Raw genomic sequence first — 226,469 nt, forward strand, 5'->3', positions numbered from 1 at the left:
GGTTACATGCACCAGCGTGGGGCGTGCAGGAGGCAGCCGATCAGTGATTCTCTCTCATCACTGATGTTCCTCTCTCTCTGTCCCTCTCCCTTCCTCTCTGAAATCAATCAAAATATCTTTTTAAAAAAAACGTTCTTTCGGATTGCCCTACTAATGTGATTAAAGTCCACATTCAACTAGATTGTTTGGAAGGGAGTGGTCAAGAGTGCCCTATTGAGGTAAGAGATCCATAGCTTAATTCCTCCCAAACTCACACTTCCACCTATATAGCTCCTTCCTCCTGCTTCTCTCTCTGCTCCCCACCCCCACCCCATTCACCAATTTTACTTCTATGGGAACACGAGCATTGGCAGCCTTTAACACTAAGTTAAATTTGACTCAAATTTTTATTACTGATAGTGAAAGAAACCTGCATAATTAATCTCCTAGGTAACCTGGAACGGATATAACAGTGTCTCAAGAAATGTGCCCTTGCCCTGGCAAGTGTTGCTCAGTGGTTAGGGTGTTGGCCTGCACACTGAAGGGTCTCCCATTTGATGTCAGGGCGTGTGTGGGAGGCAACCAATGGATGTGTCTCTCTCACATCCATGTCTCTCTCCCTTCCACTCTCTAAAAAAAAAAAAAAAAAAATCAATGGAAAAAATATTGTCATTAACAACAAATATTCCCTTGTCTTCAATCAAATCAATCTAGAATATGATGAGGCAAAATCTTGAGCTTATAATCATGCAGTATAAGAAGACACTGCTGGTCTCCATACCTAGAAGGTTGCACCCATCCCTCTTGTCCACACTCCACCAATCCCCCCACCCCCTCTTCCCTGGTGTGACAGCCTTACACAGCATTGGTCAATGACCTGGTCATGTCCAGGTTGGAATGCTGTAAGGGAGTTTTGTATAGAATTTACCTAAAAAATAACTATGCCAGCTCCAAACAAGTGAGCACATGTAAGCAGGAAGGACTCTGATACAGAGGCCACTTCAGTCTTCACCAGGTTCAGCGGTTCAGTTCTTGCTTTCATTTAAGATTCTCCTCACACAGGCATGGACCCCCAACTCACCCATAAGAACAGCCTCCACTTGTCCAGTACATTCTAGCATATCTCTAATCCTCACAGCAGCATTATATCCCCATGATACACACGAGAAAACAAGTCCTGAGTAAGTAAACTTTCCCTAGATCACACCACCAGTAAGTGGTAAAGCTGAGATTCAAACACAGGCATAATTGCAAAGCCTAATTCCACCCCCCCAAAACGACTCAAGATTAGGAGATCAGGTCATGACAGAGGTCATTAAGATGTCCTTAGAGTGAGCCCTAATCTAATATGACTGGTGTCCTTATAACAAGGGGAAATTTAGACCGAGACAGACACACACACAGGGAAGACGAAGTGAAGACAGGGAGAATGCCACCTATACGCCGAGGAACGCCTGAGGCTGGCAGAAGCTGAGAGAGAAGATGGAACACATTCACCCTCACAGTCATCAGAGGGAGCCAACATCCCCGACCCCCGGATCTTTGACCGCTAGACTCCAGAGCCAGGAGACAATACATTTCTGTGGTTGAAGCCACCTGCTGTGTGGTACTTGGTTATGGCAGCCCTGGCAAAGTGACACCCAGATCTAAGCCAAGATGGTGGGGGTCTTGCTTGGCTCCACATGTTGAAGACACTCTTGGTGGGGTACTGTACTACCCGACAGCTCAGGAGTTGAACCCCCCTGGGAGGTATAACCCAAACATTCCAAGGACAGACTAACCAGTATTCCGATGACTGCCCCTCACACCAGGTGACAAGGTGGACAATTTACAAGTCACCCCTGGACAGAGGCGTGGCCAGGACACCCCTGCTCTCCTTGCAGACTCTGAGTGAAGATCTTTATTGCCCCCCCTGTACAAGCTTTATTTTTGGTTCTGATTTTAAAAGGAATTAGTGTATATCAAGCAGATTAACAGAAATAAAATAAATTAAAATGAGAGAGGGGCCTTATTTACACCGACAGTGATAGCATGCTATGAATCAAGAAGTTAATACTCAGTTCTCTACATCTGAGGTCCAAAAACAACCACAAAAAAGAAAGTAATTTATGGTCATTAGAAACAGGTTTATAATGTGGAAAAACGAAGAGGTGAAGGTTATTCAGAGATACCCCCCAGAGATAAACCTTAATAATATCTTTAAATTGGCATATATCTTCCCAGACTTTCTTAGGGAGACGTAAACCCACACAGACACATCAGCACATGTTTTATGCCTTCTTTTTTTTTTTTTTTTTTACTTACAATTATGTTATGAACATGGTTTTGTGTTAATCAACTGAAATTTAGATAATTATTTTAACAGCCATCAGTGGAATGGGCCACAATTCATTTAACTGCTCCTCTATTTTTAAAGGAAGTTTTCCTCTTTTGTTACTATAAATAAAGCTGCATAAACACTGCATATGTACTTTTACACACCTGTCCAGTTATTTCCTTAGGATAAGAGCATAAATCCCTACAGAGCTTTGATTCACATTGCCAAAATATCCCTCAGAGATGATTTCACCAATTTGCACTCCTAAAAGTAGTATGTGAGAATGACTTTTTTCCACTCTTGTTTTAGTTTGCATTTCTTCGCCCACTTAATGTCTTCTTTATATATATATATTTATTTATTTATTTATTTATTTATTTATTGGCTATTTGTACCCTACCTGCATGCTCCTTTGGGGCAGAGAGGAAGAACTGTCATCTCTTTATTGATTTCTTTTTTTAATTTAACTGTAAAAAAATAAAAGAAGAAGAAGGAGATAAAAAGAAAAAAGAAGAAAGAAAGAGAGAAAGAAAGAAAGGAAGGAAGGAAGGAAGGAAGGAAGGAAGGAAGGAAGAAAGAAAGAAAGAAAGAAAGAAAGAAAGAAAGAAAGAAAGAAAGAAAGAAAGGGAGAAAGAAAGAAAGAAAGAAAAACTGGAAAGCCATTGTTGTTAGGCTAGTGTATGATCTCAACACCAGACATCCATCACTTCAGTTTATCTGTGACCATCTCCATCCCTGGCCATCTCCCAAGTGGGCCCAGCCCAGACTTCTTCCCTGCTCAGCCTCACTGCCTCCCGTCCCCAACCCCTCTTACCTAGACCAGGTGCTCTGCTGCCATGTGTGAATGTGTCACATTTTGTTTATTCGTTAACCTGTTGTTCTGTTCTGTGCAGCCTGCTCCTGCAATAGTCCGCTCTTCTTTGCTCAGGTGGTACATCTTCAGCGCTCAGCTCAGCCAGGAAGCACAGCCTTCAGTCTTCAGTGCAGAGGGAAAGTGCATTCCCGGAGCCAGAGGGGAGCTGGCTTATATCAACAGAAGTGTCTGCTTCTGGCCCATGACTATTCTGTCCTCACGCAAATGAGGACTTCAAATCCTCACAGTTTGATTGGTCCAAAAAGCACTGTCCTGATTGGTCAGAAATGAGCTGCTCTGATTGGTCTGTTGATGGCGATCTAGCTGCACAGTTGGGATGGTTGGGGAAAACCTTACTCCTATTGGTTGAAACAGAATTCCAGGAACTCATCAGTAAGGACTGGCTGGGATGGCAGGAGCACAGGGCAGGCAGGCAGTTCAGTGCAGGCTTCTCCTGCAAGTGCAGTTTGCATGAGAGGCCCCTGAGCAGAATTGGCTGCTAGGTTCAGTGTTTGTTTGTTTGTTTGTTTTATTTTGTTTTCAGGTTGAACTCAATTAGCCACAGCTCTTCTTAGTCGGTATCTTCTTTCTAAGGGTTCACAAGCCCAAATGCAAAAACCATAGCTGTCTACCTGGATGTGCTGTTAAATCCAGGGCCAGGTCAAAGAGCCAAAGTATATTGTGAAGGACAGCAAGCATGTCTGTTCATTCCCGTGTCTACATTTACCTGCAGACTTTTAAAAGCAAAAATTGGCTGGGGCAGGAGGAATTGAATGAAGGTGGTCAAAAGGTACAGACTTCCAGTTATCAAATAAAGACATATTAGGGATGTACCGTACAACATGATGACTATAGTAGACACTGCTGTATGGTGTATACCTGGTGGGGCAAGCGTAGGTTTACAGTTGTGAGTATGGAAAATAATGTAATTAATAAATAATAATACAAGAATAAACTCTTTCACATACTCACAACTGTAAAGCTATGTTTGCCCCACCCTGTCTGAAAGCTGTTAAGAAAATAAATCCTAAGGGTTCTCATCACAAGAAAAAAAACCAACTTTTTTTGTATCTTTATGAGGTAATGGATATTGACTAAACTTATTGTGGTAATCATTTCACAATATATATAAATCAAATCATTATGCTGTGCACTTTAAAGTTATACAGTGCTGTATGTCAACTATATCTCAATAGAACTGGAAAAATATACATAAAAGCAAAAATTATTTATTATGTTGCCTTTTGAGATCTGTAACACCAAGAGTATAAAGAATAAGACAAAAGGAGCCACTACTCTCATTGCCCAGATAACCATTGTTTATTTTTCAAATAAGAACCATTCAAGTCCATGGCTTGAAAAATCCAAACAGAACAGAAAGGAGTAATAGACTGAAAGCCACTCCCATCCTCCCTGTCTCCTTTCCCCTTCACCCTCCTCAAGTGCAGGATCCCAGCATTGCCCGCTGACAACCGAGAGGACTCCTCATGGTTTGGGGATAACATTCCTACTTGGTAGTGTGTCCGCAGACCCTGTGACTGGACCCTCCCTCTAGCCTCTGCGCTGGGGCTTCCCAAGTGAGGTCCCCAGAACACAGGACTGGTTCCCTGCAGGCTGCTGTTCTCTCTGGCGCCAGTGAGGCCTCATTCCCTCCTCAGAGCATCCCCTGGCTGCACGTCCATTGCAGGTTCCCTCCTCCATCTGCCAGGAAGAGAGGAAGCTCTTCAAGGGCAGAGACTTCGCTCACTTGGCTTTTTTTTTTTTTTAACTCCTAGTGCTTGGCATATACTGGGTACCCAATAAATGTTTTTGTAAGAAAGGAACCACCAGTAGGCAAGTAACTAAAACCAGGAAATGGCTGAAAGCCAGAGGGCTGATGGGGATGGCCATCTGCTTCCGGCCTTCCTCTCCTCCCGCAGAGGATGCAGGCTTCCTGAGGATTGGGAGGGGCCTGGTGGGCTGGTTGCAAACCCTGAGGAAGGGTCCCAGTGGCCTCAGTGGAGCATTGAATGTGGATGCCTTTCAGCGGGGACATCATCTCAGGACCCTCGGACTTGCTCTGGCCAGAACCGCCTGGTAGAAAGGGTCCCCAGGCAGCTGGTCACCTGAAGATGGTGCTAGGCCCCTCCTGTCGCCAAAAAGAGACCTTGACATTTCCTTCTAGACGGGATGCTGGTAACAGGGATAAATTCCTAAGCGATGTGCTTTGCAGCTGGACAGCTAGAGTGGAGGGTCAAAGTTCCGCGTTGACAGAGTACATAGGAGACAGTGAGCCAGAGTTTGAAGTGTATTATTTAACCATAAAGCAGGGGGCCTGTCCTGAGCAGAAGGCCCCTGAGACATCAGAGACTCATAGGATGTCAGCGTGGAGCCCCACCCTTCCCTGTCAAAATCATGCAGTCGCTGCTGTGGGGGAGGTGACACTCAGGAGACCTCACCTGTTAGCTGTACAGTGACGTGTGTTCCTATTCGTCATCGGGACATTTTCATTTCCCTGCAGTGAAGGAGGGCATAGGCGACGTCCTGTGAGTCTGGACCTAATAGAAGGGGCTGGTGACCTGAAGAGTCATAATAGCAACTGGAACAAAGCAGTTGTGAGGACCAAGAGCATGGACATCTAGTCTAGTCTCAACTACCTCCTAGTGTAGGAAACCGGTTTCCTTAACCTCTCTGAATGTTTCCTCATTTTAAAAGGGGATTCACTATGATCTTTATGAACTGTAGATCACTGTATAAATATCAGACCCTGAGAGAAATAACAAGAGGACTGAATGCAAATGTTCACTTTTGGAGCCTTTGCCAAGAACCCCCTTCCCCTTCCAAGAAAACAAATAAATTAGTGACTTCTTCCGCGTTCTCAAACGCATCTGAGCTGCTAAGCCTGTGTGTAAGCATTTCACCCGCTGGACACTCACTGCCTCCTGAAACTGCCCGGACCTACTTTGGCTGCCCCTTAACTGGAGGAAATCGTCTCTACTCACCACCTATTGGCCTCCCCAGAGTTTCCATCCACTCTTTTAAGTCTTCCCTTTTGGGACCACACAGACCAAGTCTTACTCCTCTTCCAAATGCTCACCTTTAAATATTGGAAGGAAGCTGGGATTTTCCCACCTGAGACCAGACTTTCACAGGCTAAAGCCTTGGGTGCACCCGATGTTTCCCCCAGGGCAAGCCCCATGTATATATTTCACAGCATGAGAAAAACGATCACAGCCTGTTTGATGATAAAGGAAGTTTTAAAGTAGTAGATTTTGTATAACTTCAATTTTGTAAATAAGCAGTATAGGTATTAATTTAGTCTTGGGAGGTAATAGAGGTGATATTTACCTTCTTTGTACCTTCGCTCAAATTTTCTACAATCAAGCCCTGAAGGGTAGTCCAGTTGGTTAGAGTATTAAGTAGGTCTCCAGCCAGACAGTCAATATGACCACAGTACAAACACAAGTTGAGACTTCCAATCTTTTTGTTCCATTTACTTATGTTTGGCAACTCACTGTCCAGATTTTTTTCTTGAAAAAAAGCTTTTTTAAAAAAATATATATTTTATTGATTTTTTTACAGAGAGGACGGGTGAGAGATAGAGAGTTAGAAACATCGATGAGAGAGAAATATCGATCAGCGGCCTCCTGCACACTCCCTACTGGGAATGTGCCTGCAACCAAGGTACACGCCCTTGTCAGGAATCGAACCTGGGACCCTTCAGTCCCCAGATCTGACACTCTATCCACCAAGCCAAACCAACTAGGTCAACTTTTTTTTTTTTCTAATCCTCACCCGAGGATATTTTCCCATTGATTTTTAGAGAGAAGGAAAGACAGAAATATCAATGTGAAAGAAACACATCAATTGGTTGCCTCCAGCACATGCCCTGACCAAGGCCCAGGCCAGGGAGGACCCTGCAACTGAGGTACGTGCCCTGGACTGGAATCGAGCCCAGAACCTTCAGTCTACAGGACAATGCTCTAGACACTGAGCCGAACCGACTAGGGCAGATAAAAACCTTTTTCATATACAAAATTGAGCCCAGCTGTTGTGGCTCAGTGGTTGAGCGTAGACCTATGAACCAGGAGGTCGCAGGCTCGATTCCCAGTCAGGGCACATGCCCGGGTTGCAGGCTCAATGGTGTGTGATTCTCTCTCATCAATATTTCTCTCTCTCTCTCTCTCCCTCTCCTTTCCTCTCTGAAATATATATATACTAGAGGCCTGGTGCACGAAATTCGTGCACGAGTAGGGTCCCTAGGTGTGGCCGGCGATCAGGGCCGATCTGTGGGGTAACCAGTAAGGCGATCGGGGGGCCCCCACTGGCACCCACCTTGACGGGCCTGGGGCCTGTGGGCTGGGGGCAGCTCCTGCATTGAGTGTCTGCCCCCTGGTGGTCAGTGCGTGTCATAGTGACTGGTCGTTCTGCTGGTTGTACTGCAGTGGGTCAATTTGCATATTAGGCTTTTATTATATAGGAGATATATATATATATATATATAATATATATATATATATATATATATATATATATATATATATAATACACAAAATCATGAATGGTATGTCATACTTGCCTTTTTCTCTCTAGAGCAAATGATTCCAGTCCTGTTGGAGAACCAGTGATCAGAAACCCTGCTGCACTTGACACGGTGCACGGGTATGATGAAAAGATGAACTCCTGGCTCTTCTGCTTCAAAAGATCCTGGGATTTTCCTGGTTTAGGAATGCTGCGGAATGGGGGAAACATCCTGGGATTTTCCTGGTTTAGGAGTGCTGCAGAATGGGGGAGCTGGCGTGCCCTTTTCACTTCTTTTCCTTTCTCAGAGAGGCGCCTGCTTCCTCTTGTTGGTGGCTACCAGGCACTTCTCAGAAGCCCGGACGGAGCTGGAGGTACTCAAAGTCCTTTGAACTACGGGATGGAGATCAAGTCGTAGGAATCAGACGGGAGAAAGGTGAGTGAGAAGGGATGCTACCAGAGTGGTTCTCAGTGTCAGGGAAGTAGAGAAGGAAACAAATTCTCGTTGGGTGCCCGCCAAGACCCCGGTCCTCTAGGTTCACCTCTGCACGTGTATTTGTGAGCTGAGAAGGGGGAGGAAGCTAGTTTTGTTATATTTCAAAGATTTAGGACCTGGGCCATTAGGAAAAAACTATCGGGACTTTCGGCCAATTAGCAGCCCTCGTTACCCATAAGTGGTTGTCAGGACATCAGATAGAAGAAAATATCCCAAGAATTTTTAGAGAGGAAAAGGTCTCAGATGAAGAGTCAGGAATTTGAATGGAATTCAACTTCTCAACAAAACACAGCCAGCTAGCTATGAGGATAAGGAAGCAAAGGAAAAACTGGGATCCAGGAATCCGGGGCCCACACAGGAGAGACGCAATGGGCATCCAGGGCAGCGGTAGAGGAAGCCCCAGGTAACGTGGTTCCTGCGCAGAAACCTGGGGAGCACGCAGTCAGACCCAAAGCTTCACGCCAGGCGTCCTGGGAGTGAACTGGGACTGCTGGAAATGACTTACCGGGACATGACATTGGGTGGGGTTTTATAGAGCTGGTATTTATATTTTTTGTTAATCCTCACTGGAGGATATTTTTTCCATTAATTTTTTTTGGGGGGGGAGGGGAGCAGGGAGAGACAGAGAGAGAGAAACATCAATGTGAGAGAAACAATCCAATTGGTTGCCTCCCACACACACCCCGACCGGCCGGGGACTGAGCCTGCAACCGAGATATGTGCCCTTGACTGGAATTGAACCCAACAACCTTCAGTCCATGCGCCGACTCTCTAACCACTAAGCAAACCGGCTAGGGCTAGAGCCGTTATTTTTAGGTGAGAAAACATTTAACAGTAGCTCATAAAAACCAAAACAACTGAAGAAGTAAAGCAATTAAATCCAATAAAAAAGGTAGTTTTACAATTCAGGAATTGTAATCACTGTATACTCTTGTTATCATTACATAGTCCTATGTTTCGTCATAACTGTGAAAAGGCTGAATATGGATTTCCATACAAAAGAGCTAAAACTGTCACCCACTCTACTAGAAAGTTATGAGTTAGATCTCAAACTGTAGAGTCAACAAATAGCAGTATCTGCCTTTACTTTACACTTGGAGGTAAATACCAGAACAAGGGGCTCAGTGCACTGAAAGCAGATACCCTGGGAAACAGGAAGTGGGGGAACAGGAGACCACATGTTTTGGTAATGAGATGAGATTTTTCCCACCAGACCTTTCCCCTGGCTTTTATTTTGAAAAAATTTAAATCTATATAAAAGTTAAAGAACAGTACAATGACTATCTATATACTGGGTATTAACCTGGATTGCACATTACCATTATTTCTCCCTCATTTTTTTTGTGAACCGCTTAAAGTGAGTTCAAAACATCACAAGGCTTCGTTCATAAATACTCCCGCTGGTGGCTCTTGAGAGCAAGAGCATTCTCCTTCATGCTCTGAGTGTCAACATCACATCGAGGAAATTAACAATAATCCCCATGACCCCCTATGTGGGCTGATATACAAGCCACAGTCAGATTTTCTCATCATTCCCCCAAACATTGTATGTGTGTGTATATATATATATCTCATCCAGGACTTAATCATATTTCAGTTTGAACTTTTATTTATTTTTTACTTTTTCTTTTTTGTTAATCCTCACCCAAGGATATTTTTCCATTGATTTTTTTTTTATTGACTTCAGAGAAGAAGGGAGAGGGAGAGAGAGATAGAAACATCAATGATGAGAGAGAATCATTGATCAGCTGCCTCCTGCACATCCCCTACTGGGGATTGAGCCTACAACCCAGGCATGTGCCCTTGACCAGAATCAAACCTGGGATCCTTCAGTCCGCAGGCCGACACTCTATCCACTGAGCCAAACCAACTAGGACTCCATTGATCTTTTAGAGAGAGTGGAAGTGAGAGGGAAAGACAGAAAGAAACATCGATGTGAGAGAAACACATCATTTGGTTGCCTCCTGCACACCAAGGTACGTGCCCTTGGCAGGAATCGAACCCGGGACCGTTTGTTCCGAAGGCCAACACTCTGTCCACTGAGCCAAACCGGCTAGGGCTCAGTTTGAACTTGTAAATTACAGAGGAGTTCCTGTCCCACCAGGCCTTTTGGCTTTTCACAGAGTCTTTTGAAGATGGGACTCTAGTTGGCTTTGAGAATGGCTCCTGTGCTAGATGTTACATTGAGGGTCCCATCGAAACGGTTCCTATGCTTGTGATTACTTTATAAACAAACAAACAAACAAACGGAGCTGGCACTTGTTTACGTTTTTTAAAAAGAGGCCACTTTCTCTCTCAGGCGGCCTCAGGTGGAGTTGATGCCTTCCCCACTAATGGTCAGCCACATGCTTACTAAGTGTCCCTGACACACGCCACTCCAGGAAGCGGGTTTGACACCTTTCCGGGGGAGGCAGACATCTTCACAGCTTTTCACTGCAATTCGCTCCCCGTGGGAACTGGTTCCTCATCTGCCCGAGAAGTTCTGTTAGTGAACATTCTGTGTCGGCGTCTGACCATAAGCAAGAGTGGCTCCCGGCAGACCCTGGGAAGCTGCCCAGAACTGATGCTCCTGCACGATGACAAGGAGACAGAGCGCTGGGGATCGGGGTGCTGGCCCATCTGCCACGACCCCATGACCCTGAGCAAGCCCTCGGCCCCTCGGCCTCTTGGGCTCCAGGGTTCTTATCTGTTAGAAGAGGGGGTAGAACAAGTTGACGATGAAAACCCTCTGAGACGCCAGTCTAACTGAAACCTGGAAGCATTCTCACAACATGGAGGCCTCCACAAATGTTTAACGAGAGAGTCCTGGCGAAGGGCTGGGACATGCAGCCCTGGGGCAGTGAGTATTCTGAGCCAAAGGCACTAGAAAAACAGCAAATGCAGGGGGAGGCTTACCCCACTCCCATCTGCCTGAGGCCTGACCCTCCTAGAGGGACTTGTTATCACAACCCCACCCCCACCCCAGGAATGCCATCCCCCCCCCCCCCCCCCAAGACTCTTATCACGGATACTAGGAGTCAGCACCACCCCAGACAAACTGTCACAAACTGGGATCTCTCCCAGCTCCTCTCCTCAAGTCCCCTCTGTCTCCCCTACAATGTACCTCCCTCCCCTTCCTGTTAGGGGGGTATAGGAGCTCTTGAATCTCACCAATTTATGATTCACTGTTTTCTTGTGATGCTCCTCCGTACAAGTATTAGACATGAATACATTTGTCTACCATCTCTGTTCCTCTGCCTGTTGTCAGTTTCTCCCACAGGCCCAGCTGCGAACCTACAGGGCACTCTCCAGCTTCCACCTGTGGGTGGTACCGTTACCTTTATCGCTACTGTGATTTCCTTCCAATGGCCCAGAATGCTTTGCAAATTCTCCCTCACACCTGCTAGAAGGAGGGCAGGAGGTGGCGAGCCAGGTGAGATGGCGCTCCGCAGGTGAGTGATTCTTCAGCTCTGGGCCCAGCTCCAAGCAGCGAGGCTGCCGTTTTCTCTTCTATGACACGAATGGGGGGGAAGGTGGTAGATGCAGTCATCTCTCAAAAACCTCATTGAACCAATTCCTGAAACTGAGGAACAAGAGACATTTTTGTGTCTTTGGTACTGTTGTCATATTGAATAGCTGGCTGGATATCTACTTAATGGTGTTTCCCATCTTCCTGTACTTAAATGACCTATTCTCTTTTAAACAGGTAGTAAGGACACATCCGACTTTTTCTTTCTTTGCTCTGCAGCCATGGCTTCTGGTGCCAGAGCGTTCTGAGTCTGCGAATAATTATCTGGTTTAACTGATGGATACCCTGAAGGTAATCACATCAATTGCTCATGATTCGGTTTTGCTTGTACTTCCTGTATCAAAGTCTCCCCCTCCCCAAATCCTGGGATGATGACGTTACCAACAGCGCTCCTTTCAGATTACACGGAATTTTCCACCAGACTCTCTCACATTGTTCACACCCGTGACCAGTGCAGGCTTCAGTGGGGAGCCAGGAAAGGTAACCGTCCTCAGCCGTGTTGGAGGGATCCTCAAAACAGTCTTCTCATTCACTCCTAGGCCCTGAAATCTCTAGATCCTCAGAGCCACGGGAGCCTGGAGAGAAGAGAAGAGGGTGAAATGAGGAGTCAACCAGTTCCTGGGTGAGACCTTGGGGTTGGGAGGGGGGGGGGGGGCGCGGAGAGAGGGAGGGGGAGAGAGCCAGAGAGTGGCCCTCATGGCAGTGCCCATGGATTTTGGGAGTCTTCGGAGACACATCAATCAATCACAATGAATGGGGCCTTTTGGATCCTGTTTCTAACCTGTTTTAAAAAATTATAGAACAATCGAGGAAATGGAACATTGACTGGATTCTGGTGAAATTAAAGAATTATTCTCATGCTGTTAAGGTTCATGTTCTTTGTGAAAAGTTTTTATCTTTTAGGAATTCTAACTGAAATGGTAATGATGCCTGGCATTTGCTTCAAAATAATATGAGTTGCCGGAGTGGGTGGGAGTATAGATGGCATAAGGCTGGCCTAAAGCTAGTCAGCGGTGAAGCAGCCAGAGGAGTAAGCACATGGGGTCTGTAATATGTTTCTTTCTTTTTATTTTATATTAATTGATTTTATTATTTTTTATATTTTTATTGATTTCAGAGAAGAAGGGAGAAGGAGAAAGAGATAGAAACATCAATGATGAGAGAATCATTGATTGGCTGCTTCCTGCACACCCCCTACTAGGGATGGAGCCCACAACCCAGGCATGTGCCCTTGACCAGAATCAAACCCGAGACCCTCTAGTCCACAGGCCAATGCTCTATCCACTGAGCTACACCAGTTTTGGGCTATGTATTTTTTTAAAAAAATATTTTTATTGATTTCAGAGTGGAAGGGAGAAAGAGAGAGAGAGATAGAAACATCAATGATGAGAGAGAATCATTGATCGAACCCGGGCATGTGCCCTGACTGGGAATTGATCGTGACCTCCTGGTTCATAGGTTGATGCCCAACCACTGAGCCACGCCAGCTGGGCCGTAATATGTTTCTTTCTAACCTTCTATCCATTTGAAATTTTTCAAAAACAATTTAAAAATGATAACCAAGAAAACAAATCTTTTCACAACTGACAGTAAGAGACGGAGAAGTCTAATTTTGTGTGTTCCATTTTATATTAGGCAGCCCTCAGGTTTATCGGATAGAAATAAAGTCTTGCATTTGAAGGTAAATATAAAAATGGGAAAAGGGAGAAGAGTCCTGATATTTTATTTTCCCAAGGAAGGCAATATCGCCATGCATTTGACTCATGTTTACAGTTCCAAAGTACTTTATATCTTGTTTGCTCTTGGGAAAGCCTGGTATGTATACTTGTCATATATGCCATCTGACAAAATGTGTTCATTACGTTGTTTTTGCTTTTTTTTTTTTTTTAACACTTTACTTTAAACCTCTGGAAATATTCTTATTGCTTTATTAGTCTCTTAGTTGTTTCTTATAGATTTATTTCCTGTTCTCACTTTGCAAGGAAAACTCAGCCTGAATGTCTATTCACAATATTAGAATTCTTAAATGTTCCCCTATCCTGATTTGAGCAGCTTTATTTTCCCTCTTAGCTTCTATTTGGGGGACTGCGCGGGAGAAAAAAAAGCCCTCTCTGATTTCCTCTGAGCCCACCCAGCTGTTTTATTTCGTGCTCGCTTATTTCCCAGGCTCCCGGTTGGAGTGAGGAGCCGTCAGAAGTGTTCTGTTCTCTTTAATACTTTATCAGCATTTCCTTTATTAGCCACATTATCCTTTATCTCTTTCCTGCGAAAGCTTTTAAAGGCAAAATTGATGAAGTCAACGTCATTTGTTATTTAAATATGATGCCATCAACGTTTACAAGTACATTATAAGAAGATTTAAAGGCCATATCCCACCCTAATGATCACCAACCCACACACGTTTGGTAATCTGACTCCCCCTCCCCCTTCTGTCAGGTTCCAGGATTCCAGCCTCTGAGCACAGAAAATGATCAGGGGCCCTGGTATGACCAACTCCGAACTGGTCACAGACCTTTCACAAGGTCAAGAGCAGTAAACGCCTGTCTTTATAGCGGCAACACATTCTTAAGTTAACCCCAAAGACCTTGGAAGTGTCCTGCCAGCATTGGTCTTTGTGGAATCACTGGGCCGCCATTCCACGACCATCCTCTAAGAAAGGGTCTGTAAGCAGATATCCGGGAAAGAAGGGATCGCCCCCCGAGTGAAGGCTTCCCTGGACTCAACAGGACTCACTCTGTGACGCTGCAAATATTAAATATAGCTGCATGAATCACACCGCAAAAGTCCAGTCCTGAAACCGGGTGTCCACCACGCTTCGTCCTCTCTCCTTGCTCACGAATAACAGAGAACCAATCCAGGGAATGTTGGTCTGTACAAAGAATAGTCTCCCACTTTATTCCTGGCTCTGGAAGATCCATTCTGCCTTTGACATGACATATGTTTCTCAACTGTTATTTTGTGTTTATTAATCTTTGAACTAAATTGTCAGTCCTTGTCAGCGGGGAAGACATTTCCCCAGAACCCTCCTGACTCATGCTAAGGGTGCAGAACAGCTGACAAACTCCAGTGACCTCTGAGGAGACAGATGGGCTTTGTGGCTTTGAACAGCCACGTGGCTCTCTGGATTGTGGATGACAACATAACCCAGGTTAAAAAGGTTCGCAAACATGCTCGGGCCTTTTCCATATTTATCAAGTTGATCATAGGGTTATGTCACCTGTTCTGTGGTTGTGTAAAACCTCTTTATTATGACCATCCTTGCCACTATTCTTCTTCATTGCATATGTCTTTGTGTATATTTCTTTATACATGCAAAATAATCCTTGTTATTACAACAGAAGCAAGAGCTAACATTTATTAATTGCTTATAAGGTGTCAGGCACTCTGCTTAAAACTCTTGCCTCATTTAATGTAAACAACTCTATGAGATGACTATCATCTCCATTTTGTAGATTAAAAAAAGGCATGGGAATAAAGGAATCAAATTTTTTAAAAAAATATATTTTATTGATTTTAGAGAGGAAGGGAGAGGGAGAGAGAGAAACATCAATGATGAGAGAGAATCATTGATTGGCTGCCTCCTGCACGCCCTCTACTGGGGATCGAGCCTGCAACCAAGGCATGTGCCCTTGGCCAGAATGGAACCTGGGACCCTTCAGTCCGCAGGCTGAGGCTCTATCCATTGAGCCAAATAAGCTAGGGCAAAGAATCAAATTTATTGCCTATTCATTCTTCCTGAAAAAATTTCAAATTATTTTCTGCAAAAGTGGCAGAAAAAAATTAACTAGTCAAATTTATATGTAAATGTCAAGGATAAAACATTTAAGAACAGGTTTTGAAAAAATTAAAACAGAAAATTGTAAAAATGAGGCAGGACAGTAAGAAACTGGGAATATTCCTTGACAAATGGAATGGGAAAACTGAGATAACTGAACAAACTGGCCGAGCAATTTACAGCCAGAAAATAAATCCCAGGATCTTATCCTACGCATTCCAGACCACGCTAGGGCAGATCCGCCTTGGTCCAGGTCCCTCTTAGGTGACATTCTTTGGAGGTGAAACTGACCAGGGAATGACCTATATGCTCACTTTGATTCAGCAGCATCCTAAAGGACACACATGGAAAGCTGATGAATATTCTATTGAGATCCTCCAGAGACCTCCCCTAAAACCTCAGCCTTTAAGAAACAGACAAAAACCCTTAAGACAAAGGACCCAGTTCGAGTGCTCTCTCTCTAGGTCACACCCATGCCTACTTTGCTTTCCTTCTCTTAGGGTCCCATGAGACTTGCAACCAGGGGAGCAGCAGGCAGTGGCAGCTCATCCCGGGCTAACCCCCTGAGCCTGTTTCCAATAGCCCTTCTTCTGTCTCTGTAACTTGTTTCCCGGGTCCGTGCAGGCCAGCTGGCTCACTTCTCCTGCCTCTGACTTTCTTTCCTAAAGAGCAGGCCATTCAAATCTTCTCAAGTGTACGGTCACGTTGCATGCTAAATAAACTTCCTCCTGTGCTAGAGTTCTTGGCTCTGAATTCTTTCTTCATTAAACTCAAGAACTGAGAGTCAACAAAAAGAATTTTAATGATAAACTGGAACAAAATTTCAGATTATTGCTACAAAACTTGAGATGCTTAAGCCTGTATCTTCTTCCAGAGGAAAAAGGTATACTGATTTATTCTAAATGCTTGTAGAAAAAGCAAGTTTAAAAGATTTAATTAAAATTAACAGCCATCTTTTCAAAAATGTCAAAGTTATCAAAGATAAGGAAAGACTAAGAAACTGTCACAGCCAAGAGAAGCCTAAGTGTAAGGTGGTATCCTGGAACAGGTAAAGGACATTTGACAAACTCTAAATATGAATAAAGTATGAACTTCAGTTTTAAAAAGGTATCAGTATTGGATCATTAATTTGGACAGATTACCATATTAATGGAAGATGTTAATAATAAGGGAAACTGGGTATGGAGTATACAGAAACTCTCGATGCTATGTTGCCATTTTTCTATACATCCGAAATTACTCTGAAATAAAATCTTATTTTTTTAAATAAATAAAACCAAAGTCATAGAGTTTTGGAGGTTGGTTGTACCACAATGTGAATGCATTCAACACAACTAAACTGTACACTTAAAAATGGTTGCACTGACCGGTTTGGCTCAGTGGATAGAGCGTCGGCCTGCGGACTGAAGGGTCCCAGGTTCGATTCCGGTCAAGGGCATGTACCTTGGTTGCGGGCACATCCCCAGTCAGGGGTGTGCAGGAGGCAGCTGATCGATGTTTCTCTCTCATCGGTGTTTCTGACTCTCTATCCCTCTCTCTTCCTCTCTGTAGAAAATCAATGGAATATATTTTTTTAAAAAAATGGTAAAGTCTATGTTATATAAATTTTACCACAATTAAATATTTTTTTAAAGAGAGAATTTTCAGTCTGCACAGCGGAGGGTTGTGGGTTCAATTCCCAGTCAAGGACACATACCTGGGTTGCAGTTTCGATCCCCGGGCCTGGTTGGGTGCATGCAGGGGCAATCAATGTGTCTCTGTCACATCACGTTTCTCTCTCTCTCACCCACCTACTCTCTCCCTCCCTTCCACTCTCTCTAACAAAAAAATAAACCAACAACAATAACAACAACAAAAATCTTCGGGTAAGGATTAACTAAAAATTAAAAATTAAAATTAAAAATAGAAGTAATAATAATAATTGCAGTATTTCTTGAAAACAATCCACATCAGTGGACCTGCACTGTTCAAACTCACGTTGTTCAAGAGTCAACTGTACATAGGTATGTGACTGGACTGAATCTATTCTGATGTGCAATATAACTTCAGAGAAATTTTTGCAAACAAACCCTTTACAATGTTTATTGATTTCCTATTTGTTTCCCTTCTAACTGTAAAGTTTGTTGTTTTTAAAAGTTAATGATGCCCTGACCGGTTTGGCTCAGTGGATAGAGCGTTGGCCTGTGGACTGAAGGGTCCCAGGTTCGGTTCCGGTCAAGGGCATGTACCTTGGTTGTGGGCACATCCCCAGTAGGGGGTGTTCGGGAGGCAGCTGGTCGATGTTTCTCTCTCATCGATGTTTCTAACTCTCTATCCCTCTCCCTTCCTCTGTAAAATATCAATAAAATATATTTTTTTAAAAAGTTAATGAAAACATTTCCCAGTAAAATCATGTATGATGTTTGCCACTACTAGCATTAGTTGAAATTCCTTTGAAAGTTCCAATCAAAGCAACAAGAAAAGCATATGAGGAGAAAAGAAATGTTTACTTGTGCGTGATAGTGTTGTCTATCCAGAAAATCAGAAAGAATAAATTAAAAATAAATTAAAATAAAATAGAATTTAGGTTGGATTGGGGATATAGTAATGAGAGGTCTGAGCTAGGGTTTACTTATTAATTTCACTTCTTTTGTAAAAGAATATGGCGCCATGGAAAAAGTATATCAACTATTAATTGGTCCAATGACTCAACTCTATTATTTGCTTTATTGTCTTTGTGGTGTCAATATTTCATATCAAATTTTTCATACAAGAATTTTTAAATGCTGTCCTTATAGTTCTAAACCTTTAATCTTACTCAACTCATGAACTCCTAGAGATGCAATGAAGGGGGTCATTGGGCCCTTGAGTGGAGAATGGGCTTTGTTGGGGTTTTTTTTTGTTCTCAATGTGTTTTGATGACAAATATTCTTGTAAAGAATTCCAGTTTCCATCGGTAGAGAGTGGGTCTTTAGTCCTTGGAAACAAAGGAGCCACCACTTGGACAGTAGGATGCACTGCTTTGAGTAGACATGTGTCCTAAGAGCAAAACACTACAGCAGAGGGACCAGTCGGGAGCGGAGTGTTGCAAAGTCCAAGCAAAGTAGATAATACCCTCAATCTGGGAGGTTGTGTGAATGGAAGGAAGGGGCCAGTGGGCCAATGGAGCAAAGGCACCAATGAATATAAATGGACATTCGCCCTAGTTGGTTTGGCTCAGTGGATAGAGCATTGGCTGCGGACTGAAGGGTTCCGGGTTTGATTCCAGTCAAGGGCACATGCCCAGGTTGCAGGCTCGGTCCCGTGTATGGCATGAAGGAGGCAGCCAATCAATGATTTTCTCTTATCATTGATGTTTCTCTCCCTCTCCCTTCCTCTCTGAAATCAATTATATATATACATATAAGAAATGGACATTCAGACACTGAGAGGGCAGTCAGAGACTCCTGGTCTCAGAGGTAAGCCCCCAGATGTGTCCACAGTGTGAGAGTAACCATCAAATCAGGAGAGTGATGGTCACACCAGCAGCACATGGTCCCCTTGGGTCCTGCAGAGAACAGACTTCAGCCACCTGGAAATGGGTAGGTCCAGTGGTGAAACGGACAATTACAACTTAAAATGAAAACTTTTTTTAAAATATATTTTATTGATTTTTTACAGAGAGGAAGGGAGAGAGATAGAGAGTTAGAAACATCGATCAGCCGCCTCCGGCACATCTCCCACTGGGTGCATACAGGGGCAATCAATGTGTCTCTGTCACATCACGTTTCTCTCTCTCTCACCCACCTACTCTCTCCCTCCCTTCCACTCTCTCTAACAAAAAAATAAACCAACAACAATAACAACAACAAAAATCTTCGGGTAAGGATTAACTAAAAATTAAAAATTAAAATTAAAAATAGAAGTAATAATAATAATTGCAGTATTTCTTGAAAACATGCGCATTGGTTGCCACTGGAGATGTGCCCACAACCCAGGTACATGCCCTTGACCGGAATCAAGCCCGGGACCTTTCAGTCCGCAGGCTGACGCTCTATCCACTGAGCCAAACCGGTTTCGGCCTAAAATGAAAACTTTTAATACTTCTCCCCGAATCGACACTTCCAGAGGAGACCACCCTTACCCACAATGAATATGTAAAGAGTGAAATCAGATGCTCCTGAATCCTCCACACGCATCCACCTCCTACTCACTCCTCTAAATAAGACGGTCTGCACAGAGACACGGAGCTTTTTAGAGCTGCTGGAGGGCTCCCAAGATGCTTCCTTTTCTGACACACACGCTTTCAACCTATTAGGAAACTGTTCTACTTTGAGGCAATGTTTCTCTCTCTCTTTTTTTAATCCTCAAATGGGGATACACTTTTATTGATGAGAGAGAGAGAGGAAGGGAGGGAGGTAGCGAGGGAGAGACAGACAGACAGACATCAATGTGAAAGAGAAACATGGATTGGTTGCCTCCCTGGATCAAACCCACAACCTAGATATGTGCCCTGACTTGGTGTACAGGATGACACTCCAATCAACTGAGCCATCTGGCCAGGACAAATGTTTCTTAGTCTTAACTCTACCAATTAATCTATATATAGAAAAGCCTAAGCGACCGAACAACCGATCAACCGGTCACTATGACACACACTGATCACCAGGGGCAGATGCTCAACACAAGAGCTGCCCTCTGGTGGTCAGTGTGCTCCCACAGTGGGAGCGCCACTCAGCTGACCAACAGGTGTCAGACACAAGGCTCATGGCTGGCCACTGCAGCCAGAGACCACAGTGGAGTGGCAGTGAGCCAACCAAGCAGCAGTGGTGGCAGGTGCTGCGGGGCGGGGAAGAGCAGGAGAGGCAGGCAGGAGTGGCAGGTGGCGTTGGACTGCCAGTTTCCGGCCCGATCCCCGCAGGCTATGCCAAGGGACCCCACCAGTGCACAAATCCATGCACCAGGCCTCTAGCCTACACTAATAAAAGAGAGACATGCAAATTAGTGTCACTCCGCTACACCCACTAGCCAATCAGATGAGTATTCAAATTAACCCAACAAAGATGGCGGTTAATTGCATACACAGGTGCAGAGCAAAGACTGAAGACAACATAGAAGGAAGCCAAGCGCTGCAGAAAGAAGCAAAGCTGTGGAGAAGCAAGCGGGGTGGCGGAGGAGGGAGGGAAGCCCACTTCGGCGGGTTTCACTCCCTTCTCTGCTTCACTCTGGCTGCAGGAAGCTCTATTCTTGCAGGAATCTTCCGGCACCGGGCCTCTAGTATGTAATAAAATAAAAACTACTAAGGACCTAGTTAAATGTTTTTGTGAGTTTTATAGATAGATAGATAGATTGATTGATTGATTTTAGAGAGGAAGGAAGAGGGAGAGAGAGATGGACTATCAATGATGAGAGAGAATCATTGATTGGCTGCCTCCTGCACACCCTCCACTGGTGATGGAACCCACAACCAAGCATGTGCCCTTGGCTGGAATAGAGAGCCTTTAGTCTGATGTTCTATCCACTGAGCCAAACCAGCTAGGGCGTGAGTTTTTTTTTATTATTATTTATAAAAAGCTATAGATCTTAGAATATTTTACCTGGGATTGTGTCATCAGAGGTGAATTGAACAACCCCAAGCTGCTATTTTCATTCAGGGGAAGGGAACACATACACCTGGCATGTTCTTGTCCACACACTAGCCGCGGGCTGCATGAGCCCCACTCCCATTAGGGGCAGCTGCCTTTACAATCTCTCCTAAAAGCCTTTTGCATTTTGGTAGTTTCATGTTATTTCAGAGGGTTTCCCCTGCAAAAATTCCCACCGGTATTTTTACAATTTCTTGTGATGGAAAATTTTATACAAATACCAAGTAGATAGTCTAGTACAATGAAACCCAATCATCCAGACTCACACTTATCAACTCAAGGTCAACCTTGCTTCACCCCTGCCCTCACCCACTTCCTGCCCTCCAGTATTATTATTTTTTTTAATTTTTAAAATTTTTGTATTGATTTCAGAGAGTAAGGGAGAGGGAGAGAGGGAAACATTAATAATGACTAAGAATTGTTGATTGGCTGCCTCCTGCACACCCTGTATTGGGGATTGAGCTCACAATCTGGGCATGTGCCCTAACCGCGAATTGAACCGTGACCTCCTGGTTCATAGGTCGATGCTCAATCACTGAGCCACCCGGCCAGGCAACCTCCAGTATTGTTTAGAAGCAAATCCTGACATCATATCATTTCACATGTAAATATTTCAATATATAATTCTAAAACACAGGGCTCTTTAAAATATAACACATCCACAGTTCCACTTTTGCACCTAAAAATGAGTATTAATTTCATAATTTCTGATATAGTCACGTATTATTTTATAGTAATTCAAACCAGATCAGGTTTTGAGGAAAGCTCATTTTGCACCATAAGGAGGCAATGGGGCCACTTCCTGTCCGCAGAAGGAAGGGATGGGATTAAAACAAGGACAGAGATGGGCAAAGGCACTGACTGTGGGTCAGAGATGGGCTAACCAGCCATCCAGGATCCTTTCCCGCCAGCGCTGGAGTGTCCCATGGGACTGTCGCCCAGGAAGGCAGGGCCCCAGAGGGGACTGACCTGGGGAGGGAGCGCAGTCACCCCAGGGGCACCCTGCCCGCCCCCTCCCGCCATCCCCCAACTCTCCTCTCTCACCCAGGTTTCCAGGGTGCCCGGTCCTCATGAGTAGAGAAAAGCAATGCATGTTCTCTACTTCTCCATATGAGAAACTAGCACCAGATGGGGCATCTTAGTTGTAATTGCCCGTTTGTAGACTGGGTAAAGCGTCCACTCTCGGGGCAATCAGTGACTGGGGGGCTGGAGGTGGGTACCACGTTACAGACGCGGCTGCCAGTGGCTTGCCCATGGGGTGTGGTGAGTGGGCAGAACCTCCCGGACAAAGCCAAGGGCACTGCTCATGGGTGGGTTGCCGCCAAGGAGGATGGGAAGGAGAGCGTGTCTAAGGCAGGAGGATGGCTGAATTCCCACGCAGTGGAGCTGGGCTGTCAACTCCACCAGCTCTGCCTCCCGCCCCCACCCCCTTCCCCACGCAGGGCTTAGAACTAAGACTCCCCTACAGGTTCCCAACCTGAGAAGCCACCTGTGTCCAGTCCCGTGAGCAAAGGCCTCCTCTTCCTGCGGTTCAGTCCGGTCCCTCCCCTGTCCCCTGGTGGGCGGGGTGTGGGCGAGAGAGGACCCTTGGAGAAACGATCTGGGTCCCTCTACCACAGGCGGCCTCCTCTACATGAAAGCCAGGCCAAGAGGCAGGTCAGGACAAAGGCCGAGTGTGAGATGTGGGTGAGACCAAGTTCAGAAGGAACCTAAACTGAATTCAGCTGAGATGCCTCAACAAGGCCTGCTGACTAGGTATCTTCTCGGGCGCTCCTTTTCCTTTCTCTCTCCCCCTCCCTCCCTCTCTTCCCTCCTTTATTTCTCTCTCTTTTTCTCAACAATTCCCCCCCCCCCCCCCCCGCCCTGTTTCTTCTTTCCTCTTTATCCAGAGTTCCCTAAACCGAGTTTTGAGGACCGTTAGTGTAACAGTCACCTCGGTGGCTCCTTAAAGATCCAGGCTCTGGCCCTTGCAGCCAGGCATTCGATTCTGTAGCCTTGAGACCTGGCCTGGGAATCTGCGTCTTTAACAAACCAGGAGATTTCTATGGCACCCAAGTTCGAGAACCACTTGCTGACCTGAGTGTTCTGGTCACTCCTTCGCCTTTGAACCAGATGCATTTTTCTAATGCAATGTGCCCACACCGCTGTGGTGGCGGCGGTGTGTGAGCCAGCATGCCACAGTTGTTAGTGAAGGCATTTCAGTCCACACCCTAAATACCCCTCCTCCTGCCCCGGGAGCTGCCCCAGACAGCTGCCTGGTGCAAGAAAAGCTCACGACGCTCTCCTGGGCTCCAGGCACTCCTCCGTCTCTCTTTCCAAATTAGGGAAGCGGCCTGTTTCCCTCAATCTAATGGGCTAATATTCTTTAACACGCATTGGTACCGTGAGTTGACTAATATAAGTTATGTCTACAAATGGTAAATCCTAATTTTTGAAACCTCACAAGCTGCTTTGCTCTAACAGTGTTTAGATTTGTATATCACAGCTCCGAGCTGGGGAGAGGCTGCGCACCAGGAAGGTGTCATGGCTGCCCTGAATCAGACAGGTGAGGCGCCTGCTGAGCAAGGCGACCGTGGGCTGGTCCTGGAAGAACTGCTTCTTTTAATCCAATGGTTCTCAACCGTGGCTGCACATTAGAATCACCTGGGAATCTTTTTAAAATCCTGATTTCTGGGCCTCATCCTCCGGAAATTGTTTCTTTGTTATGGGGTGGGGCCACAACACTAGTAACAAAGAAACAGAATTTCCAGAGGATGGGGCCCAGAAATCAGGATTTTAAAAAGATTCCCAGGTGATTCTAATGTGCAGCCAAGGTTGAGAACCACTGTTTTAATCTCCTTAAACAAAAAAGCTTTATTCTATCCAAAGAAACCCAAAACACCCATTTGAAAGGATATATGCACCCTCATGTGCACTGCAGCAGTACTCACAATAGCCAAGACATGGAAGCAGCCAAGTGCCCGTCCATGGATGAGTGGGTAAAACAGCTGTGGGGCATAAACATAGTGGAATATTACTCAGCTGTGAAAAGAACAAAATCTAGGCATTTGTGACAGCATGGATGGACCTACAGAGAATTATGCTAAGTGAAATAGTCAGTCAGAGAAAGACAAATACCATGTGATTTTACTTATATGTGGAATCTAAAGAAAAAAAGAAACAAAAAAGAAACAGACTCATAGATACAGAGAACAGACTGATTGTTGCCAGAGGGGAGGAGGGTTGGGGTCTGGGTGAAAAGGATTAGGAAATACAAATTGGCAGTTACAGAATAGTCACACGAATGTAAAATACAGCTTAGGAATATAGTCAGTAACGCTGTAATAACCATGTGTGGTGCCAGGTGAGGACTGAAATATCGGGGGGGGGGGAGCGGTGGGGACACTTTGTAAAGCATATGATTATCTAACCACTATGTTGTGCACCTGAAACTAATGCAAAATAATATTGAAAATAAAATTTTAAATATTTTAAAAGATAAGGATACTTGAGCCTAAAAAAAAATAAAGCAGCTTTATTGAGGAATAGCTTACATACTATAAACTCACCCACAGCAATGGGGCAATGAGTTTTAGTGAACTTATATATTTACGTAAACATTATGAATGAATTCCGTTACCAGCACTTCCATCCACCCCAAAAGCTCCCTTTGTCCACGTGCAGTCACTCCCTGCTCCCACCTGCAGCCCCAGGCAGTTTTGCCTTTTCTAGAAGCTTCCTATAAATGGAATCATTCCCTATGCAGTCTCTGTCTGGCTACTTTCACTTAGTGAAATGTTCCTGAGGTCCATCCAGGCTGCGGTGTAATCAGCAGTTCGTTCCTTTTTCTTGCTGAGTAGTAGTCCACTGGGCGGATCCTTTCACTGTCTTGCTTTGCTCTCTCTCTTTTTTTAAATCCTCACCCAAGGATATGTTTTGGTTTTTTAAAAAGTTGATTTTAGAGAGAGAGAAACATCAATATGAGAGAGAAACATCGATCACTTGCCTCCCACTCTGACCAGAGATCAAACCTGCAACCTAGGTATGTGCCTTGACTGAGAATCGAACCCACAACCTTTTGGTGCCTGGGACGATGTTCCAAACAATGGAGCCACCCAGCCAGGGCTTGGTTTGCTCTCTTAACTCTCTGAAACAACATGTTTTCCCACTGGATGTTTGGAAATTTCCTCCAACTAGAAACTCCAACGCTAGACCATTTCTCGCCGTCTCTGCTGGCAGTTGAGAAGAAACCATTGTGTAGGCTGGGGGCGAGATGAGAGGGTAACTTTCCCAGTGCTGGTTCAACACTCAGCTCGCGTCCTTCGATTTCAACTAACGGCACCTATTTTTCAGTGAAAAAAAACAACATTGCATTTCTTTTAAAAAAGATATAATTATTCATGCAAGGTTTTTTCCTGAAAGATGCTAGTGCCATTTATTAGGTAATCACAATTTTATATGTATTTTACCATAAGAAGATCAATGTAAAAATATGTGACCTATCGTCTTACAAGCTAGCCTATCGTCTGTGGCACACACGTGTTGCTCAGGTGCACGGTAGGCTGTAGCACATAAACGTGGTGAAGATGTGACATTCTGTGAATGTGCCCCACGCATCTATTTTGAGTGCATTTTCTCTGGTTCGAGTATCTTTGTGCGTGGATTGCTCTACAAATACTCCCTCTGCTTCCGAGGCATTCTCCAAACACTTTCCGACATAGCCAGCATTCCCGGGTCTTCGCAGATGCCCCAGCTCCTCTCCCACCACCCATTTCCGGCTGCACAGCTGAGCGGCCCAAAGAGGAAAGAGCATCTAGTGGCTGGAGAATTCGCTCAGCCAGCCTTGGAGTCCTTTATTTTTAACAGGATGATTACACAATGTTTCTGACAGCACAGGAAATTCGACACGTTTATTGCTTCTTTGAAAAGGGCCCAATGCCAGGGTATAAAGCGATGATTTATACGCCTCATTCATTCAGAAGCAATGTCTGCACCAACTGTGTGCTACGAGCGAGGTACGAAGTCGAGTAACCGTCATCCTCAAGGAATGTATGACCTAAAAGGGAGACAGGAACTCGGTGTTGTTCTTTAGGTGGCTTGTGTCTGCTGATGAACTCTGGAGACCTCCATGTTCTTTCTTTGGTTTGGTTTGGCAGAAGAAATCGTGTTGGCATCCTCTCGGAGATAGAAATCCCCTGCCTCGCCAGAACGCAAGTTTCTTTCCAACCAGAAGAGCACGAGTTAGCTGGACCCAACTGCTTTCTGCGCAATCGAAACCCGTCTGCAGCTTCAGGGGCCTCGCATTCTAACCTTGGGCCTGTCTGAGAGGGGACACAGGATGTTCCAAAAGAGCCTGCCCCAGGAGCCAGAGCCACCTGGGTGCTGATTCTGGCTTTGCTGCTAAGTAGCAGGGTGACCTTTAGCATGACTTTGACTCCCCAGGACTCAGTTATTCCATTTGGGAAAGGAAGACCCTTGTGTCAATAAGTTCTTACGGTCCGTTCGGCAAGAAAACTCCATGAGGCCTTTTTCACTGAGGACACAAATCCCCGGCCGACCCTTGTCTCATGGTCATTATTAGGTTACCCGCCTAAGACTTCATGACTTCCATTTTTTAGGTGTTGCACCACTTTTCTTTCCATGGCTTTGTAATAAAACAAAGTAAGACACACGTCACTGATACAGGTTGACGTTTTAAACATTGATTTTGACTGTGTAGTAATGAGAAGATTAACTTTCATATTTCAAACACATATACATCTATTTAATACATATATTCTGCCATGAAAAGGAGAACGCAAGTCATTAAGGCAGGCAAATGGGAAATGAGACTTTTGGGTTTTAGGGTCATTTCTTTCATACTCTTCCAACCTCCAATTCCAACTCTGACAAGCCAGGAGGTTGGTGACAGAGGTCGCACTACGCCTGCTGCTGCGAAGTGAAGGAAGGATAAATCCCCATCTTCATAATGTACAAAGTAGCATCTGCTCATCCTTTGTGTTTTAATGATTAATTTCTTAGATATTTACAAAAGCTGTAGTAAAGTTTTTATAAAAAACAAAAGATGACAAAACGTCAAAAAACATAAAAATAAAAGATTTAGTGTTTATCCTGCTTTCTGTTGATCTGTTGTGAAGCAAGGAGGTAGGCATAAAGATCCTGGGTACATTTTGATAAAATGTGGATAAAATTCAAATATCAGGTCTTAGAAAGATCTATAAATCTTTATTTTGATTAAACAAATATCTGTTTGTCAATTTTAAAAAGGGGAATCAAGAAAATTGACCTGAAGGTATAGATATAAAACTTAGGTATAAAGTTCAGTCAAATCTCCAATCAATTAGCCATGGAAAGATAATTACATAATCAGAAAACAGCCCTTCCTGCCCGTCATGCCTCAGCCCCAAATGGAAAATAAAAAGCCCAGATGTGATAAAGGCTTGGGACAAAGGCCAGTGTCCCAGTGAAGCTAGAGTTCCCACAGAGAGGCCATGACCAGGAAAGGTCTGATAATGTGAAGGTGAGTTCGATTAATGATGGAGTCTTGTCATCAGTGAGCAAAGCGTTTTGCAAATCTGGATGTAAGCTATAGAAAAGTAAGTTTGAAGCAAATGTTGAAATTAGATCCTGTTGCAAAGGACAGAAAATCCAAAGGAATAGAGGCTTAAACATGATTTAAACGTTTTCTCCAAACATCCGTATGATAGGAGCCTCAATCAAGAGAAAGCCAGGCTCCTGCTACCTTGTTGCTCACCATCCTGAAGATGCAACTTCACTGCAGGGGCCAAGACAGCTCCTCAAGCCCCATTTAGGCAGCAAGAAAAAAGAAGGGGGAACAAGCCCCTCCACTTAAGGACACTCTGAGAAGTGGCAAACACCACCTCCACTACATCTCATGGCCTAGAATCTAGTCACATCGTCACAACCACACGCATGGGAGGCTGGGGTTCTGAATTCTGAGTGCTCTGTGCTCAGTTAAAAACTGGGATTCTATTATTGTGGATGCATGCATGTGTGGAGTAAGGAATTTAACCTTGCCCAAGGAGAAGCCTGGACTTTGCCTTCAGCTTCAGATAGGTTGCCATGCTCGATAGGCGTCTTTGTTTAGATTGGAGGCTGGCCATGGCAGGAAGCCTATGTGGCTTAGGGTGACCTATGTGGGGGCTTTGGGTCATGTGGGATTAGTCCAGCTTCAAGAGGGCTCTAGACTGAGGTCAGCCATGTGGGAAGTGAACATTACGACATGATGGGGCCCTAGTAAAACTCTGGACTCCAAGCTGGGGTGAGCTTCCCTGGTTGGCAGGAGAGCAACGCTGTCCGACTCCACAGGAGGACAATGGAAGCTCCGCGTCGGGGGTTTTCCTGGACTCTGCCCTCTGTGCGTCTTCCCTGGGCTGATTATAAGCTGTATTCTTTTGCTGATAAATGATAATCCCGGGTACAATAGTCTTCAGTGATTTCTGTGAGCCTTTCCAGCAAATGATTGAAACTAGAGTGGTTTGGGGATTCCCCTGAACCTGTAATTGGTCTCAGAAGTGAGAGTGGTTTTATGTAGACGGTGCTCACTAATGCATCACATCCCAACCATTTCCTCACAATGACACAGAGGAGCAAGAGGACAAGGCTGCATGTGGCCTGAGGCTCTACGTGCTCCAGGACTCCCCTGCCTGCCCCGAAAGCAAAGATACCGATATCTGAACAAACATGACTCATGCAACATCCCAGCATGCTGCAATCAAAGATATTCTGCTGTAGAAGGGGGAGCTGGTAGAGAACAGCAAACTAGCCCAGCACAACCTGCCCTTCAGCCGCCCAGATATCCCCATGCCTTTCTTCCCACCTCTCCCAGGAGCAGTCATACCTCTCCTAGGAGCAACACCCTCAAGGCCCCATGTAACCACAGCCTGCAGCACAAACACCGGCATCTGGGTTGTACAGAGCACTTCGTTGGTTCAGAGAGGCTCCTCACGGTCTGGAAACCCATCAACTAAAAGAAAAGGTATCTACCTCAAAATGAGCAGCACACCGTGGTGCAGCAGGAAAAGAGCAGTGAAAACAAAAACTCCCATTTGAAAAGAAGGTTCATGGCAGAGACCCCGCAGATCTTGGCCTGTAGCACTGAGCAAACCCTATGGAACGGTGAGGGTCCCCTTCTCTGGCAACAGCGCATTTCGTGGTCAGCCCATCTGAGTACCTGCGGCTCTGCGACAGTCTCTTGCTCATTACCCGCCCAGATGCCCTGAGGGAGGACGGCCTTTTCCCCCATCTTTAAAAGCCACATCAGAAGCGAGCACTGGCCCGGCCAGTGTGGCTCAGTGGTTGAGTGTCAACCTGTGAACCAGGAGGTCACGGTTCGATTCCTGGTCAGGACACATGCCTGGGTTGCTGGCTTGATCCTCAGTGTGGGGTGCACAGGAGGCAGCTGATCAATGATTCTCTCTCATCATTGATGTTCTATCTCTCTCTCCCTCTCCCTTCCTCTTTGAAATCAATAAAAAAAAAAGATAAAAATAAAAAGAAGTGAGTACTGGAGGGTTTACCCATCTTGGGAACTGAACAGCATGGGGGCCGAGGAGGTGCTGGCTGTGTTGTTCGGTCGCCTGGTTAGCAGGCCAGTTCATGGTCTCTAACAACATGATGACCGCCCTCGCCAGATTTAGCAAACTGAAAAACAGGAAACACCGAATTCCCAGTCAAACCTGAATTTCAGATAAACGATGAATAACACTTGAGAATTAAAATATTTGAGACATACTTATCCTAAAAAACGATTTGTTGTTTTGCTGAAACCCAAATTTAACCGGGCAGCCCGTGTTGTATTTGGCAGCCCTACTCCATTTTCAAGCACCAGAGCCCAGATCCCCGCCTAGACTTTTTTTTTTTTTTTTTTTTGCCTGAAGTGGTCTGTCTTTCAGCTGCCGGTGGCTGTGCTCCCTCAGCCCCTTCTCTTCAAGTTACTGGTCGCTACCTTCCGGTCTTAGGACATGAAGGGCTCTATAGGAAGGTAACACCCTGACACGGGCGTTTGCCTCCAGACTGTCTGGCAGAGAAATTGAGATATAAAGCCCTTCGTAAAACTTTGAGAGTCAGTGACGCCGGCCGCCCAGGCTGCCTTTGCGCGGGGCAGGAACGCAGTGGGTCGTTTAATCCAGCAAGACCACTCGCCGCCAGCTTGTCCGTCACATCCCACGGCGGGCGCCGGCACAGAGCTTCCCTGGCCGAGCCATGTTGCCCGCTCTGTTACAGACTGGCTGGCTGCCCCCAAACTCCACGTCTGTCCCCGGCTCTGTAGGAAATGGCAGGAAACAGCTGAACGTGCCCCAAATTCTGAAGTTTTCCAACAATTTTTCCTAACGCTCAGCCTTGGTCAACAGGGAGTGTGCCTTCCTTCTAAAGTCACACGGGGAACCTGCCACCAAACGCCTCCGGCCCGGCCGGCTGGCCGCACTCTTCCTGCCGCGGTCCGAGTCCTGGCCGTCCAACTGCTAGCAGGTCGGGCTGAGGGTCAGACGTTTCCTCACTTCTGGATGCCGAATCCTGTGCAGTTCGGACTGGAGTCCGCTGCAAGAGTCAGGAACGAGAGGAACAGTCACTTCAGCAGGTATGTTCGTGTCCTATTGCTACTGTCACAAACCACCACACATTCAGCGGCTTAAAACAACACGGATTTATCTTTAACGTTGTAGAGGTCAGAAATCCGAAAGGAGACTTCTGGAACTAAACATCAAGGCTGGGCCACGCTGAGCCCCTCCGGAGGCTCCAGGGAGCAGCGGATTCGCGGCCCGGTCCAGGTGGCTCCTTTCCGTTGCAAGGCGCATCCCTCCAACCTCTGCTGCCCCATCCTCACATCCCCCTTTTCTGTCTTGGACGTTCCCCCCTCCCTCTTATCACCCCTTCATTACACTTTCCCACCAGGGAAATCGGGGACCATCTTCCCATCTCAAAGTCTCGAAATTAATCACACCTGCAAAGTCCCTGTGTCCGGTGATGTGGTCACAGTTCCCAGGAGTTGGATGTGGACATCTTCCTAGGGGGTGGGGTCTTACTCTGTCTACCACAGCAAGAAGGAAACGTATTTCTCTCTCAAATCAATGTCGACGGTCAGGGCCAGAACGGAGGGTCCGTGGTCAGAAAGGGCTCAGGTTCCCTCCCCCTTGTCTCTCTTCCATCCTTAGCAAGGAGTTTCCACCTCAGGGTGCAGGAGGACTCCTCAAACTGCAGCCAACACACGCACACTCTAACCAGCAGGCGGGGAAGGGGAGAGGAAGGACTTGCCCCCTCTTTAAAGATACGTCCCAGAAGCTGCACCCTCCGCGTCCATGAACACCCCATGGGCCAGAAGTTAGTCACATGGCCGCACTGGCTGCAAGGGTGACGGGGAAACGTGGGAGTTGTTCTGGGCACATCGGGGCTTCTACGACCGCAGAGGAAGGGGAGGGGAGGGTATGCATTGGGGGACGTCCAGCATTCCCTCCAGAGTGTCTGACTAAATCCCTAAGATTATGTGCACATTTTCAGAGAATGACTTTAATTCACAAGCCAGTGTGCTTAATTCCAGAAGGCAGACAGTTTTCACCTAACTGCTACTAGGTTCATGCAGATCTGCGGAGAAAGGCAGCAAGCATTCTCCATGGAGCACCTCAACCAACATTTCCTTAAACAAAAATCAGAGGCATTTATATAAACAACTTCCAGGGAAGAAGAGATGAAATGGAAGTCTGATGGTTCCAGAAGTAAGTGCAGGAGTGTCTTCTCCAGACAGGGTGTACGCAGTGCTCAGGTTATCAGTGAATGGGTGCTTTGAGCTCTTACAGAATGGGTGTGGCAGCTGGAGGAGATGCAGCTCACAGAGGAGGTGAGGTCCCAGGGCACAGAGCCAGGAAATGGTCCCTCTTCCTGTGCTGACCATGAGTTTCATGAAGGCCGCATGGGCACACCTCATGGGAATGGGGTTTGGATGGACAAGGGACCCCCTCCCCCTCCACAGGTTGAACCGAGCTCAATAACCAGGTCAACGCCGGGACATGCTCCTACAATGTCCTCTCAATGCCCACTTCTTTCCATCCCGTATTATTACCGCGATCACTGTCCAGTTCCTCTTGTCTCTTGCTACCAGGACTGCCAATGTTTCCTAACGAAGATGTCTAGTGAGAGGTTACTCTGCACACGGCAGCCAGAGGATCTCTCTAAAGCACAAAGCTGATCACCTCATGTCAGGGTGAATGTGTCCCTCCATAAAGGAAGGCAGAGTCCTCACCCCCAGCACTTCGACATGTGACCTTACTTGGAGGTTGGATCTTGACAGAGGCCATCCAGGTAAAATGAGGTCACACTACTGGAAATACTTGTTCCACTCTCTCTTCCTGTCTAGGCTGTAGGCTACATACAGCGAAGATGATGCCTACTTGGTTCCCAGTGAGTCCTCAGGATTTAGCATAATATATATTTGGCACCCAGTAAATAGATGTGAAAAAACAGATCCAATGAATAATATATTGTCTTTAAATTTTTTTTCAATTACAGTTGACATTCAATAGTATATTAATTTCATGAGTAACATATTTTTCTTGTAAATTGTGTACATATCTCTATTTCCACTTTGATCCCCAACTTTTAGCATTTTAAAACTTTCCAACATACTTTCCAACATAGTGAGGAGTTGAGAAGTGGTACAGCGAACAGATACGTCCACTACATAGATTTCCTATGTTTGCTTCCTCACATATCTATCCACCGATTCCTCTTACTTGACTGAGTTTTGAATATTAGATGCCCTTGTGGTACCTGGCCACGTGCCCGTTCAGTTTAGCAGATATTCCTAGGACACCTCGACCATGTGGTGACTATGCCTAAAAGTCAGATCCCAGGCCTTCATTCCCTTTATTTCCAACCCTTACCTATTTTCGGTGTAGGTATCTAGGAGAGATTATCTAATACAGTGGTTTTCAACCTTTTTCATCTCATGGCACACATAAACTAATTGCTCAAATTCTGTGATACGCCAAAAAAAGTATGATATTTTTTGCCGATCTGACAAAAAAATAGGTATAATTTTGATTCATTCACACTGGACGGCTATTATCTTGGCCGTTGTCATTTCTTTTATTTGTCAATCTCTCAGGGAAAAGAAGCCAGTGCCCCTGCCTAAACAGTTGGGTATGGTATGTTTGAAAAATTCTTGGGGCACACGGGTTGAAAATCACTGGTCTGATACAGCATTTTGCCCTCAGTTTAGGATTAATAAGGAAACTGTCCAGATAAACCAAGGGTATCTCCATGATGATGGAGAAAAGAAACCCGTGGGGCCAAAACTCAGATGGAACAAAGGACACCTCATCTGGAGGAGCCCGGGGCTGGCAGCCGCTGTCCTGCTCAGCCAGGGTCCGAGAGGGTGAACCAAGACGTGGAACTTCCCTATGGAACTGTGGTAGCACCCGACCTCTCCTTGCCACCACACCCGGCCCTCCTGGAGTATCAGGAAAACCCAGTAGTCCCTGAAGGAAACAGAAGCCCAGGCTAATGAGATTGGATGCGGTCAAAGCGGATACAGCCCAGGCAGCCGGCCAGGAGCTGGCGGGTCAGGAGACTGGGCTGCTCTCGGCCCTGTGTCCTCTGCAGCCCTCCTGGCTGCGGGACCAGCGGGCACCCTGGCAGCTGCCCGGGGGCTGGAGGGAACCTGGCCTCCATCAACTTCGCCAGCCCTGACATGTTCTTAGGCATTCATGAGCAAAGGCAGGAAATCAAGGTCATTTTGGTGATTTCTGCCAAGATAACGTCTTTCACAAAGGCCTCGCCTGTTCTTTAAAGAATTATTAACTCTACCCCGTGGCACACATTTTGGGGGCTTGTTTTGCATGAGTTCTGGCTACACTTATAAGAATTTTCTCTTAGTGGATTTACACGTTGGAATCTTGAGTAACTCTGGTACACACAGTCAGGGCACCATGGCCCGCAGTGGATACGCTGTAGTAACTGTGACTTGGCCCATCAGCAGCCTCTCCATGGTAAACACACTCTACATCGCGGCGGGTCGACCAGGGAAAGGGGCGCACATGGCACCGTGTTAGCTTTACACAGGCCGAGTTCTCAGAAGGCTCGGAGAATGACATTAATGTAAGAGAGGGAACATATGGTTTTAACAAGTTTTCCTTTCTTTATTGCCTTTTTAATGCCGAGTTCATGATGCAGTATAAATGTATCTCCGATGAAGGGTAAGGATCTTCTGTGAGGAAGAAGGTCCAAAAACGAATAAATTAATTTTGTATGTAACTCAAAGCAACTCCATCTTGGACTGGACAAAAGCCACTATATCTGTTTGCTTAAGATCCGTTAAAGTGGTTTCTGGTTCTTGCGGTTGAAAGAATCCCAACTCTGCCCTCATGGATTCCTTTTTGCTCTTTAAAATAAAAACTAATGGTAAATATATTTTTAAACTTTAATAGTAAATACCTTAAATTTTACCGTGTTTTTGAAATAATACATATTTGTGAGAAGAGCAAAAAAGAACCAGAAAATAAAAGGCACCTGTGGTTCTAATCATCCCAGAACAGACACTGTTAATACTTGGGGGCAGTTCTTTTCCTGCTAGGCCGTGTGCGTGTGTGTGTGTGTGTGTGTGTGTGTGTGTGTGTTTTGCATGTTTTGTTTGTTTGCCTGTTTTTCATAGCTATGATCATATTATAAAATTCTCTTCTTCAATAGCCATTTATCATTTCTCAGTTCTAAGGGGTTCACCCGCTGGTCTCACCTGGCGCCACTCATGTGGCTGCAGTCACATGGCAGTGGGAGGAACCTCCCAGATGGCTGCATTCATGTGTCAGGTCCTGGGAGAGAGCCTGGGGGCTCCTTGTGCAAAAGCAGATGTGCCCAGGCCTTTCTGAAGCTCAGGACCAGAATCCCCACCTCTTGCTGTTGGTCACATGTGCTGGGATGTGCATGACATGGCCTAGGCCCCTTCCTCCCCACTTGTTCATTTCTTGTTGGGACTTTTTCTGGCTCGTCTTGCTGATTTACCATCCAAATAAACTTTATAATCAATCTGCCTGGCTCCAGGAAGAAAGAGAAGATGGTTATTTTTATTGGTGTTGCTTTAAATGTACAAATAATGGGGGAGAGAATATTTTGATGATGTTGAACCTTCTTATCTAGGCATAGGGTATGCTTTTCTCTCTGTTCAAATCTGCCGATATGTTTTTAAATAATTTTTCTCACACAGGGTTTTCCCATTTCCCATTAAGTCTATGCCTAACATGTTTTATTATTTTCGAACTCTTTAATCCAACTAAGGTGTTTTGGGGGAAGGAAGTGGGTGACTCATGGTATGATAGCAAAACCTAGAATTTTTCTTCTAAATATAAAGCCATTTAATCTATTATTTACTGAATAATCCTCTATTCTCTATAGATTTATATCTCTTTTATCATATATTAAAATATATTGGCATCTCTTCTATCTTGTCAAATTGATCTTATGCCAGAATGATGCTTTATTTACTCTTACAGCTTTACTGTTTTATGCTTAGTAGGGCTCTTTTCCCTTCAATTAACATTTTAAAAAATCTTTTTAACATTGTATAATTTTTTTCAGAAGAATTTTAACGTAATTTCTTTAAATTTCCTCATTAAATATTATATTGAGAGAAATTAATTAAGCCTAAAAATTAATTTGATAAGACTGGGCATTTAAAAGTGTGTAGATTGCCATTTTAAAAAATATGGTACATATCTCAATTTTCATATTTCTTAATTTAGCCTTATAGCTATATTCATGTAACTCAAACATATATTAAATTCAAATTACTCCACGTATTTTATATTTTTATTGCTATTGAGAATACAATCCCTATTTTCACTTTACTTTCTAACTGGTTATTGCTGTTAAATAAAAATGCCTATTGATTTTTGTATGTGTTGCTGGTTTAAAATTTACAGGCGCAACACATAAATGGCCAAAGAAGTAACAGTCTTCGTCTGTCTATAAATTAACCCAGGTTAGCTCTCCAGCAACCATTTCTGCTGGGAGGTGGGGGTGGGAATGAATCTTCCCATTCAGTGGAAACTCCATTGACATTGTTTTACTTTCCCTGTTCACCTCCCCATTCTCCTTCTCCCTGAAGTATTCTGATATTCTTCCTGGGACAGGAGAGGCATATGGTTCCAAAGTGCCATGCACCCTGGCCAGTGTCCCAGCTGGAGCCCGGTGCAGTCCGTTCCTGCAGTCCCAGGCAGCACCACGCGAGATCCAGCTCACTTCCTGACTCAGCCAGCAACTCATGCTGGACCTTCTAACCCTCTGCCCTTGGGTCTCACCCAGTCTCTGAGTTTCCTATCATTTTCTCCAGCCCTGTCCATCCCCTCCCCAGGTGGGTGTGGAATCCAGAGGCCAGGCGGTGGGACCCTACGCCAGGCTCTATGCCGCTCTGCTCCTGGGTCACATCCTCTAGACCAGACACGGTCAGATCCTGGGGAAAGTGCTATCACACATTTTGTGATTCAGGATATAAATTTGACGAAGAGGGAGTTGGGGGCACCTACTGGGAATTACAAGCCATAAAAAATACTTCAGCTGATTTCTAAAAAATATGATCCTACTGCAAACATTTATCTTGTCTCCATCTATTATGGGATGCAAACATTCACCACACAAAGCAGAGACCTGAGAAAGCTCACCCAGCTTCCAAAGTTAACATCTGCTTTGCCTATCGCCTTGCTGCCCTGCCTGACCACTCCTTCTCCCTTCCTCCTCCTCCTCCTCCTCCTCCTCCTCCTCCTCCTCCCCCTCCTCCTCCTCCTCCTTCTCCTCCCGCTGGAGGTATTTACAAGGAAATCCCAGATATCATATCATTTCACTCTGGCCAAATTTTCAAACTCTTTGTCTAATAACTTTTCTGAGGATTTTTCCTTTGCTTGTATCCCATGTGTTTTCCCATGAAGCATTCACACTTGGTTGAGTCGGTTATTGTATTTTTATTTGGTCCTGGAGTTAATGTATGTGGAAAAGTAGGTCTTAGCTTCCAAGCACTGAAAATGTCTGGTTACAGTGTCTGTACTTAGTTAATTTCACAAACTCAAAAGGTGAATTTCCTGTGATTCTATCTTATTTGTTAACTGTGCCTCAATTATTTTGTTAAAATCTTGTATGTCTTTATTATTTTACCCACCCAGTGTCTGACAGACTGTTATAATTTTCTACTAACTGTATCTGTCCATCACTTTTATAAGTCTAAATATGTTTGTTGTACATATTTTGTTGCTATATGTTACAGGTTTAATTTACTGTCACTGCCAAATTCATATGTTGAAGTCCTAATCCCAATACCTCAGAATGTGACAGTATTTGGAAAAAGGGGCTTCATAGAGATAATCAATTTGAAATGAGGCCATTAGTGTGGCCCTAGTAAATATGATTGTTACAAAAAAGGGAAAAATTGGAGGCAGGCACACATAGGGGAGAAGGCCATGTCAAGATGAAGACACTAAGAAGAAGACGATGTAGCCCTAGCCAGTTTGGCTCAGTGGATAGTGTCGATCTGCAGACCAAAGGGTCTGGTTCAGGGTTGGATTCCAGTAGAGGCCCATGACTGTGCGGGAGGCAACCAATCAATGTCTCTCTCTCCCCCCTCCCTTCCACTCTTTCTAAAAAATCAACAACAAAAAGAAGACATTGTAAAGAGTCAGGGGAGAAGATGGCCATCAGCAGGTCAAGGAGAGAGGTTGGAGCAGAACCTGCCCTGGCAGCCTTCAGAGAAAACCAACCCTGAGACACCTTCAGACTTCATTCCCCAGAACAGTGAGAGAATACTTTGTTGTTTTACACTGTCGTTTCTGGAACCTTGTTACGCAGCCCTACGACACTAATACACTGTACTATTCTACCATGGTTTATGTAATGTGTCTTCACTATCCTATATAATAAAAGCCTAATATGCAAATCGACCAAACAGTGGAATGACCAGTCGGCCAGGGGCAGGGCCAGCAATCGGGAGGTGCCAGGCCAGCCAAGGTGGGTGCCAGTGGGCAGAGGGAGGGGACGGCGATGGTGGGGGGGGGGGCAGGGAGGGGGCCAGCAGCAACTGGTGGTGGCAGAGGGGCAATTGGGGGGCGGGGGCGGCTGCTCACCAGCCTGCGCCTCCCACAGGTCACCTCCACAGAGGGAGGCCAGACTGTGGCTTAGGCTCACTCCCCCCAGGGAGCAGGCCTACGCTGTCAGTTAGACATCCCCCGAGGGCTCCTGGTCTGCAAGAGGGCGCAGGCCAGGCTGAGGGACCCCCCAGAATGCACGAATTTTTGTGCACCGGCCTCTAGTCAGTTGATAAAATAACCCTGGTTCCTTTTTTAAGTCACCTTTGACTGTAACATTGTATCCCTGCTTGATTTTTACATTTGATTGGCAGTCCTTTGCCCAGTCTTTTATTTTTTAAAAAATATTTTTATTGATTTGAGAGAGGAAGGGAGAGGGAGAAAGAGAAATAACATCAATGATTAGAGAAAATCATTGATCGGCTGCCTCCTGCACACCCCATACTAGGAATCCAGCCCACAACCTGGGCATGTGCCCTTGACTGGAATCGAACCTGGGACCCTTCAATCCACAGGTCAATGCTCTACCCACTGAGTCAAACTGGCTAAGGCGACTCAGTCTTTTAATGAAGACCCTGTGGCCCTTGCTGTAAGTTCAGGTGTTTGTTGTGCACACACATGTATCATGGTGATTGCTGATTGCACACGTGAGCTCTGGAATCAACGTGGGTGGCTGCCACTTAGTTGTGGCATGGCCTTGGGTGAGGATGGCACTCTTTTTGTGTCTCAGTGTTTTCCTTTTGTAAGGAAGGGGAATAGTAATGATAAGATTGTTGTGAGGATGGAATAAATTAAAACATTCAAAATGCTTAGAGCAGTGCCTGGCCCACAGGTAGTTGATAAACACATGAGCTGCTATGAATCCTGTCAACTTCCCTGAGATGGAGGTGTTATAAGGTCACTTTACAGATGAGGGTAACTGAGGCTCAGAGAAGTCAGTCAGGAAGCTAGTGTTGCAGGCTGGGTTGCCAGGAGGCAGGCCTGAGGTAGAGGTCCAAGTGGAGGAAGTATATTAGGGGTGTGGAGATCAACAGGTGTGGAGGGTGGGGGTGAAGGAAGCTGGGTTAGGTTGGGCAGAAGGAAAGGTTGAATGGTGATGTGATCGTATCGAAGTTCTCCAATGGGAGTGGAGTGGTTCAGTTTTGATGCTCCTTTCCAGAGGCGGAGCCAAATTCCCCTTCCCTTGGGTGTGGGCTGGATTTAGTGACTCCCTTCTAATGATCAGAAGAAAAGTGAAGAAGTCAGAGCCTTGGCCATACAAGGCCCTGCTGACTCTCGCCCTGGGATCGCCTGGTCTGGAGAAGTTAGCTGCCACACTGAGAGGGCTCTGCAGCGGCCAGTGGAGAGTCCCGCATGGTGAGGAACCAAGGCCTGCAGCCAACAGCCATCTTGGAAGTGGACCGCTCCAGCCAAGCCTTCACATGCCTGTGGCCCTAATGTACTGACGGTAACCAACTGAGACCAAGAGCAAGAACCCCGGTTGAAGCCGCAACTACTTTCCTGACCCACAGACACCAGGAGATAGTAAATGTTTCCTGTTTTCAACTACTAATCGTGAGGGTAATCTGTTATGCACAACAGATACTAATATAGGGACCTTTGGAGCTGGAACTGTCCCTCAGAGTTGTCCCAAACTTGGGTGAGGAGGAGAAGTCTTCATGTTGACATTCATGAGATGTGGCTTGACCCTCTAGAAGGGACCATGACCTTGAGCAAAGCAGTTTTCCTCAGCTGAGGGTAAGTTTCTGGAGAATGACTGAGCTGAAAGCTGTTGAGACCAACCTCTGAGCAGCTCAGGAGCATGGCCTTCAGTCCTGAATAAAGGTCTTGGGGGAGTATCACAGCATCCACCAAAAGACCTTCAATGAGACCTACTGTCCAGGAGCACTAGCTTACAGCTGAAAGCAACAGGTGCAGCACCCTGTTTTCTAACGGAAGGTGTCTTACAATCAACTTGCCGCAGGCTTAGTGAGAAGATGCAGCTGTAGCCCTGTTTCCACCAAACATTCTCCCCTCCTCTCCTTTTCAGTCTCTACAAGGATGCAGGGGGAGGGATGAAAGGAGGCAGTTGGCCTTGGGGAGAGCACAGTGTTTCTGGTGGGAAGTGATGGAGAAGAGGCTGCAAAATAACCTCTCCTCCTATCAGTGAGACCTGCTGGAAGGAGCGGCTGGTGCTCCATCCCCTGCTTGCCTATGTGTCTAGTCAGCATGCTTGTTATTTATTCCTATCTGTATTCCATGAGGGAGCAAGAAGATTCAAGACAGAGCCCGGCTGGTGTGGCTCAGTGGTTGAGCCATCGACCCATGAACCAGGAGGTCACGGTACAATTCCTGGTCAGGGCACATGCCTGGGTTGTGGGCTCAATCCCCAGTGTGAGGTGTGCAGGAGGCAGCTGAGCAATGATTCTCTTTCATCACTGATGTTTCTACCTCTCTCTCTCTCTGAAATCAATAAAAATATCTAAAAAAAAAAAAAAGACAAGATGACAGAATGGAGAGGAGAGGCCATGGGGCACGCTCCAGTCCAGCTTTTTGTGCGGCAAGAATGTGTATTTCTCATGAGTCACATGGACTCTGGAGAAGATAAATGGTCTTGCTGGACCCTCACCCAGGAGACGGGGGATAGTACTGCTGTGTGCTGGCAATGATGATGGGGGAAAAAAATCAAGCTGGGGCTGAATCTCCCACTAAAACTATGGAGAGAAGGACCACCAGGCCTTCTTATATGTGCCCCATGAAAGCAGTTTCAAACAAGGGCCAGTTATTTGGAGAAGCAGGTATCCGCTGAGAACTGCAGCACTGGTCAGGTAAGGGATACTCGCTTCAATACAGCACCCAGGCCTTGAAGAAAACATGGAGGAAGCGTCTGAGAGCCAGAGCCATGCCTGGCCCCTTCTCACCCTAAGGATCTCAGGTCCCACTCTGACACATTCTGATTTTCAGTAACTGACATTGACCGGAAAGTTCCAGTATCACCAAGGTGTAGTTAAGGGATGGAAAACAGCAGTGATTGGAGAAAAGTTGTTTTATGTTTGGAAGCCATCACACACCAGGATTGCAAAACTGATCACACTGATAATAACGGCTCGAACGAAAGCTCTTTGCACGGCAACCTACAGAGGTGAGTGAAACGAGGCACACCTGCCGTCGAGGAACAGGAAACGTGCTACGGTAAAGCAAGCATAAAGCAGGTCTGCTGAAGCAAAAGGCTAGCCACTGTGGATCCCAGTTCCATTTCCTGTTTCCTTGTATTGTCTACTGAGGTTGATATTTTACGGGTTGGAAGGGATGGGTGAGACTGGTGGAGAGGGATCCATTTCTTGAATTGCAAATAGACAGACTGAGATGACTAAGTCCCTAATGAATTGTTTCAGATTTGCTGAGTTGGAGTTGCCAGGAAGATCGCCAAGGCAGAGACGGAAGCCCTAAGGGCAGAGAGGCGCTGAAAACTGAGAACTGGAAATCGGGAAATGCCACTTGTAACCACCTTCAAAAGCAACTGCTCCGTCACTGCGGTCTTAGAAAATACCTTACATTCTCGAGAGGGAGGCCCTCGTGACACTAATGCATTAAGTCGTTTTGCAGAACATTTCTGTTGTAATCCTAGAAGTAATGCAGTTTAAAGCACATATCGGCACCCGGGCGTTTCAAGAAATCAGAAGCACTCCTTCAATTTACCTCTCTGCTTACTGGAGATGTCCTTGTTTAAAACATGTACAAGGGATTTTCTTTCCATAAACGTAGCATGTCGCCTAACACGGCACTGCTGCCCTGCCTGGAAGCAATGCTGCCCCCAGACCATGTGTGACTTGCGTCTGGGTCCGCCAGCTCCGGCCGGGAATGAAGAGGAGACACGCAGGTCCGCCCGGCTTTGGTTCCCGTCGCCGAGCACGGCCGGGACCTCGGCCTGCGAGCCGCGCCTCCCCGCATTCTGCCCACGAAGATGAGTATTCAACACCCCGCTCCGGGCGCGCGCAGGGGGAGTACCCACAAGTCCCCGGGCCCAGCGACCCCGCGCCGCGGCTCGGAGGGAGGCGAGGTCACCGCGCTCCCCGAGACCTTGGCCCCGGGCCCGGCGGCGGGTCTGGGGCCGCCGAGACACCCGTCAAGCGGCGCTTTGCAGGCCTCGAGTGCGGGGCCGCGGGCCGGACACGGGGGCGCCGGCCCTCAGAAGCCCTGGGAGACAGTGGGGGAGGACTGGAGAGGACGAGAGGAAGGAGACGAGGAGGGAACGCAACCCCCAGCGAACACGCCTTAAAGCCAACTCACTAGTGCGGCGGCTCTGCGCGCACAGCATGACGGGAGCCTCGGCTCCCAGGCGCGGGCTGTTCCCGCGACGCGTCTCCGGCCCCGCCCCCGCCGCAGCGCACGCCGGGAGAGCCCTCCATCATCCTTGTAGTAAAGGGGCGAGAAGGAGGGCAGTTCCGGGCGTTATGACTGTTTTCAAGGAAGGGGCGGGGCTAGTCTGGTCCCGCCCCTCACGCCCGGCGGGGGCGTGACGAAGAGTGATCGTCCCCTCAGCCCGCCCCTGCGCCGGAAGGAGGAAGGCGGACAATCGAGCCGGCGTCCGGCGCGAGATCACGTGACGCAACTGCCGGCGGAGGAAAGAGAGGGGTGGGGCCCTTGCGGGAGGGGCGGGTCATCCCTGCTTCTCCTCGGGTCACGTGTGGCAGGAAGTAGCGCCTGCTGCGGAGTTTTCGGGATGGGGACCTCCCTGGACATTAAGATTAAAAGAGCGAACAAGGTTTATCACGCCGGGGTAAGTGGGGTGGGCGGGCCTGCGGATTGTGTCGTTTCCAGGATTCCTCGCACATCTGGGTGTCCCTGGGCGGGACGGGGGCGCGCCGCCAGCTGCCCCGCCGGGAGCCCCCACCCCCGGAAGAGTGGCGGACGGGGGGCGTGCGTGCCCGAGGGGCCGGCGCCGGGGCTGCGGTGCTGATTGCTGGGCTCCCTGAACATCCGGCTCGGCCTCGGCCCGGGCCGGAGCTGTCGCAGGGAGCAGTGAGACCTCCCTCCTCTGCAGAGGTCTGGTGAAGAAAGGCAGAATTCACCTTCGAAACAGAAATAGGCACTTCAGCCTGTGGTCAGCTCTAACACTGTACAAAGTTATTCGTATCTCTGGTTTTATTCTTCGAATAGCATACAGAAAGAATGGCCTATTACAATGAAGTAAAAAAAAATCTTAACTATGCCATTAAGTTCTGTGCCACTGGCCGCTCGCTTAACCTCCTCGGGCCTCAGTTTCCTATTTGCAAAATGAAACTGTTGCAAGGTTCCTCTGCCCCGGGGATTACCAACCCTTACTTTTCATCAGGATCCGTCACCGGGGGATTTTAAAGTGGGATTGTCCAGGCCCCACCCCAGCCATACCAACGATTCCATTGTGCAGCCAGGGTTGAAACCCCAGTTGCTCTCACTCTGTGGAATAAAATTGAGAGTAGTGGTTAGTCACATGAATGCAGCTAACTCTCAAAAGGGATAGAATACAATACCACGCAAAAGATCATGAATGGATGCTAAAAGCTTTAGGTGCAAGGGTATTGGGGAAACCTGGTATTTACACGACTCAGATAGTCACCTTAATTGCAAAGGGAAGACATGTTTATAATGAAAGGGTCTGGTAGTCATCACCCAAGTCAAGCCCCACAGTGAACACCTCACCTTACCATCACCACTGATGAGACTGACAGACGTTCTGGTGTAATAACAGGGTTCTGGCATGACGCACTGAGGAGGGCACAACTCCCCTATGCAGTATTCCTGCCAAAAATGTCTAACCTAAATCATGTTCATAAGGAAACAATCGGGCATATCCAAAATTAGGAATATTCTATGAAGTAATTGGTCTGGATTCTTCAAAAATGTCATCTTGCCTGGCCGTGGTGGCTCAGTGGTTGAGTGTCAACCTATGAACCAGGAGGTCACCGTTCCATCCCTGGTCAGGGCACATGCCTGGGTTGCCAGCTCGATCCCCAGTGCGGGGCGTGCAGGAGGCAGCCCATCCATGATTGTCTCTCATCATGGATGTTTCTATCTCTCCCTCTCCCGTCCTCTCTGAAATCAATACAAATATATATTTTTCAAAATGTCAGTGTCATTGTTTTATAATAACGTAAACTAGCATAGCCCTTTCCAACTCCCGGTGCTTTCATCCTCACAGATCCTGAAGGGGCGGCATTTCCCCCACGTTATTATTGAAAAGACTGAGGCTCAGAATTCAGTGACGTGCAAGAGCACCGATGGGAACAAATATTTGAAATCGTGTCCTTTTATTCTGAAGTGGGTCCTAGTTCTCATCTGTGGGATGGAGGTGATGCCCACTCAGAGGGTTTGTTGTGAGGATTAAATGAGATCGTGTTTTAAAACATTTATTATAGAGCACAGATTGCCAGTTATAAAATAGTCACAGGGATGCAAGTACAGCATAGGGACTATACAGTCAGTAACACTGTAATACCTACGTATGGTGCCAGGCGGGCACTAGACTTACTGGGGTGATCACTTTGTAAGGTATGTAAATGTCTAGTCACAATGTTGTACACTCAAAACTAATACAACATTGTATGTCAACTGTTATTGAAAAATAAGTTTTTTTAAGAGACATTAATTATAGGTTCTGACTCCAATGGTAGGGGGTAGAGGTACCATTAAGCTTTTCCACGATGTCTTTTCACACCCAGTGTTAATTAAGTTGTTATGTACCCCGCACATGGCACAGTTAGAGCTTCTCAGATGCTGTCCAGGTGTTTGGATGTCCCTTCATGGTGGACTTGGAGGAAGGAGGGCCAGTGACCGAGGCGATCAGATGGATGACCGCATTGTTGGCACTGAAGCTGAGTGTGGTTTGGGGTTGCTGTGTGCTTCTTTGCTTGGCGCAGTAGATGTGTTCTTGACCAAAGAGTTTGACTCGGATGCGTTGCAGATTATGTTATTTCAGTGCGCCTGCCAGAGGAGCTTATCAGTTAAAAGAACCCTGCAGTAAATCTTTTTGTAATGTAAATACACTTCATTTGTTTTTATAAATTCAGAATGTTTAACGTTCTTTAATCCTGGCACACGTACTCATGAAAACAGCACTGTTAAATATTATGGTTGTGAAAAACATAAATAAGAGATTTACTGCCCAGCAGAGCCAGGTTACAGTGATGAGGGATTTATGTACTGAGGGCTCAATGCTGTTGCCACAAAGAAAATTCCTACACACATCAGTTCATTATTATGAAGAAAAATTGCAAAGCTAGAATGGTATGAAAAATATAAAAGCCTGTTTTACTTTATCCTGAAAAGGCTTGTCTCCTAAATCACACCCGAACCCATTTTCAGAATTAGCCAAGGCCCGTTGGAAAACTGGGATGTAATGAAATCATTCATGTAGTTCTCCGTTTGGTGTTTGGTGCTGCAGACCTTGTGCTGGCCTGGCATGGGCAAGCCTCCTGGCCACGGTGGGCGTGTCAGTTTCCAGACTCTGCAGCCTCGTAAGTCTCAGCAAGTCTCAGCACGTCATGGGCACTGGACCCTGGCAGGCTCTGGACTTCGGCAGGATGGATGGATTTTTCTCTGCCTTCCTCTCGATGCTAAGTCCCAGGCCAGTCCTCCTGACCTCACATCATCCTGGGTTCAGCCTGTGTGGCAGCCTCTGCCTTCCGCCAGTTCCTGGGTGATTGTCCCCAGCACCGAACTCCTAGCGGTGCTGCTCCAGGATCTTTTTGTGGGAGAGATGGCCCCTCTCTTCCTCCTGTGATTCCCCCTCACCGACCCCTTTCCCACTGCTCCCCGGCCTGAGTCAGCAGAGTCCAGCTGGCCTATTCTGTAGCTGGTCGCTGCTGTCACCATCTTGCCTGACCCTGGTCCTCCTGTTCCTCTGAACCATGTGCCTCCCACTCCACACTGTCCTTTGGGCCGAGCTCACCCCTCCGGTCCCTTCTCACTCCCATCACTCTAACTGCACCCTTCCTCCCTCGGCTCTGCAGCCCCCTCTCCTCCTGGGCCTGTCCTCTGCATCCCTCTCCCCCTGGCCTGTCCCTCTGTATCCCTCTCCTCCTGGCCTGTCCCTCTGCATCCCCCTCCCCCTGGCCTGTCCTCTGCATCCCTCTCCCCCTGGCCTGTCCTCTGCATCCCTCTCCCCCTGGCCTGCCGTCTGCATCCCTCTCCCCCTGGCCTGTCCCTCTGCATCCCTCTCCCCCTGGCCTGTCCCTCTGCATCCCTCTCCCCCTGGCCTGTCCCTCTGCATCCCTCTCCCCCTGGCCTGCCCTCTGCATCCCCCTCCCCCCTGGCCTGTCCCTCTGCATCCCCCTCCCCCTGGCCTGTCCCTCTGCATCCCCCTCCCCCTGGCCTGTCCCTCTGCATCCCCCTCCCCCTGGCCTGCCCTCTGCATCCCTCTCCCCCTGGCCTGTCCCTCTGCATCCCTCTCCCCCTAGCCTGCCCTCTGCAGCTTCTGTCACCCGGCCTGTCCTCTCACAGTGGCTCGTCTGCCATCTGCCCTTTAGCACAGGCGTGTTCCAGGAAAGTGTCACTTGAAGCTGGTTTTCCACCCACTTTCCATTTGACTTCAGCTACATTCTGGGAGTTTTTATTTTGTTTTTTTGAATTATATTTTTACTGATTTCAGAGAGGGAGAGAGAGCTAAACATCAATGATGAGAGAGAATCATTGATGGGTTGCCTCCTGCATGCCCCACACTGGGGATCGAGCCCACAACCCAGGCATGAGCCCTGACCAGGAATTGAACCATGATCTCCTGGTTCATAGGTCAACACTCCATCACTGAGCCACACCGGGGCTAAATATTAATCACTTTTAGAATATGACCCTGTTGTCAAGAAAGTGGTATAAGTTTATATCCTTTTAACTTGATTATCTCTGTGGGCTTTTTTAGTTGAGGTACATCACATACAATAGATCACTCTCTTCAGTGCACAGTTCTTTGACACTGTAACCACCATCACAGTCACGATGTGGAACAGTTTTGCCACCCCCCAAAGTTCCCTGTGCCCTCCACTAGCCCTGGAAAGCACTGATCTCTTTTTGATCTCTGTAGTTTTTCAGAATGGCATATAAATGGCATAAATATGACTATATGATATGTAAGCTTTTGAATCTGGCTTTGTCAATTAGCATATTCAAATTGCTGTGTGTATTAGTAGTGTGTTCCCTTTTAATTAAGCAAGTCAAACTCAAAGGCTAACACGGGCCAAATAAACAAGGTTTAAGTTTATGTGGGCCACAAAAAAACAAAAGCTTCAGTTTTCATAGAAACGTAGCTTTATTTCGATAGAGACATGCTGATTACAAAGGACTGAAATAAACGAATCATTGTAACATAAAATAATAGAACATTTTAATAAAAAAATTAATTTTTGAACATTAACTTACCAGACACTGAATAACTGCACAAATTAAAAGTGTAACACAAATAAACCTATTTTTCTTGTTCTCCGAAAGCGGAATGTTTCCTGTTGCACACACCAAACAAGTCAGTCCAAGACTAATGACATGGCCATCGGCTGCTAAAATATTTGCTGCTAGTATTAGTGGAGAGAAATGGTGCGCCTGTGCGTAAGGCACATAAGGGAAATGAATGCAACACAATTATAGTAATCAGTCGTTAGCGAACGTTGTAGTTCGTTATTAATAATCTATATCTACATATATAAAAGCCAACTGGCCGACCAGCCAGTAGCTATGACACGCAACGACCACCAGGAGGCAGGTGCTCAACGTAGGAGCTGCTGAGCTGCAGTGACTTGGCAGCTGTGGTTTTTGGGTACGTACCTGGAACCAGAGAGGAGGGAGCCTGATTCCGGGGTGCATCACCCGAGAACCACCCTCTCACAATCTGGAACCCCTCAGGGGATGTTGGAGGGCTGGTTTTGGCCTGATCCCTGCAGGCCAGGCCGAGGGATCCCACTGGTGCACGAATCCCTGCACGAGGCCTCTAGTTATGTATAAGAGGATATTGTAAAAATTAAGTTACGAAATTTTTATTAAAACATTGCTTACATACTGTTATATTTGGCTGGGCCACAAATATTCGTTGTGGGCCGCATGTTTGACATGCTTGTTTTTAGTGCTGAGTCATCTTCCCTTGTATGGATGTACCACTTTTCATCCATTTACACATTGAGGGGCATTTGGGTGATTTTGAATAAAGCTACTAGAAACATTTGTGAACAGGTTTTTGTGTGAATGTAATCTTTCACTTGAGTACAATCTAGAAATGGGATTGCTAGGTAGCATTAGCTCCATTTTAGTGGTAGATTGGAGACAATGCATTCTCTTCAAAATTCTCTTTTCTAGTCAACATCACATAATATTGGCCATTATTTACTACCTGGAGAAATCTCTGTGATCGTGTATTTTTCACACAAGATGGAAAACAGTTGTTACATAGAATAGTGGAGATAGGGATACCTAACAAGCTAAAATCTCTAATGTTTCTGATTTTCATTTCCAACCAAAATGGGTCTCTGAGTGCCACTAGAAAGACTAGAGCGTTTCAACAAGCAATTTGTCTAACTTGTGTTTTCCCACCTTGACTTATGATTTTTAAAAAATTTTGGTTAATTAATGCATTTGATTCTGTCGGTAAATGAAAGGGCAGCTCCTGTTGATGTATGTGATCTCTAGACCAAATGTGGAGTAAGAGTCCCAGGTGATCCTAAGTGTTTCTGAAATGTTAGGAAGGAAGGATTTGCTCAGGTGCGCAGAGGACTCCTGGGAACAGCGGTGGCTGTCGTGGCACATCATGCTGCTGGGACGGACCATCAGAAAGGGAAGACATTGGAGAGAGAATGGCTGGGACACTCACTGAGAGGCTTTCACTTCTCTGGCTGTTGTGTTCAAGTCCAAAGAGATAATCCAGAGAAATGTGACTTTGTAGCATGCAATCTTGACATCTCTTCCGAGGAAGACCACTGTGCCCATAAGTTACCAAATTTATATAATATATATAAATATATAAAATATATAAATTATTGATTTCAGAGAGGAAGGGAGACGGAGAGAGAGATAGGAACATCAATGATGAGAGAATCATTGATCGGCTGCCTCCTGCTTCCGGCACGTCCCACAGTGGGGGTTTAGCCCACAACCGCCCACAACCAGGGCGTGTGCTCTGATTGGGGATCGAACTGTGACCTCCTAGTTCATCGGTTGACACTCAACCACTGAGCCACGCCAGCCTGGCAAGTTACCAAATTTTAAGGGGCTTATAATTTTGTACATTTAAGGCCAGAGGGTACTCATTCTGTAAAGATTAATTTATTGTGTTAATAGTTAACCAGCTCACTAGGTTCAAAATTCATGAATTTCAATTTTTAAAAAATATGTTTTTAATTGATTTTAGAGAAAGAGAGAGACAGACAGACAGACAGACAGACACATTGATTTGTTGTTCCACTTTTGCATTCATTGGTTGATTCTTGTATGTGCCCTAACTGGGGATCCAACCCGGAACCTTGGCATCTCCAGACGACACTCTAACCAGATGAGCTACCCGTCCAGGGCTCTGCTGGTTCTTTTAATGTCACCTTCTCGTAGGAGATGAATGTATTCCTAGACCAAGCCAACTGAGGTTTTCTATGTGACTTTGTTTAATCTACCTCTACTTTTCTCCTGCCTGTGAGACAAGCAGCTGGGGAGGTTCTCACAGTGCAGAGGCCTCGGTGCCTCCCACTGCTGCAGACAGGGCTTCCTCCTTCCTGCTCGGGGCACAGTTGTAGGATTCTCCATTGGGCTCTGCCTCCTCTGCTCCTTAAAACCTGACTAGTTTCCCCAGCGAGCCCTCACCTTCCAGAAGCTACTTCTACAGCATGGGCCTTGTTTCGGCTTCTTATTGCAGGTGTACCGCCCCGTCGTCACTCTTTTTGTAGCTCTTCCACCTATTTCATGGCATTTAACTGGTTTTTTGCTTGGCTAAAAATGGAGTTTGTGGTTTTGTTACTTATTCTGTTGGATGATTTCCAGGAAGCCAGGGGGGATGCTGAGTTGATGTCAACATCTTCAAACCCAGAGTCTAATTATGGGTTTGGTATTTAATTCCCAAGAACAAGAAAGAAAAAAGTTGTGTAGTTGGTAGTGGCCTTTTACATTTAGAGAAGGCACAGTTAGAAAAGGTCTCCCTTTACCACCCTCAGGGTCGTGGTTTCTGCTGAGGAAGCCAGCATGGCTGACGGCGGGGTGACGGTCGCCTCTGAACGCCCTGTTCCAGCCTCATCTTTTGGTCTGTGGTTGAAGAAGGCCATTGGGACTTTTCTCTAGACATGGCTCCCCCAGGACAAAGACTTACATTGATTTGCAGAAGCTCCGTATGGTGTGGTTGCCTCGAAGGCCTCACCTCGCAGAGGGGTAAGGTTTCACAGGCCAGTGGGAGCCCAGGCTGTGTGCTGGCCCACTCTGACGGTAGCACAGGCCAAGGCCCTCTTCAGGGCCAAGATGTGTAGTCAAGAGCACCGGGATCTGTTACTTTGTCTTGTGTGTGCACATGTGTGGGGCTGCATCTCTCTTATCCGTGTTTCTTAATCTTTCTCATGTCAAGGGCCTCCTTGATTGAGAGGCCAAACGCTATGGCTCTTCTTCCTAAAACATCGCACGCATGCCTGTGGCTTTGTACATCGTTTCTGGGGTTCATTGCCATCCTTAAGTCTGAGTGGCCTCTCTATGAAATCATGGCCCTCCGGTGAAGAACCTCCACTTACTATGTTGGGGGAGGAATGGCACTGTGTCCTCCTTGTCAAGAGTCTAGACACAAGTCTGTGGGGAGGTTCTCCGTGATGTTCCGGTTTCCCCTAATTTATATTCAATTTCATTTAATATTCAAGTTCATTCTGTCCTCCTTTGCCAAGACTAATCAAGAATTGTGTGGTATACCTAAGACTAACACATCGTCATATATCAATTATAGCTCAATTAAAAAGAAAGGAAAAGGTCGTTTTCTCATTACTGTGAGTCTTAACTTGTTGAAATATCTTCTGTTTCTAAAATTCTTGGCTCCTTGGGCTATTCTTGGACAAATTCTGTATCTTCCTTTTGTTGGTAGGAGTTGAATAGACCTGTATATTATTAGAATGTCTAATTTATCTACAAATACTTTATTAATTTTGTATTCTCTCCACTATATTCTTTTTTTTTTGTTTGTTTCTTTTTTTTTTTTATTAAATTTTTATTGTTCAGATTACATTTGTTCCTCTTCCCCCCCCATAACTCCCCTCCTTCCAGTTCCCGCCCCACCCTCCGCCCTCACTCCCCACCCACTGTCCTCATCCATAGGTGTACGATTTTTGTCCAGTCTCTTCCCGAATCTCCCATTCCCCTTACCCCCCCAAGAATAGTCAGTCCATTCCCTTTCTATGTCCCTGATTCATTATAATCACCAGTTCATTCTGTACATCAGATTATTTATTCACTTGATTCTTAGATTCACTTGTTGATAGATGCATGTTTGTTGTTCACAATTTGTATCTTTACCTTTTTCTTCTTCCTCTTCTTAAAGGATACCTTTCAGTATTTCGTATAATACTGGTTTAGTGGTGATGAACTCCTTTAGCTTTTCCTTGTCTGTGAAGCTCTTTATCTGACCTTCAGTTCTGAATGATAACTTTGCTGGATAAAGTAATCTTGGTTGTAGGTTCTTGGTATTCAGCACTTTGAATATTTCTTGCCATTCCCTTCTGGCCTGCAAAGTTTCTGTTGAGAAATCAGCTGACAGTCGTATGGGTATTCCCTTGTAGGTAATTGAGTGTCTTTCTCTTGCTGCTTTTAAGATTCTCTCTTTGTCTTTTGCTCTTGGCATTTTAATTATGATGTGTCTTGGTGTGGTCCTCTTTGGATTCCTTTTGTTTGGGGTTCTCTGCGCTTCTTGGACCTGTAAGTCCATTTCTTTCACCAGGTGGGGGAAGTTTTCTGCCATTATTTCTTGAAATAGGTTTTCAATATCTTGCTGTCTTTCATCTTCTGGCACCCCTATTATTCTGATGTTGGTACGCTTGAAACTGTCCCAGAGGCTCCTTACACTATCTTCACACTTTCGGATTCTTTTTTCATTTTGCTTTTCCAGTTGGGTGTTTTTTGTCAAATCTTTGGTTTGATTCTTGTGCTCCTCTGGTCTGCTATTGGGTATAATATTCTTTATTTCAGTCCGTGTATGCTTACTTTCTAATTTCTTTATCGTAGCATCGAGGGTCTCATTAGTTTTCGTGAGGCTCTGCACAAATTTATGGCAAGCCCTCAAAATTGCGATTCTTAGCTCCATATCCTCCATTTCTGTCATGTTTTTTTGTCTCCGCATCTTTTATGCTTTCTTGGTGCACCCCCTTGTGGTCTCTGTGCGCAGTCTTGTTCTAGCCAAGCCTTAATTGTTGTAGTTAACACTAGAGGGATTTGACCACCAGGCCGACTGGCTGTAGGAATCAGCTGAGCGGAAAACGTCTGTCTTCTGGGGAGGCGCTAATCCAGCCTTTGCCTGAGGCAATTGGCAAATGGCTGTGCGCAGGGCCTGGGCGGGGCGGGCTCAACAGGGCAGGGGGAGGGAGCCGCTATGGCCGCTCTCAGTCCGTCCCCAGGGGCTCTGCCTCTCTGTCCCCACAACCGCTGCAAACCTCGGAGGGGCCGTAGCCAGACAGCCCCGCTTCTCTCGTTTGAGTCTGGGTCCCTAGAGACTCGCCCGGATCTGTAGCCCAGAGTCTGAGACTCACTCCTGATTGAAAACGACAACCGCGCCCTCAGCCGCCAGCCCGCTTTGCGCGCGCACCACCTCACCACCGCACCACCGTACCTTTAAATTTTCCACACTGCGCCTCCTCTGGGCCTCGTAATGCTGTTGTTTTTCCTTCTAGTTGAAGAGTCTCTCCTCAGCCAGCCTTCCTGTGGTTCTGGGTGATGTCCGTTCCGTCTTTTAGTTGTATTTTTAAAGTGGTTGTTCGAGGCAGCAAACTCTGGTGTTTACCTATGCCGCCATCTTGGTTTCTCCCTCCACTATATTCTTAATTAAAATCAAAGAATGACAAGAGAGTCCCTTGGGTCATGAAGTACTTATTCTGCTTGCTCCCAAGGTACTTCACTGCCTTGTCCTTGGTGAGCAGTAGGTTGGGGAGGTTCTCCTGGCGTCCTGGTTATCAAGTGCCAGCCAGTGGCCAACCCAGTCCCCATCCCAGGAGGCTCCCTGAGAATGTCCTGACTGAGTAGAAGCAGAACTTCCCTCAAGTGCCATTGTGTTGTTTACTTAATAACGTTTATGAAATTATTGTGTCTCATTTTATTTCTGGGACATATCAGTGAAGTGTATGTGTTGTTTTTTTTAAATATATTTTTATTGATTTCAGAGAGGAAGGGAGAGGGTTAGAGAGATAGAAACATCAATGATGAGAGAGAATCATCGATTGGCTGCCTCCTGCACACCTCCCACCCGGGGTCGAGCCTGCAACCCGGGCATGTGCCCTCAGCCGGAAGCGAACCTGGGACCCTTCAGTCTTCAGGCCTATGCTCTATCTACTGAGCCAAACCGGCGAGGGCTGAAGTGTGTTTTTAAAAATATACTGGTGGATTTAAATTTTTGAAAGTTAGATTTGTTTGATTTGGGTTATACAAAACTTAATAGAATTAATTTTAATTAAATGTAAAAGTTATTTCAGAGGAATTTTCATTTACATTTGCTCATGAGCTTTTAACATTAAGAGCTGTACTCCTTGGATTCTTCTTAAAATGGAGATGCTAGTGTTTGTTTTCGCTCGGACTTCAGGGCTGCGGGGTGGGGAGTGGGAAAGACACATACCCAGCACGTTTAGTACTGAGGCCTGCCTCCAGCGTTCTGCCCAAGGAGCGGGCTTGGTGAAAGCTGTTTCTCTAGTGACGTAAACAGATGTAAACACCAGTAGAACAGGTTGGTTTTGAATGCTTTGATCTGCAGGTCATTTTTTCATTTTTGCTGCTTTTCTTTTCTTTTTTTCTAGTTTTGTTGTCAACTTTCTGTCATGTTACTGTTTGGCGTCAGTCGTGCTACATTTCTGAAGGTCATTTAAGAAACGCATTGTTTTGTATTTATTGTAGAATCTCTGTTCTGGGTGATGCTGTTTAATCTCCTCAACTTCCTTTTCCTCTTCATACCCCAACCTCACCCGGAGCAAATTGAAACTGCGAAGTTCTATGGACAGAAAGAAACTGCCATGCATGGAAGAATGCAGGGAATGTCCATATTATCTTACTTGGTAGTTATCTTCAGATAAAGGAGATGATGCGAAATGGTTGTGAACCAGGGGCCTTGGCCTTGAACGTTTGCCAGATGACCGGATGTGGAGGGACAGGAAGCTCTCCGGTGAAGATGCCGGCTGCCTTCTGGGATGTATAGATAACCTCTAGGTCTCTCCAGGGAGGCCCGCTGGGCTGACGCTGTGTTAAATTACTCTCGCACGTGGAAGTGTGCAGTCACTTTCGTCAGCATCCTTGCGGGAGAACCTCGAGACAAGGGTTTTATTTTATTACATTCCTTCTGAAGAGAGCGCTGCCATTCGCCCCAGGCCCTTCTCTGCCCTTTTGAATTCAGACCTTTGTTGGGATTCTCCCAGCCGGAAATGAAGATGTTTCTGGAAGGCTGAGGTGGGATGAGATTGGGTGCCCAGCCTACCCTGTAGTTATCAGTACCCACCCCCACCTCACCCGTACCCGTACCCGGGGCCCTTCCTTCTCTCCTGGCCTCCTGGTGTCTGATCTGTAGTAAGTGCTTGGTCAGTGTCTGCATCTTTGAACAAATTGCTAGTGAAAGAGGCTTGCTTTTGCTGATGAACAGGGTGGCTGAAGGGACCTCCTCGTTTGACTGGGGCTGCCTCCTCTCCTAGGAGATGCTCTCGGGCGTGGTGGTCATCAGTGGGAAGGACCCCGTGCAGCACCAGGGCCTCTCCCTGACCGTGGAAGGCACCGTGAACCTCCAGCTCAGTGCCAAGAGCGTGGGCGTGTTCGAAGCTTTCTACAACTCCGTGAAGGTAGGAACGCCTGGTGCACGCCATCGGTTCAGTACTCATGTTTGTGGTGGTTTTTACTTGTTGTCTGTCGGTATTTTGCAAATGGTGCCGTGATAGTCACACTTTTAATATTTACTAACCAAGCTGGAAAATAGGTCCGCTGATTCTGAATAGGTCCTTGATTGGAAGCGGCTTGCTTTATTCCTGTCAGAGAGGAGCAGGGGAGCGGTCAGGGCTGAGCCGGCCATGACCAAGGCCAGCGCTCCTCGGAGGTATGCGGTGGTCCTGCCCTCACCCTCCTCCAGCGGGGCTGTCACTGTCCCTGTGCGCACGGCTGCTGCTGGATATGACGTGCTGGAAGAGCAGTGGCCATTCTTTTTGTCATTTAGGGTGGATTCCGGATTCCAGAATGTGAACTCTTTTTCTGTATTTATAGTTTCCTTTTCCTGAAGGACATATTAACTTTCAAATTTGAGGGGGTAAGAGGAAAGAGGGGCTCGTTAACCGCATTCCCATTCAGGGCCATCCCGTGTTTTCTACATTAGCTCTTAGAGTTTCACGTCTCGGGCCGGGCCCTGTCCCTCAGGGGATGAGACACAGAGACTCTGGACTGAGTGGCTTCTCTTTGCAGCCGATCCAGATTATCAACAGCACCATCGAGATGGTGAAGCCGGGGAAGTTCCCCAGCGGCAAAACCGAAATTCCTTTTGAATTTCCTCTGCACGTGAAGGGGAACAAAGTTCTGTACGAGACCTACCATGGCGTGTTTGTCAACATTCAGGTGAGTTTCCCAGCATGCAGTGGTCTTCACAACTTCTTCCTGGTGGTCCTTCCACTGGAAATGTGTGGGTGCACCTAGAATGTAACCTGCGCTTCCTGCCGTGACCGCCGTGTGCTCCATGTCCGCGTCTCGCTTCCCCGAGGCACACGTTTCCTGTGTGACCATTGTTTTCAACAGGAGCCCGGGGGACCCACGCTGCAGCTTCTTCTTAAAACCCCTTGTGTCCTGCGCTCTGTGCAGCCACATGGGCTGTGAAGGGCGCTTTCATTGCTGGGTAACAGATAGGCCGCCTCCTCTCGGGCACTGACCAGCTTGTCTGTTTTTATTCGCATAAACATCTCTTTGTTTAACACCCAAAGGCTACTGCTGCAGCATAGGCTGTATCCTCTATTGAACAAACCTTGTAAACGAGGGGAAGTGAATTTATGACTTCCTGTCCACCGCTGTGGTTCCGGATGTCTTTCACAGTTGCTGTTGTCTCTGCGTTTGGAGGCATGACTGAGAGAGAGAGAGAGGGCCTTCCCTTCAGTCAGTGGCGAGAAGGGTACTTTTTGTGATGTCAGTTCTGCTGCGGCCCCCTTGCTTAATGAGACAAGACACGTGTTGTCTTATGTGCAGAAGGGCTGAAGTTAGGAATTTTTTGATTTAATAATAAAGTTTTAGCTGATAATTTGGCCTTGGTAGAGACCATTCCCCTGCTAGTCACCCTTTTTACAGTGAAAAGTGCCCTTCCTAGGAGTCTGCTCTCAGTCTATGGGCGAGCATCTTCTTGCTTCATGCCTGTTGATGGTGTTTACTGATGGTCAAAAAAGATGGAACCTGCACCTTCTTTTGTGCCCTGTTCAAGTCTGCCCACTCTGACTCCTGCCGCTCCTACCCCCGGATCACGCTGTAGTGACGGGGAAAGATCACGATGAGGTGGAAAGAGGCAGGGCTTTGCGGACAAATCTGAGCTCGAATTACAGAACTGTGTAGAGACTCGGAGTGTGGGCTCCTGCCCCGGCAGGTGTGACTCCAGAGCCCACCTCTGTGACCCCTGCAGCCTTCGCGGCCTCTCCTAGGGGTGAATGAGGTCTTGGCGTGAAGTGCTCAGTTACAGTTACGGCCTGGCATGAGGGTGTGCCACTGTATGGTCACTGAATGACTAAGTGAGTTAGTGTGACTGCCCTTGCCCTGAGAATTCTTACATTTCTATTGTTAGAACTGAGATAGTACATCTGAGCGAAACACAGTTCCTGGAACATAGCATCAGCATTTTCCTCCGCCTCCCCCTTTGTCCAGCCCTCCCTGGCTTACCACCAGCTGCCTTGTATATTAATTATGCTTTCACACTTAAGAAACATTGTGACCAAAAGTTAGTGCCTGTTATTCACACCCTTTTATTTGCAAGTTACAGAAATCCAACCCAAGCTGACTTAGCCAAAACAGGGATATGGATCAAAGAACTAGCGACTCCCAGGAGAGTCGAGGCCAGGTCTCCCCTGTGTGGCACAGCTGGCCACCAGCAGGCGGCTGCGGCCCACCGTCTGCCCTTGCAGATGTCACTGGCTTCTGCTCTCATGCCTGCTCCTCCTCACCCTCCACTCGGCCTTGCTCTGTGCTGTGGGCGGGACCCTGCACCCCTGTCCGTGGGTCCGACCACAGGATGGCTGTGGGAGTCGGCTGAGGAGTAACCTTCACGTGTGTTTTTAAATAGAGAAATGCCTTCATTTTGAGCATTAACTCACCCTTCTGTGTATATTGATTTCAGATACACATTTATTAGACTACGTTTCCCTGAAACACTGACTTGTCTCCTTGAACATTCTAAGATGGAAACAAATGACGCTGAATGCCGTTTTCTTCCCCGTTTCCATCCAGTACACCCTGCGCTGTGACATGAAGCGGTCGCTGCTGGCCAAAGACCTGACCAAGACCTGCGAGTTCATCGTACACTCGGCGGTGAGCGGCTGCGGGCCCTGCCGGGCTTACTGATCCCAGTGAGGAGTCAGCCTGTCACTGACGAGCACCCGCGTGGTGTCGCTCCCTGCGCCCAGCACGAGCACCCACGTGGTGTCATCCCCTGCGCCCAGCACGAGCACCCGCGTGGTGTCGCCCCCTGCGCCCGGCGTCCCCTGGGTGGTGCATGGCCTCGCATGGCGCTGCACCTGGGGGGTTTGTGCCCCGTTGAGGAGTCCCAGCAGGGGACCCACCTCTGTTAGCAGCAGTGACCACGCTGGGGGGGGGGTCTCTCACCTTTGTCCTGGGGGCACTCACCTCAGCCCTCAGGCTGCACGGCAGGCAGCTCAGATGGCCCAGCCTGGTGGAGCGTCAGGGCCTTAACGTTCGTGGCAGACCCAGCAAGAACACACGGGCACGCGGGGCGGGGTGGGTCGCCCCTCCTACCACCTCCTGATCCTCAGCAGTGACATAAGGTTCTTAACAAATGCCTTTCATGTGTCACCTTCGGGAACTGGAGCCTCCGTCCCACCAGGAGATGCCGGGGAAATTCCCGGGAGCCCTCTGCAGCGCAGCTGGGGCTGTGCCTCGGGCATGCACACCTCGCAGTGGCGGGCAGCGCTGGCCTCCGTGTGACACCTGGTGATACAGTCATGCTCACAGCCCTGGGTCCCTGGGTCCCTGTGTCTCACGCGGCGGCTGCCCCCTCTGTCCACATCCACGGTAGCCTCGTTCCCTCGTGCGGTCAGCGCCCACGTACCCTGCCTCTTGGTGCCGAGCTCTTCCTGGTTCACCGTGTCACCCTTCCTGTCTCTAAAGAGGGAAGAAGTCTGGCCCACAGAACTCTTGGCCCTCAAGCCCTGACTGTGGTTTCCCTCCCGTTGCAGCCTCAGAAGGGGAAACTGACTCCGAGTCCCGTGGACTTCGCCATCACGCCCGAAACCTTGCAGAATGTCAAAGAGGTACGTGTTCCTCACCCCGGGCCAGCGGTGTTTTCTCAGCCCCTGGTCCCACTGGCAGGCTGTTGCTGATGGTTCTTCATTTGGCTGCCGAGAGGAGATTCCTGATTATCGTCTGTACCCCATTCAGTCTGGAGTTCTACTCTGATTTCTTTTTAAACTCAGAAACTCCTTAGGAGACTCATACTTGTGGGAAGTTTCCTAGGATATATGTTTATCATTTCTTACATCTTCTCCTAGTTTTGCACTGTGGTTAGACTCTTCCCTGAGCCCAGTCCCCACCACCTGCGTGTGGCCACCTGTCTCTCCGCCTCCACGGACACAGCTGTTCTTCCTGCTCCCACCCTGCAGCCTGCTCTCTGGGCCCTGTTGATCAGTTGGGTTGAAGGCAAGCCCGGGACGGGCTCCTGAGTGAGGCTGGCCTCCTCCCTCAGAGCCACAGCGGAGCAGGGCGTGTGGTAGGCGGCACATCCACTGACCACCCTGCTTTGGAGCACACGACTCCAGGGGGCCCGTCAGACTGATCTTCTGCAGGAAGCAACCTTGTGAGGAGACTCACGGGGACAGTGTGGGTAGGGGTGGGCCCCGGCTCCACCTCTACCACCTCACCTGCCCTGAGAGCTCCCGAGGGCTGTCCCAGTCAGCCCCACTTTTTCTGAAGTTGGTTAGAATAAGTCTATATTTCTTGTAAAGAATCTAAATCAGTGGTTCTCAACCTTCCTAATGCCGTGACCCTTTAATACAGTTCCTCATGCTGTGGTGACCCCCAATTTCATTGTGACAAATTGAACATAATTAAAGCATAGTGATTAATCACAAAAACAACATGTAATTATATATGTGTTTTCCAGTGGTTTTAGGCGACCCCTGTGAAAGGGTCGTTTGACCCTCAAAGGGGTCGCGACCCACAGGTTGAGAACTGCTGGTCTAAATGCCAGAAAACGTGGTAACAGCTGGAGTGAGGAACTGGTGGTGAGCGGAGAGATAAAAGCAGCCCAGTGCGGTCCCTCGTCAGCACACCGAGCCCGACTGACAGGGTGGAACCATTCTTCCTGATTTGAAGACCGTCCCATTGTGTTCCTTCCACCTCGCCCTGTGCTCTGGTAGATCGTATTGTTCCTTTTCTGATTTATTAAGGTTGTGTTTGTTTTTTTCTGTTCTTAGTGTTGTTTGTTCCTTTTTTCTCTAACATCCTGTTTCTCCTCTCCTAGTCGTTACCCTTAACTGCTCAGATACACATGGACGTTACAAGTTTAAATAACACTGAGAATCAGCTCCCTCTGACAGAAGGCTTGGAACGTTTTTGCATTTTCTCTCCTCACTCCGCCTTGTTTGTTGTGTTTGAAGTCGACGTTCCGGTTGTCATCAGTTTCATTTTTCCCAGAGTTAGTCTTTATTGGCTTACAGACTGGTTCTTCGTCGTCGCCTGAAGTTTCACAGTCACATTCCGTGGCCTTAACTGAGTTTTACCATGGTCATCGCTCGCCATTGATGCTACTCCCTTATGTTTTCTTCTTTTCTCAACTTTGTTCTCGTTTAGCTGGAATACATCCTGGAGTCCTTCTTTCAGAAAGGGTGGGGAGTGAGCTCGAACCCTCGAGTGGCCGGAAAACCCCTTACTTGCTCCCACACTTGAACCCTAGTCTAGGTAGAAAAGTCCAGCTCTAATGTCATCTGCCCTTAAACAGTTCGTTCCCTGGGTTTCTAGTGCCCAGTGATACTGATGACAATCTGGTCCTCGCATTGTGTGAGCTGCTGTTCCCTCTCCCTCTCCCTCATCCCTCCTCCCTACAAACTCCCAGCCTCTCCCCTCCCTGTGCTGGATCTGGCTTTAGTCGGTGTGTCTGGCATTCAGTGGCCTCCTGCACTGGGAGGCCGAGCCTGCCTTCAGTCCTGGGAATGTCTCGGGTATCATTTCCTGGACGCATCCCAGAGAAGCCCTGGGCTCAGGCCCCGCATTTAGCGCTCCGGGCGGGATGCTTCCTCACCACCATATTCCTTCCTGTGCAGGGCTCCTCCTCCACGCTGCCCTTTCTTCCTGGCGGATGCAGCGCCGTCATCCCCGCCTCCTGTGGGTGCTGTTTCCCGGGGGTAGTTCTCTCTGTAGAGTGCGTACCTCCTTTGCTTGCTCTTATTTTCCTCAAGTGTGTAGTGACTCTTGGTTACTAGTTTATATTTGCAGGTGAGGATCTGAGACGTATGGTCTTGTTAGGCCCTGTCCTTGGCCCAGACAATCTGTTCTGGTTATAAACGCACTCTGGCCGAGGAGCCGAGCTTGGAGTTATAGGGGGTGGAGGCCTGGCCCTGTAGCTTCTCTCAGGGTAGGGTGTGCGGGCAGCTTGTCTTTGGGTCACAGGGCTCCTGCTCTGTGGCCAAAGTGCCTTGGGACATTTCTCTCCTTGCCCAGCCTGCTCTGGGGTCTCCTGGGTGGAAAGTCCCCCGTTAGGGAAGCTGCAGGCCACCTGGGCAAGTGCTAGCGTCAGAGGCTCATGAGGCCAGTTGCCCAGCCTCTGGTGCGTTACCTGGGAGCCTCCCCTGGCTGCCCTGCCCCCGGGTGCCCCCCCCCGCCTCCCGGTCTGACTGACGCCCATGTCTCCTGGGCACGCTCGCTCTCAGCGCTCTGCCAGCTGTAGGCCGCAGTCCCTGAACTCTGGTGAGCGTCATCGTCAACCACAGTCTCAGAAATGCCCCCTGGGGTGGCCTTGGTGGTGGCCTCGGTGGCGCCGTGGCTCTGCTGGGGGTGGGGGGCGGGGGGGGGGCTGGTTGGACTTGTGTGTTCATCATGCTAGGCCAGGAGAGGGCCGCTGGTGAGGCTCCTCAGCTGGATCTTGAGAGCTTTCATTGCTCATTTGCTTAAAAGAGTTTTAATGTGGTGCTACTGGTGCTTACTTTTCTAAACAAGTAGCTGCTTTTACTTTAGTTATTTTTAGAACTTGGCCTTGAATGAAGACTTTTTTCCAGCTCCCTGCCCTTCAGTCCCAGGCCTGTGCTGTCCAGTAGGACGGCCCCGGCCACAGGTGACCACTGGTCTGAGCTGAGGCGCTTCGGGCGGAAGATTTGGGTGCCCGAGACTCAGCCTGAGAAAGAGAACATAACGTCGTACTTTTCAAATATTGATTGTATGTGGACGTGATAGTGTTTTGGATGTATTGGCTGATTTTACCTGTTTCCTTTACTTTTTAAAATGTGGCTACTGGAAACATTTAAGTTACGTATGTGGTCACTCTCCTCTGCCCCCAGAGACAAGAGACAGGCCCACAGGCTCCCAGTCCAGCACGGAGAAGCACTGTTCTCTCTGCATTTCTTAAAATAAAATAATTGTGTCAACTTTTCAAAATTGTATTACACAGAACATTTTTTTTTTTATTTTTTTTTATTTTTCGCTTAAAGTATTACAAAGGGTATTACATAAGTAGCCTTTTCCCCCCCCCCCGCCCTTGACAAACTCCTACCCTCCCTTACCCCCCAGTGTCTTTACACAGAACATTTTAAGTTCTTTTTAAAAAATATATTTTTATTGTTTTTTTAGAGAAAGAAACATTGATGAGAGAGAAACATGAATCAGGTGCACGCCCCCTACTGGGGAGCAAGCCCAAAACCTAGGCATGTGCCTTGACCAGGAATCGAACCTGTGACCTCCTGGGTTGACACTAGACCAGCTGGGCTTAAATTGTTTTTTTAAACTTTTTGGCGTGTGGGTGTGACTAGTTGAGTTAAATACTTCTCAGATGCTTTTGTATGTCATTTCCTCCGCGAGGAGCTTTCCCGTCTGACCTCGCCATCAGGGTGGCGGAGGGCCTGTGCAGGGCTGTGCGGGGCCGCATCTGCAGGAACTCAGGCAGTCAGTTGACAGAAGATGCAAGTACTCGTCTACCTTGTCCCCATTTTGTAAAACAGGGTCCCGTGGGTTTTAACAATATTATCCATCTTTGTTTCCCGTTGTTTATCCTAAATGACTGGAGTCATTTCCAGTCCTGACGCCCTTGTCTTCGTCCTGTGTTAGAGAGCCTTGCTCCCCAAGTTCCTGGTCCGAGGACATCTGAACTCGACCAACTGCGTCATCACGCAGCCGCTCACGGGCGAGCTGGTGGTGGAGAGCTCGGAGGCCGCCGTCCGGAGCATCGAGCTGCAGCTGGTCCGCGTGGAGACCTGTGGTGAGGGCCCTGCGCTGCCTCCTGCCGGGAGCCTCGGCCCCAGTGAGGGATGGAGGACGGGCTGTGAGGGAGGGGACTCTCGGGAACCCTGGCGAGTGGGGAGTGGGGAGTGCGTCCACGCAAGTTCTCATGGTCACAGGGCGTCCTGATCGCTGTGGGAGGCTCGTTGGACGGCCCTGCTTTCTGACCACATGGTGCTCGCCCTTCCCCCAGGGTGTGCAGAAGGCTATGCCCGGGACGCCACAGAGATTCAGAACATTCAGATCGCCGACGGGGATGTTTGCCGGGGCCTCTCGGTGCCCATATACATGGTCTTCCCCCGGCTGTTCACCTGCCCCACGCTGGAGACCACCAACTTCAAAGTGGGTGAGTGCCAGCTCCCAGCCCTCAGTCCTGAGACGGGCGTGGCCCACAGGAAGGGCTGTCCGTGCCCGGGACAGACACGCGGTCTGCTCGGGTCAGGCACAGCTCAGAGCGCTAGTCCTTCCGTCACTCCACGGAGCTCAGAGAGCTGCCATGCTGGGGCGGGGGTCCACCGCCAGCAGTCCCAGCTCTTGAGGGCACTGCCTTGTCACCCAGGGAAACGCCAGCAGCCATGTTGGTATGGGCCAGACCAGGGGACAGTGTGGCCGGGGCAGGGGACAGTGTGGGCCAGGCCAGGGGACAGTGTGGCTGGGGCAGGGGACAGTGTGGGCCAGGCCAGGGGACAGTGTGGCCGGGGCAGGGGACAGTGTGGGCCAGGCCAGGGAATGGTGGGGCCAGGGCAGGGGACGGTGTGGGCAGGGGCAGGGGACGGTGTGGGCCGAGGCAGGGGTCGGTGTGGGCAGGGGCAGGGGTCGGTGTGGGCAGGGGCAGGGGTCGGTGTGGGCAGGGGCAGGGGACGGTGTGGGCCGGGGCAGGGGACGGTGTGGGCAGGGGCAGGGGACGGTGTGGGCAGGAGCAGGGGACGGTGTGGGCCGAGGCAGGGGACGGTGTGGGCAGGGGCAGGGGACGGTGTGGGCCGGGGCAGGGGACGGTGTGGGCCGGGGCAGGGGACGGTGTGGGCCGGGGCAGGGGACGGTGTGGGCCGGGGCAGGGGACGGTGTGGGCAGGGGCAGGGGACGGTGTGGGCCGGGGCAGGGGACGGTGTGGGCCGGGGCAGGGGACGGTGTGGGCAGGGGCAGGGGACGGTGTGGGCAGGGGCAGGGGACGGTGTGGGCAGGGGCAGGGGACGGTGTGGGCAGGGGCAGGGGACGGTGTGGGCCGGGGCAGGGGACGGTGTGGGCCGGGGCAGGGGACGGTGTGGGCCGGGGCAGGGGACGGTGTGGGCAGGGGCAGGGGACGGTGTGGGCAGGGGCAGGGGACGGTGTGGGCAGGAGCAGGGGACGGTGTGGGCAGGGGCAGGGGACGGTGTGGGCCGGGGCAGGGGACGGTGTGGGCCGGGGCAGGGGACGGTGTGGGCCGGGGCAGGGGACGGTGTGGGCCGGGGCAGGGGACGGTGTGGGCAGGGGCAGGGGACGGTGTGGGCAGGAGCAGGGGACGGTGTGGGCAGGGGCAGGGGACGGTGTGGGCCGGGGCAGGGGACGGTGTGGGCCGAGGCAGGGGACGGTGTGGGCAGGGGCAGGGGACGGTGTGGGCAGGGGCAGGGGACGGTGTGGGCCGGGGCAGGGGACGGTGTGGGCAGGGGCAGGGGTCGGTGTGGGCAGGGGCAGGGGACGGTGTGGGCCGGGGCAGGGGACGGTGTGGGCCGGGGCAGGGGACGGTGTGGGCCGGGGCAGGGGACGGTGTGGGCAGGGGCAGGGGACGGTGTGGGCAGGGGCAGGGGACGGTGTGGGCCGAGGCAGGGGACGGTGTGGGCAGGGGCAGGGGTCGGTGTGGGCAGGGGCAGGGGACGGTGTGGGCAGGGGCAGGGGACGGTGTGGGCAGGGGCAGGGGACGGTGTGGGCCGGGGCAGGGGACGGTGTGGGCCGGGGCAGGGGTCGGTGTGGGCAGGGGCAGGGGACGGTGTGGGCCGAGGCAGGGGACGGTGTGGGCAGGGGCAGGGGACGGTGTGGGCCGAGGCAGGGGACGGTGTGGGCAGGAGCAGGGGACGGTGTGGGCAGGGGCAGGGGTCGGTGTGGGCCGGGGCAGGGGATGGTGTGGGCAGGGGCAGGGGACGGTGTGGGCAGGGGCAGGGGATGGTGTGGGCAGGGGCAGGGGTCAGCGAGGCTAGGGCATGGGAGGATAAACTGACGGGAACTAGCACAGCAGTGGACAAGCCGGCGCTGTGCATGAGGTCAGGGCGGGGACCAATCTGTGACAGTTCTGTGGCCATTAGTCACTTGAAACCTGTGTTTGTGGACAAGCTTCTGCCCATGGCCAAGGCCCCCAGTGAGGAGGTGTGAGGCCCGGGAGCTTCTGCTGCTGTGCCGATTCTCTGAGCAAAGGGGACCCAGTCCCGAAGGCCGTTGCGTCCTATTAACGTCACATCCCCCCTAAATCTTGTAAGGTGCGTTATGTTTAGTCCAGAGAGGATCTTTGTTTTAAACTAGACCATGATTTTACTTAAACCAATTCCAAATAACGTAACTTAAGGGCGTTTTTATCACCAGAGTGAGTGAGTGCTATTGGTTGAAGGAGAGAGGCTGTCGGCCGCACTGAATCCCGGGCCTCTCGGGCCTGTCCTTTGTCTTCTCAGAATTTGAGGTTAACGTCGTGGTGCTGCTTCAGGGCGACCACCTCATCACCGAGAACTTCCCGCTGAAGCTCTGCCGGATGTAGCCGGAGGGAGCACGGAGGTGCAGGGCGGGGCCCCTCCTGGAGCTGGAGCCGGAGCCACCGCAGGCCCATCCTCAGGGATTCTGGGCAGATGTGGACCTGACCCCTCGGATCCGGTCACCTCCTTCCTCGTGTCCTCCACGCTCCTGCTCCCAGCGGCGCCTGGTCAGTCCTTTCCTTTGAAAGTCCTCGGGACTTCCCAGTGTTCTTGGCAATCATTTCCTGTGACTCCCGCCTTCCGGCTGCTCCTTAGGGACTGAGGACATGTCTGACCACGGTGTGAGCTTCGCTGGAGTCAGGTCCTGGGGGCCTCAGGGGCCAGGCCTATCTGACCGGGTTGCGACGTGGCCGGGACTGCGAGCCCAGAGCCACTGCCGACGGACAGGGACGGGGAGCTCCTGGCTGGTGGCGCCCGCAGATGCGCTCCGGGAAGGGTGCCGGGTGGCCTCCACTGCAGGTGTGGGCATGTATTCCGCGCTGCCCTGTGGTTCTCCCACATTTTTCATGAGAACTTTAAAGTGTTCTTGCTGTCATGGGGGTGAGGGAGTTGGGTGACAAAGGCTGAAGTAGTAAGTCTCAGGACCTGGTATGAAACCTGGTGCCACCATATTCCCAGAATGCACTTCCATGCCAGCCTATGTGAGGGGCACATATGTCCATGCCTGGTGTCGGGTGCACTGGCTGGTGCCAGGATGGTCCCCTGGACCAAGGAACCCGGCCTCTGCGACCTCCAGAGACCTGTGTCAGCCAGACCCCCTCTGGTTCAGGGTGTGGTGAGCCTGTTACACCCACTGCTTCCCGCCCCCGCCCCCCCCCCCCCGCCCCCCCCCCCCCGCCCCCCCGTCCTGCATTCTTCCCACCAGCACAGTGAACAGTCCTCAGAAGTAAGCCCTGTGCTCTGCAGGTCGCCTGGCCTTCCCTTCCAGTCCTCCCTCCTGGACAGGCTCGGGCCGGGCGGCTCAGGCTGGCGGCCATGGTCCCCGCAGCCTCTGGTGATGAGAGAGGCTGAGGGCCAACAGCCGACTCAGGCTCGGCTTCTTCGGGGCCATCGGTATTCTCAGAGGACACTTCTGCTCAGCCTCCTTTGATGCTCACATGACACTAACAATGACCTGTCTTCGATGATGTGTTCACAGTGGCAGAAAACAGAGGCTATACTTTTTGGTAAATTTCAAAGGTAGAAATCATGTTTAATGAAGAAAAAAAAGCTAAATGAGAATTTTGAAAAATGGTTTGGGATGTGTATTGCTATATAATTTCTTTACTAAACCAGTTTATGGATACAAACATAACAAGTGCTGTCCTTAGGGAGTAATTCTTACCTGAAGAGGATCCACAGCCCATTTCCTTCTGCCCAGGCGTCCCAGGCAAGGGCCTCCGGCTAGACATTCCCTTCTTGGCCAGACACCTGCACTGTGGTTGCCAGGGAAACGCGGATGTTTGGGTTTCCCGGACAGCAACCACCTGCTGCTGCCCAGGCTGGCGCTGGGCATCCACTCTCAGGCTCAGGGTTGTCAGGTTCTCCCGTTCGGGCCGAGGAGAGGAGGAGGAAGGGAGTCGGAGCCATGACTGCACTGTTCTGGAAAGGTCCGCGTGGGCGGAGCACGTTCTGGCCGTCAGAGCTCCAGCAGGATTGGGCTCAGTTCCCAGCCACGCTGAGCTCCAGAGCAGGCGGAGAGGAAAGCAGAATAAAATGTCAAAGCCGAAGCATCGTGCCTGGGTTTGTCGAGTCCCTGTCCGAGGCCCGCTGTCCGAACGCGGGGGGACGGAACCTGACTGGCTCCCCAGGGGAGTCCACGTCCTGAACCTGAGAGTCACTGGCCCTGTGAAAATTTCGGGCTGAGTTGTTGGGCTGTAGCAGGTCACAGGCCCTCCCGCATCCCTCCTGCTCCCCCTTCTGGTTCAGAAACGGTTGTATTGCCAAGGACCCCTGCCTGCCTGGTGAGGGACTTAACTAACTGTTCCTTTGCCTCTAGGTGTGGTCATGTGACAGGTGAGGGACTGGCAGTTGATGACAGGAAGGCCATGTCCCCACCTTCCTGCCCGTCCCGGGGAGGGGCACCTAACGCGGCCCAGTTCCACCTGCGCCAAAGCCGTCCCATCACCGGCCTCCTCCGGGCCTCACCCTGACCTGTCACTGTGTCCTGTTTCGCCCCCACGGCATCTGTCACCTCACTTGTTGAGAGGCACCAGGGCTGCTCCCTCTGTGCACAGTCCGGTCCCCTCAGTGTGGATCCACTGGATCAAATAGGTGAAGTCCAGACATGGAGGGAATGTTTGCAGCTGGATCCAGTTTAGGATGACGTGGTGATGGAAGACTCAGGCGTCCCAGGCAAACCATGTTCTGGTCCCAAATTCCTTGCTCTGAGTATAAGTGTCGGGGAACGATCTGAATCCACTCAGAGCACAAGAATACTGGATAGTGAGTGACCCCCCAGCAACTCCTGAGGGTTTATTCCTGCTTCACAGCCGAGCGCAGGAAAGCCGAGGCCTGCCCCGTCCACGTCTGCTGACCTGTGGCCATCCTGCCGCCCCTCCAGGGAGAACTGGAGCTGATGGCCACAGCCACCATGAACCACGGCCCTTCAGATCCCAGCTGGCATTCAAAAAGGGGGAAGAAGTTCGTGAAGGACCCTGGGAAGGACTGTCTACGCTCACTTATGCTGGGACTCCAGATGGAAGATGAAACATTGCAAAGCGAACCACTGCCTGGGAAAATGCTCTCTTTACAATATAAATAATTCCGTAACCACGAGACTCAAAACAAGCCACCTGAGTAGGAAAAAACCACACGGGGGTCTGAGGTGGAGGTGAGAGTAGGTTTCCCAGGCCTGTGCTCTGCACTCCGACCACTGGGAGCTGTTTATGTCTGAGACTGAGCAGTGAGTGTTCAGAGAATGCAACTTTACTCAGAAACTCAAGGCACCGAATTTTTAGAAGCAAAGCTGATCCGACTGCACTTACACAAAATGTAGTCAAATTCCTAGAGCAGGTCATTCATAAGAAAGGGAAAAGGCAGACCACACGTTGACAACTCAGTGAGGAGCCTGGATACCTGAATGCCCTCCTGTGAATGTCCTGGTGAAACGGGAGTGCCTTGGCCCTGCCCAGTTGGCAGGATTCTAACTTGGTCGGGTGTTTCATCCCCAAACCCAGCCAGTCCCCCTAAAGCTTTCCATGTAATATACAGCAAACACACTGCATATTTTAAGTCACTTGGGAGACTACAAAGACATAATTTGCTCCTGCTTCTTTAAGACACTATATTTGGGGGAGCACCTGCTCAACCAAGACCAAGGATACAGAGGTTTGCCTGTGTGGTCCCCTCGACAAGGCCCCGAGGTGGGAACCTGGGGGACAGCCCGGCCGCCCAGACAGGTTGCTGTGCTTGTGGACACACCTCGAAAAGGGTGAGCTCAGGATTCCCAGTAGAAAGGAGCAGAAAAATAAGTTCTTAAATAAATTATTCTTTAAAAGTTTCAACATCCATATGCATTAAGAAAACCCAAATTCAGCCCTAACCAGTTTGGCTCAGCGGATAGAGCGTCTGCCTGCAGACTCAAGGGTCCCAGGTTCGGTTCAGGTCAAAGGCATGTACCTTGGTTGCAGGCACATCCCCAGTGGGGAGTGTGCAGGAGGCAGCTGGTCGATGTTTCTCTCTCATCGATGTTTCTAACTCTTTATCCCTCTCCCTTCCTCTCTGTAAAAAATCAATAAAAAGATATTTTTTAAAAAAGAAAACCCAAATTCAAAGCCCAATACATAAAAAAACATCACATTTAAGAAATGGGCTTTTCCTAAGTTTTTTACTACTATGCTCCTTTATATCTTACTGAAAATACGTATTTTTTAATTCATAGGAAATTTGCAACAATCAATTATATATTTTTGCCGCAAAGAAAGAGAAAATCTCAACCAAATTTTAACAAGTAGAAATTGCCCCAAACCCTATATACTCTCCTGTAGTGGAATAAAATTAAAAATTAATAAAAGGAAAATCAAATACAATATAAGCATTTGTAAATTATACAACATTCTTCAAAGCGGAAACTAAAACTTCCTTCATGGGCCCTTTTAAACTTAGTGAAAACGAGCACACTGTACAGTGATAGCTTTGCACTATGGCCAGTGCTGCAGCCAGAGCCAAATTCATAGCCTTAAAGGTTTTTACACCAGAGAGAATGAGAACTAATAAGTTTACATTCAAATTAAATATTTTATAAAACAAGAAAAAAAGAGGAAAGAATTAATGATAAAAGCAGGAATTCATTTGAAAGCAAAAACATCATAGGAAAATGTAAAAATAAGAACATCAGTTGGTACTTTGAAAAGACTAATTCAATGGAAAGATCTTTAATAGAACAAAACAAAACACAGGAAGATGGCGGCATATAGATAAACACCTATACTCACCGCCTCCCACAACCACATCAAAATTACAACTAAAATACAGAACAACCATCATCCAGAACCACTGGAAAGCTGGCTGAGTGGAAGTCCTACAACTAGAGAAGGGAAGAAAACAGCACACTGAGATTGGTAGGAGGCACAGAACTGGCTGGTCCGGCACCCACATGTGCCACTTTTTTAATTGGGCGGGAGATTGTCTCTGCAGAGGCCAGCCCAGAGGAGCAAAGGGTCCCAGCCCCACACCAGACCTCCAGCCCAGGGTCCCAGAGCTGGGAAGAGAAATCCCTACAGGCAGTAAGAACCATGGGCTAGAGAAACCAGTGCGGATTGGGGCTCAGTGACACAGAGGCTGCTGGAGACCCAGCTGTTCCTCTTAAAAGACCAGCACCACGAACTGAACTTATAAGGTCCTGCTTCCTCTGAGCTCCAGCACTAGCGCGAGTCTCTGGGGAACACAGACACGAGGAGGAACTGGATTGCCTGGCAGCAGGGCAGGAACTCGGGGGCGGCTTTCTCCCAGACAGAGGTTCTCTCAGGGATAATTTTTCTTATGCTGGGACCTCCCCAGTGTCAGTGTCAGACCATCCAGATTATAACTCTACACATCCATAAATGACACACTTAAGGGGCAGACTCAGTGAGTACCAAAGCCCCACTGAAGCAAGTCCTGCTCCATAAGGGTGTCTCCTTCGCAGCAGCTCTCCCACTGTACTGGCAGCTGGTCCTCACAGCCAATTGGCCTGGAGGTCAATTCCTCCCAGGGATACCAACAGCAATCAAGTCTCAACTACAAGATTGTGCTCACAGCCCACAAAGGAGTGCACCTAGAGCTCCCAGCTCACGTGAGTGGGGAAGCTGAGCCACTGGGCCCTATAGGACACCTACTACACAAGGCCACTCTACCAACTCAAGGAGACACAAAAGCTCTACCCAATACATAGAAACAAACACAGGAAGCAGCCAAAATGTGGAGACAGACATGTCACAAATGGAAGAAATGGAAGAAAGCCAACTACTGGATATAGAGCTCAAAACCACAGTTATAAGGTAGAATTCTACAGTTATTTCTGTAGAATCTTACAGAAACCTCCAAAAAAATGGAAAAGGACCAGTTAGAAATGAAGCAAACACTGACTGAAATAAAGAATAATATACAGGGATTCAACAGTAGAGGATTCTGAGAATCAAATCAATGATTTAAAATATGAAGAAGTGAAAAACACCCAACCAGAAGAACAAAAAGACAAAAGAATCCAAAAATATGAAGGTAATGTAAGGAGCCTCTGGGACAACTTCTTGCATTATGGGGGTGCCAGAAGGAGAAGAGAGAGCAAGATATTGAAAACCTATTTGAAGAAATAATGACAGAAACTTCCCCTACCTGGTGAAAGAAATAGACTTACAAGTCCAGGAACCGCAGGAAGTCCTAAATAAGAGGAACCCAAAGAGGACCACACCAAGACACATCATAATCAAAATGCCAAGGGCTAAAGACAAAGAGAGAATCTTAAAAGCAGCAAGAGAAAAGCAGTTAGTTACCTACAAGGGAATGCCCATAAGACTAGGTCCATAGCAAGGACCTACAACCAGGATTACTCTATCTAGCAAAGCTATCATTTAGAATTAAAGGTCAGATAAAGAGCTTCACAGACAAGCTAAAGAAGTTCATCACCACCAAACCAGTATTACATGAAATGTTGAAGGGTATTCTTTAAGAAGAGAAAGAAGAGCCTTAGCCAGTTTGGCTCAGTGAATAGAGCGTCAGCCTATGAACTGAAGGGTCCTAGGTTCGATTCCAGTCAAGGGCACATGCCCGAGTTGTGGGCTCATTCCCCAGTGGGTGCATGCAGGAGGCAGCCAATCAATGATTCTCTCTTATCATTGATGTTTCTATCTCTCCCTCTCCCTTCCTCTCTGAAATCAATTTAAAAAAACAAAGAAGAGGAAGAAGAAAAGGATAAATATGAACAACCAAATTGCAACAAATACATACCTATCAACAATTGAATCTAAAAATCAAAATAAACGAATAAGAAATCTAATGAACAGAATAAACTGATGAATAAAATAGAATCAGAGGCATGGAAATGGAACAGACGATTCTCAGAGGGAAGGGTGGTGGGGGGATGGGAAAAGATTAAACATCTTCTTTGCATATATGCATTACCTATGGACATAGACAATAGGGTGGTGAAGGCCTGAGGCTGGGTGGGAATCGGGTGAAGGGGGGTTATGGGGGGAGAAAAGAGGGACATCTGCAATAATTTCAACAATAAAGATTAAAAACAAACAACAACAACAAACAAAAAGAGAAACATGTAACACTAGGGACAATTTCAGAGGAGAAGGGGCCAGATGAGAATTATGATAGGAGTGGCCTCAGTGTCCCCCAATCTGTCTCCTGTTACAACAGTGTTTGGACAGAACAGACTCAGGACGCCCCTTCTTCCAGCCTCCAATCTCTTCTAGTCACCACTTTCGGAACCATCTTGAATATTCTCAGCCTGAGACCAGCCAACACCGTTTTTACCTGATTGCAGACCAACCATGAGCTCCCAGACTCGTCAGAATGATCCCACTGAGGTGGAGGCCCACCGCCTGGTCTGCGGGCACCTGCAGCCTCTGCACCTACCTGGCTCTGGGCTTGTTTCCACCTGGAGCCGCGGCTCTGGAGGGCGTGGCCACTTCCTCCGAGAGTTGGCCGAGGAGAGGCCAGGGCACTCAGCGTCTCTTGAAGATGCGAGCCCAGCGGGGCCGCTGCGCCCTCTTCCAGGACATGCAGAGGCCACCCCAGGTGAGGGGGTGACGCTCAGGGAAGCCGCGTGGCCCTGGAGAACCTGACCCGGCCCTGGTGGACCTGCAGCCCTGGGTTCTGCCCGCACAGACCCTCAGCTCCGTGACTCCCCAGAGAGCCCTCCCCGTGAGCAGGTGAAACTCATGGGGCAGATGGGCGGCACCGGGTCACCTCCTCGGGCTGCGGGCTCCGGGCTGGGCCTCTCCCTCCAACCACGAGGCAGCCTGTTAACCCCCCTGGGGCCCTCTCCCAAGCCTTGGCCCAAAGGGAAACAATAAAGCTATTTACAGCAAACAAACAAAAAAACAAAACAAAAAGAGAATTACAAATTAGGTATATTTCCTGCCAAAAGCTTTGCAAGCTTTAATAAAATGCAGAGTAACTCCAATAAAGGTCGGTTTCCTGATTAAAGACATACCTAGGGAAGAAACTGGGGGAGAAAATGCCAAAGAAATAGCACTAAAAAGGTGCCAGGCCCGCGTGGCTTTACAGCAGGTCTCTACCAGCCTCAGGGTCAGAGAGTTGCACTGCTGTTTAAACGGGGCAGGCTGTGGAGGATGGGAAGCCGCCCAATCGATGTGCTGAAGCCACTTTAGCCCTGATCTCGGCATCTGACATTCCAGCTGGACTCGGGTTACTGTGAGGAAGGGAGAGCCACCGTTAGACACACAGCAGCGTCCACAGGGAAGCCCCTCCAGCCTGATCTGCATGTGGTTCACTGCAGACCTTACCCCAGGGCCCCTGCTCCCCAGCCTTGGGGTTTAAACGCCCAGGCCACAGTCTGACCCATTGCTCCAGTCACTGAGGAGAGAGCTGGCAGCTGGGCCGGTGGGAGGACCTCGCCTGCACTGAGCTTGAAGCCACTCACGGAGGATGCTGCCTCTGACAGCTCCCCAACTCCCCCCTCAGACATGGAGCAGTCATCTGGGGGGCACGAGTTAGCCCTGCCCTATGCCTGGGCCCAGGCGCACCAAGAATGTGACTGACTGTATGTGTCCTGGCTGGCACAGAGCAGGTGCTTACCCAAGCTTGTTGAACAAGGATGAGCAGCAGCCTGGGAAGAACCAATGAGCTCACTGACCTGCGGTGATAGCTGTGCTGGCCGCTGTTTAGAAAAAGAGAGGTTCAGCCTGGCCACTGAGGCTCAGTGGTTGAGTGTCAACCTATGAACTAGAGGTCACGGTTCAATTCCCAGATAGGGCACATGCCTGGGTGCAGGCTCAATCCCCAGTAGGGGATGTGCAGGAGGCAGTGGATCAATGATTCTCTCTCATCATTGATGTTTCTCTCTCTGAGCCAAACCAGCTAGGGCTGTCCATGTTTTACAGGTGACAAAAGATTTTTGATGTTTCTATCTCTCTCTCCCTCTCCCTTCCTCTCTGAAATCAATCAAAATATATTAATAAAAAATCTCTCTATATAAAAGGCTAATATGCTAAGTGTCCGTCCAACCAGTCGCTATGATACATACTGATCACCAGGGGACAGACGCTCAATGCAGGAACCGCCATGACGCACACTGGCCATTTACAAAGAAACAGCACTGTGGACCTGGCACCGACAAAGCAACACTCAGCTTCCCCCAAGTGGACACAGGTCCCGCCACTATTCCAGAGCGACACCCCACCATATTGCAGCTGACACTGCCGAGACCCCATGGCACAAAATGTGGCCCACAGCCCAGCCCGGAAACGGTAGCTGTGGGTGCCAGGTAATGATGTCATGTAGCAACGCCGGCTTCCTCTCCCTAGTGACTAGCCTCCTTGGAGTTTCTTCAGCCCAGGAACACGACTTACTTTATAGCCAGGTGGAAACATTTTACACTTTAACCAAATGTCTGTGAAGCATTTTCTTGTGCCTCACCTCATTTGATCCTCACAGAAGGTAGATAGGAGACTCGGTAGAATCCTATTTTCTTTTCATTAGCCGGAAAATGGAGATTTAGAAAATTTAGAAACTTGACCCAACTGAAAAGAAGTAAGAAATGGTGGACTTTGAAAATGACTTCAGGTTTTCTCACTGTGCAAAATATAGTCAAACACTGCTGCAGTTAAATATTTTACCCTTTGTTCTCCCGGCATGATCTACAATTATAATCTGCTTCATGTTGATATTTACTGCTGTGTTGCTGACAATTAACTGAAAGAGAAGTTGGGGCACTTCACCGGGCTGGAAAAAGTTTAGCTAAATCAGAACGCAGGTCTAATTAATATATAAAAAGCTAGGTTGACTCATGCATGCGAGATACATATAGAGTTCTCACTGGCGCTAATCACACGTGTGTGTTTTGATCTGCCATTGTCAATCATGAATTTGGTTGACATTTCTATTATAGAGAAGGAGCAAACAGTGATATTAAAATATTTCTTCTAGTTAATTTCCTTTCGATGTGCACGAATCTGTGCACTGGGCCACTAGTAAATAAATAAAACATGGACAGTAATTCCCACCTAAAAGGATCCAAACACCAAGCACTGGGCTTGGCCCATAAAAGATGCTCGGTAAGTGGTGACCAATGTTATTCTCTTGAAATGTGAAACAAAGAGGCAAGTACGAAGAAAGCCACTTGGTCAACAGGTATTGCTCACTCACCACCATGCCGGTGACAAGGTGCCTGCTCCATGGCCCGTGAAATCACTTTAGGGAAAAAGACGACTAAAAACCAGAGTGAAAGGGCCTGAGAATGTCTGAACTGTGTTTGGAACACCCTAAAAACAAAGTTTCGCTTGATCTGACTCATTACTGCATCTGTGCTAGCGAGGGTGGTCTCTCTGCTGCCATTGAGAAAAAGGTAAAAGCATGAAACATATTTTCCTACAGAGCACATTCCTGCCAAAGTAAGTGATTTCATTGTCTAATGCTCTGGTCTTCCGGTGACCCACCAAGCCTGCCCCACCCAGAGGGCGGGTCGCAACAGGGAAACTCAGGATCCCAGATGGATCGATAGATTAAGATCAGGAAAAGGATCCAACGTGAGCGGACGAAAGGAGGTCTGATACTTCATGGTAAATACTTGGCCTGGGAAGAGACCGTGGCATGAACAAAGCCATCCTACATCACAGGCCTGTTCTGAGAAGAGCGCTTTAGCTTCTAAAATAATCTGATGGCATCATTGAGTTTCCTCCAATCAGAGAACGTTTGGTGTGACTTTCATATAAAAAAGCCAATTGTGCCCTATGATGGGATGAGCTCTGGCTTCATTCAGCTTCTAGCCCAGAGGGGTGAAACCGCATGGTGGCCCTTCTCTGCTGTGAACCCAACATTCCTTCTTATAACTCACATTTTTTATATTTTTACTTATAGCTTGTATTTTCATAATTAGCAATAGTTTAGTACTAGTTGGATCTGTTCAATATCTCCCATAGTAACCTGGTAAGGAATATATACAGACCCTAGCTGGTTTGGCTCAGTGGATAGAGCACTGGCCTGTGAATTGAGGGGTCCCAGGTTTGATTCTGGTCAAAGGCATGAACACCCAGTAGGGAGTGTTCAGGAGGCAGCTGATTGATGTTTCTCTCTCATTGATGTTTCTAACTCTATCCCTCTCCCTTCCTCTCTGTAAAAAAATTAATAAAATATATTTTTAAAAAGAAATGTATACATATACAACCTACCTACACTCATAATTTTTAATATATATATATTTTATTGATTTTTTACAGAGAGGACGGGAGAGGATAGAGTTAGAAACATTGATGAGAAAGAAACATCAATCAGCTGCTACTGGGGATGTGCCCACAACCAAGGTCCATGCCCTTGACCGGAATCAAACCTGGGACCCTTCAGTCCACAGGCTGACGCTCTATCCACTGAGCCAAACTGGTTAGGGCTACACTCATAATTTTTAAAAAATCAATATAATGCTTAGCTATAATCCATAGAGAAAATAAAGGTAATGTATTATAAGGTCATACGTTTGAAGGCGGGTAAACCAGTGGCATCAGGAGGGAATAACGCATTGCCTATCCCCACAGGTAGAATCACCATGACCATGAAGCCGCAAATGGCGCTGACTGGGGCGTGGGCTGAGTTGGGGACTCAGACAGCGGAAACGGGGGTGCTGTGGGATGATCTCACTTCCCCAAATGGTGCGTAACTCTTGGTAACGCTCCAGAAAAAAACAAAATACAGTCAAACCTCAATCCCCTGTTTGCACAGTCGCAGCGTTCCTGGAAAACCCACGTACATACAATTCCCAAGCGGCTTGGTGTTCACACAAAAGTGAACTGAGGCCTCGACCTGCACTGCTCAGTTCAGTGGCCACAAGCCGCTGGCCATTTGCAATGTGGCTGCTCTGGATGTTGTCAACTGGACTATTATTATTTTTAAAATTTATGTTAGGAAGTTATATAGTAGCCAGTAGTATGCATTTAAGGAGAGACTTTTTCCTTAATAACATTTGTTTTAAATATATATTTTTATTGATTTCAGAGAGGAAGCTAGAGGGAGAGAGAGAAAAACATCAATGATGAGAAAGAATCATTGATTGGCTGCCTCCTGCATGCCCCCTCCCAGGGATCGAGCCCACAACGCGGGCATGTGCCCTTGACCGGAATCAAACCTGGGACCCTTCAGTCCACAGGCCGACGCTCTATCCACTGAGCCAAACTGGCTAGGGCTGGACTGACAATTATTAAAAAAATAAGTAATAAATCTCATTAATAATGTTTATATTGATTATATGTTGAAATAATATTAGTATTTTGGATATACCAGATTAAATAAAATACATCACCTAAAGAATTTTACTTGTCTCTTTTTTACCTTCTCACTGTAGCTGCTAGAACATTTTAAATGTGATACGTGACTTGCACCCTTGGACCCAGCACGGACACGCAGGCTGAGTTTGGTGGGACTTTGGAAAGTCTCCTTGGGTGCGGGACCAGCCCTCACTCTGGAATTATCTGGCTCACAGCACAGTCTCTCAGACCCCTGGCCGTCACCACTGACTCCAGTCGTGGCGACAACCAAAACCACCTTCATCTCTCACCAAAACACCCTCCCGGGAGGGGCATGGCACCACCCTTCGGCCTGGTTGGCGCTCTCGCCTCCTTGCCCACCTCCCAGTCTTCGTGCCCGGCTCTGGGCCTCACACTCCGTGCTGCAGCAGCCTGAGCCCCGTGGGCACACCCTCACCTCCGAGTGCCCCATTCCCCTGTGACGACTGTTTACCAAGCTAATTCATCAGCTGCCCCATCAATCTCAATACATTTAAAAGGGTTCAGATCATACCAAGTACGTTCTCAGATCACAATGGAATTAAATTAGATCCAATAATTCAATGTAATTGAGCAATAGATCACTTTAGAGGGAAATGTATAATTTAAATGCAAACAATAGAAAAGCCAGTAAGTTCAAAACCAGTGATCTAACTAAGAAGCTAGGAAAAGAACAGCAATAAACAACAGAAAAAATAACAAAGCCCACAGTTGGTTCTTTGAAAAGACTAGAAAAATTGTTAAACTGGCAATACTAATGAAGAAGAAAATACAAATAACCAATATTAGACATGCATAAACTATCCACAGGTTCTTTAGATATTAAAAGGACAATAAGAAAATACTGAAATAATTTTGTACCAATAAATTCAACAACTTAGATGAACTGGAAAAATTCCTTGAAAGACACAAATTCTCCTAACTGACTCAAAAAGAAATGGAAAATTGGAATGGTCCTATATATATTAAATATAGGGTATCCCCCAAAATGTATATACACACTAAAAGGAAAAAAATCAAATGATCACTAAAAAAAAAAAAATGAAATTCAACATGTATTAATAATTTTTAAAAACTCTCACCAAACTAGGAAACTTCCTTAACTGGATAAAGGGCAACTATGGAAAACCTGTAGCTAATAACATGTTGACTGGTGAAAAACTCAATTCTTTCACCCTAAAACCAGGAACAAGGTCAGACTGTCTTGTACTGGAGGTCCTAGCCAATATATCCTATATAATAAAAGGGTAATATGCAAATTGACCCTAACAGCAGAGCGACTGGGAATCACTGGTCACTATGACACACACTGACCACCAGGGGGAAGACGCTCAATGCAGGAGCTGCCCCCTGGTGGTCAGTGCGCTTCCACAGGGGGAGCTCTGCTCAGCCACAAGCCAGGCTGACGGCTGCCAGCACAGCGGTGGTGGCGGGAGCCTCTCCTGCCTCCTCAGCAGTGCTAAGCATGTCCGATTGCAGCTTAGGCCTGCTCCCCACTGGCAAGTGGACATCCCCCAAGGGCTCCCGGGCTGCCTGAGGTATGTCTGACTGCCAGCTTAGGCCTAAGCCAGCAGGTGGACATCCCCTGAGGGGTCCAGACTGTGAGAGGGCACAGGCTGGGCTGACGGACCCTCTCCCCCGAGTGCACAAATTTTTCTGCACCGGGCCTCTAGTTAAATAATTATAAAGGCATCAGATTGGAGGGAAGAAGTACAATTGTCTCTATTTGCTGACACAATGATGTACATAGAAGCTTCTAAAGAATAAAAAAATACTACTAGAACTAATAACATTTATCAAGATTGCAGGATACAAAGTCAAAATACAAAAGTTATATTTCTGTGAGCCGGCAAAAACACTTGGAAATAAAGTTTAAAAAATAGCATTTTCAATAGCATCACAATACATAGACTATTGAGGCTACATCTGATGAAAAATATGAAAGCCCAAGTGAAAATGATAAAAAAATTGATGACATTTAAAATGATCTAAATACATGAAGAGAGATATCTTGTTCATAAATTACAAGAAGAGAGATATCTTGTTCATAAATTACAATAATCAACACTGTTGTTTATGCTTCCAAAAATGACCCAGAGCTTCCATGCTGCCCCCACGCCTTCTGCATTGTATTCGGAGAAGCAAAGCGCCTGAAGAGCCACAGTTACATTTGAAAAGGAGGAATGCTGGTGCCAGGTTGCTCTCGTTTGCTCCAGCCGCCAGTAAAAATACCGCATTCTATTGGACGAGGGCCCGCATGACGACCTCGGTTAACCCTAACTACCCCCTGAAAGGCCTGTTTCCTGATGCAGTCACATGGGGGTGAAGGCTGGATCTGGGGGGAAGACGATTCAGTCTATAACATGGATCTCACCCCTGGAGTCCGACCCAGCTGGTCTGGGGACCCTGGTCCTGCTGAGAACCCCCGAGCCAGGACAGGTCCCGCCTGTGTGAGCTGAAGTCACGCTGGAGTCACAGAGCCATCGGGGCCCTGCTAACGCCCACCGATGGATGGCACCGCTGGACACCCCGAGGGCCTGCCTGGTCCTGGGGTCAGTGCCACCTCAGGCCGGAGTGACGCTCACTAAACAGAAGCATTAGGCACTCTGCTCACCCCCCACCCAGCCAGGCTCTCCCCACCCTCTGCCCGCGGACACGCCGGCTGTGGGAGGCACAGCACAGACCCGGGCCCGTGTCAGCGTGAGGCTTATTCACTGTAAAGGCCCCGTGCGTTTGCCGTCTCTGTGGGTGTGCACCGACCCAGGGCGATTTCATGATGACCTTGCCACCTCCTGCTTCCTCCACAGCCACAGCCATGAGGTCACACAAGAACCACGGGCGTCCTAAACACGTAGGATGTGACCACAGGCAGCTTCCCCTTCGGTTGCTTCCTCAGGATGAGACTGTTTGGGGGTCAGTGAGGTGAAACTGGCAGGAGACACGGGGGAAGGTGTGTGTGTGTGTGTGTGTGTGTGTGTGTTCCAGCACCACTTTGTTTGAGCCCCGGCTCCCGGCCTGTGCTCTCCCTTCTTTTATGCTTGGCAAGCCCCTCCCTGGCCCCTTCCCTCCAAGCCTGGCTCTGTCTCCTCACATGAGCAGACTTGGGGCTGCTCCAACCCCCCCTCCCCAAACTGTCCACAGTGCAGCTCCAGCCCAGAGGAGGCCCGGGCAGGGAGGCAAGGAAGGAGGGAGACAGGGAGGGAGGGAGGCAAGGAAGGAGGGAGGGAGGGAGGGAGGGAGGGAGGCAGGAAGGGAGGGAGGGAGGCAAGGAAGGAGGGAGGTAGGGAGGCAGGGAGGGGCTGGGGAGCAGAGGGAAGGGCAGGCCACAGAGCACCAGGGCCAGCTCCCAGGCGAGAGTCCAGCCTCCCGCTGTCCCCCCACCCCCACCCCGCCCCGGCTGGGTCTGCGTGGCGCTGCCCGGTGGGAATGCCATATTAGGCGCTCTTGGCTCTCTGAAAGGGCTTGGTCCCAGGCTGGCAGAGCCGTGGGCTCCCGTCTGAGCAGCAGAGACTTGGAGGCAACCGTGGATTCCATTCTGCACACTTTCCACCCCTCCCGGGTGCTCCAGCGTCCTGCATGCGCCTGCTGCATCTCTGCGCCGCCCCCGGAGCCCGGTCCTTGGGACACCCAGTCCTTGGGGCACCCGGTCCTTGGGGCGCCTCGAAGTGTGGTGCGGGGAGAACTCCAGGACGCAGAGTTGGATGTCAGTTCAAACCAATCTAAACTCTTCGACTGCTTGAGGGAAGAATAAAGTAGAAACATGTAGGAAGCTATTCTTTGGCCTTGGAAGCGAGGACATGAACTGCTTCCTCCATTTATTTGTTGTAAATGAGGCTGCCAGGTGCTGCGGGAGGGAGTACACACAGCACAGGTGTCCGCAGGGTTCTCGCCTTTGACTCGGTCCAGGGTCAGCCCAGTCCATCGCTGAGCCCTGCCTGTGAGTCCACATGCCCGATACATACACTAGCAAGGCCCAGGAAGTGCCTGCTCTTTACTTTCTTCTTTTTAAAAAAAAGTTTTCAATGATTTTAGAGAGGGGAGGGAGGTGGAAACATCAATGATGAGAAAGAATCATTGATTGGCTGCCTCCTGCACACCCCACACTGGGGATCGAGCACGCAACCCGGGCATGTGCCCTGACCGGGAATGGAACCGTGACCTCCTGGTTCATAGGTCAATGCTCCACCATGAGCCACGCCGGCTGGGCATGTGCATGTGCTTTTTAAGTGCACATGGAACTTTTGCCGACACAGAACATACTGTGGGGCATAAAACAATTCTTAATAATTTTTAAAGGATTCAAATCATACAAAGTCTGTATTCTGACTCCTGGAATTAAAGTAGCAATCAATAACAGAAAGATAGCTAAAACCCCCTAAATATTTGGAAACTAAATAATGTACTTTTAAATAAGCTATGGGCCAAAGAGAAAATCAGAATTAAAAAAAAATTCTTGAATTAAATAAAAATGAAAACACAACATTATAGGCCCAGATGGGTTTAATAATGAATTGTACCAAACCTTTATGAAATAAATAGTACCAATTCTATACAAACTCTTTCAGAAAATCAAAGAAGAGGGAACCTTTTTTATTTTTCTTGCACAGGGACCACGCGAATCTTCTCTGTATTGTTTCAATTGTAGGACACGTGCTGCCCATGTGAGCACCAGGAGGGACCACTTCTGAACTCATTACCTGAGGCCAAAAGTCACCCTGTTTTTAAACCAGAGAAAGGCATTACAATAAAAGACAATGCAGACTAATACTCCTCAGGGCATAGATGCAGGCCTTCTAAGACAAACTAAAATAATGAATCCAACAATTCTATCTAATAAAGAGGGAATATGCTAATTGACCCTCACACCGTCGCAAATATGGTGGCCCCCACAGCCAATAAGGAGGGAATATGCTAATTGCCCCACAAGATGGCGGCACCCAGTCCCTTCAGCCCCCCAGCCGCCCAGGGATGCCCGAGGCGCAGGTAATCAGGGCTGGCCGAGGCTTGCGCTGCTGGCAGTGGCAGCAGCAGAGGTGTGATGGGGCATCACCTTCCCCCGATCGCCAGGTCGCCTCCCATCCCTGAGGGCACCCGGACTGTGAGAAGGGGCAGGCCAGGCAGAGGGACCCCCCTCCAGTGCATGAATTTTTATGCACTGGGCTTCTAGTAACACAAAAAGCATGGCCAAGTGGGGTTTATCCCAATGTAAGATGGATTTACTTGAAAATCAATGGCCATCATATAATTTACCATATTAACAGACTAAAAAGGGAAAACTATATGATCATCCAAACTGATGCAGAAACAGCTCTTGACAAATCCCACACTGATTTCTGATGTAAAAAAACTCTCAGCAAACTAGGAATATAAAAACTGGATCTGATAAAGGGCAGCTATGAAAAGCCCACAGCTACATCAGCCTAAGATGAGGACTACGGTAAGACTGACTGCTCTTACCCTTCTAGTCCACATTCCGCTTCATTCTATTGTATGCAGTTCAGTAACCTGAGACGCAAAGGTATCCAACTGGAAAGGAAGAATTGAAGCTGTCTTTATTCGTCAATGACATGATTATCTATGTAGAAAATTCTTCAGAATCTATTAAAAAAAAAGCTACTAGAACTAATAAGTTGGCTTAGCAGGGTGTAGGATATAAAATAAATATACAAATACTACTTGTTTTCCAATATTCTAGTTATAAATAATCAGAAATTGAAATTAATGACCAATTATTTGGCAGACCCACGGAGGTAGGTCTGTGGGGCCTGATCGGGTCCAGATTGCGGGCCCTGCAGGAGAAGGGGGGTGGCTGTGGAGGGTGGAAGCAAAGGCTCAGTGAGGAGGCCGAGGGAATAGCTGAAACTGCATCAGAAATGCCCCCACCGCCCCAGGCCAGTGCAGAGTCCAAGCCCCCACGCAGACAATATTCACCAGGCTCATCAGCGGCTTCCTGCGCCAGAGGTCGCCATGCCTCCCGTCGGCTGGTCTCAGGCCCAAGGCCCACGTGCTCACCGTCCCTCCTGGGGGCCTCCTACCCTACACGGTTCACCTGATGAAGGCAACCCAGGCCTTGCTCTCTCCTCCGGAAAGCTCTGTTCTGCTCTCACTGGGCCTGGGCCTCCAGGCCGTGCCCCTCACCTCCACAGGTGTCCCCCCATCTCCTCCACAGGTGTCCCCCCACTCTCCTCCACAGGTGTCCCCCCCACTCTCCTCCACAGGAGTCCCCCCACTCTCCTCCACAGGTGTCCCCCCACTCTCCTCCACAGGAGTCCCCCCCACTCTCCTCCACAGGTGTCCCCCCCACTCTCCTCCACAGGTGTCCCCCCATCTCCTCCACAGGTGTCCCCCCGACTCTCCTCCACAAGAGTCCCCCCACTCTCCTCCACAGGTGACCCCAACTCTCCTCCACAGGAGTCCCCCCCACTCTCCTCCACAGGTGACCCCCCATCTCCTCCACAGGTGACCCCCACTCTCCTCCACAGGAGTCCCCCCCCACTCTCCTCCACAGGTGACCCCCCCACTCTCCTCCACAGGTGACCCCCCATCTCCTCCACAGGTGACCCCCCGTCTCCTCCACAGGAGTCCCCCCACTCTCCTCCACAGGTGACCCCCCGTCTCCTCCACAGGAGTCCCCCCACTCTCCTCCACAGGAGTCCCCCCATCTCCTCCACAGGAGTCCCCCCCACTCTCCTCCACAGGTGTCCCCCCCCACGGCTTACACTCCACTGCTGCCTTCCCAGTCCTCCCCCACCCACCCCCTCACCCCTTTCCCAGCTCCGTTTTCCTCCCATTCCCACTGACACACCTACTTGACTATGCTGTTGACAGCAGTTCCTCCCCGCCCCCCCCGCCCCCCCATGGGAAGGTGAAGGCGCTAGGATGGGCCTCTCTCTGTGCCATGTACCTCCAGCCCCAGAACAGCGCCCCACATGCTGGGCGAGAGAAGCTGGCTGAGTGACCAGGGAACAGTGGGTGCGCTGGAGACAGCACTGTCAACTGGCCAGGCCTGCGGCCTTTCCCGGCACCAGGGCCCCTGGGAGGGGGGACAGGAGGGTGGGAGTGTGCGCTCAGCATCTCCCAAAGGCCCGGGGAGCAGGCTCTCTCTGGCCTGGAAGCTGGGGGAGGAGCCCGCTGCAGCCCGGCCCCTGGACCCGGAGCCCGTGGGCTGGGCAGCCGCCGGCGCCTGCAGCACAATGTGCGTCTGTTCTGCTGGCTCTGCGCGGCCGCTGGCTCGCTGGCCCGGTGGCACTTGAGGACACGGCTCGGAGCGGGTGGCCGGCTCCCTGGCACCGGGAGCGGGATCTAAATGAAGGCCTTTGGGTCACCGATCAACAGGGCTGAGCGGGCCGGGGGAGCCGGCAACCCGCCTTCCCAGGACCTGCTGACCAGCGAGGGAAGTCAGCACAGAACGGCCTTTATCCCTCCCAGGTGTTTGGAGACAATGACCCTCTGTGGTGGGCCTGGCAGGAAGGCCTCTCTCGGAAGTGCCTGCCGCGGCCCCAGGGCAGCAACGCACCCTGGGAGGCTCCGCAGGGAGGGCCCCCCACCCCGGGCATCCTCCCTGCAGGCAGGTCAGCAGCATGGCCTCTGGCGGGGTGGCCCTCATGCTGGTTTCTGGGGGGCACCGAGTCACACCTGCAGGATTTACCTGCACCCGCAGGCGGCCTGGTGCGAGGGGACCAGGTGCTGCGGGAGGGCTGGGCAGGACCCCCCATGGCCCGTTCCTGGCAGCGTGCCCTGCACCACAGTGTCTACTTCCCAGAAGGGCAGGGAAGGGCACCAGACCCGCAGGAGGGGGCCAGGCCGGAGGGGCAGAAGCACCACTGGCAGCGCGAGCAGGACCCCGGCCAGACAGCAGTGGAAGGCGCTCACTGGGCAGCGGTCACCTCAGAAGGGTCAGGGGTGAAACGAGAGGCCTCCCAGGCACCTTCAGTGCCCTCAGACCACAGGTGACCCCCCTCCTCAGGAGCGCTTCTCCTACAGACACTCCTGCCCCACAGACCCTGGGGGCGGGCGACGGTAGCATCGGTCCCTTTCCGTGGTGTCGACTCCCACCCTCGATCCCAGGTGGGACGAGGGCACAGACCCCCACAGCATTTCCACACACAGGGGCACACGTGGCACCTCAGTGACCCGAAGCAGACGGCAATGCACGGTAGCAGGAGGCACGGCTTTTGCGTTTTATAGAATTTCTTTCACTGATAGTGCACAGAATTCAATTTTCAACAGTTGGGCCGAACAGCCAGCTAACACAACTCCCGCAAGTGGAGTGACTGGCTCTTCTCCTGGGGCCAGGGGAGCCCACTCCAGCACCTAGGTCTCACCCGCGCCCAGGCCCAGGGCCAGACGGGTCCTGGCAGAGCGGATGGTCCCACCCGCCAGCGCCAGGCAACCCCAGGACAGCTCGCGCCACCCTCACCAGGCGCGGCCTTGGCGTTGGCTCGGGGTTTGGCAGCAGTAGCCGGTTTGGCATCAGGCCCAGATCCTTCACTCCCCCGAGCAGCTTCCTGAGCCACCGCCTGGCTGAGGGCTCTGCTTGGGGCTGCAGGGCCTGCACCCAGAGGAGGGAGGACTGTCCTGGGGGGCGTCTAGTTTCACAGGCAGGGCTGGTGTACAGGTCCAGCCTCGCCCAGGGACCGTGGTCACCACTGTGCCTCCTGGACCCCAGTGTCTCTTTTATTTCTTGTCTGTTTTTGTTTAGGTTTTTTTAAAAAAATATTTTTATTGATTGGAGAGAGAGAAACACCGATGAGAGAGAATCATTGATCAGCTGCCTCCTGCATGCCCCACACTGGGGATCTAGCCCACAACCTGGGCATGTGCCCTGACTGGGAATCGAACTGTGACCTCCTGGTTCCTAGGTTGACGCTCAACCACTGAGCCACACCGGCCGAGCTGCTTTTGTTTAGTTTTTATTGAAAACAATACGTACAAAAAAGTGCACGGGCTTTACATGTACGGCTCCACGACCTTTCCAACTCGTGGCAGCCAGCCAGCGCCCGGGCCACCTCCAGCCCCCTCCTCCGCAGCACCACCTGAGGCAACGCGGCAACGACCCTGACCGCCCACAGCGTCCTGGTCTTGAGGTTCACAGACATGGGCTTGCACGTTCTCCGGCTGCCTTGGCGCTCTCGTGTCTGCTGTGCACTGAGTATTCCACTGCAAGGATGGCGGCACCACTGCGGGCAGCACCTGGGCTGTTCTAGCTGGAGGCTGCTTGTAGCTGGAGGCTGTTTCTAGCTGGAGGCTGTTCCAGCTGGAGGCTGTTTGTAGCTGGAGGCTGTTCTAGCTGGAGGCTGCTCTAGCTGGAGGCTGTTCCAGCTGGAGGCTGTTTGTAGCTGGAGGCTGTTCTAGCTGGAGGCTGCTCCAGCTGGAGGCTGTTCCAGCTGGAGGCTGTTTGTAGCTGGAGGCTGTTCTAGCTGGAGGCTGCTCTAGCTGGAGGCTGTTCCAGCTGGAGGCTGTTTGTAGCTGGAGGCTGTTCTAGCTGGAGGCTGTTTGTAGCTGGAGGCTGTTTGTAGCTGGAGGCTGTTCTAGCTGGAGGCTGCTCCAGCTGGAGGCTGTTCCAGCTGGAGGCTGTTCTAGCTGGAGGCTGTTCCAGCTGGAGGCTGTTCTAGCTGGAGGCTGTTTCTAGCTGGAGGCTGTTTGTAGCTGGAGGCTGTTCTAGCTGGAGGTTGTTTGTAGCTGGAGGCTGTTCTAGCTGGAGGCTGCTCTAGCTGGAGGCTGTTTCTAGCTGGAGGCTGCTCTAGCTGGAGGCTGTTCCAGCTGGAGGCTGTTTGTAGCTGGAGGCTGTTCTAGCTGGAGGCTGTTTGTAGCTGGAGGCTGTTCCAGCTGGAGGCTGTTCTAGCTGGAGGCTGCTCCAGCTGGAGGCTGTTCCAGCTGGAGGCTGTTCTAGCTGGAGGCTGTTCCAGCTGGAGGCTGTTCTAGCTGGAGGCTGTTTCTAGCTGGAGGCTGTTTGTAGCTGGAGGCTGTTTGTAGCTGGAGGTTGTTTGTAGCTGGAGGCTGTTCTAGCTGGAGGTTGTTCCAGCTGGAGGCTGTTCTAGCTGGAGGCTGTTCCAGCTGGAGGCTGCTCTAGCTGGAGGCTGCTCTGGAAGAGGCCAGGGTGAAAGTACCTGCACTGCCGCCAGCGCGCCTGGCAGGTGTGCGCGTGGCCATGTCACAGGTACCGCAGTGCCAGCTTTAGTAAACGCTCTTGCCTCGGTCACGCCCACCCCACTGCCGCCAGCAGCGTCTGACAGCTCAGCTGCTCCACAGGCCGACACTTGGCACTGGCCGCCTTTTCTTATTCCCGCCTCCCTGGTGGGCAGCGGGTGGCGTCTCGTTGTGGTTTTCACTTCCATTTCCCTCCTGATGGGCACTGTGTAGAGCTGGCTATCAAAATGCCAAGGAACCTGTGACTCTTTGTGACGTGCCTATTCAGAATGTTTGCTCATTTCCACATGCATTACCTTTCTTACAGAGGTTTCTGGGGCTGCTTCTGGAATCCTCTGCCAGACTTCTCCCACTTCGTGGCGTGACTTTTCACGCACGCACGCACAGTAACTGGACTTAGAGCTCTGAATGGTAATGACGTTCCGTTTACTGATGTTTCTCCTGGTGAGTGGTGCTTTTTGCATCCTAAGCATCTCTGCCCACGCTGACCCAGGACTGCGTCCCATAGGACTTCGTAACTTTGCTCTCCTAGCTGTGACACGACCCATTTGGAGTCCATGTTTACGTATACAGTGAGGTCAAAGCTCATTTTTTCCCATTTGTATATCCCAAGCTATTATTCTTAATGAAGTTAGAAATGTCTTTTCCGATTATTGATGGTTGTCTCCTCAGGACTTTGTAGTTCACTAGTGCTATTTAGTTTCTGCTGAATAGCATTTAGGTTTTGTTTTCTTCCTTTTCTGCCACTTTTAAGGGGGGAATTGGAAGAGACGGTACAACTGGGAGGCGATGATGGAGTAACTAAGAACAGTCCTCATCCCACCTGGAGAGCTGGGTGCCTGCGCCTCCTCCTCGAGGCCCTCGAGCACCACCCCGGAGCCAACCTCACAGCTCTGGTCCAAACCCACACGGACCAGACCAGACCGGCAAGCCGCCCACAAAAGCCACAGAGGCAAGTCAACTCGTGGAGGTTTCAGGAACGAACTGTTACTTTCCACAATGACTGAGGTGACTGGTTTCTTCTTGCTCTTTCCTCCAGCGTGGGCTACCCTGAGCTCCGCTTTTGATCTCCAGCCAGATCACCAGGGCGCCTGACTCTCTCTGTGCTACTCAGCCCGCCCCCCAACAATTGCTGGCTCCCTTACCAAGGGCGTCCCTGCCAGGAACTAGGCAAACTGTGAGAGTGCTATCATCTCCCTCCCTCCCTGGCTGCTTCTTCAAAGGCCCTTCTCGCCACCTGAAGTTACATTTGCTGATTGCCTATTGGACGGGAAGACAAGCCCCCCGGGGTCCTTGCCCCTGGTCACCGCTGTATCAGAATGGCTCACCCAGGGCACGTGGAGGTACTCTGTGTACGTTTTCACTGGTTTCCAGGCTCTGCCCACCACTCTGGGCAAAGCACTGGAGGCAGATGGCAACATGATGGACATCCCTCTTAATAGACCGAGTCAGGGGGCATTACATGCGACTGGTGGTCAATTCAGTTTGTAGTTACCCGATATAATAAAAGGCTAATATGCAAATTGTCCCTATGGGTGGGAGTTTAACTGACAGGGAGTTACATGTGTGCTGACCACCAGGGGGCAGCACAGAACATGGCGGCTTTAGTGACAGGGCAGGCAGCCAAGGGAAGGGAGGCCCAGCCCGCAGCCCCTAGGAACCCTACCCGTGCACAAATTTCGTGCACTGGGCCTCTAGTTCTTTCAATAAAGTTTTATTAAAGTTTAATACAGTTTAAACCACCTAAACGCGCTTCCCATTTCTCTTGTGCGGGTGACATTGGAGATGCTGTAGGTCCTGGTTCTGACCAGCCCAGCTCGTCCGCTTCTGTGTGCTTCTCATCAGCCTCCCAGCAAGCATCTTCTGTGGATGAAAGAATTTCCATCCTTGTTACTGTTTTTCCCACCTGCTTCCTTTAACCCACTTCTCCAGGAGGATCTAAAAAACTACCTAAAATAGGTTCATTGCTCCAGTTTTGTGCTGCGTTATCACGACCCACCTGCCTCCACTATACATGCTATGAACTACCTTAAAAATGCAGGAACGTTTTGCATTGCTCGGCAAGCTTTTAGTTTTACTTTGGGTTACCCACTATTTGTAGCACAGTGTAAGCTGTTTGGCAGGGAAAAGAATCTAAACTCTTAGGAATAGTTATTGCTTTAAGTTAAACATTATTTTGAAGAAAAGGCTATCAGATGAAAAACATAACTGATTTTCTTCAATCATCTCTTAGTGTCAGCGTACATGGGTCCTTGCAGAGGGAAGCCCTGCCAATCAGCCTTCGCAGTCGACAAATCCACAGGCCTCAAGAAGAAACTGGTGCTGAGGCGTGCACTTCCTGTCTGTGTGAACTTCCCATTCATAAACTTAAATAGCCAATCTCGTAAACCTTTATTTGGGCACAAAGCAATGTTTGGATCCAGACTCTAAAATGCCCTAAGACCTTGGTTAGGCCCCTCAGACAAACATGGCTCTCTCCTGACGAGGTCACTTTTAAAAATGTGAGCATAACAGCCTGGCCAGTGGCTCTGTAGTGGAGTGTTGACCCAGGAACCAAGAGGTCCCCAGTTTGATTCCTGACCAGGGCACATGCACGGATGTGGGCTCAATCCCCAAGGTGGGGAGTGCAGCAGTCGGCACATTGATGTTTCTCTCTATCCCTCTCCCTTCCTCTCTAAAATAAATAAAAACATATTCTAAAATGTCAGCATAACACAGGTGTCTTGAGGTTTCAAGTAGAATGCTTCTCTAGCATTGGTGAGAAAGAACTACACACACACCAGTGGACTGCATTTTAAAATGCTCTTTTATTTGACACTCACAAGATGTGTAAGGCATGTTCACAAGTCAGATGTACAAGGCCCGTCTCTCATTTCCCAGCTGCTTTCTTTCCACGGTACCTGCTGCTACAAACTGGTCCCTATGTACCTTCCTGCCGACAGGTCTCAGGCATTAGGAACATGCAGACAAGGTGGTAGGACAATCTGCTTCAAAATAGGGAATAAGCATCTATAGACTGTCACTGAGACATCAAAACTCACGGAGCAAGGCAGAGGAGGGCGACAGACCAGCTCATGAACTTGGGATTGTGAGCTTCCAGGGGCACAAAAAACACACAGAAAAAATATATTGCTCCTTCCTGTTTGAAAGAAATGGAATGCGTCCAGAATTCGTGTTTCTACGTTTACTACTGTCTACATGTCACTAAGGAGAACTAATTTTAACTGTTCCTACTGTAGTTAGTACAGGATGCATGCATTACTTCACACAAACACGGAGCGAGGTAGCAGGGACACCTTAGGGTTGCCAGTTACACAAGAGTCTGTGTTCAGTGGTGGTTCCGGGAAGGGGATGGTGCTGCCTGCTCCCCCCAGTGCCTGCTGTGAGCGACAGACACCTGGCACCTGTGTCTAACCAGGAAGCAGGAAGATGCCACAGGAGAAGGTGAGGAGCCACAAAGCCAGCGCCACCTGGGGGGTGGGATGATGAGCGCGGAGCCTCGATTTCAGGGGTAAAGAGGCTGATACAAGAAAGTGGTTTATAATCAATTTTCAAAACTCAGATTATATCTTTACAAGATGACAAATAAACACTTTAGAAATCTGCTTGTGGGAAATGAAATAATTAACAATCAAAATCACACGATGTTTCACATGAGGAGATTCTAATCTTTTGGTCTAACTCAGCCAAAATTTTAACATTAACTACATATGATTAAAGTGTGGTTTGCTTAAGCCCATTTTTAAATGCAGAATCTTTGAGGAAGCATGTTGGCGTGTTTTCAGGAACACTGACTCCTGTAAGGATTGGACAGGCCACGCACTCGAGGGCGGCTCTGGGGTGTCATGCAGAGCCGTGGTCCCAGCGGCAGCCCAGTGTGTGAGAATGTGGTCACGCCAATTCCATCAGCCCCAGGGGGCTGTTACCCAAGTGGTTAATCAGAGCAGGGAATTACTATCAACTACATTAAAGATTTCCACTTATTAGCACTGTGACACAGTGCAAAGAATCTTCAAATGTCTGCCTTTTATATCAAAGTTGTATAATGTTATTCTTCCAATTCAACCAACCGCTAAATTCCCTTGGGTGGGCCTGACTACCTGGGGCAGCAGGCGACCTCTTCCGGAAGGTGCGGCTACTCTCCTGACGGGAGGTCACGGCCGAGGCAGGCTGGGCAGGTGCTCTGGCCTTTCAGACACTGCTTGAAGCACTGGAGGGAGAAAAGGAAGTCAGCAGTGCAGGGGCAGAGCACTCTGTGCTGCCCTCAGCAGGCAGCGCGAACTTCACTGCCAGGGAGGGGCCTGGAGCCCAGAGCTCAGGGCCGCTGTAGCTGCTCAGGTTGGGAGCGTGGCCCAAGCCCGAGGAAACGCCACTGCAGAACCTGCCCCGTGAACTCTGGGCCTCCCCCACCCCAGCTCCAGTCTTGGCGCTTCAGCGGCCCTGACCTCTAGAGCTGGCATGTTCATGTCCCTTGGACTCACTCATCCAATCCCTCACCCCCGCCTCACCCCCCGTCTGCCTGGCCCTGCACACCCAGCAGCTGGGTGTGTGACAGGTCTGAGATCCAGGTGTGACGACCTGCCCCCCCCCCCCCCCCCCACCATGGGGCAGGACGGGCGCCAGACTGCAAGTCTCCCGACTCCCCCAGTGAGAACCCTGCCTTTACCCCCTCCTCAGGTTCCTAAGCCCACGTGGCAGAGCCCTGAACTCTTCTAAAACCCAACGCTCAGTGCACCCCAAACACCAGAACAGTTACCCCCAAATCCCAGGAGGGTACAAGTCAGAATCGGCCAGGACTGGGCACAGGGCCCAGTCAGGTTGAGTGTTTCTCCTCTGAAATGCTGCCCCTGCCTCACGCTCTGCACTAAACTGACAAGCGTGAGTCTGGTTCCACGTGCAAGAAACCGCCTGTCGGGGAGCTGGGCCTGCGCGCAATGTCCGCCCCTGCCTGGCCGATGGAGCCGTGTGCCCGGCTCGGAGTGAGGGGTGGACAGGCAGCTCAGGGCCCACAGCCGGGCCCCAGGGGCCTGTCCCCTCCCACAGCACCAGCCTGGAAGCGGACAGTGATGCTACACAGGAACGGGAAGTGCCCTGGAAACACGGGACGTATGGACACCCAGAGAAAAAACCCGTTTGTTTCCAAAATACTTCATAGTCTGGATGCATGCTCTGAGGGTGGCCAGGAAACGCTTACCCCCTTGTGAAACTTGTGCCCACAGCTCAGCGCACGCACATTTTTGGATCTGAACACCTCATGGCATATTTCACAGGAATGTGCACCCAGTGTCTGTGGAAACAAATGTGGCCAAATAATAAATCACTAAATTCCTTTTACTACATAAACTTCCTACAAGTATCTTCAAATACTTCTGCCACTAAATTGGCAAATGATTCCCATTGATAGCTAAGCAAACTGATAAAACAACTTGTTTTTATTTTAAAAAAATTATTTACTGCCCTGCCAGCGTGGCTCAGTGGTTAAGCGTTGACCTGTGAACCAGGAGGTCACAGTTCGATTACTGGTTGGGGCACATGCCCGGGTTGTGGGCTAAATCCCCAGTGTGGGGCCTACAGGAGGCAGTCGATCTATGATTCTCTCTCATCATTGATGTTTCCATCTCTCTCACCCTCTCCCTTCTCTATGAAATCAATAAAAATATATTTTAAAATATTTATTTATTTATTCTCATTTTTTAAAAATTAAATTTATTGCCAAAACCGGTTTGGCTCAGTGGATAGAGCGTCGGCCTGCGGACTGAAAGGTCCCGGGTTCGATTCCGGTCAAGGGCATGTAACTGGGTTGCGGGCATATCCCCAGTAGGGGATGTGCAGGAGGCAGCTGATCGATGTTTCTCTCTCATCGATGTTTCTAACTCTATCTCTCTCCCTTCCTCTCTGTAAAAAATCAATAAAATATGTTTAAAAAAAAAAATTTATTGGGGTGACATTGGTAAACATGAACATATAAATTTCAGGTGTGGGTAAAACAACTTATTTTTAAATAGCATTTCTTAGGAAAAAACATAAATGTATAAAAGAAAAGTATACTTTTAAAATTCTAATTTTCTCAGAGAAAAAAATGTTTTATATGATTAATGGATTTCCTGGTAAGTTTGGAACCAGCTGAATATTACAAATTAATCCTGCATCTAATTTTCTAACAGCTGGCGACAGTAACGTAAATTACGACACCTCTACACTAGGGACTACTGTGTGGCCGAGTAAATCTTAATGAAGTCCATAATCCCTGATGTAAAAGCTGGTCACAACAGGCCTCTGAGTAGAAGCAGGCATAGAACAGTAAGCCTCATATGACCATCAACTCATTTAAAACAGCAACAACAACAGAGAATGTATGTACAGAGATGCCTAGAAAAGAGTCTGCGAAGATGTGAAATGGTAACAGTGGCTCCTTCTGGTTAAGAGAGATTTAATTTTTCTCTGCTATTTTCTGAAGTTTCTATGAATGTGGATTAATTGTGTAAATAAAAACGAAAACAGACAGCTCACTCGGCATATCCGTGCCATCAAAAAAGCAGAGAGACAGCACCTGCTATTCACGGACGGTCTACAGGACAAGGAATTAGGTCTAGAAATAAGAGAAATGGGGCTAAACCACTGATCCCATGGCTTAACAATGCTCTCCTAAAAAACAAGAAAACAGCGTCGCACATGCAACACTCACAGGGGCGTCTTCTGTCCTCTGGCCCCGGGCTTTGGGCGATGGTCCAGCAATCACGGAGGGCGGGCCCTGGGCGGTCCCCATCCCCGAGGCAGTGGAGCTGGGCTCGGACAGCGGCCTGCCCTGCCCTGGACGGGGCTGCAGAGATAATGCGGGTGGGCAAGAAAGTTTGTACCCATAAGCTCGCCCCCCTTGTCGTCAGGAACCTGCTCACCACCTCTGGTTGGAGCCTGTTTTGTTCCTACAAGTCCCACATCTACACCCAGGAGGACACAGGGGCCTTTTGCTGTATCTGGACGGACACTGACCTTTTGGCTTTGCTGTTCCTCCAGAATGTGTGCTGTCACCCTCTGGACAATTTCATCAATGCTCAGTCCTGACAGCGAGGTCTTGCTTTTGTTTCGCACTTTTCTAATAAAACCAGCAAGCTCGGTGCTGAAGGAGGAAGTGGGGAGAAATGACAGCAGAACGTCAAAGCTTTCTACTGCTGAGAAGTATTATGTGCAAAAAAGTATTATGTGCCAATATCAACCCAGCAGCCAAGAGAAACAAATACACACAAACAAAAGGAACAGGCAGACACTAGCAGCTGTACATAAAATAGCAGGATCACTCCTTCCAAGTGGAATGAGACTCCAGCATGGTGTCTAAATACTCACTGCAATAGAGTGTCACACAGCAGTTACCTGCGGGATCAGCGGGGAGAGCCATCCCTCGGCAGACACCGGGCTCCGGCAGCCGCTGAGGCAGCATCACTAACGCCCGGACACCAGGGCCTGACCCGACACCACAAAACCTCTACCTCAGAGGAAACCAGCTTGGCTGACGTCCTCCCTCAACAATCTAACCCACAACACAGTTTGCACAGCCTGTTTCACAAGCACCAGTGGGTGTGGATAAATGGTAATAATTGACAGCAACTTGATATTACACCACGAATAGCCCAAATGTTTTAACTTGCAGAAAATTGATGCTTTTCTAGTTGGTTATTTAACTTTGCCAAATTTAGCCAGGGTTGCAAACAATCTTATTTGTAAGGTACTGTCAGTAGTTTCAACTTGAATGTTCTTACAACTGGCAGGGTTATGGCTCTTGAGAGAACCTACCACGCTTCTCACCTGCGGCCCACGGGCTAGGCACCCACGTGCAGACCAAACACTCACTTTGCAAGGGCAGGGCTGTCCCGGTAGATGAAAAATATCCATTCTGGCCTATCACAGTTCGAGGGCAATTGTTTCAAAAGCATAAAATCAGGGACTCCAACTAATAGCGCGTCAAAGACAGAAATAACATGGGGGTGCAGAGGGCCGCCCTGGGTGGGGACTCCTCTCCTCTGGCTGTATTCTGGAGACGCTCCTGTACCTCATCTGAGACAAGGGGCACCTCTTCTCCTCGTACCAACCTGGAGGGCGACGCCAAGGTCCGGAGAAGCCCCACTGACGTGTGGATTGGGAGCTCAGGTGAGACAGCGCAGCCCCCCGCCCCCCGGGTTCCCTTTGTAACCTGCCCACACCCCTGATTCACCAGCGAATCATACCGTTCTCTTCACCCTCACACCTGAGAGTCAGAAGTGCTGCCCACACGGCGAGCTGCTGCCTCCTTTTACGGGCCTTGTTTTCCAGAACCACATGAAGCCAGTGACCTGCAGGTCACCAGGGGCTGCATAACCAGGTAACTCCCTAACTAGCAACTCCCTAACTAGTGCTGCATAACCAGGTAACTCCCTAACTAGGCAACTGCCTAACTAGTGCTGCGCATGTCACTGACCTCATCACATCTTAGGAAACGGCCCGGTTCTGACGAGTGCTCAGAGTTCTCACTAGATACGCACATTAAAAATGTATTTGAAAATGCGCACCTCTCTGCCTAAGAAAGAAAATATAGCACCTGCCTTTCTGAATAAAACAACTGTGCAATCCTTCCCACTTCAGCCCCTCACTGGCCACAATTGTACCTGCTCAGGAAACCTGTTCAAGAAAAGCGTTTCCCAGACTCAGCAGTGTCTGCCAGCGCACCTGCTGTAGCAGGGGAGTACCGCCGACAGGTGCTCCAGGATGCTGTTGAAGGGCCTTTTCGGAGACTGGCTGGCACGGGCGGCGCGTCCTGGAGGAACGGGCAGTTTCTGATCAGCCGGGAGGCTGCGTTTTGGCTGAGCTGCCTGGCTGGCGCCCTCACACTCCTGCTGAGCAGAGGGCGATGCTGGCAGCGATGGCGAGGGAGCCCCCACTGGGCGATCACCAGCAGAGACCAGGCTTGAATCCCTGGGAACCGCTGTGTGGTTCCCGGTCCCGTGACTTGCAGACGTGGAGGGACCCTGCTCATCATGACCTGGAGACTCAGGAAGTGACTTTGGGCGAATCTGTGAGGGACACACCACAGTGGGACTTAGAGAAACATCCATGGCAAAGACTGATAATTAAACATGACTAAGAAAAAAATCGGAATACAATACAATTAAATGTTTTGTGTTTAATTGTTTAATTACTTATTGTAACATGCCTGCTAGCTGGGCTGGACTCTGACTTCTCAGTAACTCCCTTCACAACTCCTTTCTCTGTGAAATCTGAAACGCCGCCTAAGGGAGAACATCGCACCCATCGACCTGCCTCCTCCCTCTCATGGGACCCCACTCCCTTCCCAGCTGCTCTTGGCGAGGAACCAAACAGCTGCTCCAACACCCCCACAAACTGCCCTCCCACGGCCGCCAACATCGCTACCACTGAGGCCCGGGACACCGACGCTGCGGTCACTCTCTCGTTCCCGTCCCAGCTCCCTGCAGCCTGGCCAGGCCTCAGTGTTGAAGCTCTCATGTACCCGAGGCCGACCTCTGCCTCACGCCCCCTCCCCAGGCCAGTTCATCCTCTCCTGCCTGTGACTGGTGCCTGCTGCCCTCAGTGCCCCTGGTTAAAGATTCCGTCTAGATGTTTCCCAGCCTCCAAATGCCCTCACACACCCACCACGCCCTCCCGGCTAACTATCCTGGATCTCGCACTCACTCCACTGAGACCTCCGAGAGGAAGCTTCCTGCGCCTGGGCCCCGTTCAGGTCAGTGCCCTCCTCTACCTGCTGCAGCACTCCGTGCGCTGGTGAGAAACCTGGCCCACTCCGCACTCTGGGTGTAACTCTGGGTCTCGCTTCCCAAGCCCACAGGCATCTGAGGGCACAGACCACAGCTAATCTTTTTTTTTTTTTTAAATATATTTTATTGATTTTTTACAGAGAGGAAGGGAGAGGGATAGAGAGTTAGAAACATCGATGAGAGAGAAACATTGATTAGCTGCCTCCTGCACACCCCCTACGGGGGATGTGCCCGCAACCAAGGTACATGCCCTTGACCGGAATCGAACCTGGGACCCTTCAGTCCGCAGGCCGACGCTCTATCCACTGAGCCAAACCAGTTAGGGCATCCACAGCTAATCCTGATCACCACTACATGCCCAATGGATGAAGGGTGGAGTGGCAGAGAGGAGGTGGTTTTTAAGGACCCTTATGTGCAAGCTCCTGGCACAATGAGAGCTCCCAGGTTCTGGATGTAAAATTATTTTGAGTATTTATAAGGTTACACTAGCTAGAATTAAACATTAATAGTAAAATATTCTGCTGAGATCTAACTCTTTCCCCTTTCATATCTGCTATAAGATCTTGGAAAAACTGTAAATGGTTAAGTATCTTTAATTCTAAATAAAACTCTATTTCTTACTCATTTAGTGGAGAGAAAAAACTTATTCTGTGGAGACAAAACTTTGAATCTCAACAGAATATTTTACTCCGTTCAAGGAGGCTAGATGTTGTTTTTGAGATGAATGCACTAAGTGTGAATGCTTAACGTGCTGTTCTGATGAGAAAAAGTCATTCAAGACCAGGCTCCCACCTGCAGGGAGCTGTCACCTAAGTTAAGGAGAGGAACACACCTGACAGAAGGTCCCGGGTCGGGGAAGAGGGCAGCCTGCCTGGGCTCAGGGGAAGGCAGGACGCAGAGTGAGGATGGGCTCCGGGTGGGGAAAAGCCAGGCAAAGTCTGGCAGTAGCAGGAAGGTGTGAATCAAATGCTGGGGAAATGAGGGCTTTAAAGACCATTTCAGAACCGGAAGATTTCAATGTTGTGGCAAAACATTCTGAAATCTATCTCTGATCAACTCTTTGTTTTTTTGTTAATCCTCACCCAAGGATATTTTTCCATTGATTTTTAGAGAGAGTGGGAGGGAAGGGGAGAGACAGAGAGAGGGAAACATCGATGTGAGAGAGACACATTGATTGGTTGCCTCCTGAACGTGTCCCAACCAGTGTCAGGAAATGAGCCTACAACCAAGGTACGTGCCCTTGATCAGAATTGAATCCGGGACTCTTCAGACCACGGGCTGACACTCTATCCAATGAGACAAACTGGTTAGGGCTTGTTTTTCTTTTTTATTTGAGAGGAAGGAATGTGAAATGAGAGGGAGAGAGGGAGAGGAGGAGGAAAAAGGAGGGAGAGGGAGAGGAAGAGAGCGACATGATTTTGTTCCACTTATTCATTGGTTGATTCCTGTATGTGCCCTGACCGGGATGAACCCGAAACTTCAGCATCAAGATGACACTCTACTGAACTGAGCTACCTCGCCAGGGCTCTAGTAAACTCCTGAATGGAGTCCTCCTTGAAATTCTTATGGTCTGATCTCCCTAGGGCTGAACTCACTTCAGTTCAGTATTTACTAGCACCTGCTGTGTCCAGATAAGAATCACATGCGCCAGAATAAAGCGGCACTAGGGTCAGCCACACGTTAAAGTCCACAAAGGAAAGGGCATGCTCTTCGTGACGGAGCCGCATATTCTAAAACAAGACCAGGCTTGGCAATCACTGTTATTCAGAAGACTCAGCATATTCCTCAAACCAGCAGCACAATGGGTATGCCAGACCCACAAAGCCCACGTGTGTCTCACAGATAGCAGTGTTTATCTGTATTTCACAAGAAAACAAATCTTAAATTTCAGATGTGGTCTCCTGCCTCTAAGCATCGAGGAATAAATTATACCTGAACACCTGCTACACCTGGAATATTTGTTCAAAGGCAGGGACACTCACACACACACCTCAGCATCCAGAAAAGAAAGGGGAGATGAGCAGCAGTGTGTTCGCCACCTCAGGTCTCTCCTTAGACCCGGAGGTAGAAAGAAAGTCTCCTGTTTATATAGAATGTTTACTGTAACACCTAAAGGTTAACTAGTCGCACCAACAATGAAAACGTGAAGGCAACTATTCATCCATCCCATCTCCACTCCCAGACAGCAGCAGCAGCCAATGACTTTGGCCAACGAGGCAAGAAACTGGCTCATGATGCTTTGTTTTCTTCCCTCCAAAGAGAAGGTGACAGACTTACCGTGCTCCATGCAGGAAACGGGAGCGCGGAGATCTGCACTTCAGGGAGCTCACTCAGCCGAGAGCCAGTTTTAATGGCTTTAATTTGTTCTTCAAACTGAGACTGTAGGTAGAAGAAAAGGGTCCAGTTTTCTAACAAATTCCAAGGGAAAACCACAATCGTCAATGAGTGCTATTTTTTTTACTATACATTAAAAACGATCAACAATCTTCCAAGAAACATAAATGAAACGAGGGTATTAAAGCAACTGTTTCCTGAAGGACAAAGTGCAGAATAAGACCTCACTGACAGACACGCTACAGCCTCATCAACACGCTGCTCTCACCTCAGCATCCAGGTTAGAGCTGGACAGTTAAGAAATATCATTACTTTCATGAAAAACTCTTCTTAAAATTTCAACAAAAATTATCTATTGCTTTTAACAGCTCAAAATAGGGACGGTTTCCATCTGACTAGCCGCTTAGAATTATAACCATCATATAGATTTTGACAGAATTATAAAATGTTTTACAACTTACCTCTGCTTTCTCAATTTCTTTTCTAACATCAGAAAGAAATGATTCCCATGAATGTATGTCAGACTCTAGTTCAGGATATGCTGCAGAATCACTGAAAAAGGAGAAAAACATGAAACTGCTAATGTCCACTTTAAAATATTTTTAAAAATTGAAAGCACTAAAGTACAAATTAAAACAAACATTTAAACATGAAAGATATATTTCACATGATCACACACTCACACACACACACACACACACACACACACACACACACAAAACAACAACTATATTTTTGCCCGGCTAGTGTGGCTTGGTGGTTAAGCACTGACCCATGAACCAGGAGGTCAAGGTTATATTCCCTCCTGGTCAGGGCATATGCCTGGGTTTCGGGCTCAATCCCCAGTGGGAGGCATACAGGAGGCAGCCAATCAGTGATTCTCTCTCATCACTGATGTTTCTATCTCTCTCCCCCTCTCCCTTCTTCTCTGAAATTGATACAAAATATCCTATATAATAAAAGCCTAATATGTTACGTGTCCAGGAGTCTGTTCAACCAATCAAAGCGTAATATGCTAATGATATGCTAAGGCCGCTCAACCACTCGCTATGACGTGCACTGACCACCAGGGGGTAGACGCTCTAACCAGTAGGTTAGCATGCTGCTGGGGTCCGGCCAATCAGGACTGAGCGAGACGGGCCGGACATGCCCTGGAGCCCTCCAGCAATCCCTCTCCACCCCGATTGTGCACTGGTGGGGTACCTCGGCCTGGCCTGTGACCTCTCGCAATCCAGGACCCCTTGGGGGATGTTGGAGAGCCGGTTTTGGGACGATCCCACAGGCCAGGCCGAGGGACCCCACTGGTGCATGAATTCGTGCACTGGGCCTCTAGTATTAAAATAAAGAAAGAAATAAATAAAATGGTCCTGCCTAATGTAAGATTTTTTTCCTCACCTGTAACTTTCATTTGCTAAATGACATGCTGGGAAATATACCCGTAATGCCTACAGTACCTGCGCAATTGCTTCAGGGTCTTCAGATACCCTTCTGCTTGTGATTCCACAATCCGTAACTTATATACTTCTGCCTCTCTCCGGTTTTCAAGCACAGATACCTACCATGAGATAAGAGAACGTTTAAGTATTTTAAAACTGAAAATCTGAAACTAGTTAAATTTGTTAAAACTTAAACATTATAAACCACTTTGCAGTTTCTTCCTAAATGACACACTATGACAGAGACACCAGAACTTGTTTATGTTGTAATGTCCGGTGACTATGAATTAAAACTTTTGGATGTGAAACTAGAATAACAAAATGACAGTAAAATGATATACCTTAAAGGCCACTTTTCTCAGAGACGACACTTCCTACGTGGCTTACTCTGCAGAGCAAGGCTATCTGTGTGCATCCCCCAGTGGGCGGGACCTGCGCCTGTCTACCCAGGGCAGAGCACCCACGGCTGCACCCGGTCCGACTCAGAGGCCGCAGAGACGCTGTGCTCAGCTTCACGGGCGCCGGGAGCCCTGGCGCATGCTTTTACGGCAGTGGACTCGCCGGCTTCCCCACAAGCCAACCAGCGGCTTTGGAGAGTCACTGCAGGAAGTGCAGAATTGCCTGCTTCGGTCCAGGTGTCAGCACCTTGCCAGGACCAACCGGCAAAAAGGCTTGCCAGGTGGTGGTGAGAACTGACAGCTGGGACCGTGGGCTTTTACTTCCCTCCCTTCCTTAGAAGCAGCTACACAGTGGATATTTAACTGAAAGACTTGTGTGTGCAGATTGCACAAGCTAAGCCTTCTTTTATTTTCCCAGAATAATTACAGACACATATACCCATAAACCACATTAACTTCTTAATTAGACAAACCACATTTCCGAACTAAATAAAGTGCAGCCAGGGGTCATCATTTTTATTTTTTTGTCTCACTACTTTCTCAAACACAGACATTGGCACATATCCTTCTGGGGGAAGGGCGAGGGCGAGTATATTCTTAAGTGGATGATTTTCGAGTTCCTTTTCTAGTATTGGTAAACGTGCTTTATGGCTGACTCTTGACTAAGTAAAATGAAGCCATTCAAAGCGGAGAGCATAAAAAATGACTGACTTACAATGTTCAATAAGGAAAGCAGGTTACAAAACTTGGTGTACACTGAGCACAGCTACGAGACACAACATAAGCGTGAGGGCAAACAATGAAGAAGCCGCAGGCGAGGAGAGTGGTTGTTCTGGAGACAGGACACCTCGAGCCTGCGCGCTCCCGGCAAGGCTGTGGTGCCCCAGGTGCAGTCAGCACAGAGCAGACCAGGGCCTCCGCCCTGTCTGCCAGTCCAGTCCCCCCGGGGCTGGGCTCACCTCTGCAGCCACAGCTCTTTGAAGAATCTCTTCATATTGCTCTTTTCCTTTCCTTATTTGCTCTTCTATTTTCGTTTTCTCATTTGTAAATGTGTTACTGCAAATTGTAAAGGAGAAACACTTTTTAAAAAAAATTTTACCACTGAGATTACAAAGGCTAAAGCTAGGGTAACTTTGAGATCATGCCACAAAAAGACATACAACATCTTTCAGAGTAACTTCTTGCCTAATATTTTACTACGTAATACAGACTCACACATGCTCTTTGCACTTCACAAATGATCACAGAAAGATATAAAATTGAAAGTGAGGCCCTAACTGGTTTGGCTCAGTGGATAGAGCGTCGGCCTGCAGACTGAAAGGTCTCAGGTTCGATTCCAGTCAAGGGCATGTACCTTGGTTGCGGGCACATCCCCAGTGGGAGGTGTACAGGAGGCAGCTGATCGATGTTTCTCTCTCATTGATGTTTCTAAGTCTCTCTCTCTCTCTGTAAAATAAATCAATAAAATAATTTTTTAAAAAAGCGAGGAACTGGTGGGAAACTGGTTCACCATTTTTATGAGCAAAGAGGGAGTATAATCTGTTATATTAATACACTTTATAGAATATCCGTCATCCTTTTGAGTCAGAAATTCTATCTTGACACAAATTACAAGGAAATAACCCAAAGGAAAAAACGATCTATATAAAGTTGTTCATGGCAATATAACTGTAACAGCTAAAACAAGGCAGGCATGGACCATAATGTGAATGGAAATGCGTATATGAAACAATATATGAGAAAAGCAGAATACAACTGCTTACTACTGAATAGACTGGTAACCAATATGTGCAAACATTATTTTCATTTAATAAAGGTTAAAGGAAAACTTTTTTATAGGTTCATAATGAAAATCCTTCAATGAACCTATAATCACAGCAACAAACTACCATAATGTAGTTGAGACTGGTATTTCAGTAACACAAAAGAAAAGTGTTTAAAACACACTTTTAGTTTCAAGCTAACTCAAGGGAAAAGAGGCGTAATAACCAACTATAAATTCAGATTTTTAAACTGACAATGTGAAATAAAAGTAGGAACATCACAACATAAAAATACTTAAAGGATAAATTTTAAATATTAAATAATAAAATAGAAAATAAAAAGAGAAACAATCATTTAAAACATAGACAAGCAACAATATGTTTAGATGTCCTGTGTGCTTGTGCCTCTGCTATTAAAAGTATAAGACATACAAATAAATTTAAACTTAATTTGCCTGATTTCAGAAGACTGATCCAGAAGGAATTCATGTTCCTTTTCCTGTCCATCATTTTTCTGGGTGTACCTATGAAAGCATAATCACCAAATTTTAATGAGTTTTTTCAAGATTTTTTTACAAACCTGATCCAGAGTAAATTCTACCCACAGCCATGCAAAATTCCTTGAATTCTTTGTAAGTTTTTACATTTTGTTTCATTGCTCCTTCCCTTTCCTTATTTGCTTCAAAATAGGCAAAGAACTTGGGTCATTTTCCTCTTTGGAAACTTTCCTTTTACACTTGGAGGGCAGAGCACGGATTTCAGCCATTTTATTTGATCACTAAGTCATATGCCTGTCGCATGTCATCCTATCTCAGTCCACTTCAGGGAGCACTCCTGGGAGGTTTACGATGAGATGAGTACAGTATGACCAGTGGTTCTCATTCAAAATGCAAACAGCCTCTGTTTGTGTGTGTGTGTGTGTGTGTGTGTTTTAGGATGTGTTTTTATTGATTCTTATTTTTATTACTTATTTATTTTAAAAATATATTTTTATTTATTTCAGAGAGGAAAGAAAAGGGAGATAGAGATAGAAACATCAATGATGAGAGAGAATCATTGATTGGCTGCCTCCTACACGCCCCACACTGGGGATCGAGCCTGCAAACTGGGCACGTGCCCTAATCAGAAATCGAACTGTGACCACTTGGTTCATAGGTCAATGCTCAATCACTGAGCCACACCAGCTGAGCTATTTTTATTGAGTCAGAAAGAGAGAAAGAGAGAGAAAGAGAGAGAGAGAGAGAGAGAGAGAGAAAGAGAGAGAGAGAGGGGAAGGGAGTGGGTGAGAGGGAGAAGGGAGACAGGGACGGAGGGCAAGAGGAGGAAGAGGGAGAGAGAGAGGGAGAGAGAGGGGGAGAGAGAGAGTAGAGAGAGAGAGAGAGAGTTGTGAGAGAGAAATATCTGTTGCTTTCTGTAGTGCCCTGACTGGAAATTGAACCCATAACTTAAGTATGTGCATTGACTGGGAATCAAACTAGCAACCTTTGGTGTATGGGACACCGCTCCAACCAACTGAACTACTCGACCAGGGCCAGCCTCTACTCTTTAAAATAGAACTTAAGCCCTAGCTGGTTTGGCTCAGTGGAAAGAGCATCAGCGTGTGGACTACAGGGTCCCAGGTTTGATTCTGGTCAAGGGCACATGCCTGGGCTGTGGGCTTGATCCCCAGTAGAAGGTGTGCAAGAGGCAGCAGATCAATTATTCTCTCTCATCATTGATGTTTCTATCTCTATCTCCCTCTCCCTTCCTCTCTGAAATCGATAAAATATATATATACTAGAGGCCCAGTGCACAAAATTCGTGCAGGGAGTGGGTGTGTGTCCCTCAGCCCAGCCTGCACCCTCTCCAATCTGGGACCCCCTAAGGGCAGGCAGACATCCCTCTCACAATCCAGAACTGCTGGCTCCCAACCACTTGCCTGCCTGCCTGCCTGATTGCCCCTAACTACTCCCCTGCCAGCCCGATTGCCCCCAACTGCCCTCTCCTGCAGGCCTGGTCCCCTGCAACTGCCCTCCCCTGCCAGCCATCTTGTGTGTTGGAGTGATGGTCAATTTGCATATTACTCTTTTATTAGATAGGATATACATAAATAAAACTTAAAGTCCAACGCACACACACACACACTCGTGTGTGCACTGACAACCCTTCAAAACAAAGTGCCAATCTGACTCCTAGGCAATGCCCTGAGGGAGTATGTTCTACCTCTTCATGCTCCCCTACACACCTTCTTAGTCATCTCTACTTGCTGAACACCCCACGTTTCCACTAAGAACCAGCTTCAGCCGGAACCGGTTTGGCTCAGTGGATAGAGCGTCGGCCTGCGGACTGAAAGGTCCCAGGTTTGATTCTGGTCAAGGGCATGTACCTGGGTTGCGGGCACATCCCCAGTAGGAGATGTGCAGGAGGCAGCTGGTTGATGTTTCTCTCTCATCGATGTTTCTAACTCTCTATCTCTCTCCCTTCCTCTCTGTAAAAAAATCAATAAAATATATTTAAAAAAAAAAAAAAAAAAAAAAAGAACCAGCTTCAAGGCCTTTCCTTCTTGTGTGGACACCTTCCCCTAAGCACTCAATTTTGTCCTGTTTTTTCATGGAACCTGTGTCATTTCCATAGATGCCGCTGGTCTGTCCCACTGCACCAAGCAGGAGCTCCCTAGGCTCCAGCCATTTTTTTTTTTTTTATATTTTATTTATTTTTTACAGAGAGGAAGGGAGAGAGATAGAGAGTTAGAAACATCGATGAGAGAGAAACATCGATCAGCTGCCTCCTGCACATCTCCTACTGGGGATGTGCCCACAACCAAGGTACATGCCCTTGACCGGAATCGAACCTGGGACCTTTCAGTCCGCAGGCTGACGCTCTATCCACTGAGCCAAACCGGTTTTGGCAGCTCCAGCCATTTTTAATACTAAGTGTGATCTAAGTGTAGAAAAATCACATCATTGCTCATATCCTTTGAGCTTTTTTAGGAGAGCTAAAAGTTTTAAGATTTTGCTTTAAAAGCTAAATATAAAGCATTTACTTGGAAAGTGTAAAGCACAGAGAAGCCTACGGCTTATCTTTAAACAGTGACCAAAAGAGACAAAGAAATATATATATATTAATAAAGTGTGTGTGTGTGTGTGTGTGTGTGTGTGTACCAGTAAAGTTTACTCCCCACCAGGAATGGTTAATTTTTATGTGAGCAGAAAAAAATATTTCCTCATCAACAGATTCATTTATTTTTGTTTAGTTTGACAGAATGTCTAAATTGAGCATGTAAAAATATGCTAAACATAAATATTTCTGAATTTTTGGATAACAACGATTAAGAATAGACCTGCTCAAATATGAAGAGGAAAAGAGCTTTAAAGACATTATCTTTTCTGCAAATGTGTTCCCTGAAGCTACTTGGACGTGACAGATGCAGTGTTTTATGTTTCACCATTCTTTTAAGGGCTACCTAGAAACTGCCCAGATGTGATGCTAGCGAGACATCATGAAAGCCATGTGATCACATGGCACGGCAAATGAAAACGCATAAATGCCCTGAAAGATGAGTGTGGTGGTGTGGCCCCCGGTGACTCGGCCCCCACTGTGCAGCTCTTTGCTCTGGACGAGGCCGGCACCCCGCCTGAAACTGGAGAAGGTGGTGGAGAGATGCCTGACAGCTCTGGCGCAGACCTGCAGGGGCCTGGCAGCTCCTGCTATGCACTCTTGGAAGCTCCCAGGGCCACACAGGGAGTCTGGCTGCCATGCTGGAGACCAGATGGAGAGAGCGTGTAGATAAAAGTCACAGGGAGGCCACAGGGAGAGGGAGAGAACAAGACACCAGCATCCCGGCTGAGCCCATCCCCAGCTAAATGCAGCCAGAGGAACCACTGGCAAGACCAGCGGATAATGGCCCAGTTGCACTCGGCCCAGACTGTGGGATCACCATCAGCTAAAGTGGCTGCTAATTTAAGCCACAGAGTTTTGGGTGTTTTGTTACACAGTAGGTAACAATTAAGCTAAGTAAATCCTAGGACATATCACTGTTTAAGGAAGAAAGGGTTTAGGAATCAATCATGGAGAATTTTAGCACCAACTTGGCCCATCTGACAACTGTAAGACCAGTATGTATTTCCAAATCCCTCACACTACAGGACGGAATTCAATGCTTTCAGGATTCAGGGTGAAAGTAATCATAAATAAAATAATCACCACAGAATCTTAGTGCTGAAAAGAAGCTTAAGATCTAGACTAGTCCGCTCATTTCACAGATGCGCGGTGTGTGTGTGTCAAAGGTCATGGTCACAGTAGAGGGAGTGCTCAGACTAGAAGGATGCCTTTCTTTAATTCACAGTCTCACTTTATCTGCAAACATGGCAGGTTTAGAAAAAGTTTCAGGTGACATATTTCCCCAACAGATGTTTTTTAAAAATTAGATGAAACAGTACCTAAAATTTTCACTTCACCTGATTTAGTTTGAAAAGGAATATCAAAAATGTTAAAATATCAACAACCCTTACCCCAAAAAACAAACAATAAAAATCATTGCATTGAGCCTTACTTACGTTTCAGTGGCATCTGAAACCCTTTTCATTTCCTTCTTTAGTGCTGTTAGTCTTTCTTGTATTTCTTTTTTCTCCTGTTGCCATTTTTTAATTTCCTTTTGCAAATCTTCGAGGAACCAGTCTAATTCTGTCTTTGAGATCTAAAACGATTTTAGAAAGATTTACTTCATGAAACAAAGGAGCCTGAGAGATGAGAATTGTGCTGGTGACCCCGCCTAGTCCCTGACTCGGGTTCAGCAGAACCGTCACAGCTGGCTGTGCTCCCGGGCTGAGCCTGGGCTACGACGTGGTCCAGGATGTGGCCTCAGCCCCAGCAGCCCTCTCCTGCCCTCCGTGAATCAGGCAGGGGGGGATGTCAGGTAACAAACCAAGGACAGACATGGTGCTCAGAAAGGGCTTCTCAGAACCAGAGGTATCTGATCTCGGGCTCCCAGATGAGCCTGCCACTCGCAGCACGACTCAAGCAGAAGAATAAGGTCACGGCACGTCTGCACAAAAAGCAAGAGGTGCGACGCAGCTGGAGTGCAGAGTGGACGTATGGAAGGCAGGGCAGGGAGAAATGCCTTCAGTGTCAAACCGGTTACAACGAGGTCTCAAATATAAGAGGACAAATGCCTAGGCCACGGGAGTCTGTTCGACTACAGAGAAACAGTCTTAGCTAGGTTCTGGAAGCAGAGACCTGTGGTGCAAGGAAGACATGGAGGAAATTGGAGTATTTCCTCTGAGACAGCTTTGAAAAGATTTGTGTCTGACCCCAGCAACCTCCTGTCTCTGCTGGCACTTGGTTTGCAATGGCCCGGGAGGCATTCTGGCTGGCCAGCCCAGGTTCCTGCAGACTGCCGAGTCCGACTGCAGTGGTGGGGCTGGTTCCAGCGGCCTTCAGGTGCACAGCCAATTGTTCCTGGGCAGCAGAGGTTCAGTGACAGTCCAGTGACACCCCCTCTAGCAGGGGAATGTTCTCCTCACATTTTCCTTGCTGACCCTGGATTTGCTGAGTCATTACAATGACCAAGGTGACCTCTACTTAATCCTGATTCTACCTGGATCACTTCTACAACTATGAGCAAAGTCCATTTGCATGCCTTGCTGCTGGCAGCCACGCTAACCTTGTTTCTCACCCACCTGTGCTTCTATTCTAAGCCAATGATTTCACCTCTGAACCAACCCTTTGGCTGGGAGATGATGTGCAACCAACGGTTCTACTGTGGCATGACAACCACCTTGGCAACAAGTACCTGAAGGAATCAGGTATCAAAATGCACTATTATAAGCACACTCTTATAGCTCAACCACAAAATATGCTGCGGGAGCTCGCCTGCTGTTTGTACCGACCACCTTTCAACGACACGGGCCTCACAACACTAACCGGGGCAGCCTCCATGCACTTGTCTCTGACTCCACCAACGACAACGATCTGAATCCTTTTCCTGCAAATATCAGAATAAAAGAAGGAACAGCCCAGAGGATATAACTGTGTCCTCTACATGCACTGGTTTAGAGAGATAATTATAATCACTTTCTGATGATCCTTTTCTCAATTAGAGAAAATTTGGTTTCTGTACCTCTTTTTTAAAACCTCAACTTTATTCCAAAATAAGTATTTGAGGTATCTTCCACCGAGCCACACTGGCCAGGCTCAATAAACGAGTTTCCTGATTAAGGTCCCACTGAGCTAATTTTATTCTATTTAATACATTGCCCCAGCTACTGATCCAGACTTCTGCAACAGGCTCTTCCTTTCTTAAATGACTACCATCCCTGTTACCTCTAGATCAGCGGTTCTCAACCTGTGGGTCACGACCCCTTTGGCGGTCCAATGACCCTTTCACAAGGGTCGCCTAAATACATCCTGCATATCAGATATTTACATTATGATTCATAACAGTAGTAAAATTACAGTTATGAAGTAGCAACGAAAATAATTTTATGGTTGGCAATCACCACAACATGAGGAACTGTATTAAAGGGTTGCGGCATTAGGAAGGTTGAGAACCACTGCTCTAGATGGAAGACTGTACAGTGGGGCCTTGACTTATGAGTTTAATTCGTTCCGGAGCTCGTAACTCAAATTACTCGTATGTCAAATCATAAAGTGAACGAGTGAGACACGTGATGTTGGGCTGATGTTGTGGCGTTCACTGTGACATTCGCTGCGCCAACTGGCGGTGGGGTATCTGAAGCTGGCTCGTAACCCGAATTTTAGCTCGCAACTCAAAGCAAAAAATCGGCCGAGAGACTCCTCGTATTTCGAAAAACTCGTTAGTTGGGACACTCGTAAGTCAAGGCCCCACTGTACTTCAAAAAGAAACACACCACGATTTCTCACATCTATAATCCCACGTCCTCCCAATTCAATCTGGCTTTGCCGCTAATTAGTATCACTCCAATAGCAGTTACACATAACTGATACTCTTAGCCAACATAATTCAAGATCAGGAGACTCAGAAAAGGCACCCTGGGTGGCTTTGCAGTTCTGGGGTGTGTAAGCTCTACGTGTTATTCTCACCCTTACTTAGGAATAAGATGAAGATGATAATAATAGTAATAATAGTGGCAGTCAACATGCACAGAGCCCTTCCTATGCACCAGTTTTAAGTACTTTGTAAGTATTAATCTAACCCCACAAAATGAGAGCAATTATCTCCCACATTTTCCAGGTCAGGAACTAAAGCACAGAGAAGTTAATAACTTGCCCCAAATCAGAACTGGGAGAGGGCCCAGCCTGATCTGAACCCAGCCAGTCTGACTCCAGGCCTCACACTCCTAACCACTAATGCTACACTGCCTCCCAATATAAACAAGACTAACTTGGAACTTAGTCACCAGAAATAGTTTTGGTTAATCAAGCGGACTGAATTATAGGTAAATGAAAACCCAGATTTACAGCCCCTTTCTTATATGGTGACTTGCAGAGGTCCTAAACATTGAAAAAAAACCCACCAAAGACACTGCCACTTTAATATGTCCTGGAGAAATTTGAAATAAGCAATAGTGAGAAAGCCAACAATGTGTAGCCAACAATGCAGACGCTCAGCTCATGAGCTGCACAAGCACATTCTCCTAATGATGCCACGTGCTCTTAAAGAGAGGTTTCAGATAGCATTACCTTGTTTTCTTCCAAGTTCCTTTTCAACTTTTCTTCCAGGTCCCTGGTCTCTTCTGAGCCCTTCAGTTTTCTCTGCTCATAATTTTCACAGGCTTCCTCAAGCTGCTCTTGTAAAACGTGGGACTCCTTCTCAATCTGTGAAATATCCCCCTAAAAGTAAATTACAAAGTTTTCTATTAAAGTAGCGAAAAATGCCTATTTCTGATCTTGTTCTGAACTGCCTCTTAAAATAAACAAAGGAGAGTAAAAGGCAGATGAAAATTTTCAAGGGAAATGCCACAATGATTCAAGAATTAAAAACTCCTGAACACTGTTAAGCAAAGCCAGCTCTTTTAAAATAATGTTATTCGTATTACTGGAATTTATAATGAAACTTTTCGATTTGTACTATAACTAGTTCTGAATATTTGTCTTAGAAGGGTTTGGTATTGAATCAATAGTTTGATGTGAATGTCATTCTCTAACAATTAACATCAAGAACTATTTTTTAGGTTTAAAAGCTGCATATATTATGCATATTTTAGATATGAACAGAACTTTTTTTTTACTTTGGTTCTACTTTAAAGTGTTTTAAATGGATAGTTGCTGATTTTTTTTAAGTTAAAATATTATCAATGAATTGCTTTCAGATATGTAACTATCTCAAACCAGCTTTAAAACAAACAAAAGCCATACTCTAAGCAGTGGTTCTCAACCTTCCTAATGCTGCGACCCTTTAATACAGTTCCTCATGTTGTGGTGACCCCCAACCATAAAATTATTTTCGTTGCTACTATTATGAATCATAATGTAAATACCTGATATGCTATATGTGTTTCCGATGGTTGTGACCCACAGGTTGAGAACCGCTGCCAGTACCTTTTTAGCAATTATGGAGTCGATAAAATAACTTTTCTCTGAAGGTATATTAGCCAGTAAATTATATTAATAGATTTTCTAATTCAATCATTCTTTAGAAAGTGAAGGTCTTTATAATATTATCTATATCATTCATGCGAATAAGCACTATTTATCAATTAATACAGGCTCATTATAGCACTTAAACCAGCGGTTCTCAACCTGTGGGTTGCGACCCCTTTGGCGGTCCAACGACCCTTTCACAGGGGTCGCCTAAGACCATCCTGCATATCAGATATTTACATGACGATTCGTAACAGTAGCAACATTACAGTTATGAAGTAGCAACGAAAATAATGTTATGGTTGGGTCACAACATGAGGAACTGTATTTAAAGGGCCAGAAGGTTGAGAACCATTGAGTTAAACAGTAAAGCCATTATACTATGAAATAAATAAGCTAGAAAAAAATCTTACCTTTTCATCTGCTTCTCCTTACCCAATTCCAACAATAAAAACAGAACAGGACTTTTTTGGTTATTCTCTAAAGCTTATTCCATAACATTTCATATGGAATTACTAGTAGATGGCTCCAAAATAGTTCTAGTCAGTCATTCCCATCTAGTTACATGAATGACACTCGAACCTTTACACAGTGTGATACAATTCTGACTCACCTGTTGTGCCTCAAAAGGATCATATGGCTCAGTATTGACTTCTCGATGTGCTACATTCCCAGACACCTTTGGGGCAAAACAAACACTCAATTTTAATCTATGTCAACTGCTCTAGTAAAATAGGTCCATTATGTAATACCATTTAAAAACATGCTCACAATTTTTGTAAGGTTTTGTTTTTTAAAAAAAATGATTTTGACTCATTACTATTAACATATTAGTTCAATGCTTTCTAGAAAATAGAAAACTTGGTGAGTAGGGGATAATCCAATCAGGGTTTAATGAATTCATGCCCAGTAAAGTTAACTACAGAGGCATTTAAATTTATTCTCATGCTTGTTAGGAAGGAACTTTTATGCACCCCCCTCCTGTTTCTCTCCATCTGGTTGCCTTAACTCCCTCCTGCTCCCGTTTTGGTAGGAGAAACTGGGCATGCATGTGTAGCCCGGACTCTCTTTCCCTTCCTCTTGGGAGCTGCGTGTGCAGAAAGCACGCTGTCCCTCCTTCTCTACATCGTATGGGGCAGGCACCCATGCTGGGAGGCCTCCAGTCCAGCGCTGCTGTAGGGCATAAACTGGTGAGTGGGGGTTCCTGTTAAGACATGCACTCTGCATAGAAAGAACCACACCTTCCAACTGTGCCTTAATATTACTAAGGTGATGTTTGGTTACATCTATTGATTCCTCTAGTTTATTTCCCAACTGGTGCAAAACTGGGGTAGAAAGCAAGGGTATTGTTTACTAGGCCCTAAAATTCTTTCTTGACAAGATTACCTATTATGTCCTACAAAAGGGATCATATTTTTAAGACATTTTCAGGTGAAAGCATTAGTAACCATATTTGTTCAAGCATTTTAGTGTATATATATTGGCAATGAAAAATGAAAAAATAATTTAACTTCAGTATTAAGACAACTTCTTTCTATTTAATCTTACCTGTATGGCAACCACTTGTGTATGTGGAATATTCGTGGCTTCATCGGTCCTTTCTGGGTTTGCTTCCTGCTTGTGGGCAGAATTTCCACAGTGACCATTATTTCTGCTGGGCTCACTCTGGGCTGGATCAGCACCACCTGTGCTGTACTGTGACTTTACTGATATCTGCAAAGAGTCCTGAAGGATCTGTGTTTCTGAGGCAATCTGGTTGCCAGGGGCATGCTCAGCATTCAAACGACGACCATCAAAATACACAGCAGCACTCTGATCTGGTCTGTCATTGGCTACGTAAGATGACACCACTGTCACTGATGTTTGCAGCTGATATTCAGTTGAAATGGTGGCCAGCGGTGTGTAAATGTTAGTGTACTGGGGCAACGTCGGGACCATGCTTATGTATGCTGGTGGTGGCGGGGCAAGCTCGAATGCCCTGAAGGGAAGGTATGTACAGTACCCTGTGACCACATGGGCTTGAGTCCAATAGGTTGTTTTCACGTCCTCATGAACTGGCTTGGGAGAAATGGAGGTCGAACGACCCTGAGGATGGCGACTCGCATCCTCAGAGGCTGCTTTGGGAGGACTGGGAGCGACCTCTTTGGACTTCTCGCCCTCTGAAACTGACCTGTGAGAATTCTCGGGCACTGGTAGTGGCTTGGACACTGGTTGTGGCTTGGACACTGGTTGTGGCTTGGACACTGGTTGTGGCTTCTCAGTTTCACAGGCTGGTTTGGGAAAATCAGCAGAGGCAGGCTGGGGTTTTGCACCCTCAGAAGCTGGTGCTGAAGATAAACTGGACACTGCTTTGGACTTCACATCTGGTTTAAATTCCCTAGCGGTTGGATTCAGCGGCAGTTTAACTCGTAAGTACTCTCCTGTTTTTGACATTTCTTCCACTTTTGTCTTGATGTTTTTCTTCTTTCTCTTTTTCTTGAGCCGTGATGCAACTTTCTTCAAAGCAATACAGTTGTCAATCACAACAAAACGAGGACATCCTAGGAGGAAAGATTTCAAACCTCCAGCTTTTTCTAGTATCTGACGAGTTTCTTCTGGGAAGAATTCATATTCTTCAGAGAACATCTTGTTACTCATATCCAAGGGACCATGCTCCTCCAACAACTGAGAGAAATAACTGGGGGGAAAAATTTGCATTTACATAAGTTATTATAAGTACTTGTACATGTTCATTAGAAATATATATTTCCCAAAAAATTCTCCCAAAGCAAATACTATTTCACTTCCAGCTGATCTCAACTCCTCCCCAACAAATATTATACTCATATTAAATCTGAGAAAGGCTAACTGTAACCAATGATACTATAAATAAAGTTTTGTTTCTCCCTCAGAAAATAATTTTTAAAAAGTTTTTTTAGTAAAAAAAAAGGGGGGATTAAAAAGTTACTTTATACGTTTTAATTATATAAGTATACAATCTATTTAAAAAGCAATGAAAAGAAACTTTATCTGAGAAAAAACAAAATGTCAAGTGAAAAGAGGAAATAAAATTTCCAGAAAAAATCTGATTGGAATTTGCATATAGTACATCTATTGTAATTTTTTGTTTAAGAGTAGGATGTGATTCAGAGGTATTGAAATCAATCATGTCCGATCAATAAGCCAATACAGTACAGGATCAGACCCACAGTAACAGAGCAGGTCCCTTAATCTGCCTCCAGCTCTGGACTGTGGTCACCCCAGGTCTGGGCACTATCTATTCTCAGGCCCACAAAGGCTTCCTCCTCCATCTGAATTTGGTTTCAGTCTATAACAGTGAGAAAGTAACAAGACAGACACATACCACATACAACTAAGAAGGCGTTTCAAGAGCAAAAATCTCCAAAGAAACTTTCTTAGTAAATTAATGTTAACCAGGAAGACAAGTTATTTAGGAGATAAAAGCAACACTTTTTGAAGCAAAGAAAACTCCTTTCTGTGCAGAAGCTGCTGCAGATAAATGCACAGAACAATTACAAACGGCTGCCCTCTGTGCAAACGGCCGATGCTCTGAAGCATGAAGACCCAATGTCACTCTGTCAGCACTGCTGCTCTCAATACTGAAAAGTCACCCATCTCTCTTAAAGTGTTCTTTGATGACTATGTTCCCTTAGAATAATTTCTACAATTGAAACTTCCCTACATATATGATGTTTTGCAAGATAACATGTTAAATATGTTTTTGCTTTAAGATTCCCATCAAACTTCATTTTTAATGGGAACTTTCTAAAAATAAAAAGGGGTTGAGGAGAGTGAAGTACAAAGAAACAAGTGATGCAGTCTCAGGAACAGTAATCCTTGTAGAGGATTTTGGCTGATTAGTATAAATAACATTGACCCTCCCCTCCTTTGTCTGAAGAGAGTCCTTTTCTATTGGTGTTTAGTTGCCACTGAGCAAGAGCAGAACAAGCATCAATGGTGTATATGTATTTACTTCTTCTCTCCATGATGAATACTTAAGAGAATTATTGAAACATAAAACGTTCTAACTGGATGAAAATACTTAAATCCCAAATGGGGTAACTGAAGAAGAGACCACATGAAAGGAATCACTCTCCATCTCAACAACAAATTTCAAGTGACACGTGACAAGGATAGTATGAGTATGCGACCTCGTGAGCTTTTCCACAGCCAGCCACGAAGTGCTGATGCCGAGCTGGTGACAACCATCCAGCAACCAGTAGGTCACGTTCCTGAAGAATAGTCAGGAATATGAAAAATGCTCATTGTGCATTTTCAGGTGAAAAGGTAAATGACGAGGCTGAGCATATAGTACAACCACAGTTTGCAAATTTTAAAACCTATTTTATCCACAGACTTTTAAAAGTCTAAGGTGATGCACACCAAAAGTTAACTGTGGTTATATCTGGATGATAGAAATAATAATTTTTTTATTTTGTCCTTTCAACTTTATTTTTAAAAAATTCAAGAATCTGTATTATCTATATATATAAAAGGCTAAACGACTGTCCAACCATCCGACCATCTAGTACCTATGATGTGCACTGACCACCAGGGGGCAGACGCTCAACACAGGAGCTGCTGAGCTGCGGTGACTTGGCTGCAGTGGTTCTCAGGTGACGCAACTCAGAATCAGAGAGGAGGGAGCCCGATTCCTTGTGGGGCTGCGCGATTCCACCTTCGGTGTGAGTTATGTTGTTGCTGGGGCACTGTCGGCCCCGAATCTGGTTTACTGTCGAGCTGCGGTGACCACAGACGCCCTTTGAGCTGCAGCACTGCCCCAGGTTCGGTGCGGGGAGGAACTGTGGGAGGTTGGCTCCAGGATGTGTCTGGCCCATCTTGCCCAGTCCTGCCCCACCAGCCACCTTCTAATTAATTTCCTTTCAATGTGCACAAATCTGTGTATTGGGCCACTAGTTACTTTTATAATCAGAAAAAAATTTTTTCAAAGAAACAGAACCTTCAGGTTTTGTCCCCTGGCTAAGTAGCAACAAATTTTTCACACATTCAATGCAGAACAAAATTGAATGTGTGAAAAATAGTCCAAAATGTGGACTATTTCTTGCCTAGTCCAAAGAAATAATATTATAACCTTATTGTGAATAAAATTTTTATAATTACTATTATTTGAAATGCAATCCAAAATGAACTTTAACTCTATTTATCCACTTTTCTGGCCTCAAAAAAAGTCACTTGGTTGGCATGGCTCAGTGGTTGAGCATTGACCTATATGAATCAGGAGGTCATGGTTCAATTCCTGGTCAGGGCATGTGTCTGGGTTGCGGGCTTAATCCCCAGTGTGGGGCATGCAGGAGGCAGCCAATCAACGATTCTCTCTCATCATTGGTGTTTCTATCTCTTTTCCTCCCTGAAATCAATAAAAATATATTAAAGAAAATAAAGAAAAACCATTAAGAGGAACCCAAGAGCATATAACCAGACTAAATAGGAATGCAGCAACTGAGGAAAACAGAATGACCAAATTGTGAATGAGTGACAGGTTTTTCCAGGAGAACAGTTAGCTTTTGATTTGATTCTCTGTTGCAGATCTTAGCCCTCAGTTTCATTTCTTTTTTTTTTTTTTTTTTTTTTTTTTTTTTTAAATATATTTTATTGATTTTTTTTTTACAGAGAGGAAGGGAGAGAGATAGATAGTTAGAAACATCGATGGGAGAGAAACATCGACCAGCCGCCTCCTGCACATCTCCCACGGGGGATGTGCCCGCAACCCAGGTACATGCCCTTGACCGGAATCGAACCCGGGACCTTTCAGTCCGCAGGCCGACGCTCTATCCACTGAGCCAAACCGGCTTTGGCCTCAGTTTCATTTCTTAAGGAAAACACCATGCACTGCTCATTAACGCCAACCTCAAAATGGTAATTCCAAATCTCACTGAACTCTTTACTCCATTATGTCATACTAGTGGTCCGGTGCACGGATTCATGCACATTGTAAGGAAATTAATTAGAAGGTGGCTGGTGGTGTGGGACTGGGCAAGATGGGCCAGACACGCCCTGGAGCCAAACTCCCGCATTCCCTCCCCAGCCACCCACACCCCTGGGGTGGTGCCGTGGCTTGAACGGTATCTGTGGTTACTGCATCTAGGCAGTAAACAAGATTTGGGGCTGACAGTGCCCCAGCAATAACATAACCCACAGCCAAAGGTGGAATTGCGCAGCCCCACAAAGAATTGGGCTCCCTCCTCTCTGGTTCTGGGGTGTGTCACCTGAGAACCGCTGCTGCCAAGTCACCACAGATCGGCAGCTCCTGTGTTGAGCGTCTGCCCCCTGGTGGTCAGTGTGTGTCATAGGTACCAGACGGTCAGATGGTCGCTTAGCCTTTATATATATAGACTAGATACCTGGTGCACAACATTCGTGCACTGGGGGGAGAGGGGGGTGTCTCTCAGTCTGGTCTGCGCCCTCTCGCAGTCTGGGACCCCTTTGGGAATGTCCACCTGCCGGCTTAGGCCCGATCCCCAGTGCGTGTCATAGCGACTGGTCGTTCTGCCGTTTGGTCGATTTGCATATTAGGGTTTTATTATATAGGATAACCACTCACACTCGCCTTAAGTGCTAATTTAACATCCACATTTTCAATCCAAAAGTAACTCACACCCAAGTTACTTCAAAAGGAAAGTCAGTTTCTCTTTTATTAGGTTAATGTCAGGAGGTCAAGTCTCCAATACCATACAGGGACACAGGGCCATCCAGCTAAACAGCCATCATCAGGCGGCAGTAAGAACACGATCTGGGCATCCTTTTCCAGGTAAAAGGTTAACACTTCCCCAAGCTACTCGGCTGGACTTATAAGATGCCAAACAGATGCATCCATCAACATAAGGACAATGAGATCACATAATCATTCTCCCCCTTGTCAAATGTGTAACCTGAAATTCATGGTGAAACGTTCATGGCTGGAAACTTTTATCAGTCCTATCAGGACGTAGCAGGACAGTTTTGGAAGCAGGAAGTATCCACATTAGCAACTCAAACTGACAAAATAATCATTAGGATTTTAAATTTAATAATTAAAAACCCTCAGTTTTATTTGTATAATACTGAACAAAAGCTATAAAAACACTTTCCTTTCCCAGAGTTTACAAGCCATCAAATGATTCCTTTAATAATCATTTGGGACACAAATTAAACAACTTAACATCTTTAACTGGCAGCCCCCATATAAAATAGTTGTTGTAGAAACATTCTACTCACTCATACAGAGTTGAATTTTTTTGCTTTGGGTTAATGTCCCACAGCTTCTTTTTACGGACAACATATTCATTGCTGTGCTGTCCATACAGAGCTTCGAATTCTGCTACATCTTGCCGAAGGTGGTCAGGCACTACAAACGGGCCTGCGGAATTTGAATTGCGTCTGTTGATTTAAAAAAAAAATTTTTTTTAAATAACTGACCCAGCTTTAGGTGACCGAGAATAATACAGGGTTAGGCAAAAGTAGGTTACAGTTGTTTGGGGCCTTGACTTACGAGTTTAATTCATTCCGTGACAGAGCTCATAACTCAAACTACTCGTGTTAAATCTTAAAGTGAACGAGTGAGACACGTGATGCTGGGCTGATGTTGTGGCGTTCACTGTGACGTCCGCTGCGCCAACTAGCGGAAGCTGGCTCGTAACCCGAATTTTAGCTTGCAACTCAAAGCAAAAAATTGGCCGAGAGACGGATCGTATCTCGAAAAACTCGTTAGTCGGGACACTCGTAAGTCAAGGCCCCACTGTAATGCCATAATTAATAAATAATAATACAAGAATACACAACTATAAACCTACTTTTGCCTCACCAACATTAAATGGAAATAAACATAAAGATAGTAACATGTTATGTGGTATTATGATGCAAAAAAACAAAAACCTGCTACCAGAGAATTTAATGCAGAGAAGTTACCTTCCACAATTACAGTCAAGAAGTAGATGCGCCTGACTACTGAATAAGCACTTTTAATTACCTACTTATTCTTGCTACCAAGAGCACATTTTTTAAAACTCCTGGGTTTAAAAAATAAAAAGAATCAATGTTGCATTGATTGTAACTTGTTATAGTGAACAATGAAAGTTTTATTATAACTGCTATTAATTTAAAGTGAAATCGAGACTGGTACTTAATAAAAAGATTTTTTTTTTAAAGGGGATGATTTTAGCACTCTACAAAGATGCAGTCTGAGTGTGGGCTCTACACCAGATTGCTGGGTTTAAAATTCGGCTCTGCTTTCACAAGCTCTGTGTCCTTGGGCACGTCATGCAACTACACTGTGCATTAGTTACCTTACATATAAAATGAACATCATAATTATCTCCTAGGGTGAAAGAGTGGATTAAATGAGTTGTACTATATACAAAGCTCTTAGAATAATGCCTGGTATATAAGTGTAATATAAATATATGCTATTATAATTTTAACTTAAAACAATTTCTCCACTTAAAGAATCCATGAAAATGACTGTGCAAAACTACTGTTACACAACCTCTTTAAGAAATGTAGAAAAAATCCCAAAGTTTTTTTGTGTTTTTTAGCCCAGAAAAGAGTATGACATAAAAAGGTCACTGCTACTGACTAGTTTTATTTCTACTTATGTCTATTTGTTTCTTTAAAACCTAGCTTCAACAACCAGATGTTATTAAAAATCACTAACATTTAAGGTTAAACTATTACCTCATATATAACTTCCAAAACATCTCCATTTCTCCTATTTTAGCAAATATGCCAGTAATTATTAATAGAACATTCTCTTCAATGAACATTTTAAAGAACATTTTCTAGGACTGCCCCATAGTATCTTGCACATAGTGGGTTCTCACACTTATCAAGTGAATATCATCAGCCTTGTGACTTTATTTTTTTTTACTGTCCTCACCTGAGGATATGTTTTTTTTAACTGGTTTTAGAGAGAAAGGGAGAGAAAAACATGGATCAGTTGTCTCTCGTATACACCCTGACCAGAGATCAAACCTAAAACCTTGGTAGGTGCCATGGCTGGGAATCTAACCCACAACCTTCTGGTGTACAGGACAACACTCCAACCAATGGATCCACCCAGCTAGGGCAACCTTGTGATTTTAATGCAGTTTTTATGAATTTTCAACACTGACAAGCCATGCTATAAATTCAACCAAGATGGTCACATAGGTTGTCGTCATAGATGCATATCTTTAGACAGAGAAGTTAGGGAAAGCACAAATGTAAAGTGCATTAAATTAACATCGCTTAAAACACTTGAGTTAAAATGAAGCAAAAATTTAAAAACTGTACTTACTTATGGTCTTCACCTGAAGCGATAGTCTCATTATTAGGTGTTACTGAAGTTGTTCCAGACCCAACTAACATAGGCTGGTTTAAAAGACAGAAGAATGACAATAATGTTCTACCTTAAAATTGCCATTAATACTGATGACTGCTTTACATAAATAAGCATGCAAACTGACAATATATGAGACTTATCTAAATTGTCTTTTGAATAGGAACACATTAATAATAAAAGTTTCAACAACCATAAATAGGCCCAAATTAACATTTAGGTAGCTTACCACACTCCAAAAAAATTTAAATGTCACTCAGTTTAAAATTCCCATTAATTTTTTTAAAAAAATATATATTTTATTGATTTTTTACAGAGAGGAAGGGAGAGGGATAGAAAGTTAGAAACATCGATGAGAGAGAAACATCGATCTGCTGCCTCCTGTACACCCCCTACTGGGGATGTGCCTGCAACCAAGGTACATGCCCTTGACTAGAATAGAACCTAGGACTCTTCAGTTCGCAGGCTGACGCTCTATCCACTGAGCCAAACCGGTCAGGACCCATTAGTTTTATTGACTGCTCTCATCCTCCTGTAATATTTGTTCACTGTTTCCACACCTGCCCCCAACATAACCCTCAAATACACGAGAGCTATGAAGAGCCCACTAGCGACCTCATGGGTTTAGAGCTCGGCCTTAGGTGAGAGGAAGGAAGGGAGCCTATCAAGTCTGAGATTCTGCTTTAATGGTTAGTATTTACCACCTTTATTTTGAATATTTTTGTTATTGATAAGAGGTATCATGTCATCATACAAATGGTAACACTAGGGCATAGAGAAGTCAAATAACTTGCCCAAGGTCACAGAGATAATAGAAACAGCAATAAAAATCACAATAATTGGTCAAGAGCCAAGCTATAAATTCAGGTCTAGCTGACCCCAAAGCTGTCTTGGTCACCCTGTTCTAGAACCATCCAGACAAAATTACACATTATGAAAATTGTCTTTACTCAGAAATTTTCAGAAAATAAAAAGGACAATAAAAATAAAAGTTTCTTTTAAGTGTTACTTATATACAATATGAACCTTGAATTTATTCAAAATGTAGAAGACTGCCAAAATATCTTTAAAGCCTAAAAACTCATCTCAACAAAATGCTTCAAAATATCCCAAGAACTGGTTAATTCTAACTTACATATTAAATTATTTTACATAAGAATTAACTCAGAAAATACTCCATACCTTTAAATCTTTTGGCTTCTTTTTCTTGCCTTTGTTTTTTATCTTGGTAGAATTAAACTAAAAAAGGAGAAAGAAATCACTGTGAACACTCAATTAACAGCACTATGAAGCTACCATGTATTATACCATGATTTTGAGACTGGTCATAAGTTGAATTACATAAAATGTTTAACAAAAATAACACTATAGTGTGTCAGCCCTATTGTTATGATTTATAACAGAAATTAAGAAAAAGTTTAATGTTGCCTAATGTTATAACTAAAATTACATTGTTCCAACATTTTGAACTCATTTTCAATAGTTTACATCAGACTTTTAAGATAATTCCAGGTACATGCTAATAGTATTTTAATGATTTTCCTTTTACTTAGGCAAACTAGACATGTGCACCTGGCCAGACACAGGAGCACTGACAGTGCACTTAAGAGAAGCTTTAACCTCTCACAGGGTATCTTAGTTGTGCTTCCATGTGTAGCTGGGCAATACTTGATAGAATGGACTAAGACAAAACTTCAAGTATAGATGACTTGATCCTAAAAAGTCAGTAAACAAGCAATTTTCTGTTGGAAACTCCACAACCTACTAAGGAAGACAACTCCGGTGTTATTCTAAGTTAAACTCAATTTGGAGGCACTCAAAACAAAGTCCCTTTATTTTCCTTAAAGAGCAAAACATGGAAATTTTCACAATTACAGATAACTTTTCATTTTTATGCCAGGAGATTATTCAAGAACTGCTTTCCTATTTCTAAGACTAACATTTATTAGCTGTGAAACTTTAAGGCCGTTGTCTAATGTAAGCCTCAGCGTTTGCTGATTTGCTCCGATTCCAAGGGGTAGATTGGGATTAACTTCCTAATGAAATAGGACATGTTATCCGAAGTCCTCCAGATTGGGTTCTGGCAGTGCCACCTAGGATGGAGCTACACTGGCCTGGGTCCTCCCCCTTCCTTTGGCCAACACAAACCAGAACACAGCATTTAAAGTGATCAAATGACTCACTGGCACATCCCCGCTGTCTTGTTTCCTCAGCACAGTGCAGCGGCTGTCTGCAGGAAGAGAGACCGTTTTGTGAGCAAGTGAAGCATTAACATCGCCATATAATACACCAAAACGGGTGGGGAACCTTTCTCCTGCCAAGGGCCATTTGGATATTTATAACATCATTCGTAGGCCACACCAAATTATCAACTTAAAAATTAGCCTGCTCTATTTGTTCAAACATTCAATTAACTCATCCCTAATTCCTTGGCAGGGCCAGACCACATGATTACTTGGGCCTTGGCGGGCCAGACATTCCCCACCCCTGCACTATAGCTTTAAAGAAAACCACCCCAGGTACACCGACAGACTATGTTCTATGCCTCATTTGGCTTTGACACAAGTCTAGTTTAGGAGGCAAGGGTGAAATGGCCAACTAAATGGGAAACCAGCTTCAAAGAACCACAAAATTTCAACCCATTTCAGCATAATTTGAGTGCCTTCTAGGTGCCAAACTCTATGCCAGGTGTTGGGAATAGAGATGCACAAAACAGTCCCTGCCACCCACACACCTGTTTCTACAAAAAAGACAACCAGGCAGATGCCTGCCACCCAGTGTGCTAACTCCCACAATAAATACATGGGAGCAAAGCTGATGGAATAATGAAGTCTTCAAGGGGAGAGGCCCAGAGGGATCAGCAAGGGCTTTGCGTGAAATGAACACGCAACGGGGTGGGATGTGGCTGGAGGAACTGGATGAGCAAAGACAGGAGGCAGGAAAGCATAGTGCAGGTTGGGACATAGTCATTGGTGTGGTGTCGATTCAGAAGGCAGATGGGCAGAGTGCTGAAGAGCCCAGATACATGATGTAACTTTAATCTGTAGGCAAACTAGGCAAGTGGTTCCCAAAGAGAATAGTTACAGGATCAGACAGATGTTCCTCAAGAGTCCCTAGAGCAGCGGTTCTCAACCTGTGGGTCACGACGACCCCTTTGGGGGTCGAACGACCCTTTCACAGGGGTCGCCTAAGACCATCGGAAAACACATATATAATTACATATTGTTCTTTTTTTTTTTTTTAAAAATATATTTTATTGATTTCTTACAGAGAGTAAGGGAGAGAGATAGAGAGTTAGAAACATCGATCAGCTGCCTCCTGCACATCTCTCACTGGGGATGTGCCCGCAACCAAGGTACATGCCCTTGACCGGAATCGAACCTGGGACCCTTCAGTCCGCAGGCCGATGCTCTATCCACTGAACCAAATCGGTTTCGGCTACATATTGTTCTTGTGATTAATCACTATGCTTTAATTATGTTCAATTTGTAACAATGAAAATACATCCTGCAGCCAAAACCGGTTTGGCTCAGTGGATAGAGCGTCGGCCTGCAGACTGAAGGGTCCCAGGTTCGATTCCGGTCAAGGGCATGTACCTGGGTTGCGGGCACATCCCCAGTGGGAGGTGTGCAGGAGGCGGCTGATCGATGTTTCTCTCTCATCGATGTTTCTGACTCTCTATCTCTCTCCCTTCCTCTCTGTAAAAAATCAATAAAATATATTTAAAAAAAAAAAGAAAATACATCCTGCATATCAGATATTTACATTACGATTCATAACAGTAGCAAAATTACAGTTATGAAGTAGCAACGAAAATAATTTTATGGTTGGGGGTCACCATAACATAAGGAACTATATTAAAGGGTCGCAGCATTAGAAAGGTTGAGAACCACTGCCCTAGAGGCAACGTAGGAGGAAGATCTGGAGGGGGAGGGTCTAGGGATGGAGACCAGTTTGGAGGCTATTGACTAGTGCATGGCAAGACCACTGTGATCCTGGCTAGGAAGTGGGATGGACAGGGAAGGAGAGATCCAAGATGAAGCTCATTTGAACTGCTGACAAACGAGGGATGGAGTAATAGGGAGAAGGAAGAATCGAGACCAGTTCCAGGCTTCCTGCTTAAAAACCGATATACAACCATGTTACTGACGAGATAAATTCAGTAAGTGGGACGTAAACGAGTTCAGACACATTGCTCTCAAGGGACCTCTTTGCTTTCTACACAGAAATTCCAACAGGGAAAATGCACCCAGACTTCAGGAGGCAGGATGGGGCTCCCAACTACCACAGCATTGGTGACATTAGTGAATATCTTTATCTACAAGATCCGTGGACTTTTTAAACTTTAAAGAAATATAAGTACTTCTAATGAAAGGAGACGAAACTGAAAATGTCAGGGTAACGGTGAGAGGCAGAGCTACGGGACTTGAAAATCTGTTGGCCAGTCATTTGCTGCTGGCTTCTGACTCTCTGGCTGAGAGCAGAGGAAGGGTTACAGCCCGGTGGTCTGTGCATTTTAGGTACAGAACACCAGAATCGGAAAAATGCACACAGTGGGAACTGTGTCCTTTTCAGTTGTCCTGTGGTGTGACCCAAACATGCATTGGGTTGTGCAAGCTCAGTCCCGGGACAGCATTTTCTTGGCAGCAGCAGCAAACTGATGGAATACATTCAGACTGTCCCATGGCCTGTCACTCCAGTCATGAAGAGAGTCCTGGAGAGATAAAGCCATCTCTACGTGGGTGTGCTCTTCACAAGAACCACAGCAAAAGCAAGCCTTTGGTTCCTTATATGCATTTGAACTTTGTAACATGTGACATTTTTGTATAGGGCCAGACTTTTAATGTACATTTTAAAACAAACACCACGAAATTTCCAAGTCTAATGCCTAACAATGAAGTCAACTTCTGATGATGGGGAAGGGGAGAGGCATTACCCTAAGACATACATGTAGTAGCAAAAATAAGAAATTCAAATTAATTTAGAATGTAAAATGTTTTAATTTAAGCAAAATGGGACCACACAGATCACTGGCTCCAAATTCTCTTATTTTAATGATGAAGAAGCTATGAATCAAGAGAAGCTAAAGAATTAACCACCAGTTATCATATTCAGCCAAATTGCACTCTGAGCCCTACCCACACAGGTCCCTGATTGCCCTCCATCCTCTCTAGGCCTGGAGGTCACTCTGTCCAATTCCACCTCCAGCTCGGACCCCACCCCCACACCAGGCTTTCCTCTTCCCGGGAGAACGCATGTGCTCGCTCACTCCGACCGTCTGAACCCACTTATCCCCTCTTCTCTCACTGGGCTTACCCCCACATTATACGTATATTCATCTTATTCCCCTTTGTAGAGCAAAAGGTCCTAAGGGCAGGGAATAGCATTAAGCATTCTGAATTCCTTGTTAACACCTAGCATGGGCCACAAAGCAGTGTAAAAACAAGCTTTTTAAGGAATGAGGGGAGAAGTGAGCCAGAGCCCACTATGCCTGACTCGCAGTTCCCACTCCTCCCACAGCAGAGGTGCCATCTGTCTGCTTTAGGTTCTGCAAACATCACCTCCTGCAGCCATTTTCCTGACTGCTCCAGATCAAACCCATTTCGTAATAAATTCTGTCAACACACAATCTCTGCCACTACACTGTCAAAATATCTAAGATGAGAACAGTGATCTGAATATGTCCACAACACTGAGTTCCATAGAATAAAAAGGTTTTAACATGAAAAAAAGTACTATTTTTAATTACTACCCTCCACAAATACACATTTCCCCCCTAAGATTAGGTATAATATAAACTGAAACTCGACCCACATACCCATGATATCGAAGAAATCATCTAACGCATTGTGCAAGGCTGGGAATTTGTCTCTGTGTTCTTCCAGCAGCCAAATCAGACACCGGGCTTCCTTCAATGATGCCGACTCGCAGAAATAGTCAAGTTGCTTTCCTTCTATAGAGTTTAGTTTATGACCATACTTCTCATTCCAGAGAAAAGTCATGATGCTAAAATCAAGCTCCTTGAGAGATGCTCCATAACGAGAAAAAAAAGATTCTGTGGCATCTAAGCCTGTGATAAAAACAAAACCCAAATCAGATGGAAAACCACTTAATGCAAAACCACATTCACCTTCACATCTTGAAAATGGTTCCATTACAATTTGCTTACAATTGCAGTGAAAACATGTAAATACTTGAGAATAAACTTGTTTAAGCTATTACACATTTCATAAACACCACTTAACATGGACATGCTAATTGCAATAATTCATATTTATTAGTTGAATAAAGTGGGCCAAAGGCTTCTATTATTAGTTATTTTTATTAAACTTAGAAAAAGGAATTAAATTCCTTTACAAATACAGCAATAACCTTCTCACTAATTCATAATGACTTTCATTCCAATCAGTACAAACTAGCAAGATTTTATAATGCTTTACTACACATATTCCATAGTAACAAAACATCAGTAATATGCACAAAAAGTAATATTCCCAAACATCCTTTAAAACAGGAAATGGTTAAACAACTCTGCCTGCAGCGGCCTTCCCCAGTGCCTGCTTGAGGGTCTTGGGCAAAGAGCCTGGTTGGGCCTTCCTCAGCCAAACCAGGAAAACCAGGAGAGGAACAGTTTTATAATCCCGTGGTTTACAACAACACAGGTACTTTTCTCCTCATCCTTAGAGATGGTTAGTCCTGAGCATAGATTTGCCTTAGGTGATCCTAAGCAATTATTTCATCCACTCTTCCTTCTAACTTTTCCATTAAGGAATCAGACTTCTGAACCACAGGAACCCGAGGGCACGACAGGGGGTGGGCAGGGGGTGCTATATGCCCATGGCTGGGCCCGGTATTTACAGTTCTTACATTTTACACGTTTACAAATATTTAGCATAATATGGGACTGGATTTTCTAACTGACTGAACTTTTTTGTGTTTACACCTTTTGAAAGTGTATATTATAACCTTTCTGTAAAATAAGCTATAAATTGTGAGTTGGAAAAACAGTATTTTTAATCATACCCATTTGTAGTCCTACTTAAAAAAGAATCATAAATAATGACAGGAAAACAAAAAAAGACTCCGAGGCCCACGTGTCCTTTCTACTAAACTGCATCTCTCAAAGTGAAGGACATACCGAAGCTATTAAGTTTCTGGATCCAAGTAGCTAATTTTGGCTCCACTTCTTTAAGTTCACTCAAAACATGCAGGAATATCCTTGTTTTGACTCTATTCTTTTCTTGAATCAAGTGACGAATGACATAGTCCACCGCTTCACTTAGAAAATTTCTGCTGGAAAAACAGGTTGTGTAGTCTTCTGTGCTCAAAACCTTCCAGGAGAGCAGCTCTTTGAGGAGCGTGGACGCGTTCAGCACCCCGGACTTGATCTTGTCGGCATACTGCTTGATGCACTGCAAGATCCTGTCGTCCAGGAACTGACAGCTCTCAGCACTGGCCACAGTTTCTAAGGATAAACCACAGCGGTCAGTTACAGTGAGAAATAGGACCAGCCTGCAAAGATAGAAACTTCGAGAGAAATGCTGTAACATTACAGAGCAATATAAACATGGCGCAGATGGATTCTTCATGTTGTTTTAAATAAACAACTCAAGAAATTTTAAATTAGGAATCTAAATACAGGGTGGGGCAAAAGTACGTTTACAGTTGTTCATATAGGAAATAATACAATAATTAATAAATAATAATACAAGAATAAATTCTGTGTTTTGCTCAGTCACAAGGGTACGTTTTTGCTCCACCCTGTATTTAACAATACCTTTAAAAAAATATAGAAGTTCACGTTCAACAAAACACAGAAAAAGTACCTTATCTCCTTCACTCTGTACCACTCATGTAACATTTGAAATTCTATCCCTTTAAAATAAAGTTACTTCCCTCAACCATTCTAACCCAGCTTCATCAACTACCTAAAATTGTAAATTTTATATCCAATATAACATGTTTATACCCAGTAAATATGTTTAGTCATTAAGAATACTAAGGGGTTTTTTGGAGTTAAAGGGATCATTTATTCAGTTACAGATTCAATTAATATTTGGCAGTTATTATTCATCTTATTGTTGGATCCTAAATTGCAGACCTGTGGACTCATTGACTACTAGTCAGAAAATATCTCAGAAGTTCATCGTCCTGTCCACTCATCTTCCTACAGGATGGCCATTTAGCCTCTTGAAGCACGCAAAGTTAAAATACCAACATTCACTAAAAACTTTTTCAGTAAGAAAGATCATTTTGGTTGATTTGTGAAACATTAATGGAATACGAGATGAAAAAAATAAAGACAGCAAGAGGAAATATTTTATTTTATAGATGGCCATCGTAGAAAACGAGAATAACTTACTTCCAGTCATCTGGAAGTATACATACAGACCAACATGTCCACAGAAACAGTGAAATTACCAGATATGTTCCCACATTGATCATGGAATGATGACAAGATGAACATAAAACAAAAAGGCTGTACTAGGCAATCTCTATGGTACCTTTTATGAATAGCTTCATTTGAACTCAGCATTATTTCAGATAATTAGTAGTGACTTCATAGTTCACAGTTTTGGGACCTAAATCCACATAGTGGAGTCTACAGACCATCGTCAAACATTATTTCCACTTTCAGTTCAGTAATGAGTAAACTCACAGTCTGCCCCAGGCTGGTGGCAGGTAGTGTTTTGAATCCCTGTGTACTGCTTCCAAAATCAGTGCTCTGTGTACCATTTGCTCCCGTGACAGTATTAAAATATTAACGGAAACCTAAATTTCAATTCAGTAACAATTAACCTAAGTCCCAGTAGGATGAGTATTCACATTTATAGTCTAGGCGAGAATACATTAGTGTTATTATGCCTTGGACTCCAGCATACCTTTCTGCTCTTCCGTTTTGGGTGGATTACTTTCCCTTAAGTCCTCTTCCATTCTTTCTTGTGCTAATTTTTTTGCTTCCTGTTTTTGGATCTTTCTCTTCAATTTTTTGTCTTCTTTCAGTCTTAGCTTCTCTAGGCTGATAAACATTTACAATTAGTGATAATTCACCTGTTATAAATCCAACTATTTTCCTTTGGCTACTATAGAAAGCATTCTCTAAGCAGTAAGTTAGGAGTGTTCCTTTCTAGTCAGAGCTTAGCCTGCATCTTCTGTTCAAGATCAAAAGTTGCTGACACGTGGTTAATGCAGTCAAACTAACTGTACTTGTTTCATGAAAACCAGGGCTTCAGGGGACCGAGTGACTTAACTAAAGATGGCACATACAGATGGTACAGATATTATTTCCATGTTCATAAGTTACTGCTTAAGGTGAATAGGAATAATAAAAATTACTCTGCAAGATAATACATGTACACACTTATTTTAAAAAAAAAGACCCCACAGTAAACTATTATTTTCACATCCCAATAATGGCCCACAACTACGGAATTTGGTTAATATGGTTACAATGAATTCTCTTCAACAAATAAGTATGTTCCTCTTTTCTTTTGCTTTTTCTTGGTCACCAATGATGAAAAAAATCATTTATTAGAATGGAAAACAAGAGGCAGGACCAAAAAGAAAAGCAAAAAACATTGAAATTATTTGATCTGAACAAGAAAACACAAGGAAGGAAATAATTTTGACAGTACATTGAGTATTTCAGTGTGAGAAATAAGTCAATGGTTCAAAATGTTTGCTGAAGAGAGATAACAAGAAACTATGCTTTTGGAATTAAAGTTTAAACACCTGCGAGCTAAGTATACAATTTTTATCTAACTGCCAAATCTATTAATGAAACGTCATTTCACAACATCAAATGTCATAATTTTACTTGTAAATTCAACCACTAAAATACATCTATGATTCAAGTTTCAGTATTTAACCATTCCAGGCTAGTTCTCTTTAAATTTTAAATATCCATAAAAGGCATTTTAAAACCACTTAATTGGACATGTGTGCATAGCCAATTCAAAAACAGCATAATTTAGAAATTATATTGTAAAAGACATCATGAAGCTAGTGATGGATTGTTAAAAATCTTACCTAGAACATTTCTGTTTCAGAATAGGTTTTGAAGGAACCTTCTTTTCTTTTACGACTTTGTGTTCAAACTTTAAATAAAACAAAGATACCAGAAATTTGTCTTAAACTCCCAGGACATAAAGCACAAAACCACAAGAAACAAGCATTTCAGAAGCACACACAGTCAATGGTCAGTTTGGCAGAGAACAGTGATGATGCTCTGACCCAGACAAAAGCCCAGAAAACTTTAGTAAAATAATGTATTGAAAAGAGAAACAAGAGAGTACACACACTTTAGCAAGAAATGTTTTTCAAATTAAAAGTAAGCGGAGATCAAATAAACTACAAATCTATATATACAAAACCCTAATATGCAAATAGACTGAACAGCAGAACAACCGAACAACTGGTTGCTATGACGTGCATTGACCACCAGGGGGCATGTGCGGAACATGGCAGGCATCGACTGTGGCGGGATGGTGGAGCAGGTGAGCAGGGGCACAAGACCAAGGCGCTGTCATTGGGGCGAGCCTCTAGTGGTTACTGAAAATTCTTTGCTACCATGTGCCACGATCCCGCCGGGCGCTGGTACCTGCTGCTGGCGCTGGCCCCGCTTACACCCGCTACCAGTGCCAGAGCTGCTGCTCGCACTTGCTGCTGGCACCCAGCGCTGACCCCGAAAACTTGGTGCCATCAGCGGGTGTGAGCAGTGGCTGCCGGCCCTGATTGCCCCTAAGGGCTTCTCCACCTCCCCTACTCCTGAGGGGCGATCGGGGCAGCAGCCACCGCTCACACCTACTGACAGCTTGGTCCCACTCTCACCCACTGCCAGCACCAGCCCCAATCGCTCCGCACTGTCAGTGGGTGTGAGCAGGGCCGGCGCCATCAGTGTGTGCGAGTGGCGGCGGCAGGAGTGGGGCTGCCGGCAGACAGCCGTGGAAGGAGGGGCTGGGTGGGGGTGTGGAGGATGGGTCAAGACCCGCCTCTGCGCCCACTGCAGCCTTGCAGCCCACAGCTGCTTTCAAGGTGCATGAATGCACTGGGCCACTAGTATCATTATAACAACCCACTCCTGCCACCTCCATATAGACCAGGTAAAGGTAATCAATCCCTTAAGACACTCCTCCCCTCCCTAAGTACCCTCACCCCCAAACACCCAGAAGTTTACCGGGAATAAAGAAAACAAGGTTATGAAAAGAGTGACAGCAGTAAAACTAAACTGTAAAAGCCTCCTTTTCCTGCTATGAAATAAAAGAATGTGAGAATCCTTTATTGCAAAGAAGCATTCTCACATCCTGTTTGTATATTATCTGAAATTAAGAAACTGTTTCCTAGAAAAGACAAAATCCAATTCATACCACTTTCATAAATTTAAATCATGCTTTAAAAGGTATAAGCACTCTCATTGTCAATTTAATAAGATTTCCCCTTCATTAGATACTTACTTCACATTTAACTTGACCACCACTGCTGAAGATGATAATCTTAGAGATGATACCTTCACAGTCAGGGGTAAGACAAATTCCTTGTAGAAAATCCTATTTGATTAAAAAAAAAAAAAGAAGAGTGCTGCATATCAAAATAAATCTAAACATGTATACTACTATAACCATCAGGAATGGTTAAAATGTCATCAGAAACCTCCTTCAGGGCGGCACTGGAAGTCCCTGCTTGTTGCCATGGGACCTGCGGAGCCTCCCTGCAAAAGGAATGACTTGCTTTCGTCAGTACAAGGAGAGCTGACAGGACATACACCAAGCATGTCCCAACAAAAGCTTAAGAAACGCTGAATGGACTGGCCCTTGATCTTTATCCTCTGTCACAAGAATATGTACCAGGAAACCTCAATTCAGACACAAAAACACAGCCATAGTACCCAGCCGGCGTGGATCAGTGGTTCAGTGTCGACGTATGAACCAGGAAGTTATGGTTTGATTCCCAGTCAGGGCACATGCCTGGATGGTGGGCTCCATCACCAGTGTGGAGTGTGAAGGAGACAGCCAATCAATGATTCTCTCTCATCACTGATGTTTCTCTCTCTCTCCCTCTCTTTGAAATCATTAAAAACATATTAAAAAAACAAAACACCCAGAGAATCTTATTAGCCTTACCTTGTCAATTTTATCATTAAAGGTTGTTGTTTTTAACTTCTTCCAACAGTTCATGTGAAATTCTATTTTGCAGTACTGGCAACAGCTGATTCGTATAAAACCCTGGGGGGTTACAACAATGTTTAATTCACATTTTAAAGGTGCTGTCTCTATCACACACACACTCTCTCTCTCTCTCTCTCTCTCTCTCTCTCTCTCTCTCTAACTCACTCACAATGCATCTATACTAATAATAGCCTAGGTGGTATCACGCCCTCACGTCATCACAAGATGGCCGCACGCACAGTGGAGGCGGGGCCCGGCGGATGCTTTGCACAGTGAGACCTGGGGGTCCCATGGCTCTGCATGGCGCGAAGGCTGGTCCCAGCAGAGGAGGCAGGTCACGGCAGGGGAAGGCAGTTGTGGGCGATTAGGCCAGCAGGGGAGGGCAGTTGGGGACCATCAGGCCGGCAGGGGAAGGCAGTTGGGGACAATCAGGCTGGCAGGGGAGGGCAGTTGTGGGCAATCAGGCTGGCAGAGGAGGGCACTTGTGGGCGATCAGGCCGGTAGGGGAGCGGTAAGGGGGGCGATCAGGCAGGTAGGCAGGCAGGCAAGCGGTTAGGAGCCAGCGGTCCCTGTGGGATCAGGCCTAAACCAGCAGTCGGACATCCCCTGAGGGGTCCCAACTGGAGAGGGTGCCGGCCGGGCTGAGGGACACCCCTCCCCATGCATGAATTTTTTGCACCGGGACTCTAGTATTAAGATAAAGAGAGAGCTGTTTGCATTCATCTGGTAGACACAACTAGATACCACATTTCCTCATGGGGGAGCATACTACTCTGTACCTAGAATGCCTCGTGCCAGAGGTACAGAGCTTGACTGACATATTCACTTTCATAGCTTACAGTTGCATTATTCTTTACAATGTATAAAATATTTTATAAACAATATTCCATCTCAGCTCTAACCAGGGACAGTGCCACAATGGGCAGCTTATTATCTTCTTGAATCAACTAAGGCCCAGTAACTTATTCACTCAATTATGTGCCAGACTTGATCTCAAATTTAGGTTTCTGAGAGCCAATTCAGCGATCAACAATGGCCTTTAGTTCTTGGAGTCCACTTTTACAAGAGACAGAGTTGCAACAAATCAGAGGTAATAATCTTGTTTTGTTTCCTGTGTTCCTAGGAATAGGCAGTTGATAGCACAGTGGCTAGAAAGGGGAAATGGAATTAGCCAGCTGGTCCTCAGTGTTAATTTCAGTGGCTCTGGATTCCCATGTGAGATGATGAAGACCTAAAGAAGTCCAGAGGGAGGGGTGGGCAACAAGATATAAAACTGCTGGCACCCCAGAGAACTTGGGTGCCTCCAATGAAAGGATTGGTTCTAAATTCATTGTAAGGCACAACTGTGCAAGTTAATGTCCTAATGCACAGTCATTACTTACCTTAAAGTCTGGATCTGTGATGTATATCTGGATTTTGGAATATCCATGGCACTTCTGATAACAACAAACAGCATCTGGCACTGGAGGGAACCTGCATTCTTCAATAAATTTCTCTAAGAGCATCTAAAACAAAAAAGATACTGTTACAACACTCGTTTGTCAATCAAAATGCTTGTGATTTCAATAACTTCTTGCTGTCAAAATATTTTCATCCTAGAAATGACTAAATGTTTAGCCAAGAACAAACTACATACCACTTTTTAATGGAGGCTGATACAGAGACGTGTCCAGAGAAAATGATGGAATGGTGGGGGAGAGGGGCAAGAACTAAAAAGTTTTTTCAGAATTTCAAAGTCAGAATCAAAATCTTATCCTGTTATAACCATCAAACCTCATTGTATAATATATAACTCATAGAAATCTCCTTTAAGCATCCAGGAGTCCTAAGGTGAAACTCCCTTAGGACTCCACTATTCTCCTGATCCTAAGGGTGCTTCACCTGGGATCCTAGCACCTCACTCACCTCCTCCCGGAGCCCCTGCCACCTGCGCTAGTTCTTGCCCTGAGAATGACCCCACTGCTCCTGAAACTTTGTTATCAATAGTTACCATGCCTCCATCCCAATCTAGTTTAAAGAGGAAAACCCAATGATCCTTTGTTTTACAATTTTTTAAATAGCAGCTTCGGGTAAGATATTCACATACCATACAATTCACATATTTAAAGTGAGTTTTTAGTACATTCACACAGTTGTATGACTATCACCACAGTCTAAATTTACAACATTTTCATCACCCAACAAGAAACCCCATAACCATTAGCAACCCCTCCCCATTTCCCCCAATCCCTACCTCCTCCCAACCACTAATCTACTTCCTGTCTCCATGTAGATTTGCCTGTTCTGGAGATCCTATATAATAAAACCCTAATATGCAAATTGACCAAATGATAGAACGACTGGTCACTATGACGTGCACTGACCACCAGGGGGCAGACACTCAATGCAGGAGCTGCCCCCTGGTGGTCAGTGCGCTCCCACAGGGAGAGCGCTGCTCAGCCAGAAGCTGGGCTCACGGCTGGCGAGGGCAGCAGCAGTGGTGGGAGCCTCTCCTGCTTCTGCGGCAGCGCTAAGGACCCCTGCTCCCCCAGAGCAGACCTAAGCCGGCAGTCAGAAATACCCTGAGGGGTCCCGGACTGCGAGAGGGTGCAGGCCAGGCTGAGGGACCCCTCCAGTGCATGAATGTTATGCACGGGGCCTCTAGTTTCATATAAATGGAATCCTACAATCTGTGGCCTTTGTGTTTGGCTTCTTTCACTTAGCATAATGTTTTCAAGATTCGTTCATGTTGTAGCATGTGAGTACTTCATTCTATGGGCTGAATAATATTCAATTGTATAAATAGACTATATTTTATATAACCATTCATCAGTTGATGGACACTTTTTGCCTCCTGTGAATAATGTTGCTATGAACATTCATGTACAAGTTTTTGTGAGAACATGTGTTATCTCTGTATATATCCAGGAATGGAATTGAGGAAGTGCCAGACTATTTTCTCAAAGCAATGGCACCATTCTAAACGTCCACAACAACGCAGGAGGTTCTGACTTCTCCATATCCTTATCAACACTTATTCTTGGCTGCCTTCTGAAGATAACCATCCCAATGGGTGTCTTATCTCAGTATGGTTTTAATGTGCATTTCTCTGGTAGGTAATGTTGTTGAACACCATTCACGTGCTTACTGGCTATTTGTATAACTTCTTGACAGATATGTCTATTCACATCCTTGGGGTACTTTTAAATTAGTTTAGTTGTCTTTTTATCATTGAGTTGTGAGAGTTGACCCCTATGCTTTTAAAAGCTTTGGTCAAAAGCCAGTTCTTAGTACATGCCCAGGTTCCCCACAACTAAAGGCCTATCCTAGTCAATTTACACATAATTTAGTCTCTCAAAAACTAGCAAAGCATCCTCTGCTTCTGGATTTGAGATTAAATTTATACTTTGAGTCTTCCGAGTACCCCTCAATAACGACAGTAACTATGATGAAACAGCAATGCTACACCTTTACGAAGGACAGCATACCTTTCTGCTTAAGAATGCACACTGAAGTCAGAACACCTGGATTCAAGCCCAGCTCCACCATTTCCTGGCTGTTTAACCTTGAGCTCATTACCTAACCTCTCTAAACTTAATCTTCTCCCTCCATAAAATGGGGATAAATCATAGTACTCATCTGTAGGACTGTTGTAAGGATTGAAGGTAATGAAATGTGGCAGGTGTGTGACTGGCAATAGAAAACATTTAGTAAATGTTAGTAATTCTCACTAGTCCTTAAAGGGGAAACACCTGTGGGGGAGCTGAGGCCAGAATGCTATCTCCTTTTCTCACACCTGAGCCAGTCAGTGTAGGCGGGCTTTTACAGTTAGTCAGAGCTCTCTGCAGAAAGAAATGGTTACCTTTATTTTCCCTGGCCGAGTCTCTTCGATAACCACATTACTTGTGGGCCAAGTGAGCACTCCAGGGAGTCGACAAATCAGGGTTCTTGCTTTCTCAAAGTGATTAAGAGCTTCTAGAAACCTAGTCATAATAATGAAGAAAAAAGGTATGAAAAGATGTCACAAGAATTTTCATTCCCACAACAGAAGTCAGAGATTTCAAGCTAACTAGTAAGAGTACATTTGAGCCCAGCCAGCGTGACTCAGTGGTTGAGTGTCGACCTATGAACCAAGAGGTCATAGTTCGATTTCGAGTCAGGACACATACGAATTAATGCCCAGTGGGGGGCACGCAGGAGGCAGCCAATCGATGATTCTAACTTATCACTGATGTTTCTCTCTCTCTCCCTCTCCCTTCATTTCTGAAATCAATAAAAAATATATATAAAAAAGAATACATTTGATAAATCACTGCATAGATATAGTACCATAAATATAGAAATTCTTTTTTTTAAATGTTTACTTTATTAGGACATCTACTAACCTGTTTTTTTTTAAGTATACTTTTCCAATTCCACAGTAGGCCAAGCAATCGAGGCCCTCATTGGGGTAGTGTTCAATCATCCTCTTAAACTGGTTTTCAGCTTCAGATAATTCCTTCAAAGACAGTAAGAACAATAATCACACAAAAAAGAAATGCTGGAAGTGATTTTTATCTGAAGGCTGATTCTTTTTGTAACATTAAAAACAACTATCTGTCCAAAACTTTTTTGGCAAAATTACACCTTCCAGATTTCATTTTCTTAGCAATTTATAAATTGTGACCATATGTACGATACTCACACCCAAAGTGATTCAGCTCCAGAATGAAAAGCTGGCACTGAACACATCAAATCACCAACCAGATGAGCGTTTACACCCACACAGAGGCCCGTGGTGCTGGCAGACACCACACATGTGACTTCACGGTACAAAGACTGATGTAGACAATGACACCGTGCACATATCCTGGCTGAGTGCTGTCCCCTTGGGGGCACAGGCATGCCAATGATGTTGCTACGTGCTTTGTGGCATCAGGCAGACAAATGCTCAACCTTAAAACCAGCCCTTTAGTAACAGCTTCACAGACAGAAGTGTGTTCTTTTGAATATTCTCAACTGTGGAAACCTCTGCTTTACATGAATTTTGTTTTGAAAAAAATCCAAAAACACTTAGCTCCAGGCAACACTGCTAACCCCATTGTGGGTGAAAAAGAAATGTCACCACAAAATGGAGTTCGTTAGAAGCTTTGAGGCCAGTTCCAAAGGAGGCATTGCAAACATGTCTTAACACGTTAAGCGCCATGTCAGTCACCAGTGACGATTGGACCTCGTCAGTCTCCGACTGCCAGCGTATCAGTGAAATTGGGTATCACGGGCTAAACGGAAAGGAAGACAAAACCCGCCTGGTGCTTAACGTGTTAAGCAAGGGCTGTAGTGGAGTAAGTATATCGCTTCCTTTTGGCTGGGGCTACTCTGAATGATGAAATTTTTTTAAAGGTTCAAGTTCTATCACATGGTTTTATTTCTGTGATCAGTCTCACTACTTCAAAGTAAATCGCAAATGTAATAAACTATCTCTTCAATCCAAAAAAGCAAACATAACATACTTATTACTGCTCTGCCAAGAATAAAAGAATTGCGATGGGAAAACAACTGTGTTTACATATCTTCAAAAATCAATGACATATTTAAGTTGTTTATTATTTCTGTTACAAATCTTACCTCAGGCTGTCCTATTCCAAGGAGAGAAATAGCAAGTCCGTAGACCACTAACACATAGTTAATCATGGCCAGGTTCAATTGCTGTCAATAAAAACATCTGAGTTAAAAATCTGAAGATAATTCTGCCCAATCTGCATCATACCAACCTGCTAGCCACAACAGAAAAAAAGTATAATAAAATCTCACTAATCACTATGATTGAGATAAAGGCCAAACTGAATTAGAAAATATATTTTGCAAAAATACATTGCTATCAAGTATTTAAAACACAGACTCACTGTCTCAGAGTCCCTTGAAGGCGTGGTTCATAATAGATTAGAATAACAGAAGTTACTCTCTTTTGAATGTTCGTGGGGACCAGTGACAGATGAAGACATTTATTCGCTGCCTTACAACCTTGCATAAAGTATTTGCCTAGCTATTACTTTCTTTCTGAATGAAAAGATGTGACTAAAACTGGTCCAAAACCTTGCTGTCGTAGTTTATCAAGAGAGAAGGCCAGGAGTTCTAAGGACACCAACTGGAGAGCAAGGAGGGTGTCGCACGGTGAGCGCAGGCATGAAGGCTGGGCCAGTGCGTGCCCTGCTCCTCACGGCCCGGCCCGAGGAGATTCAGGCCGTCTCGCTAGGCAGAAGGTGCACTGGTAACAGTGAAGTGAGAGCCCGGATCCTCCTACACCTGCGTCTGGAGCCATCAGCACTGCCGACGAGTTAGGAGCCGGCAATCCTACCTTTACTTTCTGCGGGTCTAGGCCGTTGAGCAGCTCCGAGAAGGACTGGGCCGCGCTGCGGCACCGCTGCTCCAGCAGAGCTGTGTAACCGTCCTGGATCAAGCTCCTCAACATTTTCATTATATTAGCAAAGTCCTGCAAAACAGAACAAGAAACAAACTGTTTCCTTTGGGAAGCAACAATTCTACAGCTAACATAACTGAAAAGTTAGTTTCTAAATTAACAATAGTTTGGCTTCTTAGCAATCACATATTAAGTAACATGTCCATAAATAAAAGTATAAAAAACAAATCTTAGAGAGGTACATGGTTAGACATAGCGCTTGTGAAAAGTGGTTTGTTCCCAGAGTTCGCTTTTTCCCCGGGAAAAGCCTTTTCCTGTACCTGGTGTGCAGCTCTGGAAGATTTAGAGAACTGTTTCTCCAAGAGGCTTTTCAAATCTGCTGGAAAACTCCCTTGTGAACCATAACTAAAAGAAAAGAGTGTTGTGTTGAATTATTTAAAATAAAACAGTCCGCTATATATAGAAAAAATACTTTTACTGAAGGTCATTTTAAACACTGAGCAAATAAGTCACAAGCTCCTGAACTGAAATATTACTATGATGCCATTTCTCCTCAGATTAACCTCTAAATCTAATGAATCTCAATAAAAATCCCTGTAAAATTACAAGTGGAGGGAGGCCAAATTAATTATGAAGATGATATAGAAAAAACAGCTTTTGAAACAAATTAAGGGGAATTTGTGTGCTGATTACCCAGTTATTACAAATCTACAGTTATCTATGACAACATAGTCCTGAAACAAGAAATGTGCCCAATAAATGTTGCACAGATGCTCCTCTCATGGGAAAATCTAGTAAGAGATATAACCTTTCAGAAAGCCTGGACCCCGTGCTGAGGGGAAGAAAGACTCAGCTCTCTGTCTTCCGACACCACTTCTAACACTAGATGTGTGTGTTTGATACCAGATACCTATCATTTTCCACACCAATTCTCCAACACCAACCACGTGTCTAACAATTACATTCAATTTTGACATTAATTCTGGGGTCAGTGCAGGCCCCACAGGTGCCCTCACTTCAGACCAGCCACACCAGCGTGCCTAGGCTACCCACAATTCTGCTGAGCCAACTATAAATTCAGGGTTCCCATGACCCCCAGTTCAGATTCAACAATTCCCTAGAATGACTCATAGAACTCATGAAAGCATTATACGTACTACTTACCAGTTTACTATGAAGATTGTAACTCAGGAAAAGTCCAATGAAAGAAACACATGGGAAAGGAGCTGGGTGGGGGGAGGCGATGGATAGCTTTCATGCTGTCCCAGAGTGGGCCACCTGCCCAGCACCTCCATGTACTCACCCACCCAAAAGCTCCCCGAAAAGAGATTTTCATAATGTTTCATTACTCAGGCACAAACGATTAAGTTGCTGGCCATTGGTGAATAAATTAATTCCTAGCCCCCTTCCTGAATTTCTCAGATACCAGGGGATGGGGCTGAAAGGTCCAACCCTCCAATCACATACTTGGTCTTTGTCGTGACCAGCCCCAATTCTGAATGCAGAGCCCCAGCCTTGAGTCACCTCATTAACTGAACTCAGGTAGGGTGGAAAGGGGCTTGTTTCAGGAAACTCCAAGGGAGCTCTGTGCCAGGGACCAGGGACAAAGATCTGATATACATTTTATTATACCGCACCCTCTCAAAACTTATTACGAGTGTAAAGGTGCCAGGTAATTAATTTTCTGGTAGGACAATTTGACAATATCTATCTAAGTGAAATTATGCACCCCCGGGCACTGGCCGGGTAGCTCAGTTGGTTAGGTTGTGGGTTTGAACCCTGGTCAGGGCACATACAACAATCAACCAATGAATGCATAAATAAGTGGAACAACATATCAATGTTTATCTCTCTCTCTAAAAACCAGTAAATAACATTTAAAGAAAATTATGCATCTCCTTTGATAGAGCAATGCCATTCTAGAAATTTCTCCGAATATACATCTATGCGGTAAAATGTCCTGCAGCCATGAAAATGAAGGATGTAGATTTCCATGGTCTGTTATGAAAAGACACACAAGATACTTAGAAAGGGATAAAACAAGCTGTCAGCCAGAATGGTTCTAACAACAGTGAAAAGGACAGTGAACCCAATGATGGTCATGTGTACTGAGCATTTACCATGTTCCAGTTCATCCCACTTAATCACTATATAATCCCATGAGGTAGACATAATCAAATAAGAAGCCTTCCGTTTGAAAACAGAAACAAAGTATCAGGAAACTAAATGTATCTTCAACAAAACCCATTAAAATTGTAACCATACATTCAAACAATGAAAATATACTTGGTTTTGGTTTCTCTTGGAGGGGCACATCAGGTGAGGAGGAAGACTCAGGATTTTTCTATGAAATAATAGAATTACATAATATTCTATGCTCTTGCTTTGTATTTACTTTGTAGCAGCAGGAAAAAAATGGTCTTTTTTTTTTAAAAAAAAATTGGGCATTACTCATTCCTCTTAGTGCTTTGATATTCAAATCATTCTCCTTGAAGAATCTATGGAGGAATCAGCCTTAAGAAATGAGGAAAAAACTGACAACTGGTATAATTGACAGAAATGGCTTTGCAGTTTCTCCAGCATCACTTTTTATTAACTTCACAAACTTCTGTATCTACTGTATGACTGATAATTCCACTCTGCAGTCAATTCCTATTTTGTAGGTGATGGGGGATTAACTATAAAGATAAGTGAAAGAGTTCCGACCATTAGTTTTAAGGGGCATGTTCGGTAGAACGGATTTTATAAGTGGTTAGTTCATTGATAAATCCTTTCCTCTGGTGGTAACTGCTGAAAAGGGCCTCGACCTGTACACACACCCCTGCCTGTGTAGGCAGAGTGAGCTTCCCAACGGCCAACATTGTGAGCAGTGCGTCCCTATCGGAAGCTACTGGAGAAGAAGTGTGGGAAGTGAAATAAGGTGAGCAGGGAAGGAGACTAATTTGCATTTTATACTTCTCTGAATATTTTCCCTCTTCTGAGCATGTATTTTGGAGTTTTAAAACGTTAATACTAATATAGCTGTAATATGACTTTCAGAAATCAGTATTAACATTCAGGATTCAGAATTCTCTGCTCAAAAATGATCGTCTCTGAAGACATGCCTTTGGTATTTGAAAGGGACTTTAGTACTCAACATAATGTACATATGTAAAGGTGGCTACTACTTGAAAGAGATTTTTTTCTTTTTTCTTGGAAGGAGAACATTAGGTGAAAAAACAAAACCTTAGATAAAAACATACCTGAACTCCAACTCATTGTTTCGAGATTTTTGTTTTCCTTTATATTTTGGAGGTTGGCCTGTGAATACAAAAGTATTTGTTCCTCAAATCTGGACATAAAAATTTATGAGCTTGAAAGTAAAATAATAGTTAAGTAAATTGAATAAGAAAGCAAAGGAAGCGATACTGTGAGCGTTAACTACAAACAGGTAAGCCAAAAAAGAAGCTACTGATGATGTTTGTCTATGTGTGCTATGAAATTATTATAAATTATAATGGTCATTATTATATAGGCCTAGAGCAGATACAGAGATATAGGCTAAATTTCTGTTTTCAAGTAGTTTACAATTAGATGACAAGAAAAGACCGTCACTGTAATAATTAAACAGCAATCCCATTAAAAAGAAGAAAAAAATACTGAGTTACAGGCCCCGTGCTTCCTCTTGCTCCTCCAGCTCTAAGAGCTCAGCCTTGTCCCCTGGCAGGAGGGAGCCTGTGTGCTGCTGGGCGGGGACAGACGTGCAAAGCTGTGCAGAAGAGAGCTGAGCAATGGGGTCAGGTGGACCAGATGGGAGCTTTGGGGAGAGACGCAGGGGCAAGCCAGAGCCCGTGGGTCAAGGACGGGGTGAGAGCCTGAGCTGGCTCTGGTGGCCTCAGAAAGCAAGAGGCTCTGGAAAGGCAGAAGAGTTCCAGTGCGACTTCTGCTGTATGACCTGCAGCAAAACCACTGCACCCTGACCACAGCACCTCAATTTCTTCTACTGAACGTAGACACTAAAGTGTGACTGGTATTTAAATTATTTAAATGTACTGTATGATGATAATTGCCCAAGAAATATTGACAAATGTTTTATCCTCAAAGGTTTTTCACGTGCTATTAGAGCTACATCAGGGACGACAGCCACCTGAGCTTCCCCTCCTGACAATGCTGCTGCTGTGCTAACCAAATGGAAATGCTCAGGAAGAAGTGGTGGGATGTGTGGCATGGGAGCCTAAGAAAAGACAGAACTGCAGAAGCACAAACACTGAAAAGAAAACAAAAACACCAACAAAGGACAGGAGGGCAACAGGAAGGTCACAATCTCCCTGTAAGAACCCGGAAGGAACGCAGGAAAGATGGAGATAAGAAACCTGTGGGTAACAACAACTATCTTAAGTAAGTCATCAAGAAAATCTGTATTTTCTTAAGCTGTTTAAAAGGCAGGGAAGCATGTAATCCACTTTAGATCGACTTCCATCAAAACCTGGTGGTATCAAGGGAGACTGAGAAATAAGTGAAGCTCGAATATTCGTGCTTCTGTGGGCCCGTCATTTCCCACGGTGCCAGTGCCGAGTCGATGAGGTCCTGCTGTGTCTGCCTGTTTCCTAGGGGCACAAGCAAACACATGCACCAAGCACAGACAATTTAAAGTAAACTAGGATGAGCCCTGCTGGTTTGGCTCAGTGGTTGAGCATCGACCTATGAACCAGGAGATCATGGTCAGGGCACATGCCCAGGTTGCGGGCTCGATCCCCCTACATCGGGCGTGCGGGAGGCAGCTGATCAACGGTTCTCTCTCATCATTGACGTTTTTATCTCTCTTTCTCTATCCCTTTCTCTCTGAAATCAATAAAAATGTATATTTTAAAAAACAACAACTCGCCAAATAGAAATTAGATAGAAACCAAGAAGAGCTTCATCTTTCTGTTCCATTAACTTTAGTTGGAGTTCCAAAATTAGATTTATTAAATAACATAAAAAGACAGAGTACTGGTTTCAAATAAATAATCAATGTTTTAACACAGAAGCACTGCAAAGTAAAAGGAGAACAAGAGCAAATATAAGTGAGGCTTGTGCGAATTTGGGGGCATAGGAGTTTAGACACCACCACATGAACTCAGCAATAATTTACAGGGAAAAACTCACCTGATAGTGGTAGAAATTCAGGATGACAGGCACAATCATCTATAGTCAAAGCTTCATCTAACACCTACCCATGAAAATACAATTAGTGAGACTTACACAAGGAAAAGAAGTGAAAAAATAAAGAGACATGAAGAGCTAAATAATAAAGTGGATTATAACAGAATTTATTCAAACACCTAAAACAGCTAGGTGGTTATTAAGCCTAAGTGAATAAACAAACAAAATGATAACTGACAGTAACAGATTATGGTATGACAAATTCTCCAATGACAATTCTATTTCTGACACCTAGCATGAGGCCAGGCAGGCAGCTGTTCAGTCCTGAGTCAGTACTATCACATCTTTCCTGAGGCTGCTCTCCCTAAATGAACACAGCTTCTCTGAGATTTTTATTATTTTTTTAAAAAATATATTTTATTGATTTTTTACAGAGAGGAAGGGAGAGAGATAGAGAGTTAGAAACATCGATGAGAGAGAAACATCGATCAGCCGCCTCCCGCACACCTCCCACTGGGGATGTGCCCGCAACCCAGGTACATGCCCTTGACCGGAATCGAACCCGGGACCCCTCAGTCCACAGGCCAACGCTCTATCCACTGAGCCAAACCGGTTCTGGCGAGATTTTCATTATTAACAAAAGAATTATGCTCTGGTCTGGTGTCCTCAGTGGTTAGCATCTGCCTCAGAACTGAAGGATCATGGGTTTGATTCCCAGTCCAGGGCATGTACTTGGGTTGCAGGTTTGATCTCTGGCCCCAATTGGGGCTTGTGCAGGAGGCAACCAATCAATTGTGTCTTTCTCACATTGATGTTTCTCTCTCTCTTTCCCCTCCCTTCCTTCCTCTCTTTCACTCTCTCTAAAATCAATGAAAATAATATCCTCGAATATTATTAACAAACAAATATAACTATAGAGTGGCTTAAAAAAGTTCCCTCCAATGACTACTATCCATCTAACCCAAGACACTATTTTCATTTTCCCCATCAGACACTGGAGAGAAATATAAATGTGGGCTTGGTGATATCTGCTGAGTTTTGAGTACACTACAGTTCAGAAAAAAACTCAGGTGCAGATCGCCTCAGACCCTGGACCCAGGACCAGGCTAGAGGTCTAGCAGTGCCTAAGAAGCCATCAGACCAAGGTTTAGCTGAGCACAGCACAGAATCAAGGGCTTTGGCTACGGAGAGGAGCAGCAGAGGCTGCAGAAACACCTTGGGCAGAGAGGAGGATGGGGTGGCTCCCAGGCCCAGCATGGCACAAACTGGGTGGGGGATGGACTGGTGCACTGCGGGGCAGCCATGGAGTGTGCAAAAAATAAAAGATAGGAAAAGAAAAACCCAGAGCATTGTAAGGGGTGGGGTGATTTGGCCACCAGACCCCACTGTCACTTATTCCCAAGTGACTCATTGAAAGACATGTAAAGGGGCCCTAGTTGGTTTGGCTCAGTGGGTAGAGCATTGGCCTGCCAACTGAAGGGTCCCAAGTTCGATTCCAGTCAAGGGCACATGCCCAGGTTGCGGGCTTGATCCCCAGTGGGGGGTGTGCAGGAGGCAGCCAATCAATGATTCTCTCTCATCATTGATGTTTCTCTCTCTCTCCCTCTCCGAAATCAATAAAAAAATATATATATTAAAAAAGATTCTTAAAAAAAAAAAAAAAGACATGTAGAGGGAAGGCATACAAAGAGAACCATCGAAGTGTAAAATAAAATTTAGAAAAAAAATAGTTTGAAAACGTACAAATGTGATTGCAAAAAAATTCTGTAACAATGAAATATTATTTTATGTTAATTATAAGAGGTAGCCTGAATATTTATTTAAAAGACAGAATCATTCTCTTGATATCAATAGGCAAAAAGAGGTTCATATCAACAAGATATTTAGTTTTCCCTTTCACCAAAATATTATTGCAAACATATGAGACTATACTGGAAATAATTTCATTTCTAGTTTTTAACTGAGCTTACCATTAGATGCTGATTACCATCGTATGCCATTTCGTGGTAGGTTTTGCTGGAATCTCTTTCGATCTCTACAAAGTTAAGTGAAGTACTAAATGCAGGTGCTGGTAAACTAGGTGTGTAGGCTCTGAGTGGAGATAAAAGGAATAATTATTTTATTTCTATTGATTAGTATGCTTTTTTAAAAAAGTTAACCTTCAAAGAAACAAGTTTCAGCATATTCAGCCTTTTTTTCTTGAAAACAAGATTGTTTTAAAAGGATCCCTACCACCTTAGCTGGTTTGGCTCAGTGGATAGAGCATCCGCCTGCGGACTGAAGGGTCCCAGGTTTGATTCCGGCCAAGGGCACATGCCTGGTTTGCGGGCTCAATCCCTAGTGGGGGCGCGTGCGGGAGGCAGCTGATCAATGATTCGCTCTCATCATTAGTGTTTCTCTCTCCCTCTCCCTCTCTAAAATCAATAAAATATATATATATAAAAAAAGAATCCCCATCTCTGAGTGGGCCTTATACCTAAACATTATTTTACATTTGGTATTAAAATCCAAAATATAATTTAAAAAACTTAAAATACATTAAGAACAGATCAAGAAGTGTACTCTGGTTCCTAATATTAAAATAAGTCTCCTTGTTTTAAATTAACAGCTTCAGTATCTTAAGCATGTGAGGAAAAGCTTAATCTTCTTTAATGCAGACCCTGGGTGCTATTGGCTTTATTGCAAGCATACGAAAGTCTATCTGCTGCCTACTAGTATTTCTAACAGGAAGCATCTTAGCCTTTTAAAAAAAATACCAGGAGTCTAGAGGCAGATGTTTCCAGAACGGAGGCTAAGGCTAAAAGGCACAGACTGTGCCCCCGCTCTCTGCTGCCAGGACCATCCATGATAGCCAAAGCTGGTTCCATTCAAACACAGTAACATCCCATAATCATTTCACTCCTTTCCCATAGGCTAATGCTACTGATCTCTAATACATACATGTGCACACAGCTCAGTAAAAGAGTGGGCAAAATACTTTTGGCAATTCACAGGTTGCCTGACCTTACGCAGGAACACTTTGAAAACCACCTATCATCCTTCCACCCCCACTTCACTGTGGTTGCTTTTAGCTACTAAAGCATCAAACACAGAGATTCTTAAACTCACAGGGCAAAGCCATTCCTAGTAACTTACCCGCTTTCATAAAAGGCTTTAATTGGATTCCTAGTTGATGTTCCGCCTATCAAAATCAATCACACACACACAATAATCAGTGCATTGGTAACACGTATTGTAAAAGATTTTCAAATTCAGAGAACTGAAAAGTAAGCCTAACCAATTTTACATTTTGAGATGCTTTTAGTTGATGAGCTTGTCAAGAAAATGTTCTACGGCTGTTATTTGAAATCCCATTGGATGTGATCACTGAGTAGATGCAGCACTATAGAAATGTGAATCGGAGAGGGCACCTGTCTTCAAGGAGCTCACAATCTTATGGTCACGTTATGTTGGATGACATTTGCTAGTGAAACAGAACACTCAGCTCAGCTCAATAAGACACCAAATACCCTTAGAAGGAAAAACGGGAAAGACCTACACAGAGAGTGCAGAGTAAGGATTGTAGAATTCCTAGCCTGCACAGCAGACTTCTGAGATATATAAAATCAGCCCCAAACTTGGTGCAAAAACACCAAACAATCCTATTGAAGGGACTTTTCTTCAGGAAATAACTATAATAATAAAGGAGATAATTTTAAAACAATTTTGTTTCAAAAAGAATTTAATTTATTTCAAAATTCAAGAAGGCATATTTTCTATGCAAGAGTATATAATAATTCATTGCCGAATGTTTCAAATAAAAATATCAATCATTTATAATTATCCAATGGAATATAACACTAATATAATTCTATGCAGATAGAAATGGAAACTTAAGTGACTCAACCAAGATAACAAAGTAAGTTCAAATCATCTGAGAATTGATTTATGGTCCTCCATTAATCCAAGAAACCCACCTTCAAAAGTTTTAAAGGGAATTCGACTGAAAACAAAGAATCTTAGATGAAATACCTTGCAGATCTTCTATTTGTTGTTGTAACTTTACATGTTGCTGAATTAGATCGTTGATTCCCTCAGGGTCATTTTTACAGAGTTTTTGAGCTTTGCTGTTTGCTTGCAGGGCCCAGTCATATTCCCCCAGCATATAAAGAGCAGCACAGTAACGATAATGACCCTGTTCCAAAAAGATAAATTTTTCTCAAAAATATGCTTAAGTTAAAGGAAATCAATAAGGGAAAATATTTCACTTGAAATCTGATTAGTTACTCAAACTGTTAAATTAGAACCTAAAAAATAAATAAAAATGTTAATACCTCTCAAGATATAAAATTACCGAAATGAGCTAAGTAAAAAGCGATGAACGGTATTCATAATAATGTTTAACAACTGTCTAGGGATCAGTATTTTCACTTAAAGAGATTTTTTTGTATGCCCAAGGAAAAAAATTCAACCTTTATTATATTTTACTAAAGAGTGAAATAATTTTTATGCCAAATAAAGTATAAAAATCATTCATATAAGTAACTTAAATTTGCTTCACAATACTTCAAGGCAGCAGTAGTCTCCGAGTGATTACATTCCTTACAGTTTAGAAATTCATGGGATTTGAGAGTTGGGAGGATAGTCAGCTGGTGCAGCAGCTTTCCCACCTCTGGAGAGGAGCATGAGCAAAATGAGGGGGAAAGCTAAGCTAGCCCTCTATCCATCACTCTCTTACCAGCTTTTCATTCTTTTCTCCTCTAAGTGTACTTGTTGGTTTTAAGAAAGAAAAGGTCCAAAAACCACTGATTTACTCTTAATTCTAATGATTGTGTTTTTTTTTGTTCTGTTTTGTTTGTGCTACAACGGCCCTGGCTGGCCCCGCTTAAGCATTCTGGGAAATCTGTGTCCAGCACGAACATTTGATCTAGAGAGCTAACATGACCAAACCTGGGCTAACGCAACACACTCTCCTCCAGCAGCTACTCACAAACCAAACCCCATTTCAGGCACAGCATCTCCACGGGAGCAGTGATTTCCAAGTGAAAAGGCTAGGAACTTGCCTAATGCCACTCCCTTACAGGCAAAACAAAGAACCCTGATCTATTCTGGGGCCAGAGCGCTTTTCTCTTTACTGTACACTTTACAAAGACTATTCTGATTCTATGAGATTAAAAAAACCCAAAAAACAGAAAAAAACTTCAGAGATACAGGCAACAGTATGGTTACCAGAGGGAAGAGGAAGTGGGGGAGGCAAGAAGGATAAAGGGGGTAAATGGTGATGGAAGGAAGCTTGATGGGGTGGTGAGCACACAACATACTATACAGTTGATGTATTAGAGAACTGTACACCTGAAACCTATGTAATTGATGAACCAATGCCATCCTAATAAATCCAATACAAAGGAACATACAAAAAATACTAATTGGTAAAAAACTATCCTTTAATTTAAAAAAATGAAAACTATCATTTCATTTAAAAAGGAATAAGTGACCTTTTTAAGAAAGATGGGCTTTTCACTAAGAAAAGCCAGAAACAACCACAAGGACCTCTGCTTACCCAGGTGCTATGCATGTATAATCCCACTCTGGTGCACCAACCCAACTGGTGAGTTCTGCAGCTGCTTTTTAGCCAGAGAATTTAAGCTCAGATCAGAGTCAACTCAGATCGCATTTGTTCTAACTCTGCTTTTTGTCAAAAGGCATAAAGAAAATAAAAGAGATCTCTTAGAGGTACGCTACAATACCAACATCCTATCTCCCAGCCATATATCAACTTTAAAGCATACATAACTGCATTTTTTTTTAAAAAAAACCCTGGTCAGTTTGGCTCAATGGATAGAGCGTCGGCCTGCGGGTTGAAGGGTCCCAGGTTTGATTCCCATCAAGGGCACACGCCCCGGTTGTGGGCTCGATCCCCAGTAGGAGGCATGTAGGAGGCAGCCAATCATCAATGATTCTCTGATCATTGATGTTTCTATTTCTCTCTCCCTCTCCCTTCCTCTCTGAAATCAATAAAAATATATTTAAAAAAATCACAGCCCATCTGGAGTGGCTCAGTGGTTGAGTGCTGACCCATGAACCAGGAGGTCATAGTTCAATTCCCAGTCAGGGCACATGCCCGGGTTGCAGGCTTAGTTCCCGTTGGGGTGTGGGCAGGAGGCAGCCGATTGATGATTCTCTCTCATCATTAATGTTTCTCTCTCTCTCTCTCTCTCTCTCTCTCTCTCTCTCCCTCTCCCTCTCCCTTCCTCTCTGAAATCAATAAAAATATATTTTAAAAAATCACAGCACAGAAAATTATCATCACTTATAGACCATACCTACTTAAATTAGTAAAAACACTAAAACTGTTCCTTTTCAGTCCACCTTTTTCATCCTTTTCCTTAAGCTTCATAATAACAAGTATAATCTCTACCAGTTAAGAAAGCATTTATGCATCTCTTTGCTGAAGGTGTTTGAATGAAGCTTAAATTAAAGGTACTTCAGGGAGTTTCTTGAACCCAATTACAACAGAAAGTCTTGTTTTTCTTTGACACTGTCTCATTCTCTATCACGTACATAAAAAATTCTCCTTGTTCATCTGCCCAGCACCCCCTCCTTTTGGGTGCCACCATGTCCCTTATCCACTCAGACACAGTAATGGCAGTACTGCTAACTCTACCATCTCAACAAGGAGGGTAGGGTAGGAGTGTAGTTGTGACCCAGGAAATGGGCCCATCGCAATGCACCATTTCCCAGGTCAGTGATGGATCCACAGGTGGGAGGATGGCTCAGCGAGGATAAGTGTGAGGCATCCCTCAGGTATACTATACAGATACTAAAGATGTTCTCTTTCCACTAGAATTAACAGTTATTGAGGATATCAGTTTGGTTCTTTTTCAAGATGAAGCCAGGAGAACCCACACTCTACCACTTCTGGTCAAGATGGAGTAACAGGGATTGGATTTACCCTCCTGCCTAAAACAAACCACATACAGTATATGAAACAAAGGGTTGCACGACACTGGACACCCAGCAACAACAGAGACTGATCCCTGACAGTGAGAAACACACAAAGTAAGCCCTATGCTTGCCCCAGCCTGCTGAGGGGAGAGTGTCTAAGCCATGGCACAGGGAGAAGGAGCCAGGCAGAGACCAGTCTCAGTTAAGAAGATAGAGCAGGCCCTGGCTGGTTGGGCTCAGTGGATAGAGTGTCGGCCTGCGGACTGAAGGGTCCCAGGTTCGATTCCGGTCAAGGGCATGTACCTTGGTTGCGGGCACATCCCCAGTAGGGAGTGTGCAAGAGGCAGCTTATCGATGTTTCTCTCTCGTCGATGTTTCTAACTCTCTATCCTTCTCCCTTCCTCTCTGTAAAAAATCAATAAAATATATTTTTTTAAAAAAAGAGGATAGAGCAGGAGTCCAGGAAAGCCACGGCAGCTCAAGGTCACAGCGCAGAGGACAGGGAGGAGAGCTGCACAGAGAACTCCAGAGGTCTTCACAGGGCCCCCCTTGAGTCTGGCTCTGTACTGATCAGTACCTGCATGCGGGGCAACTACCCAAGCGAAGGAAAGACCACCTGAAAAGCTAAAGGGGAACAGCAGTCAGCACTCACACAGGATCAAGAACACTTCTTATTCCCGTCAACTAGAGTGGAAAACGTTATAATTCACGGAGTGTCAGGTTGAGCACTCAGTTTTGCCTCAGTTATGGAGAAAAATTAGTCCTAGACTAAATACCACTACGCTCCAACCTCACCAAATTTAAAACAAGACTCCAAAGAATTAAACTATTTCCAAGTAACTACGGCATCTCAAAGCAAAGCTCAAAATATTTACAGAAATACAAAAATATTACGTAAAAGCACAATGTCTGGCATCCAATCAAAAATTACTAGGGCCCTAGCCAGTTTGACTCAGTGGAGAGAGTGTAGGCTTGCGGGCCAAAGGGTCCCGGGTTTGATTCCAGTCAAGGGCATATACCTCCGTTGCAGGCTCCTCCCTGGCTCTGGCCGTGGTCGGGGCACATGCAGAAGGCAACCACTTGCTATGTTTCTCTCACATCGATGTTTCTCTCTATCTTTCTCTCTCCCACTCTCTCTAAAAATCAATGGAAAAATATCCTTGGGTGAGGGTTAACAAAAATAATAAAAAGTAAAAAGAAATAAAAAGAAAAAGAAACATACAGTATATAAAAAAATAATTACTAGGTATGCAAAAGAGGAAAATGTGAACTATAACGAAGAGAAAAATAAGTCAATTGAAACCAATCCAGAAATGACACAGATGACAGAATTAGTAGATAAGGACATTAAAACAGTATTTTAAATTTATTCCAGACATTCAGGAAGCTAAAAAAAGTTTGAGCACTTGAAGACATACAATACGTAAGAAATAGTCAAATTGAAATTCTAGACATGAAAGCTATAGCATTTAAGATGAAAAATACGCTGATGGAGAAAAAGGTAGATTAGACATTGCAGAAGAAAAGATCAGTGACCTTGAGGACAGCAATGGAACCTTGGTAAAATGAAACGAAGAAAAGACTGAAAATGAAGCAAAGAAACAAGGAAGCACAGCTAAAAACACAAGAAAAGTATATACAGATCGGATCCAACCATGCCAGAAGCTAACCCCTAGAATTTTCAATTTCATGAACCATTAAATTCCCTTTTCTCCTTAAGCCAAATCTGAGTTAGGTTTTGTCACTCACAAACAGGAGAGTCCAAATAAACCCCTAAAAATTAAAGGTTCTTGAGGACATTTGTGAAACTATTGGTTTGTACCCTATACAACAACATCAAAAGGTAATGCACACAGAGAATTTCTAGGGCCGTGAAAAGACACCCTATGAAGCACAATGTCATTATAAATTTGTCCAAACCCATAAAATGACAACACCTAGGCAGTGAACCCCAAGTTAAACTGGACTTTGGGTGATGATGATGTGTCCGTGGAGGTTCATTAATTTCACTCTACTGGGGGATGCTGACCATGGGGGGAGGGCATGTGTGCGTGGGGTAACGGGATTATGGGAAATCTCTGTACCTTTCTTCTCTAAAACTGTTCTTAAAAAAAAAAAGTCTTAAAAAGAAGAGTCTTAAAAAGAATATTTTGTTTGATAAACTAAGTCAGGAATGAACATTCTAAATAAGGTATTCAAAGTAATTTTATTTTATTTATTTATTTATTTTTTTAAAATACATTTTATTGATTTTTCACAGAGAGGAAGGGAGAGAGATAGAGAGCTAGAAACATCGATGAGAGAGAAACATCGATCAGCTGCCTCCTGCACATCTCCCACTGGGGATGTACCCGCAACCCAGGTACATGCCCTTGACCGGAATCGAACCTGGGACTCTTCAGTCCGCAGGCCGACGCTCCATCCACTGAGCCAAACCGGTCTCAGCAATTTTAAAGTTTTAGTACTCTTTTTCTAAGTTGATACTAGATCAAAATAACAAAAGATATCTCTGGAAAACCAGTATCATGGTCTAGGTTTTACTATTAAGAACTCTACCATCCATTCATTCTGAAAATATTTACGGAGCAGCTGCCAAATGCCAGGTGCAGAAGTCAGCAAAGGATTTTTAAGCACAACAATGACTTATATTGAAAAGAGCAACAAACATCACCCTCAATCCAGTTTTGTCTTTTACTTATGATGGCACCCTGCAAAGTCACTGTACTTTTCTGAGACTTAATTTCTTCAACTGTAAAATAATGTACTTAGAAAGTGACTCCAAAAGTTGGATGCAGAAGTCCACCTGAGAAATCTTATAATCCCCAGATTTTACACTCCTAGACCACCTGAATCATAAAATTCTATGACTCTACTCACTCTGGCTGAAAAATAAATTATGGACCTGGCTGGTGTGGCTCAGCTGGTTTGAGTGTCATCCCATTCACCAAAGGGTGGAGGGTTCAATTTCTGGTCATGGCACATACCCAGGTTGCAGGTTCAATGCCTGCTCAGGGCATGTATGGAAGCCAACTGATCAATGTTTCTCTCTCTCTCTCTCTCTCTCTCTCTCTCTCTCCCTTTCCATTCTTTTTTCTCTAAAAATCAATGAAAACATATTTTTAAAATCAATAAAAGCATATTCTTGGGTGAGGATTAAAATAATAATAATAAAATAATAAATAAAAGCAAATTATGAAAAGCCAGAAATGAAGTCTGAAACATATATCTTTTTGAGTCTTAATGAAGCTTTGCTTTAAAAAAATTCAGACTATTTTTATAATTTAGGAAAATATAAATGACTATAACAAACAGCAGAATTAACTGTTAAATTTTGTTATATTTGCTTCAGATTCTTTAATACAAGAAATAAAACTACAGAAATACGACTGAAGTCTCCTTTGTACCATTAATCTTTCCTGTCTCTCACTGCCCAGAAGCAAACACTATCATGAGTTTGATAAGTATTTTTCTAATATGCTTTTACTCCTTTGTTCATTCAACATTGTTTTTTAAAATCTATTCATAAGCCAGTTAATTCATTTCAACTGCAATCTAGTGTTCAATTCATTCATTCACCAAGTCAACAAGTATTTACTTAATGAGTGCCCGTATGTGTCAGGCAGTCCGGATTCAAGAATGAACCACACAAAAAACCTGTCCTCATGGAGCTCACATTGTACTGGAGATTCACCATAAACAACATACTGTAAATAGTATATACAATATGTTTACTAATCATAAATGCCAAGAAGAAACAAAGTCAAGCAGTGAAAGAGGAGAGCCAGCGTCTAGGAAGGGCAGGTTTGGCGTGTAGCACTGTGGCCAGGGAAGGTTTCACTGAGAAGAGGACCTGCAGTGAAAACGAAAGGAAGCGAGGGGCCCAGGGAGCCAGAGAGCCAGTGCGTGCTCTGGGGAAAGGCATTCTCATTCCAGGCACAGGGAAGAGCAAGTGCAAGCGGGGAGTGGGCCTGGCATGTTTAAGGAACTGCAAGGAGAGCAACAGACCAACAAAGAGTGAACGAGGGAGTGAAAAAAGGGGAGAGCAGAAGGTCTGAGGTCAGAGATTAAAATAATGGGTGTTCAACAGGGGACAGATCTGATAGATCATAGTAACTGAGTGAAAAACTACATTCATCACTGCTTCATTAACGGATATTTAGATATTTGCACTTCTGTACCATTAAATCATGGTGCAATGACCAACCTGTACATCTCACTATACACACATAAGCAAGAATGTTTGTTGGGTTCACGCTTAGAATCAAGTAATGACTGCGTACACACATCAAAGTGCTTTCCAATGTGCTTGTAACCAATTCAACCCACTGGTTTTATCAAGGGTTCCTGTTGGTACAGACACTCACCAGTACTCAAGGCTATTGTCTCGTTAATGTTTGCCAACCTGAAGGACCCACAGTATCATATGGTTTTATTTATTCATGTACATGGAGGTCTGTTTGGAGGCTCTCTATTCTGCTCTCTTGGTTTCGTTTTTCTGTCTCTGTACTATTTTAATTACTGGGAAAAACAGGGCTTAATGTTTTTCTATTTCCCATTCACAATTCTTCTTCTGTGAAATGCTTGTTTACTGGCCCATTTCTACTGAATTTTTTATTTAGTTCTTTGCATATTCTAGATATAAATCCTATCAATTATATAAGTTGTATATATGACAAATGATCTCCTTCCAGACTATGATTTCATTCATGGTGTGTTTTGACATACAGGAGTTTTTAACTTTGATAGAGTCAAATTTATGTTTTCTCTAAGAATTTATGTACAAACACCGTCTCCTATATAGTTCCTTCTAAGCTTTACGTTTCATTTTCAGTAGTTCTGTAATACATCCAGAGGGAGCAGATGTTAATAGCTCAATAATTAAGCGCCCTCAAGGTCTTCAAGATTCCTACGGGCGACCTGGCCCCCTCCCCTCCCCCAGACACTTGTGGCCTCACTCTACATCAAATCATTCTTTTTTTTAAAAAAAATATATTTTTATTAATTTTTTACAGAGAGAAAGGGAGAGAGATAGAGAGTCAGAAACATCGATGAGAGAGAAACATCGATCAGCCGCCTCCTGCACATCTCCTACTGGGGATGTGCCCGCAACCCAGGTACATGCCCTTGACCGGAATCGAACCTGGGACCTTTCAGTCCACAGGCCGATGCTCTATTCACTGAGCCAAACCAGTTTTGGCCATCAAATCATTCTTGAACTCTGTAAAACAACCCGCTTCCTTTCTGACTATGGAACTGAAGATTCCTATTTTATCCACATTTTTACATACAAATGTACATCCTGTGATTAGATTTTTCTCCAAGTTGTATGGCATTATTTGCCCAAGGTAAAATATAAAAGAAATCTACCTTTGTCCAGTTGTTCTTCAAAATAATGGCTCTCTTTCCATCACCAAGTGCATGTCTAAAAAGAAAAACAAGAAAAATATTCACATTTTTATTTTAATATAGGTATATAAACCATCTTACATTTCTATTTGAATTTTTTGAATTTTCCATATATAACCTAGTTAAAAAATATTTTTTTAGTTTTTAAGGATCCATATATGTCCATTATAGGAAATTTGGAAAATACAGAAAAGTAAAACAAAGGGAAAAGGTCATCTAGAGTCACAGTCACAACTACTCAGGAATAACTACTTTTCACATTTCTGGGATATTTCCTGCACATATCTTATTTACACCTCAATCTATGCCCAACTTGTTATTCGTTGTATAGTTTTTTGCACTATTTCTGTATATTAGCAAGACTCCAGAAATAAACTCCCAGATCTTTCACACAACACCTCTGCTAAGCTACAGTGGACAGAGCATGAAAGTGGAGACTTGAAACAGTGAAGCCCAATCCCTGTGGGCTGTTAGAAAGTTATCAACCTCTTCTGGCCTGCTTTCTCATCTAAGATGGGGATAATCACCCTGTTCTTCCTGTTTGAAGGAGGGACTAAGTCAGACACTATGCTAAAACAGTACTTTGTAAACTGCCAAGTACTAACAGTTTCCTGCCATATCTTCTATGACCTCCTTCTCTCCCCAGCTCAGACACCCACCACTGCCCCACTTCCCCCAAAACTTATCACCACTCAAAACTGTTCAAACTTCAAAAATCACTACTTGAGACATCCTGCTCTCCCCTATAACCTAGTTTCCTTCCATCTTGTTCAACTATTCCTACTATCTCCTCAGGGTGCCCAACTTACTGACTTACCCACTTTGTTTGTTTTTTTTACTTCCTTATTTAGCTAGCTTGAGAGTCACTGGTTCATCATTTCATATTCACATGTTTACTAATTCTTTCTACTCCTCTGTCCCCGTATTTACATCTGGCTCCATGGCAAAACCCAAGTCGGGGTCAATCCCACTTCCTGCTTTCTCCATGCCTGATCTAGGGAGCCAAGTATTGCTGGAGAAGATTACACAGCAGAGCATAAGGTAGCACTATTATTCTTGATTAAAGCAACTCGAAGGGGTCTTCAACCATCCTTCTAGATCAAATCGTTCTCTAACTTTGTAAAATGATCATTTCAAACCTTGTACCCTGTCCTCAAACTTCCAACTCCCTTCTCTCTCAGCAGATGATCTCTGCTCTCAGTTCAAAGAGTAAAATGGAGACATCAAGAGAACTCTCAATTTTCTACTATCAAGGACAAATCCAAACCTAGCCCTGCCTTTTCTCATTTACTGTTCTCTTCCTTCTCTGGCCAACTTCTCCACCTGTGCCATGTAACTTCTCTATTCTCATAATTTCAATGATCCCTTCTCTCACCTGTATATTAACCATTCCCTCTCAAAAATCAATGCCATATTATGATGAATTTACGTAACATATAATTTTACCATTTGAACCATCATTTCAAATGTACAGTTCTGTGGTATTCAGTACATTCACCTTGTTATACAACCTCCCATCAACTTTTAATATGGTCAGATCTCTCTCATCTTTAAAAAACAATTACATAAAAATAAATATGCCTTAAGCCATAAGAAAACACTGTTGGTAGCCTACCCAACTGCTATCCCCTCCTCTACCTGACTACTCACTACCACAAGATTCAGAGACATATCTCTTTCTCCCAATTTTTTTTTTCTCTGAGGCAACCAACATTTTTGGTGACCTTGGAAAAAAAAAAAAAAAAAAAAAAGATTCAGAGGCAAGTCCTAATTAGTTAAAGCAAATCATGGCAACAGCTGCTCTCCTTTCCACTGACTGGCTTAGAGGTAGTCATGTGACTCAGTGTTGGCCAATGGGACCTGAGGGGAATCATCACTCTTAAAAAGAGATTACAAGAAAAAAACTAGGTAACATACTACCACATAACAATGCCCACGAAAAGGCTACATACATTTTTTTTTCTAAAGAAAACGCTATGTAAAGATAGATGAGCTGATCAACAGAATGGGATATAGAAATCAGAAACAGACCCTTACCTACATAGTCACCTGATCTATATGACAAAGGTAACAACACAAGACATGGAGAAAAGGTACTCTTAAGAAACGGTGTTGTGTCAACGGGACATTCACATATGAACCCCACCTCACACTAAATACAGAAAGCACCTGCGGATGGACCATAAATCTAAATTCCAAAGTTAAACAGTCGAGATTTTAGAAGAAACAGAACATTCTGGTGACATGTGTGCTGGCAGAGATTAGAAACAAAACACAAAAATGCTTACCATAAAGGAAACAATTGGCTAACTTACTATATTAAAATTAGTAACTTCTGTTTGTGAAAAGAAGAAAACAAGAGTAAAAAGGCAAGCCAGAGAGAAAATATTTGTAATTCAAGTATCTGATAATGACTCATATCCAAAATTTAAAAAAAATAAACTACTAATAAATAGGACATTCAACTCAAAATCCAAACAGGCATTTCACAAAAGAGAAAATCCAAGTAGTCAATAAGCAAATGGAAAGATGCTCAATTTAAATATCATTAATCAACTTAAGGAAATGCAAACTAAAATCACAGCACCAGATCATCACACACCCACCAGAATGTCCAAATGAAATGACACAAAATAGTATTAGCGAAGACATGGAATTGAAACTCTCATATGCTGCTGGTAGGAGTGTAAAATCACACAACCACATTGGAAATTTTATATTAAAGCTAAATATAAGGATACCCTGCCCCTAATTATACACTCAACAGAAATGAGTACATATGTTCACAATGACACCACCTATAAAACCAAAATGCCCATCAACAACAGAATGGATAAAATGTGGTATATTCATGCAATAGATGAACACTTTACATGCAACAATATGGATCTCAAAAACAATGTTGAAAGCCAAACATAAAAGAGCACATACTATACACGTACTATGTTTATATTGCGCAAAAATAACCAATGGTGCTGGGGGTCAGAATAGCAGTTATCCTGGGGGAGGAGGTGGGTAGTGACTAGGAGCGGTGATCTGGGCACTAGTTATGGTTGTTTGGTTTCTGCAAATTCAACCTACACACTTAGGAATTGTACACTTTTCAGTATGTGTATTTATTTTGAAGATTACATCGAAGTTATCCTTCTGCTGGAGACTGTACTATCTGGTTTGATGTCTGAATTACAGTAGCATCTGACATCCTGTGATGGCAGCCGGAGGTCCAGGTCACACAGTGGGCTGGGAAAAGCCTCGGTCTTTGGTGACACTGTTGAAACTCCTTCTTCTGGAACTCTGAATAAGGTAAGTTTCTTCACCATTTAAACCAGTTGAGTCAGAGTTTTCTGTTGTTTTTAGCCAAAACATCCTAATACAACGGCACACCTTTTCTGCTCCTCACTGCCTCTCCCCAAATACCTCCAACAGCTGCCTATGCTGTCTCCATTTCCTCCTTCTCATTTTTCAATCTGCTCTAACCCAGCTTCTGCTCCAAGCTTCCAACTAACACCTTCCCCTCTGGTAACTAAACCACATCCACATTGCTAAATCCAATTCTCAGCAGCAACAGGCCACACTTACCTCCTTGAAAGCAGTTTCCCTGCCACCTCTCTGGCAGCAGAACAGTCTCCTGGCAGGTTCATCCTCCCCTAACTGGTCTCTGCTTGTGTGCCTCCAGGCTCAGCCCTAGCCCCTCTCCTAATCTCAGCGCATGCTCTCCAGGAGTGGGTCTCAGTCTTGGCTGCATATCAGTACTATCTGGGGGGCTTCTAGAAGCCCAACACCCAATTAATTAAAGCAGAGTCTGGGGGAAGGGTTATTTCTTCAACACTCAAGAGATTCCCATGTGCAGTCTATGCTGAGAACCACTTCTGTGAGCCACCTCACCCACATCCACAAGCCCCCGAGGTTAACCATCCCAACACTTCTCTCCTAACCGCTCCTTTTGAGTCGAGACCCACATAACTCACTGTCGGTACAACATTCCAATTTGGATCCTTCAAGGGCACTTCAACTCAGTATGTTCAAGAGTGAAGTAAAATTTCTCTCTTCCAGTGACGCCAGTGTCAGGGAGTGGGCCTATAACCCATGAAGCTGCTGAAGCAGAAATCTCGGAATTCTTCCAAACACCAAACTATAAGCAACTTGATTTTATCTCCAAAATATTTCAAATCCTCCCACTTCTGCATTCCCACTGACATTCCCCTCTCCGAGCCACCACCTGTTGGAGCCTGGAGCACCCCAACAGCCTCCTAATCCCCTCCACACACTCGCCCACTGCAGCCAGACTGGCCTCTTTAAGGTACTAATCATGCAACTCCTCTCAGTTCAGTCCTTCTCTCTTTTCTTAAAGGCTGACAGCTTTAATGTAGCCTACAAGACCCTCCTTGGTCTAGCCTGACCACCTCTCCCCTCCTTCCCTGTATTCAGGCCAGTGGTGCACTATTAATCCCATGAATGCAACATGTCCCTTCCACCACAGGCCTTCACACTGCCGGCCCATTGTCTAGAACAGCACTCGCCAACCTTTTGGACCTCACGGACCACCAGTGGTCCACGAACTACTGGTTGGCGACCGCTGGTCTAGAACACAGGGACAATGTCTGTTTTTGTTCATTTCTGACCTATTTATAAACTGAACCCAGTAATACCTGTTGAATGTTTACATTAGCTTATATTTATTACTAGAGGTCCAGTGCACAAATTCGTGCATGGGTGGGGTCCCTTGGCCTGGCTGGTGATCAGGGCCAATTGGGGCCAGCTGGCCGGGGGGAGGGATCGTGGGAGGTTAGCTGTGGGAGCACACTGACACCAGGGGGAAGCTCCTGCGTTGAGCGTCTGCCCCCTGTGGTCAGCGCGTGTCATAGCTACCAGCTGGTCCTCCGGTCGTAAAGGTCACTTAGGCTTTTATATATATAGATAATATGCATAATACTCGCCAAGGTTCTAGCTCTTACAACGCAACAAAAGCAGGACTCAGATGTAATAATGGTCGGTCACTGCCACATGTGCAGTGACTAATACCATCGGCCAAATAAACATTTTTTAAATCAAAAGTTAGTGTCTGGAATTTAAATTATCGATGCTGTTTCATTCAAGTAGAAGAAATATATCAGAAATTTATCCTACAGATATACTTGCACCTGCGTGTAGAACTTTTGTAAAAGGATAATCATTATAGAGCTAGATGTAATTTTTTTAAACTGGAAGAAATCTGTATTTTAATACAAACTAAGCGTGTAGAACTTTTGTAAAAGGATAATCATTATAGAGCTAGATGTAATTTTTTTAAACTGGAAGAAATCTGTATTTTAATACAAACTAAAACGTATGTGATCCGTTGAGTGAAGGACTATGCAGCCATGAATAAGAACAAGGGTAGACCTTTGTGTACACCAACATAGAACAAGCTCCAAGACTGAAGTGCTGTATAAAGAAGCAAGATGTACACAGGGTACATAGTATGCTCCTATGTTTTTTTTAAAAAAAACACATATACATACTTTACACTGAACCAAACGAAACCACTTATATTGACTTATAAAAATGGCAACTTCATTGAATTCAACTTAATAAGTGCTTGTATGGGTATAAAATATGATAGAAACACACAAGGATCTGAAGAGAGGAATCAGGGCAAGGGTCTGAGTTGGGCAAAAGTTTTCAGTTTATTCTTTTGTGTTCTTAACTTTTTCCAACCTGCATCTGTTAACTGCTTTTTATAAGTGGGTGCACTCCAAGGAAGACTGAGAAAACAACTGTTTTCTTCAAAAGCAAATTCAGCAGGTAGTAAGTGAAAATAAAGATACCACACAGGTAAGAGAAATAAGTCAACAAACCAACACTCGCACTGAGCTCCTCCCACACACTAGGATTTTTAAAAAATCTCAGACCAGGTGTTCTCCCTCTCCTTTACTCTTCCCTCTCCTACACCCCTCAGACACTTAACCATTAGCTTCCCCACTCCCTTTACCTCTAAAACTTTTCATATATATATGTATATATATTTAAGTCCTCACCAAAGGATATTTTTCTATTGATTTTTAGAGAGCGTGGAAGAGGGAGAGAAACATCAATGTGAGAGAGAGACAATGATTGGTTGCCTCCCACACACGCTCAAACCAGGGTGGGGGAGAAGCCTACAACCGAGGTATGTGCCCTTGACTGAAACCGAACCCCGGACCCTTCAGTCCGTAGGCCGATGCTCTATCCACTGAGCCAAACCAACCAGGGCTACTTGTTTTCTAAGCCCATTTCTTCTAGGAATTAATTCTTCTACTTCTGTAATTTACCAAATAAATGTTTTCTTACCAAAAAAGAAAAAAAATATCAGAACATATAATTGAGTTGATTTATACCTCTGGCCTCAGAGAAATTCAGATGAGAGAGTGGTCATTTAAACTCTATCTGCCCACTATTTCACAAGCTGGGTTCTAATTAATAGACTTATGTTATATGATGGGTAACTAAACTGAAAATTTTGAATTACTTCAGTTACAATTACCATTCTAAAATGCCCTTTAACTACCAAATTGTATTTGAAACGTGAACTTCCAGAAGACCAGAATAAAAGGACACGTCATCCAAGCCACGGGTTCTGGGACATACGGCACACATCCCTCTGGCTATAGGACTTGGCAGGGACAAGCTGTGACAGGAGGCAGCACATTCCTCACATTCCCCAGTACAACCTCCTGCAACCGCCACAGACCTGGAGGTGTGATAAGGGTTCTGCCTGGCTCCCAAAGTGCTGGTCTACTTGCACACTGTGCAACTGGCATTTAAAACCACCACTGCCTCCGCCACGCTGACCCTTTCAGAATGAACCATTTCCCACACTTCCCTCACCTCGGGTTCCCTGCCCTTGGTCTCCCTTACATTTCTCTCCTTTCAAGATTATTTATCACTTGTTTCATCCTTGATGTTCAGTGATCACTGTTTTTTTCTTTTTTCATCTTAACATGTACAATTTAATTGCACTGTATTGCTTTTTAGCCAATATTTCAAGTAGACATAAAAGTAAATAACATTAACATAATGCACGCCACATACCAGCTGAGCAAGATCTTAACGTTTTGCCAAGTTTGCTTCAGATCTTTCGGCAGAAGCCTGCCACAGTGGACGTCCCGGGTACCACTCTCCCATCTCCAACCTTGTTCCCTTCCTCGCTTCCTCCCTTCCTCCCACAAGACAGCCACTCCCCTGGTTTTAAAGTGCCCATGCATTTTAAAACATTTTTAACACATAATAATTATGGAGATGCATATCATTTGCATGTTTTTAAACATATAAACGGTATGAGACCATTAAAATCATTTCTGCAACTTGCATTTTCACTCAGCATTGTATTCATTTTACCAATTGCATAGGTTTCCATTGTATGAATATACCATACACCATAACTGATTTATCCATTCCTACTGATGGACATTTAGGCTGCTTTCATTCTTTACATTTACAAACAATGCTATAATGAAGCCTTGCACATCTCTTCTTGGGTACACGTCTGCGAGTTTGGTGGGGGCTGCAGAGGGCGCACGTTCTTCAGCTTGCCAAACTGCTTTCCAACGTGGTGGCACCAATTTACACTTTCTCCAGCGGGTATGCAAGTTCCCTTCATTCCACATCCTCTCAAACACTTGGTATAATGAGTTTTTTACACTTTTGCCAACCTGACAGGTATGGAAAAAAAGACTCGTAGTTTTTAGCCTGCGCGTCCTGTAAGGACGGTTGTATTCACTGACTATTTGGACCATTTATTTAAATTTTCCCCCCCACCTTTCACATTGCCCTCTGGTTCTATCACCACCTCTCTGTGGCGATTATACTAAAGACTCTACGTCCAGGCTGCCTGGGTTCGAACTCTGGCTTCATCACATCCCCCTGGTGTCCCAGGACACTTTGCTCAGCCTCCCTAGGCCCCTCATCTACAAAGACAGCAGCATCCACCACTCACAGGCATGAGGGTGTTGTGAGTTAACGTGTGTAAAGTGCTCAGAACAGTGCCCGAGGGGGGATGCTTCACCCCCATCTGTCCCTGGAGCTGCTCAGCCAAATTCCCACCACAGATCTACCAACCCCAACACGCGAGAGCTTCAAAACATCTCAACCTCAGTAACTCAGATAAAGGACAGGTGTCCTATGTCAATGGCACTTCTGGCAACATGTTCTTTTCTGAAGCCACATCATCTACTCTCTTGATCAGGAGTTATATGTACTATGGATTCAGAAAACATCATGCCTACTTTACTGAGCCAGTCGCATACAGAATGTGCGAGGTGGGGAACACCAGCAAAACCAGTGTGGCATGAGGATTCTGCCATTAAAGAGGCATCCGATGCGTACTGGTGATTCACTAGGAAACTGCGGCTGACCTGCTTTCAGTGAAAACCTCAATGGTGCTGAACCTCAAGCTAGACTCCCAGGAAGGAGCACGGGACAGATGCACAGCCCTGCTCTTGACCTGGACCTCACCAGGCTACCTGGCTTCTGTGTGTGTACTCTGATGCACCTCCTTTGCAGCCGCGTCTTAGGAGAATCCTCCCTGAGTGTCTAGCATCCAACACTCAGGAAGAGGGCAATATCCCCTGGTCTGCCCCTCAGCTCCCACAGCTCCCCCATGCAGAGTGAATGACCTTCCACCCACTCAAGGTTTCAGACCAGGCACCTCCATTTTCACAGGCGGCCAGCCATGTTGCTAACCTATTCATGTTGAAAACATTCAGATTCACCTTCAAACAGCATAGGATATCTGCAATTCTGGACCTAGCCAGAGGCAATAACCTAACGACATTTGCAGCTCATTCCTTGTCAGAACAGTTGAGGACAGTGGTAGTGCTGGAAGACTGTGCCAAGCCCATCCATTCCTCTAGTCTAGACAGCCTCGGCTTATCCACGGCTTAAGCCATCTAAAAGCCTCATAACATAATACAGCGATATTCTCCAAGGTGGTTGGATTACTGGTGATTTTTATTTTCTTCTTTTTAAACTCTTGTATTTTCCAAATTTTCTACCATGAGAATGTTTTCTGTTCATGATAAAAGAAAAACATGTTATTTTTAAAGCTACAAACTTGGAATATACTTCTTCCCCCCTCCCGCCCTCCCACATCCCAACAGAAGGGCTTTCACTGAGAAACAACTGACACTGACTCTGCTTTCTTGAGAAAAAGTAACAGAAACTAGGAAACCCCAGACAGCACTTTCCAGGAACTTTTCCGATGAACAGAATATTGCTGAGGTCTCCTCTGCTCATCGCTCAACTCGTAGCACCTGTAAGCCACAAACTCCAGAAAAACACTGTTTCACCTAAGCAATTGGTGCCCCCTTTCTTCATGGACAGAGAGAATTATGTCACTTGTCAAATTTTCTTTTTATTTTGACCTTTCTATTGAAAGGTCAGACACAAATAATAAGCAGGACCTCCTGCCTATGCCACTTTATTATGAGGATCCTAGGCTCTAACCTGCTTCTTCAGTATGTTTTGTTTTTATATTCTTCTACTGAATGGATGTATTCATTTTTAAAAATATTTTTATTTATTTCAGAGAGGACAGGAAAGGGAGGGAGATATAGAAACATCAATGATGAGAGAATCATTGATTGGCTGCCCTCTGCACGCCCCCTAGTGGGGATCAAGCCCATAACCTGGGCATGTACCCTGACTAGGAATCAAACCAATGAGCACACCGGCCGGGCTGAGTGACTGTATTTTTGAAGATCACCTAAACCTTTACTGTAAGACAGGACATAAATAAATGGAACCACTTACCCTGCTCAAGAGTAATGCTTATAATTTATGCTTATAATTTATGTCCTAAGGTTTTTAAACTGAGGAACAACAAAATCATAGCATAGTGTCAACAATCTTTCTCAATAAATAAAAGCTAAGTTTGACATTAGGAACTAAAAATTCGCTATATTTCATTCTCATAATTAAACCATTATATTTCTTTTCCTTTTCACTTATGAAGAACATTTACTAAATTATGTTATACCAGCCAGGATGGAGGAAACAAGCACAACTTCTTCCAGAACTTTACAGATTAATTAATAGAGCAAAAGGATGTAATTTAATGTAAGTGTTATAAACACAGACTTTTATATCATCAGAGAAGATCCGTGTTTAAATCTTGGCATCACTACTTACTAATAGTCTGAGTTTGTCCAAATGTAAATGTGAAGAAAAACATTACCTACCTATTTAGGGTGTTGTGAGAATTAAGTAACATAAGTAAAGTACTTAAAATAATGTATAGCATGTTATCCACTCAATCAGAATGACCGCTGTCACTGTGGTTTTTATATAGATCGCTTACAGAGCCCTCTTTTAACCATTTCACTATTTCTGCCAAAGAACTACTGAAAGATTTTCTTGCGTGCCTGCAAAACAGAAATGGGTATTTAGCATAATAATCAGGGAACTCTAACCAACTTACCTGAACTGTCCCGTGCGAAGAAAACAAAGAGCTCGGTTACCATAAAGATGGTAGTTTTCAGGACTTTAAAAGAAATAATGTTTGGTCAGTTAAGGAAATTACATATGAAACTAACAAAAATCATACAGAAAACCTAAGGCATGAAAAAAATTTCAAAACCTTTACGTCTGTGTGGCAGAGCAGAAAGAATATAGGATTTGCAACTGAAGGGCTTGTATGCATGCATATGAGCATAACCAATGGACATAAGACACTGGGGGGTAGGGGAAGCCGGGGTATTGTCAAGGGCGGGGGGAAAAAAAAAAAGGACACATATGTAATACCCTTTGTAATGCTTTAAGCAATAAAAAAAAAAAAAAATATATATATAGGATTTGAAGTCCTAACTGGCTAAGTCCTGGTTCCTTCACTTTCTACCTGAGTAACTGCTCAAATCATCCTCAACTTCCCTGTATTCAAAATAAAGATTCCCACTTTTCCGGCCGACCTCATACAGCTGTTGTGAGGATCACATGAGACACATTAACAAGCTAGAACTACAAGTATGCTGTAACTATGCAGGATAGAATTACATACCTAAGTTAGGACTGTACACACTGACAAAGAACTCAAAAGAAGTCTGTAAATTAACAGTAATTTAAGAGCTTCACTTCAAATTCTGCCCTCTTCAGTCTTCTCTGACTACACGTGGTGGAACTTCTTCCCTTTCCTCCGCCTCCTCAGAACTGAGCAGCAGCCTCTCAGGTGTGCCATGCTACCCTGACCCACTTGTTCCCCGTGGAGACCGGCAAGGTAAGAGAGTAACAGCGCATGCCCCCAACGCTGCTACAATATTAGGTGGACCAGCTGAGATGGCGAGGGAGGCACACTTGCAAAAATGCTACCAAATTCTAGCAGCTGAGCAAAGGGAAGACAAGGTGGAGAGAACGCATGCATTCTCAACAATCCCAACTATTGTCCTTTAAAAATTCCCTCTCAGAAAGCAAAAATCCTTAAATGGGTGACATCTTAAGAACTAGTAAGTAACCCTTTGTGACCAGTTAATAAATTGAGAGAAATTAGTTGAAAGCAAAATGAAAATAAGGAAGAACATATGAGTCTGTCTAGACAGCTTGAAAGAAAACGGAGGTGGCAGAACGGAATTCACAATTTTGCAAGACTTGCCTGAGTGATACTATCTGATGAAGTTCATACACTCAGACCACCTCTACTGCTTCCAGGGCCTCTGAGTGAGAGCCTCTATTCCGCACAGCAAGCTGAAGACAGTCTCCAACTCCTCATCTTTTATTTCCCCTGACTAGCATTCTAAGTTGATCTGCCACATAAAAAGGATTTCATTTTTCTGTTTAGCTCTTACCTATATTCAATGGCTCTGCTGTAATAGATAATAGCTAGATCAAATCTTTCTTTGGAAAACTCTTCATTTCCTTTCATTTTCATTAGTTCTCCTTGCTGAGAAACCAATATGAAAGAAAATCCATCAGTTAAATGCAAAACACAATTAAGAACCCCCTTATCTATCTATCTTTGCTATCAGAAATAACCCAGGGGGGTCACTTACGCAGAAAATGATAATGCAACATTCAATATTTTGGTATGTATATTTAAAGAAATCTGTCTCTAAGGATTTATTGCTAACTTTGTTAAAGGAAACCAAAAAGTTAACAAAACCATCACACCATAGGTAACTGCTAACAAGCTTGCAGGCCCACATTTATATATACTTAGTAAGCCTGCCATATGACAGGGGAAAAACAGATGCGAGGTAGAATTTTAATTTTAGGCTAGAAAATGTGATAGTGTTCAATAAACCTGGGTGCCTTACAAAACAATATGTAATTCAATAACACATATAGGCAATGCTGATTATATTAACTGCCAGAAAAAGAGGCAACAAAGTCAGGAAGAATGAAATCAAAAGGATATCAAAGATGCTCCAGATATAACTAAAACTTACTTTAAACACTCAAATTTTCAAAATAAATTCACTAAAATAAACTGGATCACACCAATGACTTTAGAGAATTAACTAGAACGTTAAATATTTTTTAAGTCCTTTTTTAAAAAATTTGGTTAAAATCATCTTTCTTATGAGTAATTCTATATGGCATGTGAATTACATCTCAATACTGTTGCCAAAGAAAATCGTATTTACTCAACTAATTAAAGCTCTTTTAATTTAAAAAAATCAAATTTTTATTTTTATTAACTCTTTTAAAAACCTCTAACATTAGAAAATTCTCAAGACGCTATTTTCCTCTTCCAAAAAAATAAATATTCCAATCAAAATTTATTAAAATTTCCCTCAAACATGTTATTGATTTTTATAGTATCAAGTAGCAGTTCTACTGAACTTTCTCTGAGTGTTAATAAAAATTCTAACAAGCAAATCTTAAAATATACTTACAAGTAAATATTTATTCTCACCTGTATACACTCCGCACAAGTTTGTCTTTTAAATTCGTCAAGTATATTGCAGTTTTCTGTTACAACTTTAGTTATGTGATACTTGTCTATTTTTTATTTTTAGGAGAGAAGAGGACATTTATTTTTAAAAAATGGTATTAATGTTCTAATTCTTAGATTAGGTGAATCCATAAAGTTCATTATATTATACTTCTAAATAACATACTCGTTGTAATCTTTTACATGTATCAAATAGTATATTAAAAAAATAACATTAGATTCATTAATGCTATGAATTTAATCAATTACATTTCTAGCATTAAGAAAATACTTGTCTATTATTATGTCAGTTCTAACTGTAATTACAACAAATGCTTCATCATAACATATTCCAAATGGGCTGCATAAACACTTAAGTCAATTCAACAAATATATCTGAGCACCTGTAATATACCTGGCAAAATTTCAATAAAAATGAGAAAATCCTGTAAAGCTACTTTCTAAATTAATATAACAAATTAAAAATTTAAGTGTCTTAATTCAACATTTGACTCTCCTGAATGAAGTGTTAAAATTAGACTTTATTTGAAAGACTATTCTTATATAAATTTAATAAAATAATTAAAATGCTGTAATAACCAAAATTTACATTAAAAGTTTACCAGGCTTCATTTTCTGTATTTTAAGCTGTTCTATAAAAAGGTTTTTTTTTAAGGTGTTAAATAATAATTTTATTGCAACAAAAATGTAGTTACACCTCTAGACAAACATTCATTTCAATGGCAAAAAGAGTACCTAAAATGTAAGATTCAGGAAAGGATTTGGGTAAATCACCAAATGAAGTAAAGTAACACTAAGGGACAGACTGAAATTACAGAATGAAAACTGGGCTTTAAGATTTAAGAGACCCGATTTCTCATCTAGGTTCCACTACTTACTAGACTACAGAAATACCACTTAACCTCTCGAAGTCTTAGTTTGATAATTTCTAAAATAGGAATAACAACAGCTACCTTCAGAGATATTTTAAAGAAGAGAGAACAGAGACAAAGAGTCAAAAGTGAGCCAACACGGGTGCCTAATACATGATACTGGCCCTCTTCTACCATAAAATCTAGACAATAACTAAAGGCCTCCAGAACAGACAGACCAACCCAGTGCCTGCTAAACCTATCAGAAGACCCGTTCCCATGTTTAAGCTTAATCTTCTCTAACATTTACATCAACAGTACACAATTTGTCCTCACTGGAGAGGGCAAATTCTTATTATCATCTACTGAAGAGCCAAATATTCCTTGTTGTAATATTCCTATAACTGTACTATAAAAACATTCAAATGCTTTAGAGAAAAGTATTCCACAAAGTAAAAAATAAATATAAAGCAGTTTCAGTATACATAACTAGAGGCCCAGTGCACAAAAATTTGTGCACTGGGGCGAGGGGACCCTCAGCCCAGCCTGTGCCCTCTCACAGCCTGGGACCCCTCAGGGGATGACCACCTGCTGGCTTAGGCCCGCTCCCCCCGGGGATTGGGCCTAAGATGGCAATCAGACATCCCTCTGGCAGCCCAGCAGCCCTCGGGGGATGTCCACTTGCCAGTGGGGAGCAGGCCTAAACTGCAGTCGGACATCCTTAGCGCTGCTGAGGAGGCAGGAGAGGCTCCCACCACCACCGCTGTACTGGCAGCCATCAGCCTGGCTTGTGGCTGAGCAGAGCTCCTTCCATGTGAGAGCGCCCTGACCACCAGAGGGCAGCTCCTGCATTGAGCGTCTGCCCCCTGGTGGTCAGTGCGTGTCATAGTGACCAGTCATTCCCAGTCTTTCTGCTGTTAGGGTTAGTTTGCATATTATCCTTTTACTATATAGGATAGAGGCCTGGTGCATGGGTGGGGGCCGGCTGGTTTTCCCTGTAGGGTGTCCTGGATCAGGGTGGGGGTCCCGCTTGGGTGCCTGGCCAGCCTGGTTGGGGGATGATGGCTGTTTGCAGCTGATCACACCCCCTTCAGGGTGGGGGTCACCACTGGGGTGCCTGGCCAGTCTGAGTGAGGGGCTGAGGGCTGTTTTCAGGCTGGCGGGTGACTGAAGTTCCCAACCTCTCCTTTTTTTCTTTTTATTCTGGGATTTATTTACTTTCTATGGCTGTCACTGGAACTGAGAGCCGGCTTTAGCTCTGAGGCTCGGCTCCAGCTCTGAGACCTCGGCTGCTGAAAACAGGTATCTGGGTTTGTTTGGCTTCTATAATTGAACCACTGTTGCAACTCCAGCTCTGAGGCCCAGCCGGCTGAAAGCAGGTTTCTGGGGTTTGTTTAGCTTCTATAATTGCAACATTGTTTCTTAGAGTGCATCTCAGAGGCCGACAGTGGCAGGCGGGGAACCTTGGCTTCCTCCATCACTGGAGCAAGCAAGCCTCCTGTTCACTTCAGCTGCCTGGCTGCCGGCCGCCATCTTGGTTGGCAGTTAATTTGCATATCACCCTGATTAGCCAATGGGAAGCGTGTCGGAGGTACGGTTAATTTCCATGTTTGTCTATTATTAGATAGGATAACAGATTCATCAGGGAAATGAAAATTATAATCTTAGCTCTAACTTATTTCTCTTACCAGTGAGAATACTAGGTGTACCAGTTAATAATGCGGATTTTTTTCACTAGCTCGAGCTACACATATGTTTATATGCGATTTGATATGTATGCTATTTTGTTGTATTGACAGCAAGCTTCAAAACTTCATATGTCAAATTTCCTGAAGGTATTAACATCATAGATATTTTTACACTTGAAAATGTAGAATTTCATGCCAAAAGAAGAGCATTTGAGGGAAGTTTTAATTCATTACTTTATTTTGAAGAAAAAGTTATCATTTACTTCAGGAAGCTTATGGTGAACATGTTCCAACTCAAGATACTTGTGAACGCTAGTTTAAACGCTTTAAAAGTGATGGTTTCGAGACAACCAAGATGGCGGCATAGGTAAGCACCTGTATTTGCTGCCTCTTACAACCACATCAAAATTGCAACTAAGAGACAAAACAAATATCATCCAGAACAACAGGAAAGCTGGTTGAGTGGAAGTTATACAACTAGAAGGAAAGAAAAAAGCACATTGAGACTGGTAGGAGGTGCAGAAGTGCGGAGGTACGGAGGCACGCGTGAAACAGGCTGGCAACTGGGAGCGCTGCTGTGTTTTTCAATTGGGAGGGAGATACAAGCTCCCGATTGCTCTGAACTCCAGTTCTGGGCGAGACACTGGGAACCCAGACACAGATGGGGAGAAACTGGACTGTCTGGCATCAGGCCGGAACGCGAGGGCGGCTTTCTCTCAGAGGTGCTTGCAGTGATCATTGTTCCTGCACGGGGCCATAGGACACAGACCCAGGGACCTCTCTGGGGAAGGGCTGACTGGCAGCCATTGCTGTTTGCTCCGCCCTGGTGATTCCCTGAGACCCTGCCCCACCCAATTTACAACCCCACCCAAGCTGTGCACAGCGACTTTTGCATATGAATGGCCTGTCATTTTGCAACCTAAAACCTAACAAACTGCAGCTGGGTCCAAGAACTACAAAGCTTCCAAAAGGCCTAAGACCCTGCAACAGCAGCCTACATTGCTTCACAGCTGGGCCTCATCTGGGCACTTCCAAACCCCAAACCAAGAGGAGGAATCTGCAGATCTCTTGGTACCTCCTGCTGGGTGGTCTCAGGCAGTGGCTGACTTTGCACCTCCTTGGAGATCCAAGAGCCAATGTATCCAGTGGTCAGTGTGAGACCATCCAGATTAAAACTCTTCAGATCCATAAGAGACACACTCAGGGGGCAGACTCAGTGAGCACCAAAGCCACACTGAAGCAAGTCCTGCTCCATTAGAGTGTCTCCAACACAGTTCTCCCATTGTAGACACAGCTGGTCCTCACAGGCAATTGGCCTGGAGGTCAATTCCTCCTAGTGATACCAACAACAATCAAGGCTTAACTACAACAAGACTGTGCACAAAGCCCACAAAGGGGTGCACCAAGAGTGTCCACCTCAGGTAATTGGGGAGGCTGAGCCACTGGGGCCTATAGGACACCTAGCACACAAAGCCACTCTATCAACACAGGCATCGGGCCGGAATGTGAGAGCGGCTTTCTCTTAGAGGTGCTTGCAGTGATCATTGCTCCTGCACGGGGCCACAGGACACAGACCCAGGGACCTCTCCGCAGCCAAAATGCGGAGACAAAGAAACATGTCACAAATGAAAGAAATGAAGGAAAGCAAACTACTGGATATAGAGTTCAAAAGCACAGTTATAAGGTTAATCAAGAATCTTCTAGAAACCTCCGAGAAATATAGTGAGACCCTCAAGGATATGAAAAAGGACCGATCAGAAATTAAGCATACACTGACTGAAATAAAGATTATTATACAGAGATCCAACAACAGACAAGAGGATCCCAAGAATCAAGTCAAAGATTTGAAATATGAAGAAGCAAAAAACACCCAACCAGAAAAGCAAAAAGAAAAAAGAACCCAAAAATATGAAGGTAGTGTAAGGAGTCTCTGGAACAACTTCAAGTGTACCAACATCCGAATTATAGGGGTGCCAGAAGAAGAGAGAGAGCAAGATATTGAAAACCTATTTGAAGAAATGATGACAGAAAATTTCCCCTACCTGGTGAAAGAAATAAACTTACAAGTCCAGGAAGCGCAGAGAACCCCAAACAAAAGGAATCCAAAGAGGACCACACCAAGACATATCATTATTAAAATGCCAAGGGCAAAAGACAAAGAGAGAATCTTAAAAGCAGCAAGAGAAAAACAGTTAGTTACCTACAAGGGAGTACCCATACGACTGTCAGCTGATTTCTCAAAAGAAACTATGCAGGCCGGAAGAGAGTGACAAGAAATATTCAAAGTGATGAATAGCAAGAACCTACAACCAAGATTACTCTACCCAGCAAAGCTAACATTTAGAATTGAAGGTCAGATAAAGAGCTTGACAGACAAGAAAAAGCTAAAGGAGTTCATCACCACCAAACCAGTATTATATGAAATGCTGAAGGGTATTTTTTAAAAAGGTAAAGATAAAAATTATGAACAACAAATACATATCTACCAACAAGTGAATCTAAAAATCAAGAGAATAAAAAAATCTGATGAACAGAATAAACTGGTGAATATAACAGAATAAGGGGCATAGAAAGGGAGTGGACTGACAATTCTCAGGGGGAAGTGAGTGTGGGGGTGTGGGAAGAGATTGGACAAAAATCTTATACCTATGGATGAGGACAGTGGGGGAGGGCGGTTAAGGGCATGGGTGGGGTAGAAACCAGGGGGTAGGGGAGCTATGGGGGGAAAAAAGAGGAACAACTGTAATAATCTGAACAATAAAGATTTATTTTAAAAAAATAAAGTGATGATTTCGATGTGAAAGACAAAGAACGTCCAGGTCAACCAAAAAAGTTTGAAGACCAACAATTACAAGCATTATTGGATGAAGATGCGTGTCAAACTTAAAACCAACTTGCAGAAACATTAAACGTTGTTCAGCAAACAATTTCCGATCATTTACAAGCAATGGGAAAGATTTTAAAGGAAGGAAAATGGGTGCCACATCAACTGAAGGAAAGACAAATGGAAAACCAAAAAGTCATCAGTAAAATGTTGCTTCAACGACAGGAAAGAAAGTCTTTTTTGCATCGAATTGTGACTGGCGATGAAAAGTGGATTTATTTTGAGAATCCCAAATGCACAAAATCATGGGTTTATCCAGGTCAAGCATCAACATTGACTGCAAGGCCAAATTGCTTCGGAAAGAAGACAGTGCTCTGTGTTTGGTGGGATCAGGAAGGTATGGTGTATTATGAGCTTCTAAAACTAGGTGAAACTGTTAATACTGATCACTACTGACAACAAATAATCAATTTGAACCATGCTTTGATAGTGAAACAACCAGAATGTGCCAGAAGACACGGCAAAGTAATTTTGCTTCATGATAACGTACCATCACACACTTCAAAACCAGTTAAAGACACATTAAAAGATCTTGCCTGGGAAGTATTAACCCACCCGCCATATTCACCAGACCTTGCTCCTTCAGATGACCACTTGTTCTGATCGATGGCACATGTACTTTCTGAGCAGCACTTCAAAACGTACAAAGAAGTGGAAAATTGGGTCTCTGAATGGTTTGCCTCAAAACAAGAAAAGTTCTATTGGGATGGAATCCACAAATTATCTGAAAGATGGGGGAAATGTGTAGCTAGCGATGGACATTATTTTGAATAAAGCACTTTTGATGTTTCTCTTGAAATTATCGTGTTTTCTTTGATTACAAAATCTACATTATTAACCGGTCCACCTAGTATATGAACCCCCGTTGTGGTCTCTTTGGATATTATATGTAACTAGAGCCCCAGTGCACAAAATTTGTACACTCGGGGGGGGGGGGCGGGGGGGGGGGAGGTGTCCCTCAGCCCAGATTGTGAGAGGGCACAGGTCAGGCCGAGGGACCCTACTAGTACACAATCGGGGCTGGGGAGGGATCCAGGAGGTTGGCTAGCTGGGGAGGGACTGTGGGAGGGCTCCAGGGCGGGTACGGCCTGTCTCACTCAGTCCCGATCAACCAGACCCCAGCAGCAAGCTAACCTACCAGTTGGAGCGTCTGCCCCCTGGTGGTCAGTGCATGTCACAGGAAGCGATTGTGCGGCCTTAACATATCATTAGCATATTATGCTTTGATTGGTTGAATGGAGGACTGGACAACCAGACACTTAGCATATTAGGCTTTTATTACATAGGACTAGAGGCCTGATGCACGAAATTCACTGGCTGCCTCGCGGCCCCACCCACTGGTTGTTCTGGAAGGTCATTCTGTAGGGTCATTCTGCCATCTGGTCTAATTAGCATATTAGCTCTTTATTATATAGGATAACTTGAGTATTATATAGATAACTTATGACATCTACTTGGCAAAAACTTTTTAAAGTGTCAGTGTTTGAGCATTGACCCATGAACTAAGAGGTCACCAGTTTGATTCTGGTCAGGGCACATGCCTGGGTTGTGGGCTCGATTGCCAGTAGGGGGCATGCAGGAGGCAGCCAATCGATGTCTCTCTCATCAATGTTTCTATCCCTCTCCCTTCCTCTCTCTCTAAAATCAATAAAAACATATTTTTTAAAAATTCAATAAAATATGTCATATAAATCATTAAGACAGGAAATACAGAATGAAACTAACTACAAGGTTAAAGTTCTTTTATGCCGGCTTTTCCCTTACTCAGAGAAAAACATTTTTTTTTAATCCTAAGATAAATACCTACACATTCCATTTTCCCAACTAATACCTTTAAAAACTGAGTCAAATAACAATCTAAAGCATTTATACTTACATTCAGTAAAGAAAATACTTAACAGAGGCCAACAATTGTCAACTTCTCCTAATTTAGATAGAATTGTTACATCGCCTGTGTATTTCACCCAATTCAAAGCTTCTTCCATTGCCAATATATTCTGTTTCAAAAAGAGGGATGTAGAATGTGATTTCGGTATTAATTCTAAATTCACATGTGGCATTATATATTTATGTTATATAGTATTTCAGATTCTTAATATAAAACTTGTAACCTCATATTTTCATTACTCTAGCACAGAACTAAAATAGCTGGACCCCAACATACAAGTTAACAGACACCATGGACTGGTGTATGTTACATTTCAGACCACCTTGGGCCACCCGCAGAGCTCAAGATGCTTCTGCAATGATTAGAGACCTGACAGATGACGTCTACTGCTCAGCTCGAGATGGCCCTGGGTAGCAGAAGAGTTTAATAATATGAGATGAACCAGGCATCTGAGATCTCATCTAAATTAGGACTTCCATCCTTGTCTCAAGTTTAAAGGTATAGATGAAGGTTCACCAAAGGGATTATGGTTTTAAATGGTCTGTGGCAAACAGAAGAATAGGAGGTAAACGAGGGTGTGGCTGGGCAAATGAGCACTCAGGGCAATGATCTTCACAGAGCGTTCATTCGTACTTCTAGTGTCTGAGATGGCTTCAGAAATTAAATAGTGGAGTTATCGGGCAGATGCTAGGCTAAGGGAAACGTGTACAAGTTTATGTTACCAATAGCACTAAAAATTGGTTTACCATTGTATGTGATGATTATCTAGTAATAATATAGCAAAACATGTTCATACCAGGGACCTAATAATTTCATTTGGGAGAATATATGCCAGGTAAATAATCTAAAAGAGAAAAAAGAATCAACTTGTAAAAGAGGTTCAAAATTACACTAGGCATAATTTGGGGGAAAATGAAAATTATGTAAATCACCTAGAATAAGGAGAGCGCTTAAGCAAAACATAGAATTCAAAACCACCACACACTACACATAAAGCGTTGACTATGTAGACCCAGACGTGGGCAACAAGCAGCAAGGCAACTGCACTGACTCACAGTGGCTGTGTTGGGTTCCTGTGTTTAACACTTACATTTTCTATCTTATAACCAATTCTCAGTAAGCCTCCAATAAAGAAGGAATCGTTCTGCAAAAAAAGAACATAAAACACATTTTTCATCTTTATTCGGTCAATTACACATGAATTTTCCAATGAACAACAAAATCCTACATTTTAGGAATACATAGTAGTTCATTTTCATGCTCAATTTACCTTAAGGACCCTAAAACAAGAATTCAGAAATAGTCTCACACTGGGTTCTAATGATAAAAAGATTTAGTGTCACTTCTAGATATATGAATTTCTAAGTTAATTATACCTGTATTTTTTTATAAGAATACATTGGCTGATATGTTACTGCAAAGGATTAGCAACAGAAAATAAACATCAAATGCCCTTTCTAAATTTAAGTTTGCAATGAGAATACCAAGAAAAACACTTGTTAATACTTTCAACAATAAAGAATTAAAAAAAAAAACCAGTTGGCTCCATAATCAACTGAAATAAGAAAAATTATCAAATGGCTCTCAATGAAAAAAAAACACCCCTCAGTGCAGTACAAGGACACCTGCTCAAATATGACATAAGATGACCCAAACGGAAAAATATTTGCGGCGGTGGTGGTGGCAGTGGCGTGATTTTAAGTTAGAAAACGGAACCCCTCACTTTTAGAACCTGGGACAACAGTTTCTGTGAATCAAGAGTAAACTTTCATTTGTGACAAATTCTAATTTCTATCCTTAGTAACAGAGAGCTGTCCTGGTTCTCAACATGTCCTGTCAGAACCACAAAAACAGCCGTCTGCCTGATCTCTCAAATACATAGCACAGACTCATGGGCGGCAGCACCATCTCAGGCTAATCAGAACCGAAACCTCCTAACCATTATAAATTAGTCACATGGCCTGACACCATATACTCATAATCTTTAAATAGAGGAGAACAAAGCCATATTCCACCACTTACCATAACTTTCTTCGCCAAATCCACAATATCTTCCATCAACTCAAGATGTTGCAATTCCTTCAAACTTATCTCAGAAGTATGAGAACTGCTTAAAGAAAAATTTATTTTTTAAAAATTAGGTTCCTGTGTATTAAAATTTACACTTAACTGCATGTCACTCCTTTAAGTTCTGTTCCTTCGCTCTAAGTAACAATAAGTTTAAGTGGATAAAATATTATACCTTTTCTTGTATACAATGCTGATATTTATAAAAAATCATATAATTTTCCTTACTCAGTTTCAAATTTAGCATCTAATGCTCTTCAGAATTTCATTCATTATATATATTATTATCATGATTATTCATTCATATCCAAATCCCAAGTACTAACTTTTTCCACTCTACTAAACAAGAATACAGCTGAATAGTATACAAGCATGAGACATAGCCTTCCACTGTACTTGGTTGGCATTCCTCAATATTGGCCAATGTGTTCACCACTGTTTATACAAAATGAATAATGTAGTAACTTACGTGGCCTCCACACAGGGGTACAGCCGTGATATTATGGAACTGTGTTGATGTTGAAACAGAAGTGGCCAGAAGATGTGTATTTTAATGGCATCACAGTAATCTCGCAGGATAGAAACTGGTTTAGTACACCACATATTGCAGATGTCGAATTCTTAATTTAAAAATTGTTTAAATTAATATTCTGTGCCTCATTTTGGAATCAATCAACAGTGTTAATAAGAAAAAGCAAAAACAGATTATGGGAAAGTAAGAAATGAATGGATAAAATATTTCAACCTGTTAGATATTAAGAATATTCAAGTGAGCTAAAACTCTATTTTAAAAAAGGTTTTGGTTTCTAATGAAAAAGAATAGTAAGAATAAATTGTTAGCCCTAGCTGGTTTGGCTCAGTGGATAGAGCATCAGCCTGAGGACTGAAGGGTCCTGGGTTTGATTCCAGTCAAAGGCACATGCCTGGTTTGCGGGCTCGGTCCCCAGGAGGGGGTGTGCAGAAGGCAGCCAATCAATGATTCTCTCTCATCATTGATGTTTCTATCTCTCTCTCTCTCTTTCTTCCTCTCTAAAATCAATAATAAAAACATATAACAATAAAGAAAAGCTCTTGAGCAAATTGTTACTTTTAAAAAAAAGAATAATTTTTTAAGAGCTATGTAAGTCTGTTATATTAATGTGAAAGGATGAACTTCATGTGATAGTCTTTTACCAAATTACAGTTAAAATACCAGTGTACTCACCTAAGTTTCTCTCACTTTCGGCATAATCTTTATACTGCCTACCCTAAAAAAAAAACAAAAACACACAAACACACACAAAAACCCACATTTGATTTATACCTGATAAGATTCAAAAGCATGGTTCTTGATTTTTAATGTAAAGATTATTAGCACTGAACTAAAAAAGTGCACATTTATTTATACACTTTGAATGCAGCATCTTCAACCAACGCGTCACTAGACCTTTTCCCGGTGTTTCCCTGAGAGCTCTTTAAACTCAGGCAGAAACACTTTCCATCACTCATGCTCTGGCACTGCACCTTCTTGCTGCCGAGGTCCTGCGTTACTTTCCCTTCTGAAATCACCTCTTCTAAAGCATGTATAGCTCTTCGTAAAAACTCACGTAGCACAAAACACCTATACTCAGATAGCTCTAAATCAAAAATCTTTAAGAGGTAAATCTCAAAAATTCTCATCACAAGAAAACAATTGTAACTATATGTGTTGATGGATATTAACTAGGTGATTTCACATATAATCAAATCTTGTTGTACACCTAAAATCATATGTCATATGATTTCCACTCTACTCGATTTTTAAAAACCTTACAGTAAAATCCTTTAAGAAGACGTAACAAAAAGTTAACTAATCTACTTACCACCCCATCACAGAAGAGTTGAGTCACACGAACATAATCATTGGGCATAAATTCAGAAGCAAAGACACTATCGTCCTCAAAAGGGGACTCTTCTAACCAGGCATAATCTGTGGTGGTGTACTCTCCCAGGGCCAGAATGTCCATGGCGCAGCGTCCTAAGGAAACAACACAAAGCCAAGTCAGTGATTAAGTCACTCAGCTACAAGAAGCAGTCTGCCTGGCCTCTAGGACATTTTAGAAAAACACCTGGAACTTATGCCCCAAGGAAATAACTCCAATAAGAACACTGAGCTCCTGAGAGATTCTTGTCCTCATTCTGCAATTCCTTCCTCAACTTTCTTCAAATATCAGTTTAATCTATTTCTTCTTTTTCTCAAATTCAAAGTCACCAACCTCTACTCTGAATTTATGTTTACACGTCTCCTTCAGACGGAGGATAATTATGGGCATCTTATTCATCTTTTATGTGCCTAGCACATGGAAGCCCTCAAGTGTTTGCTGAATGAACAAGACATCTTTCCACTGCTGCCCTTTTACACCATCTGCTTTTACTGCATCCTGTGAAAATCATTATTTCACAATCCACACACTGCTACATTCTCAACCTTCTGGCTAGAACTAATCCTGACTCCACTGAGGAAACATTTCATTTCAGCTGCTCATACTTTCCTACTCATCCCTCCGTGTGTTTATGTCTTGGGCAAAGCTGCACAGCCGAGTGGTACAGGGTGAATCTATCAACCTCTTCATCCCCACAGCCACACCAGACCTTCCCTCTCAAGAGCTGCTAACCATCCTGCCCCAACACTTCTCAACTACAACAGTCAACACTGCTGATTGCAAAGGTGGGCAAAACCCCTCATGTTCAATGGGGAAAGGAAATTAGGGCTTTCCTTTTCAAACTAAGGTTTCTTCCCCTGAAGAAAGTTCAATAAGATTTAAAGCTTTCAAAGAAAAGCTTCACAACCTAAACATCACTGAAAAATGCAGCATTTTATTACTTCTAACTCTAGCCCAAGTAATGGCTTTCTTTTCCTATCATCAGCAGCACCATTTTTTATACCTTTTGCTTCCCCACTATTATCTCACTATTGCTAAGACAAACCAACTTTCCGTTTTCCTAAGCAAGACCACTATCAGGTCTTAAAACACAAATCATTTCTTTCATTCTTATTACGTCCAATTTGCTGTATGAAAAGACCTCACAATATCAGAGGTGAAGAACAACAATCTTCCTGGCAAATTCTGTGTTCTATTTGTCACGTTATTTCAAGCATGTCACATGCACCCCTTCAATCCTCATAGCAAGTCTTCTCAGTTCAATTGCCATCACCCCCACTGTTCGGATGAGAAACATTCTAGATGAAGTAAGTAATATGCTCAAGGTCACCAAGCTAGGAAGGATTCAAACCTAGGCCCTCTGATTCCAGTCTCTCCTCTCAAACACTATATTGTACCATGTATATGTTTCCTTGTCATTGCCAGCTAGGTACCTCCTGGTTGTCATGTTTAAGAACTCGGACAACTAGTTGGGAGTGTTCCCCTCTCCTGCAAATTCTATCATCCCAGACACACCCAGGCCCATACAGATGACCCCTTCAGGACCCTAGCCTTGCAGTTTATCTACCTTCTCAGCTAAAATGAACTGCACTGCCCGCCTCATCGAGGCTGCTCTTTCCCAAGGTCACACCTCAGATCACTGCCCATTTCTAACCGGTTTTTAAATCTAACTCCCATTAGCTCCTCTGAGAACAACCAAGCGTCATTACAGCTCAAGTCTCCCCTGCCTCCTCCCAGAGACATTCTTCAGCCTCCTCAGGGCTCTTCTTCCTCTTCTCCCATCCAAATCCTCCATTCGCATTTACTTTGTTTCCTACAACTGGGTTTCCTCTCCCAGGAAGGTCATTAGTGACCTTCTACAACAGATTGATTATATGTAATGTCTGGACCCTGACCTATTCTAGGTCAAAAATATTCTGAGTTAAGCATTTAACTCCAAAAGCGAACAATGACTTGAAAAAATAAAGAGACATTTTGGCACCCAAAGTGTGGTATATAATACGGGACCTATGCTCTCCTGGGAAATATATACACTTTTAAACTCATTTGTTTTACAAATGTTTTGTGTGTGTAAATACAGAAAGAGCCAAACCTGTCTGTCACAGCCCACACGTCACTGTCATGGCATCGGTTACAATACAATTAATGGGCTCACATCCGGCAGACTGAGCCACTGCGACGTATCAGCCTGGCAGATCTCACCAATACCACACCCTACACCAACTATACTGTAATTACACCGCTGGTGTAACTTTTATTTTCTATTTTGTTTTAACCAGAAAGGCGATATGGCATAGTGGTTAAGAGCATGGACTCTGGAACCAGACTGCATGGGCTTGAACCTGGCTCTCCCATTCCCTCAGTGTGTGATCTTGAGCAAGTTACTTAACCTCTCTGTGCTTCAGTGTCCTCACATATCAAATGCAGACAGCACTACTACCTGCTTGATTAACCAGTTAATAAATTTAAAGTGCTTAGAAGAGTACTTTAGCACACAGTAACTGCTATAAATACCAACTATCATTAACATTAATACTAGATGAGCCTTTTTTCTAACCCATTGTTTGGATGCTTCCAGCTAAATGGTCTACCTCAATTGCTAAATCCAAAGAGCACTTTTCAGCTTACAACTTACTTGACGCTGTTGACCACTTCCTCCTTCTCAGAACTCTTCATCTGGACTCCAGAGACCATCTTCTGGTTCTCCTCCTATTCTTCTGGCTGCGCTTCCTCAGTCTCCATGGGCTCTTCTTCTCCATTCCCCGCCACCCAAATGTCAACTCTCTTTTCTTTTCACGCTTACTCTCTCCTTGGGTGACTTGTCCACCACACCCATGGCTTAACACAGCCCTTTCTGAACTTCCATCATCTGCACAGCTTCACCATGATTTTTGCCATTTCCACATGTCACATGTATTTTTATTTACTTGATATTTCTTTTATTGGTCTCGCCTGGCCTAATTGATAATATCCATGATGTCATAGGTTTGATGTACAATGTATGCTTTTCATACACATTAAATTCCTAACTATTCAAAAGTTGTGTTTATTTATAACCAGTTTAGGTTATCTCATACTACACAACAGTGGAAACGTCCAAATGCTCAAGCCGCTCAAAGCTCTCCAGCCTGGGTTGTATCTCATGATTCTAGAACCTGTCAACTGCTACTGGATTTAACCTAGATGTCCCACAAGCCTCTCAGATTCAATAAGTTGAGAGACAAACTTATCGTTTTCCTCAAAAATAAAGGAAACCAAGTTCTTTCCTCTTTCTGTATATCATCAGTTAATTGCTCTACATGCCACCTGCTTACCCAAACCAGAAACCTGGGGGTCAATCTAGACTCCCCAGTTTCTTTCAACATTTCTACCCAACTGACCACAAAGTCTTGTCATTTCTACGCCCCTAAGAAATCTAAAATTAGCACACATACACCTCTTCATGCCCAGGGCTGCTGCCTTAGTTGTAGCTTCATCTTTCCCCTCTGAACTGATTTCGCAAGCAAGTCTCCTAACTGGTGACATGCCTTCAATCTTGGCATCCTCTAAAACTCTGATCATAACACCATTCAACAGCTTCTCTTCATCTTCAGAATAAAGTCCAAACTCACTAATGTAGCACAGAAGGTCTTCTGTGATCCTGTTCCTGCTTTTGTCTCCACTCACTGCATGACACTCAACTTACAAGCCAATCATACTCAGCAACTACCTGTATTCCTAAACAAACCTTATGCTGCCCACCCAAGGCCTCCCAGTCCTTAATACTAAATTCCAGGAAGCCTTTCCTGATCTTCTTGCTACCACCAAGTTTATTGCTGTACCTCTTCTCTGGAATCCTGGAGTACCCTGCCCATATCTTTTGACAGCAGTTTTCACAGTTTGGTCATCACAGATTTATCTCTGTAGGTTCTCTACGGGTCCAGAGGGTAAAATGTGCCCTACCCATCTTGATTCCCTAGACTGTTTCCCAAATTTTTATTCACATTCCCCAAAGTAGAAAACTTTGCCAAATCACCTACCACCTGTACTGTCATTTATTTAATATTTTTCTTTAGAATAACTTCAATATAAACATGTTTTAATAGAAATTTTGATATCACCAAGAAATCTTATGTTTGGTATGACAGAATATTTTTCTAGTACAAACTAAAATATTTGAATAAAATTAAATATTAAAGTAACTGACTTATTGACTATCACTACAAAAAAAGTGAGTCCTAGTTTTTAAATATTTTTATTTTGCTGAGTTCATAGAAATAGGGAATATTCAAAGCCACCCTTACCCTGCAAAAAAACAAAACAAAAAATCAAAAACCCTCTTGCTAGAACTAAACCTGACAGTCAAGAGCTACACATAATAATGCCAAGAACAGTAGTTGGATCAGGACACTGAGCTCTGGACCAGAAACAAAGTGAGGGAACCGAGAAGTGGTCCCACGAAAACTCCTCTACTCCAGTCAAAGCTGATATATAAATCCTATCAGAAGGAAAGCACCCCCCAACCAGACTCTCAAGAGTCCCAGAGAAAGATCAGATAGGAGTTCATAATCAAAAATCACTAAATGCAGAAGGTTACAGTCCACCATGAGGGAACACAACAGAAAAAAAAAAAAAAGCAACAAATTTAGACCTCCTAAGTACATCAGACACTGGGATTGCCAATACAGTCTACAGAATATGTATGGATTCAAAAAACTGAACAAGAAACATTAGACCAAAGGAAAAAATAAAAGACTGGGTATATCTTAGAAAGAACTAAGTGAAACTTTTAGAAACTTAAAATATAGTTGTTAAAAGTAAGAGAAAAAAATGGATGGGTTAAAGAGAAGATTAGACACAGGTGAAGAAAAAATTAATGATCTAGAAGATGTGCCTGGTGAAATTACCCAGCATTGTATATTCTGTAAAAGAAACAGGGAAATAAAAATATGAAAGATAAAAAGTAAGTGATCTGCATACACTCTGATACATATATATTCAGTTAAATTTCCAGAAAGAAAGAATAGGTAAAGCCAGAGAGAGACAAAATTTAAAGAACACATGCCTCAGAATATTCTACACCCCATGAAAGACAAGATTCAGAATCAGGAAACATGGGTATATAAAAGAGGATAAATAAAGAGTAATCTCCATCTAGACTTAGAAGTGAAAGGTCATAACATCAAAGACAGAAAATCCAATGTAGTCAAAAGAAAAAGAATATTTTCTTCAAAGCTTAATAAAACTGGCAGCAGAACTTGCATGTAAAACATCTTCACTATGCAGACAGAAAATAAACTATCAATCTAGAAGTGTATATGCCTCAAAATGATCTCTCAGGAACAAGGGTAAATAAAAGTAATTTTAGATAAAAACTGGATTTAACCAAGATGTCCCAGAGTTGACACCAAGAGATTGAACTAACTTCTTAGAAAATAGCAAAGACATAGTCTCAGTGAATTAAAAGAGAAATCCAGAACTATTTTCTTTATAAGAGACACATAAAATATAAAGATATTTTTTAAAGTGACAGTGAAACAAAGGAAAAGAATATTCTGTAAATTATTACCAAAAGAAAGGTGGGATAGACAAAACATTAGGCATGGAGAGGATCACAACATATGTCCACTAGGAAAATAATAAGCTTGCATGTATCTCATCAAATAGCCTCAAAATACAGAAAAAGAAAAAGTGTTAGGACTACAAGAAGTCTATTAGAATAGTGGACACTGCAACACATCTCTCTCAATTAGGTCAAACAAACAAAACTAACAGACAGTCTGAACAACACAATTTACCAGCCTGACCGAGTGGATACATAACAATTAGTATACATACTCTTCACAGGTACACACAGAATAAAATTCACTATGTACAAGACCATAAAGCAAGGGCAAACAATTTTTTTAAGACAAAATGCACATTATGTTCTCTGACAACAATTAAGAAATGAGTAAAAAGAAAAAATGTTAATGTAAATAAGTTTGAAAATTTAAAAACATGTAAGTCAAAGAAGAAATAAAAATGGACATCTAAAAAATGCTTAGATTTGAAAGTTAATTAAAACACTAAATTAAATCATGTTAGATAAAGTAAAAATGACCTTTGAAGAAGTTTATGGCTTTATATGCTTATACTGGGAAAAAGGAGTAACTAAAAATTAATAAGCATACAATTTAAGTTAAAAAATAATGTAAAAATAAACCCAAAGGAAGAAAATAAATAAATAAGAAAAGATATCAATGAACTAAAAAAACAAAAATATAATAGAAAGGACTACTTAGGCCAAAAATTATTCCTCTGCCCAGATTAATCAAATTAATTAATCTACTTGATTAATTAGTTTTTTCAAGACTAATCAAGAAAAAAAATAGTCGCACACAAATAACAATCACAATAAGGGAACACAATCACAGATAAAATAGATTTAAAGGGAATTAAGACAATAACATGAACTTGATGCCAATAAACTTGAAATTTTTGTTGAAAGGTCAAATTTCTAAAACTTACTAAATTGACTAAAGGAAACACCTAATTTCAACTGCTAATTTCTACTAAATTATTAACATCTGCAATTCTTTCACAAAGAAAACATTCGCTCTGACAGTTAAATTCCACTAAACTTTCAAGAGACAAATCACTCCATTCAAACTGGCTCAGGAAAGAAAAAAAGAGGACCTACTCTCTAACTGGTATGAGGCATGTGTAACCTTAATATCAAAGTCAGACTGGACAGTCAATAAAGAACAATGGCAGGTGATTTCATTCATAAGACAAATACAAAAATCCCAAGTAAAGTATTAGCAAGCTCTATCTAGTAGTTTGCAAAAAGACAATTCACCAACAACAATTTGGGTTTATCTCAGGAAAGAATGTAAAATTAAGAATTTTAAAATGTGTTAAGTGGAATCCGTTACATTTAACACATTAAAGGAGAAAAAACTCAAGATATTCTCAACAGATACAGAAAAGCATGTGACAAAATCACAAAGACTTCCCTAACTTAAAGAGTATCTACAAAAATTCATAACATTGTTTTTAATGGAAAAGCATTCCCTTAAAAGTCAGGAACAAGACTTTTATGTCCACTATAATCACTTCTAATGAACAACCATAATCACTTCCACTAAACATAGATCTAAAAGCACGCCAGCATATAAAGACAAGAAAAATAAACAAAAGGGAAAATTGAAAGAACTCAAAGAGTCACTATTTGTAAATGATATAATTATCCACATAGAAACCCAAAAGAATTACAGAAAATATTAGAAACAAATAGATGACTAAAGATCAATATTTTAAAATCCATTAACTCTCCATTTACCAACAATAAACAGAAAATAGAATCTTAAAAAAACAAGTTTATAATAGCAAACAAATCTACTAGAAACATCGAAATAAACATTTAAAAACTGTTAGATGTGTATGGAGAAAATGACAAAACTCTATTAAAAGACATTTAAAACCTAAATACATAGAAATACCACGTTCTCAGACAGGAAGGTTCAAAATCTTAAAGATTTCAATTCTCCCCTGAACTTATTCAATCAATTCCAATTCATTCCCAAAGAATGTTTCATGTCAGGTGACAAACTGATTCTTAAAACAAGAACAAAGATCCAACAGCTGAGACTCAAGCCCCCCCCCTCAATTATCAAGATTTCTGGTTATGCTATAGCATTAGAAATTAAGACAGTGGTATCAACACAGACATAGACAAGTGGACAAGTGGCACAGAAAGGTTAGCCAGAAACAAAGCCATGTATATAGAGAATAAACATGAAAAGGAAGTGGTTCAGGGTATCACTGGTGAACAGAGAATCATTTCAATAGATGATCAGAGGACAACTGTAGCCCCTTGGGGGAGAAGGGGGTGAAATGAGCATCACTGCCTCACACCATACACAAAAATCAATACAGATGGATTATGAAGTTAAATGTGAAAGGCATCATTTTAAAACTTCTAGAAAGGAACACAGGAGAATGTCTCTACAATCCCAGGGCTATGGAAAGTTTCCAATTAGACTACATTAAAACTAAGAACTTCTGTTCACCAAAACAAAAACACAAAAACATCAAGAGTTAAAAGATAGGTCACAGAAGGTATTTACAGTGCATATAATCAATAAAGGACCGGTGTTACAGTTTATTAGTTTTTAAAAGTCAACCCAATAGAAAAATGGGTAAAAAATATGCCAGGTATTTCACAAGAGGAAAACAGAAGGTTTGTAAACATGAAAAGAAAACTCATTAATAATCAAAGAAATACAAATTAAAACCACAATGATACATCACTTCATACCCATTTGATTGGCAAATATTAAGAAGTCTGATGATAACAAGTGTTGGAGAGGATATAGATCAACTAGAACTCTTACACACTGCTAATCACAGTATATAATTTGACAAACTGCTGGCCAAAGTATAAGGTAATACAACCACATCAGAAAACAATTTGGCATCACTTTGTAAAGTCCGATATTCATGACCCATAAGCCACAATTCCACTTCTACCAGATAGCTTATCACAGTGGTGTCCACCCCTTTTTTATTCACAAACCATCAAAATGCCTTTAAAAATTACATACTCTTCATAGTTTAAGAAGACAATGAAAATTTTTTACCTAAATTTAAATGAATTTCTGGAGTATCAGTGACATTTTAAAATAAAAGTGAAATATCACTGGTTTAAATTGTATTATAATTACTGCAGCAAAGTTAATAAAAATACTAACTATATACAGTGACAATTACACATAAAAAGTTAAAATTTTTTGGAATGCAGCTCCTAAGGAGATGGGAAGTGCCTGCTTTGAAAGAGGCTTTCCCTAACACTAAACACTGTATTTTAAATTATCCCATTTTTTCTGTGTAGTTTTCCCACTTGGGGTAATGCTCTAGGCCAGCCGTGGGCAAACTACGGCCCGCGGGCTGGATCCTGCCTGTTTGAAATAAATAAAACTAAAAAAAAAAAAGACCGTACCCTTTTATGTAATGATGTTTACTTTGAATTTATATTAGTTCACACAAACACTCCATCCATGCTTTTGTTCCGGCCCTCCGGTCCAGTTTAAGAACCCATTGTGGCCCTCGAGTCAAAAAGTTTGCCCACCCCTGCTCTAGGCAGATTCCATGTGGGTGAGTGGAACTGTGAAAAGAAAGGGGGGAAACTAGAACCAGGAGGAGGCCACTGTGATAAGCCCTCGGCATTACCAATTTCAGGAGGTACCTATGAAACCTGACCTATAAGTTGATTCATAAACATCACTTGTGCCCAAGTCCTCCCTAGAAAATCATCATCATTCCCTGGGCGGCATATACCCAGTGAGAAAATTAGAGAAGTTCTTGCAACTGTGTCCTAGAATATATGTACAAGAACCTTCATTAATAGCAAAACCTAGAACCAAAATGCCCATCAACAGAAGAATGCATACACTGTGTTATATCCGCCCATGGAATATTACACAGCAAAGAAAAATGACAATTTAAATCTGTACTTGTTTTGAGAGAAATAAGCAAGTCCAAGAAAACTGTATCCAATATTCCTTTTTTAAAAAACTCAAAAACAACAGATACCATACATTGTTGAGGGATGTATACATATCTGACAAAATTATTTTTTAAGAAGCAATGAATGACACAATTCAGAAGGTAAGTCACTCTGGAGGTGAGCACATTCAATACAGGTTATTTTATGCGTGTGTGTGTTTTTGGAATGAGTGGTGGATCGATAGGTGTTCATTTTATTATTTTGCTTCACAAGTTAAATAGGTTATATATATTCTGAATGTATCAAATATTACGTTAAATAAAGAAAAAAAGATTTTTAAAAACAATTCATCATATGAAAAAAAGTAGTTAAATCACCTCACCTGCCACTAGAGAGGTACATGATGGAAATTATTACCTTTATATCAACCATAGGAACTGACATACATTAGGTACAAAATAAATGTTTATTGCAATTAACCTTATGAGGACCAAGTTAGGTAAAGACTGAGCCAGTTAGCTGCTTGAGATAAACTCGGCTAGAGCAGAAGCCAAATTTAGCTGCAAGCTAAAGTTATAAGGTAGCTGGTCATTAAAGAGAAGGCAGAAATGTAAAAGTTAGCAAGGATGTGAAAAAATGAGCACCCTCCCTCAATACCAGTGAGAGTCACAATTAGAACCACCATTTTGAGAGCTTCTGTGATTTTTGGTTAAGTTGAAAATGCACATATCACTACTATCCTGCAAAGGACTAGGTGTATTTCCCGGAGAAATTTCCAAATGTGTGCACAAGCATACAAGCACAAAGATGTTTATTGTGGGTTTGTTTTTAAGAGTAAAAAAACCAGAAACAACCTCAAAGTCCATCAACAGAGAAATGGATAAATAATGGTATATTCATACAATGGTTTTCTATACCAGCAATGAAAATGAACCAAAGATAACTCAAATTTCCAAATTATTTTGTTTATAAATATCAAAAGGTAGTGCTGATTGAAAAAAAGCAAGTTGCAAAAAGATACATTTTTTTCATACCATTAAAGTTTAAAAACACACTATATTACTGCTTATGGATTCGCCGTGATCCAAGTATACTGGTAAAATATGCAAGGGAATGATATTCACAAACCTAAACACGGAAGGAAGGGGAGGAACTGAGACCATCTCCAATACCTACAATTTTATTTCTTAAAAAAACGGATCTAAAGTAAATTTGGCAAAATTATTACATCTGTAAATCTGAGTCATGGATTGGTTAGACGCCCCCACTTAGTATTGCATATATGAAATATACCAGAAATTAAAAAGAAAAAAATAAAGGAAAGTTAGGCAAGAGTAAGACAATCAAGCAAATGAACACTAAAACGCAGCCCTAGAGCAGAGAGCAGGCACCTTTCTTTGCACAAGAGGAGTAGTTGGGTCCCTAACGGATTTTAAGTTTCTTTCTCTGCATATCCTCATAATGAATTCCGTTTCCCTTAGAATAAAAATGCCAATTTCTTGTAATAATAATAATAATAATAATAATAAAAAGTCCTAGCTAGAGCTGGAACAATGAGAAAACTGCTCCCAGAGGAGAAGGAGCACAATCTTAAAACATCTACCTGGTTGCCCTCGCCAGGATGTCGGGCGGAATGGAGATGTGAACGGCATCAAACACTGCGTGAGCCGTTCAGTATTAGCGAGAACGCCAGGGCCGGCTAGATGTTATTGATTTTGCAAATATTGGCCAAAGCCTGCAATCCAAGCAGGGCTCTGGGGGTGTAGGGCGCCTCTGGAAAAGGCACGCATGGTAGCGCCCAAATCCACCTACGCCTCCTCTCCTTTTTGGGGCGCGGGGCCCCCTAGTGAATGGGCGGGCTCGACGCGGGAGATGCCGTCAGCACCACGCAGCAGCTGCTGGCGGGACGCAGCAGTCCCCCCCTCCCCGTTAGCTCGGGGGGGTGGAGGAGGCTCCGCAGAGGCGTCAGAGAGGGGAGGGCTCAGGGGACGGGAGGGGCCAGCCCGGACTGGAAAACAGGTGGCGCAGACACGGGAAACACAAAACACGGAGAACGAGGCGTGCACGAACGTTCCCGCACACCCGCACACTGGCCACGCACTCCACAGGACCCAGGCGCACGGGGACACGCGAGGACGCACACCCGGGCGAGGGATGCTGCAGGCGGGGGTCGCGGACCCACCGGAGAGGGGCAGTGACACCAAGCGGGGTCACCCAACCGGCCGGGGGCGCCCGCGCCGTCGCTGGGAAGAACCCGCCCGGACCCCAAAGGGCTGGAGGCGACCCACGGGCGCGTGCCTGCGCGCTGCGGCCGAGGACCCCTCGCCAGGCAGCGGTGTCGCCCTCAAGACGAGGGTGCGCGGGCGGCCAGGGGATGTGCACACACGGGGGCCACTCCCACCCTCGCCCCTATGCCCCGAGGGGCCCACGCTGGCAGAAGGGGGAAACCAGACAAAAGGGACACACCCACCGGGGCCGACAAAGGCGGCCACACCCCCAGCGCACCGGCACCCCGTCCCACGCACCCCATCCCACGCAGACACGCCGCGGGCACCTCAGCGCGCGACGCGCACACACCCACACTCACCACACACCCACGGAGAGGACCTGGCGGGCCGCTCTTCCCGGGCATCTCGGCTTCGGTGCGACACGGTGGCACATCCAGGAGCCCTGCCGCGCGCCAGCGGTGCACTCACCCGGGCCCGCCGACCGCAAGCCTCGGTCGCGGGCCGCCGACGCCACCGCTGCCGCCTGCGGCCCTCCACGTCAGCCAGCGCGAGCGGCAGCTGGCAGCGGCGCGGGCGGCAGCGCGTCACGTGGGCGGCAGCGCACATGCGCAGTCGCTCCGCCCCGCCCCCTCCTCCGCGGCGGCGGCGGGCGAGCGATCCCGCGGGACCCCGCGCTCGCGAGCTCCGGCCGGACCAGGCTCGCGGTGCGCCTGCGCCCGGACGGGAGGCGCCGTCGCGCCTCGGCTGCTCGCTCGGCTTCTCCTCTCTCGCCGCTGCGGCTGCCGGGCCGGCGCTTGCGCAGGGGACTCCTCGCTGAGTGGCCGCGCTGTTGGGAGGGGCCCGAGTGGGCGCCGGAAGGAGCCAAGGTCGAGGACCACCTTGACCTCGTACGTGGAACAGTAGCCAACCTCCCCCCACACCCCCGAGGGCAGGTGCTGGGACCTGGGCGCCGCGGCCCAGACCCGGGGAGGCCGCGCCCTGCCCAGCTCTTCCCTCTCCGCAGAGAGGCGAAGCCTGCAGATTGCAGGGGGGCCTTCAAATCCCCCCCTCCACCCCCGCGAGCTCCACCGCAGGCTGTGCGCGTGCTGGCGAATGTGCGCGTGTGCACGCGAGATCTGGCAGCCGCTGTGCGCGTGCAGGTCAGGCGTGGGTGCTGGTGAGCGCGCGTGCAAGCGGGTGTGTGTTGGGGGTGTGTGCGCAGGACAGCCGTTCGCAGTGGGTTAGGCTGGAAGAAAAACACGCTGCAGAGGCCGCGCCCGTGGCCCTTGGCAGAGCGATGCGGTTATGACAGCCCGGTGCGGGGAGTACATCCCTGATGGTGATCGTGTTTCCTTCCCACAGATTGTCTCCAAGGGAAAATGGTGGAAAATTCACCGTCGCCGTTGCCAGAAAGAGCGATTTATGGCTTTGTTCTTTTCTTAAGCTCCCAATTTGGCTTCAGTAAGTACTTTCCCGATGGATGGCCACGGCCTGGCTCTGGTGTTCAAGGTCAAGGAAATGACTGCCTTTGTTATTAGAGTGCGCACACGAACTGTGATTCTTTCTACTTGTGCCTCTTTTTAAGAAAACCTGGAGGGGACTCATGTTATTTCAGAGGGTTCTGTGAGCCAGGTAGTAGCCTGAAAGGTTTCATCTCAAGCGTTGTTCATACGGCACCAGGGAGGATTGCCCAGTGGATAGAACCTGGGGTCTGTGGTCATGGTCTGGTGGACAAGACAAGTAAATCTACACTTAACACTCAGCGTGGTATGTGCCAAGGGAGCCCAGGGAGAGACATGGAACAGACTAGGAAATCAGTTCGCCTTCTTCCCAGCCATAAGGAGGAGGGAAGTGGGAAGGCCGTGGCTGAGGCTGTGGCCGTGGCTCCTGTGCTGCTGTGGCAGCTGGGGAGTGAAGGGAATGAATGAGGCTGGAGGAGTCAGGTGTGTTTCTATCCTGGGTCTCCCTCAATCCCTGTGAGATCCCATTGCGCAGGTAAGAGAAACTGATGCTCACAGAGTCACACACCAGGCCCCACATCTCTCCCCAGAAGGAGTTGAGAATTACGAGGGGACAAGAGGGAGAGAATTGGGGGTACTCATAATCCAACTTTTTGGAATTTTGTGGGAATGAGGAAAGTGGGGGGTGTGAACCTTAACTGCATCAGCCAAGCTGTTGGGTGGAGAAGTCGATGGAGTGAAGTTGTAACTTGGGTTCAAAGCTTGGCTCTTCCACGGATTAGCTGTGCGACCTGAGACCATTTACTTCTTTGAGCCTTCAGGTTCTTCAGGTGTAAAAAAATGGTGACTGTTTATTCAGTGCTTATCATTCCCAAGACAATCCTGTGGGGTGGATGTTGTTATTATCCTATTCTACTGATGAGAATACTGAGACACACAGTCCGTAAAAAATAGAGCTAGAGCCCCAGCTGGTGTGGCTCAGTGGATAGAGCGTCAGACTGAAGACTGAAGGGTCCCAGGTTCGATTCCAGTCAAGGGCACATGCCAGGCTTCGGGCTCAGGAGACAGCCGGTCAATGATTCTCTCTTATTACTGATGTTTCTATCTCTCTCTCCCTCTCCCTTCCTCTCTGAATCAATAAAAAACATATATTAAAAAAAAATAGAGCTAGAATGTGAACCCAGACACCGGGTGGACTTCACTTTGCTGCCTCTCATGGCCTGTTGGAGCCCCCTCTTGTCAGAGAATCTGTGCTCCCACCGGGAATCAAACCATGGCCTTCTGGTTCATAGGTCAACGCTCCACCACTGAGCCACGCCAGCTGGGCTCCTGTCACTTTTTTACCACAATAAAAAGACATAAGGTAATTGTGATAACAAGAGTGATGCAAATAAGGAGCTAGGAGAACAGAAAGGAGGGAACACTCATTTCTGAGTGGATCAGGGAGGCTTTACGGGAGCTTTTTGTTTCATGTGACCCTCGGGAGATGAGATGCAAGCTCACTGGCCTTTTCTCGCCTCCTTACAGTCCTGTACCTCGTGTGGGCTTTTGTTCCCGAGTCTTGGCTGAACGCCTTAAGCTTGACCTATTGGCCTCAAAAGTAAGTTTAATAATGTTGCTTAAATAAAATAAGAGTATATTAATACTGTTTTGAAGGATCAGATTTTTTGTTAAGACTACTCAAATCTTAAATGCTCTTTTAAGATCCATAAGTAGCCAAATAGAAATGTAAAGCTTTTTAAAGGTCATTATAGATATATCTCCAATTAAAAATGATGTGTTGAATGCATGTTTGTCTTCCTTTCCTCCCAACACCTTGCTAAAGTAACTCTGTAGAGGAAAAAAGATATTTTTTTAAGGTAACAAATAATGGGATAGCAAGTAAGAAGTATGAACAAAATTTTAGAGTTGTACATAGGTGAAGGGTAACTGACTTAGTTTCCACTTTTTCACATTGCTGAAGTAGAGAAGCCAGCAAGAATAGCTGTGCCCTAGAATTCCAGAAAGGCTAGAAATTGGACATACAGATACCTCTTTAACGTGGTCATTCTGGATTGAGCTGAAAACAGTGTTTAAGGCGCACAAGATCCCCAAATCCCCTCCTCATCCCTTAAGGCAGGGAGACTGGCCCTCCCTCCCCTGCAGAAGACAGTTTTACTCTCTGGAACATTGAATAAGAGTCTGTAAGACATTAGGTCTGATCCTGGGGATGAGGCACCTTATCTCTCACCTATGTACAACTAAAGACAGGGAGGAGAATGGAAATCATTGCATTGCTGAGTAATAAGACGCCCCAAGCACCTTTCCTCATGAGGCTCCCAGGCTTGTGGCTGCTAGGCCTATGCCACCGTGCTCCTCCCAGCAAAACAGGAGGCTCCTGCCTACGGAAGTTGACCAGCTTAGGGGAAAGCATCTGTAATCTCTGACATTCGGCGGTTCCCCGGTGAAATGGCTTGGTCTCCTGCAGTGAGAATCACCAGTATGCCATCCTGGCCCACATACACACGGGGCTTCCAATAACCTTGTTAGTACTTCATTTTTAAATGTGAGTGGACAACCATAACTTACCATTTTAGAGGCTTTTATAAAATGAAATACAAAAGAAAAAAAGGGAACTTGAAGGAAAGGGAGCTAATGGAAGGAACAGAAGAAAATCACCATGAAACAAGAATAGAATGCTATAAAAAATGGAATGTTTAAGGAATTACTGTTTTTGGAAATAGCTATGTATACATAAAAGGCTAATATGCTAAGTGTTCGACCATCCAACCAGTCGCTATGACGCGCACTGACCACCAGGGGGCAGACGCTCAACGCAGGAGCTGCCATGATGTGCACTGGCCATTTACAGAGAAAAGGCACCACAGACCTGGCGCCCACAAAGCAACACTTGGCTTCCCCCAAGTGGGACACAGGCCCCGCCATCACTCCGGAACGACACCCCACCAAATTGCAGCTGACACTGCCGAGATCCCATGGCACAAAATGCGGCCCACAGCCCAGCCCAGGCCAGAAACAGTGGCTGTGGGTGCCAGGTAGGTAATGACATCGCCTAGCAACGCCTGGCTTCCTCTCCCTAGCAGCTAGCCTCCTTGGAGTTTCTTCAGCCCAGGAATACGACTTGCTTTATAGCCAGGTGGAAGCATTTCACACTTTAACCAAATGTCTGTGAAGCGTTTTCCCTGCCTCATCTCATTTGATCCTCACAGAAGTCCTGGAGTAGGTAGATAGGAGGCTCAGTGGAATCCTATTTTCTTTTCAATAGCTGAAAAATAGAGATTTAGAAAACTTAGAAACTTGACCTGACTGAAAAGAAGAAAGAAATGGTGGACCTTGAAAATGACTTCAGGTTTTCTCACTGTGCAGAATATAGTCAAACACTGCTGCAGTTAAATATTTTACCCTTTGTTCTCCCTGTGTGATCTACAATAATAATCTGCTTCGTGTTGATATTTACTGCTGTGTTGCTGACAATTACCTGAAAGAGAAGTTGGGGTGCTTCACTGGGCTGGAAAAAGTTTAGCTAAATCAGAAAGCAGGTCTAATTAAGCAAGTTTGTTCTATATCTATAAAAGGCTAAGTTGACTCGTGCATGCGCAATACATGTAACACTCTTGCTGGTGCCAATTGCACACGTGTGTTTCCATCTGTCATTGTCGATCTTGAATTTGGTTGACATTTCTATTATAGAGAAAGGGCAAGAAGCAATATTAAAATATTTCTTCTAATTAATGTCCTTTCAGTGTGCATGAATTTGTGCACCAGGCCACTAGTGTATATATAACAGCCAAAATTGAAATTTTAATTGATGGGTTAAAAGATAAACCAAAGGTAATATCCAGAAAGTAGAAAAAAGACAGCAAATGGGAAAAAAAATAAGGAAAATATAACCGGGTGAAAAAATCTGAACTCTTAGAAGTTCCAGAAAGGGAAAACAGTAAGAGAAAATGACTAAAGAAACAGTGCACCCAGTTCAGACCTGCAGTCACTTGATGTGCTTGCTCAGCTGCATTGAGAGGCATATTGGAGCCCTTCCTGTCAGAGAATCTGGGGGTTGAGTACTGATGGGAGCGTGGAACATAAGCAAACAGACAAAAAGATGGCAGGCCTTGTAACTGTTTGTCTTTTAGGTACCTGTTTTACTTTAAATTTTAAAAGTTATGTTATCCTACTGATGGACTCATAAGAAGAATAGCTTTTGGGGAAGTCTGTTATCTACCGAATTTTCTCATCTGCAGGTACTGGGCAGTTGCATTGCCCGTCTACCTCCTCATTACTATAGTAATCGGGTATGTCCTCTTATTTGGAGTAAACATGATGAGCACCTCGCCACTCAACTCCATCCATACAGTCACAGGTAAATTTATACCAATGGGATGTGCTGGGGGACGGAGGAGTGGGCTCTGAGTGCTTTTATCAAGAAAAGCAACCAAGAACAGGCTGCAAAAATGACACCTGGGCATACCAACTTGGAAGACATAATGCACAGTTATACCACAGGCAGGTTTACCTGGGAAGTAACTTCTGATGAATACCCTGTTCATAGCACTAGTCAACAGGTGCATTTGCCCATAAAAACCACAAGTCTAGCCAAACCGGTTTGGCTCAGTGGATAGAGCGTCGGCCTGCGGACTGAAAGGTCCCAGGTTCGATTCCAGTCAAGGGCATGTACCTTGGTTGTAGGCACATCCCCAGTAGGAGGTGTGCAGGAGGCAGCTGGTCGATGTTTCTCTCTCATCGATGTTTCTAACTCTCTATCCCTCTCCCTTCCTCTCTGTAAAAAATCAATAAAAAATATTTTTAAAAAAACAACACAAGTCTATAACATGTTCCTCGACAGCTCCGCTGGCAGGAACTTCCTTTATCCTCAACAGGCAGTGTTGATGGAGGGGTGCACACAGGCCCATGCAGAGCGTGTCCAGGAAGAGGGATTTGGGGAGCGGGGCGGTCCTCAGGATCGCTGTGTGCACCTGACCACAGTAAGGGGTAGACAAGCCATGGCATGTTTTTGCAGTTTTATTTTTTAAAGTTCTTTTTTTAAAATCTAAAGATTAAAATAGGAAGACTCCTAAGCTTGCTTATATTCTAAAACATAAAGTATTTTTTAAGTTTCCAGGTATGATTTTTTAACTTTTAAAGCCTTTTTGTGTGTGTATGAGCCTATACAATGTATTCTGCAAATCAGTTATAGTTTTTTCGTTTTTGTTTTTAATATATATTTTTATTGATTTCAGAGAGGAAGAGAAAAATATAAACATCAGTGATGAGAGGGAATCATTGATTGGCTGCCTCCTGCACGCCCCACACTGGGGATTGAGCCCGCAACCCGGGCATGTGCTCTTGACCAGAACTGAACCTGGGACCCTGCAGTCCACAGGCCAACGCTCTATCCACTGAGCAAAACTGGCTAAGGCAGTTATTTTTTATATTTCTTTTTTAAAATATATTTTTATTAATTTCAGAGAGGAAGGTAAGGGGTGAGATAGAAACATCAATGATGAGAGAGAATCATTGACTGGCTGCCTCCTGCCTGCCCCACACTGGGTGGGGATCGAGCCCACAACCTGGGCATGTGCCCTGACCAGGAATCGAATCATGACCTCCTGGTTCACAGGTTGATGCTTCTTTTCTGGTAACCTACTGTATTCCCTGCATTCTTGACTGGAATCACGGCAAACAGACAATTTGTGCAGAAGGGAGAAAGTGTTAAGTTTATATGAATGATTGTACCAAATGACTTAATAGTTTTCAGGTGATTTAAATATATTTCTTAGCCTGAATAGGATTCTATTCCTATGAAAAATGTGCAAATGGGACTTTAACACATCATTGTACTGATGAATGAAATATTACTTTCTTACCCAAGTTAGAGATGCAAAAAAGTACTTTGCTAGCCCTAGCCGGTTTGGGTCAGTGGATAAAGTGCAACCTTCAGACTGAAAGGCCCCGGGTTCAATTCCAGTCAAGGGCACATGCCCGGTTGCAGGCTCAATCCCCAGTAGAGGGGGTGTGCAGGAGGCAGCCGATCAATGATTCTCTCATCATTGATGTTTCTATCTCTCTCTCCCTCTCCCTTCCTCTTTGAAATCAATCTATATAATAAAAACCTAAACAACCATTACAGTGGAACAAGAACGAACGGTTGCTATGATGCGCACTGACCACCAGGGGGCAGCTCCTGCATTGAGTGTCTGCACTCCCTGGTGGTCAGTGCACTCCCACAGGGGGAGCTCTGTTCAGCCAGAAGCAGGGCTCATGGCTGGCAAGCGAGGTGGCAGTGGCGGGAGCCTCTCCTGCCTCCACTGCAGTGCTAAGGAGCAGTGAGCAGGCAGGTGGTAAGGAGCAAGGGGTCCTGGACTACAAGAGGGGTGTCCAACTGCCGGCTTAGGCCTGGACTGTGAGAGGGCACAGGCTGGGCTGAGAGATCACCTCTAGTAAAAGTATATATATATTTTTAAAGTTCTTTGCTAATTTCTAGTCTAATTGGGACATTGCTTCTAAAGAGAGCATTCAAGTAATCTTTTAATGACATTTAAACGTATTTTTCATTATCCAAGCATTAGCCTAGTCAATTATGTAGTGGGTCTCCATAAAGACGGTAGAAGAACTCATTGGGTAATGAGAGCCTTTTGTCCTCTTGCAGATAACTATGCTAAAAATCAGCAGCAGAAGAAATACCAGGAAGAGGCCATCCCAGCGTTAAGAGATATTCCTATTAGCGAAGTAAATCAGATGTTCTTTCTGACTGCCAAAGAATCTTACACCAAAAACTGAATTGTGTATACACTACCATCAAACATTTATTACAAGTTTTGGCATAATAATTTTGACCATAATTATCTCTCTTATTAATACCCAGTATTGAAATATTTTGAAAAATGTAAGTTGAACTTATATTAGATTAAGGTCCATTAATATTGTAAAAGTTCTCAAATATTAGTTACTAATGGACAGAATAAATAAAACATTGATCATTACCATATAGCAGGCGTTTTAACAAATAAGTATCAGTAGAAGCAGGAAATCCCTCCAGAGTCATTCATGTTGTCTCTTTCAGGGAGCAATTGTGTCTTTCTCACTGTTTATTCTAGAGGCCCAGAATGCAGACTCCAGTTTGGGGGAAGGGTTCATCTACTGTGTGTCCTTGCCATCAGATTCATGTCTAAGATGCAAATATTTATTGATTGAGTGCTCACACAGACGAGGTATTTCTCTGGGCAGTGGGATGTTGTAATGAGATTCTCAAAGAGCCTGCATTTTAGAAGCAAATGGAAACAGACCAAGCAAATAAAGAAGGAAATGAGTACTGTACAGAGAATTAAGACAGTACAGTTTCTAGAAAGTGGCTGCTTTAGATCCAGTGGTCAAGTAGGCTGCTCAGTTAGAGGCAGTTGAGGCTGAGATTTGATTGGTGAAACCAAGAGCCAGGCATATAAAGATTGGCGAGGCAGAGAGAGCTTTCAAGCAGCGAGAGCACTGACTTTCAGGTGGGAGGGAGCTGGTTTTCTGGGACCTCAGCACTTTGCATAACTCCTCTCCAGAATAAAATATCTGTCTCGGACTAGTTCCGCAGTAGTACCCAAGCTTTGCTTTTACAGATCATAGTCACGGAGAGTCACATGGCCAGGGCTGGATGACGCCAGCCCGACTCACAGTGACTCAAATGTCGCCTTGCACCCTAGTCAGCCAGGATGGCCTGCTTGAGTTATAAAGTCTGTTTACCTGGCTCCCAAATATTAGAAGCAGCTGAGTCAACCTGCGTCAGCTGCTGAGGCCCCATCCAGCACTCTGACTGGTTTCTCAGTTAATGCACCATGGACTGGCATGTTCTGGGAGCCAAAACCAGGCTCTCTTCCCTAAATCTGGTAAGAGGAGGCTGGGCCTGCAGATCTGGAGACTTAGCCCAACCAGTGGCATGCACAGAGATGGTGGTGGGTGGGCTGCAACCTGGGAGGTCGGGGCAGATAGCAGACAACTCTGTGCAGCCAGTCACCTGTGCCCGTTTTCACCCATCTGATAAGTCACATCCCCCCTGAGTATAAGGAGCATGGGGTGGAGAGAATGGTTGAGGTGTCTTCCCCAAGAAGGCAGAAGGTTTCAGTCACTGAGGCAGAAACATGAGAAGAAAGATGATCGTTCCCTTACACTGGCCTCTTTGGTTGTCTGCATTTTTTAAATAATTAGTACAGCGACCATCTTTTGTGGATAAAAATCATCTGTGTGATGCCCAGCCGGTGTAGCTCAGTGGTTCAGTGTTGACCCATGAACCAGGAGATCAAGGTTTGATTCCCGGCCAGGGCACATGCCTGGGTTGTGGGCTCAATCCCCAGGAAATCCATGATAAATCTCTCACCTATCTTTATAGATCCTATTAGTTCTGTTTCCCTGAGTCATCCTTGGCCCCTTGTTCCTAACACAGAGGACCTAGTTATATAGTTGGTGAATGAAATAAAGTTCAAAGGCTCATATCTGGAATCATCAGGAGTGTTACAATTAAATTAAATTGTTTTGAAGATGTAATGAGAGAGATGTACACTTTTCATATTTTAAGGAGTCAAATCATTGAAGGACCTAAGTAATCAGAATTATCACTGGAGATCTTGTAACAACCTTAAATTACTAGAAAGCCATCATTATTTGCTTTCTACTTTCAAATTTTGATGTCTTTTAAGATTTTCTTTGAAGTTACTAAAGTTTGTGAAACTAGTCCAATAGCCACTCCAGACCAAATTCCCCATCAGCATCTAACGTGAAGATTAAATTTAATGTGTGAAAGATAGATGACCTGCTGCAGGATCAAAAGGCAGTTAGAAATAATGGCCCTGGCCACAAAGACACACAAATCAAAGAATTGTCGGCCCAGGACAGAGATTCTATCAGTGATGAATCTGTCGTTTCACTTGACTGCTGATCCAGTACAATTATGGGAAAACTAACAGAAATGACCTGAGTGAACAGACAGACTGGGGCCATTTGTTTCTTAAGTGAAATTTCCAGGCACCCAACCTCAGCCTTTGCTTTTCCATCACCACTGAGTGGCAGTTGGCAGAGAGAGATGACCTTTACTTAACCTTGGGAATAACTCTACCCGTTTCTGGTCAAAATAAGGAATGTATGTCAATGCCTATTGGCCATCCAATTGCAGGAGTTATTGGGTGTTTTTGGTCTAAGTCAATGATGTCTTTGCCTTTTTGAACTTTATTTTACAAAATAAATATCTTTTCTTAGGTCATCTTGACAGTTAGAACAGGCCACACACCTGGTACAGATGCATGACAAATTTAAAAGTAACTTTGATCTGTTTTGTCTTGGTTTGGGTTGTTTTTTAACTCAAACATTCATCTGACTGAAGATAGAGAAATAACCAGGTTTCAATCTACTTTCATTCCTTTAGGCATTTAAAAAATGCTTATTGCTGTCAGCAACCCAAGAGATAAGTGGCTCCAAAACAAATCTTAAATCAAGCACTGCTTCCAGACTTAACCCCTTCCCTCCCACACATACCTGTGTGGTCATTTGTTCGAAGATCTGACATAAATAAAATCAGATCAGATATCCAATCCCTCAAAGAAAATGGTCTCAGTGAAGGTAGATCCCAAAACTTGCCCTCGTTCTCACCTCTCCATCCATCCTTATCAGGACCTTCTTGTCACCAATAGACCAGTGCATTGGGCTAAATCAGATGTTCCCCGTTGGATAAATCATGAAAATGCCATGAGCCAAACAACTTGGGTGATTGAAAGGTATTGATCCGTCCATCAACCACCAATTCTATGGATCAGTAATAGATTACTTCAGAAATATCCTTGATTAAAAGTCTATAAGATCATGGCTAAGGTTATTTCATGATTATAACATTTTAAATCTACATTAATAATATAGTATCTAAGGACTGATGTTTTAAATATTTTCATTGGTTTTAATAAGTATCACTTATTTTTAAAGTAATACAAACACATCGTAGAGCATTTTAAAACTATAGAAAACAACAAAAAACAGTTATTTATAATCCATCACCCAAAGATAACCTGAACAGTTTTGTATAAGCCCTTCTAAGGATGTGTTTAACAACAGTATCAACAGAATCACACTGTAAATATAAGTTTGCCTTATTTTTCAAATAACATCATATTGTGAGCATTTAGCAACTGTATAATATTCTATCATATAGATGCATCATAATTTATTTCACAAATTTCTTGTTACTGGATTGTAGGATGAGTCTAAGTTTTCATTTTTATAAGTATTATTATAACAAATACCCCTGTATAAAAATATTTGTATTTATCTCTGATTATATCCTTAAGAAATATTTCTATAAGGGTTAGGGATATAAAATTTCTAAAAGTGCTCGTCACCTATTGCCAAATTGCCCGGGAAGGTAGGCTTAATTTTATACTTTGACCAGCAAAGCATGACTTTTCACCACTCAGCATCATGCATAATTATTCATGAATGTGACAGTGGGTCTTCCATGATCATTTCCAGAGTAACAAAATAAGTTCGAAGAAGTTGAGAAGTATAGTTTGGCTAGCTACTGAATTCACTGATATTCATATTTAATATGCAAACTTACATCAAGCGAGTCCTGGCAGCCGCAGGAGGCTTATGTGGAGGGCATGACTCAAACTTTCAAACTCATTTAGAAAATTCCCCTCACATGCAAAGTGATTCTTTTGCAAGAATAAAAATAATTATGGGGCTGGTTCGGAAATTAAACCTGCCTGAGGCATCTCTGGTAAACAGTTTGCAGCAACTTCCTGTAATATAGAAAGACTTTCCTCCTCAGTGTCAGTGCCCTGGGAACTCTCCTGTTGAAAGCAGCAGGGTGCAGAGATTTGTGATCTGATGAGCGGCGGGTACCAGTTATCGAGGACTTGTCGACCTCCCTGTGAAATACGTCTCAAGCACAGCTTGCCACGTTGTTAAAAAAAGTATACCCAAGACACAGTTCTAAAATCATGCTCACATCACCTCATCTTCCTGGTAAGGACTCAGAAATTTACAGAGCTTGCGTGAGCATTGTTGTCAAGGGTACCCATCATCACTCCATTGTTGATCAAAGGCCAGATCAACCAACTTATTACCCAACCCCTACCCTTCTCAGAAAACATTATGAATTCTCTTTTCCATTCTTTAGCTTTCCCCAAGTTACAAAATATATTACCTCTGAGGAAGTCTTTCAGTCACATTCCATCTCGGCAGCATCTTGTGTCAAGGCACAGAGGTTTCTTTAAAGGGATTGCGTGCTGGTCCTTCACAGGAGAGCTGATCCGCAAACCCCTATCCGGGGATTGGACTTTAGTTGAGGTGCTGCTGTCCCATGTCCTTCTGGATCTCATGAGTAAGCCCTCCCAGAGAGTCCAGGATGAGGTTGCCCTGTGCATGTGTTATCAGAAAGGGGCCGATGGGAAGTGTGTGTCCATTTAGAGCCTTTCAGTATCTTCTTGCCCTCAGGATGCACCCACGGACCAAGCCTCTGCCTGCCGGCCCTCCCACGCCCCCTTGCTCCTGCTCCTGCTCCTGCTCCAGCTCCGCTGGCTTCCTTCCTGTCAGCCCTGCAGCTTCTCGCTCACCTCAGGGCCTTTGCACAGGCGGTTCCCTGGCCTGGAAAGCTCCTTCCCCAGCTCTTTGCCTGCCTGGTTCCTTCAGGTGCCATCAAACACCACCCTCCTTGGACCAGGTTTTCCTCGTTATCCTCCACCATGTTTTCCGTGGCACACATTGCAATTTGTCGTTTAGAACAAGGCTTCTCAAAACTTCTGGGGTGTAGGATGGATTTTTCTAAATTTCCAGTCCATTATGAATCTATCCTTCTGCAAAATATCCTAAAAATGGATTGTTAGAAAAATGAGATGGAAAAGAAGACAAATAGCAGAAGCTGAGTTCTTCTTTCTGTCTTTCTTTTTTTTTACTAAACAAACATGAAATTACTGTCAAATTGCTCTGGGAGTTTAGAAACACTTCCCTCAACCTCGGTGCTACCTCGGCTCAGGCTGGTGGCACAGGTTGTGGCCCAGTCCTCGTCCACAGACCCCACTGTGATAATCATTGGTTTGTCCCCACTGGACTGAAAGCTCCCTGGGGGAGGGACCTCATCTGTCGTATTCACATCTCCCTGAGGCCTAGAGTGGTCCCTGGAAAGTAGACGGTGTTCTATATACTTTGGCTGAATAACCTGAGTGGTTGAATGAACAACCAGTCAGTAATAAAGGAAGATTGTGTAGCTTAGAGGGGCCCACTGGGCGGTTTGGCGGGTTGGTCACTGTTGGCCCAGTGGCTGGGTGCAGGGGTGAAGTCTGCAAGCATCATGGGGACTCAGCAGGGGCCCAGGGATGAGTGGGCAGCGCTCTCATGGGCAGGCCCATGGAGGGCAGAGGTCAGGAGGGGCCAGCAGGGCCCTACAGATCAGCAGCCTGTTTTATCCCACAGCAGCTCGGCTCTGACCAGATCTGCTGTGAGGATGCGGGTGGGAAATTCCCTTCGAGGTCTGCTGACATGACCTGGGAGGGGGTGGGGAGCTACCTGAGGAAGGATTCAGAGAGACTGTGGGGAGTCAGGTTGGGTTGGGATGGGGTCATCAGTTCTCTGCTAGTGAATGGTCGCTAAACTTGGACACAGGGTCCCAGAGAGAGGCCGGTGGGGACTCAGACCTGAGATAGAGACCATCTGCAGGGCCCCGGGGCTGGGGGAAGGACCCTGGAGCAGCTCAGCCCAGCCTGGTGGGCCTCCAAGGTTGGCCCCTGCTGGTGAGGGACACATGACTTCAGCAGAGGGCAGGCTCAGACAGAAACCCACACTGGAGACAAGGGAACTGAACTTTCCTGGACTCGTCAGGCTGGCCAGGAGAAGTGTTGGCAAAACACACAGGCAGAGAGAAATGGGCAAGGGGTGGGGCTGCACACAGGGGCCGCTGGGACGGGGTGGGGGGCGGGGGTGGAGGTGACAGCAAGGTCAATAGAATTAACTCAGGTCACTTCTTTGACTAATACAAGACAATGTTTCCTTTGATTCGGACCTGAATTTTAAAGGATTGCTCTCTAAATAACAACCAGGGCAGACTGTGATTTACAAAAACAAAAAAGGCACAGTCCCGGTCCCTTGGTCTTGACTATTTAGAAACTATGTTGAGATCTTTTTTTAATGTATTTTTATTGATTTCAGAGAGGAAAGGAGAGGAAGAGAGATAGAAACATCACTGATGAGAGAGAATCATTGATCGGCTGTCTCCTGCTCATCCCACACTGGAGATCAAGCCCTCAACCCAGGCATGTGCCTAACTGTGATCTCCTGGTTCATAGGTCGATGCTTAACCACTGAGCAACACCAGCCAGGCAAGACTTTTTTACTTTTATTGTACCTACTGCTATCTTCTCACCACATTTTACATATTTTGTTGAATGTGTGAGAGAAAGACAAAAAGCCCAGTGTGATGGTGTTCCTGAAGTGACATGCTTAGTGAAGGTCAGATCATCCAGAAAGTACTCTGGGTTCACAAAGTGACCGACAAAGGAAGCAATATGAGCATGAGCTTCGTGCCCTTCCCTTGTGTGCAGAACAAGAATTGTGCTCATTCTCAGGGCTGATTAAGGAAATCTTCCATGCATCTCTGATTTTATTTCTCTATTATTTTTTTAAATTTTTTTATTGATTTTTTTTTTTTTTTTTAGAGAGAGAGAGTGAGAGAGAGGAAAGGAGAGAGATAGAGAGATGGAAACATTGATCAATCAGCTATTTCTGCACCCTGAAACCTGGGCAAGTGCCCTGACTAGGAATTGAACCCGGGACCCCTTGGCTCATAGGTCGATGCTCAACCCCTGAGCCACACCGGCCGGGCTGTGCTATTTTACTTTTGTTTAAAAGAGCTAGCAGAAGAGCAAGAAAGGGTCATGGTTTTAACAATTCATTTAAACAAGGGGACGGGAGCCCAGCCAGCCAGTGTGGGGCCTGCAGGACGCAGCCAATCAATTATTCTCTTTCATCATTGATGTTTCTATTTCTCTCTCCCACTCCCTTCCTCTCTCTGAAATCAATAAAAACATATTATTTTTAAAAATTGTGGCAATTTTTAAAGCAAACCAAAGCAGATGGTTAAGAGCATATGGCAGTGATGGCAAACCTTTTGAGCTTGGCGTGTCAGCATTTTGAAAAACCCTAACTTAACTCTGGTGCCGTGTCACCTATAGAAATTTTTTGATATTTGCAACCATAGTAAAACAAAGACTTATATTTTTGATATTTATTTTATATATTTAAATGCCATTTAACAAAGAAAAATCAACCAAAAAAATGAGTTCGTGTGTCACCTCTGACACGCGTGTCATAGGTTCGCCATCACTGGCATATGGTAACTTCTCTTAATGCTGAGAGCGAGGATGGCAGCACCTCCCTTTGGGGCACTGGGGTTTGGTGGAGGAGAAGTAAAAGCAGTCACTGCTTCCCATTGAAACGCAAGGTCACAGGCACTTTCCAGAAACAGTTCCTTCTGTACTCGAACAAAGCAATGCAGAGGCTTGGCTGAGCTCAAGCAACATCTGGAGGCGTCTTTTTTATCTGAAAAGAGAAGTGGGAAGAAAACAAAACCGAGACCCCCGCCCCTGCAGCCTGGTCCACAGCTGCGAGACGAATTTCACAGGCCCGGGAATTCTGGGAGCCCCACCTCCACGGGCAGCCGCCAGCCGGAGAGGCCTTGTTTCCAGAGACAGTTTTCCCCACACCCAGGTGCACAGCCGGCCCAGCGACGGGAAGGGAAGACGATGCGATGCTCCGCCAGGCCTCCAGGAGCTCTCTCTGGCTTTCTAAGACTCCCTGGGCCGTACACACATCCTACCGAAGCACCGTGGCTGCCTCAGGGTTTGCTGGCGTGGATTCCAGTATCGAGGTGACGGGCCAGGGATGGGCTATGCCCTGGGTCTGGTATGAGCCCGCAACTCTCCCAGGAGCACCGGTTATAGGCGAGAGCCTGCTTCCCCCCTCGGTGCCGCCCACGGAGCTCCAGAGAACGCAGAGAAGTGCCACCTAGGAACTGGGAGAATCCGCCCGGTAGCCTGCGCTAATAATCACCTGGACTTAAAAAATAATAATAAATTGGCCCGGCCGCGGTGGCTCAGTGGTTGAGCGTCAACCTATGAACCAGGAGACCACAGTTAGATTCCTGGTCAGGGCACATGCCCGGGTTCCGGGCTCGATCCCCAGTGGGGCCATGCAGGAGGCAGCTGATCAATGATTCTCTCTCATCATTGATGTGTCTGTCTCTCCCTTCCTCTCTGAAATCCATAAAAATATTTTTTAAATTAATAATGATGATACATTGACCTCCAGGTCCTAGGGCAGTGATGGCGAATCTATGACACACGTGTCAGAGGTGACATGCGAACTCATTTTTTTGGTTGATTTTCCTTTGTTAAATGGCATTTAAATATATAAAATAAATATCAAAAATATAAATCTTTTTTTTTTACTATGGTTGCAAATATCAAAAAATTTCTATATGTGACAGGGCACCAGAGTTAAGTTAGGGTTTTTCAAAATGCTGACACGCCGAGCTCAAAAGGTTCGCCATCACTGTCCTGGGGGGAAACTGAACAAACGGAATGCTTTCTTTTGGGTCAAAGCCCAGTAAAGCTCCCCCGGGCTCGGGCCGCAGCTTGCAGGACGAATGCCTGGAAGTTCACAGGAAACGCACAGGCGATGTGTGTTCAGAGCCATGCTTGGGAGACGCCGCCCTCCAGCCGCTCCGTGACTGAGTCTCAGCTGTCCTGCCCCTGGCAGTGTTTGCACAGGTCAACCCCGAAGAAGGATGATGGCCTGTTTGTATTGAGGAAGTCTCTGCAGGTCGGTCTGTTTACTGTCAAACCACTTCAGGTGGCTTTCTAGATTTTAGCAAAATAAAATGATTTGCACTAAAGCCAACCATACACATACCCCGTGACCTAGCAGCCACCCTCGTTATCTCCTCGGCAGACATGAACACACACGTGCACAAGAGGCCTACTCAGCAATGCCCATAGCAGCCTTCTTCCTGACAGCCAAACGCTGGCAGCAGCCCCAGTGTCCACCAACCGTAGATGGAAAAATCAGTAGGACTATGTTCCTACAACAAAATGCCATTGAACAGTCAGGGACTCATGTGCACAGTGTTGAATGCAAGAAACCAGACACAAGTGAACACAGACTGTATGATTCCATTTACACAAGGTACAGAATTGGGCAAAATGAACCTATGATGCCCTCGCTGGTTTGGCTCAGTGGATAGAGCGTCGGCCTGCAGACCGAAGGGTCCCGGGTTCCATTCAGGTCAAGGGCACATGCCTGGGTTGCAGGCTCGATCCAAGGTGCAGAAGGCAGCCAATCAATGATTCCCTCTCATCATTGATGTTTCTCTCTCTTTCTCCCTCTCCCTTCCTCTTTGAAATCAATAAAAATATATATTTTTTAAAAATGAACCTATGGTACTAGAAGTCAAAATCGTTATCCTTGGGGAAGAGAGTGTGGGGCTGGGAGGGGCATCAGAGGGGCTTCCGGGGTGATGATGATCTATTTGTTAACCTGGCTGTTTTTTAAAGGGTGCATTACCTTTTCTTTAATTATTTTTTACTCTCTCTCTCTCTCTCTCACTATTTTTTTAAAATTAAAGTCTAGTTGACATACAATATTACATTAATCTTGGGTGTACAAGGTTATGTTATGTTTTCTTTTCTTTCTTTTTGTTAAGCCTCACCAGAGGATATTTTCCCATTTATTTTTAGAGAGGGGGGGAGGGGAGAAAGAGAGAGAGAAACACTGATGTGAGAGAGACACATCAATTGGTTGCCTCCTGCACAGGATCAAACCCTTGACCACAGTGAACCCGAGAGCCCAGGCCGACACTCTACCCACTGAGTCACACCAGCCAGGGCAGGTATGTTATCTTTTAAAATTCAGCAAGCCCTTAGAATTTTCTCCCTCTTCTGTATCTGCTGTGTGTCGATAAGAAATGTATTTAAATCAATTTTGTTGAAATGTCTTTTAATGACCTCTATGGTAGCTATAACTATTGTTAGGGCAATGTATTGTGGAAAGCTATGTAAAACTCCCACATTTGCATGTTAGTATCTGATGTATCTGGAGAGACCTCCAGTTATGACCGTTGGTGACCATTGTTTTTTGATCTTGTGGATAACGTGAAGCCCCAAACTTTACATCTAACAAGCCTGGGTATTGGCCCCACCGCATTGTTTAACAACATAATCCTGGGGTGTAGAGGAATTTAAGATGCTCACAAAAATGTCAAGCCTGATGATGACCTGGATCACAGCGATTGATCTTCCCTGCATGTCTTGCTGTGGAACTGAAGTCGTCATCCTAAAATACACCTGGACCTCTTCTTGTGATGGATGGCTCAGAGGTCACTGCAAGTGCACCGGAGACGGAACCTCGATAGACCCAGGAAAGTAAAAACTAAGAGTCGAGGGAGAAACCAAAGGATTTCATTGGAATTTTTTTCCTTTGGGTTACTTTGTAAGTTAAAGTTGTTGTCACGCCACAAAAAGATTGCATTATGCCTGTAGTGACTCAGTGGCTAAAGAAAAAGATACATATATTATGTGGGTTTTTGGGGGGGGTTTTGGCTTTTTTTTGCCATATTTTAGAAAGACAAAATGGGAGGGAAGGAGGGGAAAAGGGAGGGAGGCAGAAAGACAGAGAGAAACATGGATTTGTTGTTCCATTTATTTATGCATTCGTTGGATGTGCCCTGACCGAGATCGAATCTGCAGCCTTGGCATATTGGAATGACACTCTAACAAGCTCAGCTACCCACCAGGGCCACAAATATTGTTTTAACAGAAGACTTTCAGCTTTTAAAACAGCTTGTATTGTCTTGTAATTTGTATACTATATATATTCACCATTGGCACTATATGACTCAATGATTTTGCAAATTTATAGACTTGTGCAACAATCACCATCACCCAGTTTTAGAACATGTCCATCACCCCTAAAGTTTCCTTGTGCCCATTTACAGTTAATTCCCACCCCTACTCCCAGCACAAAGCAGCCTCTGTTCTGCTCTCCATGGCTATCAATTTGCCTTTTCTTGACATTTCCTATCAATGGGATCGCACAATGCAGTCTGTCGCTTCTGGCTTCTTCCACTTAGCTTGTTTTCAAGGCCCATTCATGCTTTAGCATGTAACAAGGCTTCATTAGATCCCATGTTATTGCTGAATCATACCCCATTGCATGGGTAGAGCACCTTTGATTTACCCATCGTCCAGTTGAGGTCCATGTGGATTGTTTCCAGTGTGGGGTTATTATGAATCAAGCTGCTATGAACATTTGTGTATATATCTTTTTGTGAATATATGTTTTCATTTCTCCTGGGTAGATTCCTAGGAGTGGAATTGCTAGGTTGTATGGTAAATTTATGTTTAATTTTTGTTGTTGTTAATCCTCATCCGATGATATTTTTCCCATTGATTTTTAGAGAAAGTGGAAGTGAGGGGGAGAGACAGAGAAACATCAGTGTGAGAGAGATACCTCGATTGGTTGCCTCCCGCCCACGCCCCAACTGAGGCCTGGGATCGAACCTGCAACCCAGGTACATGCCCTTGACCGTAATTGAACCCGCAACCTTTCAGTCCTTGGGCCTATTATGCTCTAACTACGGAGAAAACCCAGCTAGAGCTATGTTTAAATTTTTTATGAAACTGCCAAACTCTTTTCCAAACGACAGGATGTCCCCCCAAAATGTATACACACTTTAACAGCCAATAGCTCAATCTTGAAAATGAAATGTATTTTAATACACACCACCTTTATAATTCAAAGTGTGTGCATGCATTTTGGGGGACATCCTATATTTAGCATTTTATATTCACACCAGTGATGTTCCACCTTCTCCACAACCCTGTCACTCCTTGTTATTACCTGTCTTTTAAAATTGTGACCATTCTGGTAGGTGCACGACGGTATCTCACTGTGGCTTTAATTTGCATTTCCATAAGGACTAATGATGTTGAGCAACTTTGTGAAATATCTGAAACTATCAAGTGAAATCTGCTTGTAAGGATTACTATGTAATGACATAATGGACTATTAATACCGTATTTTAGATTTGCCCAGCAACTTCTAAGGCAGTCAAATTATCTTTAGAAGCATCCACCGTTTTCATGGTCATCGTAAAAGAGTACCTGTTTCTGCCTTCATGAGTCATGCAGGAGTGACTCACATCCTGAGGGGAGGATTACATTCTCCCTCTGGTGTTAGGTAAGGGCAGTTTTTCTCTTGCTTAGAAATATCTTCCCAGCACAGAAAAAAAAAAAAAGGTGATACAAACAAATTGCTCCACACGGTGCAATATAGAAACCCACACTTGAGACCTATATGATCATATTGACCAGTGTCACCCCAATAAATTTAATGTTAAAAAAGTTTTTAATTTAAAAGTTTTTAATTAAAAAAAAATTGCTCAAAGAAACCTTGGTGAGTTCAGTTGACTGTTCCAGGCCCAAAATACAGAAGTGGGAAAACTCGAGTAGAGTCTATAGAATGAGCATTATGGGTGTGCACGAGAAACAGCGCGGAGTAGTGACATGCGTGGCTGGTGTCATCCCCAGGGAGCTGATCTGCCCCAGGGCAGAGGCAGGGAGGCAGATGGGGAGGAGGCCTGGGCTCATTGCTGGAAAGGGGGCATTTGTGGGACTTGGGTCCCCTTCTCAGACTTGACTGTTTCTGCATGAGATTTTCTCCGCACGTAAAGGGATGAGATGAGCTCAAGAGCTTGGCTGAAACCTTATTATGTTTCTGGAAACTTCTTAGAACCTGCAGCAGAGTTCTTAGACCTTCTTCTCCAGCATCTTAGGGGACTGACTATCCAGGTCTCAGTCCTCATCCCATTCCCTAATGCAGTAAGCTCCGAGGTCCCGTTACAAAACCCCAGTTCAGGAAGAACGGAGAGTCCGCTGGCTATGGCCGCTCACAGCGCCTCTGAGTTCCAGCCCGTTTTTAAAGACCTCCGAGAAAACAACGGCCATGCTGGCAGCCTCATTCTTCTCCTCTGTGTCCTGGTCTATGACCCCCCCCCCCCCTCCAGTTCTGAAATCATGTTCTGGCTGGAGGAGACCAGACTCATAAAAATTGTGATTTTGCTTCATTCCTAGACACACGTACAATGGGAATGGGCCCGTCTGTCCACCAATCACCATATGCACAAAGGTGTTATTCAGTTGCCTCAAACGGAAACGAACCCAATACTCATCCTTAGATGGGATGGGGGGCGGTGCTGCATCCACACCCTGGGGTCCCATTCGGCAATGAGAATGGCATCCGCACCTGCACGCACTGTGACTGAGTCTCACGAACTAACGTTGAGAGAAACCAGACAAAAAAGAGCATGTGCCCTGGGATCCCATTGGTGTCAAATTCAAAACCAGACAAATGGGACCCACAGCGCCGGGACGTGATGGGGTGGGAGCCGGAGAGGATATCCTAGGGGGACTGGCCTGTTGGTTTTGAGCTGGGTGCTGTTTTCATAACATGTGGTCTCCCCATACAGTGGGATATGATTCAGCCACAGAAAGGAAGGAAGTAGTGAGGGTTACATGACACAACATGGATGAGCCTTGGAGACATTATGCCATGTGAAGGAATTCGGACGCAAGAGGCTGCGTGTTGCCCTAACCCAGTGGTTCTCAACCTCCTGGCCCTTTGAATACAGTTCCTCATGTTGTGACCCAACCATAAAATTATTTTCGTTGCTACTTCATAACTGTAATGTTGCTACTGTTATGAATCATAATGTAAATATCTGATAGGCAGGATGGTCTTAGGCGACCCCTGTGAAAGGGTCATTCAACCGCCAAAGGGGTCTCGACCCACAGGTTGAGAACCGCTGTATAGAGGAAGACAACCACCTGTAACATAGTTCAGTAAAATACCTTGAGGAATGTATTCATTTGGTCATTCAACTATAAAAAAATGAAAATAATTTTACATTCAATACTTTGATTGATAGCTATGTCATTCTATTCAAGTAACAAGCCCAAAGCAGCCCCCAACTCAGGGCTAACGCTCTTCTCTATCTCTATTCATACCCATAGCCCTTAAAGACCAACCATGAAAACGTTTATCCACAACCGTCTCCTAAAAAGCCATCTTTTATTTCTGTTATTCTTACAGGAATTATTGTTTTCCATAAATAATTTTTTGAGAATGCCACAGAGCGACCACATGAACCTTTGGACAATATCTTTTGTACAAAAGCACAAACAGCTGCACGATGCATCTCCGGTGACGTGAGAGGCAGGGATGGGCTCCTGGCCTGCATGGGAGGGTCTCCTTGGACCAGCAGTGGCCGCTGGATGTGGTCGGAAGTCGGCCCTACCTGCTGAGAACCCTGTGGACACAAACCTCCCCTCGGTCCCAGAGGCCTTTCTCTGTGAATGTCCTGAACAAGAGCCGCCTCAAGGAGAAGGGGAAGCTGTGCTGCAGCCTTGGGTGGAGAGCTGGCCCCCTGGGCCATGCAGTGTCCAGGCACAGCTGTCCCCAAAAGGCATACGCGGCAAGTGTGGGGGGGAGGGAAACCCCCGTTATTTGGACGAGGAGCACTCGGCACCCCCCGGAGAGTCACCGTGTGGGAGCCCACCCTTCCCGCCGAGCCCCCCGTGCCCTCCAGATCGGGGTGCGGGGTGTGCCGGCCGGTCTCTGCCCCTTCCTCCTGGGCCACGCTCCGTGTCTCCCGGGCTCTCTGCCGCCGGCCCCTGGGCCTCCTCCTGCTCCCCGTCCTCGGAGTCGGACTGGTCGTTGTAGAAGTGGATGGTGGCCTGCACCGGGAAACTGGCCAGCACTTTCTCCCCGGAACTCTGCAGATACTCTTGGCGCTTTGAAATGGGCAAATAAAGTCTAATGTTTCAGAAACAAACACAGCGTTAGTCAACCTGAGCCCGTCTGCACCCCGCCTGGAGGACCTCTGTCCCTAGAAGGAGTTAGCTCCCCCTTCTCCCCCCCCCCCCCCCCCCACACACATACACACACTAGTGCATAAACGAGCTGGCAGCTGAGTGAGCACATCCATTAGGAAAGGGTGGCTTCCGCGGAGGGAAAAGGAAAGGAAAACACTGTTTTTGTTCGGGACTAAGAGGCTCCCTTTGACCGCGTGAGGGTTGACTCCTCCTGGGCCCTCCCATGGGGCGTGTTGTGGCCCGTGGGGCTCTTGAGGAAACTTGACTCTGAAACCCTGGCGTAGAGGAGAAGCAGCTAAGCTTCTGGATGTTGCCATAGAGAAGCTATAGGGGCGGGTCCCTCACTTTTCCAGAATAGACAATGGCAGCCTGGCTAGTTGCCCAGTAGGAAGAGAGAGGGAGAAAGGGGAAGGGAAAGGGAAGGGAAAGGAAAAGAGAAAGGGAAAGGGGACCGGAAGGGAAAAGGAGAAAGCAAGCAAGCAAGATCCCATTTTGGGGACCGTTTGGTATAAATATACCTGTGTATTTAAAAAGGAAAGGAGATGCCCTAACGGGTCTGGCTCAGTGGGTAGAGCTTCGGCCTCCAGGGACTGAAGGGTCCCTGGTTCGATTCCGATCAAAGGCACATGCCCAGGTTGCAGGCTTGATCCCCAGTAGGGGACATGCAGGAGGCAGCCAATCAATGATTCTCTTTCATCATTGACGTTTCTATCTCCCTCTCCTTTCCTCTCTGAAATCAATAAAAAAAATATATTTTTTTTAAAAAGAAGAGAAAATGGCTTATATATATATAATTGGAATCTCTAAACCAACCCAGGTTTTGTAAATTTAGGATTCCAGTTATACATAGAAAGTATTTGAAACACCCCCTACTCTGGCCTGGCCAGCATGCTCAGTGGTTGACCTATGAACCAGGAGATCACGGTTCTATTCCCGGTAAAGGCATATGCCCGGGTTTCGGGCTCGATCCCCAGTGTGGGGTGTGCAGGAGGCAGCTGATCAATGATTGTCTCTCTTTATTGATGTGTCTATCTCTCTCTCCCTCTCCCTTCCTCGCTGAAAAAAAAACACACACACAAAAAAAACCCCAAAACCTTCTACTCTTGCCCTGGCCGGGTAGCTCAGTTGGTTAGAGCAGTGGTCGGCAAACTGTGGCTCGGCAACTGTGGCTCACGAGCCACATGCGGCTCTGTGGCCCCTTGAGTGTGGCTCTTCCACAAAATACCGACTTCTGCACATGGGCCACGAAGTTTCAATCGCACTGTATGTGCGCGCCCGCATGTGGTATTTTGTGGAAGAGCCACAGTCAAGGGGCCAAAGAGCCGCATGTGGCTCACGAGCGGCGGTTTGCTGACCACTGGGTTAGAGTGTCATCCCTATACACCAAGGTTTCAGGTTTGATCCCCAATCAGGGCACAGACAATAAATAACCAAGTAATGCATACATAAGTAAAGCAACAACTCAACATCTCTCTCTCCCCCCGCTTCTTCTCTCTGTAAAATCAATTAAAAAAATAATAAAAAACCTCCTACTCGCTCCATAATCTCTATCCTCAAACCTTTCATGAATCTGTTTGCATTCCCCCTGTGGCTGAGGAGCTGAGAGGATTATCCATTGGTCACTGCTTATTTGCAAAGATGATTTCAAGTCTTTCAAGTTCCTGCCCCCGCTACAGTGCCCAGGACAGCCCCTAACCTCCACCAACAAACAATCCAGTCTACACAAAGTGTCAACAGTTGAGAAACTCCGCAACAGAAAACAGAATTCATACCTATAGCAGTGACACAAGCATAGTATAGTGTTTGGCCACATTAAAACTTAGGTGTTATGCTGGCGTCCACTAGTCTACCTTTATTCTTGATGGACACCTTCCAAGACCTTCAGTGGATGCCTGAAACCATGGATAGTACCAAACCCCGTACAAACTAGGCTTTTTCCTACATGTACATACATATGATAAAGTTTAACTTATAAATTAGGCACAGTAGCTGGTTTGGTTCAGTGGATAAAGCATCGGCCTGAGAACTGAGGGGTCACAGGTTCGATTCCAGTCAAGGGCACATGCCCGGGTTGCGGGCTTGGTCCCCTTCAGTGGGGGGGGGGGGGGGGGGGGGGTCGTGCGGGAGGCAGCTGATCAGTGATTCTCTCCCCTCATTGATGTTTCTATCACTAACTCTCCCTCTCCCTTACTCTTTGAAATCAATAAAAATGTATTTTAAAAAATTAGGCACAGTAAGAGGTTAACAATCACTAACAATGAAATAGAATAATTATACCAATACACTGTAATAAAAGTAAGCCAAATTGTGTGACTGGCTTTAGGCCACTATTAAGTAAAATAAGGGTTGCTTGAACCCAAGCACTGGGACACCCCGACAGTAGGTGGGATAACCGAGGGGCTACGAAGTGACGGGCGGGAGGTAAGTGTGTACAGCAGCGGTTCTCAACCTGTGGCTCGCGACCCCTTTGGCGGTCGAACGACCCTTTCACAGGGGTCGCCTAAGACAGGGGTGGGCAAACTTTTTGACTTGAGGGCCACAATGGGTTCTTAAACTGGACCGGAGGGCCGGAACAAAAGCATGGATGGAGTGTTTGTGTGAACTAATATAAATTCAAAGTAAACATCATTACATAAAAGGGTACGGTCTTTTTTTTTTTTAGTTTTATTCATTTCAAACGGGCCGGATCCGGCCCGCGGGCTGTAGTTTGCCCACGGCTGGCCTAAGACCATCCTGCATATCAGATATTTACATGACGATTCATAACAGTAGCAACATTACAGTTATGAAGTAGCAACAAAAATAATTTTATGGTTGGGTCACCACAACATGAGGAACTGTATTTAAAGGGCCAGAAGGTTGAGAACCACTGGTGTACAGTGTGGAGCCGCTGGACAAAGGGACGCTTCACGTCTGGGCGGGGCCGTGGGAAGGCTCGGACTCACGACACTCAGAAGGACAATTTAAAACGTGTAAGTTGCAGATAAGGGGAGGCTACTGCATTCACAGGGGAACTTGATTTTGTGGGACGTCTGGAATTTGCTTTCTTATTCTAACATCCACAATTAAAAAGAGTTGCGAGCCAGTGACAAACGTGACCAAATGCGAAGAATGTTAACGATGATTGAGGCCGGTGCGGGCACCGGGCACGCGCTGCACTGTTCTCTCCACTTTCCTGCCCGCCTGAAATTTCCTGTAATAAACGTTTATACAGTTTGCGATGCAGGCCTCCCCAGTCACCGCGCTTTCACCGAATCGAAAACTGGGGAGCAGTAGCAGAGCGTCTGTGGGGGGCAGGCCCAGGCAGGTGGTGCCGGGGAATGCACACAGGGCATGAGAGGGTGGTGGTCTCGCCCCAGTGCAGCCGGGATCGCCAGCAGAGCCTATGAGATACACCTAGGCCGGCCCCCAGAACAAGTGTGTCAGACCCGGGGAGCCACCCAGCGCCTGCGATCCCAGGAGGATGAAAGGTCACGGACAGAGGGGCCTGGGAAAGCTTCCCTTGTCCAGCGGCCGCTCCCTGGCCGTCTGAGGGGCTCTAAGGCCGCCTCCAGCAATTAGTATCCGGGGGTGCGACCCAAGCCTCCCGTCTCCCGGGCTCAGCAGGTAAAAATACTCCAATGAGAGGTCGGACTAGGCTTATTCCGATGAAGGAAATGGGAGACGGAGAGAGATGGAGACAGAGAAACAGGTAAAACCCTGGGCGTGAGCCGCCTGCTGAAGGCTGGAAGTAAGAGGGATACACAGGGAGGGTCTTGATCCTGCCAGGACCTCGAAAGCAGAGGCACAGCTGCGGGCGCATCCACCCGTCCCTCATTCAGTCTCCATGAACACTTTCCAGGCCTACTTTGCTCTAGACCAGTGGTTCTCAAGCTTCCTAATGCCGCGACCCTTTAATACAGTTCCTCATGTTGTGGTGACCTCCACCACAAAATTATTTTCGTTGCTACTTCATAACTATAATGTTGCTACTGTTATGAATTGTCATGTAAATATCTGATATGCAGGATGTATTTAGGCGACCCCTGTGAAAGGGTTGTTCGACCCCCAAAGGGGTCGCGACCCACAGGTTGAGAACTGCTGCTCTAGACAATACACTAACATATCCTGGGGGAGAAATAGAAATGTACCTAAAGAGCTAGGTCAGTGGTCGGCAAACCACGGCTCGTGAGCCACATGCGGCTCTTTGGCCCCTTGAGTGTGGCTCTTCCACAAAATACTGACTTCTGCGCATGGGCCACAAAGTTTCAATCGCACTGTATGTGCGCGCCCGCATGTGGTATTTTGTGGAAGAGCCACACTCAAGGGGCCAAAGAGCCGCATGTGGATTGCGAGCCGCGGTTTGCCAACCACGGAGCTAGGTAAACGAATAGATATGCTTATATAATTCACATTCAATTATATTTAACACAAGACGTTAGTACCTCACATGTCATAAGAGGTACTAAACGAAAGGTATGAAGGAAAGACAGGCCAATCCAACTTGCAGCGGGAACACTGACGGAATGAAGAAATGCATGGACTCCAGAAATCCCACAATATACCCTTGAAGTTCCCTGGAATGACAGTAACGCAATAATATTGGCGAGCACAGAATTATTGGCCACTTGGTTGAAAACGTTTGCAGTAGGAGGCACTACAGTGTGCCCATGCTGATATGACAAGGAAATCATGCATTTCTTACTGTGGAGTTGGTTACCTTACAGGATGCTGAAACCCAAAGGCCCCCTTTGATCCGGAAGTCTGCTGGCCACCCCCTGGCTCAAGCTGCAAAGACAGACACACACAAACACACAGTCAAGAAGCCTCTGAAGTCGCATCCTGAAATTACAAAAAAAAACAAAACAAAACACAGAACGAAATCTAAGCGGCCTGCACTTGTTAGCATCAGTAGCGATTTTAGAAACCATTTAAACACGGACGCCGTACTTGCTAAGCCCGTCTTCCTCGTGCTGTCGCCGGTGATGCCCAGGGCACTGCGAGGGATTCAGAGATGGACAGGTGCGTCCCACACAGTCCCCCTGTGCAGGCGTTTTAAACCTGCTGGAGAGAGACACACATGCCTCCCGCTCCAATAATGCCGCGGGGAGGGCGGCCTGGGAGACGGGGGGAGGATGGGACCAGGACAGCACAGGCCTGACACCTCCTTCCCGGACATCCCCTCCTTGGCAGGGCCGGCAGGTTGCCAGGAGGGAGATGGAACAGAGGTCAACAACAGTTTGGTCTGCTGTTTATCTTCCCGGAAATGGGTGAGGGTCACTCCACTCAGGGCAGGGCCCTCTTGAAGCCTTGCCTCCAATTTCTAGGCCAGTGGTTCTCAACCTTCCTAATGCCACGACCCTGTAATACAGTTCCTCATGTTGTGGTGGCCCCCAACCATAAAATTATTTTTCGTGGCTACTTCATAACTGTAATTTTGCTACTGTTATGAATCGTTATGTAAATATCTGATATGCAGGATGTATTTCCATTGTTACAAATTGAACATAATTAAAGCATAGTGATTAATCACAAAAGCGCGACCCACAGGTTGAGAACCGCTATTCTAGAGCAATGCAAGCAGGGCTCTGGAGCCGAGGAATTCTCCTGTTTGTCGGGAGAGGGCGCTGTTGAGCAATAAGTGCTTCCTTTCCCACCGGCTGCGCTCACCTGGCTGGGGCTCCCGGGAGCCGTGCGCCTTACACCTGCCGCTCCGCCCTGACAACTTAGTCCTGCAAACAGCTGGCCCCAGGAAAAGGGGGCTGCGAGCGCTACAGCCCACGGAACAGCCACCCTCCACTCCCCCAAAATCCATGGGCACACCTGCTTAATCCAGTGTGCCCAGCTAGAGAGTTGCTACAGCTTAACATTTTTTCTGCAATCTTCATTTTTCTCACCAATGGCCTTCTCATCACATAGGGATAAAAATCCATCTTACGTTAGGAAGTTTGCTGTAGTATTTTTATTCTTGCAACGGATAGGCTCCATATACATTTCATTTAAAAGAAAACTGCATCGTTGTAAACTTCTACATTATCTCTCTCTCAAGCACTTGAAGTCTTATGTCAGGTTTGAATGAAAAAGAAGGAATTAGTTTTCATTATTTAGACATTGCATGCAGTTAATAATAATTTGAGCAACGAAATCATATCTCTTGTTAATTTGATTTTTACTTGCTTCATTCTTTAAATAATAGTAACTGAGTTAAAATCCCATTATTAACACTAATTTAATAAAGTAGTCCACGCCTGCTTTCCCACACCCGAGTTTCTTATCATATCACCAATAACTGCACACTAAGCCATAGGCCACATATGTCTTTTCTAGCTTAATTAACTTCAGCATTTTTTTAAAAAAGCCATCCATTTCTATTTTAAACTATAACAAGGAAAGGTGAATTCCATGAAAGCAAGCCATTACTTCAATAAGCATAAAGCAACTTAGCTCCCACGGCAGGAAACAAAAGGAGAGTGGTGGCCATTCACCGTGGCGCACATAGCCCCCGCGGGAGTGTATTTGCTCAGACAACCTGGGTTCCCCCAGCAGCGCTCCCAGACAGGGTGGAAAGTGCTTCAGAAAGGGCCCGGCTTTTAACCACACCTGCTGAGCACCCCAGACGGATCCCTACCCTTGTTTGCACTGTGGCACCCGCCCAGCGCTAATGGCACACTCGGCTTTCCTCTAAGGCAGAGGGACGGAGGCAGCCTTTTCCTCCCGCTCTCTACCTATTATTCATTTGCAGGCGGAAAAGCAAACCAACATGAAAGAAGAGTCGTGGAATGCCCACGAAATAGCTACGAGGGAGAGGCTTTGCTTTTCAAGAAAGGAGAAGCAAGCAGGAGCCCAACCTCCTGTGACCCAGGTTTTATCAGCACCGCTCACCAGGCCCTGCCCCAGACCACACTGCGTGAGACGCCGAGGGAGGGACAGGTGGAGGGGCCTGTCATTACTTCCGATGGTGCCATTCCTGGCTGACCTGGTGGATGCCTACAACACCCACTTCACCTCACCTGGCTGGCAGCTCCGGTCCGCTCAGCATCCCGGGGTGTCAGGGTCCAAGGTCGCCACGGGGTGGGGCTGAAACGGAAGGGACCAGGGTGAACCCCAGCATCCTCTGCTGTCTTTTAAAGTCGTGTCCTAGGAGTCATCATTTCTGTTGCGTGCCTGGAAAAGGAGTCCCTGGACACCCCGGAACGTCCCCCCAAGTTCCTTGTGGATACCCCGTGCCGTGTGTGTGTGTGTGTGTGTGTGTGTGTGTTTTTCCTCCTGCACACTCCCCGTTTCTGCCATCACTGGGCTGTGAGAAGTCCCAAATCTGATACAATGATCAGGGGACACAGCAGTGGAAGATTTTCTCCCCCGGCCTGGCTGACCCTTCCATTCAGACTCCCGCCCACAGCTGGCGACTTGGTCGCTCTTTCTTCCAGCCGCACGGCCTCCATCACTGAACGGTCTCAATGCTCAGAGATGATTCTGCAGAGTTAGTTCTACGGGACACAAAGGGGCCATGGGGGTGCACAGAGAGGTCATAGGGGTGCACAAAGGGGCCATGGGTTTCTCCTCTCCCGCTGCCTGGCCACCCAGCCCCGCCACGCCCTCCCGCTAAGTTGATTTCCTTCGGCTTCACTCCCTTGAAAAGGGCTGAGGCACGGGGCCCCGAATACAGCGCAGAGACCGTCACCGAGATTATGACAGTGGATGCGCGGGGACCCCCTGCAAGGCTCGTCGAGGGACCCGGACACATCAGCGTTCCCAGCCGCGAGCATCTCAGACCTGGGAGCCGGAGTGCGGGCTCTTCCCTCGCGGGACCTCCCGGACCCCGCACTCTGCGCCCCGGCCTCCGGCCACGGGGCTCGCCGGGCGTCGCGGTGGAGCTCGGGGACCCGGCGCTCGGGCACCCCGCTCCCGGCACCGCGCGCCGCCCTCACCTCTCGGGCCCGCGTGGCGAAGGGGGCCTCCGGGGGCCGTCCGCGGGGCAGGGACAGACGCGCCCCCGCGCCTCCCGGGCGCCCGCCGCCGCCTCGGGTCTCATGGTGCCCGCGGAGCCCGCGCCCTCCAGTGGCGCCAGCGACTCGGCGGCGCCTGCCCCGCTCCAGCGAGGCGCCAGGTTTAAACCGGGGGCGGGGAGGGGACGGACACGGGAACCCGGAGGGCGGGGAGGGCGCGGGAGATGCTGGGGGGCTGGGGGGGGGGCGCAGGGGACACCGGAGGGGGGAGGGGACCCGAAGAGCGCCCGGGGGGAGCGCGCGGCGAGCTGGGGATGGGGGTGGGGTGAGAGTGGGGATGGGTGTCAGGGAGGGGGCTCGGGAAGCGGGGTGAGGGTGGGGAGCGGACAGAGGAAACCCCGGGAGGTCGCCAGGCGGGGACGAGGAAGCTGACGGAGGGGCCGCGGGAAGTGACCGGGCAGCCCGGGGAGGACGCGTGGGGGCGAGGCCCGGGGCGGCTCCGTCGGGGCCCTCCCGCCTCCCGGGGGTTGGGGACGGCGGGTGCGCCCCGAGGGTCCTCCCCCGCCAGGTGTGGGAGGGGAGGGTCCCTCGCTTCTTCCCGCCCCTTTGGGGTTCTCTCTCCGCGGTCCTCCGGGTTCTGATTCCTGCGCGAGCATCTTGGTCCCCAGGGTTAGGGGAACCTCACGTCCAACACTTTAAAGTAGCCTCGGGGTTTTATCATGTGCCTTAAAAATGGTCACTTCTTCTATTTTTATTGATTTCAGAGAGGAAGGGAGAGGGAGCTAGAAACATCAGAACCTGTAACCCGGCATGTGCCCTTGGTGGGAATTGAACCGGGGACCCTCCAGTCCGCAGGAGGACACTCTATCCACTGAGCCGAACCAGCTAGGGCCAAAGTGGCCACTTCTTGGCCCAGTAACTCTACTTCCCTGAATATCTACTCGAAAGATTGTAACCCGAAAGGTGTCTTTTGAAATGGGAACAAGATGTGTTTAATCACAGAGAGGTTTCACTGTGGTGTTATCTATAATGCTGAAAAATTCATCTAAAGATATGGCAATGATTAAGTAAATAGTGATGGAATACCACGCAGCTAATAAAAACGTTTACTGGGTTTTGAATAACACGGGGAAATATACACGATGTAATGTTAAAAGGACAAAATTGTATGAGTAGGATCCAAAATGTATATAGAGTGTACACAGATCAAAATGAATGGCCACCTGGTGCTGGGATTACGAAGGATTTAAAGACAAAAGTTTCCTAAATGTTCAACAATAAGAATATATTTATTTTTATTGTGGTAAGCTATACATAACAGAAAAGTGACCATTTTCAAATACAACCCACTGGCATTAAGTATACCTGCATTGCCACCATCCATTTCCAGAACTTTTGAAAGTCCACACCCATTAAGCACTAAGTCCCCATCCCCCTTCCTTCTGCCCAGGCAGGTGCTGTCTCTGTGAAAGTGTCTGACCAGAAGGTATTGGCGCGAGCCTCAAGCGGATGGTCCAGACCTCCTGTGCATGTCGCACTTAGGAGCAGCACCTATATGGGAACCCCCCGCACCTCGACATAGGTGACGGGCCTTAAATATATAAAAATAGAAGCTTATTTGGGACAGCCCTGTAGCAGGCATGATCTTCATTTTACAGATGAAGAAACTGGGGTCCGGAAACGGCACCTGGTCAGACAGCCAGCACTGATATCCCTGGGGGTTTTGGAAACTGGACGCCCCTCAAAATAAATGTAAAGGGGGAAAGAACCCACACAGTACCTGCCGCTCAGTTTTGTGTTTTTGTACATGGAAGGCCACACGGGCCCAAACTGGGGTCATTTGAGCAACGAAATAAACCAGCGCGGGGTTATAACCCAGAGTGTAAACATCAGCGAGCTCACACGGATATCAATACATATGGAAGAAGTGAATAAAGCGGGGGGGGGGGGGGGGGGGTGAGGCGAGGCTCCTCACAGAAGAGTTCCAGATCATTTATGTCGCTGCTCTATGCGCAGGGACGTGTAGTCTAGCTCCCTGAGCCATCACTAAAATCATCTGCTATGCATGTTT

At 45.3% G+C, this 226,469-nt stretch overlaps 4 protein-coding genes and 1 pseudogene across 12 annotated transcripts; 2 read left to right on the top strand and 3 right to left on the bottom strand.

Annotated features, from left to right (window-relative positions):
* Positions 1 to 42,709: 42,709 nt before the first annotated feature.
* Positions 42,710 to 67,312, top strand: VPS26C (VPS26 endosomal protein sorting factor C). 4 transcript variants are annotated; one of them, XR_011470346.1, is made up of 9 exons: positions 42,711 to 42,847; positions 54,915 to 55,058; positions 55,669 to 55,818; positions 57,679 to 57,759; positions 58,644 to 58,718; positions 62,719 to 62,869; positions 63,083 to 63,235; positions 65,194 to 65,336; positions 65,526 to 65,583. XR_011470346.1 is itself a non-coding variant. In XM_070407203.1 (8 exons), the coding sequence occupies exons 1-8, from the start codon at positions 42,791 to 42,793 to the stop codon at positions 65,606 to 65,608; spliced, it is 894 nt and encodes a 297-aa protein (XP_070263304.1). In that variant the 5' UTR covers positions 42,710 to 42,790; the 3' UTR covers positions 65,609 to 67,312. The 4 variants fall into 4 exon arrangements, 3 of the variants coding, with proteins under 3 accessions (XP_070263304.1, XP_070263305.1, XP_070263306.1); XM_070407203.1 differs by lacking the exon at positions 65,194 to 65,336 and having other exon boundaries at positions 42,710 to 42,847; positions 65,526 to 67,312; XM_070407204.1 differs by lacking the exon at positions 65,526 to 65,583 and having other exon boundaries at positions 65,194 to 65,503.
* Positions 67,313 to 82,098: 14,786 nt separating this feature from the next.
* Positions 82,099 to 82,196, bottom strand: LOC139004614 (U6 spliceosomal RNA; annotated as a pseudogene).
* A 7,224-nt stretch (positions 82,197 to 89,420) lies between these two features.
* On the bottom strand, positions 89,421 to 193,535 carry TTC3 (tetratricopeptide repeat domain 3). Of its 6 annotated transcripts, none has more exons than XM_070407207.1 (46): positions 181,337 to 181,491; positions 180,700 to 180,742; positions 179,965 to 180,115; positions 179,451 to 179,538; positions 178,519 to 178,572; positions 177,417 to 177,537; positions 170,079 to 170,164; positions 169,009 to 169,103; positions 167,652 to 167,714; positions 157,178 to 157,232; positions 148,898 to 149,060; positions 148,022 to 148,067; positions 146,857 to 146,977; positions 144,890 to 144,953; positions 143,005 to 143,062; positions 140,083 to 140,167; positions 139,700 to 139,834; positions 138,970 to 139,050; positions 137,751 to 137,863; positions 137,228 to 137,348; positions 134,769 to 134,891; positions 133,342 to 133,443; positions 132,676 to 132,768; positions 131,252 to 131,319; positions 130,105 to 130,241; positions 128,361 to 128,687; positions 127,041 to 127,292; positions 123,406 to 123,452; positions 122,405 to 122,461; positions 121,181 to 121,254; positions 119,125 to 119,286; positions 113,458 to 114,586; positions 112,523 to 112,588; positions 111,010 to 111,159; positions 107,904 to 108,043; positions 103,824 to 103,892; positions 102,565 to 102,661; positions 101,226 to 101,326; positions 100,233 to 100,323; positions 99,715 to 99,816; positions 96,374 to 96,717; positions 94,667 to 94,793; positions 94,362 to 94,496; positions 92,871 to 92,963; positions 91,777 to 91,886; positions 89,421 to 89,539 (listed from the first exon to the last, which is right to left on the bottom strand). In XM_070407207.1, the coding sequence occupies exons 1-45, from the start codon at positions 181,478 to 181,480 to the stop codon at positions 91,812 to 91,814; spliced, it is 6,048 nt and encodes a 2,015-aa protein (XP_070263308.1). In that variant the 5' UTR covers positions 181,481 to 181,491; the 3' UTR covers positions 89,421 to 89,539; positions 91,777 to 91,811. The 6 variants fall into 6 exon arrangements, with proteins under 6 accessions (XP_070263308.1, XP_070263310.1, XP_070263307.1 ...); XM_070407209.1 differs by lacking the exon at positions 89,421 to 89,539 and adding an exon at positions 193,453 to 193,535 and having other exon boundaries at positions 90,465 to 91,886; XM_070407206.1 differs by lacking the exon at positions 89,421 to 89,539 and adding an exon at positions 90,465 to 91,196.
* A 212-nt stretch (positions 193,536 to 193,747) lies between these two features.
* On the top strand, positions 193,748 to 203,708 carry PIGP (phosphatidylinositol glycan anchor biosynthesis class P). Its single transcript, XM_070407212.1, has 5 exons — positions 193,748 to 193,980; positions 194,435 to 194,533; positions 196,060 to 196,132; positions 198,771 to 198,889; positions 201,176 to 203,708. The coding sequence occupies exons 2-5, from the start codon at positions 194,452 to 194,454 to the stop codon at positions 201,304 to 201,306; spliced, it is 405 nt and encodes a 134-aa protein (XP_070263313.1). The 5' UTR covers positions 193,748 to 193,980; positions 194,435 to 194,451; the 3' UTR covers positions 201,307 to 203,708.
* Positions 203,709 to 215,675: 11,967 nt separating this feature from the next.
* On the bottom strand, positions 215,676 to 224,484 carry RIPPLY3 (ripply transcriptional repressor 3). The gene is made up of 4 exons (XM_070403678.1): positions 224,381 to 224,484; positions 223,463 to 223,529; positions 221,173 to 221,240; positions 215,676 to 216,414 (listed from the first exon to the last, which is right to left on the bottom strand). Exons 1-4 carry the CDS (start codon positions 224,482 to 224,484, stop codon positions 216,102 to 216,104), a joined length of 552 nt encoding a protein of 183 aa, XP_070259779.1. The 3' UTR covers positions 215,676 to 216,101.
* Between the last annotated feature and the right edge of the window lie 1,985 nt (positions 224,485 to 226,469).

Source organism: Myotis yumanensis, unplaced genomic scaffold (assembly GCF_028538775.1).
Source record: "Myotis yumanensis isolate MYYU_CA2020_CCGP unplaced genomic scaffold, mMyoYum1.0.hap1 SCAF_2, whole genome shotgun sequence".
In the NCBI taxonomy this organism is placed as follows: Eukaryota; Metazoa; Chordata; class Mammalia; order Chiroptera; family Vespertilionidae; genus Myotis; species Myotis yumanensis.

What these genes read in the sequence shown, in the direction of transcription:
- VPS26C (XM_070407203.1), top strand. Translation starts at nt 42,791, where the DNA reads ATGGGGACCTCCCTGGACATTAAGATTAAAAGAGCGAACAAGGTTTAT. An exon ending in GGTCCGCGTGGAGACCTGTG is followed by an intron (nt 62,870 to 63,082) that starts GTGAGGGCCCTG and finishes CCCTTCCCCCAG; the next exon opens with GGTGTGCAGAAGGCTATGCC. An exon ending in GACCACCAACTTCAAAGTGG is followed by an intron (nt 63,236 to 65,525) that starts GTGAGTGCCAGC and finishes TTGTCTTCTCAG; the next exon opens with AATTTGAGGTTAACGTCGTG.
- TTC3 (XM_070407207.1), bottom strand. Translation starts at nt 181,480, where the DNA reads ATGGACATTCTGGCCCTGGGAGAGTACACCACCACAGATTATGCCTGG. An exon ending in CTTGTGCGGAGTGTATACAG is followed by an intron (nt 169,104 to 170,078) that starts GTGAGAATAAAT and finishes TTGGTTTCTCAG; the next exon opens with CAAGGAGAACTAATGAAAAT. An exon ending in CGTTTCCTGCATGGAGCACG is followed by an intron (nt 96,718 to 99,714) that starts GTAAGTCTGTCA and finishes TGTCCCTCACAG; the next exon opens with ATTCGCCCAAAGTCACTTCC.
- PIGP (XM_070407212.1), top strand. Translation starts at nt 194,452, where the DNA reads ATGGTGGAAAATTCACCGTCGCCGTTGCCAGAAAGAGCGATTTATGGC. An exon ending in TTGACCTATTGGCCTCAAAA is followed by an intron (nt 196,133 to 198,770) that starts GTAAGTTTAATA and finishes TCTCATCTGCAG; the next exon opens with GTACTGGGCAGTTGCATTGC. An exon ending in CTCCATCCATACAGTCACAG is followed by an intron (nt 198,890 to 201,175) that starts GTAAATTTATAC and finishes GTCCTCTTGCAG; the next exon opens with ATAACTATGCTAAAAATCAG.
- RIPPLY3 (XM_070403678.1), bottom strand. Translation starts at nt 224,484, where the DNA reads ATGAGACCCGAGGCGGCGGCGGGCGCCCGGGAGGCGCGGGGGCGCGTC. An exon ending in TCGCCACGCGGGCCCGAGAG is followed by an intron (nt 223,530 to 224,380) that starts GTGAGGGCGGCG and finishes CTTCCGTTTCAG; the next exon opens with CCCCACCCCGTGGCGACCTT. An exon ending in GGACCGGAGCTGCCAGCCAG is followed by an intron (nt 221,241 to 223,462) that starts GTGAGGTGAAGT and finishes CTGTCTTTGCAG; the next exon opens with CTTGAGCCAGGGGGTGGCCA.